This window comes from Dromiciops gliroides, chromosome 4, assembly GCF_019393635.1.
Source record: "Dromiciops gliroides isolate mDroGli1 chromosome 4, mDroGli1.pri, whole genome shotgun sequence".
In the NCBI taxonomy this organism is placed as follows: domain Eukaryota; kingdom Metazoa; phylum Chordata; class Mammalia; order Microbiotheria; family Microbiotheriidae; genus Dromiciops; species Dromiciops gliroides.
This window is the reverse complement of record NC_057864.1, coordinates 125,045,997-125,334,354: the sequence shown is the minus strand read 5'-3', so window position 1 is coordinate 125,334,354 and position 288,358 is coordinate 125,045,997. Positions and strand designations below refer to the sequence as shown.

Genomic DNA, 288,358 nt, shown 5'->3' with positions numbered 1-288,358 from the left:
TACAATCTGGAGAAATGACAGAGGTACATGAGTAACTCTATTACAAGTTAGAAAATGTTTAAGTATATAGAGGTCAAAGGGTAGTATGATATATTTGCAGGAATTGAGATCACTTCTGGGCAAGATACAGAAGTCTTCATAGAGGAGGTAAAATCTGGGATGTCTTACGAGAAAACCACTTCGACAAGTAGGAAATCTATGGGAAGTTTAGTGCAGGCATACTTTTCAGGGTCTGAAAAATGAATGCCAATTAAAAAAAAAAAGGGAAGGCAAGATCAAGGGAATGTGAGTCACATGGTTTGGCTAGAATTTAAGCATATGAGTGAAGGGGATAAGATACAGATAAGCATATAAAGTTTACAGGCATATAAACTTTTTGGCTTAGAGAAACATCCTCAATATCAAGGTCTCTTTGCTACTCTTGCCCAATTACTGGTCTGGATTTTCCTATGTTCTGCTGCCCTATCTCCTAGCTTTTCTTGGTCAAGCTCTTAAGCAGCATTTCCCTTTTTTTTTTCCTTTCTTTCTTTCTTCCTTTTTTTTCTTTTTTTTTTTTTGGTGAGGCAATTGGGGTTAAGTGACTTGCCTAGGATCACACAGCTAGTAAGTGTTAAGTGTCTGAGGCTGGATTTGAACTCAAGTCCTCCTGAATCCGGGGTCGGTGCTCTATCCACTGCACCACCTTAAGCAGTAGATAGTGCCCCTTAAGCAGCATTTCCCAAATTAACTTGGCCATGGAACTCTTATACTTGAAATATATTGATGGAATAAATAAGTGTGTTTTATTGGACTATGGTCCTTTACCTAACTTGTGGCCATAACTGATGGTCTGGGCTACAGAACATTGGGATTGGAGTCCTCCTGATTCCTGACTGCCCTTTATCTTAGCTAAGATATGCTCAGGGTCGGGGCAGCTAGGTGGCACAGTGGATAGAGCACTGGCCCTAGAGTCAGGAGTACCTGAGTTCAAATCTGGCCTCAGACATTTAACACTTACTAGCTGTTTGACCCTGGGCAAGTCACTTAACCCCAATTGTCTCACTAAAAAAAAAAAAAAAAGATATGCTCAGGGTACATGTGCAGCTCATTATTAACCTGCCCCTACCTTGGGTAGTAATGGTCCCAGAGTTAATCATCTATCTAGCATAGTTCCAAAGGACTCATGATGGAAAATGCTCTCCAAATCCAAAAGAAAAAAAAAAGAACTGTTGAATCTGGATGCAGATCGAACCATACAATTTCTATTGTTTTTGTTGTTGTTTTTCTTTTTTGAGGTTTTTCCTTTTTGCTCTGATTCTTTTCTCATAACATGACTAATGCAGAAATATGTTTAATGTGATTGTACATATATAACCTATATCAGATTACTTGCTGTCTTGGGGAAGGGGGACGGACAGAGAAAAATTTGAAACTAGAAATCTTATAAAAACAAATGTTGAAAACCATCTATCTAGCAAGAAAACAAGGTGCCACATCCTGCTTTGTCATATGACTTTAGAGAGATGGAGAAAGAATTAGAAAACTTTGGAGTTTTTAATATGGGAAAAAGAAAAAACAATAAAGTTATAGAAAATTTCAGTCTCAGACAAAAAAAATAGTATAATTGTTTATCATAACCCCCAAAAAGCAGATTTATGTCTGAGAATGAATACAATTTGTTTTTGTCATATTTATTTATAGCAGCATTTTCTCAACTTCTGTAATTCCCAAATTTGTTCCATAAAACACTGGAGCTCTATACAGAATGACTAGAAGTTCACTGAGAAAAATGTCATGGGAATTATCTGTGTATCAAAATTATTTTTTATATATTGTAATTTTTGGTATAAAAATAGGTTTCACATTCTCTATTTTGCTCCAAAATTTTCCCAATTGCCCTTTAGACCCAGAGGTGTCCCATACACTAATAAAACACATTCTATTCCATCAATATATTTCAAGTCTAAGAGTTCCATGGACAAGTTAATTTGGTAAATGCTACTTGAGAGCCTCACTAATGAAAGGGAGAATGGAAATAGAGAAGGGGTTGGTCAGAGTAATATAATTTGTCATTGATGAAAACCCTCTTCAATTAATTCACTGGGAGATGGGGAGGGCTGAGAAATCAAAGCTGGATAAGGATTAGTGTCTCAAATACTTTCTTCCAAATTCATAAAAGATTCTGCATTTAGGCTTCCTTGGAACAGAGTCAAATGGTGATGATTATTTTGCTCAGATTTCAGTACTTCAGCAAAGGTTATCCTGACCGAACATGAAAGTGTTAGAAGGTTAATTACACCCTTATACCTAATAAGTGTTGACGTTACTCCACAAAAAAATGCAGGTGTTCATAATGGCTATAATATTTCTTATGTGTGGATGATCTATAAAGAAGGATCTATTTTTCATTTGTAAATTTTCTGTAAGACATAAATTATAAAGCTCCCAGGAGGCAGGCACCTTCCATATTTGTTTTCCTTTGTTTAGGACCTCAGGTAGTATTACATACATGTAAATTCTTGATTTCTGCTTTTTTCAAAACATTCTAAAACTTCTCTATATATTCCAGGAGAAAAAAACAAGTAAAGGAAGAATGTTAATTATGATGCACTTTTAGTTAGATAACCTATAGAGCTAATTCATCAGTATATCTTGGACAGATACCACAATTGGATAATGTGTCAGTTCCCAAATTGAACAGAAAGACTGTGAGAAAGATTGCCTTCAGAAATTTTGAAAGGTCTTTTAATTAGCTCAAAACCAAAAGCTCATTTTTATACCAATATTCTAATGATGTTGTTATATGGTTGTGAGTCATGGAACACTGTCGTTTCCAAAGAATTAAAGGAGTTTCAATCAAAGGGCAATCAAGTGGTGCACAGTCAGTGTGAAAAGACTGCAACATATATGAAAGAAAACTAGAGTAAAGTTGTCAGCAACAACAACAAAATGTATGGGTGAAAAAAAGATGGAGCAAATCACATGGGAAGAGAAAGTGATAACCTACAAGGAGTCTGCATGTTCCATTGGTTTCTTCCTGAAGTCAAGAGAAAACAAGAAAGGCCAGTATATTGAGTGACACTTATGGGAAGACATGGACAACGGAGGCACAGGATAAGCAAGCATGGAAGGGCTATAATCAGCATGTTTGGAGGGAAAACCCAAATAAATGAGATCACAGGTCTATTTGAGTATATAAGGGCATCCTAGAATTCCCAGGTCTTCTTAGCTATCAGGCACCCTGCTTTGTGTCTGACATTCTTGCAAAAAGTGTCAGCACCAAGACAATCAGTGTAAAAGGCATAGAGGTAGAGCTAAAACAGCCAAAATAAGGCTGGCAGAGCTGGATGGTATTCTATTTCTAGCGGTTATCTATGTGAAAGTTATAGTCTTGAGACTATCATTCTAGATCATAAGTTGTATGCCTAGAAGCAAAGCAATAAGAGATTTAGCCAGCCTCCATGTGTTACTGAGGAATCTGAGAATAGAAGCAAAGTCCTTACTTCTAGGGTTCTGAATAAGTCTCTGAGCAATATCCCTTCAATGTCCATGATCTCTCACAGAGCCATCTTCTAATCAATGAACACTTATTAAATCCTACAATTTGCCAGGCACTGTGCAAAGAATCCCAGAGTACAATTCACCACCTACATGAAGCCTTTCCTGATTGACCCTTCAACTGTGAATGCTCTCCCTCCTTATCGTTAACCATCTTATATTTCTTTGGATTTATTATCTTTATATTCATACTTATAAAGGTACTGCCCCATTAGAATGTAAACAAACTCCATGAGAGCAGGGATCATTTCCTCCTTTGAAGTTATAACCCCGGCACCTAGAACAGTGCCTGGCAGACAATAGATTAATAGACGCTCGTTGTGCTCCACACACCAGATCCAAGTCCATAGCATCCTCTTTATTATGACTAGAACCAATCCTCTGAGAGTTTCAGCAATGACCCCCATCATACAAGACAAACAAAGGCATAAACTAGACTCAGGGGAGTACCTAGAGATCCAATGATGAAGGCACAGGTGGTTATTCAGAGTAAAGTGCAGGACCAGGTGGCAGAGCTAATAGAAAGCAGTATAAGATAAAGCAGATCACAGTATGTCTGGAATCCAACCCAGACTGCCTTCAGCTTCACTCTTCAGAGTCACATGCCACTTTCTACAGATCACAGCTTCTTAGCAATGATCTCTAGACCGCACATTTATTGCATCATTCTTCTCTTTCCAATCTTTGCCATTTCCATAGCTGGCCTCAACCCAGCACTGATAGTCCCTTCCAGTTCCTGGTAAAAACAAAACAAAAGAAAACTACAAAATTTGCTCAGGAAGCCAATATTCCCCAGGACTCTAGTTTCCTCTCTCTTTCTTCTTCTTGGCCTGTGTTCTTGGGCCCAACAGGTTGTTTCCTCTTCCCTTTGTGTTCTACTGTCCCACAGTCTGTATCCAGCCCTCTCTTTGTACTTTTCCCATTTGCTTTAAACTCTTCACAATTCTTTTTTTTGGGGGGGGGGAGGGGGGGTGAGGCAGTTGGGGTTAAGTGACTTGCCCAGACTCACACAGCTAGTAAGTGTTAAGTGTCTGAGGCCAGATTTGAACTCAGGTCCTCCTGAATCCAGGGCTGGTGCTCTATCCACTGCGCCACCTAGCTGCCCCTTCACAATTCTTTTTAAACCCTGTCATGAATCCCTTTGAGTTTTTGTTTGACTATTTTTAAAAGCATTTAATTCTATAGAATAAAATGCTTCATTTCAGGCTCTGCTTCAATAAAGTATCTCCTATGAATATAATTTAGGCAATCACCTAATCAGTAACAAGCAAGGCAAGAAATTGGAAGACATGCACCTTAAAGGTATCTACTGCTCTAAAGCACAATGCACAAGAAAGAATTCTCTCCAGATATTCTGTTTATGATGATATTGTGCTGATTGCACCAAGTCTTGAAACACTGCAGAACCTCAGTAATGAGATACAATTCACTCAGAGAGTTTGAACTAAACATCCACAAAACAAAACAAGAAAGTGGATGAAGATTATCCATGTTCTCTACGTGGTTGAATGGAAAGCCTACTGAAGTCATACGTCAGTACATATATCTTGACTGAACACTGAAGATGTTTGTTCAAACAGTGAAATGAGCTCAGAACTGAATCAGAAGAAGAGGGTGGACTCAAATGCATTTAGGAAACTTCACGGCACTTTCAAAGGCTCTAAGCTTTCTCTCGATACAAAAAGTCATCTTTTGAATACCTATATTCTTCTTGTAGTATGTCATATGGCTGTGAATCATGGACTATCCCAGTCTACTTAACTCAAATACAACTATGATCTGAATATTCCTTGGAGATGTCAAGCCTTTTATACCTTCTGGGAATCCTGTACAACTCTATGTCCGCTCATAAGTTAGAGGTGGAGAAAGGGGGAACAACACAAGATGTCCACTCAAAGTACTGATACCTTTCAAAGGTTTGAAGTCAGTAGTAGGAGCCACAGTATCCCAGCAGCCTGTGCAGAAATCACAGCAGGAGACAAAGGCAACGTAGTGACCCTTGGTAGCCCCCACCACAGGTCACTAAAAGAGGCCTGAAACCAGTAAAGCTACTACAAAAGATAAAGCCAGCAGAAGTACTAGATAGTCCCAGACTTGCAGGAGTATTGTGACCAGCATGATCTATGGCACTCAGTTAGGCCCTGTCAGAACCATGGTAATAGACATGGCCAACTCCTAAGTGGAGTATGTAAGAGGAAGTAGACAGAGAAGGGTTAGAGTCAAAAGCCATATGGGGCCACCAGGAGATAGACCCAAAAGCCAGGTATGCTGGGGCCTAGTCCTAAATACTCAATCTAGAACTACAGCAGTAGTAGCATCCAGACTAAAGACTGGATAGGATCAAGCAGGGATAAATCATTATAAAGTATTTATACGCTAACAAGGGAGAAGAGGCAAATGTTCCATCGGAATCCCATAGTTTTCTAAGTGAGTAAAGCCAAAGAGCAAAGAAAGGAAGGAAAGACAAAGAGAGATCCCCACAGTAGTTCCGTATTACAGATTTTAAAAGAGGAAAGAAAAGGGAAGGAAAAAACAATACACTAATGAAGAAATAAAGTAGAAAGAACTCACTGTTTTCCCCAAGTGTGGCGCACAAGAATATATAAACCCAGAAGAGGGGTGGAGGGAAAGGGCATCTCATGAACTTCACTCTTTTTTGAACTGGGCAAAGACACAAACAAAAAGGTCTGGTGTAGAAACACATTAAAACCTACAGGGAAACAGGGAAAGAAAGAGAAAGTGAGGCTTAAGAGGGAGAGAATATTTGCAAACTAAACAAACTTTAACTTCAGAGGGTAGATCACTTTGGGAAGGAATGAAAAGGAGAAAAAAAAGCCTAAAAACCAGACAGAGATCATGCTGAACCAAGTGACTAGAGGGGATGAACAATCAGACGACTTCAACGGTAGATTTCTGGTGTTGATCATATTACTTTTCTTACACTTCCTTCTGTTTAGAAATGGGGCCAAAAAGAGAAAAAAAAAGTAAAAGAACATGTGATCAAAATTAATAAGCAATTAGCCATCTTAGCCATGAATGTGCATGGGGGAGCATAGCAAAATGGATTAGAAAGCAGAATTCAATAATATATTGTTTACAACAAACACATTTGAAAGATCAATTGCTTCATTCTTTGAATTTGTATTCCCAGAAGCTACCCCAGAACTTAATGTATAGTAGTCACTTAATAAATGTTTGCTGGATGATTAAAATACACAGATTTAAAACAATTAGTCAGAGTAGAATTTATTTTGCATCAAGCAACTGAAAAAGAGTAGCATCATGTAACATCAGGTAACAATAAAAACAGGAATGAGGACTGAATCTGGGATTTCACTGGTAAACAGACCTGAAGATGAGGAAATTCCTCTACCAATTCAAGTCAGCATCTTCTCTGCAACTTATAGTCTTAGAACATTGCCTGAAGCACAGACAGTTTAAATTACTTTCCCAGGACCCAACAGCCAGTCACGTGATAAAGAAAGGCCTTGAACTCAGGGCTTGTGGCTTCAGGGTCAGATCTTTACCCACCACACCATACTGTCTCTCAATAAAAACAGATAGTGTTGAAAAAGATATACAGAAAAACTATATTATGCTTGAAAGTATCATAGATAATGAAATAATAACAATATTTGTGATATTATATTTAGGTACCATATCAAACAAGAAATCTAAGAACTCATATGTTTATCAAACTACAGGGTAAAATAGACACCAAAACTAAAATAGTTAGGAAGCTTAATGTGCCTCCTTCTCAAATTTAGCCCTTTTCAAAGGGGAGGAGGGAGGATTTTGCCCTGTTTTGGGTACACCTGCAACAGACAATTTATTGAACTAATTTTAAGCATTATTGTTTAGATAATAAATTACAAACAGGCAGAGTTTTCCCTGTGTCTTTGGAAACCTCTGACTAAAATTTTGGAGTTACAATTTATAGTATTTCCCTACAAAGGACATTTCAGTAATATTAAACAGTTAAAGGAAAATAGGCAACGGTATGATTCATTAGACAGAATAACAGTCACTTAAAATGTCCCATACTCTACAGAAGAGTTTTCCTAAAATATTCAAATCCTCTTTCACCATTCCTTCTAAGAAGTTTTCTTTCAGCCTGGCCAAAGCTGAACCCAAGAAATACTATTATTCAATGAATTAATCAAGGTCTTCTTGCTTCTCTTAGTTTTATCATTACCTTAATCTGGGTATGGGGACAGAGAGCATAGCTTAAAAGTAGATTTATCAAAGGTCCTGCAGTCCTTGTCCAATTGCCTCCCTAATTCTATCCCCAGGGAGAAAAATGATCCCTCAGAACTCTGACAGTTTTAGAAACAATTTAGGCCTTTGAAAAGGATAGTTGTGTTGTTGTAGAATTTTGATTAAGTACTAATAAAGTTTTCTTTGTTTATGTAAATATTGAAAAGACTTCAAATTGGAAAAAATATTTCTAAAAGAAGGAAGGAGATCTATATGTATAGATCTTGGTAACAACTGAATAGGCACAGAAAGGAACATACATATTCCCCAGCTCTGCAAGGCACCTTTCCAAAAACTGAACATATGCTAGTGTATAAAAACTTTATAAACAAATGCAAAAAAAAGCAGAAATATCACATATCCTTTACTAGCCACAATGCAATAAAAATTATGATCAATAAAAGGCATTTGAAAGATGGATTCAGACTTAAATGAAGACTTTAAACCTAACAAAAATGGGTGAGTAAAAGAATAAATCACAGAAATAATAGATAATTTTATCAAAGAAGACTACAAAAACAACACAACAGACAAAAATCTTTGGAATACAGCCAAAGCAGTACTTAAAGGAAAATGTATATGCCTAAATATTTTCACCAACAAAAGAGAAATAATAAATCAATAAATTGAGCATGCAATTAAAAACTAAAAAAAAAAACAACCATGAAAATAGAAATTCTGGGGGGAAAAAAAGAAATAAACAAAGTTTACATATAATCTCTCCCCTGAGAATGTGAGCTCCTTGAAGGCAGGGACCATATCATTGAATAACTCATTGATAAGGTTGAAAACAAAAAAACAAAATCATTGAAAATAAAACTAGGTGAGATTTTTAAAAACTAATATACAAATTGCTAGCAATTTAATAAAAAATGTCAAGAGAGAATTTGCAACAAACAAGCTAAAAATAAAATTATTAGAAACTTTTGATAAATTATATGGCAATAAAGTGATAAATCAAATAGACAAATATTTTTTAAAATGAAATATCCAAATTATAAGGAAGATAAATTAAAATTTTAATAATCCAATCAGAAAAAACATTGAAGAAGCCATAAATGAAAAATCTCAAAATTTAAAAACTTAGCACTTGATGAATGTAGAAGTGAATTCTATCATACATACAAAAAAAGTTGACTAACATTTTATATAAATGGTTTGCAAACATAGGGAAGGATGGTATCCTACCAAACTCCTTTCAAGAAACAAGTATGAGGGGCAGCTAGGTGGCACAGTGGATAGAGCACTGGCCCTAGATTCAGGAGGACCTGAGTTCAAATCCAGACTCAGACACTTGATATTCACTAGCTGTGTTACCTTGGGCAAATCACTTAACCCTCATTGCCACACACAAACAAAAAATTAAAATTAAAAAAAAAGAAACAAATATGGTCCTAATACCTAAATCAGGGAAAGACAAAGTAAAGGGGAAAAAAATAAACTATAGACCAGCATCTCTAATGGTCTGTTACATAAAAATATTGAATCAAATATTAGCAAAAAAGCTTAAATAATATAGTAAAAAGACTGTATACTATTATCAAGTTGGATTTGTGCCAGAAATTCAGAGATGGTTCAATATTAAGAAAACTATGAACATAACAGACTATGTTAATCATAAAATAATCAAAAATTATATGATTATATCAATAAATGTAGAAAAAGCTTTTGACAGAAATGCTACAGACCTTTTTTTAAGTTTTTGAAAAGATGAGAAACTACAGGGATAGATATTTCCTCAATAAGCTAAATAGTAACTAAAATAAAAAATGAAAATCATTTATAATGGAGAAATAATACTTGAGTCCTTTCCAAAGATCCCATGATGTTTCTTACTGCCTTTGGACACAAAACCTATCTCAACTCCACTCCTTAAGGAGAACACGTGAGTCACACATATATTTTGCTGAAGTTTCCTTCTTTATTCTAGTGTTATTCATCATAAGAATGTGAAGATGGATAAAATTTAGTTTCTTCCATAGAATGCCTAGACACTGGAATAAAAATTTAACTTTAGAGTACAGATGGCTAAATGGAAGTTTATAGACTGTCTAAAAACTGCTGAATTCATAATACTTTATACTCACCTTTTCTAAGATTATCCCATAGTATTTCAAAAGTGGAAGGAGGGTCACATCGAGTTAAGAGCCACGTTGTATTTTTCTTTGCTTCATGGGTTGCCACATCCAAAGAATTCATCACCAAGTGCCAGCCTACCAGTAATGAACCACTATGTTTTTTAGCTAGGCTGGTTTTGGAAAGCAGACTCAGTCTATTGCTAAGAATACACTAAATGTCTTTCCATACTGGAAAAACCTTACAAAGCTTCTACTAAGCTAGAATTGTCTTTGAGTACATAGTCACCCCCATGCTATGAAGAGGTATTGGAGAAGCATAATCTGCAAAAAACTAAAATTGCAAGACTGTCAAAGACAAATGTAGGAATCCATGGTATCCATGAACAGACTATAGCACATTACCAATGTTGCATTATACACAGTGTAAAATACACCACCAAGGAGATATATAATGGGATAAGAAGATGAGCTTATATTTACACTGGTACCCAAATAATATCAAAAAGCCTTGAAGATAACCCCCCAGCCGGTGAGTCAACACACTGCAGAAGACTTATGGGAAAACAGGAAAAAGTCATAGTTTGAGAAAGTATGGACGGATTATGAAGTTTAACTTTTAGAGTGTATGCCCTCATCAATAAGGTCACACATCTTCTAAAGTATAATTACTTAGGGTTCCAAATGAGAGTCAAGAGCCCCTTTTCACTCGGACCTGGTCAAACCACTCTGTTTTTTGGGTTTTTTTAGTGAGGCAATTGGGGTTAAGTGACTTGCCCAGGGTCACACAGCTAGTAAGTGTTAAGCGTCTGAGGTTGGATTTGAACTCAGGTCCTCCTGACTCCAGGGCCAGTGCTCTATCCACTGCGCCACCTAGCTGCCCCTGGTCAAACCACTCTGAAGGAAAGTACAGATCATGTCATGCAATCAATAGTTAACAAACTTAGAGATAAACTGGAGGATTCCCAGAGAAGAGCAACCAGGGTGGTGTAGATACTTGAATCTATGTCTTATGATTATTGGTTGAAGAACTAGGGATGTTTAGTCAGAAATAAGACATGATTTGGAAGTATGTGATGGCCATTGGGGGCAGCTAGGTGGCGCAGTGGATAAAGCACCAGCCCTGGAGTCAGGAGTACCTGAGTTCAAATCCGGTCTCAGACACTTAACACTTACTAGCTGTGTGACCCTGGGCAAGTCACTTAACCCCAATTGCCTCACTAAAAAAAAAAAAAGAAAGAAAGAAAGAAAAAAAAGAATCTACAAGGCTGGGGGCAGCTAGGTGGCACAGTGGATAAAACACTGACCCTGGATTCAGTAGGATGAGTTCAAATCCACCCTCAGACACTTGACACTTACTAGCTGTGTGACCCTGAGCAAGTCACTTAACCCTCATTGCTCTGCCAAAAAAAAAAAAAAAAAAGAATCTACAAGGCTGTCATGGAGAGCACAGATTAGACTTGTTCTGTTTTGCCCCAGAGGGCAGAACCAAGAGCAATGGAAAGAAGTTACCAAATGGCAAATTTAAGGGTGATGTCAGGAAAAACTTTCTAACAATTAGTTTTCCAAAAGCAGTGGGTTCCTCCTCCTTGGAGATCTTCAGGAAGAAGTTTAGTAACTTGTTGGTTATGTTATAAGGAAAGATTTCATTCAGGTAAGAATTGTGCAAATGACTTCTGAAGTCTCTTCTGTGATTCTAGAGGTTAATGAAAAGATTTCCAGGATCAGAGATCCAGAGCTAATAGTGGCTCTGGAGGCTATCTAGTCCAATTCCCCCATTTTAGCAGCTGAGGAAACTGAAGGCCAAGGAAGTTAAGTGACTTGCCCAACATCACACAGGTAGTATAATAGCTGAGATTTGAACCTGACTCGAGTCAGTGTCTCTCCCATTGGACCACATTGCCTCCCTAGGTAGCAGAATCAATACTGAAAGTCAGGTCTTGTGACTCTAAGTTCAGTATTCTTTCCATTGCCGTCTTAAATATATAAAGAATGGCACAAGAAAAAGGTGGAAATTTTTCCTACTTTTTCCCAAAGGGAAAAACTAAGTGTAATGGACAAAAGATGAAGAGAAATTGTGGATCAATATAAGAAAAACTTCTTAGCAATAAGAGCCATCTAAAAGGGGAGCAGGTTGCTCTTCATTGAAAACTTGTGAAGGTAGCTGATATATCGGTGATATTACAGAAGGGATTACAGAAGGGATTCTTATCCAGGTATGCGCTAAGCAGAATGACTTCCAAGGTCTCTTGCAACTCAAGATTCTATGACTCTGCAATACTTCTTACCTTAGGAAGTCTGAGATGTCTTCACTTAAACTTTTTCAAATACCAAACATTTATATTTTAAGCAAACACACTTCTAACCCCTTGTCTGGGGATATATTTTAATTCACAATCATGTTTTATGCAAGAGGTATATTGTCATATATGATGCCTACTTCTCTTCTTCAATTGTACAACTAAAATATTTGTTATGGGTCCATAGCACCCCAGAAGTTCTCTGGGGCACATCAAAGAACCTTCTCCTTGAGAAACTAAACCAAAGGACAGACACCTAAAGAAATAATTGGAACCAGATAGGACTGAGCTAGCTTGGGGACCTCCATCCTTCTTTCTAGTCTCCCTCAACCCTGGGGCAATAATTTTGGGTGTGGCTGCTGCCTTTGTGTCCTGAGGAGAGAGATGGCTTGAGAGATCTGCAGCCACCCCTCACCCAATTCCCCCAGCCACCACCAGTGGGGGATGGTGCTCCCTCACTAAAGGAACTTTCCACAGTCAGATGGTCACCCCCATCAGTCCTCTATAAAAGTACCTGCCGGTCTCCTGCTCGAGGAGATTGGTATCTCAGAGCCACTCTCCCTGTGCTATGCCTTTCTCCCCATGAGAAGTCCAAGGACTTCTTTCATGGTTTCCCTTCCCTTCCCTTCCCCTTCCTCTAAATAAACTACCATCTTATTCTAACTGCTTTTGTGTGTAAGAGGGTGTAATTCTTTAAAGAGGAATTCCTAAGGACCTGAAACCCCTATCCCTTCCCAAACCCCCAACCCCATTTTCCCCATGATATATTCATTCCCCCATTCTATAACAATATATTTGAAGAGAGAGTGCTATAAAGAGCCAACAAAACAAATAGCCACATCATCTTCAATATCATAACTACACACATTTTTCCTTTCTTAGAAATTTAAATTGTTGCTGAAGTCACTATTTTTTCTTCCAAATCCTTTCTTGTCATTTCAAATTTAATTTTCCAATCCCTATTTTAAAGTTCTAAAAATCAAACCCCATTACAACAAATAAAATTCTATGACAAGATTTTCAAGCCCCCAGCTTCAGACTAACTGCCAGTACTATTAAATAGAAGATTCCAGTAACACAAAAGAATTCTACTAGTCTCTTGGTGTTTGTCGTAACAAGAATAACCATAGACTTTTGACCAAAAAAATCAGCTTTTGTTTCCAAACACCTTACTCAGCTTAAATCTGGTTTATTCCTTTTCACTCATGCTATTCCTGTTCCTTCACAGTCCAGCTCTGTACTAGTCCTTTCTACTATGCTTTCTGAGATTCTTGTTCCATTATGGGAAAGCTTCCTTTTATACTCAAAATTGTTATCCTTTTAAATGATGCCTGAGGTTTTAAGTGCAGGTGCACATTTTATAGTCTCCATTACCTAAAACACTAAAAAAGTAAATGACTTGATGAAGAGCACATAGCCAGCGATTGTCTGAGGTAGGACTCAAGCCAGATGTCCCTGGTTTTGAGGATATATCTCTATCTATAGGAGAGTAACTTGATCAAACCTGTACATCAGGAAAATTGATTTGATGGTACCATACAACACAAATTTGAGGGGAAGTGAAAGGACTCATAGGAGGAATACATGAAGCGATTAGAGAACTAGGGTGAGAACTAGGAAAATCAGCTCTAAATAAGCACAATGAATGGTGTTGAAACTGGTCAAGAAGACTCAGGTTAGCTGTGTGGACCTGAGCAAATCATTTAACTACTCTCTGCCTCAGTTTCCCCATTTGTAAAATGAGGATAGTAATAGGCTCTCCTGGGATTGTTGTGAGGATCAAATATCTGTAAAGTGCTTTCCAAATCTCAAAGCACTATGTAAAATGCTATTGACCATTATTTCATAAGCCAAAGGAAAAAAAAGAACACCTAAAAGAAGAAAACAGTTAACATTATCAAATGCTCAAAGAAATCAAAGAGATTAAAGCCTGTAAAAAAAGGCTCTTGTACTTGGTAATTTAGGGCACTGGAGAGAGCAGTTTCAGCAAAGTAAAAGAAGAGAAAGCAAATAGCAAGTATCTGAGGAATAAATTGGTGGGAATGAAGTGGGAACAATCATAACAAACTACCACCCAGAAGTTTGGTAAGGAAAACAGAAGAGAAGAGAGGATAACAGAATGATAGGTGAACAGATCTACAAAAGGTAAATAGAAGAACTGTGCAAGCTTCAAATGAGAATGGTGGCAAAAGATGAAGCAAGGTTCCATCTATTGGGACTGAAAACACCAGGAAATGTGTTAGCCTTGAAGAGAACAATCATTTCTCTCTCTGAGAGAGAGAGAAGAAAAGAGATGAGTGAAAAGGAGAAATGTCGAGATGGAGTTTGGAGAACTCAAGTTGGATGGCCTCACAAAGTGACCTGCACTGATAATCTTCCAAGCAAGAGCAGTAGACATAAAACAATATGGCAGTCATATGGATGGCCTCTAAGGTCCCTTCCAATGCTATGGTATGCTCCTACCAAGAATGGCTCTCACCAAATTCTCAAAGCTGGTACAATCCAGCTTTTGGAAAGAACCATCAGAAGAAACACCAGAGCTGCAAAGGCAAAACTGTATCCCATGTGTTATGCCTGAGAAAACAAAAGAATGGAACTAGGGACAAATTATAATAGTCAATATATATTGAAAGCACTACAGGTTTCCAAACCCCAAAGATGCGTTGGTTTCATTGTACATCATCCACCCAACTTTGGCAAGTTCTCCTTTCAAATATTAGGTAATTAAACTTATAATTCTACTGGGAGTGCCCTTCTTCCCCTCTATTCCAAAAGCAAACAGATCAAGAAACAATTCTAAACAGAATGCTGAGGTCTCACTCTCACAGATGCTCAATTACTCACACATATCTGAAAAATAGCCAAATACCAGGCACACTACTTGATTTTTAAAATTTTAATGGCCTGTTAGCAATAACACATGGAATCCAGCTAACTCTGCTGCTGATGGGGAAAAAAGGATTCCCATAAAAAGTACTCTGGAAATTTTTGCATTGAAACTCATTTCTTAGAAGGCAGCCAAAAAAAAGAAAAGAAAAGGCACACACATACACATGTGCACTTACACATTCTTTTCACTGTAGTGACAAAAAATAAAAAATTCAATTTGCAAAGAACCTTTTGAAACAGCTGCTTGATTTCATGGTCAAGCTATTTGGTTTGTAAGACTTGATATTCAAGCCAAGGATAAACACCAAATCACATGACCCACTTGTGGAGAAGGCATGGAAAAATCTCTGTGTTTGGAGTTTATGTTGGCTGTGCAAATGAATGTACTTAGTCATTATTCAACATCACCACTTACAAAGAAAGCAATTGTTTCCTTCAACTGCACATCATCTCTTTCAGTCTAACTGAAAACAAATTTGCCAAAGTAGTGAATCTAACACTGCCTACTAGAAAAACAATAACCTTTACTGCACACAACATTAAACTCAACCCAATTTTTTTTAATGTAGGCTAAGCATCTTTTCACTTAAAATGTTATTTTTAACAATGTTCATTAAATTTAGTGAGCATAGGAAAACATATCCATCCCCAGTGGGTAAGAATAGCACAGAGCTATTGGGAATAAATAATATAGTGAATAGCACTCAGGAATTTTAAAAAATCTTGGCTGTCCTCTAAGATCCATTACCAGCATAAGGAGGATAAAGGTAAATGAAGCCAGTATCTTTACAGTAATACAGATAGGATTTGGATGAATAAAAATACATACAAAGAAATCCAAGTCAATTTCCCACACTGATAATCAATTAACAAGCATTTATTAAGCTCCTACTATGTGCTAGGCACTATTCTTAGCACCAGGGCAACAAAAACAAAAATGTAATAGCCCCTGCCCTCAAGGAGCTTACATTCTAAGGGATATACAGAAAAGTACACAATTAAACAGACCCTGAACCACATCTGTTTAGAAAAGGCATGGCTATCATGTTCTAAAAGGTTACTTACTGACTGAGATTGTTCAGTTCTTCTCTAGGATGTATCCTTAAAGGAGATGGTATCATTAAAGGGGATAGAGCTAGAGATGCAAGTGATCAGAAAAAAAAAGTAGAAAAAGATAAAAATAGTTTGGGGGGAAAAAACCTGCAAACTATAATGAGCACTTGAAAACCTGGTCCAAATCACTGGAAGCAAAATAAATGCAAATGAAAACATCCAAGGTTTTACTTCACACCCTACAAACTGGCAAAGATGACCAAAATGAGAGCAGTCAGTGTTGGAGGGGCTATCCAACCATTCTATACTTAAATTTGGAATTACAAAAGAGCCAACAATTGTTTGAGTCAACAATTCAATTACTGGGCACACCTCAAGGAAATAAAAAACACAAAGTTACAATATATGTCAAAATATTCATAGCAGCATATTTGCAAACTGGAAACAAATTAGGGACCCATAAATTAGGGGGTAGCTGAAAAAACACCACACAGTACATTAATATAATGGAATATTAATTTGTAGTAAGAAATGAAAACTATGAGGAATTCAGAGAAACATAGAATTCATATGAAATAATACAGAGCAAAAGAAATAAGCAGAAGCAAAACAATAATATGTATCATGACTACAACTGTGTAAAGGTCACTAAAAGGAAGGTGAACTCTAAGTAGGTTTAAAAAAACAAATAAACCAAAGACTGTCCCAGAGAACAGATGATGAGATATACCTCCCCTCTATGGCAAAAAGATATACTTCCCCCTTTATGGGACTACTGCCACAGAATATATTATCAGACATGTTCACTATATCAGATATTTTTACTTTAACTATTTTTCTTTGTCACAAAAGAGCCTTCAGTGTGGAGGGTGGTTGGGTTGAAAAGACCATGATATAAGGACAAGACAAATCAATAAATCATTTTTTAAAAAGAAACAGTGATCACAAAGGAGTCTTTTTAAAAACCAAAAGTGGGGGCAACTAGGTGGCGCAGAGGATAGAGCACCGGCCCTGGAGTCAGGAGTACCTGAGTTCAAATCCGGCCTCAGACACATAACACTTACTAGCTGTGTGACCCTGGGCAAATCACTTAACCCCAATTGCCTCACTGGAAAAAAAAAAAACACCCAAAAAATCAAAAGTGGCTCAAAGCAAACAAACTTATTCTCTTTTTTTTGACAAGTTTATTAAATTGGTAAATGGAGTGCTCTAACTATAGTTTATCTAGATTTTAGGCAAAATATTTGTCAATGTGTTAATCTTAGGAAACCAATAGAGAAATGTGCACTAGATGAAAGTACAAGTAGGTGGATTTGGAAATGGCTGCATGACTGTACCCAAGGAATACTCAATAAGTTAAATGTCAACTTGGGAGGAGTTTTTTGGTCCAATATTCCAGGGATCTGTGTATTTCATCCTGTGCCATGTAACACTTTTACCAAGAACTCAGACACCAGTATAAATGACATAAATATAAAATCTACAGATGACACAAAGCTAGAAGATATATCATATACCCTGAATGGCAGGGTCAAGATTCAAAAAGATCTCAGTAGATCTTTGCTAGCACAAACTAACATGAAAATCAATAAAGATAAATATGACATCTAAAGTTAGATTTTTTTAATCATAAAAGTATTTTATTTTCTAGTTACATGTAGAGATGGTTTACAACATTTGTTTTTATAAGATTTCTAATTCCAAATTTTTCCCCCTCCCTCCTCTCCCTAACCCTCCCCAAGACAGCAAGCAATCTGATATAGGTTATATATGTACAATCACATTAAACATATTTCTGCATTAGTCATGCTGTGAAAGAAGAATCAGAGAAAAAGGGAAAAACAAAAAAAGTAGAAACAATATGATTCAATCTGCATCTAGATTCCACAGTTCTTTTTTTCTGGATTTGGAGAGCATTTTCCATCATGAGTCCTTTGGAACAATCTTGGACTATTGTATTGCTGAGAAGAGTCAAGTCTATCACAATTGATCAACATACAATGTTGTTGATAATATGTACAATGTTCTCCTGGTTCTGCTCATCTCACTCAGCATCAGTTCATTTATCTGCCTGCTCATTGTTTCTTACAATATAATATAGTATTCCATTACATTCATATACCACAACTCATTCAGCTATTCCCCAATTGATGGGCTTCTCCTCAATTTCCAATTCCTTGCCACGACAAAAAAGAGCAGCTGTAAATATTGTTGTACATGTGGGTCCTTTTCCCTTTTTAATGATCTCTTTGGGAAAAGGACCTAATAGTGGTATTGCTGGGTCAAAGGGTATGCACAGCTTTATAGCCCTTTGGGCATAGTTCTAAATTGCTCTCCAGAATGGTTGGATCAGTTCACAGCTCCACCAACAGTTCATTATTGTTCCAATTTTTCCACAGCTTCTCCAATATTTATTATTTTCCTTTTTTGCCATATTAGCCAATCTGATAGGTGTTAGGTGGTACCTCAGAGTTGCTTTTTTCTTTTTCTTTTCTTTTTTTTTTTTTTTTGGTGAGGCGATTGGGGTTAAGTGACTTTCCCAGTGTCTGAGGCTGGATTTGAACTCAGGTACTCCTGAATACAGGGCCAGTGCTTTATCCACTGCACCATCTAGCTGCCCCAGAGTTGTTTTAATTTACATTTCTCTAATCAATAGTATAAGGGGCTAAAATTCTAGCTATGCTAGCTAAAAACTAGTGAGTGGTCACCAATAAATTATAAGCTTTAGCAAGAGTATTTAAGTGTTTAAGTATTTATTAAAGAGCATTAGTATCAGAGAGAAAAGTAAAAATCTAACTATTTCTAAGAGACTCCATCATGGCGAGGTCAGGAACCAAAAGAGACAGAACCCCTCCACCAGCATCTGCTTCCTACTTCATGTCCTCCTCCCAGAAATGGGAGGCTCCTCAAGTTGATTGGCTGGTAGCCTTGATAGACAGTACCCATGAGCAAACGTCACTTCCTGATGCCAAGGACCTTAACTGCATGGCTTGCCCTCAGAGGCCTTCACCTCATGGCAGAGCTTTTCTACAGTAAGTCTCCAACAGGTGGCATTATTCCAATCGTTACAGTGGTGACTTAGAGCATTTTTTCATTTGGCAATAGATAGCTTTGATTTCTTCATCAGAAAACTGCCTGATCATATCCTTTGACCATTTCTCAATTGGGGAATGACTTGGATTCTTATAAATTTGATTTAGTTCCCTATATATTTTTAAAATGAGGCCTTTATCAGAAATACTGGCTATAAAAATTGTTTCCCAGCTTTCTGCCTCCCTTCTAATTTTGAATGCATTGCTTCTGTTTGTACAAAAACTTTTTAATTTAATGTAATCAAAATCATCCATTTTGTATTTCATAATATTCTCTATCTCTTGTTTAAACATAAACTGTTCTCCTTTCCATAAGTCTGAGAGGTAAACTATTCCTTTCTCTCCTGATTTACCTATGGTATCACCTTTTATGTCTAAATCATTTACCCATTTTGACCTTATTTTAGTATAAGGTGTAAGATGTTGGTCTATGCCTAGTTTCTGCCATACTATCTTCCAGTTTTCCCAGAAGTTTTTGTCAAATACTGAGTTCCTGGGGGCAGCTAGGTGGTGCAGTGGATAGAATACCAGCCCTGGATTCAGGAGGACCTGAGTTCAAATCCGGCCTCAGACACTTGGCACATTAGCTGTGTGACCCTGGGCAAGTCACTTAACCCTCATTGCCCTGCAAAAAAACAAAACCAAACCAAAAACTGAGTTCCTACCCCAAGAAGCTGGAGTCTTTGGGTTTATAAAACAGGACATTACTAAGGTCATTTACTACTGTGTATCCTGTGCCTAACCTATTCCATTGACCTACCACTCTATTTCTTAGCCAGTACCAAATAGTTTTGATGACTGCCGCTTTATAGAAAAGCTTCAGATTTGGTAGAGCTAGCCCACCTTCCTATGCATATTTAAAGTTAGATTTTTAAAAATCAGGATGAGAAAGACAAGGCAAGGGAGGAATGATTCCAGTGCCTCCCTATCACCTCCACCATCATGTATAAAAGTCCTTCATTTAGCATTTAAAGCTCTTTATACCTTGGCTGTTTCCTACATAACCTCATTCTCTTATGCCTTCTTCCCCTTGCCTCCACAATCTGGGTACATGGGCCTGTCTGCAGTCGATCTCCAGCATAAGTCTGCACTGTTTATTCCTGGAATGTTGTGCTTCCTTACCTCTACTTCTTAACTTCCATCAAGCCTCAGTTCAAATCCCACCTTCCACAGTAAGCCTTTCCTGGTTCTTCTCTCAGATACTAAAGCCTTTCAGATTACATTCATTTACTCTGTATATAATATATATATATATGTATGTGTGTGTGTATATATATGTATATATATATATATAACTAGTTATTTATATGTTGTCTCCCTAATTCTGGTCTCTGTATGGAACTGTGAGCACATGAACTGTGGCAACTAGTATACAGAGAAAGTTCTGGGCCTGGAGTTAGGAAGATCTAAGTTCAAATCCAACCTCAGACACTTGCTGGCTGTCCTGGGCAAATCAATTAACTTCTGTTTGCCTCAGTTTCCTCAACTGTAAAATGGGGATAATTGCAGCACCTACCTCAGAGGGTTGTTGTGAGGATCAAATGAGACATTTGTAAAGTACTTAGCAAAGTGCCTTGCACAGAGTAGGTGCTCTATAAATGCCTGTTGCCTTCGACCTCTCCTCCTTCATATTAATAGTAGATATCTGAAGTCAGAGACTGCTTTTTGCCTTTCTTTGTATCCCTAATGCTCAGCACAATGCCTGGCACATAGCAATGACTTAATAAATGCCTGCTTTCTGACAGCAAACATCTGAAAAAAAAAAGACCTTGTTGTTTTAGTAGACTACAAATTCAATGAGTCAACAATACATGGCAAACAAGAAAGTTAAAACTATCTTAGGTTTAGTTAGGCTTAGTTAAGCTTCATTAAGAAAGGCAAAGAGCCCAGCACTAGGAATGTTGTAAGCGGACTGTCCAGGTAAGACTACATCAAGTATTTGAAAATATTTGTCCAACAAGCTCCTGGGGAAGAGCGGAAGACAACTATAAGTAGCTCGAATCATGAGTTTCTTATTGCAAAATTCAGGCATAAATTGAAGAAAATAGGGAAAATCACCTGGCCATCCATATAGGTATGATCTAAATAACATCCCTTATAAATATAAAGTGGAGGTGATGAATACATTTAAAAGATTAGATCTGATAGATAGAAAGCCTGAAGAAGTATGATTAAAGGTTTACAATATTGTACAGGAGGCAGCAAAAAAAAAAAAGAAAAGAAAAGCAAGAAAGCAAAATGGCTGTCTGGTGAGGCTTTACAAATAGTTAAAGAAAGAGAAAGACAAAGGAGAAAGGGAAAGATATGCCCAACTGAATCCAGAATTCCAAAGAATAACAAAGAGAGATAAGAAGGTTTTCATTAATGAGCAATGGAAAGAAATAGAAGAAAACAATAGAATGGGAAAAACAAGATCTCTTCAAGAAAATTAGGAGTACCAAGGGAATATTTCATGTAAAAATGAGCATTAAAAAAATGATAGGGACTTAACAGAAGTAGAAGAGATTAAGAAAAAATACAAGAAAAATCAACATTACTGATAACAGAGATGGTGTGGTTACTGATCTAGATCCAGACATCCTAGAGAATGAAGTTATGTGGGTCTTAGGAAACACTGCTAACTCTTCTCAGCAAGACAATGATTCAAAACAATTCCAAAAGACTCATGATGGAAAATGTTCTCCATATCCAGAAAAGGAACTATGGCATCTGAATGCAGATCAAAGCAGACTATTTTCATTTTGGGAGTTGCCGCTGTTTCTTCTTTCTTGTGGTTTTTCCCTTTTGTTCTGATTCTTCTCTCATAATATGCCTAATGTGGAAATACGTTTAACAAGACTGTAGTGTATAACCTATATCAGATTGCTTGCTGGCTCTGGGAGTGGGGAGAGAAGGCAGGGAGGGAGGAAAAAAAAATTGGATCTTAAAATCTTACAAAAATGAATATTGAAAATTATCTTTACATGTAATTGGAAAAAAATAAAAGAAAATACTATTTTTAAAAAGGAAACATTGCTAACAATAAGACTAGTGGAATTTCAGCTAAGCTATTTTAAATCCTAAAAGATGATGAGGGGCAGCTAGGTGGTACAATGGATAAGGCACCAGCCTTGGATTCAGGAGGACCTGAGTTCAAACCCAGCCTCAGACACTTACTAGCTGTGTGACCATGGGCAAGTCACTTAACCCCCATTGCCCTGCAAAAAAAAAAAATTATTAAAAAAAAAAGATGATGCTATTAAAGTGTTGCATTCAATATGCCAGCAAATTTGGAAAACTCAACACTAGATTGGAAAAGATGTCTTTATCCCAATCCCAAAGAAAGGAATGTTCAAATTACCAAACAATTGTACTCATTTCACCTACCAGTAAGGTTACGCTTAAGATTCCGCAAAGTAGACCTCAGCAATATGTGAACCAAGAATTACCAGAAGAGCAGGCTGGTTTTCAAAGAGGCAGAGGAACTAGAGACCAAATTGCCAACATTCACTGGATTATTGAGAAAGCAAAGTTCCAGGGAAAAAAATCTACTTCTGCTTCATTGACTACACTTAAAGCCTTTGTGTGGATCAAAGCAAAATGTAGCAAGTCCTCAAAGAGATATGACTACTAAATTATCTTACTTGTCTCCTGAGGAACCTATATGCAGTCCACAAAGCAATAGTTAGAACCAAACTGATTGGTTTAAAGATTGGAAAAAAAAGAATGAGAAGACTGTATATTGTCTTCTTGTTTATTTAACTCATATGCAGAGTACATCATGCAAAATGCCAAGCTATGAATCAAAAGACAGAATTAGTTGCCAGGAAAAATATCAACAATCTTAGATATGCAGAGGATACCATTCTAATAGAAGAAAGTGAAGAAGAATTAAGAAGCCTCTGGATGATGGTGAAAGAGGAGAGTGTAAAAGCTGGCTTGAAGCTTAACACTAAGATCTTGACAACTGGTCCCATCACTTACTGGCAAATAGAGGGAGAAGAAATGGAAGCAATGTCAGATTTTAGATTCTTGGGGTCAAAGATCACTACAGACAGTGACTGCAACCATGAAAATAAAAGACATTTGTTCCTTGGAGGAAAAGCTGTGGCAAATCTGGACAGCATACTAAAAAGCAAAGATATCACTTTGCCAACAGAGGCTCATACAGTCAAAGCTATGGTTTTTCCAGTAGCAGCTTTTGACTGCAAGAGAGAGAGACTATAAGAAAACTGAGTGCTGTAGAATTGATGTTTTCAAATTGTGGTGCTAGAGAAGACTTTTAAGAGTCCCTTTAACAGCAAGGAGATCAAATCAGTCAATAATTAAAGAAATTAACTTATAGACTATTCACTGTAAGGCCAAATACTAAAGCTGAAGCTTAAGTACTTTGGCCACATAATGAGAAGAAAGGACTCATTGGAAAAGATTAAAGATTAAAGGAGGAGACAACAGAGGATGAGATGGATAATGTCATGGAAGCAAGGAACACGAGCCAGATTTCAAGAGATGGTGGAGTACGGAAGGTCCGTGAAGTCATGAAGAGTCAGACATGACTAAACAACTAAACAACAACATTCAGAAAAGAGATTAACTTGTTTTGTTTGGGTTCAGAAGGCAGAATTAGGAGCAATGGGTAAAAGCTTCAGAGACATAAATTTAGGCTTGATGCAAAAAACAAAAAAACAAAAAAAACCTCCTAACAATTAGAGTTATCCAAATTGGAAGGGGCTATCTTGGGAGATAGTAGATTCACTGGGTATCTCTTTACTGGAGGCCTTCAAGAAAAGGCTGATCATTTGTTGGGTACATTGTAGAGAAAATTCTTGTTTATTTAGAGGTTGGACTAAATGGTATCCAAGCTCACTTCCAATCCTGAAATGAGACACTTTGATCTATTAAGGTCCCAGAGTTGTGGCATGAGAAAATCCTAATACAAATAGGTCTTGATATTGATCACAGAAATTTTAGCCTTATGTTACAAATCGTATTAAAGCATTTGCCAACTTTTCTTAAGTATCCACAACGAGGAAGGTATCACATAATCACATAAGTCTCCAAATTAGGAGAGAAGATGGGATAAAAATTCAGGATTTTCAAGAACCACGTTTTCTCATTCTAAATACAGTCCATCTACTTCCAATGACAGTCTCTAATGGGATGTTCTTAGTATCATTGTACCTTTTGAACATACTAGAACTTAGAGGGCCAAAGAAATCACGTGTCATCTCATAAATAAACTCTCAATTCTCCTCCCCATCTTTACCCTCTTTTTTATAAGCATGTAATAATAACATGAACAAGACAAAGTATAATTTTAAAATGCAACATGTTACAGACAATTTGGCAAAGTTGAAAGGCTCAGGTTCACTGCGTGGTGAAAGATTCTTTAGACAAGCAGATATTGGACATTAAATTTAGGTCACTAGGCTAAGACGAAGAAAGACAATTTCTCTTGTTTATTTTTTACTTATCATGTTACTTGAATAAATTCAATGTGTGTTTTTTTTCATCTGAAATAGCATCACTTCAATATAGTATTCTGTCATGTTTATCTTCTGTCCTTTTTCTGTATTTTTCTTCCCAACAGTGTATTTTTAAAGTTTCCAAATAAAACAGATTGTTTAGACTAAGTGAAGTGTTTCAACAATTATTGCCTTTCCCAAAAGTAAACACAAACGTGTTTGGGGCCTCACAAGCAGGACAAAGTCCAATTTTAAGGGTTTTTTTTTTCCTCTACTGAACCATAATGCCAGGAATATAAAATGCTACAGCCAAATTAAGATACCCCAGCTGCTGCTTTACTCCAGATCTGCTTCCTAAAAAAGATAAAGGTAATCATATCATAACATTAAAATGATTTTCCCAGAAAATTTTTTAAATAACATCATTTATCAATAAAGAAAACTGTTATAATAAATGCTTATCATTGTTTTCTATGATAAGCAAGCATATTCTTATATGGATTTTGACATACAACAGGTTGAATCATGTCTCCCCAACATTTATGTTGCGTTATAACCTGATAGGCATATTATCATAAGACATAACTGTACAATTATAAAGGATAAAATTAACTATCCATTAACAACTTCTGATATATCCATAACAAATTTTAAATCCAAGGAAGATTTTCTCCTATTCTCCATCATTTTCTCAAATTAGTTCACCTGTATATTCAGAAAATGAGAATTAATATTAGTACTGACTTAGAAAGCCATAAAGAAAGTTAAATCTGCTCCTAGTTAAGAATAAGAAAAGAGAGGGGGAGAAATTACATTATTTATTTCCAAGTTAATATAAATATTATAGCTGTTCACTTTCATTAGTGCAGATAATTAAGAGTAGATTACCATACCAAGTTCCAAGTACACATACTGGACCGAGTTGGCAAGTAGAGTAAATACCCTTTAACCAAGGGAGGAAAAGCTATAATGGAGGTAAAACTTATGACTCCATGTTTTTCAAAAGACCAGCTAGTAAGTGCTAACACTTAATAGGGAAACATTTCTTACTATGGAAATGGAAAATCCTACACTTATGCACAGAATCTAAAAAAGTAAATGCTAAATAGAAAAATTTTATAAGTGGAAACTCTTAGAGAGTGTTTTATTAAGTACAGAATAGAAAGTATAAATCTAGTCTACCAAGACATTTCAGAATAACGTAACACCTTGTATATCAGAAACAGAAATAAAAGATCAAATATCTTCAGCTAGAATTGAACAGAAAGAGTTCAAAGTTTCTACTTTAGAGGCTCAATCCCTAAATTTAGTAATCAAACCTAACATTTTTGTTTTGTTTTTTTAATTATCAACCAATCTTAATCCATCCCACCACACAGAAGTGATTATAACAAAACAAACTTGAATTTCTTGTTGCACTTTGCACCTCTCCTAGACACATATTCTAATGGAGTTAGTTATTTCTATTCCTGATCTCCCTATTAAACCATCAAGCCACTGAGATTAGGTCATGCATCCACTGTACATTACTCATCTCTGTATTTCCAACCCTACCCCAGAGCTTTATACAGAACTAATACTTATTCAATCTTTCTGAAATACAGGAGTCAGTCTAGTCAATGCTATGACCACAAGTCTTATCACCAGAATACTTGTAAGAAATGCAGTGTGGCACAATAAGATTAGCATTGGCCTAGAAGTCAACATTCATTCACTCAATAAACTCATAAAAAATGTCTACTGAGCTCCAGGAAACTTCCTTCCTTGTCCAGGTTCTGCCCCTAACTAAGTGTGAGTGTAGCCTCAACACTTCATTCCTCCTGGCTCCAGCTTCCTCATGAGAAATGAAAAGGCTGCACAAGATGATTGACATTGCCTCTGTGACTTCAAGGAAGTCCTCTAACTTCAATGGATCTCAGTTTCCTTACCTGTAAATTGAAGGAGTTGAACTTGGTGACCTCTAAGATCCCTTCCAACTCTAAATACAAGAGGGTAAAACCCCATCCACCTTCCAGGTCTAACACTCTGTGAAGTAATAACAGGAAATTACTGAAACAAAAGCCATCAATGTGTCAAATCCAACCCAGGGCTCCAAATTTGAGGATACTCCTAAATGCCACATCACATTTTTCCTATCTGTGTTGCTGCTGCACTGGTTTGAAGGCAGGCCATGAAATAGTACCAACATGGTTAAGATCCACTTTGGGTAATAAGTTAAAAAAACAACCCAGATAAATGGTCCTTCTTTCCTGGTCTTCGTCTAGCCAAATTTAATGATCTGTATCTACTGGTCTAAGAAGTCTTTCACCAGGCATACATAATAGCACCTGGAATGGTGACTTTCCACACAGAGAACACTAGAGCCTGCTTCCTAGAGGCTCATGGTAACCTATCAAGGAAATGTCATGGAACATGTACAGATCTTCTGTAGTTGGTAGGCTAACCACATGTTGAAGACAAGGCTCTTTGGTTATTTGTGGAGGCTTTCTGAAAAGCCCATCAACTCTAGCTACTGCTGCCTCATTTGATTCTGGGAGACTCTTCAACTCCCTCACCCCTGTAGGTAATGAAGGGAGTAGAGTCTCCAGCCTTGGGGATTCTGAAAAGCCTGGAGAACAAGGCACTAGAACTGGGGAGTCAGAGCCCAGGGCAGGGTTGCAGGCAGCCCAGCACTGACACCTCAAAGAGCAGGGAAACATCTATAGGAGAATCTTTCTTCCAACTACATCTCCTCTTTGTGTTCCAGAGGTGCCCTGAGGATTTAGGGAATGTTTCTCTACTCTCATCTACTTGAGGCTCTATCAGCCATGTCCCCATTTGTTGGGGGGAGGTGGCTGCTGTAACTAGCCTCCCCGTTTCATTTAACCAATTAACATCAATTATCAAGTATGCTACCCTCCTACACCATCTTAGTCAAGGGAGGGAGGCTGTAATGGAAGCAGGCTGTTTCTACGTAGCATAAGTCCCACCAACTGCACTGCCAGTGGTGGCATCTCTACTGTATGAGTGCCTGTCTCAGATTCTATTCAGAAAAGAACCTAAAGCATCCCCTGAAGATGAAGAATGAAGGCATTACTGAGATTACTCAGAAGTAAAAGAGGCAAAGAGAGCTGAAACTGAGGCTGATGAGCCTTTTTGAATGCTTTTGTAAACCTGACAGGGCAGCTAGATGGTACAGTGGATAGAGCACTGGCCCTGCGGTCAAAAGAACCCAAGTTCAAATCTCACCTCAGACACTTAGTAGCTGTGTGACCCCGTGCAAGTCACTTCACCCCAAATTCCTTAAACATCCAGGATCATTTCCAGTCTTCCTGATGTATATCTTGCCACTAGACACAGATGGCTCTGGAGAAGAGAGTGAAGTTGGTGACCATGCACAGCCCTCTTTCACTTAAATACAATTCACTTCAAGTCATCACATCACCTTAATGTCATGGTCCTCTTCCAGTATAAAAGACCAGCAACAACAACAACAACAACAACAACAACAACAACAACAAACCAAAGGTGTCAAATTCACAGCCCTTTTGGCAGCCCTTTGGCTGGCAAAGCTCCCCAGTGTGGCCAGAACCAGATCAAAATGAAATTGGGCGGGGGGAGGGGGGGAGACAGCTAGGTGGCACAGTGGATAAAGCACCGGCCCTGGATTCAGGAGGACCTGAGTTCAAATCCAGCTTCAGACACTTGACACTTACTAGCTGTGTGACCCTGGGCAAGTCACTTCACCCCAATTGCCCTGCTAAACAAAACAAAGCAAAAACAAAATGAAAAAGAAATTGGGAAATGTTTAACAAAATAAATAAGAAATGCAACATAGATAATGTTAATTTGTGGTTTTCTAAATCAATATAAAGTCATTCTATTTGAGTTTGACACCACTGCTATAGACAATCAAATAGGCTCCTCTTCAAAAGGGGTCAACTGTAACCACTTATAGAATATCTATACAGGGGCAGCTAGGTGGTGCAGTGGATAGAACACCAGCCCTGGATTCAGGAGTCCTTGAGTTCAAATCCAGCTTCAGACACTTGACACTTATTAGCTGTGTGACCCTGGGCAAGTCACTTCACCCCAATTGCCTCACCAAAAAAATATATATATCTATACAAGCTCCTCACTTTTTCCAAGACATTTCTCTTAAATGTCATCATGATTCTTCTTGAAACAGGCTTCTGAGGTGCTACATGTGGAGACACCATCACAAGTGTTCTGCATATGTGCCAGACTCCCATTACATAAGAATTTAAAAGACATTTAAATCCCTTCACTATTTTACTCCAACCCAACTTTGCAAACTGATTTTACCCTACATTCCACATTCCAACCAAAAGAGTCTACTTGCTCCAGATACATGGCATTCCATCTCCCATCTCTATTCTTTTACACAAGCTGCCCTCTAGGATAAGAGTGCCCTTCTTCATCTGTCTCTTGAAATCCTAGATCACTTCAAAACTCAGTTCAGGTGTTGTCTCCTATATAAAATCTACCAGAATGAAACCTCCCCCACTCTGATTTTTAGTATTTTCCATCACTGCAAAACATCTTTTTATACATTTTTTATTTACTTAACTGTGTACAGGTTGCACTCTCTCCCCAACCTACCCACCCCCACCTCCTGCAGCCACCTCCAGGACTGTACCTGATTGTTTTATTTTTGCCTTGGTATCCCCAGTGCCTCCTACTGTGTAGGCACTTTTAAAAATACTTGTTTAATTGAATTGACATTAGACATTCAATGTGACTCAGTTCATTCTGTTCCCAAAGAACAAATATAACCACTACCTCAGCCAGTGGTATCCAATACTAATAATGCTAGAATTCCTAGTTTTATTTAACTTTAATACTCAGACCAAGAAAATAAATTCAGTCTCTGGGTAATAAAATCAGACCTAGGTAGAAAACATACCTTTAGAAGAAGAAGAAAATGCAAGGATTCCAAAAAACGCTTGAGATTACATACCACACCCAGAGGAGCTACTTAAGGCTGAGTTACACTTGGCAAAATCACATTATCAGAGCTAGCTGTTTGATCAAGGATCTAATGATTACTTATTAAATAGCCTATAACTTCCCCTTCATTTCCATATCAGTCGTTTTTAACCAGGACTGAAAAGAATGAAATTCTCAAAAATAGTTCCTACAGAGATGGAAGTGTCTTCCCTATCTCCCTCCATATTCTTTTCAGTCCAAAATAACCCCAGATTGGATTGAAAGCAAGTAAAAAGGACTCTTAAGTGATTATCATCAAAGCTTAAATTCCTGCCCTGCAGCATACTGTAATGTGAGAAATGTGCTGGCCTCACATTCCAGGTGAAATGAATTTTTATATGAAATGCTCCCGTGCTTAATCTGCCACCTATCCTCATTATTTCATTCCTTCAACAAATATTTATTGAGGATCTGTGTGTAAGGCACATTTCCATGTTTGCATCCCATCTTTAAATAAAAATTTTAATTAGTCATAAATTGACTTCACTAAAGAGCATTTAAAAAATAATAATTGAATAGTAAAACAAACTTCCTCTGGAGGAACATAGGTGTACCAAAAATAATTAGCTAAAATTAACATACTCATGACTTTTATTTTTTAGTGCTCTAAGAATGAATTGGCAGTGTTTCTTTGGAAATGAGAGTTCCCCTAGAAATGAATTTTTCAGGAGAGTAAGAGCATATTTTGGATTTGAAAGGATATTTCCTTTCTCTAGAGAGAAAAAAATGATATAAATCTTATCATTATTATTGTTTTGAAGGAAAAAAAAACCACCAAGTTACATAAAAGATGGATGCCTCATGAACACCATTGATGCCTCAAAACTGTGTAATGAAAACCATTGTGTTCATGGAAGAGGCAGCTAGGTGGTGCAGTTGATAAAGCATGGGCCCTGGAGTCAGGAGGACCTGAGTTCAAATTCAGCCTCAGACACTTGACACTTACTAGCTGTGTGACCCTGGGCAAGTCACTTAACTCCAATTGCCTCACAAAAAAAAAAGTTCATGGAAAATTTTGAAAAAGGCTAATTTTAAAACATATATAATAAATAATAAAAGTAGTCTCTTTTACTCATAAATTAGAAAGGAAGAAAAGGCAAAGTTAGAAGGTGTGATAATGGACAAAAGATGGGGAAACAGGAGATAGAAGGGCTCCCAGACTCTTTATCTACCCTGTAGATTTGCCCAGAACAAGTTACAAACTCTTTCCTACCTCCTCTTCCAGAAATCGGAAAATACCTATGTTCCCAAAATGGAGTCCACGAGAGGGGACATGGAGAGAGCATGAAGTGGCAGGGTGAGGGGAATATTCTGCCAATTACAAATTAATTTGAGTAACCCAGTCTTTTTCTAAATGGAAATACCATGGTAGGTGGGAGGGTGGAGAGTAACATAATTTTACCAGTCTTTCTACTCTATTTTATTCAACTAGCCCTTTACCTTACCATCTATAGGAATGGAAAAATGTTATTAGGGGGAAGAAGAAAGGGTCAGTAATTTGGGAGCATGGGGAACTTTAAGGACAGGCTGAATATAATTCTGCAATGGAGGGCTCTGGACAGCCAGAGGGCTACTTAATGGTCTTAGGTTCCAGGAGAAAGGCAAGTGGGAATTCTCAAGGGTGCCGAGGAAATGAGTGTATAAAGGAAGATGGGAAGCTACACATAACAACTTTAACCTATTCTTCACATTTTTCCTGGGACTTGGTGGCAACAGCTGTCCATGTATGCCAATGAAAATTTAGTTGCTCTAAGTTTTGGAGATCTCAGCTATTATAACACTGAGTAGGAGACCTTGTATAGTGACACATTAGTCACACAATATAAAGCATGAATGAATATAATTGCTAACATTTATGGGGCACTTTAAGGTTTGCAAAGTATTTTCAATTGTCTCATTTGAATTTCAAAATGACCCTATGAGGGGCAGCTAGGTGGCACAGTAGATAAAGCACCGGCCTCAGACACTTGACACTTACTAGCTGTGTGACCCTGGGCAAGTCACTTAACCCCCATTGCCCTGGGAAAAAAAAAGGAAAAAAAGGAAAAAAAAAAAAAAGCAAAATGACCCTCTGAAGTAGGCACTATTATTATCTCCATTTTACAGATGGGGGAAACTGAAGCCGAGAAAGGTTAAGAGATTGATTGCCCAGGGTCACACAACTAACAAGAGTCCAAAACAGTATATCCGACCTTCCTGCCTCTGGGTCCAACACTCCACCCACTAAAACACACCAACTCAACACTGAAGAAGAGGCCAGTCCCCACCAATTCCCCAGGCCCCCCACCCATTTCCACACTCAGGATGACAGTGAAAAAAAGAAGTTTTGTTTCCAGAGGAGCTGTTTATTAATATACTAGAGTGAAAAGTATTTAAGGAGTACCATGAGAGTAGTAAGGGGCGGGGGAGGGCAGAAATGCCCCTTCCCCTCTAAAAAGTCTCATTTTACATGATTTGGCATGTCACAAGATTTTGACATATATACTTTAATTTGTCATCATGAAACCACACATCCCATTGTATATTTAGCATATCTCTGACAAACAGTCCATTTTTCCCAGCATAGCATTGGTTATAGCCCAATGGTTTTCAAGAGGATTTAAATCAAGTAAGCTACCGGACCACAGAAGCTTGTTTATCCCCATCTCTTGGACAAATTTCTTAACATTGTGTGATGTGTGACACAGCACAAGTTCATGTAGCAGTTCTCCATCTCCATTTGGAAATTTCTATACTTCTATACTATATTATGGAACAATTCTGCTTCTCAGTATAACAATATGGTTACCAGAGTTCTTCATTCCCACAGTGGGGACAAGACTTTGAAGCTCACTAAAAGTTTAAAAAGCCTCAAAATGTTTTTTGAGGTAGATACTTTATAGTCTGATGAAAATGTTCAGATCTTACAGGTTCAACTTAGAGACTTCTGTCAATGGTTTTGCTATTTCCTTGAATAAAAAAAAGTGAGTTCCTTCAGAAAAAAAAATGCATTTTCCCAATTTACAGTACTTTATTCTTTGTACTGGTTTGCCCACAATAAGAATTTTTTTCTTCATAGCAATGGTTTGCAGCCTTTTAAAAAAATACTAATCTTATCACTGATTTTCACCTATACCACCCTATAGAGGAATCAATAATAAACACTCCAGCTCCCAATTCCCTATGAATATCTTTGCTTGTTTTCTGATGATTAAGCTACTTTTCATTAATTGTTTGTCAGCTCTTGACATTTTTGTTTTTGGTTTTGACCAAACTTTCCTCTGTACTTTAGGTGCAAATGGTCCTGTTTCATTGAAACAAGTGAATTCCTCACACTAAGAGCTACTGCAATATCTCTAAAAGTCATTGAAGTGTGCTCTTTAAGAGCTACAACTTTTTGCAAATATCTTTGGAGTAATATCCATTCTTTAAAAACTTGAAATTTAAAACACAACAAAAGAGATTACCCAGCTCCCACCTCTGGCTTTTGTACAACCTGTTCTTCAGGTCTGTAATGGGCTCCTATCCTCACCTCTGACTCACAGAATCCCTAATTTTTTTCAAGATTCAGTTCAAGCACCACTTTCTCCATGAAGCTTTTCCTGATCCAACTGGCTGCTAGTGCCCTCCACTACACACCTCCAATTCATATATTTATTTTGCATATACCTACATATACCAGAGCCAATAACTGCTTTCCTCAAATACAATGGCACCTATAGATTTCCTTTGTCACTCTGTGGAACACAGCATGCTACTTCTTCCTCAGAAAATATATATCCACACTCTGGGAAGAGCCTCATATTTTATATTGTTCCACTGATTCAGTTTCTTCTCCTTCCCTTTCACTTCCCAATATCTACCCCAATTCACTAAACTCTCAATTCTGTTTTTGAATTCCCTCCAATTCATGAGAATCTTTACTTCATGATTTTTTTTGTAGATTGCATTTTCCCATCTTGTCAAAAGAACTCTTCACCCTCCCTCAAAAAAGTAGAACAATAGAGAAACATTCTTCAACCCCTTTCACCTCCTGTTCAAGTAAGCAAACCAGTCTGTCTTTCACAGATACATAGCTGGTGAAATCCTTCAGTAGGAAGAGAAAATAATAGCATCTCACTGGGAGAGTTCCCTTAGATTCATTATCTACTAGTTTAAAAAAAAATTGGGGCATCTAGGTGGCACAGTGGATAAAGCACCAGCCTGGATTCAAGAGTACCTGAGTTCAAATCTGGCCTCAGACACTTGACACTTACTAGCTGTGTGACCCTGGGCAAGTCACTTAACCCCCATTGCCCTGCAAAAATTTTTTTTAAAAATTAATACTGTCGGGGCAGCTAGGTGGTGAAGTGGATAGAACACTGGCCCTGGAGTCAGGAGGACCTGAGTTCAAATCCAGCCTCAGATACTTAACACTTACTAGCTGTGTGACCGTGGGCAAGTCACTTAACCCCAATTGCCTCACTAAAAAAAAAAAATTAATACTGTACTTGTTACTATCTCCTGAAAATTGCCACAACAAAACTGCCTAGCTTACTTATTTGCTGGTATTTCTGGGCTATTAATTGCCTGCATGTTCCAAGGATGCAATTTCTATAAAGCCTGCTACTCATGCCCTTCTCAGAGTTAAGTGGCCCAGGTATGGCAACTATGTACATGTTTGTCTAGGCTCCCTCAAGCTTCCTAAAGATGCAAATCCTAGCCAAGAAGTCAGTACACATAAAACCAATGGTTAAAATGTTCAAAAGTCACTAACCTCCTCCCAAAATGTTCACTTGCACTACTGAATCGATGTTACCCTGCTGGCCTCCAGGACAACTAGCAATGTGATTTTAGGCAACTTTTTCAGCTCCTCAGAGTTTTGGTTGTTTTTTTCCCCACAGCTGTAAAGTTTGGAGATTGAAGGTCTCTGGCAGTTCTGAAATTCCATGAGTATATAAAGTTAAGTATTTACTATGTAAAACAATAATGCGTATCTACTAAGTATAGACATTGCAGCATTAAGGAAAAATTAACACTAATGTACATTTTGAGATATCATCAGTAAGCAGCTTATTTTTAAAAGTCATAAGTCAGAACCTTAAATTTCAGATTGCTGATACACAATAAGTGAAATTCAAAAAGGTACATAATAAAAGAACTGACATTTTAAAAAGGAAAAATACAAAAAAGACCTTAGACTCCATTTTCTACTTCCTATTTCACAACAAAGACAGACCTGAAAATCCTTAATAACTATTCAGTGGAGAAAAAGAAAATATCTCTCTTCTTACCAAGACTGAATGATATTTTATACACTAGTATTTCTACAATGCAACAAAAGTATTTAAAATATTAACACAAAAAACCCTAAAAATAATAGCTAAGATATGTCTTCATTCTGTAAACTTTAAAAATAATGTGCTTAGAATATTAATTATATGAAAGTTGGGTTTATAAGAGGTAGTAACAATGCTGTTGTATCATTGTGTTTTTCTGATGTATTAACTATTTCCCACATGCAATTTTAAAAAAATAAAGTTCTGCTAGAAATATCTGTTTTGTTGTTATTAAATTTTCATAACTCCCTATTGTTTCAAATTATTTCATAGTTATTTTTAGTAAACGCTCTTTCTATAGGGTAACAACCTATTACTCCATTTGTAAAGAAATAACTGAAACAATGTGTGCTTTGCAAAACTTTTACTCCTTGGCAGCAGCAGTCAATTCAACTTAACAAACATTTATTAAGTGCCTACTGTGTACAAGACATTAGGCAAGACTGAGAATCAAAGTGAGGAAAACATACTTCCCAATTCCCTATCCCTATTATCTGCCCATCTATCCTGAAAATGATTTTGGAACCTGTATGTGGCCCTACCCAAACACACACTAGGGAAATAAGATGAATATACTTTGTGGCATTAACTTACACTCCTATTTTTATCTACAAATGTATCTTAACCCACAGAATTCTCTAGTTAGAGAAAACCATCTAGCTCATCTAGTTCAACCTCTCACCCAAGGCAGACATCCATTCTACCCATATCTCTAACAGATAGTCTTCTAGCATCAGTTGTAGCAATTCCGGTGGCTGGTAAGCCCAATACTTTATGAAGCAATCCATTCCATTGCTAACCAGCTAAGTTCTTCCTTACATATAACCAAACTATTATTTTGTTAGTATGTGATATTGTTAAAATAGCACCATGGCTAGATGGCTCAGCATCTTTTTCTCCTCTGTTAGTAGAGCAAATCTCAGCATTAATCAAACCAAATTTACCTTTTTTTTTAAAGAAAAAAAATTCACTTCAAAGAATTCCACTACAGTATTTATCTGGCTAATCATAAACTATATTTTTAGGTACAACTCCCTCTCCCCCAGATTTATCATTTATATACTGATTTTACAAAGTCCTTTTCTCCATGGTTTGAAACAGAGAAGTATAGTCATAGTCCAAGGAACCAGTGTTTCATGAAAATTCTTGAGATTCTTTTCTCTGGGATGATTACAGGTCATCAAGAATAACAATGGCACCTTTGTCTAGAGTCTTCTGGCAGGAGCAGAAGGGGAACTGATTAGCAGTCATAAACCATGGCCCAGAATTATCAATTGAGGTAACTGGCTCAGGTTCCAAAAACAGGAAAAAAAACATGCTAAATGACATTTTTTCATATTAAATAATCTAGGTATGTTTTAATACCAAGTAATATTAGAAAGGTATTGCTCTATATAAAATGATTATTCAGAATGTTCTTTCATTACCAGCAGAGGGCATCAAGGAAGGTAGCAGGCACTTGAATAAGATTTTAAAGCATGGGTAAGAATTCAACTGGTAAAGGGGGAAGGGGAAGAAATTCCAAGCACAGGAAATGTTGTAAACAAAAACTCTATGGTGGTAAAGTGCACCCCTTTTTGAAGGTCTGAGAATAGTACAATTTGACTAGCACATAGAGTATATAAACAGAAAGTAGATACTAGTTATGTGGCAAGTCACTGTGCTTGCCTCAGTTTCCTCATCTGTAAAATGAGCTGGAGAAGGAAATGGCAAACTACTCCAGTATCTTTGCCAAGAAAACCCCAAATGGTGTCATGAAGAGTTGATGTGACTGAAACTACTAGGATAGAAAGGGACAGGATGCCAGATTGTAGAAGACCTTCAATGACTGAGAAAGAAATCAGATGTTTATTCAAAAGACAATAGGAAGTCAATCAAGATTTTTGGGCAAAGAAGCAAAGGATCCAGAGCAATGTGTGAGATTTGTTTGGCAGCAGTATGAAGGAAAGATTCATGATGGGGAGAGTAAGTAAAGACAAGAAGACCTATAGGAAAGAAATTTCAGTACTCACAGGCAGCAGTGAGGATCTGTACTAGGTGGTTGTTGTTGTCCTTCATTCTCAAAGAGAACCATGACATGAGGGTGATGTCATGACTTGCAGTGAATTGGATTTAAGTGAGGGAGAGCTGTGTAAGGTCACCAACCTCATTCTCTTTCCCAGAGCCATCTGGGTCCAGTGGCAAGATTCATGTCAGGACAACTGGAGATGGCCCCAAATGTTTAAGACAACTGGGGTTAAGTGACTTGCCCAGGGTCATACAACTAGTAAGTGCCTGAGGTGAGATTTGAACTTGGGTCCTCTTGACTCCAGAGGCAATGCTTTACCCATTGTTCCACCTAGTCACCCCCTCCATATTAGGTAGGGCAATGACAGTGGAAGCAATTATAGTTCTATAACTGATAGGATTCAGTAACCAAGTAGATATGAGATGCTAAGGAAGACTTAAACATAATACTAAAGTTTCGCACATTGGAGATTAGGTGAATGGTAGTGCCACTGATAGAAATATTAAAATCAGAAGGAAGAACAGGTTTAGCAGAAAAGACAATAAGCTCAGTTTAAGATATGCAGGGGGTTGAAGTGCCAATGAGACATTCAAGTGGAGACCACTAAGAAACAGTTGGAGGTAGAAGTCATATACAGAGTATAGAAGTCAGATACAGGTACAGAGCAGAGATCAAAATGAGAGAGTAATTTTGTAGAATCAGCCACAAAGAGATAATAAAAGAAGGAGCAAGTAAACAGAAAGAATGACTGGCCATTGTCATAAAATCCTACAAAGAGGGGGCAGCTAGGTGGCGCAGTGGATAAAGCACCGGCCCTGGATTCAGGAGTTCCTGAGTTCAAATCCGGCCTCAGACACTTGACACTTACTAGCTGTGTGACCCTGGGCAAGTCACTTAACCCCATTGCCCCGTAAAAAAAAAAAAAAAAGTTAAAAAAAAAAAATCCTACAAAGAGGATGAAAACTGGAAAATAATCCAATGGATTTAGTCCTTAGAAGGTCATCATATACTCTAAAAAATGATTTTAGTAAAGTAGATGGAACAGAAGTCAGGATCAATAACAAAATAAATGATAAGGAAGTATAGACAACTTTTTTAAGAGGCTCAGTCAGAAGTAATGGGGAGAAAAGAGATGATATAGTTGAATAGATGGTCAAGGATAGGCTTTTTTAGGATTAAATCTTCAGTGTGTTTATAGGCAGACAGGAGCCACTTAGAAGGGAAAAACTGAAGATGCCTGGGAGAGAAATCAATTATTGGAACAAGGTTCTAGAGGGTGGGAGGTTATGGGATCAAGAATTTGATGATAAATATTTTAAAACTAGCTCTCCAAGGGGAAAAAAGTGCACAAGCCATACTTTTAACTTTAATCTAAATTATTAACATTTTCCCCAACACTTTCTTAAGTCTAGACAAGCAAAAAAAAACCAATGCATTAAGGTCTAAGCATGTGAAGTTTGACAATTTCCAAGGTATTAACACTCAATTTAACAATCAGCTCTCACTGGTTTCAGTATACTTACTCCTTGATGAGATATGGGACATCTTTAGCAAAAAGTAGCACTATCTCTTCCTTTGAGACTGGAGAGACAGAGAGTGTGAATAAGGCTACTAATAATTAAAGGAGGTAAGGTGAAGAAGTTCCCTTCAGAAGTCTCAGTCTTTTCAGTATAGGAAACTATTTGTTCTAAGTGTATAGCTGAGAATATGAGAAACCAAGAAAAAAGTTTTAATATCCTCACAGTGAGAAATGAACTAGGGTTTCAGTAACAGAAAGATTGGTGAACTGAAGGAAAGAGATGAGGTCATCAAGAAACCCAACCAGAACTGAACAATGGACTATGAATCAGAGAACCTAGATTCATTAACCTGAGGCAAGCAAGTCTCTTCACCCTCCAGAGACTTAGTTCCCTTTATCTGTAAAATAAAGATATCTGCCTTTCCTATCTCATAGGGTTGTTGTGAAAATCAAATAATTAGTGGACAGTAAACAATTTGTAACCAGAAAGCACCATGTGTCAGATATTAAAATTGATTTTACAAAATGTGGATTAGCATTACTTCTTATTTTTCAGTCCAGTTCCAATACCTTAGCACAGCATGGACATGACCCCAGATTGTCCTCAAAGAGTATGCCAATGGTGTACAAATTCCAGAAGGTTCAACCAAGGAGGAAAGATTTCAAGTACAGTCCCAGTGAAGAGCTACAGAGCTGCCTTCTCAAGATCAGGCTACTTAGTTCAAGTAGATTGAAATATTTATTAGGTGCCTATTATTTGCAAGGCACAGTATAAGGCTTTGGTTATAAATATTCACAAATTAAAACCGCACCTGATCTCAAGGAGTTAATATTCTACCGGGGGGCATTCAACATGTACACAGATTTATCAATACAAGATAATATAAGGCAAAGAGTACCCCCCCAAAAAAAAACTGTGAGATTAAGAAAAAAAATTCTCACAGCTTCTTGTATGACTATTACCCAAACTTAACATTAAAAAACAAAGATTTCTAGGAGGAAAAGGGGAAAAAAGAATACTTTCCAGAAATGAAAGACAGCCTATGTAAAGGCATATTGACAAATAAATGCCAAGTTTGGGCCCTAATGATAGGACAGTACAGATAACAAAGAGGTTGCATAAAGGGGAATGATATAAAATACGTCTGGAAAGGTAAGTTGGAGTCAAAGACTGAAGGTCTTATAGTTTATCTTAGAAGCATTAGGGAGCTACTGAAAAATTTTCAGCAGAAATGTAACATGGTCACAGGTATAATGTATAGGAATAGAATTTTGGCAGTTGTGGAGAGGTTGAGGGAATGTGGAAAGACTAGAAGCAGAAACACCAATTAGGAAATTACTGCAATAGTCCAGGCCAGGGCTTCTTAAACTTTTTCTACTTGCGACCCCTTTTCACCTGAGAAATCTTTGCCAACCCCAGGTATAAAGGTATATAAAATAGGTACACATAGCCTTTTTTTTTTTCATTAATCTTGTATTTTCTTTCTTTTTTTTTTTACATATAAGGTATTTTATTTTTTCCGTTACATGTAAAGATAGTTCTCAACTTTTGTTTATACAAGCTTTACAATTTCAGATTTTTCTCCCTTCCTCCCCTCCCTCCCCCCCTCCCCTAGACAGCAGGTAATCTCACATAGCCTTTTACTGTTGCCAAATTTTTCGTGGCCACCACATTCAGTTACATAACCACACATTCAGTTACAAGACCCCATATGGGGTTTCCACCCACAGCTTAAGAAGCTAGGGTCTAGATGAGAGGTTATGAGGGCCTAAACTAGAAGAGAACAGATGCAAGAGGTATAATGGAGGTGGAATTGACAAGATTGGCACATGATAAGATATATAGCATTGCAATTGTTTTTTGGCTTTTCTTTAAGAGTCAAGTTACTTTTTTCCCCAGTTAGGATTTGATCCATTTTAGGAGAGAGGTAGAAAAAGAAAAGAGAGTCAATAATGAAATTGAGTTTCCAAACTTGGGTGACAGGAATAGTGGTACTACCTTCAAAAAATAGGGAAATTAGAAGGAGGGGCAGGTTTGAAAGATAATTAATTGGTTTCTGGACATACTGAATTTGAGATACCTATAGAACATCCAAGTGAAGGTGTTTCGCATACAGTAGGGAATATGAGATTGGAGCTCAAGAGAGGTCAGGGCTGAAAATGTAGATTTGAATGTCAAGTACATAGCGATTACTATATATTCATGGAAGCTGATGAGATTACCAAGGAAGAGAGCTGAGGGAGAGAAGACAGACCTTTCGGGGTTGGGAGATGGAAAATAGTCCAGCAAAGACTGAGGAGTAGACAGAAAGACAGGAGGAGCATGAGAAGAGAGTAGTCAGAAAATCCAAGAAGTGGAAGGGGCGGGGGAAGAGGAGAAATAGCATCCAAAGCTATCCCCAAAAATCAAGCAGGATAGGACAGAGTGAAAATCATCAGATAAAACAGCTAAAAGATTGCTGTTAACCTTGAAGAGATGTTTGAGAGAAACAGTGGAGTCAGAAGCCAGATTCCAATGGATTGAAAAGTGAGTACATGGTAAAGAAGTTAAGGCAATGAATAAAGGAAACTATAAAAGGAGATGAGGGGGAATTGTATAAAATAATACCTTGAAGGGAATGTAGAGTCAAGAATGCAAGAGTCCTGGGCACATTTGTAGGCAGCAGAGGAGACAGTAGACAAGGAAACTAAAGAGGAACAAACTAATCAGAACACATGAGGAGATGGGATTCACGGTTCAAGTAGAGAGGTTAGCCTAAGCACGGAAAAGGGCCACCTCTTGATGACAGAGAAGGGTTTTGAGGCATGAAAGAGTGAGAAGGGGAAATTTATGGTGAACAGCCTCAATTTTCTCTACAAAATAGGAAGCAAAGGCCTTGCTAAAAGGGAGAAGGCAAGGGGCTTAAAGAGATTTGAAACAGTAACTGCAGAAAGAGGCAATTACAATAGACTGTGCCACGCTCCAAGGATGAGATAATATAAATCTTATGCAGCATTTAGCAGCATAGGGACAGAAAAGGCAAAGAGTTGGGGAAAACCAGGGTAGGGCTTACCCCTGAGGTACAGGTAGTGATAGGATACTGAGGCAAGAGAAATAGGGGTAAAACAAAGACAGACAGACACAGAGAGAGAGAGAAAGGATAAAGGACAATGCATAGGTGACTAGTTTAGTCACAGAGTAAAGACTCTAAAAGAAAGAAACCAGAGGATGTGCAATAAACTAAGAAAACAAAAAGGGGATGAGGAAAGGAAGGGCTTGATGAGGAAGAGAATATTTAGAATAGGATCAGGGAGGACAGATGGTTGGTTATGAGCAGAGAGGAGAATTTCAAAGTTCATTATCATAGAGGTGGCACTCATATAGCTAATGCTAAGATCTAAGGTATTACCATCCCTGTGGGTGGCTGAGATAGAGAGTAAGTCAGGGTGTTTGAGGGGAAAACAGTATGTATTTTAAAGTCTAAATATAAGGGCAGGTTTGGGGCAGCTAGGTAGCACAGTGGATAAAGCACAGGCCCTGGATTCAGAAAGACCTGAGTTGAAATATGGCCTCAGACACTTGACACTTACTAGCTATGTGACCCTGGGCAAGTCACTTAACCCTCATTGCCCTGCCCCCCCAAAAAATATAAGGGCAGGTTAGAGCAGAAAATCTAAGCATATTTTAGTTGCATGAATGAGGCTTTTGATCTTATTATCAGCTTTCTATCAGGCAAGGAGTTGTGCTATATGCTCTAAGGCAGGGCTTCTTAAACTGTTTCTGCTCATGACCCATTTTCACCTGAAAAATTTTTACGTGACTGCAGTATATGGGTATATAAAATAGATATAGATAACTTTTTACTGTTGCCAAATATGGTGACACCCACATCCGTTACATGACCCCATATGGGGTCTCAACCCACAGTTTAAGAAGCTTTGCTCTAAGGTCCCTTCCTTTGCTAGGAGTCTATGATTATAAATGCAAAAGGAAAAGAACTAGGAATCATAACTGACCATAAGATGAAGTGAGCCAGCCAACATTTAAAAAAAAAAAAAGCAAATTTTGTGGGAGAAAAAGTCAGCATGTAACAGCCTAGAAGTAATATTTTCTCTCTACTTATCAGTTTTGGTCACAACTTCAAAAATGATGAAAAGAAACAAAAGGGGCTTCCGGAAAGATTGAACAAGATAAGCATTCTAAAAAATCTTTGCTGAATGAACAATAAAAAGGATGGGAAATAAAATGGGTCTTTTGAGGGCCATTTAGAGGACTTGAGGTGGTCTAGCTTGAAGAGAAAGTTACAAAGAAACTCAATTAAGGGATTTTTTTTTTCTTTTTTGCAGGGCAATGAGGGTTAAGTGACTTGCCCAGGGTCACACAGCTAGTAAGTGTCAAGTGTCTGAGGTCATATTTGAACTCAGGTCCTCCTGAATCCACAGCCAGTGCTTTATTCATTGCACCACCTAGCTGCTCCCCAATTAAGGGATTTTTACAAAGGGACAATTTTCCATATCAGAAGAGAACTAAATGTGAGCAAATAAGCTTAAAAAAACAAGGGATAAGGAAAAATTTCACCATCAGAGTGAAAGAATAATGAGTAAGGCTACAGAACTACTACACCAAATGGTTTAGGCAGCAATATGAATAAATAGGGCTGAAATGAAAAATCTTTGGAAGCTCCTTTCAGCTCTTAAGATTCAAAAAATTAGAGTGAAAGAATAAAAACTCACTATATTTGATTAGGAGTGATTCACCAGAGTTTCACATTTTACGGATGTACAAAACTACTGTGTAAATAATTTTCCTAATTCTATCACAGCATATAAAGTATGTACTGAAACCTAGAGGTAAATATCTTTATAAAGAATTCCTTCATAATGTGAATAAATACCCCTAATTTAGCTGTTACAAATTCAGAATTTCATTTATAGGGGACAGCTTAAAAAACAAGCAAACAAAAACTACTGATCAAATAACTGAGGCACTTTAAACCAAGGGTTATGGATTGCTATGACAATATTAAAGAAACTCATACACAAAGAATTCATTCAACAAGTAAAATTCAATGAGCAATTTATTTACTCTATGAGTAGCCCTGTTGGGAATACAAAATAAGGAGGCCACAGTTGTGTGGCTCTCGTGGGCCATCTAGTTGAGAAGACAAGATATACAAAGTTGAAACCTTAACTTGAAACTAGGCACTGCATCATATTCTTCTCTGTATCTCCCATAGTACCTTGAAGATCACAGGAATTCAAGATATAGTTGTTGAGGGGCAGCTAGGTGGCACAGTGGATAGAGCACCGGCCCTGGATTCAGGAGGACCTGAGTTCAAATCCGGCCTCAGACACTTAACACTTACTAGCTGTGTGACCCTGGGCAAGTCACTTAACCCCAATTGCCTTAAAAAAAAAAAAGATATAGTTGTTGGACAAAAAAAGATTGTTCAAGAAGTCTAGATTAAGAAAATTACCCCTCCATTATTTCCTTCCTTATTGTTTGCATCACTACAAGCAAACAATGGGATGAATTTGCTCATTCAGTTAGCAAATGCTTATGGGAGAAACTCACAGCGGAGTAGTAATCTGAAAATTGAAGGAAAAACTAGTCACTGACCTTTCCAGCCCAAGATCACAAATTTGACCTACAGGAAAGGAACCTGGGCAGGACCTGTGGAACAGTGATCCACAGACAGATTCAAGGCCCAGAGTTCCGAGTTAGGCCAGAATGTCTAAAGCTCATCAAGGACTCAGTCCTTGGCCCAGGCCAACAGCAAAGTGTCACCCAAAGGTACTTAGAGTGCTGAATTAGGTCAGCCCAAACCAATGGTTGAGTCAGCCCCTGGATGAGGCCAGCAGCTGGGCCTAAAAGCATAGATAGACTCAACACTGAGAACTCCAAGCTATGGCACCAAGGGATACCCACAGTTGATCTCAGCCCCCACGCCAGGCTAGCAGTCAAGGGCAGGAAGCATAGGACTCTGCACCCAGAGGAGGGTTGCCTTTAGAACCCCCAGGAAAGGGGGAGAGAGGTAGATTCCAAAGGGGTTAAGATCAAAGACAGTACCAAAAGAGTTCCCAGCTGGGCCAGAAATACCTATTCCGGATCACTAGAAGAATGACAAAACATAAATAGAAAAACTATTAGGAGGCTGAGGATGCCCAAGTCACAAACCCAAAAGAGAGTAACTACAGAACGCTTAGAAGCAAAGTATCAAAGAAAAACACAACTTACCCACAAAATGAATCCTAGAAGAAATGATGCAAGAGTTTAAAAAACGAGTTTTCCATTGTACACAGTAACAGTAATATTGTACTATGATCACCTAAGAATGGCTTAACTATTCTCGGCAATACAATCATCCAAAACCATTCCAAAGAACTCATGATGGAAAATGCTAATGCACCTCCAGAGAAAGAACTGATGGAATGTGAGTGCAGATCAAAGCATACTATTTTTCACTTTCTGTATTTTTGTATGTTTCTTTCCTTCTGTGTCTCCTTTCACAACTTGACTAATATGGTAATGTGTTTTGCATGTTTGAACATATATAACCTATGTCAAATAGCTTACTATCTCAGTGAAGGAGGAGGGAGATAATTTGGAACTCAAAAAATGTTTTAATGAATGTTTACAATTATCCTTACATGTAACTGGGTAAATAAGTTTTAAAGTGGTATTATAAATGAAATGAAGGAAATAGAAGATAGCAGTGAAAAAGAAATGAGAACTAAGAGACTTGGAAAGAAAACAACAGGTTGGCACAAGAGGTACAAAATTTTATCCAAACAACATACTCCCTGAAATTCAGAATGGACCTAAGAGAAGTTAATGACTCAATGAGACAATAAGAAATATTAAAACAAAGTTGAAAGATTTAAAAGATAGAAGAAAATGTAAAGGAGTTCAAATTAAAAACTGACCTAGAAAAAAGACCAAGGAGAAATAATTTTAAAATCACTGGACTCTCTCCTGAAAGACATAACCCAAAAAAAGTCCTGAGTAGTATGTTTCATGAAAATCATGAAAGAAAAGTGCCCAAATCTCTTAGAACAAGAAGGTAAAATGAAATAGAAAGAATCCACTGGTTACTTCCTGAAAGTAAAGCTCAAAATAAAAACTAGGAATGTCAAAACAAAAATGCAGATCTTTCAGGGGAAAGGGAAAATATTGCAAGCAGCCAAAAATAATTCAAGTTCCAGAAGTCACAGTCAGGATCACGCACAATTCAGTGGCCACCACTATGTAGAAGCAGAGGGCTTGCAATGATATTACAAAAGGCAAAGAATTAGGTCTATAACCAAGAATACCTTATTCAGCAAAACATGCATAATCTTACAGGGGAGAAGTAGAATATTAACAAGATAGAGGACTTCCAAGTATTCCTGATGAAAAGATCAGAGCTTAGTAGAAACTTTGAAATACAAACAGGAATAAAATGAAACAAACAAAAAAGGTAAAATAAGCAAGCAATTGGATAAGACTTTATAAGAATGACATTTTTGCATTCTAATGTAATATAAGCATCCCCTAAGAATCCTGGTATCAATAGGGGTCACAAAGGGATCTTTCACGTAAGGGCCTGGGAATGATTTTTTTACGTTTTGATGATCTTATAAAAGAGGAAAAAAAAGAAGAGTAGGGAAAAGTAAACACTAGGTAATAAAAGAGTAGAAAAGGGGCCAGGGGAGAGATAATCATAACCAGGGAGATATATGTAGAATATACAAAGAAGCAATAAGGGGAACTTGTTATCACTTGAACCTTATTTTGAATTGATGCATAATGAAGTGAGCGAATCAGGAAAAAAATTTATATGATAGTAAGATTGCAAAAATGAACAATTTTGAAAGACTTAATAAACACTCTGAGCAACACATTGATCACCCACAATTCCAGAGGACCAATGATTTAGAATATTGCCCACCTCCTGACGGATGATGGACTAGATATGCTGAGTAAGAAATGTTTTTGTGGTTGTAGCCAATGTGGGGCTACTATTTGCTTAGCTATGTAAACTTGTTGCATAGGGTTTTGTTTTTCTTTTTTCTCCTCAGTAAGGATTGGGGGAAGTGGGAGAAAGGGTAGAAGTTTGTTCCTTCAAAATAATTTTTTAAAATCTTTTTTAAAAAGGATTTTTGAAATGCCTGTTCTGTACCAGACACTGGAGATAGAAAGCAAAAACAAATCAGGACTTGTTTACAAAGAGCTTACTTCAGAGGATACAATATGGACCAGAAAAGCAAATACAAAATATTGAGAGGAAACAACACATACACAGAAAAGTAAATATACAAAGTAACTTGTGGAGGGCACCAGCACAGGGGCAGGGGAAAATGAGGATAGGCTTCCTGCAGGAGATGGAAACTGAACAGTACTTTGAAAAAAGCTAGAGAGTCTATGAAGCAGAATCAAGAGAAGGGCATGGGACGAGAGGGCAAAGGAATGAGCTGTGTGAAGGAAGCAAGCTGATTGGGCTAAGGAGAGCAATACTCAATCGGCTTGGAAAAGTAAGCTCAAAGCAGATTGTAAAGGGTTTTTAATGCCAAAGAAATTTGTATTTTATCCTAAAGCAGTGGTTCTTGAACTTTTTGGCCTCAGGATGCCTTCACATTTTTTAAAATTAAGGACTCCCACTCCCACCCACCCCTCCAAAGAGCTTTTGTTTATGTGGATTATAACTAGCTATATTTAACATACTGGAAATAAAAACAGTATTTTTATAAAAATAGTTTTGACCTCGAGCTCCTATTATCCTAGAGCAGTCGTGTCAAACTCAAGTAGAAACACATCCCTGAGGCCACATTGTGACCTAGAAAACTACAAATTCACATTATCTTTGTTGTACTAATTTTTATTTATTTTGTTAAACATTTTCCAATTATATTTTAATTTGATTCTGGACACACTTGGAAATTTTGTGGCTGATCAGTGGTCTTTGAAAACCACTGTCCTAGAGGCAAGACAGGAATACTGGGGTTTCCTTGGGGAGGCAGAGGAACATCATCATACCTATACTTTAGGAATATCAACCTAGGATATTACCATATTAAGCTCTAAAAATTCTTTAAGCTAAATAGTTTCTAAAAAAATTCCACCTATGTTTCTAATAACCTGCACTGAATATTGACAACCTCACTGTGTACTGCTGTTTAAGTATAAAGCAAAGCTATGCATTTCTGTCATCATTCTTTTCTTTTAGCCTATTTGCTACCATACATTTGATAAGACTTTGTCTCTAATGATTACTTTTCAGTTTTGAGATTAGTTTTTCACTGTTCTCTCCTGTTTCTGAATACAGACACCTTAGTTCTTAGTCTTTTTGTGTCGTTGAACTGCTTTGGCATTCTGGGGAAGTTTATGGAAACCTTTAAGTAAAGAAAATGCTAAATTTTAATGAAAATAAAGATATAAAATTTTCTCCACCTAAGTTCATGGACTCCTTGAAATACCTGTACCTCTTCACTGAAGTTAATAACCCTTGTCTTAGAGTCTTTTTTTATTTATCCCACTTAACATGGGGTCCTCTCCAAACTTCTCTATTTCCTTCCCATTATTTAGGCTTGAAACCCTGAAAGCCAAAGAAAAAGACGTCTTTCCTTAGATGTGTCCCTTACTTTCCACTCCAAGTCGTTGCCTTTATCTAGAAACCCAACACCTGCTGCCTAGACCATTGCAACTATTTCCTAACTTGGTTTCCCTACTTCCCAACTCTTAAATCTATTCTGCCCAATGGAATCAGAAAAATATCTTCCCCAAACTACTCTGATCATATTATTTGTTAGCTTAAGTCTCCACTGGTTATTGGGAAACCTAGGCATTGGGAGCCTAAAGTAGAATTTTCTAAACTAAGGTCTTCAGAAACCTAGTGTTCTATGTGATGAAAGGAAGGGTTCCCTGAGAAAACTGATGCTAGTGATATTTTCCCATCTAAAATACAAAACATGAAAGTATATATCATATGAATCTGAATGTAGGACACCCTTTTCCCCCAATATCTAGTTTATATGAGCACCTGAACATAGTCTGGTATTGTATTCTTACTATACATTGAATGACAATGAAAATAACAAAGAAAAAGAGAAATGATTTAAAAATGAATAAAATATCTTTATTTGAATTGGGGGAAAAACTTTACAACAAATATATTTTGTATGGAAATTTTATATGGTACCTTTTCAGTACTATATGCCCATGTGGACAGGTGGAAACTGTAAGGTCTGTGATGTGAGCAGATTCTGGATATAGGAATTCCCTTCATTCTGTGGAATTTTATAACTTAGTAGATTGTTGAATCCTAGCATGTCGCTGGAGGAACACAGAGTTTATATATCTGACAGCCCAGAGTCACACACCTAGTAAATTTTAAAAAAGATTTTAATCCAAAGCTCTCCTGACTCCAAGTCCGGCATTCTATCTATCCTCTCCTCCAAGCTACCTCTACAAACCTATGCATTTTTTTTTCTCATTTTAGAAGTGCAGCCAATATTCAAACTGATATTGTTTGTATCCAAACTATTAACATGTGGTGATTTTTCTGTATATACTGAGTTTCTTTAATTTTGCTCAAAATGTTTTGCAATCTCCTTTTATCATGGGGGTAATTGAATGTCTCCAGGTTCCCCAAGAGCCACATTTATAGGTTCTATCAATATAAGTCAAGCCCAAGTGTTCTGCGGCCAAATTAATTTGAGAAATGCAGGCCTGCAAGATACTACTGAATCTTAGCCTGGCACTTAACATCTTTTATAATTCTATAACGCCTTTATCTTCTACGACCCTCTACGAGATTCCTTTGTTCAAATTAAACCTATTTATTTACCGTGCCCTGAATACTCCCTGTGTATTCCTTCATCTGCAACTCTGGGACAGGGTCTTACACATCCCTCACTAACTAGCCTTATGTTAACACCATATGGGTGCTGAGGCTCAAAATATTAGGAGTCATCTTTTGATGCTGATTTTAATATTTCAAGGGCCCATATTTTAGTCAGTGTGGGAACTCCATCTACCAATACAGATTACAACTCCTCTCTTAGTAGAGGGTCTTTAAAAGGTGCTGTGGCCACAAGAGTCATCACTCTGTAGCGAACTTGACAATAGATGTCTTAGCTTAGCAAGACTGTTCCTCAGACAAGTGTGCAATCTATCCTTGTTTTCATACTCAGAACCTTCCCAGCTTGATGGGACCTGCCAGAGTGTACTCTTCAAGAATGCCAGGTGCCATGACAGTAAGACTTTACTGAAGGTGACCTTTTGACCTCTCTTGGTCACTTCACAAGTGAAGACGTTTTCACTCACCTCTTGCTCTACTTTCTCAGCAAAACACTTCCACCAAAATAACCTTTCCATGCCATTGCTGTGTTCATGTCATTCCTTCTCAGAGTCTCCACTGTCAGTTATCCCATTCGGGCTCTCTGCCAGGCCTTGTCCTCATGTCCTCTTTCAGAGACAACTCCTTTCCTTCTATCATAGTATTTTGATCCATCAAATCAAAGATTTTTTTTCTGTCCTACTCCAGAATCACAACTTGTTCTTAAAACATCAAACATCATTCTCAACCCTTTACCTTCTTAAATGCTACATCTCCATCATTCAAAATCTTCCTCAAGTTTAGCCATATGCCTGAAGTCTCCCCACAAAATAGTGAAGTTGAATACTTACTCGAAAACTTCAATCAAAAATTCTCCTCTCCTTCGTTACAGAATTAAGTCAACTAAATTTGACAAATGAACAATTTAAAATGTTTAAATAAACACTAAGATTGATCAGTTTACTATCTACAATATCTGCAAGTATAAGCTATCTACTATTCGGATGTCATTTCAACACCAATTCCATGTAGGCAAGAGTTATAACATAAGTACAATATTACTCAGTAATGGATTTGAATCTAAACATTACTAATCACTTTATATAGTTTAGTAACATTAATATTTTATTACTTAAATCAATAAAAGCCAACACTCATCTAGCACTTTTAAGGTGACCCTGGAACAAGTGCTATTACTTGTCTGAATACCTGTTTCATTTGTAAAACAGGGGTGGGGGGTGGGGGTGGGACTAGATGACCTCTAAGGCTTGAAACCTATGATTTGATACACATTCATTCATCTCATCCTCACAACACTGTGAGTTGGTATTTTACAGTCGAAGAAACTGAGGCTCAGCAAAGTGACTTGTCCATAGTCCCAAAAGTCTTAAGAGCCAGGGTCAGCATTTGAAGCTCATCCTCTACTGACTCCAAGTCCAATGTTCTTTCCACTAGACCACACTATCTCTCAATAACCTAAACAGTTGATTTAGGTCCACCAATCTACCCCAAGGTTGGGGAAATTTGCCAGGGGTTGCAGAGTTATGAACCCAACACATCAAGGCTAAAGGAATTTCAACTGCCAGGAAATAATGGCTCCTGGATTCTCGAGATGAGTTGGTGTCCCGACCTAGCTCCTCCCATTTTCTATGCTAAGCAGAGCCCCAACCCAAACCAAATGGATTAAATGCTGCCTAATAATCAGAACATCAACCTTCTAGTAGCAAAGTTTTCTGCCACTCAGCTGTTGCATTGAGCAATCTAGGCTGGAACTAAGTGAACTAAAACCATTTTCTCCAAAGTTGTACACCATCTAGTTGGTAAGAAAACTAGTCCCAGGCTCTCTCTAGCAAGCTTTTTTGATTTGGTATCCAAGGCTAGAGGACTGTGTGCTGGCTCATAGAAAATAACCTTCCATCCAAGGTGTACAAATAATTAAGTGACTATTTATAATAAAATTAATGTTCAGAGACAGTATATGTAAAACCAGAAATCAATATACCCAGAGACAAGTAAGAAAGCTTTCAATTTATTCTGTGATTATAACAGAAAAGAAAGAATCTTAATCATTCAGAATGCAGGGCAATTGAAATACATTACTAGAAACTGTTACACCAGAAGACAGATGTTCTTGGGTTTCTGCTCCGAGCACTTCCTTCCAAGCATGAACTAAAGTTTGAAGATTCGAATGCTTTCTCAACTGCTTTTCTCCCAGAAACGAAGGGAAAAATGAGCTGGGTAAATTTTTTAATCTAAACTGGATGGAAAAATAAAACCAAGCCTTATCAGATGAACATCAAATCAAGGCCTATCTTCTTGAGAAGGGACCAATTAAAATTAAGAGCTATATCTAAGAATGAATATGGCAGTTAATGTTAACTGCTGGGTTTTTTTCATCTATTACCCCATTCCCTTTGGGAAAAAAAAAAGAAAGAACAAACAAACAAATTGGGGGGGGGGGGAGAGGAGTATCCAATGCACTAAGTCTATATTCTAGGGCAGTGGTTTGTGCCAAAGTTATTTTTGATGTCTACGCCAGTATCAGGTACACTCTTAAATATCATTCAAACATAAAATCTTCAGGGTCACCCTGGAGGTGCTTTTTGAGGTAATAACAAAGGTGGCAAGGCACTTCACTGTCAACTACAAATAGGGCTCCCTACTTAACACGAAAAGGTTAAGAGTCAGGCCACTGTAACAAACTAAAAGTTACCTACAAAGTAAAGGAGGCAAATACTTGAAAAGCCAAACACTTGAAACCAGTAAAAATGCCAATCATCAAATACCAACATGCACTGTTAATAGAAATACTGGCTCTTCCTAGATAAAACTGGCAAATTTCAGGGCAAACTTAGTAAGTAGCTACTTAATAGCCAGAAAGAGCCTGAATTCACAATTATATTTAAGTGAGTATATATTTATGTAACATATATACACATATATATGCATATTTGGGGTATATGTATGAATAAGTATATAGTCCAGATTTGTGATTTTATTGACATAGAGAATTCCCCATGAGGAAACCCCTTCTACCAATACAGATCAGTACCTGTTCTTCATTATAGCCCTAGACAATGCCTGAGGCATTGAGAGTTTAAGTGACTTGTCCAAGCTTACACTGCCAGTGTCCCAAGACTTATTTGAATTTAGATCATCCTATTTCTGCTTTTCTTTATAAATATGTAAATAGATAAACAATAAATACTGAAGATAGTTACAATTAATAAATTACCAGAAAGTAGGCATGCTACAAGACTGAAAATTAATTAAAATAAAATCTTTAAATGTAGGTATAGAAGCCCAGAAATATGTTTCAATGTTATATTTTAAAACAATCTCATATCTTCTGACAAATACAATTAGAACTTTTATTCTGTTTTGGATTCAGTAAATCTGGGAAAGGGGCCCTTAAGAAATGTCAATATTGGAGGTAGCTAGGTGGCACAGTGGATAAAGCACTGGCCCTGGATTCAGGAGGACCTGAATTCAAATCCAGCCTCAGACATTTGACGCTTACTGGCTGTGTGACCCTGGGCAAGTCACTTAACCCTCATTGCCCCGCAAAAAAAAAGAAATGCTAATATAATATTAAGAGCATCCTAATTCAAAACTTCCATAACTGGGGAGCAGTAGGAGAAATGAAGCATTTCTCCTAATCTACTCAAAACTACTATTATTGAGGAAGAAATAGTGGGAGAGACATTTCTCCTAATCTGAAAAATACAACTAAAAGAACTATCTGGTAGGCTAACATTTAGGAGATGATCTGGTATATCAAAATGGACATGTCAGAATATCAAAACAGACATGTCGGAATATAGAAATAGAGCAAAAAGATACACAATGTACTATGGCTACAAATCCTACAAAGGTAGGACACACTTTCTTAATTTCTTGTCAACAGAAAAAAAAAGTGGTGAAGACACTTTCGTTAATCAATAAAATAACAAAAATACAACAAACTGCGTGAGAAGGGACCAAGAAGAACAATTCTGGTTGATCGTTTGAAGGGAATTTTACAACATAATGATTCTGAATGCGGAAAGCGACATAAGTAGCTCTATTAAATTAGACCTGGGTGAAGAAGAGTTCAAAAGTCTTCAGTGGGATTGGAAAATCTTTCCCTGAAATCCACACAGAAAAATACCTATATCAAAAAACAGTATTAATTGCAAATGAAGTAGTGACAGGTCAATTTCCAGTACACAGCTGAACACACTTCCCTAACCCTACGCGTCTGTTACTTCTGGCAGTGAAGGACCCAGCCCTTTCCTTCGGGAATTCCCAAAAGAAAACCGCTCCATCTCCACCCATCTCCTACAGGTCCACTTGGGCTGCCTCATTCTTTAGCAAAGGCTTCCTACGGCCAATTGCCCACCCGCTTGGAAGCATCCTACATGCAAAATCCCTGCCCTTCCAGGCTCCTCTCTGCCGGGATGACATGCCCATCCCTCTCCCTTGCAGCTCTCCAGGGCTCTCCCCTTCCTTCCCACGCCCAGCCTTCCTCCTGCCCTCCAAGTTGCTCCTCGGTCCGAGTTCTCTCTCCTTCGCCTCTCGCTGTCTGTCGGCCACCTCCTGCGGGGTTCTGCTCCCTTTCCCCCCATTCCTCCCAGGGATTCCCTAGCCCCAGCCCAAGTCTTCCTCCTCTCCCTCCCCGGAATCTCCGGTCCCTCCCCTTCCAGCCCCGGGATCTCCCCAGTCCCTCACCTCCGATCCCCCTGTCCCTCCCGTGACATGGGGGCAGCGTTCTGGCGCACGGGGTCAGCGTTCTGGCTGAGCGCCATTCTCTAAGGAGACCAGACGCTTGGGCTCCTCCAGGGAAGGAATAAGGTTCCTTCTGAAAGCTCACCTTCTCTTCCAAGCCGCCCGGGGGCCCCAAACACCAGCGGGGACCTGTTCTTCCGGCTCCGGACGGAAAGTGTTGCCGAGTGGGACAGGAAGTCCCGCCTTCTCTCTCTCTCTAATCCTAGGTCCGAATCCCAGACGTCACGTTACGTCACCTCGAAAGGAGTCGGATCTTGGAATCCTTTGGGAGCCCCAGGATGGACTCTCAAGCTGGGGAGGGCGGGGACGAGGAGGGGGCGTGGCTCGGGTGTGGCGCGAACCAGAGAAAGAAGGAAGGGGGGAGCGGGGTTAGGTCTCTGACTGAAAGTAACAAACAATGAGACTCTTTCTTCCTTCGCCCCCCTGGATATAGTCTTAGACCCTGCAGGGTTTGGAGGGATCTCTGAGTACATCGAGTCCAACCATATCACAAACATTCAGAGTCTCTTCTGCATATCCACGGTCATGACTGTAGCCCTTTACTTGAAGACCTCCCGTGAAAGGGGAACCGGCTACCTGCCCCGGGCACCTCATCCTACTTTCCCTAATAATCCTGTTAGCCTATTACTTATATCAAATATGGATAATAGATAAATGTGTTATATATCTATTGTGTACATCTGACCAGAGATCTTATCAAATATAGGCAATAGATTAATAAAGATATCACATATCAAAGTAATTACTTATTATTAATTATTTCTTCATACTAAGCCCAAGTCTTCCACCCATTCTCCCAACCTTGACCTCTGGAGAGAGGGGAGGCAAGGCTAGTCTTGTACCTCTGAAGTAATAGCTCTTCAAATACTTGAAGACAGTTATTCAGCCCTCCCCAGTAATATAACTATTTTATACATATGTATACATATAATTTATCTATTAACCATAGTTTATATGATCTATACATAATATATTTTATGTTGAAGGAACCAGGGCTGAAGGAGAAAATTGGGGGTGGGCAGGAATGATAACTATTTTCAAGTATTTGAAGGATTATTACTTTGGAGAGCTGCTAAACTTGTACTGCTTGGCCCCAGATGTCAGGGTTGAGAGCAATTGGTGGAAGACTCAGGCTTAATATGTAGAAGTAATAAGTATTATTATTACTTTTATATAAGTAATATCTATACCATTGATCTATTGTGATGAAATAATGGGATTTAGCAGATACTCAAAGACCCACCTGGAGATTAATCTAGACTGATCGAATCAAGTGAGAGTGATTGACTGCTGATTAGCCTACTTCAAGTTAACTGGATTGTAATCACACTTGGCTAGCCCTTAAGAAGGTGTTGTTCTCAGAAACTAGACTGTGAACTCAATTTGAGAACACCTTCAAAAATCAATGGATTTGGATGATGCCAACCAATCAGCTTGAAGCAGTGTGTAAGGACTGCCTCTGTTCCAGACCTATAGAAAGCTTCCACAATCAGCTTGCTAGAGAGTTCCTGATTAAAGTAGGCTCGTGGAGGAGGACTTGAGGAAGAACCCAACCAGGCTGGAACTCTAGGCTAGATAGACCTTTTCTTAACTTTCTGAACTCCATGTTAATACTTGTATGCTTTAATAAATGTTTAATGCCCAAAGACTGGTGCTGAAGCTTCTAATTTAAGGCGACCGCAATTTAGATTTTAAATATCACACTATCATCTATATTTGGTATAATCTTTTATATTAAATATATCACATCATAATATATTGTTTTATATCATAAATAATATACCCACATTTTATATAATCTATTATATGCCATATTAATATATTTATATTAATGATATAAAATGCTATGGTAATTTTATATTCTATAACAATAATGTTATAATGTCTATTATATATTGTGTTATATTGTTATATAATAGTATATATTAGATCTAGATTATCTTAAATATAGACATAATATAATTTATATAATATGTGTAATATATCAGTTATATCAAATTCAGATATAGATAAATTATATAGATAGTACTCATATCAAAGTAATTATTTATAATTATTATTTCCATATGTCAAGCCAGAGTCTTTTACCAATTGCTTCCAACCCTGACCTCTGAAGCCAAGCAAAACAAATCTAGCACCTCTCTGAAGTAAAAGCCCTTCAACTACTTGAAGGTGGTTATCATCCCTGCCCACTCCCCATCCCCAGTTCTCTTTTCTTTTTTTTCTTTCTTTTTTTTTTGGTGAGGCAACTGGGGTTAAGTGACTTGCCTAGGGTCACACAACTAGTGTTAAGTGTCTGAGGTCAAATTTGAACTCAGGTCCTCCTGACTCCAGGGCCGGTGCTCTATCTACTGTGCCACCTAGCTGCCCCCCAGTTCTTTTTTCTCCATCAGCCTCAGTTCCTTCAACCATCCTCATATGGCCTGGACTGGGGACCCTTTAGTATCCTGGTTACCCTCCTCCAGATGTTTTCTAGATTATCAGTAGCCTTCCACATATGTGTGCCTCAAGCTTAGAAAGGGACTTTGACACATTAGGAAGTATGGGTAAAGGGAAAAAAAAAATAGATTCCTGAACATTTTTAATAGAGAAATGGGGGTGCTACAAATGTGGAATGTTGCATGCACTTTCAGTCAGTTGTCTAGAATCCCTACTTTCAAGGAGCTAACAGTCTAACGAGGGAGAAAATATACAAACTACATACAAACAAAATATAGAGAGAATAAATTGGGGGTAATGTTGTAGAAAAGGCACTAACATGACGGATTTCTGCAGAAGGTGAAATTGTAGCTGAGACTCAAAAGGAAGCTAGAGAAGTTAGGGAGCTATGAGGCAGGAGAAAGTCTAGGCTTGGGAGACAGAAGTGAATATGCCAGAAGCTATACATCAGGTTTGGTTCTCTCTCCTTTGCTTCTTTCTCATTCTCTCCAGGCTCCCTCTCCCAGGGCTTCACTCCTCTCCCTTATGTCAACCCCAACCTCTGCTTTCTTTTCCCCATCCCTCCAGGAGAATTCCCATCCTGTCTTCTTCCTCTCCTTCCCTTGGATCCCCATCACTGTATTCCTAAGCACTGTATTATTAATTTTTGGATTCTTATTCATTACAATTTTTAGTATTATTAATTTTACTTCAAGGAAAGGTAGATGGCACAGTGGATAGAGTATTGGACTTGGAATCAGGAAGACTCATCTTCCCAAGTTCAAATTTTACCTCAGACACTTTTTAGCTGTAAGACCCTATGCAAGTGACTTAACTGTTTGTCTCAGTTCCTCAACTGTGAGCTGGAAAAGGAAATAGCAAATCACTCTGGTGTCTTTGCCAAGAAAACCCCAAAAGGGGTCACAAAGGATCAGACACAACTGAAACAACACAACAACAACAAAATTGTATTGAATTGTTTTACTTTGTTACAAGAGACCTATCAAGGAATAGGGGTGATCTGTAAATGCTAATCATGTAAAAACAAAACACATCAATAAAACTTTAGTTTAAAAAAAAAACACCATTGTGGAATAGAAGTCTTTAGAGAACTGGGTTCAAATTCTACCTTTGATATGTAAAAGCTGTGTGACCTTGGGCAAGTCACTTCTCCTCTCTGAGCCTGTTTCCTCTGTTCAATTAAGTGTCTTCTATAAGCAAAATATTTTGTTGGTCTTGAAGATAAATGATCAAAAATGAAAACAGCCCCTGTGTTCAAGAAGCTTACATTCTGCTGAAGAAATGCATATAGAAATAAGTAAATACAAACTAATCAAGTACTCACTAAAATCCCTTCTACAGGAAGCCTTTGCTGATCCATCTTAATTCTCTCTGATTATCTCCAGTTTATCCAGTATATAGATTGTTGATACATATTTGTTTGCATGTTGTCTCTCCCATTAGACTGTGAACTCTTTAAAAATAGGCTGTCTTTTAGCTTAATGTATATCTCCAGCAGTCAGAACAATGTCTGGCACATAGTAGGCACTTAATAAACATTTTCTGACTGACTAGAAGTTGGCAAGGCCTCCTATTGAAGGTGGAACTGGAACTGAGCCTTTAAAGGAGCTAAAAATTCCAAGAGAGGGAGGGGAAGAATATTCTGACAGCCTGTGCAAAATTACTAAGGCAGGAGATGGAAAAGCAAATATTGTCTCTGAAAGTAGTCACCTCAGTAAGTTATGTACCTATTCCCATGATGCTGTCCTAGCTCAAGAAGGGGGTGTCTTCAGGGCTTTGAATAAATTCTTTGGAATTCTAATTTTCATTACTTGAGAATAGATTCAAATTTTGGACAGCAGCCAAAAGTCATTTATGGTCACCTGATGAATATGGTAGATGAGCACCACATGGAAAAAGCATTTTTGTACCCAATCCTACACCAAAAGATGAATGAGACTATTTTCTTTATTTTATAAACTGGTTCTCAAAGTTGTTTAAAATGAGCATTTCCAAAAATATTTTAGAACTGGAATAACCATTCTACCTATCCTCAAAGTATTGTTGTAGGGATCCAATAAGAAAATATATTCATTCAATTATCATGTTGAAAGTGCCTACTATGTGCAAGGCATTATGCTAGATGTTAGCAATAAAAAAGCAAAATAAAATGTAGTCCCTTCCTTCAAGGAGCTGGGTGGAGCAGGGTCTGGAAGCCGGGAAAAGGATAAAGAGTATGAAAAGGATGGGCATAAGAGATGTAGAATTGACAAGGCTTGGCCACTGATTGGATATCAGTGTCAGGGCAGATGAGAGTAAATAAAGATAAATCTGAGATTGCAAACCTGAGTTTGCAAGAAGGATGATGATGATGAAGAAGATGACAACAATAGAGATAGAGAAGTTTAGGGGAGGAAAAGAAAAAAGACTGTAAGGTGTTTAGGCATTTTGAGTTTGAGATACTTGTAGATATCCAAGTGGAGATGTCCATTGGTGTTTTTTGGTAAATGACTGGAGTTCAGGTATGAGATTAGGGCTGGATCTGAAAATTTGGGAAACATCTGCAAAGAAATAGTAATTAAATCCATGGGAGTCAATGAGCTCCCTGAGAGAGTGTACAGAGGACCCCAGACAAAGCCTTGAGGGAGCACCCGGGGTCATAAATGTCAGCTGTTATTACTATGAACTGAACACAATATTTCAAATCTGGCCAGATAAAGGAAGAGTATAGTGAAATTAATACTTCCTTCACCCTGATCATTGTACCTTGGAATGCAGCCAAAGATGACATTTTTTTTGGCTCCCATGTCCCATTGTTGATTTATACTATTATGCTTCAAACCACTACCACTACCACCACTACCCAGCCTTTTCAGATGAATTGCTATCTAGCTATTCTTCTCCCATCTTGTACTGTTAACACAGGAAGCTTTTACAAAAGAATACTTACTTCAAAGGATTTAGTCACAAAGATATAAATTTACTCCTCCCAATAATACATGGGAGACATAATCTCTTTTGTCTGGATTAGGTTCACCATTCAGCTCAGTTCCTATACAGCACAATTCCAGTTCAACATCAGGCTTAAGTCCGAGGTACCCTGGCTTCTCAGGGTTTCCATGATGGCCTGGCTGGTTGCATCCCCACTCCTGCAATCCTGGCTCCAAGGTCTCCATGCTTCAAAGTCCTAGTCAGTGGGGATCTCCTGGGGCACCCAAAACTCAAGAAAAAGAAAACAGAACAAAAACAAATACCCCCAGGCCCATTTCTCTGAGCTAGGGTAAGAGGAGAACAATGGTCCTTCCCTTCTCACCAGTTCATGGAGTCCACACTAGGAGTCAAAGAAAACAGCTGAAAGAAGGTAGAAAAGAGATGAAACAGCTCTATCTCACCAGTTTTAAATATGTAGGCAGCCAATCAAAGTAAGACAAACTAGGGAAGTTCAAAAAGCCAGCCCAGGTCACACTTGTAAACTATAGGAAGTCCACCCTCCATTTATTTCTGGGCCCACATGTACTAGGGGCTGCTTGTGGCATAGGTGGGGAGGAGGAAGAGGAGGATCTTGTGTTGTTCAAAGGGAGGTAGAATAGACATCTCTAGCTTCTTTTCACTCCACCCCTCTCCAAGGGAGACTTTAATCCCTGCCAGAAGAAGAGACAGAAGGTAGGGTCCAGGGGCCCATGTTCTCCTCAAAGAGAGGGAGTAGTACAAGGCCAAAATTATATCTATTTGTTCCCTTAAATTATAAGTGACGTGATCAGATTCAAACTAACTTCTGACTGCTATGCATTACTAGAAGGAAGCCGGACCCCAAGTTCTATACCCAAACCAGTTCCACAAAGAACACACAAAGTGCTTAGTCAAGAAAATCCATTTATCCAAATTGGTAGTACAACAGAAATCAGAGAAGGTATACATTTATACCAAACAATACAGAAGAAAGGAACTCTCCTACCGGGAGGGAGGCAGCTTGGCTCAACCAAAAGAGAGAATCCTAGATCTCAACCCAAAGACTCTAGTGTAGCAAGCCAGGGACAGGGGACACAATGGAGACAGCCAGCTCTTCTCATATCTTCCCCAAATCCTTTTCTTCAGCAATCTGAGGTGGAACTGGTGTTCTCTGTCTTCCCTCTTGAAGCTGGAAATCCAAAGCCACATGAAACTGGAAGAGAACTTGAAGAACACTCAAAGAAGATAGAAGATAATGCAACTCTGCCCCACCCTTCATGCAGCACAGGCCATTCATCTCTACCTATGGGCTTTGGGATTGAGGTTACAAAAGTAAATATTTTGAACTACATGAAAGACTTTTATATTTTATAGAAATTATATTTGATATATTATTATATATCTATATCTAATATTTATTTATTTCCTATTTATTGAAATCCAATTTCATTTTAATAGATCTAAGCCACATTGGTATCTTCAAATCTAATATTTGGGCAGCTAGGTGGCACAGTGGATAGAGCACCGGCCCTGGAGTCAGGAGTACCTGAGTTCAAATCCGGCCTCAGACACTTAACACTTACTAGCTGTGTGACCCTGAGCAAGTCACTTAACCCCAACTGCCTCACCAAAAAAAAAAAAAAGAGAAATCTAATATTTAAAAGTGGAAGGGATCGTAGAAGTCCTTTAAGCACAACCCCCTCCTTTTTCTGATGAGAAAGCAGATTCAGAAAGGTTCAGTGACTTCCAGCACACACAAGTAGTAAACAGCAAAAGTGGGACTTGAAGCTTTGTCAGAAAGACTCAGCTTTCTGGGTTCAAATCTGGCCTCAGACATTTATTAGCTGTGTGATCCTGGACAAGTTACTTAACCCTGTTTGCCTCAGTTTCATCCTCTGCAAAATGAGCTGGAGAAGGAAATGGCGAATCACTCTAGTGTCTCTGCCAAGAAAACCCCAAATGGGGACACAAAGAGTGGGACACGACTGAACTGACCAAACAAAACTCTAGCTCCATATCCAGTGATCTTTCCACCATACAATTCTGCCTCCCCGGCCATTTGTTTTAAAATTGGAGGAAAGTTCTGCTTTTCGAGCCAAGTGCCAAACCGATCTAGCCTGAAAGGCAGACTCAAATCCAGTTTTTTTTTTTTTTATTGTTTGTTTGTTTGTTTTTTAGTGAGGCAATTGGGGTTAAGTGACTTGCCCAGAGTCACACAGCTAGTAAGTGTTAAGTGTCTGAGGCCAGATTTGAACTCAGGTACTCCTGACTCCAGGACCGGTGCTCTATCCACTGTCAAATCCAGTTTTAAAGAAAAGTAGAAGAGCCAACTACAGAGTCTCCTGGGACTCAGAAACATTCGCGTCATGCCTCCTTCCAATCAGTTTGTAAAGCCTCAGAGCACAAATGCTGCTTCCTGACCAAATTAGCTGAGCCATATTTTTTTTAAGTAGCCCAAATACAATAGGAGAACCTTAATCTAGGTGAGGAAGATATTCAAGAGTAGGAGTAGAACTTACTTCAAGATAAAAAAAAAAATTTGACTTGGAACAGCTTTTTACAGCTATTTCAGTGGTGTTATTGCAATCTGGCTCTCCAACACATCAGTTTAATTACATCAAGAAAGATGGCGTAGAGAATTAGCAGCAAAAGCCCTATTTCCCTCTGCAGCTTCAATATCCCTCAGTGAATTTCCAGCCTGGTTAAATACATCAAATATATTTTTGGTGTAAGGATTGGAATGACGCCACCTGCTGGAGACTTACTGTAGAAGAGTTCCGCCCATGAAGCGAAGGTCTTTGAGGGCAAGACCAGGAGTCTTTTCTTTGGCGTCAGGAAGTGACGTGGGCTAGTGGGAGGAGGAAGGAAGAGACTGGCGCTCGCTCTCGGACTCTTTCCTTTGGACTCTGGTGGAGAGCAGAGCTAGAAATGTGCTCTCCCTTTAATAGATAGAAATCTAGGCCTTTCTCTCTCTCTTTACCAAATTCTTATTCTCCTTAATAAATGCTTAAAAGTCTAACTCTTGCTAAAGCTTATAATTTATTGGCGACCACTCATTAGATATTTTAGACAGTTTAGCTAGAATTTTAGCCCTTAACATTGGGGTGGGAGGTTAGAGAGGGAGGAGAAGAACTTCTGCATAAAAGACTTTCAGAATCCAAGAGTAATTCTTTGGACTTCTCTCTCCATGTCTTAAAAAGAGCTAGGTTATTGTTGTTCAGTCATGTCCTATACTTTATGACCCCATTTGGGGTTTTCTTGGCAGAGAGCGGTTTGTCATTTCCTTCTCCAGCTCATTTTATAGATGAAGAAATTGAGGCTAACACGGTTAAGTGATTTGCCATGGGTCACACAGCTAGTAAGTGTCTGAGGCCAGGTTTGAACTCAGGAAGATGAGTCTTCCTGATAATGTGCTTCCTAGATGACCTGTGCCCTCCAGCCCCAAAGAAGATACATAGAGCACATGAAAAGAGAAGCATTAGGGCTGTCTTTCTGGGTGTTATATGAAGCAATTTTGCTTCCTAGCTCCAAACTCTGTCAGTTAGCATCTTAGCTAACCCTTCTAGCTTTGTGTCATTTGAAAATTTGGCCTGTATATTTACTATGGTTTCAGAAAATGATGAAAAACATCAACAACTTTTTTTTCTTTTGTTTTGAAATTTTTTTTGGTTTGTTTGTGGTTTTTTTTTTTTGTAGGACAATGGGGGTTAAATGACTTGCCCAGGGTCACACAGCTAGTAAGTGTCAAATGTCTGAGGTCAGATTTGAACTCAGGTACTCGTGAATCCAGGGCTGGTGCTTTATCCACTGTGCCACCTAGCCGCCCCCGTTGTTTTGAATTTTATTTCTTCTCTCAAGAAGCTTCCGTTCTCTTGAAGTAGGTGGGGGGAGCAGGGCAGGGGAATGCAACATGCAAAGAAATAAATAAAAACTCATTTGAGTTGGGAAAAAACACTAACTGGTAAAATCAGGAAAGACTTGATATAGGATATGGAGATATAGATAGATGAAATATTTACCTGTGTGACTTTGGGAATATCACAACTTAAATGGGCTTAAGTTTACTTATCTGTAAAATGAGGGAACTAGATTCTGGTTTGTTTCTTTCCATTATATGACTCTTTTCATTTTAATGGAGAGCTTAGACTATTTACATTTAAAGTCTTAATTTTTGGTTAGGCAGTTATTCTGTCAGAAAGGGGAAAATTTTTCATCCATATTATTTCCATTATTAATCCAAACTTAACAAAGTTCTTCTATCTCATTATTTTTGGTTTTTTGTTGTTGTTGTTTGTTTTTTAGTGAGGCAATTGGGGTTAAGTGACTTGCCCTGGGTCACACAGCAAGTAAGTGTTAAGTGTCTGAGGCCGGATTTGAACTCAGGACCTCCTGGATCCAGGGCCGGTGCTCTATCCACTGCGCCATCTAGCTGCCCCCTCCTATCTCATTATTAATCCAAACTTAAACAAAGTTCTGAGGGGTGGCTAGGTGGTGCAGTGGATAAAGCACCAGCCTTGGATTCAGGAGGAGCTGAGTTCAAATCCAGCCTCAGACACTTGACACTTACTAGCTGTGTGACCCTGGGCAAGTCACTTAACCCTCACTGCGCCCCAAAAAAACAAAAACAAAGTTCTTCTATCTCATTAACTAGTTTGTTAATTTCTTTAACTTATATTTCCTCTTTTTCAAATATAAGAATTTTGCTTTGAAATTACTCTGCTCTGCCACCCTCTTCTTTTGTTACTCTCATCCAGTTTCTTTGAAATATTCATTTGAAATATTTAATGAATTAGTCAATAAAATGTTCTGAAGCTCCCCTTATTTTGTTAACAATTAATATATATTGTTAAGAGAGCTGTGTTGTTTTGTATGCTTGTCTTTTGGGATGGGAGGCTTATTATTTATAGGAGTTTCTCTTTTCTTTTTTAAATTTTCAACTTAAATACAAAATGAGAAAATAAAAAAATTGTCACGTACACAGCAGAATATGGGAGAGGACTCAATATAAAATAATAAATATCTATTTCAAGAAAACCTATATAATAATTACTACACATTGTTTTCAAATCTTCCCATCTTTTCTTTGCTTCCTTGTTGGTTTTCTTTTGTTTTCTGCTGTGTACTTTTTACTTTGTTATTTTTCCCCTCCCCGCCTTCCCTGATACTCTAAAGAAGGCTGCAATTTTGCCTGGATGGATGGATGGATGGACACACACACATTTACATATACATAGATATCTATACACACATACACTTATACACGTATATGTAAGACTGTACCATGCTTACTTCCACTCATCATCTGCCTCTCAGAAGATGGATAGCATCTTTCTTCACAAGACCAAGTCTTTCCATGCTTTTTCAAAGCTTATCATCCCCTACATCACAACCATATTCCGACCTAATCACAAACTGCCTAAGATATTGTCCATGAAAGTTTTTTTTCCCAATTTTCTACATTCCTTCCATTCTTGGTACAGTTTTTTTTTATAAGAAAAATTTTTATTTAAAATAATAAAAATTATCCATTTTACACTTCTACAATGCTCTCACCTTATATCGTTTAAGGTCTGGTACTGCCAAAACTATTTCCTTTACATCTTTTATCCTGGTTTGTTTGGTTTTTTGAAGCTCCTGACCTTTTGTTCTGCTAAATGAATCTTATTATTTTTCTAGCTTGGTAAAATCATTTTCAGTAATTTAATTGGGATGACATTGAGTTCATAGATTAGCTATGCAAAATTGTCATTTTAAAATTATTTTGGTTTTACCTACCCATGAACAATAATTTTTACTTCAATTATTTGGATCTGAGTTTATTTGTATAAAAAGTATTTTATGTTTATCTTTGAAGATGGTAGGGGCGGGGAAAGTCCAGAGAATTAGAAACAGAGCAAGGAGAAGAGTGAAAGACTGGCTTGGGGGCAGCTGGGTGGCACAGTGGATAGAGCACCGGCCCTGGACTCAGGAGGACCTGAGTTCAAATCCAGCCTCAGACACTTGATACATCCTAGCTGTGTGACCCTGGGCAAGTCACTTAACCCCAATTGCCTCACAAAAATAAAGAAAGACTGGCCTGAACGCTTCTTCAAAATGAAGGATACAGGAGGAATTGACATATAATGTAGTTTCTCTATTTTTCTCTTTTGATTAAATCTATTTTAACTTTGTCTGAGATCATGATTACTATCCCTGCTTTTTTTTTTACATAATAAATTCTACTCCTGTCCTTTATTTTCTCTTTCTGTGTATCTCTCATTTTTATGATGTTTTCTGAAAGCAATATATTGTTGAATTCATATTTTTATTCTGTTATCCATTTCCAGTTTATAGGTAAGTTCATTCCATTCACATCCTAAGCCATAATTACTTGTTGTATATTTTCTTTCTTCCTATTTTTCCTCACTGTCCTCACCCTATTTACCCTATCCCTCCTCACTTCTGTGCTTTATGTCTCCCTGATACCTTGCCCTCCTATTCCTTACCCTATCCACCCCTCTAAGAGTATCTCCCTTATCCTCTATCCTCTATCTCCTTTTAACCCATTCATGATGAGAGTAGGTTCCATCACTACCCTCCCTCCTACTAGCTTCTTCTGTATATATTTTTTCCTTTTTAGCTTCATTTGTATGAGGTAATTACTCCTTTTCCTCCCTCCCTACTGAATTTTACTTTTTTAGAATCACCCCATCATATTCAGGTCATCCAAAGCATTTCTATCAAACTACTCAAATGATAATGACAGTCATAAAAGTATTGCTAATATTTTCATATATAAGAAGTAAACACTTTGTCCTTAATGAGTTCCTTATAATTGGTCTTTGATGTTTACCTTATATTTCTCCTGGGTATTGAATTTTCCCTTAAGTTCTGAGATTTTTGTCACAAAAACCTGAAAATCTTTCAATTCATTGAATGTCCATTTTTTTCCCCATTCAGCATTATACTAAACTTTGCTGGATAAGTTACCTTTATTCATAACCCCAGGTCTCTTTCTCTATGGAATACGGTATTCTAAAACCTACAGTCACTAAGCATAGTAGCTACTAGGTCTTGTGAGGTCCTTATTGTAGCTCCATGATATTTAAATTGTTTTTTTTCTTGTTGCTTCCAATATTTTCTCCTTAACCTGGGAAGTTTGAAACTTGGCTATGACATTCCTGTAGGTTTTTCTGCTGGGATCTCTTTCAGATGGTGATCAGTGAATTTTTTGTATTTCTGCTTTGCCTTCTTGTTCTAAAACTTCAGAGCAATTTTCCTTGATAAGTTTTCACCATGTTGTATCAAGATTCTTTTTTTATTATAATTTTCAGGGAGTGTGGTTATTCTTACATTCTTTCTCCAGATCTGATGTTTTTCCAATGAGATGTTTCACTTTCTCTTCTATTTTTTCATTCTTTTGGTTTTATGATTTCTTGTTGTCTTAGAAGATCATTATCTTCCCTTTGCCAAATTCTAGTTTTCAAGGAATTGTTTTCTTAAGTTTTTTGTTCCCTATTTCAAGTTGATTGATGTTTCATAATTTTCTTGATTTTCTTGGATTGCTCTTATTTTTTTTTCTAATTTTTCCTCAATCTCTCTTATTTGGGTTTTAAAGTCATTTTTAACTTCTTCCAAGAACTCTTTCTGTGCTTGGAATCATTTGACATTTCTCATTGTAAAAGGAGTGTTTTGGGGGCAGCTAGGTGGTGCAGTGGATAGAGCACCAGCCCTGGAGTCAGGAGTACCTGAGTTCAAATCCAGCCTCAGACAGTTAACACTTACTGGCTGTGAGACCCTGGGCAAGTCACTTAACCCCAATTGCCTCACTAAAAAAAAAGAAAAAGGAGTGGGTTTTTTTGGTTTTTTTTTTTAGTTCCATTACCTTCCTCTAAATATGATCCCAGATGTTCTCTATCCTCATAGTAACTATCTAAGGTTGGGTTCTTTTTCCTTTGCTTACTCATTTTTTTTGTTTTGTATTATTTGGTTTTTTAGCATCTCAGGGCCCAATCTTGGGCTCTCCTCTTCTCTCCTAAGTCACCCCCCAGCCCCACCAGCCCCACAGTCCCACAAATGATCTTGCTCCCTGTGGTCCCTCTGGTGGCTGCAAAGTACAGCTATCCTTTCTGTCCTGGAAGTGAAACCAGAGAGTTTGCTTTCCTTCAGGTGCCCATAGCCCACAGGGTCCTTACCCCTCACTAGCGAACTCACCAGGTTTGTGCTATCTCCCCGCAGTCATAGCCTAGGACAAGTCTGATCAGCACAGCTGTGCTTAGTGTCCCTTGATAGTGGAAGGTCTTTCAATATTCTTCTACTCAAGTCAGTCCCCCATGAGATGAAAGTTTCTAAGGCTAAGGCTGCCTCTCAACCCAGCTACCTCCAGGGCCTGTTTGTTTTTTGATTCCGAAGAGTCAGCGTGAAGGTGTTTGCACTTCACTCAGGCTCTACCTTTGCCCCAGGAGGTTGGGTACTTCCTGGGGTCTTCTCAAATGATCTTAGGAGGACATTTGCTTTACCCCAAGTTAATTTCTGCTGCTCTGAGGCAGCGTTCTGTCTTATTTTGTGGGGGAAATTTGGAGAGGCGAAAGTTTTCTGACCTACTCCGCCATCTTCCCAGGATCCTCTAGCTTCTTAAGTGTTCAAGTTTCTCTGTAAAGTCTCTAAAGTCTTAGTGCTTCTCATATATCTTTCTCTTGCTTTCAGAGAACATACTGATTTTACCACTTCATTTTTTACATGTTGTATCCTAATTATTCTGATAGTGTCTTCTCCTGCATGAAAAGTCCGTGATGATCTGGACTATTGTTCATTAGTGAATGAATTCGATATTCCTTCTGGCAGGTTGAATCTTTTTCTAGTCTAAATTAATCACATGTTGCATCTAACTTAGCAATAATGTGTCCAGTCACGTCAATTTCTGGTTTTGTTGTTGTCGTCGATGAGTTTCTGTGGACTTGTATTTATTTTTACTATTCATTTTTTTCTAATTCTGGAGGTCTTCTTTGACAATTTTCAGGAATGTAATGGTCATATGAAGAGCTAGGTGGTACAGTGGCTAGAGTGCTGGGCCTGAAGTCAGGAAGATTCATCCTCCTGAGTTCAGATCTGACCTGAAACACATACTAGCTGTGTGACCCTGGGCAAATCACTTAACCCTGTTTGCCTCAGTTCCTCATCTATAAAATGAGCTGGGAAAGGAAATGGCAAAACATTCCAGTATCTTTGCCCAGAAAACCCAAAACAAGGTAATAAAGAGTTGGACACAACTGAACAACAAAAATGTTCATAAGATTTTATTTTTCTAAATATCCTGGGATATTATTCATTCTGACATTGTTGTATTGTGATTTGTGTTTCAAGTCTCTTGCTTTAGTCTACATATTTTCTATTTTTAAAATATATCCTTAAATATTAACCTATATTTCCAACTGTCCTGTATTAGGTACAAATATATTTCCCTTTGCAGTAAGCTTGCTGTTGGTTAGTTTTATAGATTTTTTTTTGAAGTTTTCTATCATATTCTCAATATTGTTCAATCTTCCTACTTTGCTGACAATTTAATGGCATTATAGAGTCAAACAATTTGTTCTGTAACTTATTTGTTGGGAAATGATCATTTGGATTATGGGAACTGTGTCTAAAGGTACTATAATTTATGTCAGCTGGAAAAGATTCTTCATTGATAGTTTTCTCTCCAATAGAAAGGAATCTGACACTTTGTACATAATCATTTGAAAAGAAAGGATATATACATCACTACATTCCTTAGATGTACTGAATTTTATCAGATTCATCTAAAATGAGCTCTCTATTCCTCTGTCCCTGAGGGATGGAAGAAAATGCTTCCCTTTTCCTTATTCTCTGTGAGCCTTGAGCTTTCAGAGAGACTTTTCCCCTCTTCACAAAAGATCTGGAAAGAAGGGGAAAGGAAGGAGAGGAAAGGACAGATAGCAATGTACGTCTCCATGCCAGTTGGAAAGCTCATTTGTTTTAATGCTATTTAATTTCAAATCCATAAAAACTATTGTGATGCATAGGTTATATATCTAAATCAAGGGACACAAAGGGAAATAAACTGAGAGAGTAAGTTCTCCCAATGCGTGGGGGATACTCTTTTAAATATCAATATTTTGATTCCTAGAATAGGACCCAGGAAGAAATAGTTCGCTCAAGAAGGTAAAGCTACCCTCCCCAAAACACAAAAGTGAAAAGTGACTGGTAAAGAAAGAGCTTGTTCAGACTTTGAGTTCTCTCTAGTGGCCAGTGAGGCTATAACAGCCTATCGAAAAGTTGGCGGTCCATAAAGTAGAATGACACCTGGTGGTTGACTCAGATACTGTATTCTGAATTATTCAAAAACCCCTCTCCTGGAGTCCCAATGAGCCTAAACCAAAAACCCGTGTCTTAGTGAAAGGTTCTTAACTCTGAACTTGTCTCGTGAGGACACAATTTTATAAATAGGGTAAGAGCTAATGCCTAGATAATAAGAGCATATATGATTTCCTGACTGTATACACCATCCAGCACACTAATCAGATTTTCCCAACAGATCTCTGGCAACTAAAGACCATGAAAAAAAAAAGTCATATGTCTAATAAAGTCATATGTCTAATGAAGAACTTTTCCTCGACCCCCTGAAAAATCTGGCAAGATATTAATGAACTAACAGTTTAAGGAAGGGGGAAGAGATTCAGAAGGGGATTTGTAACTCTTATCAACTTCTGCTGTAGTGCTCATTCATCCTTTCAGAACTTCTTTTAAAATGGATGAGCATTTCACAAACCTAGTTGAAACACAATAAGATAGTTGGATTTTGGTCATTCTTCATCTATTTATGATTAAGAACATTCTTTGTTGTGAAAGTCAAAAGATCTGCCTTAGACATTAGAATGCCTAAAATGTGTTTGGTTGGTGGTTTGAGGTTTTTTTATGTTTGGTTTTATAAGGTTTTTAATAGGGTTTGGATGGGTTTCAGTCTGTACAGGTGAAGTAGTTAAACACATGGATGACGTCACGAATTCATAGAAGTATTTTTGTAAGTTTATGAATCTTAATTCATGGTGTGTGTGGAGGGAGGGGGTGGGAAGGAGAGGTGAGTTTTTTCTCCTTTTGATTCCTCTTCAGATATTCCCCTCAGCCCAGGATGATTCAGAGGAGGACCTCTGCCTCCCTATTTATTATGTGTGTGACTGGGGAGTCCTGAGTCCCCCATTAACTATCTGATCTTCCAAAGCCTCAAAACACTATATAGATATGTTGTTACTATTTCTTTACTTGTAAAATAGGGATAATAATACTTGTGTTAACTCCTGGCACGTATATGCTTAATAAATGCTTGCTGACTAACTCCCACAAAGGGCTGCTGTGAGAAACGAATGAAATACTGCAAGTAAAGTGGTTTTGCAAACCTTATATTGCTATAATTATATACATATAAGTGAATGTAATTATCATTATTAATAAACCAAGTAAATCACGTTGTGATTCATTATGTATTAATGATTACACTTGAAATTTATGTAGTGCTTTAAGATTTACAGAGCATTTTGCATACATTATTTGGCTCTCACAACAACCCTGAGAGCTAAGTACTATAGAAATTGTTATTCTCATTTTAGAGATGGGGAACCTAAGGTTTATGACAGAGAGAGACAGAGAGGTTAAGTGTTCACATCACGAAGCTAGTAGGTGTCAGAGGCAAGATTTGAACCTACGTCTTCCTTACTCAGGGCCCAAAACTCCATCTACTATTCTATCCTGCTTCTAGTAATGGCAATAGTGAATTCCAGGGAAGATGGAAACACAAGTCATTTTTTCCTTCCCAATGGGAATTCATTACCCTTCTCTCTATCATTTGAAAATTTAAGTATGGAGAAACAGCTCTAATCCCAATTTCCAAAATTACACATTATACAGAAACCACAGAGTGAACTTTTACTTATTTATTAAAAAGACAACAATTTTACATCTTGAGAAGGAAGTATCTATAGGTGGAAAACTTGGATTGAAACATTCCCTTCAGAAGATTTTCATTCTTTAAAGAGGGAAGTTTTCTATAGAAATATCTTAGTGATTTATTGCTGTCAGGGTTACAGGTTGGCTTTTCTTCAATGCCTTCTCTAATTCTCTTGAAGGCAGAAAAATTTGCCTCAGGTATACATGTCTGGATTGTGTAGAGCAGTGTTCTTGTTATAAAAAGATTTTATTGTCCTCTGCTTAGTTTATAAACTCTCAAGAGGTGTCCTCCACACTGTAAATATAGACTCAAAAAGTGCTCTTCACATCCTTGATCAGAGGTCCCAGATCAATTTTATGAATTTCCCAATTAATTTGATGAGATTTTTTGTTTGTTTGTTTGGAGACATCTGAGGTGTCATGGAGGAAATTGGTGGTGTGGGGTCCTTAGGTATTTCTCTTTAAAGAATTACACCCTCTGGGTGCCCATCAATTGGGGAATGGCTGGACAAGTTGTGGTATATGAATACAATGGAATACTATTGTGCTGTAAGAAATGATGAGCAGGAAGAGTTCAGAGAAACCTGGAGGGTCTTACGTGAGCTGATGATGAGTGAGATGAGCAGAACCAGAAGAACATTGTACACAGTATCATCAACATTGAGTGTTGACCTACTGTGATGGACTATATTCTTCTCACCAATGCAATGGTACAGAAGAGTTCCAGGGAACTCATGATAGAAGAGGATCTCCAAATCCAAGAAAAAAAAAAGAAAGAAAGAACTGTGGAGTATAGATGCTGATTGAACCATATTATTTCTTTTGTTTTGGGTGCTGTTGTTTTTTTTTTTTTCTATTTTGAGGTTCTGCATCACTGCTCTGATTCTTTCTCTTGTAACAGGATTAATGCAGAAATAGGATTAATGTTATTATGTGTATATATATATATGTGTGTGTATATATATATATCTATATGTATATGTATAGATATATATAGATATAACCTATATCAGATTACCTGCTGTCTAGGGGAGGGGGGAGGGAGGGAGAAAAATCTGAAATTGTAAAGCATGTATAAACAAAAGTTGAGAACTATCTTTACATGTAACGGAAAAAATAAAATATCTCAAAAAAAAAAAAAAAAAGAATTACACCCTCTCAGGGCGGCTAGGCGGCGCAGTGGATAGAGCACTGGCCCTGGAGTCAGGAGTACCTGAGTTCAGATCCAGCCTCAGACACTTAACACTTGCTGGCTGTGTGACCCTGGGCAAGTCATTTGACCCCAATTGCCTCACTAAAAAAAAAAGTCTATATTTAAAAAAAGAATTACACCCTCTCACACACAAATCCAATTAGAATAAAATAATCTTTGATTTAGGTATTAGAGAAAGGAGACCAAGGACTCAAGGACTTCTCTCAAGGGGAGATGGTTCAGAGACATGATTCTCTGAGATACCAATCTCTTCGAACAGGAGAAAGGCCATAGCTTTTATAGATGGTAGATGGGGTGATCACCACCTGACAATGGAAAGTTCCCTTTGGGGGTGGGGGAAGGCTTGAGTGAGGTGGTGGTCCTGACTTCTGGAGTTATCTCTGTCCTGTGGGGTTGATCAGGCAGAAACAATGCTAATGGGCTTAGCTTTCTTGCTTCTCAAGGTTTGCCTGTCCTTTAGCTGGCCAGTTTAAACTTTAATAGTCCCAAATTCCTTGATTTGTCCCAACCCCATAACACGAGGGGCATCCCCTCCTATCTATGACGAGTTAGTACATATACACCAATACACTATAAACGCTAAGAGGACACTGAACTCTTCATTGATTCCTAGGAAATGGGACAGCTTGCAAGATAATTGAGTGTGTGGGACTAAGGAGGACAGATTCTTGTCAGAGGACTTGTTCATCTCTAGGGTCTAGAGAAGTAGGTTGATAGACCATTTCAGCAAGTTTTGAATTTCCTTTCCATCTTCTACTATTTAAACAACAGACAATGAACAAGTCCGGCGCAGAAGGGAGGAAAGCCTCTACCCAAACTTAGCTTTTCCCATCTTAGAACTAGAAATGGCAGCCCTGGGGCATTTACTGTTGTTAAGTCATTTTTTCAGTCATGTCTGACTCTTCATGACCCCACTTGGGCTTTTCTTGGCAAAAATACTGAAGTGGTTTGCCATTGTCTTCTCCAAGGAGGCCCTGGGGCAGGGACATGTAGAATTCTGGTGTTTATGCTTATAGCCTGAGAGAAGAGAGTCTGAGAATGGACTTCTCTAGCCAAAGAGAGGGCAATAATCAGGGCACTGATAAATTTCCTGTAGAAGCAAACTGCAGAGGCAAATGTGGGCATGCCCACTCAGCCTAAGAGGATAGTTCATTGACACTTTTGCATTTATTAAGTGCTTGTCAGGCAGCTAGATGGTATGGTGGTTTGAGTGCTGGGCCTGAAGTCAGAAAGACTCACCTTCATGAGTTCAAATCCCACCTCAGATACTTACTAGCTGTATGACCCTGGGCAAGTCATTTAACCCTTTTTGCTTCAGTTTCCCCATCTGTAAAATGAGCTGGAGAAGGAAATGGCAAACCACTCCAGTATCTTTGCCAAGAAAGGGTGTCACAAGGAGTCAGACATGATGAAAAACAACTGAACAACAAATAAAAATTGATCAATAATATTCCAAATCAAACTCTCTTTCAAAGCTTTGAAAATGCCAGTACATCAGTGATACTTGTCTGGAAACTGCTACTTCCTTCTAAGTATTTTTTGACACTTTATAAAGATATTGCACCCAGGATATCCCAACGTGATCTGTGGGTCAGTATCCATTCAATACAATAGCACATGATCCCTAACTTTTCCTTTTGTCGGCCAGAGGACACAATTACTTCCAAATCGACATTTAATGAAACAGCAGATGGTAAAAAGGTATGCAGTAGAATATTCTTTCATAAACATAGGTGACATTCCCACAAATATATACACCATCAGTGGGGATAGTGAGCATGCATCGTGATCACACATGAGAGGCCCACATGTGAGGAGTATGTGATACAGAAGTATTTCTTTGGTATTTTCTGGTGATGGCATCAGACTGCTCTCCGTACTCCTGCTCCTCTCAGGGCATAGTTTCTCTGCTGGGCACATTGTTCTGTTGGTCTTATTGGTTTTGCCAGGAGACCTCTGCAGCTCTTTCCACATAATCTCATTTAGCACTTTGCTTTACTTTATCTCAGGATATCCCTGCTATTTCTATAATACTAGCTTATCTTTTCAGGGTCAGCCAAACCATATCCTCATTCAGCTTGGGTATAATGGCTAGAACTTCCCCCTGATAAAGTCAGGTCAATATCTCTTTTAATTATAGCCACTATACCAAACCAGCATAAGCCAAGCGGAATGCCTACAGGCTAAGATTAGGTCTTTTCCTTTTGATTTCTATGGTATTATGGAAATCAAAGCCTTATGTTATTGATTATGACTATCTGACTCAGGGTTCCAATGATCCAACTTACTCCCAAGATTCTCTCTGTCTTAGCTGCAAATGAATCTAGACAGAAACAAAAGGTAGGCTAAAGAGGCAAGGTCATGAGAAAGAATAATTCTCCAAGGAAAATGGGAAACTCACAAGAATTAAATTCTGAAGACACAAAGGCAAGCAATTTTGATGAGTGAGGGAAAATGAGAATTGTCTGAAGAGACTGTCATGATTGCACAGGGAATACACAAACTTAGATTTTTAAAAGATTTACAGAAAATGGAAGCAAGGATTAATAAAGGGATGACTGTCCACTGCCAAGTAAAAATAATGTCAGGAGTGTTAAAGCTCTGAATGAGCCCAAACTGGTTAGGAATGGTAAAGATAACACAAAGAGCTTTGTTCTTCTGTTTTGGGAAGAGGGGAATGAAAGAAGGGATAGGACTTTGCCTGGGGTCGATCAGACAATAACTGACAAGAAAGAGACAGAATAACTGCTCAATTCTTATTTTGTTTTTGTTTGCTCCAAGGAGACTGACATTTGCATCGGGGAGCTGAGATAAGTGAGGAGATAGCAGAAGGGAGCCTCACTGTCCTCAAGGTTAAATTATATCCTCAGGTACCAGATGAATCCATAGGTATGATTGGTGAGCTATGATAAGTAATATTTCTCCAAGAGATAATGAAGAATGGGGGAGGAGCAATAGGACTATGGTGGGACAAATATCCCAATTTTCAAACGAGGGAGGAAAACAGTCTGCAAACCATAGGGCAGTGAGCTTGATTTTGATTTCTGGAAAAATTCTAGAAGAGATGATTGAAGAGATAATGAACATCATGACAAGATGGCTTTAAAAGAGATAGCATGGCCTCACCTAGAACAGATAATGGCAGATCAACCCTATTTCCTTTTTCCTACCCCCAGCTATCTGACAGATATAGGGATATTATAGATATAATTTGCCTGGCCTTAGCACAGCATTTGATAAATATGTCATCCTCTTTTTGTGGAAATGATGGAGAGATGCAGACTAGATGATAACATAATTAGATTTGGAACTAGTTGAATGGACAAACGAAAAGAGTAATCATGAATGGTTAAATTAGTGCTACTTTAGATTCATGGCACTAACAGTACAATAATAAAAATGGAATCTTAACTTTCCCTTTCATATATATCCATCTGTGATCTTTTCTTTTAAAAAATTTATTGATAACAAAAGAAATTAATTAAATACTCTAATAAAAATATTGATAGCATTTATTTTTATATAATCTACATTTTCCAATATATCCCTCCCTTCCCCATCCTAGAAAGCCATCCCTTATAACAAGTAATAAGAAAGGAAGTGGGGATTAAGCAAAATTAACTAAATTGAAAAAGTCTGACCTGTTAAAGAGGCTCTCCCAGTTTCTCAGTTCCCCAAGAGTTTCAAGCAGTAACTGGTGGGGAAGCAAGGTGTTACCTGTTATCTTGGTCCCTGATCTAAGCTTTGGAATCTTCAAGTGTTATAATTAGTTAAATGGCATGGACCCCAATAAGATTGGAATGTTCATTTTCCCTCTGGCTAGGTCAGCTAGATGTTCTCTCAACTCTGTTAACTGTGTTTGCTCTATCAATTCTAGGGTAGTTCTGCCACTCCCTCCCACCTTCTTAGCTCCGTGCTCTGACAATTATCTGTCATATATTCAATAATGATTATTCCTTTTTTTTAGCATTTTCTCTCCTTTCTTGGCTTCAGAGGTAACACAGTCTTCTGGTTCACCTCTTATTTATCTATACAGAGGCAGTTAGGTGGGATAATGGATAGAATGTTGAGCCTGGAGTCAGAAAAACCCAAGTTCAAATTCAGCCTCGGACACTAGCTATGTGACCCTGAGCAAGTCATATAACCTTTGTATCCAAACCAATAAATATTTATCAAGTTCCTATATGTGCCAGGCATTGTGCTAAGTACAGTGGGATATAAAATATGCCACATTATATTGTATTCCATACTTGTCATGGGCTAGACAAACCGTACCACCGAAGAAGCTTTTGAATCACTGGGAAAAGTCTATTTGTCTCTATATAGGTTAGCAAGCTATAGCAAAACAATAAACATGCTTGCAGGGCATAGAGAAAGAGGAGGTTCTTTCCAGCTAGAATCTCATGCACCAAGAGAAGAAAATGACATCTGCAAAGTCGTTTCAGGCACCACTCTTGACTCTGCAGATTTTCTCTACTCTGCTCTCGAAGGTAGTTTCTCACTGTCTCCTAGCCTCTCATTCCCCCTTCCTCCCTCTTTCGGCTGTCTTTATTAAAATGTAAGCTCCTCAAGGGTAGGGACTGTCATTCTTTCACCTTGTATTTATAGTCCCAAAGTTTACCACAGGGTCTTTGGCAAATAGTCAGTGTTTACTAAATGTTTGCTGGCTTTTAAGTCAAAAGGGGTGGGGGGGGGCAGCTAGGTGGCACAGTGGATAAAGCACCAGCCCTGGATTCAGGAAGACCTGAGTTCAAATCCAGCCTAAGACAATTGATACTTACTAGCTGTGGGACCCTGGACAAGTCACTTAACCCTCATTGCCTCCCCCCCCCCAAAAAAAAAGTCAGATTAGATAGTACCTTCCCTCTGGAGCACACAGCATGATCTCTTACCTCCATACCTTTGCTTGGTTTATTCCCAATGACTAGAATGCCCTCTCTCCTTATTCGTTACCTTTTTACATTAATCCCTTTCATATCATGACTTCCCCCATCATGGTTTTGATATATATTGGATTGGCATAATAAAGTAAATGGGAATTTGGGGGGAGTTTTGAGGAAGCCACAGATGACACTCAAAGGCCTGCAGATGACACAGAGATTATGCCCAAATAACTCAAATTTTGCAATAAGGTACTGTAAACACCCCATTAAAAAAAAGGAAATTCAGATTTCTTCTCTGGTATGAAGAGAAAGCCAAAAACTTGTATGCAGATTTTCCAGATTGAAGGGGTGCTGTGCCATGATGTGGAAGGGATAACTAAATTCTTTTTTTATTTTTGGTGGGACAATTGGGGTTAAGTGACTTGCCCAGGGTCACACAGCCAGTAAGTGTCAAGTGTCTGAGGCTGGATTTGAACTTAGGTCCTCCCAACTCCAGGGTTGGTGCTCTATCCACTGTGCCACCTAGCTTCCCCTTGGATAACTAAATTCTTACTTAACTTTTAAGCCTACCTCAAATGCCATAAAAATTTCCTGATTTGCACAGTGGGAAACTACTTTCTTCCTCAGATCTCACATAGGACTTTATTTTGTAACTCTGATACATGAATCATGCAATACTGTATATTAAAGCAATCTAGATTGGTACCTTATGCTTATCTCAACTTTTTCTTTCTTTCATCACCTGGCATAGTTCTCTGCATACAAGAGGTTCTTAATACATGTATTTTTATAAAAACAAATGTATTTTTAAATTGTATTTTTGTATTAGTTAACTTGGTGCTCTCCTTGCCCTCTAAAGAGACTATAAGGATGTGGACCAAAAGGCAAACAAGAAAACTGTCAGGACTAGGAGGACATAGGGCTGGAAGTCAGACTCAGGAGAGCCAGGGAAGTCAGAACACTTTACAATTGCCCCAAACCCAACCTCTCCAACTCTTACTTTGGACAAAGATGAAACAAAAATAGTTACCTTGCCTTGGAATTCAGCAATAATTTTTCTCAATGTTCCCATAGCAGGTAAATAGTATTGGGGGTACAGTTCAAAGCCCAAAAAGCGTTAGCAAAGATTGCCTCTGGGAAAGGTGGCAGATTTCCAGCTTTAAGACATGCACAGATAAAAAGAAAAGAATTGGGCTTCCCAGTTTGCTTTCCTGGAGCTTTGGATGTTTTCTTGATTTGTTTTAACAACACTAATGATACCTTATGCCAAGAAATGCCTAATAAATAAATTATGAAACAAGATGTAATCCCAGGGTTGGGGATCTGAAGATGCTAGTCTTCCTCAGTAGAATAAGCATAGAACTAAGATTTCAAGTGCCTATTTAAAAATCCATAACATTGTCTTTTTCTCCAGGTGCCCGGCTGGTCAGGTAAGGCTAAGAGCTAGCAAATGGAATGAAAACCTATTTATTCTTGACAGCTCTCTATCCTTTTTTTGGGTTTACTTCCTCTATTGACTTTAGGCCATAGCATCCCGTTATTCCTTTTCTGAATGTTTTGAAGTTTTCTTGGCCAAAATCTACAGTGTGTATCACATTATATCCAGCTTCCCCTCCTTCTCCATCACAGATTCTAATGTGGAATAGATACTTCCAAGATTCTCATCACTTCCACCCCAGCAGCAAGTTTTTCCTTAATGTTGAGAATCAATTACAGAATGGAATTTTCCCTGGTTGGTTTCTTGACCTTTTGAAGGGCAAAATTATAATTAAGGCAAATCAAGACCCTGATACACTCACACAAACTTACTATATACATATTTTTTCACATACATTTATATGTATATAAATATAGATACACACATATATATATCTATATATTAATATAAAATATATTTTAATATATTGTTGAGTCATCTTTCAGTCATGTCTGACTTCTCATGACTCCATTTGGGGTTTTCTTGGCAAAGATACTGGAATGGTTTGCCATTTCCTTCTCCAGCTCATTTTACAGATGAGAAAACTGAAGCAAACAGGGTTCAGTGACTTGCCCAGGGTCAGCTAGTAAGTGTCAGAGGCCAGATTTGAACTCAGGAAGATGAGTCTTCTTGACTCCAGGCCTGGAGCTCAATCCAGTTCCCTTTTCTTGTCCTTCACACTCTACATATCCATGTATGGACATCCTAGGCAGTGAGTTTTATTACTGGCCGGTTCTTGGATTTTGTTTCCTATGAATTTCTATATGTGTCTTCTATTTTTCTTCTTACACTATAGCTAGTCTATGTGTTATCTAGATTGGCATAGATTGGTAGGCAGTTTTCTTCTTCCCCTTCCTTTTCAGCTTAAAGTCTTCTTTAGTAAGACTTTATGAGACTTCAAGAAAATGTATTCATGCCATTGTCATACCTATATTTTAAGCAGTCCTCTAGAGATCCAGATCCCATTCTTAGATACCACTTTCTTAACTCCCCAAAGTTTTTTTCTCTCCCAAAGTCAAAAAGCAATGATTAAAATGACTTATACTCCCTCAAATCTTCCATTCCTCGTCCAAGATTTCATAAATTTTGCAATATTTGGCAGTTGCCAGATTCCTTCTGGTGATATGATATTTGCTCATGTGAATTACCAGTGGTGGTTAATAGTCATCCAGTTTGACAAGTCTTGTGAGATTCTCTGTCCCATCTTGGATACATGACTGAAGAAGACAACAGAACTCTCTTGTTATCAAGTTGACAAATAGCTGCTTAAGTGCCCCTTAGCAGGGAGTCTCCAATTGCCAATCTTTCTTTGACCCTTAATGATCTCTTACTGAGAGCACCTGTGGATTCACATCATCATTCCTTGGAAGACAAACAGCTGCTTCCTCCTAAGAGGTTTTAGCTTCTTCCTCATTGGGAAAACCCTTTTATCAGATTCTGAGCTCCAATAGTTCTGTGGTCCTTCTTTTCTCCTGTGTCTCATTCTTCCACCCTCAGGTGTTCTGACACATCAGGACTCTGTTGCCTTTTCAGATTCTTTTTCTTCATTTTACACATAGAAGCCTTCTTCATTCTCCATTTGTCTCAAATCTGTGGAATTTATTTTGATTTGGGGACCCCACCTTTAGGCTGAGATTAGAAAGCCCTAGGCCCTCAGGGTCTCTTCTGTGTGGGAGGGGCTGGTGCCCCTCCTCCAGCCATAACCCTGGCTAGCAGATTAGCTTGGTGTGTGGGTACAAGAAGCCCCGAGATTTGAGTGGAGAGAAGAAAAAAAAAAAATATATATATATATATATATATATATACCTGGGAGTTAGACTCAGGAGGGAAGGACAAGGATGGATGAGAGAGGCTGAGAAGGGGGTTCGATCGGACTACAGATGGGGCTACGAGGACGCAGGAGAAGACGAGAAGGACTAGGAGCAGGGAAAAGAGAGGCCGAAGGGCAGACTGATGGAGCAGACAGACAGAAGGTCGGTGAGAGAGAAACACAGGGGTTCAGCAGTGGCAGTAAGGAGAGAACAGTTAGAAGCAGGGGGATTTACAAAGTGAAAGGGTACAGATGGAGTTAGAAGAAAGTAACTGAGCAGGGAAAGTGTAATGTGCCCCGAGGCTGGAGGCGGCTAAGGCCCTTATTGTATTAAAAAAGTTTGAAGCAGGTGAGAAAGAGATGCAGTGGAAAGAGACACACTGCAATGAAGTCAGGTTGTACATTTTATTTCCCTGTATTCTTAATTTTAAATAGTATCCCATAAATAAACTCTGCTTTGATTATTTAGTTAAGAGGCTTCTTAATCCTTTGCTTATCAATTTTGGGAGTGGAGCAGTGTGGTGGAACTTTATAAACAGCCCACATTAAATTAAAAGCAGTCAGATAGCCAGATAGTCAAAAATCCCCAGATTAGTCAACAGTCCCAGATTAAGCACCCCAGTCAGCATTAGCCCCTAAATTAGCCCTAGTCATCAAAAATATTTCTACATTTTAATGGCGACCACAAAGGGATTTACGGCCCAATTATAATTTCTCATAAACATATAATTTTTCATAAGTCCAAAATTATAAAATTTTCCAGATTAGATATAGTTATTAATAATTAAATTTTTGTACAAGTCTTTGTAGTATTTATGTGTTTGGAAGTAGTCTAATAGAAGTATGAGTGGATGACACGTGGCATAGGTAGATATGATTGTGGAACTGGCTGACTGTCTCCAAAAGAGATTGCAAATTCCTCTTTGGCAGAGTAGGACAAGGGCTGTGTCAAGCTCCTTCACTGGCCTCTTTCTAAGGGGACACTGGACTAGAATTATTCTATCTACTATACCTCAATAGTCATAGACAAGGAATATGATTTGGGGGGCCTCAGGATAAAATCTGCTCCCTGATTGCTCTTAAAGGGAGGTCACTTAGCTTCCCAATGCCATCTTAGCTCCTCCCATCAAAGACTGGTTAGACAAAAGACCATCACAAAGAGCTAGTAAACTTCATTATCAAAGTAAGCAGGAAAGTTACACAGATTAGAAAACCAAAGAAATTACGGAGCAAGAAATGGAGAGACAGAATGTTCTCATCAGAGATTTTACTACAATAATACAGATGATTATCTGTAACTTGGTACAGAGGTGTCAAACACAGGAAGTAGGCATGATGTGGCCTGAACCAGATTAAAATGTAATTGGGGGGCAGCTAGATGGCGCAGTGGATAGAGCACCGGCCCTGCAGTCAGGAGTACCTGAGTTCAAATCCGGCCTCAGACACTTAACACTAGCTGTGTGACCCTGGGCAAGTCACTTAACCCCAATTGCCTCAGTAAAAAAAAAAAAAAGTAATTGGGAAATATTCAATCATGTAAAACTGCAATAGAATTTAAATAATATTTATATGTGATTTTCTAAGTCAATATATGACTTCTGGGATCCTTATGTATGGTTGAATGACCTCTGTTCCTATTTTAGTTTGACACCACTCTTCTAGATCTCCAGGTCTAAAAATGCAATCATCTCTTACTTATCCTCTCCCCCATCCAATCAGTTCCTAAGTTCTGTCAATTCTACCTCTTCAACAACTTTGGCATCCATCTTTTTCTCCATTCCTACTGCCACAACTGTAGTTCAGACCCTCATTACCATTCAGATGGACTATTGAAATGGCCTTCAATTAGTCTCCCTGACTCCAGTCTCTCCATTTTTCCAATCCACAAAGCTGCAAAAATTATCATCCTGAGATAATGTGTTATTATTTTGTGAAAGTTTGAGATAAATTCTGAAATTTCTCAAAATAATTCTTTCCTTCCTTCCTCTTCTTCTCATACTACAACCTGTATATAGAGAAGGGGGGGAAAGCCAGGTGTGTAGTGGAAAACATACTGAATTTAGAGTCAGAAGATCCAGACTCTAGATCAAAACTTCTTAAACTATGGGTCGTGACCTCATAGGGTCACATAACCGAATATGGGGGTCATGAAAATTTTGGCAATAAATGTTTGATTTGTATCCCTATTTTATATCCCTATATACCTGGGGTTGCATAAAAATTCCTTGGGAGGAAAAGGGGTTGCCAATGGGAAAAGTTTAAGAAGTCCTGCTCTTGATGGGCCCATGATAGGCAAGCTATTTCTTTCTGGCCTTAAGTTTCTCCATCTGTAAAATATTAATAGCTGACATTGATTTCAGGTTTGCAAAATACATGTTTTATTTCATTTGATCTTCACAACAACACCATGAGATAGGTGTTGTTACTGTCCTTATTTAATAGATGAGGAAACTGAGGCTGAGAAGAGGGATGGGACTTGCCCATGATCATGTAACTAGTAAGTGTCTCAGGCAGGAATTAAACTCAGTTCTTTATGATTCCAAGTCTCATGTGCACAGTGCTTCCCCAACATGCAGATGGGGTGACTGATCACTAATGTCCCCTCCAGCTCTTACATTCTGCTATTCTAGGAAATCTCAGAACCACCACAGAAAAGCCAGTCTATATACCTGGTAATGAAAAGTGAAAGGAATTGGCTTCTTTAGCCTATTAAACAGCATCATCTAGTGACCAGATCTAGAAATGACCCTGGGGATTTTTTTGCTTCTCTAAGAGCTGTCCTTGTGAAGAACTTTGGACTAGAATAGTATGGTGTTTTTTTTCCATATTATGTAAGTTATGATTACAATAATTATTGTGGAACCATTATATAATAATAGTTATTGTTATATGTTATAATTCCATATTATATAACAGTGCTGATTTTCTTTATTTCCATTTGGCATGGACAGATTTCCTGGCTTTTATTCTGGCATTAGACATCTGATCTGTAATTACTTAGGAAGGAGAATTAAGAAGAGAGTTGCTTTGTCTTAGACTCAGCTCTATCATTGGTGGACAACCCCAATCAACCATTATTTCCCCCATTTTATAGGTGGTAAACTCTCCCTGCTCTTGTACCTGTGATTCAGAAAAGCCATCTGCTGAGGCAAAAACTCTCCTCACTTTCCTGCTCTTTTTCATCTCTTTCCAGTTCTGTCCTACCCCCTTCTTAATTCTTCTTTTCCATTGTGTCCTCATTCTACTGTTAAAGCCCCTTCCTAGACTATTCTGCCTTAGACAGTCAACAGGATGCTTATATGTTAGATCTCACCTCTACCTAAATTTTGCCACCTTCACTATTATAAATTCTAAATCTAACTTCATCATTCTTGAATTCTAATCATAGCTGCTTTTCCTTTCATCTTTCCCCTTCTTTCATACCTCCTAAATCTATTCTTTGTCTTGGACCTCTAATCCTTCCTTTTCTCCCTATTTCCCAGTCAATTATCTCTCAACATTTTTTTTCCCTTCCACAATCTCAACTTATATATTCTATATATTCTCCTTTACCCTTTAATTCCTTGCTCTGGTTATAGTACATTAGCTTTCACCTACATTCAAATTTTGGCACCTTCAACCATCTTTAATTCTGAAATTAACTTCTCTAATCATAACTTCCTTTTCTTTTATCCTAGTTAACATTATAATTGGCCAGTTCAGTTATATATTTTTCCTTTACCCTTTAATTCCTTACTCTATTTTATCATGACTTGTCCCTTTCCATAACCCAATCATGAATGACCCCATCATCTTTGTCTACTCCTATTCAAGTGCTTCTGAACACTACTGGAAGAAATCATGCTACCCGGATCTATTACAAATTTGTTATCTAATTTCAAATGGACTCTCACTGCTTCACAGTAATCTTTTTATTTTTTCCTGATTGACTCTTTTTTTTCTGACTCTTTAACACATTCTCTACCCCAGCTTCCCAAACCTTCTTTCCTCAAGCTTCCTACCCCACTACTCTCAATCAGTATCTAAAATTGAGACTATCCAACATGAGTTTCCTCTTTTCTCCTACTTTACACTCCTAAATCTCTATATCATCCTCCATTCTTCTCCTGTACTCTAGTCTCTGGTTATTCTCTTTGCCAAGGACAGTTCATCTATTTGTGCCCTCGATTTTATTTCCTCGTGTTTCCTCTGGGACCTTGTCCCTTCAATTATTCCATTTCTCTCATTTTTCATCTCTTCTTATCAACTGCTGCTTCCTTCCTTTCTGTCTGCAAACATAGATGGGCCTTAAAAAACACTTCATTTAACCATGCCATTCCCTCAATCTATGATCTCATATTTCTTCTCCATTACATACTTAAACTCCTAGGAAAAGTTGTCTCTACTTCCACCCAGCAATTTCTCAACCCTTTACAATCTGGTTTCTGACATACCACTCATGTGAAACTATTCTCTCCAAGGATGCCAACAATCTCTTGATTGAGGAACATGATTGCCTTTCCTCTGCAGTTTTTAACATTTGTTGATTCTTCCTTATTTCTAGATTCTCTCTCTGCTCTTGGAATCTTTGACAATGCTCTTTTCTACTTATTTAGCTATTCTTCTCAGTCTCCTTTGCTGTATATATCTTCGATACGATAAAAGTAGGAATCCACTATGTTTCTCTTCTGGAATATCTTCTCCTGTTGGTAACCTCATCAATGCCCATAAGTTCAGTTTTAAGCTCCAATTATAAGAAGATGACTCCCAGTCCCATGCTCTCTCCTGAATTCCAAGCCTATGTCTATAATTGCCTTCTGGACATCTTTACCATGAGCATCTCAGATTCAGGATTTCAAAACTGAATTCATTAGTATCCCTTTCCCCTGAACTTTCCTAATTTCTTCTGAGGGCAATACCACGTTTCCATGTCATCCAGTTATCCATAACTCCTTTCCAGACTTATTTCACATCACTTCCCTTCATACATTCTATGCCCCAGTCAATGTGGACTACTAGATATTCTTCAGATTCTATATTTGATTTCTAGTTTCTTTGCCTTTGCACAGACTATCCCTGAAACCAAGACAATATTCCCTACTCACCTTTGCCTATTAGAATCCTTCTTTTCCTTCAAGACTGATCACAGGTACTACCTTCTACATGAAGTTTTTCCTGCCTTTCTCCTCAACTGAGTGACCAGTACAGCTTCTTGGAAAACAGGTGAGAGTTGGGTGAAGGTGGACACTAAAGGTGAATGAGCAACCTTAAAAACGTTACCACAAGTATACTTGACCCCTGAATATATAATGGATGGGTGGATGCATGGATGCATGGATGCATGGATAGATAAAGCATAAATTTTCTATCACCTGGCCCTATATTTCAGAAAGAAGCCAAAAAAGGAGGCAACCTCTCTATATATGTGAGATCTGCTTAGGGCTATTGGGTTTATTATCTTTGGATATATTAATCAGGGTCCACTGTTTTCTTTCTGCTTCTCAATATAGACAAGACATAAATAATCAAATTTCTCATTGAGAGTAAGTTGCTAGCCATTTTCCCCCAGGTAAAAATCGGGTTTCAGAAATGTCATTTATCTGAAAGAATAAACTAAACAGTTGATTTTTAAAATAATATTCCAAAAAAATAAAAGAAAAAGAAAATAATATTTCATGTTTACAATGTTGATGAGAGCTTGGTGAGTTACTCAGTGTCATTGGAGATGCAAGTAGCTATAAAATTGCAAAATCAGGGGAGACAACATGCAAACAAATAGATACAAAGCAAGCTATATATGGGATAAATAGGAAAGAATTAAAAGAAGGAATGCACTGGAACTAAACGGAGTTGGGAAAGGCTTCCCATAGAAAGTGGGATTTTAGCTGGGATTTAAAGGAAGCCGGGGAGGTTACTGATTGGAGCAAAGGAGAGAGAATATCACAAGAATGGAGGACAGTCAGAGAAACTGCCTGAAGCCAACAAAGGGAGTTAATATTCATCCAGTTCATTTAAGTTGGTTTTATTGGCATTGAGTTGGTCAGAACAGGTTCTAATCATTCTAATAATTTCCTTTTTTAATGGAGATTGGCACATGTGCAAAGTGCCAGTGACAGCTTCTCACATGGAGGAGTCTGTTTCTGGGAGAGTTGTGATGGTGGCTAAGGGAAGTACCTTGAAGAGACATCTCTAGATAATTTTCTTCACAGATATATGCGAGTTTGACCTCAGAACAATGCAACTCAGGTATGAACCTCAGGAAAGACTGGCCTAAAGTCAATCCTTATCATCAGTCTTTGATTTCCAACAACTTGACCAACTCAGGAATAACCTATGAATTCCCAATGCAGATACACACATACTGGAGGGAGGGGGAAAGGGAGTGGATTATAAGGAAAATCTGGAGATATGGGACTGAGTTTCTGCTGAATTGGTCTCAGGTAGTTTGGGAATGATTGTTTTCACAATCTCTAAGATGTATAAAGCTCCTAGTTTCTGTCACTATTGACTGCAGTACTTCTACCCAGGTTTACCTTCCTGATGGAATATATCCCATATTCTAAGTTTCCCCCTTCCTTCCCCCGACTCCCATTCTCTCAAAGCTCAATGTTTAATTCTCTTGGAGGAAGGTGATATGAAAAATTAATTCAAATAGTTTGGTGTTACTTGTACTTGCTAGCTAGGTGATCCAATGGATAGAATTCTGGGCGTGGAATTAGGAAGATTCATCTTCCTGAAATCTGACCTCAGAGACTTACTAGCTGTGTGACCCTGTGCAAGTCATTTAACCCTGTTTGCCTCAGTTTTCTTCATCTGTAAACTGAGCTGGAGAAGGAAATGGCAACCCCCCCCCAGTACCTCTGCCAAGAAAATCCCAAATAGAGTCATGAAGAGTCAGACATGACTGAAACAACTGAATAATAACAATTAGTACAATCTAGTTGGAGACATAAAAACATACATACCTGAAATGACCAAATAACTATCTAAAAGCTTTTTGTGATTACACTTGAATAGTGGAGCCTGGAGAGACTACCCAAGGAAAAGTTTCCTTAAGAAAATGTTAGTTTAGGAGATGTGCTTGGGGGTAAAGAGAGAGAGACCTTTTCAGTCACACCAGACAGTTCATTCCTCAGCTTTTCTATCTCACCCCATAACTATGCCTCTGAAAAATCTAGAAATTCACCATTATAACACAAAATGAAAAAACATTTAAAGAGTACTGGTCTAACATCTCTCACATTCTTCATTCTCTTGGCCTACACCATTTTGCATTTCCCAGTTGGGTTGACAATTGCAATCTCATCTGTTTGCCACAATGACAAAGAAGGAGACTGCTATAGCCATCTCTGTGTTGAGGGACCAAATCCTCCACTATCCCTCAGAAACATCTGCCCATCCTTGAGATCCAATTTTCTGCCCCTTGATAGACTGCCTAATTTCTCTTCCAAATCTACAATTTAGGCTCTTTGTTGCTTACTGAAAATTGCTTTGACAGGCACAGCCCCAGCTCCCAGGATACAAGCATGCCAAAGCTAATTTACCCAGAGACTGGTCATTAATACTGCTTCCCATTTTTTCAGCCTCTTACTGGATGGGCATAATTAAGGTGAACTTCTCCACAACTTTGTCTGCTTATCCTTCGTTCCTTATTAGGGCGTTTAGAAAATACTTTCACTTTATTGGCCCTATAGATAATATTGTCCTATTGGTCTCATACTGGTTCTTTGCCTCAAACTATATATATGAGTTTAAGTCCTGAGGGCTCTGGGTTTCCAAGTGGATCACTGGTAAGGCCGCATACCCATGTGCTTTCCATAGTGGTTGGTCCCTGCTAACAGCTGTATTCCTGCACCCCTCATGAGTAGCCAGGAAATTTGTCAAAAGTTATCTTTGCACGCCAGCGACTTTTGATCTGATCTCTCTTGCATTATACGGAGAAGTGTGCTGGAGCCAAGTCAAACAGCCAATTGTTAAATTACCCATGTGAGCATTTACACCTCAAAAATGGGCAATCCAGGCTTGATTTATTGTTTCATTGATTGTCTAGACTTAAGAAAGTGATAGAGAAAATGTTCATCATTCAAATCAATTTATCAATTATTTTATTTCCTGATTTATTAATTAATTAGAAGTGTGCCATAGTACATTTTTTTTCTGATTTTCTAGCATCCCCAACTATACTCTACTTTGCCTTCTATAACACATTTCAGATATTCAGGAATAAAGTACATTCGGTGCTTCCTTCTGCTTCTATAGTAGTCTTCAATAAAATAGCACATAATTTTGTAGGAGGGGACTTATTCAAAGGCAAACAGTATGAGAGGTACTACTGGGGGAGATAAAAATAGGCAGGCTAAGGACCTTGTCATCTTTTATTTCCCTGGGTTTCATTTCAATAAATAGATAGTTTCTCTTGTGGAATAAAATGAACCTTTATTGGTTGAAATCTCAGCTCAGAGCAATATTTCCAAGGTTAGTTTGGAAACTCAGGAAGAATGTGAATGAAGGATCTGTTGGCATCACATTTAAAGCAATTCTGAGTGATGCTGTTCTCGGGCAACCTCTCAGCCAACTTCAGTTTCCACACATATTCATTAATTGCTTATTGGGGACAGAGCACTTTTGTTGTTATTCAGTCCTGTCTGATTCTTCAGGATTTTCTTGGCAAAGATATTAGAGTGGTTTGTGATTTCCTTCTTCAGCTCATTTTACAGATGCAGAAACTGAGGCAAACTGGGGTAAGTTTGCCCAGGATCACACAAGTTTGAACTGAGGAAGATGAGTCTTTCTGACTCCAGACCCAGCATTGACTCTATCCATCTACCTGCCCCTGAGTACTGTGAGTATACAAAGTTTAGGAAAGACTCAGCACCCCTGCCTTCAAGGAGCTGTAATACCAACAAAAGAGCTACTTATCATCCAGAAACTGCTGGACCTCCACATATCTGCTGCTGCTACCACTCACTCTGGATACAGAATGCTTAGTTATGGCTAAAAATGAGCCTGGTACAGAAGGCCAGATGGGTTGAGCCGGCTGAGAGAGAAGATGACATAGCAGCCTACAGGAAGTCCATAACTGAGTACGGTGCTAAATTATCCAATGAGACAAGGAACCTTTCTCCATTACTTACAAAAATGTCAGGGGAGCGCAAAGGTCTTCTTGAAGGGTCTTTTAAATCACTGAGCAAAAGATGGAAGATGCTGAGGAAAAGAAAAAAAAACCAGCAGATGGCCTGAGAATACAGAGAAAAAATTGAAATCAAACTAAGAGATATCTGCAGGGATGTCCTGTCTCTATCAGGAAAGTCCTTGATTTCTAACGTTTCAAAAGCAGAAAGCAAAGTTTTCTATTTGAAAATGAAAGTAGATGACTACTGTTATTTGGCTGAAGTTGCAGCTAGTGATGACAAGAGTAGTGGCTGGATCACAACAAGCACATCAAGAGTGATTTGAGGGGCAGCTAGGTGGCGCAGTGGATAGAGCACCAGCCCTGGAGTCAGGAGGACCTGAGTTCAAATCCGACCTCAGACACTTAACACTTACTAGCTGTGTGACCCTGGGCAAGTCACTTAACCCCAATTGCCTCACTAAAAAAAAAAAAAAAAAGAGTGATTTGAAATCAGCAAAAAGGACATGCAACCAATCCAGCCTCAGATACTTGACACTTACTAGCTGTGTCACCCTGGGCAAGTCACTTAACCCCCATTGCCTACAAAAAAAAACCAAAACAAAACAAAAAACAAAACAAATATAATTAAAGGGGCAGCTAGGTGGTGCAGTGGATAAAGCACCGGCCCTGGATTCAGGAGGACCTGAGTTCAAATCCGGCCTCAGACACTTGACACTTACTAGCTGTATGACCCTGGGCAAGTCACTTAACCCCCATTGCCCCGCCAAAAAAAAAAAAAAAAAGACATGCAACCAACACATCCTATAAAACTGCATCTGGCTTTGAACTTCTCTCTGTTCTCTTAGGAGATCCTGAACTTTAGATTGGGCTTTTAAAATTTTTTCCACTCGCGACTATTTTTTGCCCAAGAAATTTTTACTGGAGGTATATGGGTATATAAAATAGGCATACATAACCTTTTACTGTTGCCAAATTTTTCATGATCCCCCACATTCAATTATGGGACCCCATATGGGGTCATGACCCATAGTTTAAGAATCTTTGCTCTAGAGAAAGCTTGTTTCCCCGGAAAAGACAACTGTGAATTAACCCCATGCTGAACTTGATAGATTAAGGAAAGGCCCATACAAAGACAACCACTAATAATGCAATTTAAAAAAAAAACTAATAAACTTTTTTTTATAGTTTTGAGTTCCAATTTTTACTCTTCCTTCCCTCCCTCTCCTCCCCCCCTCCCTGAGGCAGTAAGCAATCAGATATGGGTTAAGCATGTGCAATTATGTAAAACATTACCGTATTAGTCATTTTGTTTAAGAAAACGTGAATAAAAGAGAAAAAGAAAGTGAAAATAGCATGCTTCAGTATGTGTTCAATCTTTATCAGTTCTTTTTTTGGAGGTGGATAGTATGTTTCATGAATAGTCCTTTGGGATTGTCTTGGATTATTGTATTGCTGAGAATAGTTAAGTTTTTCACAGGTCTTCATGAAAATATTGTCGTCTCTGTACACAGTGTTCTCTCGGTTCTGCTCATTTCACTATACGTCATTCATACAAGTCTTTCCAGGCCTTTCTGAAATCATCCTGCTTGTCATTTCTTATAGCACAATAATATTCCATCACCATCATATGCCACAGCTTGTTTAGCCATTCCCCAATTGATGGGCATTCCTTGGATTTCCAATTCTTAGACACCACATAATGCAATTATTGAGAGATGAACAGACATTGTGGATACCAGACATCCAAAGAGATGAAACTGAAGTAGGAAGAGTGGGATTATTAACTAGCCTTCCAACTTTTTTTCTGCCTCGTTATAAAATGTATATAGTAGACCACTAGTGTATCTGTGCTGTTCTACGAGTAGTCTTTATTTCTGACTTATGACAGGTTGATATGTATTCTATTTGGATTTCTGTGTTTCCTACATGGTTTTTATGTTTCTTATTAGGGGAGTGGAAGCAGTTAACATTTGGAGAGTTGCCTGTTTTCATCTGAGGAAACCAATATGGGGATGTGGAATTTTATACACATTTTAAATACACATTTGCATATTTTATACACATTTGCATATTTGGCATAGTCCTTTGGATACATTATGATTTCATAAAGCTGGTGTTAAAACAGCTTCCATTTCTAAGCAAACTGCCTACAGATTTGCCTGTCATGGGTAGGAGGTGAGGTTGGAGGGGCTGGAGAAGGATAATCGGTTCCAGTCACAAGTCTAAGTATTGTAGATACTTCAGGGTTGGGGCACTCATGGCTGTAGTAGTAACATATGTCTCATAGATATTAAATGTCATACCATGTATATCTGTGAAATACACAGTCTCAATGTGCACACCATTATGATTGTGATTGCAAAGATGATCCTTAAGACAAAGTGTTAACCCAGCTAATTTACTCTGGAAAAAGGTAAAAATGATACCAGATGTTTGTTTTCATTTATTTTTGTTATGCTCATTTTATTTGTATTTAAATGGTTCAGATAATCTTTTTTTTTTTTTTTGTGAGGCAATTGGGGTTAAGTGACTTGCCTAGGGTCACATAGCTAGTAAGTGTTAAGTGTCTGAGGCTGGATTTGAACTCAGGTATCCACTACGCCACCTAGCTGACCCTCAGATTATCTAAGAACAAAAATCAAAAGTGAAAATTCAATAAAAATTAATCACTTGATATTCATAAGATTAGTATGTATCAAACACAGCAGTAGAAAAGGAACCCCATATATTTATTATGTTTTGTGGGGTTTTTTGCTTCTGTGATTTTTTTATCTTGTAAAAATAGTTAACAAGGCAATAACTTGAGATGATGGCTAGCTTTGTTTAATGTCTTTTGAAATTTTCATCAACAATCCAAGGATAATTGTTAAGAATATGTGAGCTCAGGGGGGCAGCTAGGTGGCACAGTGGATAGAGCACCGGCCCTGGATTCAGGAGGACCTAAGTTCAAATCCAGCCTCAGACACTTGACACTTACTAGCTGTGTGACCCTAAGCAAGTCACTTAACCCCAATTGCCTCACCAAAAAAAAAATAATAATAATAATATGTGAGATCAAATTGTTGTAAGTGAAATCAAAATTTTGTGAATATACTTTTCAACTAAAAAAATGGGACTACCATTGGTAAAGAATTGTTTTACATTAGGTCACTCTAGGGTTTCAGAAACATACAAAATTTTCATTAGGGCTTGAGGGAAAGGAAAAGAGGATCTTCTATGTCCTTGAGCAAACTACTTAACCATTATTATCAGTTTGTATGAAGAAACCACATAAGTATAATCCTTTACTAATAGTAGACATATCATGATAATAGTAATTTATATTTAATAATTACACGTTTGTTATCCATTGTATATTATAAATTATATTTAATAATGAATATATCATATAATAATTAATAATAATAAGCTAGAAGTTATACAGTGCTTTAAGGTTTATATATTAACTCATTAGCTTCTTGTAAAAACCCTGCTAAATAGATGCTTTTAATATTCCCATGTGACAGATGAGGAAACTGAGGCATAGAGAGGTGAAGTGACTTGCTCAGGCTTATACAGCCAGTATCTGAAAAAGGATGTGAACTCAGGTCTTTCTGACTCTCAGTCCTCACTAATATTTTATAGTCTAAAGACCTAAACTGCAGCAAGGTAGTGAAGTGGATAGAACACTGGGCCTGGAATCAAGAAAATCATCTTTCTGAGTTCAAATCCAGCCTCAAACACTTACTAGCTAAGTGACCCTGGTCAAGTCACTTCACTCTGCCTCAGTTTCCTCATCTGTAAAATGAGCTGGAGAGGGAAATGACAAACTACTCCAGTATCTCTTGCCAAGAAAACCCCAAATGAGGTCATGAAGAGTTGGACACAAGTGAAATAACAAAGTATCTAATAAATTCTCCTTAATGTCACTACATTTTTAAACATGACTCATGTTGCTAAAATGGCATCTCTTTTCCTGTTACTGATGGTAATGGTGATGCATTTACAAGAAACAGTGGCTCATATCAAGCAGCTGTTGCCTCTGTGTACCTGGAAGTGCCAATCTTCCTTGATTGGGGGCAGGAGTGGGAAGAGAGACAGAGACAGAGACAGAGACAGAGACAGAGACAGAGACAGAGACAGAGACAGAGACAGAGCGGGAGAGAGAGCTCCAGAACTCGAGAGAGAGCTTTGGTGTCTTAATTCCAGTGGGAGTTTAATTTAATTAGTGTCTGATTAACACAGTTCACTTCTGACAGCTGTGTTTGTGGAGGATCCTTGGGAAGCAAGAAATTATCATTCATTGAAATCATCATCAAAGCTTATTTATCACCCTGCTACATCTTTTCAGCCTTCAGCATTTGGGGTTTCTGTGTGTTTATGGAGGACTTCATCTAGGTTATAGTAAATAATACTTGAGTGTATATACAAGGATTTGCCTAAGGTTTGGTGTAGGCTTGTTCCAGAGCCCTATAAGAATGCATCTGAAAATTAGACTATCTTCAGAGGTGTGATCAAAGGGTAGGTGGGTTTGGGGGTATGCTTTAATGTTGGATTTTAAAGAGAAATGAGGGTGAAGGGTTGCCACACTAAGGGGCTCAAAATTTGTTCACCAACATCCAAAGTGGGAGCAGTTTCAGCTATTGTATGTGTACCTAAACATATCTATTAGGAGGATGCTCCTGTATTTTTGAACCTGGACTGCAGGGACCAAGAGACTGATGTCACCTAGTGTTTCAGGTGAGATTTGAATTCGTCTGTCTTCAGACAAGAGGCATCATGTGCCAGGAAAGTCAAACCCTCATCATCACCTAGACCATCACCTCCCCTAAGACCCTGATGGAGACAAGCCCAGGACCCTGAACCTAGTGGCCCCAATAATAGCAATGCTTTGGCTAATACGGAAATATTCTGCTTGACTCCACGATATATATCAAATTGCTTGCCTTCTCAACAAGGGGGAGAAAGAGAATGTGTAACTCAAAATTTTAAGAGACAAATGTTAATGTTTGTTTACAAGTAATTGAGAAAAAATAAAAATCAAATCAACAATTTTTTAAATTAAAAAAGAGAGAAAGGGGGCAGCTAGGTGGCGAAGTGGATAAAGTACCAGCCCTGGATTCAGGAGGACCTGAGTTCAAATCTGAACTCAGACACTTGACACTTACTAGTTGTGTGACCCTGGGCAAGTCACTTAACCCTCATTGCCCCAGAAAAAAAAAGAGAGAAAGAGAATAACAATGCTCCAGTTTAGAACCCTTAGTCATCATCCTGGGAAGAAGGGCAATCTGTGAAATGGCAGCCTGGTAATAGCTCCAATAGCTCCAGAAAGTGCTTCAGTCACAGCTACTGAATACCTAGAAAAGAAAATCCTTACCATTCAAGTCCTTGGTACTAGGGAATGATTCAGCCTCAGAAATGGATATCATTTTATCAGTGGATATGAAATCCAAGAAGAGGCATTACCATCTATTTTGCCTTTATGGTCCAAGGACCATGGGACCTTTCTATCTCCCCCATTGTAATGGAAGCTCTTTGAGAGCAAAGGCTCTTACTTTTCTATTTGTATCTCCAGAGCCTAGTGTAGTTCTTTGCACATAGTAAGTTCTTAATAAAAACTCTTCATTTGTTCATCGATGGAAAAGGGAATGAGCCTCAAAGCATGCTGATTGTGAATGGTTGGGATTCAGAATTTGCCAGATGTTATTGGGATGTGAGCTTCATTTGAGGCCAAGAAAAAATCACTAAATTCTGTACATATATATTTATACAAATACATATGAATTGATTTATACGTACTTTTTTTGTATAATGTCATGAGATTTTCATGAACAAGCCAAGGATATTTTTAAGAACATGTGTGTTTAAAATTCATGTAAGTGAAATAAAAGTTTTATGAAAATAGTAACTTAAGACATAGCCACTGTCTGCTAATCCAGAAGCACTTTGCTAATACAAAACACTATGTAATTCATGGAGTCAATTGTCTCTGTCAGTTTTTTTTTTCTGATTTATCCATTTGTTCAGTCATTTTTTCATTTATGTCCAACTCTGTTACTCTATTTAGGATTTTCTTGGCAAAGATACTGGAATGGTTTGCCACGTCCTTCTAATTTTACAGATGAGGAGACTGAGGCAAATAGGATTAAGTGACTTGCCCAGGGTCAAATAGCTAGTAAATTGTCTGAGGCAAGATTTGAACCCATGAAGATGAGACTTCCCATCTCCAGGCCCAGCACTCCATCAAGCATGCAGAAATTCCCTCTTTTCCTTCACTCAAACCCTAATGAAAGTTTTATTGTTTCCCTAACCCCAGAGTGACCTAGTACAATTCAATTCTTTACCAGTAGTAGCCTTGGCCCTTACCCACTTCTGACAGAGACAATTTACTCCATGAATTATTATGGCATTTTGTACTAGCCAAGTGTTTCTGGATTAGCAGCCAGTTGTCTCAAGTTACTGTTCCCTTCCATTTAACAGCTGGGAAAACACTAAGAGAAGTTAACCAGTGTGTCAGTGAACTGGTTCTCAGGTAACACAATTAAAACAGGGACAGTGTTTTTGTGTAACATGTATCTGAAGCTTGAACAACTTGGGCTTCGTTGCCAGAGCCTGTTATCTCTTCTGCCCTAAGGAGGCTTTTCAATTCTGCCCCCCTCCCATCTTCTCTACCTAATCTGCCCCTGTTAATTAGCGATACTGGATGAAAAACGAAACAGTTTCATATGATAAACAGACAATCATGGATTTGATCAGGGTCATCTGCATATTCAAAGAAATTGAGACACCACCAGGAAATGTGAAAAAATGTTTGCCCTTCAGACATATTAGTGAAATCCTTTGCTACATTCACCTGCCTTACTCTGAATCATGGCAGCATACAGAAAAGAAGCACAATCTGTACTCCCTGAAATATTTTTTTCCAACATTAGTAGTTTTATTTATAGTTTTTTTTGGGAAAAAATTACCTGATTCTCAAAAGGTCTTGATGAAGGCACCAAAAACATATTTATCCAGTTACATTCACTTATCAAGAAATACATGCTGTAAATAAACCAAAAGAGCTGCTTAGAAGGCCATAGGGAAGGTAGACAGTTCTAGCTATGCCAGGCCTTCAGAAGCAGAACTTTTAGGGGATGGAGTTTCTCTGCTAGATTAGTGGACCACTAACAAAGTGTGGGCTAGGAACTGCTGAACCCAAGTTACTCAGCATATCTGAAATGCTATATGGAAACTGGATCCCTATAAAGGGCAGGAGAAAGAGGAAAAAGGAAGAAGAGAAGGAGCTATTCTTTGGGGATACAAAGGTAAGACTGTGGTGGCGGAGCCAGTGATTCTTTCTGACCAGACTAGATTCCTTCTCCCAAAGGAATGAGGGGCAAGTAGGCAGGAATAGCTAGAATGATGGATGAGTCCTTAAGTACAGCCACCTGGCAGAGTCCTTACTGAGTTTATTCCTGGTTACCCGGGTGATTGATCAATCAATCAATGAGCATTTATTTATTAAACCCCATTCTGAGATGTCAAGCTTTGTGCTACTCTGCTGGGGATACAAAGAAAAAGAGTGAAAAGAGTCCATGTCCTCACGAAGTTTGCACTGGTGCATTTGAAACAAGTTTCAGCTCCCTTTGCTCTCCTGAATATTAAAAACAGCCCCAATTACTGTGGTCACTTGGAACCAGCCTACAGCTCTGGGCAGGGTCTACTTTCTGGGGACTGCTGGCTGCTGCTTCATTCATCAGAGATCAGAAGTGACAGCGGAGGCTTTAGGGTAACTGGTAAAGGGAATTATCTTATGTGTGGAGATCATAAGGTTTGTGTGTTATCAAGAAATGCTCGTTAGATTTAAGTAGAATAATGCCTGTTTCTTGAGATCCAGTGGGATCAAAGGGGATGTTTATAATTAAAAGATAGCACTGAGCATTCATGTGGGGGCCCAAAGTGTTTATAAATCACTTTCTGTGATCTGAACAGAGATATGTACATTTGGGTTTTTTTTGGTTTTGTTTTTGCAGGGCAATGAGGGTTAAGTGACTTGCCCAAGGTCACACAGCTAGTTAAGTGTCAGGTGTCTGAGGTCGGTGCTCTATCCACTGCGTCACCTAGCTGCCCCTGATATGTACATTTGACATAGTTTGAGATTTAAAAAATCTGTTTGGGTAAAACGGATCCCTCTTAGCCCACATCTCACTTCAGATCAGAGAAGCTACCCTTCTTTTCCTGGGCTTCCAAAGCTGTCAGTCATCCGTGTTTGAGTAAGATTCTGACTAAAGTCAGATAAACCCTTTGGAAGGGAGTAGACATAAAAAGTATTAGACATCGTTCCTGCCCTCATCAGGTTTACAATCTAGATGGTGATACACAATATACATATATGAATTGACATAAGAACAATCATTACAAATTAGTAAACTGGTTATGAATACAAAAGCTCTCTCAAACTTAAAGAATTAAAAAATGAACAGAGTGGGACACACACACAAAAAAAGAAAATTACCTCTACAGCAGTAAATACTTTCCAAATTTTTGTTGTTCAATTGTTTTCAGTTGAGTCTGGCTCTTTGTGATTCTATTAGGAGTTTTCTTGGCAAAGATACTGGAAGTATATTGCCATTTCCTTCTCATTTTACAGATGAGGAAACTGAGGCAAACAGGGTTAAGTGACTTGCCCAGGGATACACTGCTAGTAAGTGTTTGAGGCCAGATTTGAACTCAGGAGGTTGAGTCTTCCTGACTTCAGATCCAGCCCTGTATCCACTGGGCCACTTAGCTGCCTGCTTTTCAAGGAGCACCTACTTTATGAGGAAAGTAGAACTCTGGGTTTTTTTTGTTTTGTTTTTGCAGGGCAGTGAGGGTTAAGTGACTTACTCAGGGTCACACAGCTAGTAAGTGTCAAGTGTCTGAGGTCACATCTGAACTCAGGTTCTCCTGAATCCAGGGCTGGTGCCTTATCCACTGCGCCACCCAGCTGCCCCTAGAGGTAATTTTCTTAGGTCTGACTGTCTGGCTCTCGATCACATTTTATAGTACTTAGAAATAGATGAAGAATAAATCCCTTTGGGGGCAGCTAGGTGGCGTAGTGGATAAAGCAACAGCCCTTTATTGACTTAATAGCTAACTTTGGGGGTGGGGTGAGTGAATGATTAAGAGTTAGGTGATTTTGAAAACAGAAAGACTCTGGGAAGAAGCCATCTTGAGAGGAGCTGGCAGTCACCATCATGTCCCTCTCCTTAGTTTACTGCACTGAGACTTCAGGGAATGTTCCCCTTGGATGAGATCTGCTAAGATATCTCACTCCCAATGGGACACCTCCTGCCCTATTATCTGCCATATATTCTCATATGTATACTCTGACTTTTGTTATGCTATTGATTTAGATAAATGGGGTTTTTTGCTTTGAGAAAAAAGACACAGGTTGATTGAAGTGGCTATTATATGTTATTGAAGAGCTCACTGAAACCCTAAAAAAACTCCAATGTCATTGAAAAATTGTTGTTATTGTTGAATTGGTATAACTTTCGAGTAGATAAAGGCCTGCCCTGATACCACGATTTTCCTGTTGCTTTCTTGGGGGGTTTTAGCCTTTGTGGATAAAGTTTTCACTTGGGCAAAAGTTATATGTATAGATTGAATCCATAGGGGATGCATTCACTCACCTTTAACTGCTGGGAAAGTAACTGAAGGGATCAGATTTTGGAGTGGATTTTATACACCCTTGTAATGATTGGAATGACACCACCTGCTGGATACTTACTGTAGAAGAGTTCTGCCCATGAAGGGAAGGTCTTTGAGGGCAAGACCAGGAGTCAGGAAGTGACGCGGGCTAGTGGGAGGAGGAAGGAAGAGACTGGCGCTCAGTCTCGGGCTCTTTCCTCTGGACTCTGGTGGAGAAGGGAGCTAAATATGTGCTCTCCCTTTAATAGATAGAAATCTAGGCCTTTCTCTCTCTCTTTACCAAATTCTTATTCTCCTTAATAAATGCTTAAAAGTCTAACTCTTGCTAAAGCTTATAATTGATTGGCGACCACTCATTAGATATTTTAGACAGATTAGCTAGAATTTTAGCCCTTAACACCCTCCTTCCCAGAGGGCTTTGGGAATGAATACACAGTCCTCAGCTGAGAACCTGGGACTAAACATTTAAGGCAGGGACTGGACAAGATGATCTACTGCGCTATTATCTTTCACCTACTGGGCTGTGCTATTAATTAACTCCATGACATTGCTCAGGACCTTGGAGTTTCCTGGGTCTCAGTTTCCTTAGCTATACAATGAGAAAGTTGGACTGAGCAATCTCTGAAGTTCCTCTGTGGTCCTATGATCAAACAGAGTCCAAGAGCCCCATCAGAAATGATATCCTTCCCATTTCCCACACAAAAAGAGTTTAAGATGATTACCTCATCACTGTTCTTCACTACTTAAATCCTGATGATAGAAAGGAGCTGCCACTGATTTCTCCCATTATCTTCCCTCTTGCAAGAGCTAAAGGGTCATAAATGATTGTAACCTGCTATTTGATCATGGGAACCAGAGAAGCCTTTGGGTCATTTGATAGGCTTGTAGGGACTTCCTGGGGTTCTATTGCTGTGGCAACTGATGATCAAGAAAAGGAGGTACAAGGAAACCCAACTTCTGCTTCCTGTCACGGACTGGATTCTGCCACTTTTCCCACATTTGTTAAGGTTCTGTAGGAAGTCAAGTCCACCATGGTCTTCTGTTCATTGGTGCCATACTGTTTTCCAGAGATATCCAAGCACTGCTTTTCATTAGAGACCTCCACTGACTGGGCCTTTAAGCCATCTTCTTCAGCTTGCTCATCATTCTCCTGGTAAGTAATGAAACAAAGAAAAATGTTGCTAGCCAGTCCTGCATTCCTCCTTGGTTCCTGTCTCTCTGGTGAAGACTTTGTGAGTTAGTAGTTTCTCAAATCCTTCCCCATCTTCTCCCTTCCATTTATAATCTATCCCACAGACTTCCATCTGCCTTAATGGAAGAGGAAAAGGAAGTGAAAAAAGGTATTCATTGATCTGTGGTTAGAAGAAAAAAAGTCTGACTATGGAAGGTTAGAAAATGATGGGGAGGGGCAGCTAGGTGGCGCAGTGGGTAGAGCACCAGCCCTGGAGTCAGGAGTACCTGAGTTCAAATCTGGCCTCAGACACTTAACACTTACTAGCTGTGTGACCCTGGGCAAGTCATTTAACCCCAATTGCCTCACTAAAAAAAAAAAAAAAAGATGGGGAAAGACAGTGAACACTATTTTTGTTTTGTTTTGTTTGTTTGGCAGGGCAATGAAGATTAAATGACTCCAGGGTCACACAGCTAGTAAATATCAAGTGTTTGAGGTTGGATTTGAACTCAGGTCCTCCTGAATCCAGGGCTGTTTTTTTATCCACTGCACCAGCTAGCTGCCCCTGAACACTATTTTTTTAATCATAAAAGTATTTTATTATTTTCCAGTGACATGTAAAGATAGTTTTCAACATTTGTCTAGATAAGATTTTGAGTTCCAAATTTTTCTTCCTCTCTCCCTTCCCTCCTCCCTCCCCAAGACAGAAATCAATCTGATATAGGTTTTATATGTGATGGTGAACACTATTAAGATAACAAAAAAAATTTTCCACAGCATTTAGACCTGAATCAACCAAACTTCCCCTTTCAGCACTTTCCTTATCAAAAATGTTGCATACCTGACTTTGGGTTCTGTAGTATTCATTTAACAGATACTGATATTTGGGTTCATCAAGTCCAAAGAAGGTGGCTAACTTTCCACCTAGGAAGTCACATGCTACAAGAAAACAGAAGAACAAGAAACAGTGGAGTTAGCAGAATTCATAAAGAGAAAGCTTCGAGTATGTGGGGCTGAGAGTTTGAAACTACATAGAAGAGATCAACTAGTTTCCAGAGAACAATGTTTAATTCTTCTCTGGAAAGAGCTTCTGTGGTTTAACTGTTCTCAGAGCCATAGGCATGATATTGTATTATAGGCTTCAAAGGAACCTTCAGAGATCATCTTGTTTATCCCTCCTCCATTTAGCTTTTAAAGAAGCAGCAGAGGCATAATGAATCTAGTGCTAGGCTTGGAGTCAGGAAGACCTGGATTTAAATCCTGCTGCTGACACTTATGGGGCAGCTAGGTGGTACAGTGGATAGAGTGCTAGGTGTGGTTTAAGAAAGATGCATTTCTGAAAGTTCGAATTTGGCCTCAGACTCTTACTAGTTATATGACCTTAGGCAAGTCACTTAACTATTTGCCTCAGTATCTTCATCTGTAAAATGGAGAAGGAAATGGCAAACTACTCTAGTATTTTTGCTACAAAAACCCCAAAGAGTTGGACGTGACTGAACAACAAGAAGGTGACAACACAATACACTTACAAGCTGTGGGATCCTGGACAATTCATTTAACTAGTTTCCTCATCTGCAAAATGAGGAGATTGAACTAGATGCCCTCAAAGATCCCTTGCAGATTTAAAACTATGCTCTTACATGGTCCTAAAAGTTGAAGAGAAGGTACCATTCTGCATGGATGCAAGGAGTTCCTCACTAGTAGCTCCCTACACAAATGAAATCACAGATCCAGAAAACAAAAAAACAAGGTATATGAATGTGAACAGTTAGATTCCATCCAATAATAACACGAATTTATGTAGCATTTTTTTTGCGGGGGCAATGAGGATTAAGTGACTTGCCCAGGGTCACACAGCTAGTAAATGTCAAGTGTCTGAGGCCAGATTTGAACTCAGGTCCTCCTGGATCCAGGGCTGGTGCTTTATCCACTGTGCCACCTAGCTGCAACCATTAGTATAGCATTTTAAAGGCTTTCAAAGTACTTCCTATGCTTCAAAAATTAAATTTGCCTCACAAACTCGTGAAGTATGTATCAAATGAATTATAATAAGTCATTATATTATTATTATTATTATTATTATTATTATACATATGAGAAAACTGAGGCTTTGAGAGGCTTCATAACCTGCCCATGGTCATATAGCCAGTAAATATCTTGGGCAGGATTCAAACCTAGGTCTCTTGATTCCAAGTCCAGATCTCTTTTTACTACTCCATGGTACTAGTGGATAAAGCACCGGCCCTGGATTCAGGAGGACCTGAGTTCAAATCCAGCCTCAGACACTTACTAGCTGTGTGACCTTGGGCAAGTCACTTAACCCCCATTGCCCCGCCAAAAACAAAAACAAAAACAAACAAAACAAAAACTACTCCATGGTACTTCAAATCACATAGATCTATCTTTTGGTCCATAAACAATTATCAAACATTTATTAATCACCTACTATGTGCCAGGAACTTGTGATACAGATACAAAAAGATGAAACAATTCCTTTTGTGAAGCAGCTTACAGTCTATATATTTATAGAATAATAATAATAAAGATAAAGATCATAGTTAACATTTAGGTAACTGCTACCATGTGCCAGGCCCTGTGCTAAGTACTTTACAGATAGTATTTCGTTTGATACTCACATTCTCGGGAGGTAGTTACACTTATCTCCATTTTACAGATGAGGAAATTGAGGTTAAGTGACTTTCTCAGGATCACACAGCCAGTAAGTATCTGAAGCTGGATCTGAACTCAGATCTTCCTGATTCTAGGCACAGACTCAATCCATTACACAACCTAGTTACCAAAAAACCAAACAACAACAACAAACCTTCCAGAGAAGAAAATTTCTCCATTTTACTCAATTATTTATTCCAGGGCTCAACAATACTCACCATCAGGTAGTTTTTCCATATGTGTAACCTAACTCCTTCCTTGTAATAGTAAGTCACTTTCTTCTCCCTCTGTTCTCAATCAAAATGGAGAACAGCAAGATAGGGTTATTCCCCCCTGTAATTGTTGATAAGCAAAATAAAAAGGGGGTTCTGAGGTTTTTCAAAACAGAACAAGAAATTTAGGATTCCTAAAGAGAAGTTTCATTCTATAATTTTAGGATCAAAGCCTCTCCTGAATAACATAACTCTGAGGTGATCCTGGTAATATTTTATATTGTAGGGTTTTTGTTTGCTTAACTAGACTGTAAATTGCTACAGGCTCTAATTCCATCGCAACATCTGTCACTGAGTGATATCCACCAGCGAAGTGATATCTAGCCAACCAGCAGAAACTTAACAAATAAATACAGAATGGAAATTTTTAAATGAAAGTGAAAAACACAAGTTTTATTTCACTTTCAGATTTTCTAAGGAATCTGTGTGTGTCTCTCTGAACAGCCTCAAATTTAAAAATTACTTTGATATATATATAGATATATTTTAGTGAGGCAATTGGGGTTAAGTGACTTGCCCAGGGTCACACAGCTAGTAAGTGTTAAGTGTCTGAGGCTGGATTTGAACTCAGGTACTCCTGAATCCAGGGCCAGTGCTCTATCCACTTCACCACCTAGCTGCCCCTTGATATTTTAAAAAAGGCCAAAACTCAGGTCCTTTATTTTCAGCTCGCTCTCTCGCTCTCTCCCTCTCCCCCTCTCGCTCTCTCCCTCTCCCCCTCTCGCTCTTTCCCTCTCCACCTCCCCCTCCCTCCCTCCCATCTCCTCTTTCACACACACACACACACACACACACACACACACACACACACACACACACACACATTCTTCCTCTCCCTCCTTCACCTCCTTCTCTCCCTCCTCCTCCCCCTCCTCCTTTTCCTTCTCCTCTCTGTCTCTCTGTCTCATTCACACTCTCTCCCTCCCTCTCCCAACCCACCCCCCCCCACATTGTTTTGAAGACATACTCAACTGAAGCTTACTGGTTGCGATCATTTTTAGGGCAAAAGCAACTCAAAGCAATGATCAAGGTATTGATTATTCTAAGTCACAATTTGCTCCGTGCCAGAAAGAGAGAACTCCTCACCCTAAATAGCTAAAACGAAGGCACTTACTGGAAAATGTAGCACTTGCCATTCGTACTGTCCAAAGTCGCATGTATGCCCCCCATTGCAGTTTAGGCTGAAAAGCAACAAACAAACCAAGCTGTGACAATGACCAACAGAAAGGAGTTGCAGAGAACTGTTTGTAGAGATTTCAAAATTCTGTACCACACTAGCTAAAATATACGTGGGGATTCGAACTCAGGTTTGCTTAATTTTCACTCTTTCTTCCTCGTCCTAGTGCCTTTTTACAACCAGGGGTATGTCATGTTGAGCTACTTTTATTTATCATTTTACAGATAAGGAACCTAAAGCTCTGTACATGATTCAATGATTTTGCTCAAAAACACAGAGAAATGGATCTAGGAGATAGAGATTTTTGCTATACAAGCCCATTCGTTTTACTTTTAGATGTTTCATTGTTGTTGTTTTTAAAATAGCTTTAATATCATCCTTCCTCCACAACAGACCTCTCTGTTCACCAGGCAGTGTCTGGTGAAACTGGTGGACCCTTTCTCAGAATAATGTTTTTAAAATTATTGCAGGAAATGCTACATTTCAGCTAGAGATGAGTGAAAATACAGATGTAATTTATTCCCACCCAGATTCACAGATCCCTTTAAGCCTAGATTAAAAGCCCTTATGTGAGAGCAAAGTCTTGTGTGAGCTAGTCTGGTGTAGTGGTAAACCAGGAGAGAACCAAGTTCAAATTCTGCCTTTCACACTTACTTACTTTGGCCTCTTGATGGTTCTGGGTGGGTCTTTTGGACAGAAACACTGAGGGTTTTCCCCTCCTCCCCCTTCCCCATCTATGTAATTTTTTTTCTTTGACTAAGTAAAAGAGGCCTTTCTTTGCCTCAAGCATTGAATGGCTGTTGCCTCAGGCAAACTGAGACAGGTGAAAGGCCTTAACTTGAAGAGGCCTAGGTCTCCCACTGCACTGGGGCCATCTCCAGTCGTCCTGATGTATATCTTGCCACTGGACCCAGATGGCTCTGGAGGAGAGAGTGAGGCTGGTAACTTTGCACACTTCCTCACTTAAATCCTATTCATTGCAAGTCATAACATTAGAAACCTTTTCTGGCTAACTCCTCTTCATGGTCTGGCAAATGGCTAACCATCCCTTTACCTGTTACCTATATGGAAACAGCAGACTTACAGTAGCAAGTTCTGGAGTATTCTTTAATTCTTCTTTCTCATCTTCTTCTTCTGTGCTATATTCTTCCATAGTGTCTCCATTTGCAAAGTGGATTATTCTTTTGGGGATAGTCCTTTTGATAGTTTCTCTCTTCTCCAGTTCTGACTTTTGGAAACCATCCTCCTTTCCCATAAGAGAAACAACATCAACAGATAAAGTGAATAGATGTCAGGAGCCTGCTAAGTTTATCTACTCAGAACAAGGATAAGGGGCATTTAGTCCAGTGCCATGTAACCCATAGGTTCATAAATATCCATGAAAGATAAGTCTAGCCAGAAGTGGGCTAAAGATAAGCACCGTCTGATTGCGTAGTATGTTTTTATCATTTCCTCAATTCCAAGGAGAGTCATGTCAAGTTCTGCTACAGAATGGAAGAGTCAGAATGAGGTCAGTGGTCATTCTGGTCCATCCACACAATCCGTTAAGGGTCCCTTCTTCCTTTCATGAATTTCAAAACAAATCTCCAGTGAAGAGTGGTCTCTTCTCTTTGTAGGCACTAAACCTTATATAATGCTGATATGATGCCAATCATAGCAAATAACATGCCACAGGTTTTAGGACTACATGGACACCACACAATTGGACAAATTCAAATGAGATCATACTTGTAAAGTGCTTAGCACCCTCTCTGTCTTTCTCTCTCTCACACACACACACACACACACACACACACACATACACATACATGTGCTGGAGCCAGCTCAAACTGGCTTGAGCCAATTTTTAAATGTTCAATATAGCATTTATACCTCAAACTACAAATAAGACCTTGATTTATTATTTTATTAGACTTATGAAAGTTATGGAAACCATATTAATAATGCATATCAAATTTAAAAATGTGTTGTGGGTACATCTTTTTTTCCTGGAAAGCTTTAAATATTTACCAGCACACAACTGCATACCTCATCCCAGTCTTGAAATTCTTTGGAGACTGTTAGAATGAAAAGATGTTTTCTACCCTACCTCACTGGTCATCAAAGTACCATAAAAATGACAGAAGAAATTTGAGCGGGAGTATGTGTATGTATATATATATATATATATATATATATATATATATATACACATAGAGAGAGAGAGAGACATACATACATACACACATATACACACATACATATATACCTGCATATATACACATATACATACAAATACACATGTGTGTGTGCCGTGGGGAATGGTGGGAATTGGCCTATAATTTTTATCACAGAAAGCTGAACAGAATCAAATTTTTAAAAATTTATTTTGATAACATTTAGCACTCAAAATATACAAAGTATGGTACTAATCAATAATAAAACATTGCATTTTGATGATTCTGCGATATTTTGTGCTATTATTATTACCACCTCCTTATTTCTTTCAACAATTTCATTATGTAGTAGGGGATTGTTTCCCCCATTATACAGCCAAACCTCAGTTTCTCTTGAGTCTCATAGAGGCTATGATTTGCTCAATGTCACAAAGTCAGAAAATGGAAGAATAAAAGGGACCCAAACTCAGGTCCTTTATTTCCAAATCCTGTGCTCTGCCATCAAGCTCTGCCTTGAAGCTTTGTCATCTACAAATTCAATAAGCATGCCATCTATTCATTTATCCAAGTCACTGACAAAAATGAGAGCATAACACAGGGAATTCTTTAGCATACATTAATAACAGCAGAACAGGATCCACCCAATAAATAACTATTCAAATATGTAGGTTTCTTAAAATTACCATAAACTCTTTAAAAGCAACTCACCTGCAATATCTCTCTGGCATTTTCCATTTTTTCACTGAGTCATGTTTAGCATTGGAGGCTATAATAGTTTGGAGCTGGACCTTACTTTTTGGGGTAGGTGACAAAAAGAAAAGAAAAGAAAAAACTAGACCAACACCATGTTGCACAATTAAATGTGCTCTGACGTGGAACTTTTTTCTTCTCGCGAATGCATATTAAAAGGCTGGATCTGTTTGAGTTATAGGCAGGTCTGCTGCTGTTTAAACATTCAACATTCTTTTTTTCCCCCTGTTTAAACATTCAACAATCTTTTTTTTTCCTATGCCCTATCAGTCAGCTGGGGGTAACTGGAACTGAAAGAGGCTTGTAAATGGATATAGCTTGTGTGTAATGTTGAAAGTTAAAACTTTCAAGGTAACTCCTATTATTCTTATTATCCTATAAGATTCACACATGAATGAATAGCTCTGAGTCAGAGAACATTTAAAGTTATAACAAGGTCTGAGTTAAGATGGAAATTTTAAAGTTCCAATGCAGTCAGTGCATACTCCCCAAAGTCATTTCCAAATCAGTTTTGTCATATATATATATATATATATGCGTGTGTGTATATGTATATATATGTGTGTGTGTATGTATATGTGTACATATGTGCATATACGTATATATACATACACACTATGTGTGTGTGTGCATGTGTGTGTGTGTATATATATATATAATTCATATCTAGCTATTATAATTACTTCTAGGTCCAAAGGGCTGGGACACTGTGCTCTGTTTGTCTCTGTCTCTGTCTCCTAAGGAAACCATCTCACCTCTGTATGCCTGCATGTGATATAGGATATTTCCTCTAACATACCAGATTCAATTCTGGAGGATCTTGGCATCTATGAGAAGACTTAGACTCTTTTTCTCATTCTCTATGACTCTTTACACTCCCTCCCTGACACCCTAGGGAAAATTACTTATAGTTTAGGTTTGCCTTATGTCAAGTTTTTTTTTTTTCTAAAATAAAGGAGGAAACTGAAACATGCAGCCAGAAAATAACTACTGTTATATCCTCCTGGGAGGTTAAGATGTAAAAATGTCGACTCATAAAGCATTTTGCAGGACTGCTAAATCAGTATTTCATAGTTCACATTGGTTCTGCATTATCCAAACAATCCCCTCCAGGTGTGTGTCTTCTGGGAAGTGAGGCCAGGGATTTATCCCCTGTCACTGGTATCCTCCTTAATGCAGAAAACTCCCCTGTAGCAAGTCAACTCTGATTAAGGGGCCTACAATCTCTCAAACTCTCAAATTTACACGACTGTCTCCAAGGTTGAATGCATCAATTTCTGCATCACTGATTGGCCATCAATGCTCAAGGAGAAAACACCAAATGGAAAAGGCAGCCAGGGATCCCAAGACAGGCTGTTTGCCTAGTGAACTGCTTGTTCTAGCTACCTCGAAGGGGGGCAACTGTCACTTTGGAGTTGGTGTCAGGCAGGTTGGGAGCCAGAAAAAAAAGTAGCATCATTCTGCCCCCCACTAGGTCTTGACACAATCTAAAAATGGGAAGAGAGAGTCTCTGCTTTATAAAGACCGACTGAGTCAATGGCTCTTCCTGCTCAGTGGATAATAAAGGGTTTGCTTCATCATTCCAAAGTGTACAAGTCCTTCAGTGCTAAACTGTTTCCCTGAAAGTGTCTAGGATGCAGGTTCGGTGCTCCATGGGTTTACTCCAATCCAAACCCTACTACATACACATTTCCAGTCCTGATAATACAGCTGTCATATTATTATAGGTGGTATATAGTAATATCATCTGTTGATTGAGGAAAAACTGCCACTGGAAAACCAAATAATTTTTCAGTTCCTAATGCTGGGGGGAAAAAGAATGTGTGTTTATTGTTGTTTAAAAATTAAATTAAAGGATTTATAGGGATTATAAAGGAATAAGGGAATCACAGAACTGGTTTGTATTTAAAGTATGTTAAATGTTCTTCTGCCACCTAATGGGCCACTTGGGAATGTACCGGAGCACAATTGCTACATTTTACTAAGCTATGGAGTACAAGCAATTGATCTTATAAGTAAGTTCTTACTCTGTCAGATTTCTCATGTGCCGTTTGATTTACATTTTTATTCAAAAGCTCCTGCATCTATTACCATTTGCCAAACCATTAAGTGGTTTGAAAAATTACTATTATTGCTTTTGACATATTTTTAGGGACCTTTTGTAAATAGAATTGTACATCCAGTAGCTAGATGTGGAAAGAAGGCTGAACATCATTCTCTGGGCTGCTTTGGGGGGTACTTTTAGGCTAAATTTTGTGTTCACCTCCACAACGAGTATCTTACAGGGACCCAGATAAAATTTTTCTTTATTTGATATCTTCCAAGTGACTAATTTAAATACGTCTTACTTTCCTTAGGGAGGTTAACAATTTAGAAAGTCTCATGGTTAATCTATAGAATACTTCGTTGGATCTATGATTTCATCAATCTGGCTATTCCCTCCACTGGTGCAGCTCAGAACCCACTCATCTTATTGGGCCCCTTTTGAATGTTCAGCCTATGGACTGAAAGCCTTTCACTAGCTTTTTTTTTTTTTTTTTTTTTTGTGGAGCAATGGGGGTTAAGTGACTTGCCCAGGATCACACAGCTAGTAAATGTCAAGTATCTGAGGCTAAATTTGAACTCAGGTCCTCCTGAATCCAAGGCCGGTGCTTTATCCACTGTGCCTCCTAGATGTCCCCTCACTAGCTTTTTATTTGTATATTTCATAGGGATCAGAGTAGCACTTTGCTGTCTGGTTGTCTGTGACATGGAACAACAAAGAGAGTGCTGGGGTTAGGAAGACTGGATTTCAAATCCTACTTCTGACATTATCTTTGTTAACAGGAAGAAGTCATTTAAAGTTTCCTGGCCCCAGTTTCCTCACCTGTAGAATGAGGGGGATTGGACTAGTTGGCCCCTAAGTTCCAAATCTGTGATCCTATCTCTGAAGGACTTTATCACCTTCTCTATTTAATTGGTTTTTTCCTACATGACCAATACATTTCCTTCTTCAATTATAAATTTATTTAATGTTATGCATTATGCCACTTCTTAAGCCCATGTCATTGTTGGATACACACACATATGTATGTACATATGTATATATATATATATATGTGTGTGTATATATATAATTAGCCATTATAAAACAAGAAGTTATTTTGTGTGCTCATCAAAGTAATTTGCTTATGGCTGATTGCACTAAATCCCAGAATATTATAAGGCCTCGACGAGATCCATTATTACTCAAGAGAAATATCTAAGAGAATAACAATCTTTATCCAGTGCTCTTTGAGTCACATACAACCTTGAATCTAAAGAGATTACAGCATTACAGGATTCACACCATCACCAGGAGAAAATTTTGTGTTAAAAAGATGGACTTTTGTTCTTGAGATTGTTAAAACCATTGACACAATTTCCAAATACAATCCATTGTGTTTTCTCTTAAGTTGAGTTCTGTGCCCAACTCACTGTCTCTTGTCAATGTCTGTCCCAAATTCACATACTGAGTTACTAACTCAGTGGATTGGCCATTAAACTGTGTATTTCAGAGTAGACAAAAGGCATTTTTCATTCAATGAGCTCTTCGTGTTTCATGGGTTGAAATCTCATTGAGAATGTTCTTTTCCTTTATTGAATATTGAAAATCTGTGCCTTTTTAGCCCTTAAGGTGCTTCTCCTTTTCTATTTGCCAGTTGTTTTTTTTTCTTTTTCACTTAATAGTGTTTTATTTTTTCCCAATTACATGTAAAGATAGTTTTCAATTAATTTTTGTAAGATTTTGAGTTACAAATTTTTCTCCCTCGTTCCCTTCCCCTCCCTTCCTGAAGGCAGCAAGCAATTTGATATAGATTATATATGTACAATCATGTTAAATATATTTCCACAAGGGCAGCTAGGTGGCACAGTGGATAAAGCACTGGCCCTGGATTCAGGAGTACCTGAGTTCAAATCCGGCCTCAGACATTTGATACTTACTAACTGTGTGACCTTGGGCAAGTCACTTAACCCCCATTGCCCCACCAAAAAGAACAAAAAAAAAAGTTTGCTAAATATATTTCCACATTAGTCATGTTGTGAAGGAAAAATCAGAACGAGAGAGAAAAACCACAAGAAGGAAAACATTAAAGAAATGAAACTAGTATTCTTTGCTCTGCATTCAGACTCCATAATTCTTTTTCTGAATGTGGAGAGCATTTTCTATCAGGAGTCATTCGGAATTGTCTCGGATCATTGTATTGCTGGGAAGAAGTAAGTCTATCACAGTTGACCATCACACAATGTTGTTGTTACTGTCTACAATGTTCTGGTTCTTCTCACTTCACTCAGTATCAGTTCATATAAGTCTTTCAAGGTTTTTCTGAAATCTGACTGCTCATCATTTCTTATAGCACAATAGTATTCCATTACATTCACATACCACAACTTGTTCAGCCATTCCCAAATCGATGGACATCCCCTCAATTTCTAACTCTTTGCCATCACTAAAAGAGTTGCTATAAATATTTTTGTACGTGTGGGTCCTTTCCCCCTTTTTATGATCTCTTTGGGATGCTGGGTCAAAGTGTATGCAGAGTTTTATAGCCCTTTGGGCATAGTTCCAAATTGTTCTCCAGAATTGTTGGACCAGTTTTCAATTCCACCAACAATGCATTAGTGTTCCAATTTTCCTACAGCTTCTCCAATATTTATTATTTTCCTTTTTTGTCAGATTAGCCAATCTGATAAGTGTAAGGTGCTACCTCAGAGTTGCTTTAATTTGCATTTTAATCAATAGTGATTGAGAACATTTTTTGTTAATTTCTTCATCTGAAAACTGCCTGTTTACATCCTTTGACCACTTCTCAATTGGGGAATGACTTGTATTCTTATAAATTTGACTCAGTTCTCTATATATTTGAGAAATGAGACCTTTATCAAAAACACTGGCTGTAAAAATTGTTTCCCAGCTTTCTGCTTTCCTTCTTCTTCTTCTACTTTTTTTTTTTAGTGAGGCAATTGGGGCTAAGTGACTTGCCCAGGGTCACACAGCTAGTAAGTGTTAATTTCTGCTTTCCTTCTAATCTTGGTTGCATTGGTTTGTTTGTTCTGCCAGTTCTTTTAATACCCTTGGGTATTTGGACCTGGTGACTTGAACTTGGGAACAGCTAGGAAATGACATGGGCTGGGACATAAGATGCATGAAAAGGAGCAATCGATCCAACAATCAATAAACATTTCTTAAGCTCATAAACTCATAAGCCAGGCATATGAATTTAGTCTGGAAAAGTTGATTAGATTGTGGAGGTTCTTAAATGCTAAAATGTTTGCATTTTGACAGTGGCAACTGTTGCGTTGTTCAATTGTGTCTGATTCTTTGTGGCCTGACAAAGATACTGGAGTTTGCCATTTCCTTCTCCAGTTCATTTTACAGATGAGGACGCTGACACAAATAGGGCTAAGTGACTTGCCCAGGGTTACATAATTAGTAATATCTGAGGCCAGATTTGAACACAAGTAGATGAGTCTTCCTGGCTTCAGAGCTCAGCACTCTACCCACTGCATCACTTAGCAGCCCCTTAATAGAAGTCACTAAAGAGGTTTGAAGAGAGTGATATAGTCAGAGCTATATTTTTAGGCATATTAATTTTGCAGCGGGGCGGATGGATTTTGGAGGGGACTGCTTGGAAGCAGGAAGACCAATAAGAGGGAATTGTTACATTCTTTGTATTTGTATTCACAGCAGCTAGCACAATACCTGGCACATAGTACATACTTTAAAAGATACTTGATTGATTAGGGGTATTGAAATTCCAAAAAGTGATCTAATTAATCCCAGAGCTGCTAATGTTTTCATTCAGGACACCTTATTCCCAATATAGTTTTAGCAAAAGGTCTGAGAAAGGAAGGGAAGGCTTTGATCCTAAAAGCTTCAGCTTTCATATCAATGTAGATAATGACTGGAGTGCAGCAATTGAGGTATGAAAATCAAGGAGGCTGGAGACACTAAAATGGATGCACATTGTTCTATTGAAGGAAAAGCCTAAAGAATTGAATTTATTGCGGTTGGTAAGAGATAGGGTAAAATTATTTTAAAGAGTAAAGGGGGAGAAGCAGCTAGATAGTGCAGCGGATAAAGCACTGGCCCTGGATTCAGGAGTACCTGAGTTCAAATCCAGCCTCAGACACTTGACACTTACTAGCTGTATGACCCTGGGCAAGTCACTTAACTCCCATTGTCCCCCACAAAACAGAACCAAAAAAACCCAAAGCCCTAGCTCTATGGAGTGGAAAGAGTGAAGGGAGGACAGCTAGGTGGCACAGTGGATAAAAACACTGGCCTTGGATTCAAGAGGACTTGAGTTCAAATCTGGCCTCAAATTCTTGACACTAGCTGTGTGACCCTGGGCAAGTCACTTAACCCTCATTTCCCTGGGGGGGGGGTGGAAAGAGTGAAGAGGACTTAGACTCAATTGACAAGAATTTAGTAAGCACCTAACTCTGTGTCAAGCAGCAAATAGGTGACACAGTGGATAGTGTCAGACCTGGAGTCAGGAAGACATCTTCCTGAGTTCAAATCTGGCCTCAGACATTTACTAGGTATGTGACCCTGGGCAAGTCATGTAACTGCTTGACTTCGTTTCCTCATCTGTAAAATGAACTGAAGAAGGAAATGGCAACTCCCTCTAGTACCTCTGCCAAGAAAATCCAAAATAGAGTAATGAAGAGTCAGACATGACTGAAACAATCAAATGTGTGAGAAGCAGAGACAGTCGGTTTAGATGGATTGTAGAGTGTGGAGAGTAATGTATGGGGCTGAAAAAACAGGTTTAGGCCATGTTTTGAAGGGCCTTAAAAGCTAAATTGAGGAGCTTATATTTGATCTGAAAGGCAATAGTAAACCAAAGTTTACTGAGTGGCATTTGATATACCTACACTTAAGAAAAATCACTTTGGCAATAGTTGGGAGGTTGGATCAGAGAGGGAAGATACTTGAGGCAGGAAGTCCACTTAGGTGGTCATTGCAATAGTCTAGGTGATGAGGGCATGAAAACTAAGGTGGTAACAGTATGAGTAGTGAGAAAGGATGAACAAAAGAGATATTATGGAGGTAGAAAATGTAAGATTTGGCAACTGATTGGACATCACCCAATTCAGATCATGGTAGCTATTGTTGGCAGCAGATGAGGAAAAGGAAGGAATTATGAGGCTATGAGTTTGGAAGACTTGAAGGATGGTAGTGCATTTAACAAATAGGGAAATTCAGTAGGACAGATTTAGGAAGGAAAATTAATGAGTTCTGTTTGGGACATGTTGAATTGGAGATGTCTATGGGATATCCAGTTTGAAACATCCAACAGGCAGCTGGTGATGTGGTACTGGAGCTAAAGAAAGCAGCTGTGGCTACATATATTGATCTGTGAGTCATCTGCACAGAGATGCTAATTAAACTCACAAGAGCTGATAAGGCCTACAAGTATAGAGAGGAAGGGGGCCCAGGTCAAAGCCTTGGGCTACACCTTATTTTGAGGGTACAATATGAAATGGTAGTAAGGTGTGGGACAGCCGGCAGAGTAGAAACTCAGAGAAGAGACTTTCCAGGAGAAGGGGTTGGTCAACAGTCTCAAATACTGCAAAGTCAAGAAGGATGAAAACTGAAAAAGGACTGATGAAGCGTAGGGAGAGAGGACATGACAGGTTATGATCAAATTGAGAAATGCCAGTTCTCAAATCGTGTGAAACATTTTTAGGTGATGGTGAGATCCAGGGTGTGACCATCAATGTGTTTAACTTTAGTGTAGTGGAAGAGTTCTCCATTCAGTTAAAATTCCATCTTCTACAATAAGCCTTTCCCATTTCTGCTTAATGTTACTGACTTTACTCAGCGATTACCTTCAATTTTCTCTGTATACATCTTGTTTGAGCATAGTTGCTAGCATATTGCTACCCCCATTAGAATGTGAATTCCTTGAGAGCAAGATTGCTTAGTGCTTCTTTGTATCCCCAGAATTTATTACAATGCCTGGCACATAGTAGAGGCTTAATGCTTGTTGACTGATGAGTAGGTCATGGGATTTGAAGAGACTGAATGGGGAGATTAAGGTGTTTCAAGGAGCATTAACATGTATGTTGAAGTCCCCTAGCCTAAGGGCAGAAGACAGTGAACCAAGTATTGTATTTTGTAAGGAGGAATGATATGCATGTGAGCATACAACCACCACCATGATCTGGATTCGGTAATGTTTGTAAAGAGTAAATGTCAGAGGATAGGTTGTCGAATGATGCCAACAAAGAAAGGGTCAGTATGGTGGCAGGAGTACTTTATAATTAGGGCAAGCTTAAAGGAAAGATCAGGCCTTCTCTTCATCCAATGAGGCACTGTGGTAGATGCTGGGACTAGGGTCTCCTCCTTCAGTAAGAAAGGTAACCAGTGACAAATTTTCAACTTCCTATTCAGATACCTTACTTACAATAACAATTCTTTCACATTTTCTTGGTATTTTTTTTGTAGTTGGCACTCAAGACAACATACTGCTTTCTCTCTATGTGCTAAATTATCCATAGACATGCCCCATCAACTACTGTGCAGTGGGAATGAGATGGTCTGCCCTGTTAAGACTCAAAACTCATCAAGAAATAAGTCGATGTTCTCTCTGTGAGAACACAAAAAAATTTAACAGCAGCATCTCATATGTGCCTTTCAAGGTCAAAATAAGCACTACCCTCATTAGGTTTCATATGTAATTGGATAAATTCCTTTGCTTATTAGCATGAGCTCTTTTCAACCCTATAACTCTATTAAAATGTGTCACTAAGATTAGTGAGTTAAGTAAAAAACCTAAGTCTTCAGAAACAGATTAAGATCATCCAAGGTGACACTACAAATTTATTTTTTGAAGACAGTAAAATACACACTAAAGATATTTTCATTTGAATATTAATTGTATTCTAACATGATCAGTACAACAAAGGGAAAAGACTAATTACAAACACTTTTATATAGCGCTGGAAATGCAATATTAAATTTGTAAAGTGCAAAGTTTGCTGCACAATATTGTAGAGTGACAATGTTTACGTTTTCTTTCTGTGAGCATACAACCACCACCATGGTGGTCAGAATACTGCATCATATTACATATGCTACATATTAATATCATCTATGGACCTAGGCCAAATTCTACCAAGATGGGCAGATGAAAATTCATTTTATCAAAGAGTGCACATAGACATATATAATTAAAACAGAATAGTTCATGAAATCAAGTAACATTAAATGGATACAATGAATACAGTATGTATATGTACATACATACATATATACCTTTTAACAGCTTTACAGTGAAAAATCATTATTTTGTTGAGCATTAGATATCTCATTAACTTAGTACAAGCATAAGTATTCAAAGGGAAATAGAGCTTATCATCCTAAGGAACTAGATTTGTAAAATTTCTCTTCTTAAAAAGGGGCAGGTGGGACAGGAATTGCCTAAAGAATCAATGCTTTTGGTATAAGACAATAATAGAAGACCAGAACTGGCTTAAGTCACACAAGAAGTATGGGGGAACAGCTAATACAAACAACAACATATATGTCTAACCTTCATGCAACCTCTTCACCTTTTATTTTTTTTAAATCTCCAAATATGATGCTGAAATTTTATGATAGATGATTCTTTCTGTATGTCAGCTTTAAGCATGATATTCATTTCCTACCTTTTACAAAGCTGTTAATCATTAATCTTGGTATTTACAATATCTTACAAAAAATAAATGACACACTAGATGTATTTTATGTATGGGAGGGGGAATCATATAAAACACAATATGAAAAATGGAAAAAAAAACTAGGGTGAAATGCACTAGTATATAAAATACATGAAAAATTTTTATGTGCAGAGCACAACAAATGTTAGTGTTAGGCTTGACTACCACAGCCAGTGACACACAAGATTAACGTTTGGTCAGTATGGCTTATGTCACACCTCAGGGAACTTTCTCAAACTAAGAGATACACAAACAGTTCAAAATCAGAAAGGCTCCTGTAAGTATATTTAGTGATGCACCATTTAATAAAAGTGTTAAAACTGCAAAATAATCAAATGCTACAAAAGAAGGAATTTGACTCAAGGATCCATTTCTAAGGTGGTCTTCTAGGTCTAAGATTCAACAAATGACGATTTAATAAAATACCATCTACTATAACCCCACTGTGCCCAGATATACTAACGTTGCTTGGAGGGCTCGAATTTACAGACAGTTCACCTTCTATCTAACTCCTCATTCTCTCAGTCTTGCAATGTCCTCTGGCCAAAAGCAATACTAAGGTCTATCAGGTCATAATTTCAGTCTTTCCAACATGCCCAACAGACCTCCTGACACACCAAAGGACCTCTGGGCTGTGTTGACCAGCTTGCTGTTGTACCCTCAGGACTTTTAGACCTTTCCCTCTGCCCTGCAGCAGAACCTTCTTTTATGTGCGGTCTTTCTTGATGAATGTGAAGTCCTTGAGAGTAGGGACTGTCTTTCTTTTTATATTTGTATCTTCAAAGGTGCTTAGCATAGTGCTCAGTAGGTAAATGCTTTTTTATTCATTCACTCTGACAGGTTTACAGACTATCACTGAAAGTCTCATGAAAAGAAAATACATTCAAGTGCGAAACCAAAAACAATGATGAACACTTCTTTGAAAGAGAAATAGAGGGTAACAAGTATATTTCCAAACAGGTAGTTTTTCAAGCTTCTAAAAATTTTCTGCATTATTATATGGTGTATGATGTCCAAGGAATAATTTCTTCTTACCTTCTTTCATACAGATATACTAAAACTTGTTATATAAAATTAGTTCCTTAAGCCACATAAACTCTCTAAAAGGGATTTAAAATATTTAGCTCAAGAAAGAAGTAAAGCCTCTGTTTAGTCAACTAGAAATAAGATTCAGTTCTCTTAGTATTCCAACATATACAATGCAATTCTGGTTTTAAAAATATTAATTTTAAGCAAATACATATCAAGGAGCCTAGCTGATAATGATTTTCAGATTCTTCCATATAAGAAAGCTATTAAACATGAGAAATAAGAAATGACTTGGGAGTGTTACAGGTTTGTGCAAGGATGCAATACAACCATAAGGAAGAACTGTTTTTCTTTGTTGATTCTTATCCATACCTCTCTGATTTCAATGATAGATGAGAAATGAAAACACATCTTTTTGTGACAATGAGAACAATGATTCTTTTTTATAGTTTAATATATTAATCTGAAACCCATTACTACTCTCAAGTTCTCAAAAAACCCCTCTTCCTGTATCTTCAAGTCAAAGTAAGGTCTACAGAAGCTGTTCTAGTGAACTGACTAAAGTGGAAACAAAGAAATAAGAAATGAAGCACTAAAAAAAAAAGAAAAGCCCACTCTATTAAAAAGTGAGCGTTGACATAGTGAAGGCCCATGAAAAGAGGCAAATTATTCTTCAGGCTCCAGAGGAATCACAAAAAAAGATTCTAGTCCCAGAGTTAACCCAATCCACTTAAGAGAGGAGTTCACTGTTTCTATGGTGTTCTAGGAAATATGGCAGCCACTATCCTTCTGTGGTTTGACATCTGGTTCTTTGACTGGTTTCAATTCTTCCTCTGGTTTGGGTTTGGCCTAGAGAAAAGGACAAAGAATTATAAATATCTGAGAAAAGATTTAGCAAGCTAAAATACTATCAGTTTTTTCTGAAGATAGCACTTTTAAAAAAAATGTGACAATGTAAGTACTGGCAAAGTTGGTCAGATCACTACATATCTAATTTAGAAAGTATCATTTTTGCTGAAGAAGAGATTCTGGAATGGTACATTAGGTAATAGATCTGTCTGTATCATTTATCCTCACTCTTCTTGTTAGAAGGAAATAAAGAAGCCATAACAACAATCACTGGCACTTATATAGCACTTTAAGATTTACAAAGAGCAGGGCAGCTAGATGGCGTAGTGGATAGAGCACCGGCCCTGGAGTCAGGAGTACCTGAGTTCAAATCCGGCCTCAGACACTTAACACTTACTAGCTGTGTGACCCCAGGCAAGTCACTTAACCCCAATTGCCTCACGAAAAAAAAAATTTACAAAGAGAGTTACAAACATTATTTCATTTTATCCTTTCAACCACCCTAAAAAGTAAATGTTATTTTTACCCCCATTTTACAGACGAGAAAACGAGTCAGACAGAAGTTAAGTGACTTGTCCAGGGTCATACATCTAGAAAGTATCCAAGGCAGGACTTGAATGACTCAGATCTTCCTGAGTCTAAGCAGAGCACTCTATCCACTGACCCAACTGACTCCCTCCAAATACAAAAAGCTAAATAGTCCCTCCCTTTAAGCAGCTCATAGTCTAACTAGCTACCATCAACACAGAGATTCCAAGTTTGGAAGTAAATTCCCATATTTTGCTTTGAGGTAATTAAAAATGCTATATGTTGTAGCAAATGGCTAAGCAAAACAGAGAGAAGGACATTTTACAGAGTTAGTTTGACTATGCAAGAGTTTTAACAAACTCAAGAGAGATAAAATGGCTATGATATACAAAATTCCTACTTCTATCTTTCAAAGATCCCTACTAATCTTTCCCATAAATCCCTAATTATCTTATGCCAAAATTCAAATTTTCTATTTATATCACCTTTATAAACCAAAGTGCAGTCAGGTTACTGAGAAATAAATAAATAGCAATACATTTTATACCTTATTTCCTGGAATACTAAAATTAAGACCATATCTTCAAATATTCAATGAAATGGTAAATGTAAAGTATGAAACTTTATTGTAGAATCATATATTTATCCATCCTTTTAAGAGATTTTAAGATACCATTACCACCCTTGTATAACTTAAAAAAAATACATATTTGAATATTTACTTCTAGGGACTCAGGAGGAAATATTTGGAAATTTTTCCAGAATGAAACATACTGCAGAGTCTTCCTGGATATCAGAATAGGTCCAAATGGAAAGCACTGAATCAGCTAATTTAATAGTCACTGCTCTCAAATAATCCTCTATCTTTGTAAACAGGGAAAATGAAGATATTAAAATAACAAGCTTATAATCTTTATCTTAAATTTAAAAGAGAAATGAAAAAAATAGAATAAAACTCATACACTATCATCCTTTGGCCTCTTGGTGAGATCAAATGCAGCTAGCATTTCTGGCGTCCAGTGTGCATTTACAGGAGGAAATTCAAAGGGTACAGGCTCTACAAGACCATAGTTTGCTTTGAGTTCAAGCTGTGGTGCTTCTGTTGGAACTTTTTGGAAATAGCTATAAAAGAAAATTAAAAAAATAATTTAATGCCAAGTTTTCCTTAAAAGAAACCAGAGACACAATCACCCATCTCAACCACTTCCCTTAACCTATTAAAAATTAATCTGATGGATGTCAGCTAATTGCAAAAAAGATTATCCTTACCAAAATGGTTTCCTGAGATAATGTCAACTCCATAAGATTTTTCTTAACTTGACACATAGTAGGCACCCAATAAATGTTCCTTGATTAACTTGTGATTGACAGTAACTGTTGTATTCTTTAGAGGCTCCTGATAATATCAAAATGATGTTTGCTAAAACCAGGCAGACTAACAAGTTTTGTTGTATTCATTATTTTGTTCCAACGGTTGCTTAAGGTTTTAGTTAGAATTTTCCTTTTTTTAAAAAAAGCTCTATTGATAAATGAATAGTTTCTAATGAGGATGGTAAGATAAAGAAATGTCAATAGAAGCATATTCTAATTAGTCATCACTAATGAATGTTAAATGAACTTATTAGAAATGAGATAGAGGCCAAGACAAAAAACATTTTAGGCGTGGCAAACTATAGTAAATATCTGATTAAGTTGTTCTCCAGTTAATGCTAGAAGTGAGAAAGGCAGTAGTGCTTTATGCATCATTTTTCATGGCGGAAGCAGGGTTTTAGGAGCTGTTTAAACGAAGGCAGGGAATCAGTCTGATAAAACTGGAGAAGAGGACTGAGGAAAAAAATGGTTTTCTTCCTTTAGATAAGGCACAAAGACAGATATGAGTGGAAAGGTGAATGACTAGATGTCTGGGGGCATTCTAGTAAATAGAATTGTTCTGTCCTCTCCCTTAGCTAAAGTCATATTGTTTAAGGAATAGAACCATTTGAAGATACAAAATATTTGAAGATGCAAAATATTTTCAAGGGGATAAAAGGAATTAAGACAGAAATTAAAGTTACTCTACATGCAAACACATTTTTATATAATCTAATTAAATACGAAAAAAACAGATTCTGATACACAGACATCTACACTCACATGAATCCATTTTCTCTCTGACATTTTTCTAAAGTATTTTTCACTAGACTTCCAAGTTTCCTAAAGAACAGATGTCCTGAAGGTTTAGCTGTTGTTCCAGGACCTTTGGTTTCTCCATATTCTTTGCACAATGCTTCAGCCTTGGCATAAACTGCACATAAAAAGCAGGTAAAGTTTATTAGATTACATCTGTTGTTTCATGCTTACTCCCATTTACTTAGTGAAATTAAAAACAAGATTTCTAAAAACAGTGAAATGAGATACAAACTAAGAGGTCAAGAGTTATGGGTGTTAAACCCTGCATATACTTAGCTAATGTTGTGTGTTAAGTCTTACAAAACTCACTTTTCCTCCTTTCTTTTTTTTATAAGGGACAGTCCCCTGGGGATGGAAATGGGGGAGGTATATATTTGGATATGATGGTGCCATTAAAATAAAAAGTATCAACACATTTTTTTTAAATTAGAGGCAAACCTTTCTGTATAAACTCAGGACCCCCCCCCCCCTTTCACCCCAGGTTCCCATCTGCCCATTTGAAGGTCCCTTTATCTCCTTGAGAGAAAAAAAAAAAGTTAGCTTTTAAGGTAGTTAATATTCTGGCAGAAAAGCTTACATTTTTCTGATTCCTGGAGAGACCTGATTGCTTCACCACATTTATCACTTGCTAGCAAAGTCTGACCATGATAGCAGTAAGCCTGGTGGAAGAAAAAACAAGATTTCCCATTTCTCCTTTCCCCAAATGGCATTCAACAATGGATATGACTTCTTTCACATTTCAAATATGTCACATAAAAATGTCTTTGTCTATTATTATTTCAAATCCTACTTCTTTTTATGCTTTTTATTTCCTTTCAGAAATAATAGAAAATATTATCCCAGTAAAGGATTTTAATTGAATTAACCTAAAATTCTTGGCTTAACAAAGACAAAGTACACTAAAATGTGTTACAAACATTGGAAAACTGGACTTTCTCACAAGTATGCAGTAATGGGAGATACTTAGAAATATAGAAAGAACTCAGCTATCAAGGTTTACTGGAGAAATTTCTTTGGTTGAAGTTTAGGATTAAAGATGGATTCTAAAATAAAGCCAGAGAGGAAGATTCATGTCCATTACTTAAAGTCTACTCTAACACTTTTCATCCCCTCCTCCCCAACAAAACCATTAGGTCTATTAGGTCAGTGCATAACTGAAGGATCAAAAACAAAGAGAGGTTTTCAGTGGGTCATTACCAACCTAGGAAGTCTATACTAGGTGGTATGTCAAGACTGATTTTAATACTTTAAAATTTTATCAAAGTAATCTTAACAAATTAAGCACATAGAAAGTTCAATAAGAATAAATCATATCTTACATGTATTAGGAACTATATAAAACTTTTGTTTAGTACCTAAAATTTGGGTATACCAGAAAAAAAAATTTTTTTTTTACAATGGTGAGTTCTTTTGATCTATTTAGCACTAGTCAAGAATAAAAAATATGATAAGACAGAGGGTATAAAGAAAAACCAACCAAAATGATAAAAGAAACAGAACATTAGGGTTTAAAAAAAACCTTAAAAATGTTTATTTTTAAAACAAGAGTTGTAGTTGTTCAGTGTGAAAAGAAAGCAAAGGACAGCTTCAAGTATATAAAGAATTGTAATAATAACACTGAACTATTTTTCATCTTGGCGTCAATGAATCTGCAATCTCAGATGTACACATTCTCTCCATCATTACAAATTGCCACCTATCCATACCTTTTGATTCTGTGATGCTTACTAATTTTATGCCAAAGAAAAACTACCCAATGTGCTAAAGAGCATTTTTTAATCTTTAAATGTTTCACAGGTATCAGTGCAGCACTCAGAATCTCCATGTAGATCTCCCTTGCTCTCATTAAATAACTTGTCCACCTCTTTCTCTGATTATGAATTTACTCAACAATTTCCCCAAAGACATTCATGTTACAGCCTAGTTGCACCTACCACACAGCTCTCCATTGTCCTTTGGGTGATCTGCAATTTTTATCTTCAGAGTTTGAGGCAGATAAGCTGCAATTAATTAACTTCACTGTGGTCTTTTGTGCTTATATATGCTAATCATGAGTATGGCAAGACAAGATGAGTAAAAATGTCCCATGAAATGATGCTTCTTGCTGTCATTAGGAACAGAATGAAATTAATTCCCCTAACTCCTCTGTTTATTTCTCCAAGGAGAAGGTATAGCCTATCCATTACTTTAACCACATCATCTTTTTGTCTTCGTTTCATGTATCAACATTGGTATGGTTTATTTCTTGCAATAAATAGCATGTCAATTTTGATGGTCAATGGACAAAGATCTTACATATGAAGTATCTATAGATAAGTTACTATTTATAGATATTCTAAAACTGTGAGATTCTCAGCATCCACTGCCCATTTTTCTACCATGATCACCACCATCGAAACAGAAGGGTTTGCACCAAACTGAAGGTTAGAATAAAAAAAAAGTGTATTTCTCAGCCAACCCATTCATGATGAACCTTTCTGTACTTAAGCAACACTCTTGTTTGTTGATGAATCTACTCTCAAAGCCTTTCCCGAATGGCACACTCTAGGAAAGCTCATGCTTTGTTGGTATAGCCTTCAATTTAGGGTTTAGCTCCATACCAAAATGGGGGCATTGGAGCAGGGCTTTGTAATTGTCTAATTTTCATAAGGGATAGAGGACATGGGCCTAAACTTCAGTGAGAAGAGATTACCATTGAAAGCTAATTAAGAAATGTCCTACTGAGTCAGATCCAGGCACTTAGGTAACCAAGGGACATTGTGGTATGTCATAGAACAAAAACAGAGTTAAACAAATTAATTCTTTTAAATGGGACTATACTAAGGAAATGAAATATTCAGGGTTTAAGTCGGCTCTTTGTAGAACATAACATTATTATACTTCTGTAGCTACATTAAGAGTACAAATCTTTGAAGTCTCTGACTAGAAAATAAGGTGGCGTGAAATGCAGATGGTCACATCCAGTTCACTTTTCCTAGTCTGTGTCAAACTAAACTTACTAGAAAATCATTAATGAACAGGATATGTAGTGATATCTTTTTGTTCTGAACTATATCAAGAATTAATTGAGCGTTGTCACAAATAGCAAATGTGACACATGGGAACAACATTTTAACATTATATAACATTAAATAAAATACTTACATAAGCTGTATAAAAACACATTTTCAAGTGAAGGTATTTTCTCCATTTAACAGTGTATGTAGGCTCCAAACTGGATAAAGTGTGATCTAAAATTACATTTATAAAGTAAAACATAACTTCTCTGATTGACAAGAATCTTTGATTTTCCTTTCTTCCAAAGAACTCAAATACTATCACCATTCTAGTCTAAAAACTAAGACTCATTTGTAAACTTGAAACAAACTCTAAAAAAATTCTTTTTCAGTGACAGCCAGGTTAGACAATGAGACCAATCACATAAGTTTTCTCTTTTGAAGAATGTGGCCCCAGGCAGTGAGGAGTTGGAAAGAACACTAGACTCGGAGTCAAAAAGCCTTAGTTCTGAAGCAGGACAGTTCTGGTACTACCTACTGCCTATATGATATTGGGCAAATAATTTTTTATCCCCTTGAATTTAAGCTCCCTCATCTGTCAAATACTTCCATGCTTAATAGAGTTTTAGTGAAATTCAAATTAGATGACATATGTGAAAGGGCTTTTGAAAACTTTAAATCATTATGCAAGCTATGGTGTTACCACTGCCTAAAAGTAAAATAATGGCAAGAAGACAAAAAAAAAAAATTCAGTAAAATCCAATACTGATTCCTAAAGCATAGTCACTGCCTTTTAATTTTGCCAATATAATTGAACTTAACATTTCTTAAGCCCTTACTATGGGAAAGGTCCAAAGACAAAAAACAACAGTTGTGAAAAGAATACTGAACCACGAGTCAGAAGACTATGTTCTAGTCCTACTTCCAACACTTTTACTTGCACTGGAACCTCGATAATGTGTTAGGACCTATTCTACTTCTGCACAACTGGCTGCTGGCCCATCACATCAATGCAAGACACCCATTATAGTAAGTATTGAACAAAAGGCCCCGAGTGAATGTTAACCTGCTCACTGTCCTCATACTGAGAGTCTGGAAATTGACAAAGGAAAATTAAGAATTAAACAAGAAATTTAGGTAAAAAACCCTGTAGTACCTAAGTGGACCTGGTTGTACTACTAATTGCCTTTCCCCTACCCCCCAGTTCAGTTCTTCTTTAGGTATAATTGTGTATATGTATGTGTAGGTATGTTTAAAAACAGCACTCCCCCTACTGCTCTGACTCAGCTAGCCCTAAGAAGGAGCAAGCAAAAATCATAGGAGCATGGTTTTACAACAATATAGGACCTTAGAGGCTATCAGGATGGCAACCAAGGTCAATATCCCTTCAAGACAGTGAGTGTTGTTATTCATTTGCCACACCTAACCGTATCCTTATGGCCAACAAACTCCCACCAGTTTCTATATTCCTGTATCACCCACCACCTAGGTCCAAATTATCTCTAACCTCCCATGTTCTCTTTTCTTATGACCACCCTAACTCATGCTCCAACACTACACCACCCTATGTCCCATTCTAATTCTGCCCACTCCCTTCCATGATGCCCTCTAGAATCACTATTCCACAAGTCAACAAACTTCCTTTCATGCTGTTCCTTTTTCTCTCTAACTCCTTCAATTTACTTGTCCTCAAAGAGACCTGTCTTCCCCCAGAAGACCCTACACTCTTGGTCAACATTTCCAACACTGTATCTTCACTCAAACCCCAGACATGTTGGTCTTGGAGGGAGAGCTGAAATACTCCTCGCTCCCCACTCCCCATTTTCAGACTTTCATTTTGCTAACATCACACAGCAACAGCTCCTCTGCTACTCAAACCATAGTAGCTTTGAAGAGTGGCCCTTCATCATTCTCTCTACCACAGAGGGTACAGATTTGGGGGGGGCTGCAGCACTCCCATCCCTAGCCTTCCTGTGGCCTCAATCAACTATTAAAAATAATTTAATACATTTCATTTGGAAATATGTTTTGTACATGGATTTTCTCTCCCTAGTGACAGATACTGATTTACTGTGTAACCACTCATTTGAACAGGCCTTTGCCATCAAATGTAGGAAATGAAATGGATAGGAGAAACTGATCTAGTCTTGCTCTCATTTAAAAACTCCTAGAACTCACACAAACAGCCTTTTTTCAAATTCCTTCAGTGACTGGAATACAACTGAGTCCAATTATTGGGACTAATCCAGTGAGTCATTTAACTTCTCTGGATCAGTTTTAGCACCTGCAAAATGAGGCTGACACAAACCTTAGCCACCTCACACTGCTGTGAAGAGAGTCTGTAGAGAATGACTATGAGCAATTTCGAAAGTGATAACACTGTACAGTGAGATACCATTGGAAAGACTTAAGCATTTTCTTTTTCATTGGGATAAAAATTCCATTTCCATTCACAGGAGAGCTTTTTGCTTCTTAACCATGAGTAGCTTCATTTTATCATATTTTACTCTTAAGTAAATCAATCTGATGAATGGCTTACTACAGTTCCCCCCTAATTAAAACAGTGGAAAAAACACTTGGACATCTTAAGGCTAAGGAGCACAATAATGGACTTAGAACTCACCGGCTTTTTGATAGAAATTGGCTGTTTCATATGCCAGTGCAGCAATTAGACCAGGATTATGTTTGAGTTCAATTGCTCTAGCAATTGTAACTGAAAAAGAAAAAAACCAGTATCCCTATATTAAGAACTACAACAGAAGACAAGTTCAATCTGGACACATAGTAAGAGTAGAAATATACATCTGTGTCACTAAAGTTTTAAGACCGAGAATAAGAATCTGTTACATAACAAGAAAATGTGAAAAATGTAAATTACTGAAAATAAAAGCACCAGCATGCAGAAATTGCTGAGCTCAGTAGTACAGAGCCAAATCCCCCAAATGTTCTAAGAAATGTGATTCTTTGCATTAACTCCTAAGTTACTGTAAATAACTATGAGACACACCAAGACCTCTTCCTAGGGAAGGATTAAAAATGGATCAAGAAAGCCCCTAGCACAAGCTCTAGCTCTCATAGCTAGCTGTATGTTTGCTTCAAGGCATGTCCAGAGAGCACAGGGAAAAGCAGATGCAAAGAGCAGAAATGGAGGGCAAATGAGAAGAGAAGGGTGGGAGTGATTTCTGCTCTTTCAGAAGAAGTGGAAGGAGGTCAAAGACCTTCCTCAAAAGAACCAGAAGTCTTTCGCCTTATTTAGCCAGAAACTAATGAAGTCAAAAACTACTGAAAAAAAAAATGCTTTTTGGCCAGCAATCCTTCAGAACCAGCTATCTTCTGGACAATGTAGCTGAATTGCAAAACAAATGTACTTGTAGAAAATGAAGTTCTCAGAAATTCAATGCTACACTGTGACATTTGGGAATACCTTCTTGAGCTTCAGCTTGACATTGAATAATGTAGGAATCTATGAGTCGGACTTCCAAATCCCTGCCTTTTTCTGCAGGTGTGATAAGTTTGGGAATATGGTTTTCCTAAGAGAGAGCAAAATAAATGCCAAATTTTATTTTAATCCAAATTATTCTTAGCCGTTTCATGTTATATTTAAATATTTTAAGTGAATGATACTTCTAGAAGTTGAGGGGAAACATTCCATTTGGGACTTTGCTAGAAATTTCAAGGGCAAATTAAAGCTGTGCTAAATAGAGCAGCTGTCATGGCCAGAACACACAAAGAATTACAAGAGCTTCACACACCATATATATGAGTAGAACAGCAACTATAGCTTCAAATAATTTTGGGTTCAAATCAAGGAGGTATTATGAAATGTTTATGAACATTATGAAACTCATGCCTTTTGGAAAACATTTAGCCAAAATGCTAATATAACCAAGTTATCTTTTGTAGATTATCCTGAACTATGCTATATACAAGAAAAAAATGCACCTAAAAGAGAATCATATGAAAAATACCACATACAATTAATTTTTATTCCTGTTGTAACATCTCACACCAAGAATATAAACGATAGATCACATTTAAATAATAGGGTTTTAATGTTTAAAAAGAACACTTTCCTCACAACAAACTTAGAAAATCGATACTGTAAATAATATTATCATTTTGCAGATACAACAAAGGCCTGCTGTGTATAATGCACAGCACTGTAGAAAGCATTGAGGGACAATACAAATTTTGGATAAAACACTGCTCTTGCCTTCCTGGAAACTGAAGTCTAATAAATAGGGATAAAATGTAAACATATAACTATAATGCATGATAACTATATCAGAAAGTTTCGGGGATCTGAAGGATCTCTGACATCAAGGAAGCTGAAAGAGCAAAATTAGGAGTACTGAATGTTTTGGCTCCAGATGAACCAGAAATGGTGAAGGCCATGTTCCCATTTTTTTGCATCCCCATCCTAGTGGAAGCAATTGAAACAATAAGGTGTGTTAAAGACACTTTATTAAGTTCACATTTCACTACATTAAAAAGGCCAAAGGTAGGTAGCTATGCAATAGCAAAATAATACTGTAAAGGACCAATCACCAATATGTCTAAAATAATAAATTTCTTGGATCTCATCACTAACTGAAATTTAGAAAACTTCAAAAAGTGAGACAACTATCAAAAGCAAAAATATATTTTGGTACCTTCAAATGTTTGAAAATCCCAGCTGCAGTTTTTAGGCTTCTATGAACTTCTTTTGCTTCATCTTCTGTTATGCTAAAATATAATGACACCCGTCATACAAATTCTTCTTAGCTTTCAAAGAATTTTTAATCAATAAAAATGATTATTTACAGACATTCTGGCCTTGTTCTTTTTGGAAATCCAATACCAACACTGCACATTATGGCCTAACATTTTACTCATTAGCATTTAAAACTTGTCTGTGGAAATAATTTGCATATTTTAACAAGAAAGCATTACAGATCCTGAAAGATCCTATGTTAAAGTTAATAATATACGTAGACATTTGCACATGTTCTTTGTCCCTCTGTTCACACTTACTTTTCTTTTCCAGCCAATCTTGATGCATATTTGGTATACCACAGGGCTACATTAAATGCCATGGAAATCAACTCAAACACAGCATCTTGCTGGGCACTAAAATTAAACATACTTGCATTATTTGGTCATCATACACATATACATATATAAAGTTTATCTGTATAAAACATTAGTATCAATATGACTACTTAGTATATTATCAACAAATATTTATTTTGAATGTCTACTAGGCATTATGGATGAGTTAAAGATTACAATATGATCTTCAAATACAATGCAACCTAGTTAGGATGATAAGACAACTATACATGAAATTATATATATAAAATGGCAATCAATCAACAAGCATCCATTAAATTCTTACTATGTTCTGGGCACTATGCTAGGCAGTGAGGATACAAAACCACAAAACTAAAGTCTCTGCCCTCAAAGAGTTTCCATTCTGCCAGAAGCAACATGTGCACATGTAAATGCGCATAAAATATAAACAGAACAAATATGAGGTAAATGGAGGAACTAGAGGTTGGAAAACCAAGAAAGGTGTCAAGTAGTAGGTGGCACTTGCCACAGGGAACAGCAAGAGGACCAGTTTGGCTGGATCAAAGAGTGCATGAGGGGGCAGCTAGGTAGCACAGTAGATGAAGCACTGTCCCTGGATTCAGGAGGACCTGAGTTCAAATGCAGCCTCAGACACTTGATACTTACTAGCTATGTGACCCTGGGCAGGTCACTTAACCCTCACTGCCCCACCCAAAAAAAAAGTGCAAGAAAGAGAGTACTGAATAAAAAGTTTGGGAATGAAGATAGGAGCCACATTGTGAAGGATTTCAAAACGCCAAAGGAGTTTGTATTTGATTCTAGAGAATGTATTTGGAGTGACATGGTCCAATCTGTCCTTCAGAAATACCATTTTGGAAGCTATGTGGAGAATGGAAAGTGGACTGGAAGGAGACCAGCAAGGGTGGTGAAAGATACTCTATATGGTCTAAGTGAGAGGTGATGAAGACCTGAACTAGGGGTGGCTATGTGAGTAGAGAAAGGGTGTTTATCTGAGAGAAGTTAGAAAGGTAGAGTTTACAAGATTAGGCTACTAAATGGATAAGGAAGGATGGAAAGGCAGAGTGAGGAACTGAAAAGAATCGTATCTTAGAACTTCTTAGCAGTTCAGGAAGGAATGATTCTCAAGAAAAGTTTCATCAACTGAACCCTCAAAGAATGGCCAGGATTTAGATTGATGAAGAATCAAGCATTTCCAATCACGGAACTGCCATGGTACTAGGGAAGTACATGAAATGAATAGTTTCAGAGGAACCAGGGAAGACTTCACATATAAATGTAAATTTAAACAACTTAACGGTGATGAAATATATGCCAAATGACTAGATCATAGGTTCATAGATTCAGAGCTTGAAAGTACATTAGTACCAACCCTACCACTTGCTCTACCCTCTAGGGACACAAGATTTGGTAAATTAAGTAGCTTCTCTTCTGACACTGGAGGGAAACTTCCTAAAGGTATCACTTATACCTGACAACATAAAGAGTAGTTTTCTATATCACACATATTCCTCTTAATGGCATAACATGGGCATTTAAATATAAGACAATGCAAAAATTTTTCTTTCTACTGAAGATCAAAAAGTGAAATAAAATGATTAGAAATAAAGAAATAGCAGTTGTTGACCTATTAGAACAGGCTACAGCCAAAGAAGGTTGTTACTCAATTTCTTCCTTTATTTGTTAAGGTAATTTACTTTGTTTTGGAACAATTTCAAAAATAAGACATTATCTCTAAGGTCCCCATAAGAGCTACTATCTATGATAATTCCCTTTATGATTAGGACTTTTCAATGCTACTCAGCAAACATTTATTAAGTGCCTATCAGTACTTTTCAGTTTCTATCCCCAGAATTTAGCAGTGTTTTACATATTAATGCCTTTTAAATCATTCATCTATTTATACCATGTGCAAAGCACTGGTGGTAGATACTGGAAATGCAAACACTAAAATAATAATGAAGATGATGATGACCGTTAACATTTACCTTCAAGAAAGTACTTGGGGATAGGGGAATAGACTATGTATATAGGAAACCATAATACAGGGTATTTTGTAGGAGGAGAGCACACTAGCAAGTAGAGTAGAGGATCAGAAAAGTTTCTCACCAGAGATAGCATCTGAGCTAAGCCTTGAGGGAAGATAAGGCCACTGACAAGCAGAAATGAGGACAGACTGGAGGATGGGCATGAGGATAGCTTTTGCAGCTGCACTGAGACAGGAGATAGAATGTTAAGTTAAGGGAACAGCTAGCAATTATTTGGTTTAAGATGTAGAATGAAGGGGAATAATGAGGAAAAAAGTTACAAATTTATTAACGTAAATAATTTATTGATGATAAAATGACAGATTTTCAATGCTGCAGAAGGCTATGGAATTATTCACTGATGCCAGAGAATCTCAACACTGGAGAGAATGCAGGAAAGGACAGTGAAGGAATAAGAACTAGTAGTGTGGGGAGGTTCACTGACGGGGAACTAAACAGAAAGTAAAGAGACCAACTCCCTACGGCTTCCTCTCAAAAAAAGTAGAATGAATAGACAAAGAGGACTTTCAACTTCACCCTTGAACATAAGCTCAGAAGGTTATGGTAGAATGCTCAAATGCTTGCACCCTTGTTTTGTATGTTGGCACCTTTTAAAAAATTAAGTTAGTCCTTCTCTTGATAAGGTAAAATTGAACATTTTTTTTCAGTTTTCATCTGGGGAAAATTTATTTTTCTAAGTGGATAAAATATTTTTCTGAACAGTAAGATGCAATAGGTTAAATTCAAATTTGTGGTTAAAAAATTTCCTAGGATATTAAAAACAAACACACCCTTGTTCAGATTTTTTCTTTTTTCTTTTTCTACATTTGTTTCCCAAAATATAGAACCTATGATTTAGTCACCAGTTAATCAGTTACAAACATTAGATTTAATTTAGCACTATATACCTTGGAACGTGTCCTTGTAATGTATCAGTCCACTTAAAGTTTTGAATATATCTTAATTTGCTTTCTTGGGTAGAGTTATCCAATGAATTTATGAAACCTGAAAAAATAAAATTTATAAATTTTAGTTGCAAAGAACTTCAGATGTCTTGTAGTAAAATTAAAATATTCGGATGGATACCAGCAAGAAGCCACTAACACACGCATTCTATTCATGGCTTCAGTGGCACTACGCTCATATTTACCTTCTCCATGCAAATTCTTGATATTTCCTCACCCTGGCCTTACTCTCTGACCACTTCCAACTTACTAGAAACTTGGGCTTCCACTACTAAGTCCCCTACCTCTAAGGGGAAAGCTTTTGTCTTGTTATACTGGGGCCTAGACCCCATATCCCTTTCTGGTCTTCTCCTTACCATGCCCCAATGCAGGTACCCTTCCATCCCCAGGCCAGCTTTCCAGCATGCATTCATACATTATATTCCCCAGTAGAAAGTAAGCTCCTTGAGGACAAGTCTGTCTTGCTCGCTTGAATTTGTATCCTCAGTACTTAGCACAGAACTTGATACATAGTAAGCACTTAATGAATGACCACTCCATCTCCACCTTTCTCTGCCAACAACTCAAATCTGAACGTATTCAAAGAGTAAGAAATGGATTTTCAAAAGTGTTTAAATGACCTCATTTTCCTACCTATCTTACCATTATTCTGAAATACAACCACAGGAGGCAGCTAGGTGGCGCAGTGGATAGAGCACCAGCCCTGGATTTGGGAGGACCTGAGTTCAAATATGGCCTCAGACACTTACTAGCTGTGTGACCCTGGGCAAGTCACTTAACCCCAATTGCCTCACCCCCCCTCCAAAAAAGAAGAAAGAAATACAACCACAACCTGCATCATAATAACAAATTCAATCTTTAAAAGTCCAAGAATTATACATTTAGTCAACAAAATGGATGTTATAATTTTTGCTTTTAACAGAAAAAATTCAACACATTAGTAAATCTTTAAACATCTAACCTTGCAAAAGAGAAAAGTAGGAATCTGTTGCATTCTTCATCATTTCTGGGTTACAGGTCAAGTCAGTGAATAGCTCAAGCAGTCGTGCCCTTGATGTTCTCAAATCACTTGAATAGGGAAGAGAGTAAAGCTAAGTAAGCTCTATTATGAAGTTGAAGGAAAAGTGGACATTTTAAAAGTATTTAAAAATTCATCAATTCAAAAAGATAGAATGCTTGTTCTCATATATGAAATCTTATTAATCTTATCTCCCAAGAAATCTGGGGGGGTGGGGGAATGGGTTGGCCAACAATAGAAATAAATTAAATTTCTAATACCCTCAAATAAGTATAAAAGGAATCTCTAGGGGCAGCTAGGTGACACAGTGGATAGAGCACTGGCCCTGGAGTCAGGAGGACCTGAGTTCAAATCCAACCTCAGACACTTAACACTAGCTGTGTGACCCTGGGCAAGTCACTTAACCCCAATTGCCTTACCAAAAAAAAAAAAAAAAGAATCTCTAACCATTCAAAAAAAAGATGAAAAAAAATTCTAATTCTTAAAAAAGAATTTTATTGCTAAGATGTCACTGACAATGTACTGTTGATTTAATTTTAGATAATATACTTGGCTCTGTATATGTGTCTTCTAGTTTAGGGATATTTTAAAGAATCCTATTTATAACTGACAAATACTTTAATGGATCTGTGATCTCAGATGCCTTCAATGACAACAATTTCAATTCATTAATGTCTATCCATTCTATCTGATTTGTCCATGTCTACCTGTAAATCCATAGCAGGAAGTTCAACCAGCATCCTAGAGGGCTTCCTTTGTTCCTCCTGACAATGCACAAAGACCACTGGAGCTTTCCAGTTATCAACTGCTTATTTCTTGCACCTGCTACACAATTGGCCTTATCTTTCTTTCTGGTCATACTTTCCTCTGGTGACATTTTTTATACTGTTTCTCTTGTACAATTACTAATTGGTAATATGTTTCAGCCTCCTTCTGTCCACTAAATATCTCTCCGCTATCATTTGGGTGATGCTTAATTTTAATTCTCTGAAGCCCATAATATTTCATAGCTCATAGCCATATACCACCAGAAGACTAAAGACATGAAACAGGACTTTGTTTCAGAAAGAAACTGACTACTGGGGATGATTTTTACAGTAATAATTTTGTGAGGATTGAAATACATTTATGTAGCACAGTGTAACACAGATAACTACTTTTGTCCCTGAAATTCATTTGACTTCTACAATATTCTAGCTCTTCAAGCTCACTATTACTTTTGAGTGTTTTTTGGAACCCCTTTCCTTCTACCATCCCCAATTATGTGTGTTCTTCAAGATTCAGTCACAGGAATACAGATTCAGAGTAAAAGGTCAACTACCTTAACATATCCATTTTACAGATTTGGGAACTGAGGCAAGAAACAGAGCCTCATACCTTGCCTAAAGTCACACAGTAATCAGTGGCAAAGACAATATTTGAATCTAGGTCCTCTAACACCAAATCCAAAGGTATTTCCATGGCTCCATAAAATATTAGGCCTATTATAAAGCTTTATATTAACTTATGTTTTAGCCTTATTCTATCCTCTCCCCCACTGAATGTACTATGAGAGCTGGTGACTGATGGACATGTCTCTTAGCCAACCATAAGGCCTCCCTAGCTCTGAAACTGACTGATCCTGTAACTGTATCCCCACATTCTATTTTTGGTACTCTCAATACCTATCAAATCAATCTTTCCTCAAGCAGAAAGATCCTTGAGTGCAGAGGAGAGTCTTGGATCCAATTGCTTAGGGACTACCAATCTCCCTAATAAAATGAATACATGCTTGGAGTTCTGCTTCAGTTGTTTTTGTTGTAAATTGGATTGGGGGGGGGGGTCACATTTAGACATCTCCAAATGGAAGTCCTACAGTTTAAACTCAACATGACCAAAAAGAATTGATCTTTCTCCTCAACTGTTCCCCGATTCCTAACCTGTATCACTGCTGAGAGTACCACCATCTTCCTAGTCACTTAGGCTTACAACCCTGGTCTCATCCTCAACTCTTCACTCTTTCACCTTCCCATATCCAGTCAACTGATCAAGGCCTGTTGTTTCTACCTCTGTAACATCTCTTGCTTATGTCTTCTCTGCTGACACCTCAACCACCCTCCTGCAGACCTTTATCATTTCACACCTAGACTACTGTACTAGTTTTCTACTTGGTCTCCCTGTCTCAAGTTTCTACTCTTTTTAATCCATCCTACACTCAGCCATCAAATTGATCTTTCTAAATCAGAGGTCTGATCATGTCATCCACCCTTTACAATAAACTCCAGCAGCTTCCTATTACCTAGAATCAAATATGAAATTCGCTGTTTGGCTTCCAAAGCCCTTCCTAACTTGGCCCCTTCCCCATGATTCCAGTCTTCTTATACCTTACTCTCCAGTGACACTGATCTTGTTGCTGTTCCTTGAATAGGATACTCCATTTCCTGTCTCCAAGCATTTTTTTTTTTTGCGGGGCAATGGGGGTTAAGTGACTTGCCCAGGGTCACACAGCTAGTACGTGTGAAATGTCTGAGGCCGCATTTGAACTCAGGTACTCCTGAATCCAGGGAAGGTGCTTTATCTACTGCGCCACCTAGCTGCCCCTCCCAGCATTTTTATGAGCTGTTTCCCATGCCTAAAACTCTTTTCTTCCTTATCTTGGTTGACTGGCTTCCCTGAAATCTCAGCTAAAGTCCCATCTTATGCAAAGAAGCCTTTCCAATCCTCATTAGTTTTAGTGCTGGACTTCTGAGATTGTCTTCAATTTATTACGTCAATACCTAGGTTCAGTCAGTCAATAATAAACATTTAGTCAATAGTCAATAAACATTCATTAAGCACTCACTCCAGTGCTAAGAGCTGGAAAGATAGTCCCTGCCTTCAAGGAGCTTACAATCTGATGGGGGAAGACAACATATGAAAGGAAACTGAAAGGGGGGGAGAGAAAGAGGAGACCTCTGACCCTGAGGCCCGGTGGAGAAGTCAGTTGGAGCAGTCCCAGAGTAGTAAAGCTGGGTGACTGGAGGGAGGATCTTCTAAAATGAAGGTTTGGACTTCATGGCCCCACCCTCCATTCAGAGAGGCAGAAGGTGGAGATGAAGAGGAGTACCAAGGCTAATAAGATTTTACAGGATGATGAGGTTTCCAAATAATGAGCTTTTTGGGGCACAGTAGAGACCAGACACTGTGCCAAGCACTGCATCTATAAACATGAATGACAGTGCCCATCCTCAACAAGCTTACAATTTAATGTAGGAAGACACACAAAATGAAACTGAAAAGTGTATGTGTAGGGGTGGGGAGAGTAAGGAATAAGGGGAACAAGATGGGGAAAGAAGGGTATCTGGTGGGAGTTGAGAAGGAAGGAAAGCAGCCCCAAGTGGGAAATAAAGAGAGGGCTCACCTGGGAGCCCTTCTTAGCTAGAGGTTCTGAGAGGAGCTTTCCACCCTCCATTTATGAGGGTCCCAGGGTATTACGGATGAGGTGTGACCACCACTGTGAGCTGATATTGTCTTGTATGATTCCAAAGGAATCAGTGCAGTTGTTTGCATGTTGTCTCCAGCATTAGACTGGGAGTTCCTGGGGAGGAGGGACTTCCTTACTGTGAGGCCCCTCCCCTCCTTTTGTATCCCTAGTGTTTAGCCCAGTTTGGCACACAGCAAGTGCTTAATCAATACTAACTTACTGAGCAACCCATAGAAGAGAGCAGAGGTAAGGAGCAAGTACATTCCATGGACAGTCAGTACAAAAGCATGAACAGTAAATGGAATGTCAGAAATAGGGGAGAGAAAGGTCAGTTTTGCTCTATGGCAAAGTTCGGGTGAGAGAATAACACATGATGAAACTGAAAAGATGTTGGAGCCAGGTTGCAAATATAAATAGAATGTGTATTTAATTCTAGAGGCAATATGGAACTGCTAGAGTTTATCAAGCAGAAGAGGGACATGATCAGATCGATCTGTAAAGAAAATCATGTTGGCAACCCCAGAGAGGAAGAAATGGAGTGGGGAGAAACATGAAACGGAGACCAATTAGGAGACTGTTTCGATAATCTAAGTGAGATTGAACTAAGGTGGATGAAGTATAATGATACAGCTCAACATAGAATCTGAGGATTTTAGAATTGAAATGATCATATTGATTCTGTGTCTCTTTAACTGATCCTATTTATAGTTCATTGATTGGTGGCACAGTTGGGTAGAGTGAAGGGCCTGGAGTCAAGAAAAGTCCTCTTACTGAGTTCAAATCTGGCCTTAGACACTTACTAGCTGGGTGACCCTGGGCAAGTCACCTAACCCTGTTTGCCTCAGTTTCCTCATCTGGGAAATGAGCTGGAGTAAGAAATGGCAAACCACTCCAGTATTTCTGCCAAGAAAACTTCAATGGGGTCGTGAAGAATCAGACACGACTGTAAGAAATTAATTGTGATTTGGGGTTTCCATCACCCCATCTTTGCTTCATTATGGTCAGACTGAAAAGATGTAATCTTGAAAAATGCCAAGAGAAGATAGGTGTGTACTTGAAGGGATTATAGAAAAGAACAACTAAGTATCTAAGCCTCCTCTAGTAGTTCCCCATGCCTACAAAGGCCTGGCCAAATTATAATGGGGACAGCCCAGGGGGTATGTTGAACCAATTGGAGACTCAGCATGGCTAAGAACCTCCTGTTCCTGTGGGAGAGGCAAAAAAGAGGGGAGAGAAGAGCTGTGTGAGAGAGCTTCAGCACGAACTGGAGAGGGGCTGCACAGCACAATGGATAGAGCAATGCAGTGGATAGAGCACTGGCCCTGAATTCAGGAGGACCTGAGTTCAAATCCGGTCTTAGACACTTACACACTTACTAGCTGTGTGACCCTAGGCAAGTCACTTAACCCCAATTGCCTCACAAAAGAAAGAAAGAAAGAAAGAAAGAAAGAAAGAAAGAAAGAAAGAAAGAAAGAAAGAAAGAAAGAAAGAAAGAAAGAAAGAAAGAAAGAAGGAAAGAAAGAGAAAAACTATGGACCCCAGGTGGTGGTGAGTGGAAGGGAGGAAGCTCTTTGAGCTAGCTGAGCAGCAAACAAGTTTGGGGTTTGAGTCAGTCTTTGCTAGAGCCAGGGAGATTATTCATTTTCTCTTCCTCTATTCCCTTCCTTGTAGTCCCTGGCTTTATTCACTTCACCCGTGTTGTTTGTAGAAAAGAGGCTGTAAATTTCCTTTCTTATTTGTCTGGGAGAAATAATTAAAAAAGGCAGTTTGGAAGGGAGGAAACTTTGGACCCAGAGGTCTCTCAGTATTTTCTGAACCCTAATATTATAGTGAGCCACCCAATTAAAATTTGGCCCTTACAGTTCAGAAATTCAGCTGGTCTCTAAGGAGTTAAGAAATCAGTTATTCACAGTTCTATTCTTTTCTCAAGGAAATCTGCTATCCTTGGGGGACATCAGGGAGTATGGTCTAGTATCTTTACATTACCAAGCTATCCTTCAAGAATGTCTGGTCCATTATCTCTACCTTATTAAAACAATGGACATTTCTTAGTTACAGGAGGGAAGGAAAGGGCTGTTGCTGGTCCCTGATTCCCAATATTTAAGTAATCAAATTGTTCCCCATACCTCAGCTCTTAACCAATCATACTGATTTCACCATTCATGATGCTGAACTCTTTTAACCAATTGTAACTTGTTCCCCACCTACAAAGTCCTGTTCTTTATTTTGTACTCCCAAAAATCATAAAAAAAGAGCTGCCCCCCACCCCCATTTGGAGTCTCAGTTTTGCAGAAGATGCGGAGATCCTATTTATTGGTAAATTCACACTTTACTCATAAATTGTGCTTAGAACTTTGTGCCTCAGTTACGTTAATTTTAACTGTTACACAACTCAACAGAGACCATCTAGTCTACACTATACACTGCTAGTAAATATCTGAGGTGACATTTGAAGTTAGGTCTTCCTAACTCCAAGCCTGACAATCATCACTTGCCTCATACATACTTTTTCCAAACCTGGAATGCCCAATCTCTGCCTCTCTGCCCAGTTGAAACCTAACATAAAGTCCCTCCTTCTTTCATGAAGCCTTCTCAGATTACTTTAAACCTCTGTTCTCAACTTATAACACATTATTGCTAGCAAATTAATCATATGCTGATTTGACATCTTTTGCACTGTTTTCTTTAACTTTTGTAATGTAATTTAACTATTCTGGCAAAGTATAACTTCTCCTATGTAAATAGGAAAAAAAAACAAGCCAAAAGATCTCAAAGGTATGAAATTTTAAGATGTGGGAGTTTAACTTTTCACATGTTGTCTCTCCAACTAAAGTACAATTGTTGAGACTAAGTACATGTCATATTATTCTATATTGTCCACAACACCCAGCACAGTAAAATGAACAAAGCATAGTATTTCAAGAAATATTGAATCTAATTCAAACTTACTTGCAAATTTTTGAAGCTGCAGGAGTTGTAGCTACACCATAATAATTAAAGGAGACAGGTGCAGTGGCTTTTAAGGGGTTCCGATGAAACCAGTGTGTCATTTTCTTGAGATGTTTTCTATAGATCTATGTAAAAGAAACCTAAACAAACAGGAGGGAAAAAAAGTACAGATCTGAATGCTAATGATGAAATATTTTATAAAGTGAACTCTCCAACCATTTTTAGTGTTAAAATAGAAATTTTAAAATATGTATTATTTTTGTTTTTCATGTTTACGATATACTTCTGAAATGTTTTTCTATTAAAGACTGTACTATATTTAAATTAGGTCTACAAAAAATTTGTTGGACCCTGTCCTATATTAATTGTAGTTTGCAAAGTAATACTGAATTTACTTGACCCAGTATAGCTGCTATAGGAAGCAAAAGCAAACAAATGGAGACTGTTCTTCCAAATAACCTATAACAACAGCTCAACTATTATTGTTTTGATTTAAATCTTTATTCTAATAGGAAATAGCAGTTTCCATACTTGTTTTTCATGTATCTCATCAGTGGAATGCAAATCTATATTTTCTCTATGATAAATTTCCCTTGCAGCATCAGTAATAAAGATGAGACCACCATTTAAAACAAATTAAAAAACCTTGCCAAATATTATTTACTATATCTATAACTTTTTTTTAATTAAAAAAATTTTAATTTATTTTTTTCTCGGGGCAATGGGGGTTAAGTGACTTGCCCAGGGTCACACAGCTAGTAAGTATCAAGTGTCTGAGGCTGGACCTGAACTCAGGAACTCCTGAATCCAGGGCAGGTGCTTTATCCACTGTGCCACCTAGCTGCCCCCTATAACTTATTTTTTAAAAATTACAAACCTAATCACTCAAATGCAATACTATTTTTAAAAAACTGACTTCTACATTCTATCAGCTGAAAAGTAAAAGTATATGCTTGGGGCAGCTGGGTGGCGAAGTGGATAGAGTACCAGCCCTGGAGTCAGGAGTACCTGGGTTCAAATTCGGCCTCAGACACTTAACACTTACTAGCTGTGTGACCCTGGGCAAGTCACTTAACCCCAATTGCCTCACTTAAAAAAAAAAAAAGTATATGCTTAAAAGATTCCCTGACAGTGAAGAATATAAAGGGGAGCATGACCAACAGTTATCTTGAAATTAGTCCAGGAGGTAGTGTATAAAAGACATTTTGTCAATAAACCCACAATTTGGGAATATTTCCTTCAGTTAGCCTCACCATAAAATGTTCAAAATCAATAATCCTTATTGGCTTTTCTTATTGCTACTAAGATGGTATAACTATTGACTGGCACAAAACCAGTTATAGCTGAAGTTTAAAAATACCAGCACAACTCATTTCTATACCACTTTAAGTTTACAAAATGCTTTCTCTTCTTAATACTTTGGATGGTGTAAATATTATTGCTGATTTTATTGATGAGGAAAATGAGGCAGAGGAAGTGATTGATTCTATAATCCCATAACTTGTCAAACATCACAGGACTAAATATAAGATAAGGGATTTGAATCCATAGCTCCTAACATACTTCCCATTACACTAAAGAGCTATATAAAATGAATTCGAAATCAAAGATACTGATCTAAATTACTTACCTTCTGCATTAATGGCTAAAGGTAAAGTTCATAAGCCAAAGAGTTTCAACTGCAACCTGTCTTTTTCCCTCTAAAAAGCCTAGATGCCTTTTTAAATCTTTATTTGTCTATTATTTATCCTATAAGGTTGGAAACATATTCTTTTTTTTTTTAATTTTTTTGCGCGGGGCAATGGGGTTTAAGTGACTTGCCCAGGGTCACACATGTGTCAGAGGCCGGATTTGAACTCAGGTCCTCCTGAATCCAGGGCAGGTGCTTTATCCACCTCGCCACCTAGCCGCCCCTGGAAACATTCTTAAATGTCAGTACCTGTCCTAAAGCTTTCTAACAGGATCATTGATAAAGAGCTCCAGGGGACTTTAAAGGCATCTAAGTCCAACCCCCTCATTTTAAATTCAAAGAAACTGAGGCATACAGATCTTAAGTAACTTGCCCCAAGTCACACACATAAGTATCAGAGGTAGGAGTTAAACTTAGATTTTGACTTGGAAGCAGCCACAGTACTACTACACTGCCTTTCCAGATTACTCCATGCCAGAATGACAATATCCATCTTTGAAAAAGAGTACTTTTTTTAAAATGTCACTTTTTACTTAATTGAATATCAAAGAGAGGCAGGCAATCTGTGAACAGATGTTCTTTGGGAGGAAAGAAACTTAAGCAGATGCGATCTAGGCTGAACCTCTGACACTTTTATTCTTAAAAAGGATTTCAGGGGCAGCTAGGTGGCACAGTGGATAGAGCACTGGCCCTGGATTCAGGAGGACCTGAGTTCAAATCCGGCCTCAGACACTTGACACTTACTAGCTGTGTGACCCTGGGCAAGTCACTTAACTCCAATTGCCTCACCAAAAAAAAAAAAAAGAATTTTAAAACATTAAATTTCTGGGCTGAATCTTCTTCCCCAGAGATATTTTTTAAAAAGATCACTATTCACCAGTATAGTATCCTTTAGGTGTACTCAACTTTAAACAAAACTAAATTCAATTAATGAAAGTCAACATTTACAAATAAGCTAAATTTAAGAGGCCAGAGCTTCTTTAATTTGGAAGCTTTCCTAGTGAGTTTAAAATTAAGTTTACAAAATTCACAGGCATCTTTTTACCACTGAATTTAGCCAGTAAGGTGTATGACCTGTATTATCCACTACTCAATGATTATGATATTTATCCTGTAGTTCTATGACATTTTGGAAAAGGGTTCTTTATCACCTAATGAGAGGAAAAGTACCTTCCGAACACCCTTTCCAGTCAGTCAACATGCTTCGTTAGAATACATCTGGTTTATAAAAATTCACTTTTTTAAATAGTAGAAACTTTCTTGAACAAATTTTAATTTCCCCAATAAAAAGCAAAAATTGTTCGTAACTAAACACATGAATCATCCCTTTGGGAACTTACAACTCACTAGACACTAACAATCTACTCATAGAGAAATCTCACCTACAACTTAATTGTGTAATATTTCATGTTCATCCACACAAATATGCGTGCCTTCTAGTGACTAAATGGACTACGTATACATTTGGCTGTAATAAAATCAGTGCTTCTTCCAATTTCAGGTGGAGTCTTGGAGGGATATGTCCAAAACCCAGTCTTTTGCTTGAGAGTGGTTCTTAACCCGGGGTCCGACAACTCTTTCAATCGAGTTCCCTTCTCTTAGAATACTATTTTATGCATTAATAAGCAATATTCCGCGAAGGGGGTGCACTGGCTTCATCCAGCGGGTGGAGAGCCCCTGGTTACACGAAAGAATAAGGACTCCCTGCCTCCGCCTCCCCAGAACTTTCCCTAAGCCTTCGTCGGTCATCGGCAAATTCTCGGGAACGGTCGGTAGGTGTAGGGTCATCTTTGGAGTCAACGCACCTGCCCCTGTTTCTGGGACCAAACTAGGACCCAGGACAAGATCTTCTCCAAAGGACTAGGTTCGGGATGGATAGAGGGCAGAAATATAGCAGGGGAGAAGGATGGGTGCTCCCTATGGAGTATCAACTCACCTGGGCGCAGGACCACCACTTCCGGCTTACTCACCTCTTCCTTCTCCCACACCCTCTTTATCCCACGCCCTTTACAAGCTGGACAAGCTGCGCCTGCGCGATAGGAAGGTACTCTCACGTTTTCTCCCCGCCCCCAAACCCCCAGCACAAACAGCTGGACACGGGGAAAGTAGGGAGAGCCGGGGAGTCATTCCAATCGAAAGCCGAGAGCATCAACTGCGGAAGGCAGGGGAAGGCTACTGCAAGCCGAGATCGTCGTTCGCGAACCTTTAAGAGGGCTGTCAAATGCCTCGTGAGCCCAATGTGTAAAGTGGCTCTTGGCAAGGCTGGTAGTAAGGAGCGCAGCCTAAGGGAGGGTGTTTCCTGACTAGAGACAGGAGAAAAATAGTTTCTCTAAGACACCCCATCCTTACCGAGTGTGTTAATGGGGAGGGGAGCTTCGATGACTGGGGCGTGTGGCGGGGTGGGGGGGGTGGAAAACAATTAATAATAGACACGTCACACTCACCAGGCTTCTCAGAGAACCGTGAAGCAGTTATTCCGGGGAAGTGGAGACAATATCGAGACTTAAATGCAACAGGACTACGGGAAACGGAGAACCTCCGGAGACTGAGCAAAGGTCACGTGGCCCCCGCAGCCATGATAAACAACCCGGCGGAAACCCGCGTCCCCCCGGAGATCGTTGCTACGGTGGCCCGCGCAGCCCCTTCTTAACCCTCCGTCCGTCTCCTCTCCCTCACTTTAGGGTTTCGGAAGTCGGGTGGTGGCCCCTCCCTTAGGTCAAGAGCAAAGGAGCTCTTCGGGTTTCTCCGGGAGGCTCAGGTGTCTCAATAACAATGGCGGCCTCAGGCTCCTCCCGGCCACTCCGGGGAGGCGGGGCCGACTCAACCTAACACGGGAGGCGGGGCCTATGAGGGGCGGCTCCTCCAGTGCCGCAAAGTTTGGCTGTGGCGGCAAATGGGCTTGGGCGGCTCCTGAGTTGGCGGCGGCGGCGACTGAGGCCGTTTTTCGGAGCCCGGTGGATGCCGCGGCGCGAGCCGGGGACCATGGCTCCCTAGAACCCTCGGGTAGGGGCAGGGTGGGGACGGGACCGGCCATGTCGGAGGTGACCCGGAGCCTCTTGCAGCGCTGGGGCGCCAGCTTCAGGAGGGGCGCCGACTTCGATTCGTGGGGGCAGCTGGTGGAGGCGATAGACGAGTACCAGATGTGAGTGGCTGACCCTGGGAGCTGGGCCCGGAGGGGCCGCCCCCCCCACCTTCTCCTTCCCCAGTCTCTTGGTCGCTGCCCCCGGGGCGGGCTGGCGGCGCCTCTGCGGATGCCCGAACCTGTCCCAGGAGGCCGTCTCGGCCCTTCCTCGGACGGGCCGGGACCATTCAACAAGTAGGCGCGCCCCGCCCTTCCCTCGGGGTAGCTGCCCCTAAGCCCCGGCGGGTCCCCCCTCCCGGCCTTTGCCTCCCGCCCTGGGCCGGTCTTCCCTCGCCCACTGCCCGCCTTCTTCCTTCCTTCGCAGAGGCCCTGCAGGTGGCCGCCCCTGTAAAGAAAACTCCTCGGCCGCGCATCCCGCTGGACCTTCCCCGCCCACGTCCCGGAGCCTGGATGCCCGCTTCCTGCGGCGCTCAATCCCTAATCTGAAGAAAGATTTAAAAAAAAAAAATCGGAAGGGAGGTGGTCGCGAGTTTGGCCGGGAGAGCGCCCTGCCGGCGCTTGGGGCGTCCCCGGGGGTCCCCCCCCGGGGTCCCCCCCCAACCTTCCCCCTGGCCCTTCCCGGAGGAGCGCGTTTTCCCAATACACCTCGCTGTGGTTTCAGTTTCCGAAACTGTTACTTGCGAGGCTTCGAGTTCCACATCCCCACACCCTTTCTCTGTGCCTTTGGGTGGAGTCAGCTCCGGATTCGAGGAGGGTTGAAAGCAAAAATGCGAATTCTACCCAGCATCTGCCCAACTGCTAGCTCCCTCTCTCCTTCCTTCTCTTTCCCTCATTTGTGGATGTTAGAACGTAAGCTTCATGGGAGTAGTAGCAATTGTTTGATAGGTCTTCTGATTTGTATCCTCAGCTGTAGCCATCCTAATACTATGCCGAGGCCAAGTAGGCGCTCGATCAGTGTTTGTTGATGGAGTAGGTAAAAGATAGCTGCAGGGTCCATGTGGGTACCAGCTTCCTGAACATCCCTACCCGGGTTACTTCTTTCTGGGTTCCCGTAAAAGCTTCAGGGATGTTATTAAAAGTTATTGATAACTTCTGTTTGACCTCCATTTCCCAATATATCACTTGCCCAACCCCTACCCGTTGAACCATTTTTTAAGTAACAAATCATTAAAATGAAAGAAATGCAACAAAATTAACCAACACATCAATCCAGTCTTACACTATATATACAACATTGTACCTCTCTGCAAAGAAAGAAGAGAAATGTATTTTCTCAGATGAGGTCGGGGTGCTTGGTCACTGAAATTACACTTCTTTGTTTTTGTTTTGTTTGGTTTTTGGCGGGGCAATGAGGGTTGAGTGACTTGTCCAGGGTCACACAGCTAGTGCCACATGTCTGAGATCGGATTTGAACTTGGGTCCTCCTGAATCAAGGGACGGTTCTTTATCCACTGCGCCACCTAGCTGCCCCCTGAAATTACACTTATGTCAAGCTCTTTTTGTTCTTTTCATTCACATTGTTGTGTATTTGGGAGGGGGGGGGTTCTACTTCCACTGTTTCCATTTAAAAAATGATTCTTCAGGGGTTTCATGCAATAATACACTAATAGGCAATTAAAAACATTTCCAATTCAGTTGTGATGCTTACATTTCAGTACTTTAGTGACTTTCAGAATGACCTGTCCACCTGACCTTCGAAAGATTTAACTTAGGTTTAATCTAGGAGAACTGTGGCAGGCATAGGTCACAACCAGGCCACACTTCACTTACTTGAAACCTTTTATCAAGTCAGTAGAACCTTATTGTGTAGCTCTGGAATAGCCTTTTGAAGAAAACTGCACATCACCGAGAATTTATGGTAGGTCCTTCTTTAGTAGAGGGATCAGTGTTGTATGGAATTAAAACATGATGCTATTGTTTTCAAGCCCTTGCTTAACTACTTGCTGTTGATTTGGTAAAGAGAATCATCTTTTGTCCCTTAGGAGAATGTTAAATAGTATGTGTGAATGACATGTTTTTGGCCAAGTATCTACTGAAATAGAAGGGGACTTGATGAATGACACTTCAGAATGGATGGAGAGATTCTGAGTTTCTTTTGCTGGATCATCATTTATATCCTACCCTCCCTAAATGTGGGCATATCTCAAGTCTCTTCTGTCTGGGCTCTCTTATCTTTCTCTACATTCTCTATTGGTGAGCTCACTAGCTCCAGCTTGTTCAATTTTCTCTGCATGGATGATTCCCAGATGCATATATCCAGTCCCAGTCTTTTTCTTGAGCTCCACCCTTCACCAAATACCTATTGGACGTTTCAGTCTTGTAAGCACCTCAAACTCAACATGTCTAAAACAGAATTAATCATCTTTCTCCCCAAACCCACCCTTTCCCCAGATTTCTCTATTTTTGTTGAGAATAGCACCATTCTTCTAGTCTCCCGAGGTTGCAACCTCAGTTATCCTCAACTCCTCACTTTTCCTCATCCTACATATTCAGCTTCCAGTCTCGTTCATTTAACTTTTATACCATCTCTCACATCCATACCCCTTCTATCATATGGCCCTCATTCAAGTCCTCCTTGATTCTCACCTGTACTGATGGAATAGCTTCCTAATTGTTCCCCTTGCCTTAAGTGCTCACTTCCTATCCCACTTCATCCTCTATAAAGCTGTCATTGAAATTTTCTTAAAGCATGGATTTGCTTACTAAACTCCACTGGCTCCCTATTTCCTCTGGGATCTTACAGACTCATTACAGATTCCTCTGGCATTTAAAGCCCTTTGCTATTGACTCCAACCTAAGCATAATATACATCATTTTTTTTCAAAATACCGAACACCTCGGTGGTTGGTAGGTAGAAGGCGTTTAATAAATGTTTGTTGAATTGTTCTTTACAATATTCTAGTTCCTGTGGTCTTAGGGCATTTTTCTATTATGCCTGGAATGTACTTCTTCCTCATCCCACCACTTAGAATCTCTCCCTGGTTTCCTTTGAAACTCAGCTCAAGTATCACCTCCCCTACATGAGACCTTTCCTGGTCTCCCCAGCTGCTAGTGTTCCCTCCCCTAAATTACTTTTATAATTGGTATAAATATAAATTATAATAATTTGTAATAGGTTAAAAACCATTTAAGTGCCAGACACTGTGCTAAATGCTAGGGATAAAACAAAAGGGGCGGCTAGGTGGTGCAGTGGATAAAGCACCGGCCCTGGATTCAGGAGTACCTGAGTTCAAATCCAGCCTCAGACACTACACTTACTAGCTGTGTGACCCTGGGCAAGTCACTTAACCCCCAATGCCCTGCAAAAAAACAAAAAACAAAAAACAAAAGCTAATTCTAATAAGAGAGACTACATATAGGTAACTAGATATATACAGAATAAATTGAAAGTAATCTCAGAAGGGAAGACACCAAGACTTGAAGGAGCTAGGAGAGGCTTCCTGCAGAAGGTGGGATTTGAGCTGACTTTTATGTTCACGTGTTGTCCCCCTGACAGGATGTAAGCCTTTTGAGGACAGGGGCTATTCTTTTTTTCATCTTTGTATTCCCGGCATAATACCTGGCACATAGTAGAAGCTTAACAAATGTTTGTTGAGTGAATGAAATGTTAACAAATCTACAAATAGTAGAAAAGGGAGTAGTATGTTATGAATGAAATGGGTAAATTAAAGTATTTCATTCATCTCCAGAGTTATTAGTTTGGCACTCTTTGTACTTAATTTGATTCTGTAGGGATGTGGTCTTCTAAAAACATACTCCTGTTTTCTGCATTTAACTTAGTATCATCTACCTCAAAATACAAAACTTCCTTTCGTTGGTATTCAGGAGCAAGATGACCAGATGTGGAGCAGAAAGACCTGAGTTCAAATTCTGCTATTGATACTTATTCCCTGGGTGACTTTGAGCTAGCAATGACCTCTCTGAGCCTGTCTTTTATATAAAATAAGAGTTGGATTAGAATAGCAATCTTAACTTTTTTGTGTGTAACAGACCCCTGTGGTAGTTTAGTGAAGTCTCTAACCCCCTTCTCATAGTAGTCTTTTTAGATAATTGAAGGAAATGCTAAATTTAGGTTAGAAGTTAGTGAAAATAAAGGTATAATTCTTTTCCCATCCAAGTTTACAGAATCCCTGGAAATTATACTGGGACCTTTTTGGGGTTCATGCCAGGTTAAGAATCCCTTGGACTAGGTTCTAAAGTAAAATGCTTTTAGTGCTCCAATTCACTCAATAGCAATTGAAGAATTTTTTTTTTGTCCAATAGGAGAGGGAAATTGACTATAGAAAGCATATATCCAGATTAGAGTTTTGAGCACTTCAGCATGATCCAGAGAAGTGTGATGTGATGTATTTAAAAAAACCCTAAAAACCTTTTAATTTCTATTTTGTCCTATAGAAAGGGAAATTCCTTGGCTTCAGATACCCATGCTAGGATTTTAATTGGAATTTTCCTTTAAATCAGATAAATCATGGAGACTTGTGTATTTCAAATTCAAATAGAAACCTAGTGAGACTGAATTAAATTTTGGGGAACATTCAGACTCCCTACAAAATGAAATCAAGAATTGAAAACATTATCAAATAGATATTGAGACAAAAATGTTACTTTTTTCATAATGTGTAACTTGAATTCTCATAACTTGGATATATACAGTCTCATACTACTGGTTGTTTAGTTCAATCTTCCTTTTATTATTTGAATTTTTAATTGAAATAATCAGTTCCCTATGTATCCATTTCTCCCTCTCCCTCTAGCCATCTCATATACTAAAGAATGTAACAAAAAGCATTTCAACATATATAATCACAGGAACCAAGTTTGAAGTTATACACTCAGTAATCCTCTGCATTTACAAAGGGGACAAGAAAGTACATTCTTATTTCTCTTCATTAGAAGAGCTTAGTCATAGTTTCACAGTATTTGGTCTCGATATTTTGTTTCCATTTGACTGTAGGCTTTGTGCATATTGTTTTCCTATTTCTGCTTACTTCACTGCATTAGTTTATGTAAACCATCCCATGCTTCTCTGGATTCTTCATATTCTTTGTTTCTTACTGTGCAGTAATATTCCTTATGTTCACATAGCATGGCTTAGCTATTCTCCAGTCAATGGACATATTCTTTCTTTCCAGTTCTTTACTTCTACAAAAAGTGCTGCTAAAAATATTGTTATATATGGAACTTTACTTTCTAATCATTGATTGGGGGGGGGTTTTCGCATAGTTTTATGATGATATCTGGGTTAAAAGTTAAGAACATTTAATCACTTTAGTCTTGGCCTCTTACCATAATCTTCTTTTTTTTTTTTTTTGGTGAGGCAATTGGGGTTAAGTGACTTGCCCAAGGTCACACAGCTAGTAAGTGTTAAGTGTCTGAGGCTGGCTTTGAACTCAGGTCCTCCTGACTCCAGGGCCGGTACTCTATCCACTGCGCCACCTAGCTGCCCCTTACCATAATCTTCTAATCCTACAAAGAGGACAAACATTCTTTGATACCTCACATGCTTTTGTGCTATATATTTTTTCCTGTAATAATTAGTGAATTTAATTTTACTATATTAAAGGCACCAGGATTTAAGAATACTTTAAAGGACCAGACCATGTCAATTGATACAGTGCATCTTCCTTTTTTAAATCCATAAAATCAGTTAGCCAATGAACATAAAGTGTCTTTTATGTGCCTGGCACTTAAATTTGAACTAGTAAAATGTTGTGAAAAGTACTATGTTACCACTGGATCACAGTAATGTTTGTTGAGAACAGATCTAGGTTAATTTGGTAAATGTGCATCTTGTAAGTATGATGAGATCCTAGGTGGCAGAGTGGAGAGAATGCTGGGCTTGGAGTCAGGAAGACCCAAATTACAGTACTGTCTCAGATACTTACCAGCAGTGGGACTGTGGGCAAGTCACTGAACCACCCTTTCAACCTCATTGTCTTCCATAAAATAAGAATAATAGCTCCTACCTTACAAGGTTGTTAGGCCCAAGTAAGATAATATGTGTAAATGACTTTGCAGTTCTATAAAATTGTACATAAATTATAAATAATATTATCTATTGTTATTATTCCTAATGTTGTAATGTTTTGTCAGCTCTTGTTTCTCAAGGTTTGATTTGTGTCACATTGTTTCACTTAAAATATTTTCTGAGTTCAAAAGAAGAATAGCACTGAAACTTTTTTTCTCTTTTAGATTAGCAAGACATCTTCAGAAAGAAGCTCAGGCTCAACACAATTCAGAATTCACAGAAGAGCAAAAGGTAGTATTTTTAAAACCCTCTAAATATAGAACCATCCATATGAATTAATGGCGTTTAAAAAAAAAACACCAAAAAATTAAGTGTTAATCTTTTGAGTAAAGATGATGCTCCTTATATTTTCTCTATTGGACTATGAACTATTAGAATAACTTAGACAAGAAGTGATTACACGAATATTTTATACTTTACTGTTTATACATTAACTCATCTAGGGCCATACTAACTATGGAACAATTCACACCTGGTACAGATTTGGAGGAGGGCATCTATACTTGGAAGGCAGAAATCAAGGACCAAATGAGTCATTTGCTACTGTCTTTTCCTTTCACTAGAGAGTGGCTAAAGTAAAAGCGTGACATAGTAGAAAAAGAACACTGCATTTGGAGCCTAGAATCAGTTCTGACTCAGACACCTAGCTACCTTTGATTTGGGAAATCACTTCATTTCTGAATCTCAGTTTCCTCATTTGTAAAGTAAGGAGGTTATACTATGTGATTTCCAATTTTAGAATCATCCATACCTAAGCACTCTGGGTAATTGCTTTTCACCTTAATGCCTACTTAACTACCAGCTTTCCTCTCTCACCCCACATGGGTTGCATGCTTAAATTCAAGGTGAGTTGGGGAGGATTAGGAGTTTTCTGCTAATTCTCCTAAAGCTAAGTGGTAGCATAAGTATAGCAAGTTCACTGCTCTGGAAATTTCATATACCTTGTTAATATATGAAGGAAGAGAGATATTCCAAAGATTTTTAGACTCAGAATTAGGGCTGGTAGCAACCTCAGGGATCATTATTCCAATAATCTTCTTGATGCATTTATCCCATCTTAAAACATCCCCAGCAAGTGCTTGTCTATTCTCCTTTTGAACACATTGAATGATAGAAAATACGGCGCAAGGTGATTCATTCCATATTTAGACATCACTGATTATTCTAACTAGACATAGTAACAATGAAAATCATCTGGAGGAACAAAAAAGGGAAGAAATCACAAAGGAAATAAAGAAAAAAATTGAAGCTCGAAAAGAATCTAATATTACTATATCTCAAATTATATTATAAACCAGTGCTGATTAAAATATTTGATAGTGGTTAAAAAACCTGAGAATTTGATTTTTAGAACATACTAGATCAGAAAGACCCAAAAGCCTATTGTTCCATAAACAAGAGAACACAACCTTCTAGGGCAAGGACTTCCTATTTAACCAGAACTATGGGAAAGTAGTTTGGCAAAAATTAGTTGAATAACATCTTACAAAATACGGTATAGTAAGCTTCAAATGAATGTGATGTAAATATGAAAGGTTAAATAATTTTTTTTTAAGTGAGGCAATTGGGGTTAAGTGACTTGCCCAAGGTCACACAGCTAGTAAGTGTCAAGTATCTGAGGCCGGATTTGAACTCAGGTACTCCTGAATCCAGGGCCGGTGCTCTATCTACTGCTCCACCTAGCTGCCCCAAGATAAGGAAAATATCTTATATTTTATTCTTGTTATTTAAGGATATCTTGCTTTATATTAACCTTGGATTGTATAAATTAAAAATTCTATTCATAGAATTTTCACACTCTCCCTTATCAATGATTCATTCAGTGAACAGTAATGCATCTAATAACATTAACTTAGTAAACTTCAGAAAAAGTATACTACAGGGGCAGCTAGGTGTCGCAGTGGTTAAAGCACTGGCCCTGGATTCAGGAGTACCTGAGTTCAAATCCGGCCTCAGACACTTGACACTTACTAGCTGTGTGACCCTGGGCAAGTCACTTAACCCCCATTGCCCCAACAAAACAAAACAAACCAAACAAAAAAACAAATTCAACCTCAGACACTTGACACTTACTAGCTGTGTGACCCTGGGCAAGTCACTTAACTCCAATTACCTCACCAAAAAACAAACAAACAAAAAAGTAGACTACAAGTACCGACTATGCTTTATTAAAATTCTTATGTGAACATTTAGTTTTTCATCTTTGCATTTCTTTCTAAATAGGTCTAAAAAGCTTAGTTTGTTAAAAATTATTTCATCTGTACTTATTTGATTTCTCTTATCTCTGAGACTTTGGGAAGTAATTATTTAATTCACTAAGATTGAAGACTTCTGAATAAGAGATTAGTTACATTATAAAACATGACTTAAGCATATTTGCATTTAAGCTTATTATGTGATCATATAATTATATAAATGTATAATAATATTGATTTGCTCATTTTTCATATAATAATTACATTGTCCCAATTTTTAACAAAACACATTTTATCAGTATAGTAGAGGGAAAAGAGAACTGAATTTGGGGTCAAAGTAAAAGTACCTAGGCAGAAATCTTGCTTATTATCCCTATGGGATTCAGTTTCCTCATCTGTAAGGAGTTGAACCTACATGACCGCTATTGGTTCTGTATAGGCTGTTCTAACTCTAAATCTATTAAAGTTGAGTTCCAAATTTTATCCTTCCTATCCTCCTTCTCTTCCCCTCCCCCCTCCCTGAGGAGGTAAACAGTCAGATATATTATACATCTGCAGTCATGTAAACCATGAACATATTAGTCATTTTGTCTAAGAAAACTTGAATAAAAGAAAAAAATGAAAGAAAGTGAAAAATGGCATGTTTCAGTCTGTGCTCGATATCAGTTTTCTTTGGAGATGGATAGTATGCTATATCATTAATCTTTTGGGATTATTTTAGATCATTGTATTGCTGAGAATAGTTAAGTCATTCACAGTTCTTCAAACAATATTGCTGTCCCTGTGCACAACATTCTCTTGGTTCTGCTTACTTCACTATACATCAGTTCACACAAGTCTTTCCAGGCCTTTCTGAAATCATCCTGCTTGTCATTTCTTATAGCACAATAGTATTCCTTCACCATCATATAACACAGCTTGTTTAGCCATTCCCCAATTGATGGGTATCCCTTTCATTTCCAATTCTTAGCCACCACAAAAAGAGCTGCTATAAATATTTTTGTACAAAAAGGTCTTTTTCTCTTTTTGGGGGGTGTCTTTGGAATATAAATGTAGCAGTAGTATTGTTGGATCAAAGGGTATGCACAATTCTATAGCCCTTTGGGCATGGTTCCAAATTGCTTTCCAGAATGATTGAATCTTCTCACAACTCTACCAACAATGGATTAGCATCCCAGCATCCCCATATTCCCTCCTACATCCAATAGTTTCCTTTTTTGTTATATTTACCCCTTTGACATGTGAGAGGTGATACCTCAGAGATGTTTTAATTTGTACTTCTCTGATCAATAGTGATCTAGAGCATTTTTTCATATGATTATAGATAGCTTTGATTTCTTTGTCTGAAAACTGCCTGTTCATATCTTTTGACCATTTATCCATTGGGGAATGACTTGTATTTTTATAAATTTGACTCAGTTCTCTATATATTTGAGAAATGAGGCCTTTATCAGAGATACTTGTTTCAAAAATTCTTTTCCAGTTTTCTGCTTCCCTTATAATCTTGGTTATATTAGTTTTGTTTGTGCAAAACCTTTTTAATTTTATATAATCAAAATTATGTTTTACATTTTGTATTGCTCTCCATATCTTCTTTGATCCTAAATTCTTCCTCTGTCCATAAATCTGTACTTATCCTTTTAATAAAACAAAGCTTACTACAAAATTTCTGGCTTTCAATTTTACAGTGGGAAATTATAAGAAATTTAAAGTTGAATTCATACTAAATTTCATAGTTTAAACTGATTCATAATAATGCAGCCTTGCTTTTAGAAAACTATCAAATGGTGAAGTTGATTAACTTCTATGCATTAAGTAAACTGTTGTTCTATTTTTAAATATGACTTCCAAAGATAGATGCTAAATCTTTAGTGTATGTAAACACTAAAATAGTGAGATTTCATAAACCCATAATTTGAAAATTAAAATTTCTAGCTGTTCATAACTTTTATTTTAAGTTATTCTTCCTAATTTTTTTTGTAAATGGTTTATTACAAAGTCATTGATGACATTTTTCAAATATTTAATTTATGCCTTTTAAAAATATTATTCTCATATGTCAATTTTATTGATGGCTTTTTAAAACTTTACTCTCATATAGCCTCCTTTATATATAATAAGGCAACATTATTTAAGTAAAACAAGCCAATAAATTGACAGTATCTGACAGCGTATGCCTTACTCTGCACCCATGGTCAACCACTTCCCAATATGCAGGTACTATATATTTCACATTTCGTACTCTGCAATTGATTGGACTCTTAATTCATTAAAGTTCTGCTGTCTTCCAGTGTTGTTTTTCTTTATGATGTGGCAATTGTGTTAATTGTATTTTTAGTTCTGCTTATTTTGCTGTACATTAGTTTTTTAGTTTTGCCAAGTTTCTTCAAAAGCTTCCAGTTTCTTATTTTTTAATTGTACCATAATATTACATTACATTCACATATTATGTTGTGTTTACCCAATCCTGAGTTGATGGGCACCCAGTTTTCTTCTCACTAGTTTTTTGCTATCACAAACAATTCTGCTACAAATGTATACCTATATTTTTTTAATATGGCAACCTTTTTCTCTGTCTTTGATCTCCTTGAAGCATAAACATAGAAGTTGTATTGCTGGATCATAGGGTATGTATAGTTTAGTGACTTTCTAGTATAATTCCAAATTGTTTGCCACAGTGGGTGGACCAACTAATATCCAATATTTACTACTATTCTACATTAATGTATTAGTGTATTTGTCTTCCACAGCCCCTCCTCTATTTGTCAGTTTTGTCTCTTGTCATCTTTGCTCATATGATTAATGTGAAGGGAAATGGCAGAGTTTTTAAATTTACATTTCTCTTATAGGTTATTCTCTTATTAGTGGTTTGGAGCATTCTTCATATGACTGTTCATAGTTTATATTTCTTATTTTGAAAACTGCATGTTCATGTCCTTTGACTATTGGTGGGGAATGACTTTTTCTTATATAGTTGATTCAATCCCCTATATACTGTAGATTTCAGGGTTTTATCAGTGGTGTTTTATCAGAGGTGTTTCCTGCAAGGTTGTTGTTTTTTTTTAATAGCTTCTCTTGTACTATGTTAATTTTGCTCAAAAGCTTTTAAAGTTTGTAATTTTCTGTCCATTTCCAAACTACTGCATTCTGACCCTCTTCCCACCTCCTACCAGAACTTAGATTCTGCCCTTGGGAAACTGGGTTTTGATAAGTGAGCTCTTTTACCTTATTTGCTTGGAACTAGGCCACCATATCACTTCTTGGCCATTGCCAAACCATGGCCTCTCTTGCTATTCAATTCAGCTCCCCTTAGGTGGTGGTACCTTACATATTAGAATAGAAGTTCCTTTAGCACAGGGACTGTCTTGCTTTGGTTTTTTGTATACAAAGGGCGGAGAATGCAGTAAAGTACATAGTGTTTTTTCTTTCTTTCAATCTGTTATTACCTCTGTCGTTTGCCATTTAGGAATTATCTCCCTTTTCATATTTGTGAGCAGAACCTCCTTCCATTTGCAATTTTAAAAAAATTATTGGGGCAGCTAGGTGGTGCAGTGGATAAAGCACCGGCCTTGGAGTCAGGAGTACCTGAGTTCAAATCCGGCCTCAGACACTTAACACTTACTAGCTGTGTGACTCTGAGCAAGTCACTTACCCCCAATTGCCTCACTTTAAAAAAAAAAAATTATTTAACCTTTCATATTTACATCACATTCATTTGAAGCTTACTATACCGTATTTTGTAAGATGTTATTCAACTAATTTTTGCCAAACTACTTTCCCATAGTTCTGGTTAAATAGGAAGTCCTTGCCCTAGAAGGTTGTGTTCTCTTGTTTATGGAACAATAGGCTTTTGGGTCTTTCTGATCTAGTATGTTCTAAAAATCAAATTCTCAGGTTTTTTAACCACTATCAAATATTTTAATCAGCACTGGTTTATAATATAATTTGAGATATAGTAATATTAGATTCTTTTCGAGCTTCAATTTTTTTCTTTATTTCCTTTGTGATTTCTTCCCTTTTTTGTTCCTCCAGATGATTTTCATTGTTACTATGTCTAGTTCTAAAAAGTAACCCATGTTACTTTTGAGCGATATGACATTAAATCTGTTAATTTATTTCAGTAGTAGTATCATTTTATTATATTGGCACAGCCCAACCATAAACAGTGGTAATTCATATAAATCCTGTGTGTTTTGAGAGGTTACTAATAACTAATTTGCATTCTTTACAGGTAAGAGAATTTTTATGAATAGCTTTCAGTAATAGACATTTGAAAACGTGGCACCACAGGGAAAAAATATTTTAAAGTCCATTTTGGAGGTTGTACTAAACAACTGCCCTTGCCTTTTCAAATTTGAAATACTTCAGTATTTTCAATCTTTTAAGATTGTCCTATATTCTATGATTTTTACATTACTTTAATAATCCCACTAACTTTATTGCAGTGCTACTTTGTTATGTGTTATATAATGTTTTATTAAGTGTCACCATGATCAGTAAATATAGCTAGGCATGAATGTCAGTAGAGGATAGCTCTGTAACTTGTATCTGAAGGCTGAATTTTTACCAATTTTTGATATTAACTTCACTAAGCACTTATGGATACATAAAAAAGGAGATAAAATTTCTAAGTACTTAAAATGTAGTGTTTTTTGTTTTTTTCTCACCACCTTCCACTTAGTAGTTGAATGTCCTTGTCTTAGTTTGTTTTAACTTGACTAATTTCATTTTATTTAATTTTTATGAGCCAGAGAGACTAGTCCTCTTTTCTTTCTTGGTCAAGTTTTACCCAAAGCAAACAGACCTAGAATTTCAGAGTTCATCAAGAGATTATAGGGAAAGGCTACTGCAATCTTTTTTCATGATCCATTAAAAAATTTAATTGTACTGAGTTCTTGATTTTATTTTACAAGTTCTTTATAATTACTTTCATGCATTCACCTGAGTTATATTGCATTTTTCTTTTATTAATTGGGGCATTTCAGCATCAAGTTTTCCAAATGATTATTTTTTATTTTCACTTTACTCTGGTAACTTACCTGACAAATATGTTCTTTCTGAAATATATATTTCTATAATTTACATTATTAGTTTTCTTGAAGACATTAATTTTTATGAGGTTTCATGAAGTGAGACCTTTTGTAGAAGGATGATTACAGGACTTCGACTTGTCATTCATTGCACATTTTGTTTTTTAAAGTTTAGGAGAGCAATTTCTATGTCAGAAATTTGTCAGGTAACACTTTAACTTATTCCAGTGGAGAGCTGTATATATATCAGGAATAGAAGTCATGAAATACTACACAGCACTTGTAGATTACAAAACTAAGTAGTAAGTAAGCAGAACTTCTGAAAAGTGAACACAGTGGTTTTTGTTTTGTTTTATTTTTTAAGAGTAGGGTCTCCCTATATCACCCAAGCTGAAAGCGCAACAGTCACTCATAGGCCCAGTTCCAATATTGATTGGCATGGAAACTTTGACTTCTCTCTTTTTTGACCTGGGCCAGTTTACCCCTCCTGGGGCAACCTGGTCGTCCTCCACTTGCAGGGCTCCCCATATCATTGCTAAACTTACTGCGGATCCCCAATGTATTTTAGCTCTACTTCAGCTCAGGACTCCCAGGCCTGAATAATTCAGCCTCAGCCTTCTGTAGCAGATGGGATCATACACAAATGTCACTATGTGAGTAGTTATTACTTTCTATTAGCATATATTTCCTCAAACTTGGTCTGACTTTGAATATTTATTGTTTGGTACATTTATTTATAGTGTACTTAATGCTTCCCTGACAAAGTGTCCCACTTTTCAAAAGAGTCACCTTGGGAGAGCTAACTCTGTTATCCCTTGTCAGAATGACCTTTGTTCACTTGTTGTTAGGCTATTCCAAGGGTAGATTAAGTGTTGTAGTCTAGAAAGGAATGTAATAGGCAAATAACATAATGGCAAGTCCATAGAGAATGATACTTTTTTTGTTATTTGCTCATGCATGTGTCTCTTTTGAGATGCAAAAATGGTCTACAACAATTTCAGCCCTGTGTAGGTTAATTGGATAGAAAAATTGAAATGTCCAGGATTTTCACATACTACATGCCTTGCTTCTGGTTGAATTCTTTTTTGGGGGGAGGGTGGGGGGGGGGCAATGAAGGTTGTGACTTGCCCAGGGTTACACAGCTAGTAAGTGTCAAGTGTCTGAGGCTGGCTTTGAACTCGGGTCCTCCTGAATCCAGGGCCAGTGCTTTATCCATTGCGCCACCTAGCTGCCCTGGCTGAATTCTTAACAACAAAATAAGTATATAAACTAATAGCTGAGGAGTGTGTATGTTAAATGGATACAAATTGGAAAGTTAGTAAGGGTAAGGGCAAATTTGTCTTTATCTTGATGACATTTTGATCTTTTAATTTATTTGGTTCTTTTGTGTTTTTGTTTTGTTGTTTTGTTGTTATCCTCATAAGCTCCCGTGGGCTCATTTACTATCTCTATGCAGATGATTGCCAGAACTATTTCCCTAAACTCTCTTTTGAACTCCAGTCTCAAATCAAGTCAGTAAGCATTTATTAATCGCCCATTATATCCCGGACACTGTGCTAAGCACTGGGTATACAAAGGAAAGCAAAAGACAGCCCTTGTTCTCAAGGAGCTCAAAATTTAATGGAGAACACAACATGTCAACAATTACATCGAAACAAGCTATGAGCGGGATAAATTGGACTTCATCTTAATAGGGAGGCACTAGCATTAAGGGGGATTCTTCTGATAGAAGGTGCGGTTTTAACTGGGATCTAAAGAAAAGGAAATTTTGAAGCAGATGTGGAAGAAAAGTATTCCAGAAGTGGGGGACAGCTAGTGAGAATGAAGAAGTCTGGAAATGGTGTCATGTTGGAAGAAGAACAAGCAGAGCAATGTCACTGGATTGCAGAGTCCTTGGGAAGGTAAGAAGGCGCCAGGCTCTAAAGGACTTTAAAAGAAAGCACTTCCTGTTGGATTCTTGAGATAAGAAGAAACTACTGGAATTTATTGAATAAGTGAGTGACATAATCAAACCTACATTTCAGGAAGATAACTGACAGCTGAGTAGAGGATGGACTGAAGTGAAGAGAGACTTGGCAAAGAGATCTATTAGAAGACTAGTGCAATAGTTGTGAGGTGATGGGGCCTTTCACCAGGGTGGTCAGAGTGTCAGAGGAGAGAAAGTGGCTTATCCAAGAGATGTTCCAAAGAATCAACAGAACTTGGCAATAAATTATATGAAGGTAAGTGGGGAGCAAAGGGTGAAAAATTGAGGATGACACTGAGGATGTGAACTCCGGGCGACTGGAAGGATGCTGTTGTCCTCAAGAGTAATTGGGGGGGGGGGGGAGAAAAGAAAAAGGAGTAATAGGGAAGTTTTAAAAGAGGTTGAGAAGATTTGGAGGAGAAAATATTGAGTTCATTTTGCAGCATATTGAATTTAAGATGTCTATGGACCATCCAGTTTGAACTGTCCAGTAGGCAACTAGTGACATAAGACTGGAGTCTAGGAGAGAGGGTGGAACTGGATATTTGAGAATCATCTGTATAGAGATGATAATTGAATCTGTGGGGTCTGAGAAAGTTACCGTTTAAAACAATATATAAGGAGAAAAGGACCGAGGACAGACTGTTGGGGGTGGGGCGGTCCATACACTTAGCAGGCATGTAGATCAGAGAAGTGTCACAAAAACCTAGAGAGAAGAGAATTTTAAGAAGAAAAGGGTGATCAACAGTGTCAGAGGCTGATCCAGACAAATTAATATTGAGAAAAAGGTTATTAGATTTGGTTACTTAAATGTGATTGGTAACTGGAGAGAGCAATTTCAGTTGAATGATGAGATTAGAAGCCAGACTTGAGGGAGTTCATAAGAGAGTGAGAAGGAAAGTGGAGGCACCAGATGGCTTTCTCAAGTTTAGCCACAGAGGGGAGGAAAGATACAGGATGATAGCTAATGTGGATTGTTGGACCAAGTTAGAAATTGAGGGAATGGGAGAAAAATGGATGTGTTTGTAGGCATTAAGGAAGTAGTCAGTAAATAGGGAGAGATGAAAGATTAGTGGAGAGGTAGGGCTGATAGCTAAGAGGCAGCTAGGTAGCTCTGTGGATAGATTGCTGGGCCTATAGTCAGGAAAACTCGAGTTCATATCTGACCTCAAATACTTACTAGCTGTGTGACCCTGAGCAAGTCACTTAACATCATTTTGCCTTAATCCACTGGAGAAGGAAATGGCAAACCACTCCAGTGTCTTTGCTAAGAAAACCCCATGGATAGTATTGGCATGCTGTGGTCTAAGGGGTCATGAGTAGTTGGACATGACTGAACAGTACAGGCATGATAGAGGGGACAGTTTGCTGGAGCAGATGGGATGAGGTGGGATCACTTGTGCACACAGAGAGGTTTGCCTTGGCAAACATGAGAGGAACAAAGGAGAGAAGATGGTGTCAGAAAATGTCTGTGTTGTCAGATGACAAGGAGGGGAAAGGAACATTGCAAATGGATATGAGGCCAGGTTCCCAGCTTTTGGGAGTGGGGGAGGCATGAGAAATTTGCGGGAAATGAAAAGATTTGGGAAAGGCACAAAGGTGAATGTGAAAATGAATTAATGAGGGAATTGTAAAAGAATGGTCTTGTTGCAGCGTGGACTCATCTGAGATTATGTAACATACATTTTTAGTGAACATAGTCTGCACAGTCCCATGCTTCTCTCCAGCTTTGTTCAGAAGCACATGAGAAGGGGTGAAGCAATGGATAATGGGAGTAATCCAAGGTTGAGGCTTGGCAGGTGAGATCAGTAATTGGATAAAGGAACAAGACACTCGAGAAGAGTTGAATTTATTCATCAATGGGAATCTATTCTCCAGCAAATAACCGGTACAGGGGTAAATGGTCTGGGGAAGAGCTGATGGGTGGAGGAAAGGGAACACATAGAGCAGACAGAACAGGGTTAGGGGTTTTAGGGAAGAGAGGGAGAGGTGGAATGATAAAAGATTACGATCAGAAGAATTTCATAGTTCATGAACTGTGAAGTGTGGAACACATGGTGATAGCAAGATTAAGGCTATCACTGATGAACTGCCTTTTGGATGTCTCAGTGTGTCCAAAGCAGAACTCCCTATCTTCTCCCTCAAACCCACCTCTCTCCTAAGCTTCCCTTTTACTGTCATGTTCTCCACTACTGGTCCGTTCCTCCCTTTCCATTTATTTTATACTTTAATATTTTCTTTATATTCCATGATCCAGCACTTCTGGTCTTCTTGCTGTTCCCTATATACAGTACTCCATCTCTTAATTCATGCCTTTTTTTTACATAATTTGCTCAATATCCTTTGCTCTTCCCTTCCTCCTCCCAGAGAGCCATCCATCCCATATAATGAATATTACTTAAAGACAAAAAAAAGAAAAAGGGAAAAAGAAGCATAGCTGATAAGTACTTTTCCTTCCCTTCTTCTACTCTCCAAATACCTTATGTGACTTTTGACAAATCACTTTTGGTCCAGGCCTTAATTTTGTCATCTGTATGATGAAGTCTAGATTATCTTGAAAGGTCCCTTTTGGGGTGCCGTATTCTATAAATTTGGTGTTATTTGTTTTCCCTTTCAGTTAGATGGCCTACTCATCACCTAAAACTCAGTAGTTTTAGCATTTTAACACATTTTGAGTTTAGTAACCAAAAAAAGCTGCTAAAACTTTTAGCTTAATTGGATTCTCTGGTTTGTATAGCAGTTTTTTCTCATGTAAGTTTCTGGGCAAAATAGTACTTTCTGTCCCATGATGGTTAGACATTTTTTCCTTGTTTTGTGTCAGATTTTGTGGTAATGAGAATTCCAGCAACATCTATCTACTTGTTCTACAATCCTTCTGACCAGACTTTCTTTAGGTGGCTGGCTGTATTGAAGATTGAGTCAGACTCTGTTACCTTGGCAGCTTTGGTTTTAAAAACTTGACTTCCTCCAGAAAGCAGCTATGCTATATTTAAATGTTACTGAATTTAAGTGGAATTGAAATTTTTATTAGGTGCATCCACTCTCTCCTTTCACTTCTTAACCCCTTCAAGTCTGGCTTCTGACCTCATCATTCCATTGAAACTGCTTTCTCCAAAATATAGTCTTTTAATTGCCAAATCCAATGGCCTGTTTCAGTCCTCATTCTTCTTGACATTTTTGCAGCCTTTGACACTATTGATTGCCTACTTCTCCTTGATACTCTTCTCTCTACGTTTTTGTGATACTACTTTCTTATGGTTGTCCTATCTATTAGACTGTTCCTCCTTAATATCCTTTATATTAGATTCTTATCTGGGCCGCACCCTCTAACCATAGGTGTTCCACATATTTCTGTCCTGGACCCTTTTCTCTTTCTAAACTTCTTCACTTGATAATTTCATCAGGCCTATAAACTTAATTACTGTGTCTGTGCTGATGATTCTCAAATCTCCGTATCTAGCTCTGATTTCTCTGCTGATCCCTGTTCTCACATCTTTGCCTGCCTTTCAAATATATTGAACTGGATGTTCAGTAGACATTTTAAACTCAACATAACCCCAAACTGAACTCAGTATCTTTCTCCCCTAAACCCTCTACCCCCCACACAATTTCCCTATTATTCTAGAGAGCTTACTCACTCAGGCTTGTAAACCAATTCATTATCTTTGACTCCTCACTATCTCTACACTTCCCTTTTCCCCCCAAATCCAATCTGTTGCCAAGGCCTGTTAATTTTCCCTTTGCATTATCTCTCAAACACATCCCCTTCTCTTCTTTGACACTGCCACCACTCCAGAATAGGCCCTCATCACCTCACACTTGGACAGTTGCAATAGCCTGTTGCTTGGTCTGCCTGCCTCCCATGTCTCCTTACTCCAGTCATTCTCTATTCAATCACCAGTGATTTTTTCTAAAGCACAAGTCCTATCATTTCATCACCTTACTTAATGTACTCCAGTGTGTTTTTTTTTCACCTCCAGCACCAAATATAAAATGCTCTGTTTGGCATCAAAGCCCTCTTTAACTTGCCATCTACCCTTTTCTTTCCAGTCTTCTTATTCCCCTCTTAGACCATATTCTTTGGTCCTTTGAAATTGGCTTCCTGGCTGTTGTACAAACAAGACACTCCATCTGTCCTTCTCTATCTTTGCCTCCTGACTTCCTTTAAGTCCCAGCTAAAATCCCATCTTTTACAGGAAGCTTTCCCCCAATGCCTCTTAATCTAGAACTTTTCCTCCCAATTATTTCCTATCTACTCTGTATATAGCTTGTTGTTTTCCCCCCTTTAGATTGAGCTTCTGAGGACAGGAGACTGTCTTTTTACCTTTTTGTATCCCTAGCACTTAGTCCACTACCTGGTATATAGTATACTGGTCCTTAATAAATGTTCATGATGAGTGTTTCTTATATAAGGTTTTCTTTGGGGGGGGGGGGTCCTAACTTCTTTTTTACCTTATTCTGGAATATTTTAAAAAATTATCTGTTTGCTTAGGCATGGTAAAAATACAATTTTCATTTTCTAAAATGAAAACATTTTTTAGTCACATCACTTCAGGATGATTTAGAAAATCTGAGTGACTTGCTAATAACTTAGATCTTTTTGAAGTTCAGTTTTGTTCACTTCCTTTTTGGTATCAATTTGCTTTAGCTAAGTCATTACTCATTCTGTGGCGAAATTAAATCTCTTTTCTAGACCACTTATTTATGTGGAAAGTTGATACATTACTGTAGCAAGCAGAGCTTAATAAACAGAAATAATTAAATACAAAGTATTCTTATTATTGGAGTAAAATACTGTTGCTACAATTGAAAATGATAGTTTAGCTACATTATTTTTATACTAAGGTGGGTGTGGTCCCTTAAATAGTTATGAATAGTGGCTGTTGGTATTTTTGCCATAATGCAGTAGATTCTGCATAAAAAACAGATTGATGCCTTTCAACTTGCAAAAATTTTGGAGTTTTAAAGTAGTTTCCATCTGCCAGGTAATATTCTTTGTTGACAGGAGAAAGAGTTCAGTTAAATTAATTTCAGAAAATAAAGAAAGAGCTAGGTAATCATTCTAAAAGACTTAATAAAATCCTCAGAGATGAGCTATCCAAGTAACTAAGTTGTATTCAAATTATATGAAAATGGAAGGCCTCCCAGCTGCAACTGTGTAGCTGTATTATTAAATTGTGTCACTCTAAGCTGGTGTACCTGTCTGCTCTAACAAAAGAATCCAGGGGTGCCCCCTTTAGGAAGAGGAAAGAAATGTTTTACTAGTTTCCTAGCAAAATTTTATCCCTTTTTTTGTTGTCATTTGAATGCAACATAAAGATTCCGAATAAAGGGATAAGTAGTAGACCTGTGATTTTGCCCTTTTCCTATGATTTTAGAGTCTCAGTTACTTAGAGCAGAGTTGTCAAATTTGCAGCCCAAGTGCAAGTGACCAGGAAAGCTTCAGACCCAGAACCAGATTAAAGTAAAGTAAGGGAAGGGCCAGCTAGGTGGTGCAGTGGATAGAGCACTGGCCCTGGATTCAGGAAGACCTGCATTCAAATCCAGTCTCACACACTTAACACTTACTAGCTGTGTGACCCTGGGCAAGTCACATAACCCCAATTGCCTCACTAAAAAAAAATGTACTACAACATAGAGACTGTTAAATTGTAGTTTTCTAAGTCAATATGTTGCCTGTAGGATCCAGTTCTATTTGAGTTTGACATCACTGGTTTAGATCACTAAGTTAAGTCACTTGTACAGGGTCACAAACCATATGTCCACAGAAGTGACTTGAACCCAGGTCTTCAAGGGCGGGCTTCTTAGTACTCTGTGGCTGAAGGCATTTAAAAAATAATTAAAATCTTTATATTCTATCCCAGACCTTTCACAATATATTGATTAGTTTAGTAGTAAGAGTACAGTTTATTTCTTAATGGCAAGATAGCTTTATGATTTCAAAGTATGCCACCAGTACCAAGAAGAGGCCCCGATTCTTAGTCCTGATTAATGCCTTTATCATTTGGATAAAGGTTGAAAATATTAATGACTCTGTTGGTTGTGATCCTGCCTCTGATAACTTACTTATATTTGACCCTGGCATTTTATTTGACATCTGGCTACTTCAGCTTTTAAATATATAAAATGGAGATAACAATGGCATCTCTTTCCTAACGTTATTATGATAAAATTGAGATTCATATTTGTATAGTACCTTGTAAACCTCAATGTGAGTTGTTATTATTCCTGATAAGGCAGATCTTTCTTCCTAGTCTCCTTCCCTACTGTCATGCACAGTGCTAGTGGGGAAATTAAATATATTTCTGTAAACTTCCCTAAGTCCTTTTAAAAGATTTTTTATTTTAAAATTTTAAAGATTGTTAGTAAGGTTGTATTATGTCTCCCTTTTCTCTCACCACCATGCCCAGTTCCCAGAATCTCTATTGTTTTTCAGCTTTTTATCTAGAATTCTATTCCACAAACATTAATAATGGTGGTGATGGGGCAGCTAGATGGCGAAGTGGTAAAGCACCGGCCTGGGATTCAGGAGGACCTGAGTTCAAATCCGGCCTCAGACACTTGACACTTACTAGCTGTGTGACCCTGGGCAAGTCACTTAACCCTCATTGCCCTGCAAAAAAACCCAAACCAACAAAAACAAACAAAAAAATAACGGTGGTGATGGTGATCCACATTTAATAGCATTTTGAAGTTAGCAAAGCACTTTCAATACATTTTCTCATTTGAACCTTGAAACAATTCTGTGAGATCAATATCAATATCAGTCTCATTTTATAATTGATGAAACTGAGGCTCTAAAATTAAGTGAATTGTCCGTGCTCTCATGTGTAGTAAGGATCCGGGTGCAAGTGAGTGCCGGCTATAAGTAACAGACTCTGAATTAAGTACTGGGATAAATTCATTGATAGCTTCCCTAATGAAACCTTGTGTTCTGATATAGGAACATGGAAAATCTAAGACCACATAGAGTTTGATAAAGTACATAAGAATTATATGAGTTATATTAGTCTTGAGGGGCAGGAGGTCATTCCCAAACTAGAGGGTGTAACGATTGGAATAACGCCACCTGCTGGATACTTACTGTAGAAGAGTTCTGCCCATGAAGGGAAGGTCCTTTGAGGGCAAGACCAGGAGTCAGAAGTGACTGTGGGCTAGTGGGAGGAGGACGGAAGAGACTGGCGCTCAGGCTCGCTCTCTTTCCTCTGGACTTGGTGGAGAGCGGAGCTAGAACTGTGCTCTCCCTTTACTAGATAGGAATCTAGGCTTTTTCTCTCTCTTTACAAATCTTATTCTCCCTTAATAAATGCTAAAAGTCTAACTCTTGCTAAAGTTTATAATTTATTGGCGACCCACTCATTAGATATTTTAGACAGTTTAGCTAGAATTTTAGCCCCTTAACAAGGGGAAGAGGATAAGGAAAGGCTTCCTGAAGAATCTGTAAGATGTTTATAGGTATGGAATGGGAGAGCAATAATATAAATATAAAAAAAGCATAAATAAAGGTGTGCAGAATTGAATAGTACTAATGATGTATGGGGGACATTAGTCACTCTAGTATAGTTTGAACCATAGAGTTTGTGTGGGTGGCAATAAGTGTGAAATATACTGGGAAAAGTCGTCTAAGTGACCAAATGTGGAAGACCTAGAATGCTAGCTAAGCCTGAGCTAGGAAACTATGGAAGGGTTTTGGACAAGAGGGGTTAACTGACCAGGTCTTTGCATAAGAAAGAAAAATTAGTCAGAAACATAGAGAACGGATTGTAGATGGAAAAAACTCTTTAGGAGCTAATTACAGTAGTTCTAGTGGCCAGTAAATAAGGGATTGTCTAGCAGTAGGAATAGAGAGGGATGAGAAATGTTGGTTTGGCAGAATCACTGGAGACTTGGTGACTGAATGGATGTGGGGAGAAAAAGCTAGAATCAAAAAACATCAAAGTTTTGATTATTGTCACGTATTAGTACATCTCTGACAGACAGAAACCAGTGAAGTAGAGGAAGAACAAGTAATAAACCTTAGTTTTGGATGTATTAAGTTTGAAATTACTGGTGGAATTTACATATATGTATGTAAACAGAGTTCTTTGAAATCTTAAAACATTACTATAAGTGTCAGCTATTGTTATATCCCGTCTCATTTTTTTTTTTTTTAGTAAGGCAATTGGGGTTAAGTGACTTGCCCCCGGGTCACACAGTAGTAAGTGTTAAGTGTCTGAGGCCAGATTTGAAACTCAGGTACTCCCTGAATCCAGGCTCCCCTCACAGGGCAGTCCTATCCCACTGTGCCATCTAGCTGCCCCTCCAGTTCATTTTTAATACTTGTTTGGAAATTAGGAGATAGGCTTATTTTAGAGGGCTCTTATTTGTGAATCACCTGAACGGTTATAACTAAAAACAGTGACCTGAATGAGTTTGCTACCAAGCAAGAAGATATATACTGAAAAGGCAAGAACATAACTGTGAACACCCTTCTTTTTTTTTATCGAGTTTTTTCTAAATTATGAAAGTATTTTATTATTTTCCAGTTAATGTAGAGATAGTTTTCACCATTTGTTTTTATAAGATTTCTACTTTAAAATTTTTCCCCTCCCCCAAGACAGACAGCAAGTGTAATCTGATTATAGGTTATATATGTACAATAACATTAAATATTTCTGCATTAGTCATGTTGTAAGAGGAGAATCAGAGCAAAAGGAAAAACCTCAAAAAGAAAAAACAACAGCACCCAAACAAAGAAACTGGTTCAATCTGCATCCATATTCCACAGTTCTTTTTTTTTTTTTTCTGGATTTGGAGAGCATTTTCGATCATGAGTCCTTTGGAACTATCTTGTACCATTGTATTGCTGAGAAGAATCAAGTCTATCACAGTAGTCAAACCATAATGTTGATGATACTGTGTACAATGTTCTCCTGGTTTGCCTCATCTCATCATCATCCAGTTCATGCAAAGTCCTTCCAGGTTTCTCTGAAATCTGCCTGCTCATTATTTCTTACAGCACCAATAGAATTCCATACATTCGCATACCACAACTGTTTCAGCATTTCCCCAATTGATGGGCAACCCCCTCAATTTCCAATTTCTTGCCACCACAAAAAGAGCAGCTATAAATATTTTTGTACATGTGGGTCCTTTTCCCTTTTTATGATCTCTTTGGGAAAAAAGACCAGTAGTGGTATTGCTGGGTCAAAGGGTAAGCACAGCTTTATAGCCCCTTTGGGCATAATTCCAAATTGCTCTCCAGATAGGTTGAATCAGTTCAAAGCTCCACCAACAATGCATAATTATGTGTTCCAATTTTTCCACAGCTTCTCCACCTTTATTATTTTCCTTTTTTGTGATATTAGCCAATACTGATAGGTGTCAGATGGTACCTCAGAGTTGTTTTAATTTGCATTTCTCTAATCAATAGTACTTTAGAGCATTTTTTTCATGTGGCAATAGATAGCTTTGATTTCTTCATCAGAAAACTGCTGTTCATATCCTTTGTTTTGTTTTTTTGTTTTTTTTTTTTTGTGGGGCATTGGGGGTTAAGTGACTTGGCCAGGGTTCACAACACAGCTAGTAAGTGTCAACTGTCTAAGGCTGGATTTAATCGGTACTCCTGAATCCTAGGCTGGTGCTTTATCCACTGCATCACTAGCTGCCCCCCCTTTTTTTTTGTTTTGTGTTCATATCCTTTGGCCATTTCTCAATGAGGAATGACTTGGATTCTTTATAAATTTGATTTTAGTTCCTTGATATATTTTAGAAATGAGGCCTTTAAAGGACTTCCGGGGCAGAGCCAAGATGGTGGAGGAAAGGCAGTGAGCTCTGAACTCATACATGTTCGTTCCAAAAAAACATCCAAATAATGCCATAGGAAAATGCCCGGAGCAGCAAAACTCACAGAAGAATGTACTGAAATCATCTTCTTTTTTTTTGGTGAGGCAATTGGGGATAAGTGACTTTCCCAGGGTCACACAGCTAGTAAGTGTCAAGTGTCTGAGGCTGGATTTGAACTCAGGTCCTCCTGAATCCAGGGCCGGTGCTCTATCCACTGCACCACCTAGCTGCCCCTGAAATCATCTTCTAACCAAGAACAGCTTGCAAGTTCAGAAGGAGGGAGCTGCTGTGCTGATACAGGAGTTGAGCCCAACCCCACAGTCACCCTGACACAGATCCAGTCCCAGGAAGGCCTCACCAGAGAAGGAGACCCCCCCCAGAGCCTCTGAATCAGCTGAAGTGCCAGTGTTGTCTAGAACTAAGCTCACAGTCTGGTGAGAGGGCTGAGCCCTGGGCAGCGGGGAGACTACAAGGGTCTATGCTGGTGCTGAGGCAGAACTTGGATTTTTCACCCCTGCTGAGAACCAGGAGGTAGGCTTGATTGAGTAGCAGTGGCCCAGGTGGGGGGAGGGGCACAGGCTCATTGGAGCTGACAACCACAACACACAAAGCTGGTTGATTAGCAAGTTGGTCTGGGATCATCTATGGACCAGGGCATAGGCCAGGCAAGTGAAGAATCTGATCCTCCTTAAATCATACCACCTGGGACTTCTTAAGCTTGGGATACTGCAGCATGGAAACAGTGCCCCACTTTAAGGAGCTAAAAGTCAAGTAAAAGGAAGGCAAGATGAGCAGACAGAGAAAGATGAGGACCATAGAAAGTTTCTTCAGTGACAATGAAGACCAAGGGGCACCCTCAGAGGAAGATGTCAACATCAGGGCCCCTATATCTAAAGCTTCCAAGAAAAATATGAATTGGTCTCAGGCCATAGAGGTGCTCAAAAAGGACTTTGAAGATAAAGTTAGAGAGGTAGAGGAAAAAATGGAAAGAGAAATGAGGGTGATGCAGGAAAGACATGAGAAAAAAGTCAACAGCTTGAAAAGTCCAATTGACCAAATGGAAAAGGAGGTACAAAAGCTCTCTGATGAAAATAATTGCCTAAGAATTAGGATTGAACAAATGGAAGCCAGTGACTTTATGAGAAAGCAAGACACAATAAAGCAAATCCAAATGAATAAAAAAAAAAATAGAAGGCAATGTGAAATATCTTCTGGGAAAAACTGCTGACCTGGAAAATAGGTCCAGGAGAGATAATTTGAAAATTATTGGTCTACCTGAAAACCATGATCAAGGAAAGAGCTTAGACATCATCTTCCAAGATATTCTCAGGAAAAATTGCCCTGAAATTCTAGAAGAAGAAGCTAAAATAGAAATTGAAAGAATCCACCGATCACCTCTAGAAAGAGATCCCAAAAGGAAAACTCCTAGGAATATTATAGCCAAGTTCCAGAGCTCTCAGGTCAAGGGGAAAATATTTCAAGCTGCCAAAAAGAAAGAATTCAAGTACTGTGGAGCCCCAGTCAGGATAGCACAAGATCAAGCAGCTTCTACATTAAAGGACCGGAGGGCATGGAATATGATATTCCAAAGAGCAAAGGAAATGGGATTACAACCAAGAATCACCTACCCAGCAAAATTCAGCATAATCTTTCAGCAGAAGAAATGAGGCCTTTATCAGAAGTACTGGCTATAAAAATTGTTTCTCAGTTTTCTGCCTCCCTCCTAATTTTGGATGCATTGCTTCTGTTTGTACAAAACCTTTTTAATTTAATGTAATCAAAATCATCCATTTTGCATTTCATAATATTCTCTATCTCTTGTTTGGTCATAAACTGTGTGAACACCGTTCTTAAAGAGGTCAGGGCAGGGCTAGGAGGAGGAAGCAGAGAAGGATCTGTTAGGGAAGTAGCAAGAGAATAAAGAGGGCATGTTGAAGTAGAGTCAGTCAGCTGTTATTAAGTACTTACCATGTGCTAGGGCAGCTAGGTGGCCCAGTGGATAGAGTACTGGTCCTGGATTCAGGAAGACTTATCTTCCTTAGTTCAAATCTAGCCTCAGACACTTACTAGCTATGTGACCTTGTCAAGTTAATTAACCCTGATTTTCAGTTTCCTCATCTGTAAAATGAGGTGGAGAAGGATGGGGCAGCTAGGTGTCACATTGGCCCTGGATTGAGGAGGACCTGAATTCAGGTCCAGTCTCAGACACTTGACACTTACTACCTGTGTGACCTTGGGCAAGTCATTTAACCCTCATTGTTCTGCCAAAAAAAAAAGAGGTGGAGAAGGTTATGGCAAACCACACCAGTATCTTTGCCAAGAATAACCCAAAAAGGAGTCACAAAGAATGGATATGACAGAACAAGGACTGGGGTATGCACAAACAAGATACAAGATAAATTAGAGCTAATCTCAGGGAAGACAGTAAAATTATGGAAGTCCAGGAAAGGCTTTTGTAGAAGATGGAACTTCAGTTCAGACTGGAAGAAAGTCAGGAGTAGAGATGAGGAAGAAGAGTTACAGATAGGTCAACATTGGTGCAAAGAAACCCCCACCCCTACCAAGAAAAAGCTAAGAAAAAAAAAGACTTAGAGAGCAGTTTAGTGATGAAGATAGTCACTCAGTTACAAGAGCTAGCTCTGGCAGTGCAGGTGTCAGCCTTCTCATCCATGTGTTCATCCCTGGAAAATATACTGCCAACGTAAGTGAATTTATCCACAGCATTCAAATATTCTCCAAAGTGTGGGAGAGAAATGATATCAAACTGCCTATCCAACTGAAGGTCTACAGAGCCATTGTGCTGACCTCATTTTGATATGCCTGTGCCATGCCAGGAAATTGAATCACTTCCATTTGAATTGTCTTAAGGAGATTCTGAAGATCTCCTGGCAAGATAAGGTACTGGACAGTGAGGTCCTTTCTTGAGCTGAACTGCCAAGCATTCAAACTCCATTGCAAAGAATGCTAGTTAGATGGGTTAACCACATTGTTCAAATGCTCATGAGGAAGTCAGAAGAAGCAATACAAGGACACTCTCAAGGTCTCTCTTAAGAACTTTGGAATTAATTGCATGATGTGGGAGACACTGGCACAGGACCACTTAGCATGGTATACCTGCACCAAAGAAGGTGCTGTGCTATATGAGCAAAGGAGAATTGCCATAGCTCAAAAGAAACATGAGATGACCAAATTTAGAGATTTTTCACCCCAGATGTTCATATGGACTATTTGTGCCCCACCTGTGATAGACACTTCCAAGCTCGTATTGATCTAATCAGCCACAGTCGGACATACCATGCCTTGACTCTAGTGTAGTGATGTCATTTTGGTGCTCTTTGAGCATAGTGGGCAACTACTAACAATTATAAGAAGTTAAGTCAAATCAACAAACAATTGCTTGTTGACTTGAGGACAGAATTGGTGATGAGGTAGCTTCAAAACCCACTTTTTAAAAGATGTTAATGTTGTATGTATGTTTTATCTTCTTGCTAGACTATAAATTCCATCAGAGACTTTCCTAGCTAAATTTGGCATGCCTCAGTTTGTAGCACAGTTTGCTGTACTCTTAGTATTTCAATAAATGCAATTTGGCATGCAAAGGATGGAGAAAAAATGGAATTATAGGTGAGAGTACTAGAAACATCAAGAGAAGGCATTTTAAGATTTGGGGCACTTGAGCATATTAATAGGTTTTTGGTAAGGACCTAGTAGAAATTAAAGTTGTGGAGAAGGAATGCTTGATTAGAAGATATTGGAGGAGGGCAAGAGGGTTTTTGATAAAAGGCACAGGTGGGTTAGGTTTATCAAGGAGAGATAGGGTAGAAATATTGGTAAGTATTGAGATTTGAAAGGGAGCTAAGGGGATTGCCTGCTATTGAACCTCAGTTTCTTTAATAAGGGGCAGAGTGATAAGGATTTATATGGTGAGAGAGAGAATTTATATAACACCTTCTATGTGCCAGGTATTGTGGTAAGTGCTCCACAGCTATCTCATTTGAGATTTACAACAACTCTGGGAGGTAGGTGCTATTATTATTCCCATTTTACATTTTAGAAAACCAAGACACACAGAGGTTAAATGACTTGCCCAGGGTCACACAGCTAGTAAGTGTCTGAGGCTGGATTTGAACTAAGGTCTTCCTGACTCCAGACCCAGCACTATGTTCACTGTGCCACCCAGATGCCCCATAATAAGAAGTGCTAAAAATTTGAAGGATTGATTGAGGTGCCATTTGAGGCTGGTGACAAGAGGAAAGAGGTTTGGAATAGTCTTTGGATAATGATTAGAGAAATCTATACCAGAAGGATTACTCAGCAGTAATGATGGGTCATCTGAGTTTGGGTAGCATGAAAAGCACCTGTGAGGATGTTCTCACTATCAATTCAACCTGCACGAGAGTCCTGTGCAACTTCTGTCAGTGTTTTCCCATAAATTTACCCCACAGGGAACCACCTAACCTGCTTTATTTTTATCTTGACATCATGAGATTACTACTAGAAGAGTAGCAGGCCATATATTAGTTATTCCTTTCTCTCATTTCATGATTAGCTCGTTGTTTTCCTTCTCTTATTTCCTATTCCCCTCCCCCTTTCTTTTCTTTTCTTCTTCTTCTTCTTTTTTTTTTTTTTTTGGTGGAGCAATGAGAGTTAAGTGACTTGCCCAGGGTCACACAGTTACTATGTCAAGTGTCTGAGGCCGGATTTGAAATCAGGTCCTCTTGAATCCAGGGCCGGTGCTTTATCCACTGCACCACCTAGCTGCCCCATTCCTATTTCTCTTATATATAGCTTGTTTGTACACATTTATTTGCTTGTTATATTCCCCATTAGATTATGAGCTCCTGAATGGCAGGAACTGTCTTTTGCCTCTTTTTATATCCCCATTGCTTAGCATAGTGCCTGATTCATAGTAGGTACTTAATAATGTTTATTGATTGATTTTTTTTCAAGAATGCATTTCTTTGATGACTTAATGCTAGTGCCTTCCCTCTGTGGCTATGCCCAACTTAGCTTCACTATATATTACCTGTACATAGTTCTTTGCATGTTGTCACCCCTATTAGCTCCTCTAAGCTCCTTGAGAGTAGAGGCTTTTATTTTGCTTTTCTTTGTAATCTATACATAGCACAGTACCTGGTATATATTAGGTACTTAATATATACTTGTTGACTTGATATTCTTAACATTCTACTTCTTTTTAGTTCCTTGTTATTAGTTAAAGCCTGCTTACATTAGCCATGCACATTGCCTTCAAAGAGATCACTTAATTTAAAATTTTTGGAGAATACATTATCGTATAACTCATACATCATCACTGGTAGATTATTAGTATTAAAAATATGGGCAGCGAAGGGGTATAAAACTGTGCATACTCTTTGATCCTGCAATACCACTGCTAGGTCTATATCCCAAAGACATCCAAAAAAAGAGAAAAAGACCTATTTGTACAAAAATATTTATAGCAGTTCTTTTTGTGGTGGCTAAGAATTGGAAATCAAAGGAATGCCCATCAATTGAGGAATGGCTAAATAAGCTGTGGTATATGATGGTGATGGAATATTATTGTGCTATAAGAAATGACAAGAAGGACTATTTTAGAAAGGCCTGGAGAGACTAGTATGAACTGGTACATAGTGAAGTGGGCAGAATCAGGAGAATGTTGTGCATTGTGCACAGTGACAGCAATATTGTTTGATGAAGAACTGTGAATGACTTAACTATTCTCAGCAATACAATGATCCAAGACAATCTGAAAAGACTAATGATGAAGCATACTATCCCCCTTCAAAGAAAGAACTGATATTGATTGAACACAGACTGAAGCATGCTATTTTTCACTTTAATTCTCTTGGTGTTTTTTTTCTTTTATTTGAGTTTTCTTATGCAAAATGACTAATATGGTAATGTTTTATGTAATTGTACGTGTATAACCTGTATCTGATTGCTTACCGCCTCAGGGAGGAAAGAGGGAAGGGAGGGATAGAATTTGGAACTCAAGACCTTAAATAAAAATGTTTATTAAATATTTTTAAAAATATGGGCAGGTATTATATTCTGGATTTATAGATAATTGATACAAATACATAAGAACAAGCACCATCTCTCAGTAGTATAACGATTAGAATGATGCCACCTTCTGGAGAGTTACTGTAGGAAAGCTCAGCCATGAGGAGAAGGCATCTGAGGGCAAGCCATGCAGCTTTCTTTGGTGTCAGGAAGTGACATTTGCTTGTGGGTACTGTCAATCAAGGCTACCAACCAATTAGCTTGGAGATGTGTGTGTGAGTGGATGGGATGTTGCCAGTTTCACAGGAGGCTTGTGGGATGAAGGAGGTGTGCCTCACTTTCTTTCATGAGGACTCTCGTGGAGAGTGGAGCTAAAATGTGTGCTCCCTGAGACAGATAGATAGATAGATGTAGGCATCTAGGCTTCTTTCTCTCTCTTCACCAAATTCTTATTCTCCTTAATAAATGCTTAAAAGTCTAAACTTTTGTTAAAGCTTATAATTTATTGGCGACCACTCATTAGATATTTTAGACAGACTAGCTAGAATTTTAGCCCCTTACAGTAGATATGAATAGACAATTCTCAAAAGAAGGCTATGAGTCATGTTGGGGGGAAATGCTCCAAATCATTAATAATAAGAGAAATGCAAATGAAAGCAATTCTGTTTCTACTTCATACTCATCAAATTGGCAGAAATGACAAAGAAAAATAACAGTTGTTATAGGTGTTGTGGGAGTACAGGCAAACTATTATACTATTGGTGAAACTGAATTGTTTCAACCCTTTACAAAAAGTCACTAAACTGTATAACCTTTGACCCAGCTATGGAAGCATATTTTTAAAATCCCCTTTTTAGTTTCTCTAGAAATACTAAGAAATAATTTTTATCTGCTCTTAAAAACCCTTTCCAAAATCTTTGCAACAGCCCCGTGGAAAGGTTGGTAATAAGTTGAGGCCAAAAAAAAAAAAAAGCTTCTCTTTAGGAAAATGACTTTAAATGTGGTTGTCAGCTGTTGTAACTAAGAGTAATGTATTTACACCATTGCCTTCCTCACCCCTGAAGTGATTGGGACAGGTTTTTTGCTCATCTACTGGAAGTAATGCCATAACCCATCCTTTCCATTGAGAAAGCATTACAGGTAACTAGGTGGCTCCAGGCCTGGAGTCAGGAAGGCCTGAGTTCAAATCCTGATTCAGACACTTACTAGATATGTGTCCTTGGGCAAGTTACTTAACTTTGGTCGGCCTCAGTTTTCTCATCTGTAAGATGGGGATAATAATCTCACGGTGTTGTTGTGAGGATCAAATAAGATAATATTTGTAAAGTGCTTTGCAAACCTTGCTTTATAAATGCTAGCTATTGAGAAAGGATACTGATAGCTATCAAAGGGAGAGGGCAGAGTTCCCTCTGTTTATTCCGGGGTTGAGGCGAGTGGTCTAGGAAGGAATGAAATAATGATTTGGTTACTTTCCAATTCTGGAATGTTAACCCAAATTGTATTTTTATAAATTGTAATATTTTCCTTGTTCAAGATTTTAAAAAATGATATCTCAGGTTGTCTCAGGGCAGAAAATCATTTTGGAGGGTATGGGGAACTATGCCAGTTTGGACATCTCCCTCCAACATACATACAGTTATTCCTTCTACCTGGTGATTTTTCCCCATTGTGGTTTTAATATGTTGCAGGGTGGCATAAATTAAATGGAAATTTGGGGGGAGTTTTGCAGAAGCTGAAGAAGATACAGAAAAAGTTTAGAAACTCAGAAATGTATAAAATATGTTTATAGTATTGCATAATATCAACATATTTTTTCTTGTAATACCATAATAATTCAGACTTCTCTGGTATGAAGGGAAGGTCATTACTCAGATTTTCCAGATCATGGGGGCATCTGAGGGAAATCATCAAAGACCTCCTCGATGAAAATTAGAAATAAAGTTTTGTGTGTGTGTGTGTGTGTGTGTGTGTGTGTTTACAAGAAATACCCACAAATGACCAATTCTTTACTACCATACAACCGACTGAAAAATATAGAAATTACAATACTGTGTTTACTGATTGTTGACCATTAAAAAAGATTTTGGATTATAGAATAATATGCCCACTTTACAGGAGGTGGTGAGAGACTCAAGTAGGGTGGATTGCTCTAATGCAAAGGGGGTAGTGTAGTAGATGAAGGAGAGGAAAAATTCTGAGATCATCTCTAGATATATATGTCTAGCAGAGAGTTAGAAATAGGTGAAAGCTGTTCAGGGAAGAGAATGGGGCTGAATATATATATTTGGTAGAACAAAGAACCGCCTGGATATATGTGGTTGAGGACAATGAAAAATAAATCAGTTGACATTAGTCATGGGAGTACTGCTGTATGGGTTGAGTATTGAAAACCTCAGTCCTTGGATATGGGGTTGGTGGAGGGAAGACTTGGAATGAAGGGGAGGCTGAAGGCAAGGAAATAAAAAAAATCCCTTATCTTTCAGTCTTCATCATTTTGAGTATCTCAGTATATTTAGTGGTGGTTGTTAAGATGATATTAGGGAGAACTTTGGTCATTTATGCTGCTTATAGATATTTCAATAGATCTGTGATCTCTTCAATATGGTTTGTTCCAGCTTTGTGAAAAACAAAAACAAAACCCTATGAAAGTGAGATGAAAACTAAAAATTTGGTTTGACTGTGTCAAACCATGCCAATTGGTCACTTAGATAAACTTCTTACTACTATTCTCATTGTTCTGCAATACTAAGTGTCAGATTAGGGTTGCAGATTTTATCTGTAAATGCTATGCACATAGATTCAGTCTTCATGGTTTATTTGTTGCATGAATAACAATGAAAAATGAGACCATGATTGAGGAGCCATTTTTTATTTATTTGAGTATAACTTTTTGGGATATTAGAAATTTATCTTAATTATGATTTTAAAGGAATTTCACTTATCTTGTAAATGCAGATTAGATTATACATAATGAACATTCCACAGTTGTTCTGTAGCACAAGCATACCCTACCTAAAAAGAATCAGTTTGTTCTGAGAAAATAGGATAGTTTAAATGACATTTCCAGGAGCAATTAGTTCCATGAGAAAAAATATTACAAATGTACCATTGTGGTTACAGCAGGATTTGGTTTAATGTATTAATAATAACTCTGGCTAGAGCAATACCATGTGGGAGTATACTAGTATTATTAATATTCATGTCTCTTTCTTTTTCTTATAGAAGACCATTGGTAAAATTGCAACCTGCTTGGAATTACGAAGTGCAGCATTACAGGTAAACAAATTTCTTCCTGAGCAGTAGCTGTCATTCTGCTAAATGTTTGCCATACGTACTAAAAGACTGTATTCTTTCAGAGAAACTTTTGTAACAGGATTTTTTCTGTTAGGCTAGCAAGAAGATTTAATGTTTTTAAAACAAGAGAAAATAGAAAACTTTTTTTCCCTCTCATTTCCTTTACCTTTAAGTGCTTCCAAAAAACCAGATAACAGTGACTCAGTTTGTCTCTTGGTAATAAGAAATTGATTGCTTTTAGCTTATATATGAGAAGTTCCTATTAGAAACACAGAATGCAAAAAAAGAAACAATGCCTTTTCTCATTGATTAAAGTACAGAGAATAAAAATTAGGTTTGTAATAAATGTATAATATACATATTTTTTATTTAGTCCACACAGTCTCAAGATGAATTTAAACTGGAGGACCTGAAAAAGCTAGAACCAAGTAAGTTGAATCATATGATTTTATTACACTTTAAACATTATTTCAGATAGTAAGATTAATAAAATAAGATTAAATGGCATGGGTGGTAATTTTATAGTCTATGAAAATACAAATATGCTTGATCTTTGTGTACTCTTGTAATTAATATACTAAAATGTTTATAGCTGTTATCCCTTTGAATTTCATTTTCACTGCACCTTTCTATCTTGGTTCATAAGGTATTGGAAGGAGGGGAAGATACCAGACATGGAAAAAAATAGTAATTCTTTCCTTCATCTCCTTCCCCCCCCCAAAAAAAAAAGTGTCCAAGAAATTGTCAACAACTATTGATATAAAAAAAGTTTTATGAGAAAAATACAAACTCCTCAAAGACCTCCTTGATGAGAATTAGAAATTAGAAAGTATGAGAGTATTTGAAGGCATGATTTTAAAATGCTATTTTATTTTTTGATAGACATTGATCTATGTAAATTTAAATCATTGCGATAAGGATAACCCTGTGCCACCTAGCAATCTTAGAATATCTTATTTAGAGTCATCTGGAAAATATATCGTGGCATGTGGAAATGTGTATTGATGATACTTAAAATAATACTTTAGTGATGTTCTTTTTAAAAAATCACTGTCACTTAGCACTGATTTCCCTTCCAGATCATGTCCTTGCAACAAAAGAGTAGTCAAGTAAAGCAAATCAAGATGTTGCTGATGTTGAAAATATATTTTATTCTATACCTCTAGTCTGCTACCTCTCTAGTGCCTAGAGACAGGAGGATATTTCACCATTAGTCATCTGAAAGTCTTTATTGTTTTTCTTTATGTTATTACAGTTTGATGATACTTTTAAGGAAATGTAAATGTTTACTGTCCAAACCCTATTTTGTCTTCTGAAACCTTTTCTCTCCTAGAAGAAAGGATTTGCATTATAAATTTTTATCATTAAGGTTGTTGCCAAATAATCTTGTTGGTTGCAACAAATATTTGTTAGGATAAATGTTGGCCCACATAAACACAACCACACTAATTAAAGATAAGACTAAAAACCAGCCAAGACTTTTTTTTCTTTTTCAGTAAGGCAAAATGTCCTATCTTGAAAATGTTTATGCATAAGCACAGTTCCTTACCTTTATCCATCTGTTAAGTCAAAATTATAAATGTCTACAGAATCCTAATTTTAGAGCTGCAAGAAATCATACAATTAGAGCCAGAAGGGACCTTAGAAGTCACATATAGTCCAATGTGCATATAAGGAAATGGGCCCAGAGAGGTTCAATAACTTACCCAAGGTCATGTACACAGGTAGCAAATGGCAAAGATAATCTTCAAACATAGGCTCTCTGACTCCAAACCAAGTATTTTTTCCTCCACCTTATTTTGCCTCTCTGTATAGGAAGGACCTAAGAGGTCATGGATTCAAAATTCTTAATTTTAGAACTGAAGAAAATGAAACCCTAAAAGATTAAGTGACTTGCCAGGATCCTAATTAGAACCCAGGTCTCCTACTCTTTCCATCATAGCTCTATGAGTTTGTTTTAACTGCCTCACTTGAGAGGCTTAACATGCATTTCACCACATAAGAACTAAGGATAGGCTATTTGGGCTTTTGCAGTTTCTGATGTAATAGCATAACGGCCATGGACAAGAGTATATTATTTCTGGTGGTAGCAATAGGATTTGAATTACAAATTAAATATGTTTATCAAGTAAAAAGAGGACATCGTTCATTTGGCAGTTTGGGGCATATCTGTTGGCTGTTATTTTAGGTGGGTGCCAGATTAGTGGAGGCATGTAGCAGATTTGCTATGATTTGGGTGTTTTTATTTCTCTTCAGAATAGTTTCCTTCTGAGGATGGCAAGAAATATAAAAATGAAGTCATTTTAGTGGCAGATTACTTTATATAACTGATAGAAATTTTATTTTAATCAACATGGTTCTATTATTTTAAAATAGCAAATATAATCCTAGCTCTCTTGAGGTTAAAATCTATCACATAAAGCTTACGTTTTCATTTATTTTGATTCTTAATTTCCCATATTAAAATGTGTCTGAACTGAAATTGAATGTTTTCTTATAGTTTTAAAAGTAATTTTAAAATCAGTAAGGCTAAAATGAAAGGGAGGGGAGGGACAAAGTATTAATTACTCTGGGGAAAAGTATAGTATAATAGTATAAGCAAAAAATATTTTTGTCAGCCCCATAAATACTGGAATTTTATTTCAGTGGAAAGTCATATCTGATTATGTTTGTGAATAATATTTGCTATCATTTACGTTGCCCATTTTAAGGTTTGCAAAGTACTTTTATGTGATGATACCTACAGCAACCTAGGAAGTTATTGCTACTGTTATCCCCATTTTGCAAATGGGGAAACTGAGGCTGACAGAGGTTAAATAACTTCTCCAGGGTCACATAGATAGTAGGTATCTGAGGCAGGATTTGAATGCAGCTCTTCCTGACTGCCAAGTTAACCGTAATCCTGTGCCACCTAGTTTTCCTATAGTACATTAGGATATGTGAGAGAGATGTGGCACATTATTGTTTTCAAGACAGAAAAATGAGAGAATCCAAAACAGAAACTATTATAGTTTCCTCTGTTATTCATTGACTAGTTGCCATTTGTGTTCTTTTTTTAAAAAAAGTCTAATATTCACCTATAGTGAGATCGTTAATCTTTAATGAATTATTTTAATTCTCTTTATAATTATACTTTATGATCTACTAATTTAGTCAACTTAATTTTCACCATAGGGAAGCATGGGTTTCTATATGTAAACTATATCAGGGTTCCCCAGTCCTTTCAATTATTTTGTCATTTTAATAGGACTGTCTTTTTTTCTTGTTTTGAAAAAAGTTTTTCTCATTTTGCTAGAAGAATATGCTTATACTTTTCCTCTTTCTGAGATTTTTTTCCCATTCTACCCCCCCCTCATAACTTTTCCATTATGATTGCTTGAGCTCAATCTTTGGACAATTTTTTCTTTTATATCATTTCAAACATATCAGGTGCACGGATCTTTATCCGAGTACCTTAGCATATTCCACTGTTGCTACATTAACAAGAATCAGTCATAATCTTTTTTTGTGGGAAGAAAGGACCAAATTATATAGCTTGGGTGACTTAAGGGCATTCAGATTAGCAGGTCTTGAATTTTATATAAAGATTTTGAATTTGATTTCTGCATCTACCTGGTTCTTAATTGACATTTTAAAGGGTATATAAAGTTGCACTCTTTGATCCTCCACATAATAGATGTGGTTTGGGATTTGTTAAGTTAGCTAATAGTTAAAAGATTTTAATTATTTTACCCGAGTCTTGCATTCTCTGCTTATTGGTGCATAACTAGGTTGCATCAATTCTTTTTAGAACAAAGAGCACAATAGTCAACCAGTTAGGCATCTGGATAAGCCTAAGAATTTAGAAATGGAAAGTTAATGAGTAATATTAACTTCAAATCTTTTTGATAGATTCTTCTTAAAAGATATCAAAAATTTCTTGTTCTTCAATACTTCAAGCATCTGGGATATGAAAACATTAATAATATACTTTTCTTGTATTACTCCTAAATGACTGACTTGTTTTCTGATCTACCTCTGTTATTGTAATTCTAACATTTTAAGTGTTGGAAGAGACATCAGAGATTAATTGGTCCAACTCCTACCTGTGATTTCCCTTTTTTTTAATCAGTCTTCAGGGGATTTTTACTCATAGCCACTCAGAGAAGTTGGGTAACCCGTCCTGCCTTGTCATAAAACTAAACAAACCAACCATATAGTCCTTTCCAACAAAACTAGCCATGTTATTTATATTTGTGTGTTTGTCTGTCTTTTTTTAGGATGTAAGCTTCAAGAGATCAGGGTATATGTTCTGTGATAGCATGCTGTGAGTGCTTAATTTTTTATTAGTAGAATAAATTTAGATGTTTTCTCTGCCTGCTTTTCTGAGGTCTGAAGTCTGTCAGATAAAGTAAAAGGACCAGCTAGTCACTAAATAATACTCTACTTCTTGCTTCTCCTAATGCCATCCATATTATAGTAACCCTCTGTGGTTTTCCCAGTGTCTAAAGTATCCTGAAGCAATATTGATAACTACTGTAACTTTCTCAAGCTATCAGGATAGGTGGAAATACATAGGATAGGCGGACTCCCTTTTTAACCAACTTGAAGGGTTGTCAGAATTCCTGCCGTTAAAATGGAAACATAGTACTAAAGTATACTGAAGAGTTAAATGAGGGTTCTTGAAATTTTGTTTTTGTGAAATAAAATCTTGTATACCTTTAACTAGTTAACATTGATTACGGGAAGCCATTTTGGAAGAATAATGAGATACTTTGCCTATCCCAAAGTAGTGATATCTGTGACAGTTAGGATCATAGGTCTGAACCTTGAGGGGACCTCAAAGGCCACCTAGTCCACCTCTCTCATTTTGGGGAGAAGGGAACTGAGGCCCAGGAAAGAGAAGTGACTTGTCCAAGAGAACACAAGTAGTAACCATCAGAGGAATTTGAACCTAGGTCCTCTGATTCTAGAAAAAGTGTTCTTTCCAACATGCAACATTGCCTCTCAGATACTCCTGCTATGCTCTGATATAACTGTATTTGAATTCAAGAGAGTCTTAATATTTGATGTGGTTTTCAAAAGTGTTGTAGTAATATTTTATAAATTTTGTTTGGGTTAAAATGTTCTTTGTTGTTTGCATCCTATGGGGAAAGAGGTGTGTAAAGGTAAAAACTAAAATTTCCATATAGCAACTCAGAATTTCATTTTGTCTCCACCTTGAGCTAGCAAGAGACCTTTTTTGAAATAGCTTTCAACAATTCAAGCACCAATTTTGGGGGGCTTTCTTTACAACTCAAAGGAAAGAAAGATGAAACTACTCTATTAAAACAGTATTTCAAATTTTATTAAGATATTTAATATTGTACAATATTAGCACACAGATACTATATAGAAACACCTTATCTGAAAGAAAATATAGTCTTTAAGTCCTTAGATTGCTAAGGGAATGGGTCTTGTGAACACATTTGTTATACATAATTTATTTTTCAACATGATTTATTGTAACCACATTGTTTATTGCAAACTCTTAGCAAGAAAATGGAAATTTTATTTTATAGAACTGGATATTATAGTGGTATTCATTTAAAACAGAAATATACCTAATATGGATCTGGCACACTCAGGAAATAGACATGATTCAGATGAACCAATCCCAAGTCTTGGGACTTTCACCTCTCTTGTATCCTAAAAACTGAAGGAATTAGGGGAAGTACTTTTCCATACTGAGATTTTTATTAAATGTCTACAGTTATTTTTTTTAAAATTATGACTAACTTCATCCTATAGCACCAATGATTTTCTGTTTTCAGACATTAAACATAGCATACCTGATTTGGCTCTAAATTTGAAGAAACCACAAAGTTGGGAAGTCCAAGATCAACTAGAAAGTCATAGGAGCCTCTTGGGTTGCCCTGGGGCTATTCAACAAGCTATGGAAAATAAAAATGGGGAAACTACCCTCCTACATTTAATTCTGGTGGAAAGACATCAGGGACATTTAAAATTTATGAAAAAGCATTTATATATCATGTATCCTTTATAGGGAAAGGGGCTATAGAAACATTACAACAGAATAGCAAACTAGAGATTTAGACAGACAGAAAGTAGATAAAAGAAGTTGTATTTTAACATTATTTGCTAACTTCCTTTTAAAGATAGCAGTAGTATTATAGATACAATATTGTAGCTATACCATTAAAGAAAATTCCATTGTAGCGACATTATCATAAATTTATTGTATATACAAGTATTATAACTCTTATAATTAAAGAAATTTCAGGATGATAGCATTTACCTTTCAGACATGGGACTTCACTAAAAAGAATATCAAAAGGATTTATAGTGCATATTTGAGTTGGAAGAGACCCTAGAATACAGCTGAGCCAACCTTTAATTTTACAGATAAGGAAACTGAGGTTCAGAAAAGTGAAGTGTGACATTTAAAATTTAATGTGTGGGGGGGCAGCTAGGTGGCACAGTGGATAAAGCACCAGTCCTGGATTCAGGAGGACCTGAGTTCAAATCCAGCCTCAGACACTTGACATTTACTAGCTGTGTGACCCTGGGCAAGTCACTTAACCCTCATTGCCCCACCAAAAAAAAAAGAAAGAAAAAAAAACTCATTCAAAAAAAAAATTTAATGTGTGGTCGCCTTATTCCTGTCCCAAGTACAGGGAAAGCTAGCTAGTATTTAATTATAAATTAGAAGCTTCAGCACCAGGTTTTGTCATTAAGCATTTATTAGAGAAAAAGAGAACAATTGGGTCAGAAAGCTAAGAAAAAGCCTATCTACCCTAGAGGAGAGATAAGAGTTCACCCCGGCCTTCTTCTAAGAGTTCTCTGCCACCAACAGCCTGTTTGAGAGACGAACTGAAAGAGCAAGCTTCCTCTCCATCCCAAGGAGAGGCGGTCCTTCCACACTGCTTCAGGCTAATTGGCTAGCATCACCCAAATCCATTGGTTCGCTGGACTTGAGGGTGGTCCTGTGTTGAGTTCAGAGTCTGCAGTCTCTGAGAACACACCCTCTTCAGAGTCAGTCAGGTGTGGTTTCAATTGAATTAACTTTAAGTTCATTAATCAGTGAAGTCAGTCAATCTCAGTCTATCCAATCAGTCCAAATCAATCCCAGCTGGGGCCTTTGGGCATTGGCAAAGCCTATTATTTTCTTACAAGAAGTGACTTGACTAGGGTCACATGCCTTGTAGTAGAAGCAAGAACCAAACTCAGCTCTCCTAAAATCCAATTCAGTGTGTTTGTCACTTCATGCTAAGAATAGACAAGCATCTATGGATGACATAAGGCAATATGTAGTCATAGACCTTTGAAAGCAAAGTCCTGAAACCATTTCCCCCTTGATTCTGCTTCATCAGTTCTTGATGTCAGTCTCAATTTGACTATGAATGGGGATGGTAGTTTTCTGTAAGGTCTCTGAATCTTTGGAGTTTAATTTCTGTGGGAGTCTGGCAGAATCCAAGGGTTTGTGGCATATGGAACAAGCTGAAAATTTATTCCTTGTTTTAGCCTTTCATTTGCAGAATATATAATAATGGTACAGGGATTATGGTGTGGTTGATTAATTATTTCAAAAATATACATGTTCAATATGAACTAGTTTTGAAAATTCACTGTAAGACACATTTATTTCTTGGTTCTAGTTTCATGAAAGAACTCATTTTTTAATGTTTTTCCTTACAGTTCTAAAGAATATTCTTACTTATAATAAGGAATTCCCCTTTGATGTTCAGCCTGTCCCATTAAGGTAAGAAAAAAAACAAAAAAACATCATTTCAACTCCAGTGTTGTATCTATATTTCTGAGGATATTTTTATATTCACATGAGTAGTACCTTGGGAAATAAGTGACTTAGAATCATATTGTTTGCGTAACTCATTATTTCCTTTTATATATAGAAGAATTTTAGCACCTGGTGAAGAAGAGAATTTGGAATTTGAGGATGATGATGAAGAGGGTGGTGCTGGAGCAGGGTCTCCAGACTCCTTCCCTGCTAGAGTTCCAGGTAGGATTCATCAATTAAAAGAATGATGTATTTGTTTTTATTTAAGATCAAGAAATATGGAGCTTTTCTCCTAGTTTTTTCAAGAAGGGAGTAAAACTTCTTGAGCAGGTTTTCATGATCATGTGTAAAGTAGTTACTGTCCTGTATCAGTCTCTGAAAATAGCATCAGAATAGCTCACATTCTTATAGTGCCTCAAGGTTGCAAAGTGCTTTCCATTTATTATTTACCTAGCATGTTTTTAAGTAATCGTTAAGCACATGAGATCAATAATTAACTAACTCTAGGCTCGGACAAATTGGATGAGACTCATGTCTTATGAGAGAGAATTTTTTTTTTTACATGCTTAGGTTGGGGAACTCCATGTTTCTCTTCCTTTTCTGCAGTCAGCCAGGCCTTTTATCTTCCTTGGCAGGCTGGGATGTGTCCTTGCCTTTTTCCTCCTGGCCCCCAACCATCTCACCACACCCTGTTTTTCTCTCTTTGTACAGTTCACTTCATATATCTAGTTAGCCTCAGAAAGTGGAACAGTATTCAATGATACAGTATTTTTTTAAGGCAGTAGAATTTTTGTTAATACAATGAAGGTTTCAGGGTTCTTAATGCAGTACTCCTAGATTTATTTGCTACATTACTTCTGATGTGTTTTATAATGAAAGAGTGTAAACAATCTTGCTTTTGCAAAAGGAGTGAGGTGGGGTAGGCAACTTCTTTTGCTGGCTTGAAATTTCTGTTTCCTCCTCAAACCACATGCTGTAATCATTGTGGTTTCAAGTTTTAGGAATGCCCACTTAATCTGATAGTTTCCTTGCTCAAAATACTTATCAATGGAGAAACCTGGAGCAAATGACAGTAATGAGAAAGAAATGATTTGAATTCATGTTTTGGATCCCAGGTGCTCAAATGAAGATGCTACCTGTTCTCTTACTGTGAGCTCATGATTTTATGAGAGATTAAATAATAATGTAGGGTTTTTCTATGATGTGTTATTGCAGTATTTAAGCATAGCCCCTTTTCCTTTGTAGCACGAAGGTCTGCAGGTTTGCAGTGTTGTATGTGCTATCAGAGTCCATTGCCAAGGCAGTCAATTTTGCTGACCTCTTGGTTACAGAAGAGAACTCTGTATGTTGGAATAAGACTGCAATAAATACCTGAAGACAACAGTAAAATTTCTAAAAATATGTAGTTGACACTAGCTGTGTGACCCTGGGCAAGTCACTTAACCCCCATTGCCCCGCAAAAAAAAAATGTAGTTGAGAATAACAATTATCTGATTCCTTTTGTGACTTATATGAAAAGTAGGGAAGTACTTTTCAGAAGTGTGAGGGAAGTGTTAGAAACAAATAAGCTATCTTTGTGACTTGGGATTGCCTTTCAGGACCATTCTTTTCATAATCATTTATAAAGTCGTGTTTATTCTGAAAATAGAAAGATAACACTAACTTTTAAAGGATCTTCAAAGCACAGGAAATTTTTCTTTTTTAAAAAAATCATGCTAAAAATCCATCGACAGGGGCAGCTAGGTAGCCCAGTGGATAGAGCACCGGCCCTGGAGTCAGGAGTACCTGAGTTCAAATCCGGCCTCAGACACTTAACACTTACTAGCTGTGTGACCCTGGGCAAGTCACTTAACCCCAATTGCCTCACTAAAAAAAAAAAAAAGAAAGAAAAGGAAAAATCCATTGACAAAGACTTAGAGGCTGTATCTGCAAACTCAGTGGCAGACTAATTCTTACAGTTGTGACTAAACTTTCATTAAAACCACAATACTTTTGGAATGACTAATTTCAGTTCTGATGCTTTAAAACCATCAAATAGATGGACTGTTCTGATTTGTCTAAAGGTTATTAAACGCCAGGAGGTCATCAACTCCATATGAGTGTTCTGAAATATGGACTTTACGTAAATTCTAGGTGGCAGTCATGAATGGTTTAAGAAATTTATTGTTGGGGAAAGTTCACATTTAGGTGATTCCCTACAGCCTTAATTTGTGAAAGTGAAATTTTATTTTCTAGTTGTTTGGTATGAGAGGGGTTAGTAAGCAGTTTTGATCCACTTAATATTAATGAACAGTTGTATGTAGGTAGATTGGTTTCAGGGACAGCTAGGTGGCACTGTAAGGGTGCTGGGCTTGGAGTCTGGAAAACTGAGTTCAGATTTGGCTCCAGAAACTTATTAGCTGTTTGAATCTGGGCAAGTCATTTAAATTCTTTCTGCCTCAGTTTCCTCAACTGTCAAATGGGGGTAATAATATCACCTACCTCCCAATGTAGTTGTGAGGGTCAAAGAAGACAGTATTTGTAAAGTGCTTAGCACAGTGCCTGGCACATAGTAGAACCATAATGTTTATTTCCTTCTTTCTTCCTTCCTTAGCTGAAGGAGCACCAATTGAGATATAACTTAATATCCAAGAGTGTTCATACCCTTTTGTACTGGCCATTGTTCCATGTGTGAAATGGATTTCCTTCCTTACATCTGCCTCATGAAATCTCATCCTTTCTTGAGGTTGCTGCTCAAGCATCACCAATTATGAAGCCTTCCTTAATCTCCCCATTTGCTAGTTCTTTTCCTCTTCTACCACCTTATAATTTAACTACTTTGTATTTATTCTTTTTATACATATTTTGTACACACTTTTATATCTACTTGTCTCCCCCATTAGAACATGAGCTTCTTGCAAGGAGGGAGGAGTCTTTTTCATTTTTTTGTATTTGTATCCATTGCCTGGCACATAGTAATGAGCTTGTACTTGTTGATGGATTGATTAGTGAAATCTTTTATAATGGAATGCTTAGCTAGAAATGGTCTTTGGCATTTCATTCACTGTCAAATGTAGTGTTCTCTTATTCTGTACACACACACACACACACACACACACACACACACACACACACGAAAGGAAAATCAAATTAACTGGAGAAAGGTAACATTGTAGATAATTTTGGTGCCTTTGAAGGGCAGTACTACTGGATAGTGTTTGGCACTTGAGTTGCAAGACACTTAGAGAAGGTGGGTAAAGAGATTATGTACTTGAGGGTATAATACCATTTTTGTTTTACTTTTACTTTTTTTGGACATCCTGTGTGATTCTTTTCCTTGACCTGCCATAAATCTTCCATGGGGTATATGACAAGGCATCTAGTTTCAAAGAGCTTGTGATAGCTAGCATTGATGTAGATTTTTAAGACTTGTAGTCATTTTATATATATTATCTCATTTATTTTAGATGGAGTCATACACCAAAGAGATAAATAGAAATACAAAATGTGATGATTGCCAAAGTAGTGGAACAGTCAGTATAATAGTGGGGACTGTAGGAATTACTAATTCATACTAGAATATTATGGTCAGATTATGTGTTCTTGTTATGTTACTCATTTACACAGATTCTACATTTATCCTCCAACTGTAGCTTTTAAAATTTCAGCCTTTTATTGGTGAACTTTCTCACTTAACTGACCAGGAAGTTCTCTTTTATTATCTTGATGCAGTCCTCTAAACTGTTAGAGAAGTTGCCCTTTTCGCCACTAGTTGGTGCTTTTGCTTCTTCAGTAAGGTCAAATGCTAATTCATAGTAATTGAAGAAATAGATTATTTAGAGTCATATATGCATCAGAGTTTAGTGCCTTGGGAAATACAAAACAGAAAAAGAAAGAATTACACTTTGCTTAACCATGGAGAAAGAAACTGCCTGGGAAAGTGCTGAAATTGAGATGCCTAGATTCAGATTCTAGTTCTGCTTACTTACTAGCTGTGCCCTTGGATGAGTTTCTTGACCTCAGCATCTATATTTGATTCTATGGTTTTTACAGTCTTTATACATGGGTTTATGTTTCAGGGGTATATGGAGTTTTGTATGAATGGGGTCCCAGCTATATAGTTCTCCTTTAAGGGAAAGGTCCCTTTATCCTCAAAAACTGAGGTTATGATCTTATAACAAAACCCCAGAGTAGGCTTTTAGTGGGGAACAAAACTTTGTAAGTAGTGGATTAAAAAGTAGAAAGAATGACGTTTTTATTTTACCTGCTCTTAATTAAAAACAATTTTGTCCTAGATACATGTTTATGGGATAAAGGAATCTTGAGCTTTGTTTACATAGCTTTCCAGAATCCAAGGTCATCTCCTTACTTTAATAAGGTCAAGAAAACAACTCTTGTCTTCTGCTGTTTTTTACTAACATTAGCAACAGTTGTTGGGAGTAGAACTTTAGACATTGCTTATTAGGATGAAGGAAATACTCTCTTGTGGTAACTGAGGGTGTTGCAATTTTTGAACTCTAAATTGCCAGCTAGACAAAGATTGCAGTCAGTTTGGACCTTCTTGCCCCCCAGCCCTCCTTGAGATATGCTTTGTCCTTATTGCTAATTCTTACTGATGTATGGGAAAAAATATGCGGGACTGGATGTAGAAAGGAATGAGAATTGGCATACATTTCTTTTTTCTAAACAGTTGATTTTCTATAACTATAATTGTCCCCCCTCCTTTGTTTTATGATGTTAAATTGGAAATGATTTTTGTAATTTTCATTAGGCAATTTGGTCATCATATTCAGTTTCTCAGATTCCCAAACATTTGAATTCCATTCAAATTTTAAAAGACTATTACTGGTTCCTCCTAATAAACTATTTTTTGTTTGTTTGTTTTTTGGTGAGGCGGTTGGGGTTAAGTGACTTGCCCAGGGTCACACAGCTAGTAAGTGTTAAGTGTCAGAGGCCGGATTTGAACTCAGGTACTCCTGAATCCAGGGCCAGTGCCTTATCCACGGCGCCATCTAGCTGCCCCCCTCCTAATAAACTATTAACATATTTTCTAAATTACACTTATTTTGGGGCAACAGATAGATATTTCCTGTGTGATTTAAATTCTTTAAATGATAAACTTTGAATTGTTAATATCGTTTAGTACTGAGCTTTCAGCACTGAAGTAGGAATCTTTAGATCTAGGGCAACTTTATCCCCCCTAGATATTAAAGAATTTGAAAATCATCTTGCCATGTTAATGAGGTTTTTAGAGAGAAATAGTTTATTTAACTATGTGAGAGCCAGGGCCATGTCTTCTCTATGTTCTTTTAAATACCTACGTTAAAATTATTGGTAGGGTTAATGTTTATTGCTGTTTCTTTGTTACCAGGTACTTTATTACCAAGGTTGCCATCTGAACCAGGAATGACGTTACTCACTATCAAAATTGAGAAAATTGGTCTGAAAGATGCTGGGCAGTGCATTGATCCCTATATTACAGTTAGTGTAAAGGGTAAATAGCTCTATTTCTACATTCTGTCTCTGATGCATTTTATAGTACTGCTTCTTGTGGTCAAGCCATTGACATTTTTTTGTCATGTATCTGTGACAAACTCATTTTGGTTCTCTCTATAGTGAGACAGGATAACTGGGAATAGATCTCCATTCATCATCTCCCTCCCCTCTCCTTTATTACCCACCCCCCCAAATTGAGAGGGATATGCCAAAAGCACTTGCCCGTTTATAAAATAAACGATGTACAACACTGCTTTTGGGGTTTTCCTAAAATGTGTCTATTTTAACTCTAGTATTTCCATCCAAGGTGGTCATTAAGCATTATTTCTTTGAAGGAATGAGTTAATTCACTACACATTTGAAGGGTCTGACCCTTTTGATACAAAATCAAGTACTCTCCATTTCCCCTGACCTTCCTGCTATAGGCACTCCCTTTCATTTCCAAGGGAACTCTTTGCATGGGAGAGATCTGTAGAGGTAGCTGAGAATTGGATCTTTGATGAATCACCAGTGCAGATGGAAAAAACATGGATACACCCACAAACATCCATATCCTGAATGTAATCCTGTGGGACACTGAAAAAGTGAAATATTTGTTATCCTTAACTATGTTGCCATGGTTATTAAACATGATTATTTTTAGGAATTTTCTTCTATTGAGTTGTTTCTTGTAGACAGTTTTATTTTCATTTTTGACTGAGTAGAGATCTAGAATTGGACTTTTTGTTGTTAAACTTTTACATAGCACTTCAATTTTCATCAACTAATTACTAAAAATAACTATGAACCTACTTTATGTCTTATCCAATAAGACTACATGATTAGTACAAGTTGCCTATTTGACTGCCCCCTAAGTTTGGTCAAATCACAGGGACAGATTTAACTTAATCTGTGGCATTAAATGGGAATGGGGGGAAGATATGCTGTTAAATACTGTTACTTGAATTGTTAAATACATGTTACATGAAGCTAACAGTGCTAAGTGCCATCAAATACATGTTCCATTAGAAATATATTGTAGTTTTTTAAAAAATCACTTATAAGACTGCTTTATAGAGTCATGTTAAGAAATGGATACTTTTAACAATTATAAAATTAAATGTAAATGTCACCAAGCCTCTGCCATTGTCACTTGGTTGTGCCATGAAACATTCCTACTGCTTGGTCCTAAGACCTTCATGGACTCAAATTGCCAAATGCAATGAATTATATGTTGTTTCAGAACATAGACTTGTAAAGAAACCATAGAAGTACTTAAGTGTGCAAAAATAATTAAGCCAATGGAACACTGTATCTGGAAGATAAAAGCTACAATCTACATTTGTTGCACCACTTTTTTGTTATCGGTCAGATTTGATTACAGCAAATATAGTGCACACTTCATTAAGTGCCTTATACATAATAGGCACTTAATAATTCTTTTTTTTTTTGTTAATAATTATGATTCCATGACCTACCTAAAGACCCATTTCAGGAAGTACTTAGTAAAATGGAAGTACAATATAATGAAAGAACTTGTATATCACTTTGGAGTTTCACAGTAATGGAATCTGATCTGTAATTAGGTTTTTGTCTCTGAATTTTCACTTTGAATTCTCTTGTGTTTTAGTCATTATCTCCTGGTGCTTTGCTCTCTGGTTTAAAAAAAAAAAAGATGATAGGTATTCATTAAGGACACATACAAAAAGGAAAATTATTGCTTCTGGGAAAACTTTACAATCATTTAATGATTACATTTGTATGATGACAAAATGAGAGGTATAACTTAAGTGATTTCATGGTCTACTTGTTTTTTATATTTAGGTATTCATGATTCATGGTAGAAACTTTCTTTTTCTATAGATCTGAATGGCATAGATTTAACCCCTGTGCAAGATACTCCTGTGGCTTCAAGGAAGGAGGATACATATGTTCACTTTAATGTGGACATCGAACTTCAGAAACACATCGAAAAATTAACCAAAGGTTTGTAGCATTAAAGAGTAAGAAACGGTATCAGAGATACGTAGGTATTATATGACTATATTACCCAGTTGTGTAATTAAGAAAAACTTGCTTTAGAAACAAACTTCCTTTTGGTTTTTCTTATCATAATGAACCGGGGGTGCTACTTAATAACAAAGCCACCACATAGAGTTGAAATCACTTTCCCTCCTAAATTTAACACATAGAAAGGAGGGTACTATAATTCCTAATTAGTTGTCAAGGGGAATAGAGGGCAAAATAAAATCTTTGAAAAAGTATAATGTGGTAAAATTATATTTATCAGTTAAAGAATGCTTGAGAACTTGATACTTTTCTATGGCTTTGACCTTGTGATTCTTAGAATATCCCCCTCAAAAGGTTTTGAAATCTCTGTCTTCTGAGAGTCACATCCTAACTATAGTTTCTCAAACCTCCGTTCTTTGGAGGAAATAAAATGGAATGCAATCAATGTGCCAGGTCATTTCTGACCTTTGAAGAGCACTTAGAATCTATGAAAAATCTTTCCTGAAAATATTTGATGTTTTCTTTCTCCATTTGGTGTTGAGGTGAACATTCAGGAGTGCTGTTTGAAAGAATGTTAGCAGAATGGATGCTTAATAATAAGGTCTTACCAAATGAATTTCAGGTTGAAATATGTCATGTGAATGAGAACTGTTAATAAAATGTGCTTTTCCTTGTGTACTATGTAGATATTTCCTTGAAAACTGTAATTGTTTTGCAAGCAGGGGAAATTTTCATGTGCTTATAACTTTTCCGTTTTAACACACCTCTGTGTCCTTGATGACGTAACTCACAAGATGCTAAAAGTAAAACTGTATTCAGAGTTTGAATCCCCTCACACTCCCAGGCTTTGTGATTTTATTTTTGTGACTCCTTTAACCCTAACTTGGGTCAGTGCTAAGGTGCACCTATGGTGCTTGTTTATATGAAGTTTAATTAGTCTTCCCATCTGGCTGTTCTTGTGAGGAATGACCTCATCACAGATTTTGCCTTTGTGTTTGTGCTTATGCATAACACGTAGCACAAAGCTATGCATGCCAGGGGCTTAGTAAATACATTATTTGCTGGTGATAGATAAATAATTCAAAAGAAATTTGTTTGTAAAAAGATTTTTCCTAAAAATGAAAAACACTTGGGATCTTTCCCACCATTCTCAAGTATTAATTTAACCTCATGCTCACTTTAGATCACAGACACAGCTAAGCTTCTTGGAAGAGACTAACAAATTTGATCTGCTCTCCTTATTGGCTCAGAAGTAGTTCCTCTAGTATTATGGGAGGTGGAAGGGAGGAAGTAGCCATTTTATGGATCTGGGAGGGGCTTATTTTGGGAAAGGGAGGTCACCAGCACCCTAAATACTGTAATTCTGTTGTGTGTGGTGGGAGAAGCCTGGCCACTTTTGCTTATCTCTCCCCTACCCAGATCCTGTTGTCTCCTGAGCGATTGGTTTCTCTTTTCCCCCTGACAGGTGAGGCACTCCAATTGGACCCAAGTGCCAAGGCTGTGCACACGTTTCTGAACATTGTTAAGCTTCTAGTAACTTGTGAGTTTTGTCATCAGTGAAAATATTAGATGTGTGTTGGCTGGCGGTCTTTATAATCCGAGATACACCACAGTTCCGGTTAAGTCAGCATTAATAGGTAACCAGTTAACATAAATTCCCGATTCCCCTCCCCCAATTTTCATATATCTTCTTTTGAAATTGCTGTTAGCTAAATTGGTGTGTGGTGTTCTCCTCTTCTTCTTCTTCTTCTTCTTTTTTTAAAGGGTGGGAGGATGGGGAAGCTTTCTGATTTGGGGAATTAAAAATAATTCCCACCACTTCCCAGTTGTGGGAAAACTGGCTGCTTTTCTAGCCTCATCTTCCTTTATGCTCTCATTTTATAAGGTATTTGTTATTCTCAAAAGTGAGTGGTATAGTAAAGAAATTGCCATTATTATTTGGACTACTTTATTTATTAACAAAGTGCTTCCTTTATTCCTGTAGTGTGATTTATATCGTTTCAACTGAGAAACACCTGAATTGCTTTGTATTTTTTTTCTTATGGTAAAGGAGTGATTGTAGTTATAATTCCTTCAGTATCTCTTTAAAGCACCCTGCCAACCTAATGCATTTCTATCCAGTGACTTTTAAACATGATCACCAGATAAATGGGATATTTTCTTATCATCCTCAGTATCTTTTTATGTATTTTTAAACATGCTTTTGTGTTTTGTGATCTTAACCATTTATAATATTTTTATAAATTTGAGTTAGTCTAGCTTACAGAAGACAGTTTTTGGTAAATACCACAATAAGTTCTAAATAACTATGTTGAACTGAGAAAAAATATACTTGATTCAGGTCACTAAAATTATGCCATTTACTATTTTTTCATGTGCTGCTTCTCTATCGGTGGAAATGGATTAACTCAACAGAAATATATTGACTATATTGTTGCTTATGTGAGGTTATTTTCCCCTCAGGTGCAGCTATTTTCTTTGAATTCAAACACTATAAGCCTAAGAAAAGGTTTACCAGCACCAAGTGTTTTGCTTTCATGGAGATGGATGAAATTAAACCTGGGCCAATTATAATAGAGCTGTAAGTGAAATGCAAGTAAATTCATACTTGTTTAGTGGCATTTGAGTTACATACCTGTCTAGATTCTTCCCTTGTTCAAAAAGTAATGTGGTTCTCTGTAGAGTAGATCCAGAATCCTAAATCTTAGGTACCTTTCCGATGTTAAAAATTAATCTTCGTTACCTTGAAAAGATTAGTCACCGAAGTTTATTTACAACATACCTTCTGTTGTGGTTCCAGATACAAGAAACCCACTGACTTTAAAAGAAAGAAACTACAGTTGTTGACCAAGAAACCACTTTATCTTCACCTCCATCAAACTTTGCACAAGGAATGACCATGGCATGTATATCCTGAAACTTCTGTGATCTGAACCCCTCACTACAAAAATCATGGTAGCTCTGTGTAGCACATTGATCCTTCAGTAGGCTCCTAGGAAACCAGCCCTCCTCATGCTAATAAATGAAAAGAGTGATCCGTTCTACGGCTACACCACAGAGAGGTCCAGCCCATCAGTGGAAACCAGGAGGACTGCATTCATTCATAAAGAGCTCCTTTGGCATACATGTCTTTCCACAGATTTTTGAAACAGTCTGACTTGTGACTAGCGTACATGGTAAAAGTTTTAAATTTACTTACTTTAGAGATTAACACCAGAGCAGGCAGGAACATTTGTCTTCTGTGCAGGTTTTACTCCCCTAATTTACCTCTGCTTCAGTTCATTCCTTTGAATCCATGTGTTTATTTCCAGGTTTTTGCTGCTTAGGGTAGGAGTTGTCCAATGCAAGAAAAATTTGCCAGGTACCAGAACTGGTGAACTTGTAAAGGGTTTATATCAGGGGTGGCTCACCACTCACCCATACTAGGTGATTGGTTATGGGGAAGCTGCAGAATAATTTATAACTTTACCATGAACATAGTTGAATCTCATGGGGGGAGGGAGCTTGTTTTCCAAATTTTTACAACCCATTCACCAAATGACTTGAGGAAAAACTTATTTAAAGAGCTGGATTCTTTTTAGATATTTAAGGGAATAGTCATCTAGGTTTCTTTTTTTCCTATTCAAAGCTCTTCCTCAGCCAAGTAATTCTAGGGTGGCAAATATGAGTAACCTAGAAAGTGTCTTAAATTTTTATTTTGTGTCAGTGTTCAGCTACTGTGATGTGGTTGAAATAACCTTTTGTATGGTTCTAAGCCATCTAGTAAAAAAAATGTTTGAATTCAATCAGTTTCCTAAAGAGACCTGCTGGAGTTACTGCTGTTTTTTCTGAAAAGTGATTCTGAATCCTCGAAAAACCTGCATACCTCTTATAGCAATTTGTATGCCAGTCTAGAAAGTTACTCTAAATTTTGTTTGAGATAGATAGCTAGGGTTACCATTTGTTTTCTATTCAGATTGTCTTAAGTCATCTATATGAAAAGATGCAGGTCATTAGCATATAATTTGATTAGCTACATTTTTTTTTTACTTAATAAAGGGTCATAAATAAAACCCAAACAGACCTTTCATATACTTAATAGGTGGGATATTTAATACATTCCTTTAAGGTCTGTTGTGTGCTTTATGTGGATTATATGTAGTATGCACATACTTTCATATGCACTTATATAATAGTAAAAAAAAAATCCAGCACCGAGTGAATGCATTGTCAATACTAGCTTTATGTTTTATTGTATAATCAGTTTTACAACTCAGCTCATTTGCTTTCTGTACCACATAATTCTTACCAGTTGCATAACAATTTTATTAGGTAAACTCCAACAAAATAATTCAATTTATCCCTTCCTGCTTTAAGGGATATAATATTCTTTGCTTTCAGCTCTCTTTTTAGGTCAATTTTGTTTATGCTGGATAGACAATTAAATAAACTATGTAAACCATCAATAGTTGATGATAAAATCTCTCTCCCTTTCCTCATTCTTGATTGGATTCATTCCATTGGGGGGGAAATTATTTTCATATTCCTATTATCTGGGTTTAAAAGAGCTCTTGCAATTTGAATGAACAAATTCCTTGAGTTTAAATTCAAGACCAGATACCACATTATCTTCAAATAATGTAAAATTCCCATAGTGCTATGAAGCCTCTGAATATTCAGTAAATCTTGAGAAAACCTAAAAATAATCACTAAAATAACCTCAATTTGTGAAAATGTAATAAAAATGGCATTTTCTTTTCCTTCAAATAAAGTAAAGGAAATGTGCATGAAATGAAGTGATAATTTATATGAAAAAGTAACATTTCTGCTTCACAAGTGTGATTTAGAAGCACACCAGTGCCTTAGGAAGACCATTTGAAGAAGTTTAAGCTAAGTTTGACTGTGCTTCAGTTTTCTGGTGTAAGCACTTGTTATTGCAGAAACACCAACTAAATTCTATAAACTCACTTAAACTCTATAGCATTTTGTATGTCCTAAGTCCAAGCAATTTATAGTCTTCCTTTATGTGATAGATTTTTTCACTGATCTGAAGGGGTGAGCAATAACTACACTGTACATTTGTCTTTCCAAGATAGAGCGCTGCTGATTCACAAATAAGATGGCTTTGTGCAGTTGAATGAATTTTACATGGTAGCACTAGCAAGTGAGCAAATAAACATGGTTGGATGGGATGACTACTATAGTACAATACAGTTAATTTTTTTTGGAGTTCGTTCTAATGATTTAAAATAAAACTGATTCGTGCCATTTCTACAGTGACACTCCAACCGTGGGCTTTTTTTGGGGGGTGGGGGTGGAATGGTGCAACTAGTTGTATGTGATTTGAAAGTTTTATGTTGTTTGTGGATTGATTCATGTTAAGCCAGGCTTGAGTTTTTCTAAATTTCATTGATATGAACATGAGTTTTCCTCAAGAGTATACCATAGAAATTACTTAGGGGTAAAAGAGTTATGGAAAGGGAAAGAGTTCTCATTCCGAGTAAATGATTAGGTTGGATTTAGCTTTGCTACTGTGATTATCTACCTAACTGGAATCTGTATCCAACTGGTGTTTACAATTTTTGACTCAGCATTGTGTTACATGTCCAGGTGTCATAGGTATTCAAATAGTTATTCAAAGTTTGTGTTTGTGGATCAAGTAATAAAACTTTTTGTTATTTTACTAATGTTAAACATATGTCCTTTACTGTGAAGTATGGAATGTCTTTTTTTTTTTAATTGTTCCACTTGATCTTTTAAAGGGCTGGAGTAGCAGTGTGTGGGAGGATATGAAAAAATTAACATTATGCCTTTATAAGTGATTAAACTTTGAAGTATTTGTCCCATTTCATTTCTCTCAAAATGTATTGTGATAATGTAATGCCATTAGTCTAACAGATTCTTAATTTTCAGTGTTAAAAGCACAACCACTTCTTTACTAAAGCTTTTGCACCTTTTATATATACCATTCTTACCAGAGGCAAAAAATGGAGGCAATGAAAAATCATGCTGATGTAATTTAAGATGTGGAACTTCTTAAAGAAAGGGGGCAGGTCTCAAAAGTAATCACACTTTCCACTTTTAAGTTTCAGACTTGTAATAGCTCAGTTATAAACTTGAAATCTTAACCTATACAACACGTGCTGTAAGTAGTATGATTTGAAGTGCCTGCAAATTGTCTCTTTTACTGAAGCATTGTTTTAAAGTTATGTGATAATGTGGTGATATGTATGTAACAGAGATGCTCATTACTGTTTACAAGGTTCATCAATATTGTAAATTGAATCATCAGCAAACATGATTTTCCCTGGGATCTATATACTATCACATGGAGTCAAAACTCAGCTATACTTAAAATTTACAGTCAGGCCCCTTTTTTGATGAGTTAACACCTACATTATCAGAAGGTCTGACAATGACAACTGTCTAGAATATAACTTTATCTTAGTAAATAAGGAAAAAAACCAATGTATAAAGCCCCTAAAACAGTCATCATGGTCTATGCACTGAATCTAATGCACTTTACACACAGGACCACCCCCCCACCCCCATCCTTAACTCTTATTTATTTAGCTGTCTTATTAAAGTTGTGTATAATGATTTCTAAGGTGATAGCAAAGAGTGGGCTGCTAGAAGCAGGTATAGTGATAGCAAAAAGTGAATGTTAACAACCTTACAGTGGGGAGAAACAAAATAAAGAACAACATTCAGAACTAGTATAGGAACAAATAGCCTTACCCTCTATATTAGTAGCCCATAAAATAAATTAGTCAATGATAGCACAAAAGGCAGTGATGGGTATTTCTGACGACACCAATTTGTCAAGAAAAGGTTAAATGTACAATATTCCTTTTACCAAAGTAGGGAGTATGTGATACATTTTATAAAGTTAAAATAAAAGTTTTGATACTTAAATGGGTAGGCTTCAGTTACTGGGGAAATTCATTCACTCATTTGGAACAACCCAACTCCCTCAACAGTGCTGAATGAATGAACATTTTCCTTCCTACTCTTTTATTCTATTTATCATCCTTCATGTAACAGACTGACTTCTTTGGGTGATTACCCCAGAAATTATTGTAGCATGGAGGACTGTTCCTTACCTAGTAGGTGTTAAATCCCTTTTGGCTCTAAATGCTATGAAATGTTAATACTACAAATTCTTGTCTCTTGCTTGGATAGTGTCATTTTTCAGATCTATATTTCAGCCATGTTCCAATGAACAAAACACACAGTAAAATAAATCTGTTAACATTTATATGCATGTTTTTATTCTGTGGGAGGAACTCTTTTCATCCAGAAAACGTATCTCCCTCCCTTCCCCCCCCCCCCCCCAACCCAGGAGAGAAATGCATGCTTTTTATGAAAATGGGTTTCAGTCCAAAAAGTCATTCCATTTTCAGCATAAAGTGTGGAGAGCATGAAAGGATTCTAAGAAGGAACACAACTAGAGGAACCCTGGAAAAATGTTCACTTTCATCTAAACTGAATCTCCATGGTATAACTTCATTACTCAGATTATGGTAAAATCTCTCAAATTACATTCACCTATAATTGTGTCCAACACAATGCACAGTAACTACCCTCTGCTTGGGAAACTCATGAATGGACAAGAGTCACATAAAATGAGTTTTTTTCTGCATAGTTGAAAGAAACATCTTATTATATAGAGGGCAACCACTGGAGTCAGGGAAGAGGAGTCAAAATCTTGCTGTCCATAACACCACTTCCCTTAGCAATTAAAAAAAAAATTAAATAGGATTTATGGATTAACTGCATTAACTCAAATGGAAATTTAGTAACAAAATGGGAACCTTTTCATGGGAATTCTGTGTTGCTTAAGAACACTGAATATCTGCAAATCCTTATTTAAGTGTAACAAATCATTGCATTCATTTTGTAAGGACCAAAAAGTGCTTGCTATTTAAAAGCTAGCCAGCACTGCTTATCAAATGTTCACATCTTTGCAGTGCTAAAGGAAATGAAGATAGCACCTTGTATTTACCAAATAAGAAGCCAGTTTGCAGAGAAATCTTTATTTTCAACTATATAAAAAGAAATACAAATAAATTCAAAGGATATTGATAAGCCTTGTCCACCTGAATGTCTTAACCATGTTAAGGACAACTTTTTACATAAAGACTTCACTGTGGAAGTATTATTTAAATTGCAATAAATACATGGTTTTTTTCTTTTTGATTATTCAGGGATAACCAGGAAAAGAAAGAATGCCACACTTCAATCAAATTCTAGCCTAACTCAGATGAGGTTTTTGCAACATACTGATTATAGTAGAATAGACAAAGCCGTCTCAGTTTAAATAAAACTTCTAATTGTTCAATTTTCCTTTGTAATTTTACTGGCTAAGTACAAAATTATTTTTATACTTAGTAAACAATATTAGGAAGCACCGGATAAATACAACACAGATGGGTGGGTTTTAAACGGGGATAAGTATCCACACCTATGCTAAATAATCATTCCTTAATTGCTAGACCCTCTCATTTCCAAAAGGCCACAAATTATTGAATTGATTCAACATTAGAATTTAATCTCAACATTTCAACCAACTGAATTACTTAGAAATCATAAAAAAAAGGTTTTTCTTTGGATGATGTTTTACACAGCGCTAATAATCATCTTCCCAAGAGTCCAGGAAGGGGGAAAGTAGTTTTTGTTACTACATTAGTAAAAATATTTTTAGGATTAATTGTTTATGTTCCCAGTATTTAAGACCAGATCTCTTTAAAAAGAATCAAGTTTATCCATAGTCCCTTTGTAATAACTGTTACATGTATATTGCAGAAGTGTCTATACTAACAACAGTTTAACAAAATAACAGGGAAAAGGAGGTAGTGGGGATAGCGCTTAACCTTTTTTAATAAAGTATTTCCACAGGAAATGTTCTGATTACATTTATGACATTTTAAATCATCAATTACATAAACTACATAAATTACATAAACTAAAAACACAGGTATATTTTTGTATTGCACATTTAAGAAGCTGCAAAAGGCTACAGCTTAAAAGGTCTTTATTCATGGCAAAAATATACATTTTTGCATCCCAAATTATGGAGAGGTTGAATAGTTTGGCTCATAAATGCACAATGATGCCGGGGGCAAGCTTAATGGGGAAAAAAAAGTCCTGCAAAAAATAAAAAGTAAACAAACCTACATATGAACCTATAATCATGAAATTAAACTAAAATTTATTTTGAAGCCAATGAAGTCTTTTTGCCCATATGAAGTGTTCCAACAAGCCATTCTCTCTTTGAAGGCTAAAGTTATGGGTTCTGTTCTGGAGCCTGTGCACAGTCCTGTGTGCTTCCTTGAGAAGCATGAGGTGGATGAGGCGAGGGATAATCTCTAGAACCTGACGGTGTCAAGTCTCTTGTAAAAGGTGGAGGGGGATAGTCCCTTGGACCATGGGCTGGAGGTGGTAATCGTGGGCCAGGAGGAAGGTATTCTCTTGGGCCAGGAGGGCCTAAAGGTCCAAAAGGTGGGTGTCCACGTATATACTCTCGAGGGTCAGGAGGTGGGTCCCTTACTCCTGGTGGAAGGCCATGTAAATATTCCCGAAACCTTGGAGGTGGAGGACCACCAGGAACTAGCAAAGAAAAACAATATTAAATTACACAAAAGTTATATCTATAACCTGACACCATAAGAACTTGTGTTACATTTCTAGAATAGCATAACAACATTTATATATGGTATTAAATACTGAATTGAATACTATAAGAGCTATTCATTTCAATCCAGTACCACAATGTCTATTGAAATGAATTTAGTGTTTATTACCCTAGCAGCACAGGCATAAAAGCTAAGAACTTAACCTACTAACACCCCTTTTCCGCAGAGAACCGTGGGCTGCTTCAACTTCAAAATGCTGGGACTAGGCCAGGCCCATGTACAACTCAGCCAGGTATATTTTTGCATTGTAAAGCACCTGCAATGTGCAAGGCATAGTGCTAATCCCTGAAAATAACAAGAAAGACAAAAAGAGTCCCTGCCCTCAAGGAGTTTACATGAGGGAGACAACATGCTAACAAGCTTTATACATGATAAACAGGAAATAAAAGATCACCAGAGGCAAGGCACTAGAATTAAGAGGAGTTGGGAAAGGTTTCCTATAAAAGACAGAATTTTAGTTGAGACTTGAAGAAAGCCAGAGAAATCAGGAGGCAGAGATGAGAGAGAATTCCAGGCATGGAGGGCAGCCAGGATAATTTCTTCTTTTCCATCCTCTTCTGAATTAATAAAAAGTAAGAACAATACAAGCCTTGTGGTCAATCATCAATCTACACAGCGGTACCATACCAAGAGGTGGAGGAAGAGGTCGAGACCCAAAAGGTCCTCGTAGTGGAGGTGGTGGTCCAAATCGAAGAGGTGGGGGTGGAGGTCCTCCTACTGGTGACATAAGGGGCATTCCTGGGAATGGTGGGTGGCCTTTAGGACCAGTGTTGACCTATTAGAACACAAGTACAAATTTTAAAATAATATTTTGCTTTATGAGATGACAGACCAAAAGCGCCAACCATAAGCCCAGTGACAGATAAAAAGATATTTACTAGAAAGAAAAGGCTCGATACTTTGGCATCTTTCCCCTCCAACTAGCTTTGAAAGGAGCACAATCACTGCTGCTGCAGTTTTCTGTTACTATTTCAAACAAATTACTCCCATCTGACCACATGTTATTTAGGCAAGTTAAGAGGTAAAGTAGTAAATAATTGCCTCTCCTCTTTTCAATGCTGTTATAACCATACTAGCAAAAGTAACAGGTAGCATCAAACAAAATACTGACAGAAAGCTAGTATACACAATGCAGCAACATAATTCAGGCAGTCCCTTGCTTAAAAACAAAAGGAGTCATAGGCTGGACTTCCTAATCTGACAGAAACAACTGCTGTTCCCCAGTTCAGACTATCTAGATAATAATTTTAAGACTCTATGTGCACAAGAAAAGCTAATGGGATTTTTTCCAAGTAACTCGTGCCCAGTAATATGTGGATTGCCCCCACTTTCCTTTCCAGTCAAAAAGTGAGAATTCTTTGGGGGAAGAATTCAAACTGAAATCCCAAGGTGGAAACTGGAATGCATTTGCCCAGTAAAACTACCATCACTGATTCTATACTTGAAATATTAAGGAGATTCAGTTTCCAAGCTTTGCACATAGGGCCTGAACTCGAGGTGGAATTGTGAAAGTAATCCAAAGAGCTTTGGAACTAGGAAGATGACCAGAAGAAATTTGTTAAGTGAAAATCTGAGAGAAATTGAAGGTGGAAGGCAAACAAACAGGCCAGAAAAGGGACCAAAGAAATGGCTAAAGGAGAAGGTGAAGGACCCAGGATAGGAAAAGACATGAGACGTTCTGTTAAGGTCAGTGCAAAGGCTTAGAAAGGGAAATGAAAAATTAAGTGTAGGTGTTGATGTACTTTAAAGAATAAATCTATACCTGAAGACCCCGAACAACAGCTTGTCAAAGCAGTTTACAGAGAAGCCACTGGTGAGAATTATAAGGACTGAGACCTCACTCCCAACAAGAACAGAATACCAGGTAAAATTTTGCAGGGAATGGCCTTTAAAGACTATGATACTTCATAATAAAAGAAAAATTACATGCAAAGTACAGTGGTCTGTCTCCTCACCAGAAGAAAAGGTGGTCAAGGTACTTGAGAAACACCTCTTTACTCTCTAGGTTACTAAGGAAAACAGAGCATTCTAAGAAAAAAAAAACACAAAAAACCCCAACCAGAAAGGCTTCAATATGAAAACAAAAACATCTGAAAAGACACAAAGGATTGACCTATCAGGAAGATGCATAGTAGAAGAATGTCACGCAGAGGAAAGAGAAATGACAACTAAGAGGCTTTTCCTAAAGAGATGGGAGCTGCTTGTTCCCTTGAAATAATAATGTGCTATAAGGTGAAAGGAATTTAGGTAAGAGCCAGAGGAAAAAAGACAAGTTTGGGGATACTGAGACAGCTATTTTACAACCTAATAGCAATAGAAAGGTCTGCTCTCTGCTTAGGACATATATCTACAGTACAACAGAGAAATCTCCCAAGACTTCTTAAGAATAATGAATTAATACAGACAATGCTGGTGATTTGCATAGGCACAAATAATGCTTCCAGAGGGAAGCTGCAAAGTATTGCTAAAGAGACTTTAGACCTTGGGGTAGGAAGTATTTTCATCACTGAAGGCAAGGGATTCAGAAAATTGAGGCAGATTTAAAAAATGAATAGTTGGTTAAGAAAATGGTATTTGACCCATGATAAAAAAAAAAAGCTACGTACCTCCAGAGAGAAAATTGATGAACTCTGAGTGCAGACTGAAGAATACTTTTTCTATTTTATTTTTCCTGTTTGGTTCTTTTTTTTTGGGGGGGGGGGGTGAAGGGAGGGGAATAATGTGTTTTCTTTTGCAACATGGCTAATATGGAAATATGTTTTGCAAGACTTTACATGTATAATCAATATCATATTGCTTGCCTTCTCAATTGGTGAAGGGAGAAAATTTGGAATTCAAAATTTTTTAAAATGAATATTTAAATTTTTTACAGGTAACTGGGAAATATTTAACAAAATGTATTAAAAGCATGTGTATGAAACAGGGATGTCCATTATCACCCCTATTATTTAATATTGTCCTAGAAATGTTAGCTTTAGCAATCAGAGAAGAGAAAGGAATTAAAGGAATTAGAATAGGCAAGGAGGAAACAAAACTATCACTCTTTGCAGATGATATGATGGTATACTTAAGGAATCCTCGAGAATCAAGTCAAAAATTACTTGAAACAATTAACAACTTTAGCAAAGTAGCAGGATATAAAATAAATCCACATAAATCATCAGCATTTCTATACATGACCAACAAAGTCCAGCAGCAAGAGATAGAAAGAGAAATTCCATTTAAAGTAACGGTAGGTAATATAAAATACTTGGGAGTCTACTTGCCAAGACAAACCCAGGAACTCTATGAACACAACTACCAAACACTCTTCACACAAATCAAATCAGATCTAAATAATTGGAAAGATATCAATTGCTCATGGATAGGCAGAACTAATATAGTAAAAATGACAATACTGCCTAAATTAATTTACTTATTCAGTGCCATACCAATCAGGCTACCTAAAAATTATTTTATACAGCTAGAAAAAATAATAACAAAATTCATCTGGAAAAACAAAAAATCAAGAATATCCAGGGAAATAATGAAAAAAAATTCACAGGAAGGTGGGTTAGCGGTACCAAACCTGGAGCTTTACTATAAAGCGGCAGTCATCAAAACTATCTGGTACTGGCTAAAAAATAGAGTGGTAGATCAATGGAATAGGCTAGGCTCAGGAAATGCAGTAGTAAATGACACTAGTAATGTAGTGTTTGATAAACCCAAAGACTCCAGCTTCTGGGATAGGAACTCAGTATTTGACAAAAACTGCTGGGAAAACTGGAAGATAGTATGGCAGAAATTAGGCTTAGACCAACATCTTACACCTTATACTAAAATAAGGTCAAAATGGATACATGATTTAGACATAAGAGGTGATACCATAGGTAAATTAGGAGAGAAAGGAATAGTGTACCTATCAGATCTTTGGAAAGGAGAACAGTTTTTGACCAAACATGAGATAGAGTATATTATAAAATGCAAAGTGGATGATTTTGATTATATTAAATTAAAAAATTTTTGTACAAACAGAAGCAATGCATCCAAAATTAGAAGGGAGGCAGAAAGCTGGGAAACAATTTTTGAGGCCAGTGCTTCTGATAAAGGCCTCATCTCTAAAATATATAGGGAATTAAATCAAATTTATAAGAATCCAAGTCATTCCCCAATTGAGAAATGGTCAAAGGATATGAACAGGCAGTTTTCTGATGAAGAAACCAAAGCTATCTATTCCCATATGAAAAAATGCTCTAAATCTCTAATGATTAGAGAGATGCAAATTAAAACAACTCTGAGGTACCACCTGACACCTATCAGATTGGCTAAAATGACAAAAAAGGAAGATAATAAATGTTGGAGAGGCTGTGGGAAAATTGGAACACTAATGCATTGTTGGTGGAGCTGTGAGCTGATCCAACCATTCTGGAGAGCAATTTGGAATTATGCCCAAAGGGCGATAAAGCTGTGCATACCCTTTGACCCAGCAATCCCACTTTTAGGTCTTTTGCCCAAAGAAATCATGGAAGGGGGAAAGGGACCCACATGTACAAAAATATTTATAGCTGCTCTTTATGTGGTAGCAAGGAATTGGAAGTTGAGGGGGTGCCCATCAATTGGGGAATGGCTGGACAAGTTGTGGTATATGAATACAATGGAATACTATTGTGCTGTAAGAAATGATGAGCAGGAAGAGTTCAGAGAAACCTGGAGGGTCTTACGTGAGCTGATGATGAGTGAGAGGAGCAGAACCAGAAGAACATTGTACACAGTATCATCAACATTGAGTGTTGACCTACTGTGATGGACTATATTCTTCTCACCAATGCAATGGTACAGAAGAGTTCCAGGGAACTCATGATAGAAGAGGATCTCCAAATCCAAGAAAAAAAAAGAAAGAAAGAACTGTGGAGTATAGATGCTGATTGAACCATATTATTTCTTTTGTTTTGGGTGCTGTTGTTTTTTTTTCTATTTTGAGGTTTTGCATCACTGCTCTGATTCTTTCTCTTGTAACAGGATTAATGCAGAAATAGGATTAATGTTATTATGTGTATATATATGTGTGTGTATATATATATCTATATGTATATGTATAGATATATATAGATATAACCTATATCAGATTACCTGCTGTCTAGGGGAGGGGGGGAGGGAGGGGAGGGAGGGAGGGAGAAAAATCTGAAATTGTAAAGCATGTATAAACAAAAGTTGAGAACTATCTTTACATGTAACGGAAAAAATAAAATATCTCAAAAAAAAAAAAAAAAGCATGTGTATATGTATATCCATCCATCCATGCATGCATACATAAGATCCTATGGTCTGAAATTCTACTGGGGATGGGAACAACTAATGAAGAAAAGAGGTAGCTGTCTGAAGTCCATGCTGATAGAGGGGGAACTCATCAACCAACTTCAATTTTAGAAAAATGTTACATAAGATAGAAACAAGTACAGGTAAAAAAGGATAAACGCAAAAATGGGGCACGTCAGTCTTGTCAGAACAAGGTCAGAAATCTAGGATCAGAACACATCTAAGCCAACTGAGGAAAGGTAATGAAACAAGTTTTCTTAAGAAGATTAGAGAGTGGCTAAGACTTCTATGGTTAAAAAAGGAGTGGTGATCATGAAGAACTATCATTGCTTCAGCAAGAACAAATCATGTCAAACCATTTCCTCTTCTGACTGATGTAAATAAATTTTATGTTAGGTGATTGCTAATAGTGTTTGAGTTCAAGATATGCTTGCAGAAAAGATGGAGAGATGTGGGCTCAACTATAATACCATTAGATAGAATTGGGACTGGCTAACTAGGTGGACTCAAAAGCACAGTCAGGTTTCTAGTGGAGTGATCGAGGTTCAGTGCTTGTCCCTATGCTATTTAACATTAACATTTAATGTCAATGACTTGGATAAAGAATCCTTATTGGGAGCAGCTAGGTGGCACAGTGGATAAAGCATGGGCCCTGTATTCAGAAGGACCTGAGTTCAAATCTGGCCTCAGACACTTGACACTTACTAGCTGTGTGACCCTGGTCAAGTCACTTAACCCTCATTGCCCCACAAAAAGAAGAAAAAAAGAATCCTTATCAGACTTGCACTATAAGACAGAGTTAAAAATCTTGACAGGTGGGGCAGCTAGGTGTCGCAGTGGATAGAGCACCGGCCCTGGAGTCAGGAGTACCTGAGTTCAAATCCGGCCTCATACACTTAACACTTACTAGCTGTGTGACCCTGGGCAAGTCACTTAACCCCAATTGCCTCACTGTAAAAAAAAAAAATCTTGACAGGTTAGAACATCAAGCTATAACATGAGAAAATTGGATTCAATTCTAAGGGACCTTCCAGGCCTCATATTCTATGCTGCTAGAGTTGTCACATGGAAGAAAGATTACTTCACACCCAAAGGAAAAAGTAGGAGCAATGGGTGGAAGTTACTAAGAGGCCAATTTAGGCTTGATATTAGGAAGAACCTCTTCAAAATTAATAGCTGAGTGAATAATAGCATGGTCTCATAGTCAGAAAAACTGGAGTTCAAGTCCATTGATTATGTGACCCTGGTCAAGCATCACTCTTGATGCCCAAGCAGCTCTCAGACTTGAGATGCAGTGTCAATCCACACTGGAAGACAGTTTGTCACTGAGTCCACTCCAAAATAAAACCACAGGATTAATTTAAATAGATTAAAAGTAGTCCAAAGTGAGAATGGGCTACCTTGGGAGATGGTGTGTTCCACCTTACTAGAGATCTTCAACAAAGCCTGGCAAACTATTTGTTAGATATCCTATGAAGGGGAAGGGGGGTGCAGCTAGGTGGCACAGTGGATAAAGCACAAGCCCTGGATTCAGGAGGACCTGAGTTCAAATCCAACCTCAGACACCTGACACTTACTAGCTGTGTGACCCTGGTCAAGTCACTTAACTCTCATTGCCCTCCCCCCAGCCCCCCCCAAAAAAGAAGCTATCCTATGAAGGGGATATTTTTTTTTAGGTACTTATTATTAGTTTAGGTGGTTTCTAAAGTTTTATGATGTAAGTGGTTTGGAAACCTCATCAATAGCCACAAAACTGTTCCTAGAGGAAAATGTATTCCAAGAACCACACTGATTGAAATGAACTTTTAGAATACAACTTGTTCAGAAGTTGTGGACTGCCTGCACAATGGTTTTAGAATACTGAACACCAAAGAATTGGCAAAACTTCTTGTTAATAATGAAAGGAAACCAGAATTAAGGACAGGAGTGAACACAGCACAACACACCAACTTACAGTTGATTAATTTTACAAGCTCTTCTTAGCAACAGGCTCAATGTAAAATTGTTAATATTTAGTGTATTTAGCTCCCAGGATGGAGATATCAGAGAACTATCATCTTATCAGATCAAGAAGTATTATTCAGTATAAGAAGTGGAAGTGAATTCTAAAAAATGTAGGATTTTCCAAAATAAGGACTGTTATTATAAATGTCCTTTCATGCAACCAATTTACTTTGTAAACTTTAATTTGCTATATGAATTATTATTACTACTTTGCCTAAGAGCAATATATACTGTATATGAAGCATGTAGCTCCAGACACAAAAGTTGTGTAACTTTGTTTTCATGAAAGACCTGTAACGACTGTAGTGATGCCACCTGCTGGAGAGTTACTGTAGGGAAAGCTCTGCCATGAGGAGAAGGCGTCTGAGGGCAAGCCATGTGGTCAAGTTCCTTGGCATCAGGAAGTGACGTTTGCTTGTGGGTACTGTCTATCAAAGCTACCAGCCAATTAGCTTGGAGCTCTGTGTGTGTGTGGATGGGGGATGCTCCCAGTTTCACAGGAAGCTTCTGGGAGGAATGAGGAAACATTGGGTCCTTTTTGTTCCTGACCTTGCCATGGCGGGTCAGATGATGGGGTCTCTTAGAAATAGGTTTTTACCTTTCTCTCTGATCCTAATGCTCTTTAATAAATACTTAAACACTTAAATACTCTTGCTAAAGCTTATAATTTATTGGTGACCACTCATTAGATTTTAGATAGCATAGCTAGAATTTTATCCCCTTACAGACCTCTATATCAAATGCCCAGAAGAAAATAGTCTCCTAACCCACACCAGACAAGGAAAAGTCAGTTTAACACAGCAATCCTTTAAAACCCAGTGAGAGGGCAACCAGATGTGGCATGCATTTAAAGCACTGAAAAGCAGTGTCATGCTTCTCCTTAGTTTTTCCCAGATTTCCCAAAAAGTAGCAAGTAAAAGCCCAGCTCCATTTTCAGTCTCCAAGTACTCACTGGCACAGACTCTTCAGATGGTGGAACAGTAGGAACACAGGGGCCTTCAGCCTCTGGGGTAAGGGTTTTCTTTTTTTTTTTAAATGAAAAAGTACAGATATAATAGAACAGAACATACAATTAAGAGATACGGCAAATAGTGGGGATTATATAAATGTCTCCTAAAATAGTCCAATGGAAATGATTATGATCTTACCATGCCATCCAGCACTGTTGAGGGAGAAGAGCTTCTTGGGCCACTGTTCATCAAAGGGACTGGACCAGGGCCCAAATCTGTTAATAGAGAGATAATCTATGTAGATTCTTAATTTAAACTTCTATGGATGAGAAAAATAAAGGAGTATTTTTTTTTAAATTGTTTAGAATTTTGTTTTCCAAATTACACTTAAAAACAAATTTTGACATCATTTTTAAAAAACCTTGTGTTCCACCTTCTCTTCCTCCCTCCCTCCCCCACCCCAGGTAATTCAATATAAGTTATACATGAATAGTCATGCAAAACATCTCCACATTAGCCAGGTTGTAAAAGAAAACAGACAAAAAAACTTCAGATTAAGGAACTTTAAAAAAAAATTATGTTTCAATCTGTTTTCAGATACCATAAGTTCTTTCTCTGTAGATGGATTACAATTTTCCTAAGTCCTTCAGAGTTTTATTGCATCACTGCATTGCTGAAAATAACCATGTCCTTCACAGCAGATCATCTTACATGATTGCTATTATTTTGTATACAGTACATTTCACTCTGCTTCAGTTCATGTAGGTCTTTCCAGGTTTTTCTGATAGCATCCTGTTCATTATAACTTTTATATATAATTGTACTTTAAACTTGACAAAGAATTTTCTTCACAATAGCCCAGCAAAGTAAGTACCATACATTTTGCCATTATAATCAATCATCATAAATAAAAGAATATTTTGTTATTTCCCTCTCTTACTTCCCTTAATAAATTTAGCTTTCTTACCAGAGGCAGATGTTCTGCCAGATACTTCAGATGATCTCCTCGGACCAGGACCAAGAGGAGGCCCATCCATAGACCCTTGAAAAAGAAAGAGCTGAGAGCTTTAAATGATCACTCTAGGCAGGTTAGATTAACTCCATTAAATGTCAAACCAGGGGGCAGCTAGATGGCACAGTGGATAAAGCACCAGCCCTGGATTCGGGAGGACCTGAGTTCAAATCCAGCCTCAGACACTTGACACTTACTAGCTGTGTGACCCTGGGCAAGTCACTTAACACTCATTGCCCCCCTCCCCTCCAAACCCAAACAAACAAAAAAACCAAAAAAAACCCAGGGAGCAGATGGGTGACATAGTGGATAAAGCACCAGCCTTGGATTCAGGAGGACCTGAGTTCAAATCTGGTCTCAGACACTTGACACTAGCTGTGTGACCCTGGGCAAGTCACTTAACCCTCACTGCCCTACAAAAATTAAAAAAAAAAAAAGTCAAACCAAACCCTAAAAAACAAGGTGGTCTACTAATTACAAAAACCAAAGCCAATCTTGCCATCTCATAAAGCCCAGTTCAAGTAAAATGATAAGAGCAAATAAGAATGTTATTAAAAATATAAAATAGTATTCAAGAGCCTTGGTTTCTTAAAAAAAAATTCTGAAGGTCAATAGAAGTTTTATCTTTGACATGTATGGCTGAGGGTTTTAAAATAAATACACAAATGAGGTAGATGTTTGGCAAAAGGGTTGTTGAAATCGAAATGGGAAAATGAATAAAATTTACATTTTCAAACTATCTGGTTTGTAATGTTTCAGTTCACATTGTTTATGTATTTCCAAATTTGTTAGGAAATGAGGTTCTCTAGTAATTTCACAATCATTCCAAGTGCAGGATAAATGACCTTTAGGGACTGTCCAGGCAAATGAGAACAGTAAAGAAATTCTGCTCTCTAGCAGACTCTATCATTCTATACAATGATATAAAATACCAAACCAAAACGGGAGACTGCTTTCTAAATCTTAAGATACAAAACTCTAAACATGTAATTTGCATCCAGAACCCTAAAAGGAAGAATTAAGTTGTCAACATGTTTTTTTCAGAAGAAAAGCCAACTGCTTACCAAGTTCACTTCTAGGCACATCTCTTCGGTTAAGAGCAGTGGAGACAGACCGCATAGGTAGTTCCATCATCAGTGGGGGGGAGGGTGCGCCACCGCTCACAGGGGATGGACCAAAAGAGCCATCTCGGCTCAGGGGCCCTGAAGAAGACATTGTCTTGTCTCTATCCCATAACAACTAGTTTTCTCTATTAAGTGCTAAAATTTATATTGAGAAGATCACAATATTCACAAACGATCTATTTTGACCTCCATCCCAATTATCTGTCAAAGAGAAATTGGTGCAATTTAGCAAATGCTTCTCACCTCTCCGTGGAGGAATCTGATGATCAGGTCTTCCTGGAGTTGGCTTTACAATCATTGGTCTTTGGAGCATTGCAATCTTTTGATTCACTTCTGTTAATCTTTAATAAAGAGAGATAATAGACTTGAATAGGGTTTGGAAAATGAGATAATGTTGAATAGCAACATCATAACTGAGAAACACACCACCCCAAGAAATGGATGTCACTGTCATTACATACGTACTTTTGTCTCAGGTTGGCTGCTTCCCTCTTCTCCTCTGCAAGAGCCCTTTCTGCAGCACGAGCAATAAGCTATTGTAAAAATAAAATAAAGTCATACCAAATAATAGAAAGGCAGAAATTAAATTATGAATAGAAACTATAAAAGTATTTTAAAAAGATTTTCCACTCAAGAAACAAAAGGAATCATCTTACCCAGTTGTCATGGGCTTTCTTCTCATGAGTAGCAATCTGAAAGATATTAAACAAAAATTTGTAGTTTGATGTATTTAATGGCATGATTATCTGTATTAAATACCCTACAGTCTATGAATGGTGATAAGATCAATACCTGATTCTTATATGACCTCTCTGTTTTCTGTAATTCGTTCTCCATCTCCTGAATTCTTTGCCTATAAAAGATTTTTAAAAATCAAAATGAAAAAAGGCAAACAGCAATTTCTATAGGAAGACTCTAGAAGCTGAACTCACTTATATGTTTTCACTTCTTCTGCAACCAAGCTGACTTTCTCATCTGCAGCAGTGAGTTTCTGCTCCTTTTCTTGCCTTTCATATTCTTCCTGGGTAAGCTTCCTGGAATCATCAGGAACAAGGTTTAACAACTTGCTCAGGGGTTCTCAATACTTTTGCTTTTTTCAACCAAACTCCAAAATGACACACAAAAAATATTTATTGTCAGTGATGTATTAGAAGATATTTAAGTCATTTCAAGAAAAGTAAAAATATACTTCATAGAATCAAAGATTAAACAGAGAGTCTCAGGGGTCATCTAGTCCAACTTCTCCATTTTGTAAATGAGGAAACTGAGGCCAGAGAGGACTTGCCCAAGGTCATACAGGGAGTAAGCATTAGTCATGATTAGAACCCAGATCTTCTTGACAAGTCACAAAGGTGTCCTTCCTTTCATCTACTCCACAAGTAACTTAGCTTCCAATATACCTCAGCTCTAACTCAAATGAGTAATGTATATACTGCACATCTTCTATATGAAAGGCACCATACAGGATAAAAAGTAAAAGATATGGTTCCCTCTCTCCAAAATGAAATCAGTTCTTCATTTGAAGGGCTGTGGTAGCTTACAAGGAAAGCTAGCTACTCCAAACTGATAAAATAACATTCCACTTTTATGTAACACCAAGATAATTAACTCAACCATAATCATAAACCCCTAAACATCTTGGCTGACCTCTCTAGACACTACAGCTTATCTTTTTCTGAAATGCAGTACCCAAATAATTCAATCAATGATAGCTGAATTAAATTCAATATAATACATAGAAAAATACAGAGTACTATGAGGTCAAATGAAGGTGAGATAAAAATCTTGTTTCCACCAGCTAGATATAAGCCCCAAGTGGATATGGGCTGGGTCTTTTACCTTTTGTGTTCCCAACACCCAGATAGTCACTTACATATAATATATGCTCAATAAATGTTTGCTCAATCAATGATTCATTAAGCACTTATTAGTGATACCTTTGTTCCTATTGTGTGTCCAGACATGTATTGAATGAAATAGATAAAACCATTTTTTGTTTCCTAGAAAGTTTCCCATTTTGCAATATATGGAAAGACAAGCCATGCTACCCTTGGGCATAATCCTCCTGAAAGCTTTTGGTGGTGGTGGTGGTTGTTTTTTAAATAAATACTCAGTATTAAGAGTATAGCTGTGGGGGCAGCTAGGTGTCGCAGTGGATAGAGCACCGGCCCTGTATTCAGGAGTTCCTGAGTTCAAACCCGGCCTCAGACACTGGACACTTACTAGCTGTGTGACCCTAGGCAAGTCACTTAACCCCATTGCCCCGTAAACAAACAAACAAACAAGAGTATAGCTGTGGTGCAGTGGATAAAGCACCAGCCCTGGATTCAGGAGTACCTGAGTTCAAGTCCGGCCTCAGACACTTGACACTTACTAGCTGTGTGACCCTGGGCAAGTCACTTAACCCCCATTGCCCCACAAAAAAAATAAAGAGTATAGCTGGCTTGAGTTCAGTAGTCTTCTTTCTGAAAGATTGACATGAAGCTCTACAGACCTTATTTATCACCCATGTGCCCTTTAGCAAATCATAGTTACTCTGGGCCTCAGTTTCTTCATCTGTAAACTGAGGGGGTTGTACTAGATGTTCTAAATTCCATATATTTCTATAGTCCATGTTATTACAAGTAAGGACATAAAAAAGGCCATTTTGAAAGTGTTAGAAAGGAAGGACATAAAATAATCATCTCCCAGGTAATAATTATCTAAATTATATTATACAAAAAGCTTGCTTTCTAAATGTAGGCTTCTTAATTTGATAAAAGGTAGAAGACAAGCTATGTCAGTACTTAGCCTAGTATCACAGAATTATAATTTTAAAGATGGAAAAGAACTCAGAAGTTAACTAGTTCAACTACCCTCATTTTAGAAATGAGAAAACTGAGGCTGTAGGGAGGTTGCCTAGGGTCACATATTCAGTAATGGTCTGAGATGAGATCTCAACTTAGGTCTCCTTGATTCCAAGTCAAGTAGCTTATCTGTTACACCAGAGATGTCAAACATGTGGTCCACAGGCTGCATGTGGCCCACAACATTTTCAAGTGCACCCTAAACCACGTTTAAAATGTAGTTCCTACCTGATTTTACTGTGTTGATATACAGGGTGGGCCAAAAGTTACAAAAGGGTTTGATGTTTTAATAACTTTTTGAAAATTATTTTTTTAAATTTTTCACGATTTATTAGATTTGCTTTTTCACACATGATATAATAATTCATTTCCTATACTTGATGCTATGGTATTTAAAATTAAAAACAAACTATGAAGGACTTATTTACTATTTGTGACTTTTGGTCTACCCTAAATTAATTTAAGTGGAAAAAATGGGCAACCAAGTGGCACAGTAGATAGAATGCTGGGCCTAAAGTCAGGAAGACTTATGATCATGAGGTTCAAATCTGGCCTCAGATACTTCCTAGCTGTGTGACCCTGAACAAGTCAGTTAACCCTGTTTGCCTCAGTTTCCTCATCTATAAAATGAGCTGGAGAAGGAAATAGCAAAACACTCCACTATCTCTGCTAAGAAAAGCCCAAATGGGATCACTAAGAGTTGGACACATCTGAAATGACTAAACAACAACAATTATTACAAATGTGGGGGGTTTCTAGGTCCATATATGACTCGCGCACACAGTTAGTCTGTCTCAGCACACACTCCTCCACAAAGTATTTACTGAGTACAAAGAAACTTACTTCTGCAGAGCCATCTCTTTCTGCTGGTAGAGCTCACTGAGAATCTCCACTTTTTGTTGCAGAGTTTTATATTCATTTTCTAACTGTGCTTTGGCTGACTGCAGGGAAGAGGAGTCATGTTCCAACTTCTTAATTTGTTCTGTAAAGACAAAAATATTCTGCGTGTTTGTGAGTATATTTGTGACAGATGATGCCAGGGCTAGGGGGAGGGTAAGTGAGACTATTCAATTCTCATATAGAAACTCATTTATATTTTTTCCAAAAGAAAACATTTCCCAAGGAAGAACCTACCTTCCAATTCATGCCGAGCTTTTGTTTCATCACTTAGTTTGGATTGCAAACGGTTTCTATCTTCTTCAACTATTGTTAATGTAGTTTTCACCTATAAGTTAGAGAAGAATTATTAAACTAAAATGTAAAATAGAAACTGTGTAGACATTACAAGGAATTATCAAGATCATACCCGTGAGACATCCATCATCTGTTTAATCTGGCTCTTCATCTTCTCATTCCGGTTGTCTTTAACCAAAAATTAAAAAAGAGTAATTTACTATTTATCACTTTGTATTTCCTTTACCTCCAGAAATTCTTAAGAATCCAAGATAAATATTTTAATAAAAAAATGAAACCTAAGAAAATGAATTTACCTGTTGGATACAGGTTAATTCAATCTTCAGCAAACTATAAACCTCTATATAAAGGTGTTTACCCAACACAAAGTTTAGAAGAGTTGTTCTTGGATTAGAAAGAGTTTTACATGGTATAAAATTCTCTTTCAACTGAGAAACACTTTCTTTATATGGTTTTGTCCCTGTTGTCCTGATGGCAATTCCTGTTCTCTTCTATCTTCTTGTAAAAAGTTGTTCCATTGTGGGTAAAAACTAAAAACCAAAATCTAACACATTTTAATTGTGAGACAAAGCAGTTATCCCACTTAAAAAAATAAATACTAGAAAAGTGCTTCCTTTTCTTTTTCTACTTCAGAAGTTGGCAGGTGCCACTGCCCAAATAGAGCAAGAAATGCCTTCTACAGACTACATGCTGCAACTGGTGGGCATTTGCGTCTGGTTTCTGAAACCAAAGAACTGAAAAAAGGTCTGAACTAATTCACTAAAAGTCCTTATGGGCAGGAACCAATTCTTTCTGGGTTTAAATCCCATAGCATATCTACTACATCACACATCCTGAAGTTGTTTTTAACATTAACAATAATTAAACCTAGTTTTGCCTTTACTCTTTAGAGGTGATTCAGGTTAAATGGAATGCAGGCCATTATTTTCTCCCTTCTTCTCATCCCTATCTACCAGAAGAAAAAGTAGAGTTCTTATATTGGAGTGAAGGTCCAACTACTGGGCCGACCTAACTCCAAATCTAGAGACATATTTAATGTTCAATCGTATACAAAGTAAAGCTAATGGTTTTCCCTGGCGTACTTTTCAAACAGTTTCTAGCAAACGAATTTAAGGACACACCTCCTAGAGAAAATTTTTAATTGTCTACTTCACTATCAGAGTCTTAAAATGGATAGGCAAAAAAGTCCATGAGCTACCTGAGGTGATTTTATCTGACAGCTCTCCATTGGCTAAGTCATCCCATCCATTTCCTTCTTCATTATTTTTGCCCTCAGATTTAGAATCAAGATCAAGTTGTTTCAGCTGCATAATGCAATTAGTCAAAACCTAATGAAGAAACCAAAAGGCATCAGAGAAAAGCTCCCAATGTCACCCCACTGCATAAGCAGAATTCAAAAAGACAAGTTCTTTAGCAGGAACTTACTTCAATTTCATTCTCTTTGTAAGCAAGGGCTTCTTCTGAGTCTTTCTGAGTCTTCTGATATAATTTGATTTGCTCACTGAGTTCAGTGTGTCGCTCACTCCAACCTTCTGCTTCCTGCAGCAACTAAGAAAAGAAATGACTACATTACCACAAATCATAAGTTGTGTAATATTAATATCGAAGAGCCAACTAAAGCTCTTTCTTTCAAGGGACATGTGATCCCTGTTTATTGACATCTAATGATACAGTTCAAAGTTAAATATACAGAATTTGGAGTACTGATATCTTCCTGAGGTCCAAGGGAGAATTCCATTTCTTCTATAGCCTACTCTTAGGTGGAATAAACAGCAAGGCAAATGAAACCACAAAACTAATCAACACAAAACTATAAATGCTTCAGGTATTTGGAGGCATCAATGAAAGAAGAAAAAGGATAAATGAAATAACTGTTTTTCATAGATTCATAATCAGCTGCCCTTAAAATCTGGACAAATTTGGAGTTTCCAATCTCTACATACCAGAATCCCTTTAATGGGAATGATAATTATTTCCAAGGATTAACAAAGCTAAAAGTAGCTCATTATTTTGTTCCTTTAGTAGGGAACTTGATTACCATATGGTAACAAGTCTAGCAAAAATAGTTTTTACTTTGAGCTTGCTTTCATTTTGGATTCCCATAAATACTTCAACAATCCGTAATTTTATTTTTATTTTATTCCCTCTACTGACACAGACTAAAATGATTTTTTAGTCATAAGACTGTTTTTGAAAAAGTCCCTGTGATTGAAACCTACAGGCAACCTTATGATAAGCATCTATGAATTTAGGTAGACTAGTCCTTGGATAAAACACAGTGTCCATCATTGTGCAAATTACCAAAGTTGTTCTAACTTGGTAGAACTTGCTATGATGTGTACCATGCTGACAAAGCCTTCCAGAACCCAGAGTTAAAGGCCAAATCACAATGAGACAATGGGGTAAAACTCTAGTAGAGGTTTTCCTAAATACCACAAAAAGAAATCTGGACAATGCTCTTGTTGGTGGAGTTGTGAATTGATCCAACCATTCTGGATAGCAATTTCGAACTATGCCCGAAGGCCTATAAAGCTGTGCATATCCTTTGACCCATGGTCGTCCGTGACTGGTGGACAGAACTATGAGAACATTATACATAGTAACAGCAGTATTATGCCATGAAGAACTATGAATGATTTAGCTATTCTCAGCAATACAATGATCCAAGACAATCCCAAAGGACTAAGGATGAAGCATACTATCCACCTCCAGAGAAAGAACTGATTTGACCAAATACAGATTGAAGCATGCTATTTTTCACTTACTTTCTTTCATTTTTTCCTTTTATCCAAGTCTTCTTATACAAAATGATTAATATGAAACTATTTTATATAATTGCACATGTATAAACTATATTTGACTGCTTACCACTTCAGGGAGGGGGGAAAGGAGGAGGAAGGGACAGAATTTGGAATTCAAAACTAAATAAAAATGTTTTTAAAAAATGAATGAGGGGCAGCTAGGTGGCGCAGTGGATAGAGCACCGGCCCTGGAGTCAGGAGGACCTGAGTTCAAATCCGGCCTCAGACACTTAACACTAGCTGTGTGACTCTGGGCAAGTCACTTAACCCCAATTGCCTCCCTAAAAAAAAAAAAAAAAAAGAATGAAAACTATCTTTGCATGTAATTGGGGAAAAAAAAACAAAATACTATTAGATGAAAAAAAATAAGAATTACAATGCTCTAATAAAGAACATTTGCATAACATTAAAGACTTGAAAAAGCTTTTCTCATAATAATCCTGTGAAGGTTTGCCCAACTTACAGATGAATACACTAAAGATCACCAAAGTTAAAACTTGTCTAGGATTACACAAATATATGTCAAAGCAGAGATTTTAACTGGGGTCTCAATTCAAATTTAAATGCCCTTTCCACTATAAAATACTACCTCTTCCCCTCCTGCATCCTTACCCCCCTCCACAGGGTGATATCTTGACTTATGCATGAATAGGACTTAATGGAGGCAGAGTTGCATGAAATTGTCAGCCTCACTCTTTCTTCTCCAGTCACTGAAGTCTACTGGCAAGACAAAAGTTAAGATGACAGGTGACAGCCTAGGATGCAGTGGATGACCTTGGCATTGCTGATGTCTGACCAAGCTCGAAGTGCTCCACAGACCCTGCCCTAGCCACCTTCATGGCCAATGGAATAAACTGTTCTCATCTGTACATTCCATCAGGAAAAATCTTTCCATGCTTGGGGCAGACATTCCCCTAACTTACCAACAGGTTTGAGGTCTGTCCGTTACCCTCAAGCCAAGTTAGCCTATCTGTTGAGATGGTTTTAACAGGATGTGGCTGCTGCACACACTACAGTTTCCTGGAGCCCCAAGTGAGAGCTGAGTGCCAGTCAGATACCAAAGGTGGATGAACAGCCCTGGAAAGGGCTTGGCAAGCTATCACTCCAAGGTGCTAGTCCTCCTTGAACACTTCAATGTTATGGCAAGAGATTTCCACTGGAGTATTGCAAGGATCTGTTCTTGGCCATGGGCTGTTTAATGTATTTATAAATGCCTTAAATTACAGGAATTCATGGCATGTTCATCAAATTTTTGGATGAGCTGAAACTGAAAGAGTTAGTAGTTGGGATCCAAAAAGATCTTGACAGGCTAGAGCATTATACTATATTTAAGATGAAATTCAATAAGAATAAATGTAAAGTCTTACACGTAGGTTAAAAACATGGCCCTCACAAGTACATGAGAGGGAAGGCATGGTTAAACAGTAATTCTAAAAAAGATTTAGGGATTTTGGTGGCCTGCAAGTTCAGTAGGAGTCAGCAGTATGATGTGTCAGTGAAAAAATCCTGAGCTCTTGAACACTAATGCTACATAAAGAAAAGATGCTTCCAGGAATAGTGGACTGATGGTCCCCCTTGGACTCTGACATCTTCCCATCTCTTATGGAGTATTTTGCTTGGTTTGGGGTGACAGACATTAATGAAATGAAAAGGGTCCAGAGGCCATCAACCAGATTCATGAATAGTCCTGAGTCCTTATCATGTAATGACTGGTTAAAGGAACTAGTCATGTTTAGTCTAGAGAAGTGAAGTCCTCTGGTAACTAAAACAAGATTAGACTTTTTACTAGTAGACTAATGCTAGGTCAAAAAACAAAAATTATCCTTTAAAGAGCCTCATGAACTTTGAAAAGACATGAAACTGGATGCACTGCCTTATTTATGTTGATGCACATATTTATGTTGTGGGATAACAAACATTTAAGCTCTATATCATTAATAACACAAGCTCCCACTATTTCTCACTATATACCTCAAAGGGTTGTTGTGGGGAAATCACTCAGTAAACTAAGAACTACATAAATGTGAATAATAGACAAAAAAATACAAGAACAACTGAGAGAAATTTAGATAAGAAAAGCACAAACCTAATTAGTTATGGCACTTAAAGAAGAAAAACTCATATACCTGCTCCTTTCTCTTTTTGAGTCGTGCATTCTCTTCTTGCACATGATGGAGTTCAGACTTGATTTTTTCTTCACTGAGCTTAGCTTCATTAAGGGCTATTTGTACCTAAAGCAAAAGATTACCATTAAAATTGTAATCTATCGGGTCTAGTCCAATTTCTGTTTTTTGAGAAAGCTTCACTAAATCATGGGAATTGTGAGAAAACTTTATTGCATTGTTTGAGCTTAACCCTATGTGGCTGGGAAGTTGGACATCTCTAACTGCTCCTTCGTGACCCTTAATTATGGACCTATGCTATTCAGAAATCTATTTAGAGCTGAAGATTGATGCAAATAGTTTTCTCACAATTATATATCTCAAGCAATCTATATGTCTTATTTGAAAACTGGGGGGGGGGGGCAGCTAGGTGCTGAGGTAGATAAAGCACTGGCCCTGGATTCAGGAGGACTTGAGTTCAAATCTGGCCTCAGACACTTGATACTTAACCAGCTGTGTGACCCTGGGCAAGTCACTTAACCCTCACTGCCCTAAAAACAACAAAAACCCCCACAAAAAAACCCCTAGCCCTTTACATGTTAATCAGTTATTGTTTCCATGTTTCTTTTTTCTTTCTTTTTTTTTTTTTGAGGGCAATGAGGGTTAAGTGACTTGCCCAGGGTCACACAGCTAATAAGTGTCAAGTGTCTGAGGCCGGATTTGAACTCAGGTCCTCCTGAATCCAGGGCCGGTGCTTTATCCACTGTGCCATCTAGCTGCCCTGTTTCCATGTTTCTTTGACTTAATACAGACTCATGGGGAGAATGGAACATTTTTTCTGATTTCAAGGAATTTCAACTGTTCACTCTCCCCCTCCCAACTTGGAAAGTCCCTAATCTTTCCTCCAATAAGAAACAGATTACCTAGTTTTATATCACAGTTAATTGTTTTCTTTTAAATAATTGGTATTATTTGACTGTTTTTAATGCATAAAAATCTGTCTCCCCCATATTTGAGGTCCAGTGCCAAAGCTAAGGAAGGCTAATGGTCTCAATTTGTTGGACGATTGGCATATATTGCTTAATAAATAAATTAACTTGAAAGCTCAAATCTTTGTTTCCTCATTTCACCTTTTACACACTACATCAAGAGTTAAGAGAATTTTACCTCTGAAAGTTCAACAGAATGCACTGTAATAGCTTCTTGTAGCTTTTCTATTGATTTCTGAGTTTCCATTATCTGTATGAAAAAAAAAAACAGGAAACAAAAATGTATATTAACAATTAAAAAGTTAAATGGTAGTCATTTCAGTAGACCCACAAAATGAGCATACTTTTAGAAGTGACATTTAACAAAACTATTCTTTTATACTTCTGGTAAAGGGCACCAATGAACTTAAGATCTAAAGATCTACTTCTATAGGAAAATAAAGGAGGATGGAAGAGGGACAACAAGCAAGGAATACCTAACAGAAGGCACAAATGCTGTACAGAATCTATACGCTAATACATAATCATGCTTACTGAAATGAACAATGCTATTAAAGAAAAAGGGAGGAAAAAATCTTTTGAAAAGGAAACTATAATAGAACTCAAATACCCCCAAAACTGATGTTTCTCCAGCCTCTGCAAGGCGATACTGAACAAAACTATTGGACAATTTTTATACAAGTGAAAATTTCATGAGAAACATAGCCACTACAGTTTGTCATTTTTACCTTTCTCTGAGGAAAGTATAGAAAAGGATAAAAATTATTATAAATATATAGCAACAATGATAAGCACATGCAGTACATGATTAAAATCTAAGGCAACAGGTCTCAAGCTTTCTGGTATCAGGACCCCTTTATTACTCTTTAAAATTTATATTCCTGGGGGCAGCTAGGTGGCGCAGTGGATACAGCACTGGCCTTGGATTCAGGAGTACCTGAGTTCAAATCCTACCTCAGACACTTGACACTAGTTGTGTGACCCTGGGCAAGTCACTTAACCCCCATGGCCCCCTCAAAAAAATTTATTAAAAAAAAATTTATATTCCTAAAAATTATTGAGGACCCCCTCCCAAATGACCTTTTTACATGGGTTATGCCTAAATTTACCATGTTAGAAACTGAAACATCTTTAGTATTATGAATAGTTTTGACCTCACAGACCACCCTGAAAAGGTCTCAGGGGTCCATGTGATTTCCCAGACTACCCCTTGAGAAAGAATGCTCTAAGGAAATGTCCAAAGGTAAACAGACTACCCTGTCTTCCACCAATTTCAAGCAAAAAGTCTCAACTCAACCAAGGCACAAAATAGTCCAAATCCAAATAAGACGAATGCTTTTACCATGTCCTGTTTCTTTGCATTCTGTTCCTTCTCAAATTCCAACAATGAATGTAGATTTTTTACTTTGTCATCCATTTTTTGGTTTGTTTCTTCAAGCCCTCTTATTTTATCCTAAAAATGATCAAGATCATTGAATTCAATTAAATAAATCATTAAGTACCTGCTACATACAATGGTTACTTTAAAAAACACTGATTTTACTTTTAGTTTTGTGCCATAATCCTAAAAATAGAGACAATTTTTACCTTAAGTCCAGCTGCTTCATCAGAAAGATTACTATTTTGTTTCTTTGTTTCCTTTACTGACTCCTTTGCTTTTTTGATCTACAAACAAAAAAAGATTCACAAGAAGTAAAAAGCAATCTGTAAAAACATCACAAGACAGATTGTTTCAAAAGTCTTATTATAGTTCAGTTTAACTTTAAACTTTAATTCACTAAGACTTTTGGGGCACCCTGTATATATAAGTGGGTGCTGTTCTATATAAGCTCAGAAGGCATTATATTTGCATTTCCTTCAGGTTTAGATAATTTACAGAAAATAATGAACTAAGATAGTATGATTAAATGGCTGAGTTTAAATTAGAAATGAAAGAAAATAAAACCAAACAGGACCGGGGCAGCTAGGTGGCGCAGTGGATAGAGCACCGGCCCTGGAGTCAGGAATACCTGAGTTCAAATCCGGCCTTAGACACTTAATACTTACTAGCTGTGTGACCCTGGGCAAGTCACTTAACCCCAATTGCCTCACTAAAAAAATTAAAAAATAAAATAAAAACCAAACAGGACCACCATACCTTCTGATCATATTCTGCTATCTTTTCTAAAATTTCTGTTTTTTCTTGTAAGAGAGTTTTAATCTTCTCAGCAAGTTGTTTTTCAGTCACTAAGGGAAGAAAAGGCCATACAAAACTTTAATAACCCCATTGTTAGTAAAAAATCCAAGTTAGGAGAAAACCCATGCCAAATGGCATTGTTATATCTGAGCCCTACAATTAGAAAACATATTGCCACTCTGTAGTCTTCTTCTGAGTTCTTTTTATTAGACTTTATAGGAAGATTGATTTAGAACAAAGAACCACCTTGTAGGGTCACCTAGTCCAACTCCCTTATTTTACAGATGAGGGAACTGAGGGCCAGAAAATTATGTAAGTACTCAAAGATCACAGAAGTAGTATCAGAGTTGAAATTTGAACCCAGGTGTGAGATCAGTCCTCTGATCTCAAAACCAGGATTCTTTCCATTGTACCATGTTTTATGTCAACAGCAGAAATAAGCAATTATCAATTTCATGATTATGTCTATTCTAAAAATAAAGAGCTTCTTTCCTGATGAGTCCATCAATAAAGTGGTTTATGTGGCAAAAGTACATTTGGATTTTACATTTCATACCAGGAACTCAAGTTCAAACTTTCTTTCAATTCAACCAATGATCGAAGGTCTTAAACTAAAAACTGAGAATAGTAGCTCAATTAATGAATCCGCTAACTGTCCCTTCCAACTCTGGACCCTGGTGTAGCACATACTATATGCAGTAATATTATGTTAGAGGAACAAGGGACTGGTAAAACGAATTCTCAACACAACTGAGGAAAAGCAGTTCTGACCAAATAATTTAAAGACCAAGAAACAATTAATTCAATGATTTTCCCCAAATTACATCCCAGAGCCAAATAATTCTTTTTTTTCAGATGCATTTCTCTCAAAACTCTCCAAAATATATCCATTTTCACTTCAACTATCAACTCTGGAAATCATAAGTCCTGTCTTTTCACTTGAATTCTTCAGTATTCCTATTTACTAAATATTTCCCACTTCAAACTTATCAAGCACCTAAAATCACACATTAAAAAAGCTGGCTCTTCTCTCGACTTAGCCTTTTCTACTAGCAAGGTACTCCATATATTCTCCCCACCACCACCTACAAAAGCTTGGGAATTATTATTCTTTATCTCTTTCTTGAGTCTCAAGTTCTAATCATTCACCAATTTCTATTGATTTTTCCTTCCTAATGCTACCAGTGTAGTGCAAAGCACCACACACCAACATTATTGCAATAGCCTCCTAATAGGCTTCAGTATTTTGAATTCCTCACCATTCCAAACCATTCTGTCCATTCTGCAGGGATTCTTAACTTGGGGTTCATGAATATCCCCAGTCCCCAGGGAGATATATGGAGAGATTTCAGAGGAGAGGCAATTCATTACATCTTCATTTTCACTAACTCTTTAGTTTCCTTTGTAATCCTATATGATTTATCTTTAAAACCATGGTTCTGAGAAGGGGTTCTTAGGCTTTACCAGACTGCTTTAGGGCTCCATGACATAAAAGTTTAAGAACCCCTGTGCTATTGTTGGTGGAGCTGTGAACTGATCCAACCATTCTGGAGAGCAATTTGGAATTATGCCCAAAGAGCTATAAAGCTGTGCATACCCTTTGACCCGGCAACACCACTCTTGGGTCTTTTTCCCAAAGAGATCATAAAAAAGGGAAAAGGATCCACATGTACAAAAATATTTATAGCTGCTCTTTTTGTGGTGGCAAGGAATTGGAAATTGAGGGGATGTCCATCAATTGGGGAATGGCTGAACAAGTTGAGTTATATGAATGTAATAGAATTCTATTGTGCTGTAAGAACCAATCAGCAGGAGGAGTTCAGAGAAACCTGGAAGGACTTGCATGAACTGATGATGAGTGAGATGAGCAGAACCAGAAGAACATTATACACAGTATCATCAACACTATGTGTGGACCAACTGTGATAGATTAGATTCTTCTCACCAATCCAATGGAACAAGAATGTTCCAAAGGACTCATGATGGAAAAGGCTCTCCAAATCCAGGGGAAAAAAAAAAAAGGAACTATGGGATATGGATGCTGATTGGACCATACTATTTCTTTTGTTTTTGATGCTGTTGGTTTTCTGATTTCAGGTTTTTCCATTGTGCTCTGATCCTTCTGCATTAGTCATGTTATATTATGTATATTTAACCTATATCAGATTGCCTGCTGTCTAGGGGAGGGAGAAAAATTTGAAATTTGAAATCTTATATAAACAAATCTTGAAAACTATTTCTACATGTAACTGGAAAATAATAAAATACTTTTATTTAAATTAAAAAAAAAAGAACCCTGTGCTAAAGTAATACTTCTATAACATTACTGTAATCATGTTACTCCCTCTTGTAACTCCCTGTCTCCCAAAGATCAAGGCCAAGTTCCTTTCCCTAATATATAAGGTTTTCCATAATCTGACCTCACTTTAGCTATTCCAACTCAGTTTTCTACTAGTCTAGAATATAAACCCTCTTTCTCCAGTCAGGTTAGTTTGCTAAATGCCCCCCCCCCTTCACCTCCCCAAATACTATTTCTACCTCTGCATTTTTGATCATGCTTGGAATGCCTTCCTCCATACTCTTGGCCTAAATATATCTTTACATATCTTCACGGCAGTTTAATTCCCATTCTTCCTATGAAACTTTTTTTAAACTAGGAAAGCAGCACATAGTAGTAGAAAAAGCCTAGAGCTTGGAATCAGGAGATTTGGGTTTCAGTTTCTGATTCAGCTACTAATTTTCCTGTAAATTTGGACAAGTCATTTAATTTCTCTAAACCTGTTTCCTGAACCATAAATCCCAATTTTGTTAATTGCTACATTACAGTCCTTGGACAGGTCTTTCCCCTTCCTGATGCCTCAAGTTTCATCATCTGTAAACTGAGGGTATGGGATTATATTATTTTCAAGGTACTTCCACCTCTAAATATTGTGACCTGTGCCAAAGTGTGAGACAAGATGTCAAGTCGATAGCCATTTATTAAGCACCGACTACTTACTAGGCACTATTCTAGGGTCTCATATAACTCCAAAGTTCTATGTAGACTACTTCTTCTAAATCTCTATAGGATTAGTGATCTAGACCAGTGGTGTCGAAATCAAATAGAAATGGGGGCTACTAAACTGTACATGAGAATCCCTACAGGCTACACATTGACTTAGAACCCCCCACCCATATATATATATATATACTTTTTCTATTAATACATCAACACATTAAAATTAGGTAAGTACTATTTTATTCTGTTGTGAACCACACTCAAGAGTGTGCATGTTTGACACTTCTGGTCTAGACCATGCATTTTAGCATTTAAGCTATATTTTGTCATATATTGTTCTTTAATACCAATATTCTACCAACACTGTCACATGGCTACAAATCATGGAATATTAGGTCTCTGAAAGATTAAAAATGAGTATTAAAGAGAGCAAGAAAGAGATGCATGGTGAGTTACTAGCAGACTATAACATAAAAAAGGAACTACAGGGGCAGCTATGTGGAGGAGTGGATAGAGCACTGGCCCTGGAGTCAGGAATACCTGAGTTCAAATCTGGCCTCAAACACTTAACAATTACTAGTTGTGTGACCCTGGGCAAGTCACTTAACCCCAATTGTCTCACTAAAAAAAAAAAAAAGGAACTACAAAGAAGTCAACAAACATTTATTAAGCATTATACTATGTGACAAGCACTGTGTTAAGTGCTGAAAAAACTGGAGTAAAGGAAGTCAAAGTACAACAGAAAAAGGTGATGATCACAAAGCCATGAAGAAAAGCCCATAAGTCCACTGATATTTTTACAACATCAAAAGAAAAGTAGGAAGGCCTCAACATATTGGATAGACAGCTTGTGGTGAATATATGGGATAAACACGAACAGTTGCTGAGAATGGACAGACATGGATAGGGTGTGATCTATATCTTTAGAAGGAAAGTTCACATCAATGAGATCATGAATATTGTTCTGTAACTTTTATTTGTTTGTTCTTTCTCACTTGTGAGACTCTAAATTCCTTCAGGAAAGGGAATATTTTCTTTTTATGCCTCCTCTGAATCCTTTACAGCATCTAATGTATAGTAGGTACTCAAATGCTTACTTAACTGAACTTAAAAGCTTGTGAATCAGTTACTGTGTGAACTTCCTTAAATTAAAAAAAAGTTTTAGGCTATGTCTGCATTCCTCCCACCCCAAAACTCAGTGTTACAAAGAATTAAAAAACAGTTATTTTAATTTAGCCATTTTTTCTAAAAAACAAAACATGCTACAACTTCTTTAGCTCAAACAATTTATTTGATTATATGAATCCATCTTCACAAGGGCTATGTATTCTAACATAGAACATATGGTACCTTCCCTTTTCATTCTCAATCTAGCTTTTAAAACTAGCCTTGTAAAATTTCCATTTGACTCTGGTTTCTCAGATAATAGCAATTTGTATGTGGCTTTTATGTGCTACCTAATGAACCTAGATTTTCAAACCTGATGCTTAAAATATATCATTGGAAAAGTTATGTTATAAATGTATTTAATGAAGTACCCCCATAGAATATCCTTTAAATATGAAGAAAGCTAAGAGAATTTAGGAATTTCATTTATATTATCTTCTTCAACAACAAATTTGGGGCAATAACAATAATTCTCAGAAAGGCGTCTAAAATGGCTTAAAAAAACAATTTAAAAGTATGTGTTTTTTTTGTTTGTTTGTTTGTTTTTTTAGTGAGGCAATTGGGGTTAAGTGACTTGCCCAGGGTCACACAGCTAGTAAGTGTTAAGTGTCTGAGGCCGGATTTGAACCCAGGTACTCCTGACTCCAGGGCCGGTGCTCTATCCACTGCGCCACCCAGCTGCCCCAAAAGTATGTTTTTAAAAATCATTTATTTGATGAGTGTTTACCCAAATAAATCCTATGTATAGATAACAAAAATGGGTATGGTTTATACTTCCCAAACTTCAGTAACCTTCTGGCACCTAGTAATTACTCAATAAACATTTTTAGACTGATTAAAGAGTCTTCTAATAATGTATCCTTGTTTCCCAAGGGACTTTTCCCACTTACTAATAAAATTACTTTACTCTATACCATAAAAACACAAATCAGCATTATACAGAAAGCCACTAGAGAAAGTTATATAGTCCCATTTAATACTGTTGGATTTAATCATATAGCTTTTACAAAGTCTCAATATAGTACAGATCAGCCTTGATTAGTACACATAAAGAATCCTACTGAGGGGCAGCTAGGTGGCTCAGTGGATAGAGCACCGGCCCTGGATTCAGGAGTACCTGAGTTCAAATCTGACTTCAGACACTTGACACTTACTAGCTGTGTGATCCTGGGCAAGTCACTTAACCCTCACTGCCCCGTAAAAAAAAAAAAAAAAGAATCCTATTGAGCAGTTGCATTATTTGAATTCACACTGGGCTGGGACCAATGACCATCTTTTGCATAATTATAACTGAAAATTATGTGTATTCAAAGACATACAAAGATGTCACAGGATGAATACACACTAATTAGGACCTAGCTGTAAGAGCACAGAATATAAGTAGAATCACTAAAATCTTAAGGGCTGGAAAAAACCTCAGGCTTCATTTAATTTAAGGTCTACCCAAATCACTAATCTTAATTATTTAACCACTAGCTGAAGATCTGAAGTGACAGGGAACTCATTAACTTATATGAGGTCTTATCTTATTTTGAGTTCATTCTAATTGTTATGGATTTTTAATGTTTATAGTAAGCTAAAATCTTTCTCCTGGTGACTTCTACCCCAAGTTCTAGCACTAAGGATATTTGGGGCAGTGTATAACAAAGTATAATCTTGTTGTCATGTGACAATCCTACAACAATTTGAAGGCTGCTATCAGATCACCAAGTCTCTTTTCTCTAGACAAAAGTGATCCTAGAGATTTTGAATCCCTTTACCATTCCAGTCATATACTAACCAGAAAATGCTCCTTTCAAAGATGTGACACCCACAACTACACCCAATGCTCCAGATATGATCAGACCACATAAGATAACAATGGAAACTTACATTGTTCTGTACATTGTGTTTTTATTAATTCAGGCTAAGATCATATTTGTTTTTTGGGCTGCCACAGCACACTGTAAATTCAATACTGAACTTAAAAATCCACAAAGATCCACTGAGATCTTTTCCCATACTAACTATCTTTTAGCCACATCTCCCCCAAAACTATGGTGTATTTTTTTTTAGCTGAAGTGCAGGAATTTGCATTTATTCCTATTAAAAATATAATCTTAGTTTCATCCACCAGATTAGATAAACACTCAATAAGCCAGCATTTGAAACTTGAGAATATAAACTACTTGGGAAAGAACTTTCTATATGACAAGAACTAGTAGGAAAATTGAAAAAAAAAAAGCACTTTGTCAAAAAATGAGCTTAGGCCAGCACTTTAAACTGTTATATAATAAAGTTCTAAATGTCCTATTTAACTTAAATGTAAAAGGTTACCCCATTTTAAAAAACTGAGGAAAAAAAGATGTAGGTATTTTTTATGACTAGGGCTGGGGGAGAATTCTTAAACATGTTACATGAAAAGATTTTGCATAAATAAAAATCTTTATATTGAAAATTCTGGTAAAGGTCTGAGATCCAAAATATGTAGTGAATTAACACAAATATATAAGCCCAAGAACCATTCCCCAATGGATAAGTTGTCAAAGGACACAATTCTCAGAAAAACTTAAACCTTATGAAAGAAGACTTCTCCAAATCATTCATATGAGAATAAAACAAAACAACACTGAAGTTTTACTTTATGCACCTGGCAAACTATCACAGCAGAAAAAGGAGAGCAAGGTGGAATCATACCCAAAAAGTCACTAAAATGTTTATACTCTTCCAATCTAGAGATCCCATCTAAATCAAGTAGATCAAAAACATAAAAAATGGTCACATATGTACCAAAGTATCCATTGTAACACAAAACTAGAAACAATCTAGGTACCTGAGAATGAGAAATTGTTTTAAACCAAATGTGGTACATGAATGTAAAATATTATTGTGCCATAAGATGAATATAAAGAATTCAGAAAAACATGGGAAGAGTTATATGAACAAAGTAAGCAAACCCAAGAAAGCAACATATAATTAACAACAATGTAAACAGAAAGAACAATAAAAATGAAACCGACCATTATGTAATTATAATGATCTGTCTGATGATGGGTCTGCCTGTCTCAAATCTCTCTCCACTCTAATGCCTCCTCCATTTAGCCACCAAAATGATTTTCCTAAAGCACATATCACACATACCCTCCCCACACCCCCATTCAATAAAGTATAGTGGTTCTCCATCACCTCCAGGATCAAATCCAAAAACCTATCTGGATTCAAAACCTAGACCCCCTTCTATCTTTCCAATCTTCTTACACTTTACTCCCTGCTATATTCTTTCTTAAATCTAATGGGACAAGGACTGTCTTTTGCCTCTTTTTTTTTTTTAAACCAACCCAGTGATTATCACAGTGCCTGGTACATAATAGGCACTTAATAAATGCTTTGTGACTGACTTATCAAGCTTGATGAGTCAGAGAAAAGTTGAAAAAATGCACTTCCCCTGCAGAAAGGGAAGACTAAGGGTATGGAATATTGTATATGCTTTCAAACAAAGTTGATGTGTCTACTACAACTATTTTTTTTTTGGTTTGTTTTTTGTTTTTGTTTTTTGCAGGGCAATGAGGGTTAAATGACTTGCCCAGGGTCACATAGCTAGTTAAGTGTCAAGTGTCTGAGGCTGGATTTGAACTAAGGTCCTCCTGAATCCAAGGCCAGTGCTTTATCCACTGTGCCACCTAGCTGCCCCCTACTACAACTACTTTTTTAAAAAATCTGTTATAAGAGATAGCTTATTGGCTAGGGAAGGTAGAGAGGGATGTCTCTAGAAATAAGCATGATGTAAAAACACAGAATCACTTAAAATAATGTATTACTTTATAGTTATTCACACAAAATAATTCATGAACTTAGTTAAAACAGGCCTAATGTCACCACCACTGGAAAAATAGTGTATCTGAACATACATTAAAAAGTGGTTTTGGATACACAAACTATTCACCATGCTATGCATGGTAAACAAGAATTTCTTTTAACATCATTCCCTCCTTGTCCTGACCAAATAATCTTCACATCCTTAATGCATAACCAGTATCAATAAGATCCTTTGGGGATTAGTATATTAATTTCCTAAGTCAAATTTAAAACACAACCATTTACAATGAAACCAATTTTTTTCTTTTAGAAATCCATGCAGGGCAGCTACTAGGTGGCGTAGGAGATAGAGCACCGGCCCTGGAGTCAGGAGTACCTGAGTTCAAATCCGGCCTCAGACACTTAACACTTACTAGCTGTGTGACCCTGGGCAAGTCACTTAAGCACAATTGCCTCACATTAAAACAAACAAACAAAAAAAGAAATCCATGCATCTGTTACAAATCATAGCATCTACATCAGATATGTAAACTTTGCCAAATGTTACACTTGATTGAATATGTAACAATGAAACTAAAAATCTTACCTTGATAAACTCTGCTCTTTACCTAGAAGAGACAGAGAAGAAAACAATGTCAAGGTTTTTTATAAATTTTATAGCACCTGATAAAAACACTGTAACACAAATAGATATAATTGTTATTTTGAGCTGATTGATATTACTAATGTATTATATCAAGTGAAACTACATAAATACACTTAAGAGGATTTCAAAATTAAAGGTCTCTAGGTTAATGTCCCTATTTCAGAAATAGGATAAAGGTCTGCTTATGTAACTATTAAATATGTACACATGATTTGTGGAAAGGCAAGTTTAAACTTGAGGTAACACAGAATTTCCTAACAATTAGAGATATTCAAGGCTGCCTAGAAAAAGAATAGGTCTAACAAAGCTGGATAACCACTTGTCATATTTTGTAGAAAGAATTCTTGTTTGGGTATGAGTCAGACTAGATGTCCTCTGAGGTCTCACTTCTGAGCTTCTACAACATAGCTTCCATATTCTGAAAAGTGGCAGTTTATCTTCATGGCAAATACAATTAATGCTTCACTTTATCTAAGGACCACTAATCTGAAACCCAACATAGCAAAGTACCATGAAGTAAAAGATAAATGAGAAAAAGAAAGGTCCCAAATCATGAATTTTACTTATAGGAAAGGCCTATACACTCTCAACTCAGGACATACTTTACACATAATTTTAACATTTGATTAATTCATTTTTCATCCCACTTCAAATTAGAATAAGCAGAATGAAAATGAGGAAAAATGAGATGACTGCTAGACACTGTCATCCTGTAAGATATAAAACTATGAAAAGCAGAATAATTCTAAAAATACTCTCCATTCTTGGGACATTTTTTATTAGAAGTAAATATCTTACAGAATAATGAAGGGGTTATATTCCAAATTTGTTTTCTCATTGAAATTCAATTCAACAAACATTCAAGTACTGACTAGATCTAAGAACTGTTCCTAAATCCATCCTATAAAACTCTATTTAACCCACAAGAGACCCTCATTTTTTAAAACTGGACCTGTAATTTCATTGTTATAAGGAACCCCTAATTACACAATTCCCTCTCACAACTGAAAACAACACCTGTTCTGTACCTTATAGACTTTAAGAGTTGCCTGCAATGTGTGTCAAAGGCAGGTCTTGAACCCAGGTCTTCTTGGTACCAAAGCAAAATGTCTATTTAAACCACAACATACTGTGTCTCCTAATCATATCAATAGTGCTACAGAAACTACCCACCATTTATGAAACTGTTTCAATGAGAAAAATGCTTTCATAGTTCCAATTTGGGATAGCAACACAAATCTTCCCCCTGCTTAGATTTTCATCCAAAGATCGGCACCCAAAATTGTTGAAATTTTTCAATTTTTCTGGCACTTAAAGGGATAACTTCTTTAACTTGAGAAATGCACTTATGTAGACTAGCTCATTCTTTGAGAATCCAAAGTGGTACAATATCAGGTGGCAGGGTGGCACAGTGGAAATCAAGCCTTAAAACTAGGAAAAGTTTGGATTCAAGTCCCCCATACATACACACCCTTGTCTGTGGGAGTAAGCACATGCCACTCCACTAGTGTTCCAGGCAAAATTGCTGATAATCTGCATTGGTCTAGGGCAGGGCTTCTTAAACTTTTTCCACTTGTGATCCCTTTTCTCCCAAGAAATTTTTATATAACCCCAGGTGTATAGGTATATAAAATAGGTATACATCTTTTATTGTTGCCAAATTTTTTTGCAACCCCCACATTCAGTTATGTGACCCCCCCCATATAGGGTTGTGACCCACAGTTTAAGAAGCTGCACTCTAGGGCAAGAATTCTTAATCTGGAGTTCGTAAAATTGGACTTTCTTTTTATTTCCTTTTAAAAAAAGTTTGATTAGTAGCATTTCAATAGCACTGATTTCTTTTGCAATTCTATATATTTTATTTGTGCTTTTAAAAACATTCTGAGAGGGGGCAGCTAGGTGGCACAGTGGATAGAGCACCAGCCCTGGAGTTAGGAGTACCTGAGTTCAAATCCGGCCTCAGACACTTAACACTTACTAGCTGTGTGACCCTGGGCAAGTCACTTAACCCCAATTGCCTCACAAAAAAAAAAAAAACACCATTCTGAGAAGGAGCCCACAGGTTTCACCTGGCACAGGGGGTCCATCACACAAAATGATTAAAGACTTCTGGTCCAGGGAGATGTCTCACTGGAGGCCATATGCCAATGAAATCACAGGTGCGTGGGAATTAGGACTATATTAATTTCTACAATGCTTCTCTATTCTAAATGGGAAAGACATCAGTTACAAACATTACAGGCATATTCAGAAGTATTTGTTATAATATGCTGCATGGATTTAAAAGTATTAATTTTCAAAACAGATATACCTATATGAACAGAAAGCTTTCTGAACTGCCTGAAAAAGTTCAACAAGCAAGAAAGAGTTCATGAAGAACAGATAAATCAGTCTCTGGGGTCATCCAGACTAACACTTTAGCTACGGTCCAGCAGAGCTGACCTCCTTGCTGTTCCTCACATACAGCCCTCCATCTCCCATCTTCATGCCTAGCTGACTGGGGTGTCCTCTTCACTTTCATTTTAATATTCATTAATTCGAGATTTAACTCAAGTGCCACCTTTCAACATGAAGCCTATTAGTACATATTACACCCCCCCCCTCAAAAAAACCATAGTTTATATTTATTCTATATATAATTACAAATTCATATGTCTCCCCCTGTAGACAGTTAAGTTCTTTAAGAGGTGGAACTGTTTCATTCCACTTGTCTCTTTATCCCCAGTTCTTAGCACAGTGCCTACAACACAGCAAGTGTTAATAAATGCTGGTGAAGTGATATGTCTCATTACTTAGAATGTCACAAAATTTTTATTTCAAGTTAAATTTTGAGTGTTTTCTATAATTGAGTTGATCACCTTATATGGCTGGAAACTATAGAAGTTATGTAAAAGGACAAGAACCTAAAATATGGGAACTTATCAGTACTAACTGAAAGATGTTATTTCATCCAGAATATACCACTAATTTTAATTACCACCAGTATTTATATCATATTTATATGGATATGAAGTATTTCATTTGAAATAGTCATTAAGAGTGGTATTTTTTGACATTTTCTCACTGGCATACAGTTATCTTTTCCACTAACATCATCCCCTAAAGGTTGTTACAACAAAATTAAAGATCACTTTAAAGGGATAGCTTGTGTTTCAATTAGTTTATGTTCACATAGCAACAAAATGGAGAAAGAATAGGTTAAAGGAGAAGCACACCTTGATGTTAGCAGAGTATTAATAAACTAAAATGCTAATGTTTTAAGCTAATTTCACCTAAAAATAAATAAAATATACTCACTGTAAGGAAAGTTCTCCAGAAGAAAAGAGAAAATGTTGCAATTCCCAAAAAGGCTGTAATAAATATAGGCTCCCAGGGTATTCCATGAAAATCAGGACCAGGTTGAATATCCTCAGGCAATGAAGAAATCAACTGAAATATAAATGTTGGAAAAGATGAACAACTTGAGAGAAATTTCTCATGACATATTTATAATGAATCACAGTTAATACTAAATTATATTTCTATCATTTTACCCCCCCTTCCTTAAAATCTCAATAGCCCCCAATGCCTACAAAATGAAGTTCAAATTCCTTGCCTGACACAGGATTCAAGGTCTTCACAATCTAAACAGAACCTACATTTATAACCTTGATCTCCTTTTGCCCTCCAAAAGGAGGCTTCTAACAGGCCAAAATGTTTTGCTGTCTCCTAAAAATACCTTTCAAACTTCCATTCCTTTTCAAACTCCCATTCAAATTTCAATTTCCCCTTGATCATGCTAGTTTGTTGCTTCTTTGAGCCACTATCCCTAAAACTAGGAATGCCCACCTACCTGTGTGCTGTTATTATTATCATTATTATAAGCACTAAGGTTGTTAGGGAGAATTCCTTCCTCTGCATTTCTAGAGTACTTGTTGTCTAGCCTACTTATATTAAATTGTTGGTGCCTTTTAATGTTATCCTTTTTTTTTTTTTTGTGAGGCTATTGGGGTTAAGTGACTTGCCCAGGGTCACACAGCTAGTAAGTGTTAAGTGTCTGAGGCCAGATTTGAACTCAGGTACTCCTGACTCCAGGGCTGGTGCTCTATCCACTGCGCCATCTAGCTGCCCCTATTGTTATCTTTATATCTTAAATAAACTGTTTCTTGAAAGCACAAATCCTACCTGTCAAATTTTTTCATATGCCCTTCAAAGCAAAGCAAGTATAATGCCACTTTTTTTAAATTGTTAATGATAACTTTTGTTCTTTAAAATCACCAGGATTTCTCCTAGTATCCCCCCTCAGAAAGAGGAAGACAGGAAATGTTCAATAAATGTATGTCAAGTGATCCAAACTCTTCATAGAAATCAAATACTCGGTAGTAAATGACTTCAAAAGTGAAAAAGTGAGTATATATCATACATATATCTATCTCATCAGCCCAAATAGAAAACATAAAAGGACCACAAAGTAAATCAATAATTTCATTAATCAGGATAGAATCTCCATGGTTCAAGTTGACACATTCTAGAAGTCCAAAATTCCATACTATAGTAATAATAAAAATGAAAAGGGGGGGCAGCTAGATGGTGCAGTGGATAAAGCACCGGCCCTGAATTCAGGAGGTCCTGAGTTCAAATCCGGCCTCAGACACTTGACACTAGCTGTGTGACCCTGGGCAAGTCACTTAACTTGTCATTGCCCCGCAAAAAAAAAGAAAAGAAAGAGATGGGAGCAGATCTCATTACCTCATTTTAGCTAAGTTAAACTGAAATAGAGTGAATAGGTGAAACAGAAGTTTTCAACCTTCTAAACTTTCACAGATTATTCCCTTTCTACACCTCTGGATCCACAGATTCTTTAAATGCACCAAGTTTCTAACACTGACTCCCATAGCAATGGTAGTCAATAAGGCATTTTTGTGGGGAATAGGAGAGTAGGAGGGATTATGGGGAATATCTTTTCCAAACTCAAATTTATCAAATGTAAGTTACTATGGTAGGTTCTTATGATACAAAGATAAAATACAAAGATATAATGAAAGATAAAATGAAAAAGGCCCTGACCTCCAAGAGTTATAGTCTAACAGGGGAGTAAGACAAACAAATATCCATAAAGCAGAATGAGATAAGTGCAGAGAACTAAACAAGATGATATGGGAAGAGTAAAGAAGTATAAATCACTTCTAGCTGATAGAATAGTTCAGGGAAAGAGGAGTTGACATCAGACAGAGGAGGACTTTGAAAGAAAAGGATTTCCACAGGCTAAGATGAAAGGAGAGTAAGTGCATTCTAAGCATAGAGATGATCTGCACAAATACATGGAAAGGGTAATTAATTAATATTCCAGTTAATAGTGGTTGGAATACAGGGTACAATACATGAAAGAGAATATTATCACAATGCAATTTTGTTTTACTTCCTGGTTAGGAACTCTTTCTCAATGCAGAGTGACACCTTTCCTGAAACCACATCTTTAAGAGTTAGCTGGGGGACTGGGAAGTTAATTAACTAGTACAACATGCAATAGCCTTCCTGACTCAGGCCAACACTATAACCATTACAAGACATTACCTCTCAACAATGCCATTAATAAAGCCAAATATGAATAGAAAGAAATGCAGAAAGGCCCATGTGAACAATACACACGAAGAAATCAGAATTGGAAAATCAATGTACACTGAATTTAACTATGTAAAAAACTGTTAATACACTATTAAAAGAATTCAAATAAGTGAATAAAAGTTCCCTTTTCTCACCTCAAATCAAAATCCTAGACCACATACCTTGGGCTAACTTTTAACATCCATTAATGCCAGTTTTGAAACAAGTGTTCAAAAGAACTCTTAAGAAAAATAAAAACTTTTACACAATATGAAAAAGCACAATAATTTACATCAATAATTTTAACAGTCAAATAGCCAAAGTATAACTTTTGGTTATCTCTCTCTTTATTAGCTACTAGGTAAAGTTAGAATTGAACATAAATTTTATCTCCCCATGAGATCTTTATAGTCTCAGGGGCATAGACACAAAAACAAAAATACTAAGAACCTCCCATTTAAAAAAAATAACCTTTGACAGGGTTTTCCAAACATAATTAAAATGGTGGTATTTCCTTTTGGGAGAGAACTGAAAAGGAAAAGGTAAAGAGAGAGGAAGGAAAAAATAGGAATTATATTAAACTCTAAGATAAGCCACTGAGAAATTGCAACCACCAGTTTCCATTTGAGTTTGATATCAATGATCTAGGCCAGAGCATTTTTTCCTAATAGACTCATTTTGTGATTTAGAGTTTTACTTATTCCCTTTACAGGGGAGAGGGAAGTGAGGAAAAAGCTTTTAATCCTCAAGTGCTAGGAACTTCTTTGTTAGTTTGAGGGAAGACATTGTATTTTATTAACATCTCTTCCCATACCTTTCATATTTCTTTCTTTTCTGTGCTCACTTCGGCAGCACACATACTAAAATTGGACCGATACAGAGAAGATTAGCATATTTCTTTCTTTTCTCTTCTCTTCCTTTTTTTTGGGGGTGAGGCAATTGGGGTTAAGTGACTTGCCCAGGGTCACACAGTTAGTGTCAAGCGTCTGAGGCTGGATTTGAACTCAGGTGCTCCTGAATCCAAGGCCAATGCTCAATCTACTGTGCCACCTAGCTGCCCCTACCTTTCATATTTCTTAAAATGTCACATAGCAAATGCAAGAAATAAAAGGAATAGAAAATCTCCCAACTCATTCTTAAAAGTCACTGACCTCAGGATAGTTAAAACATCTTCTTTTAAGATAACAAAATAGAAAGAGATCAGGGATTTAAAAGTAGCACTCTAGCTCTAGGAATATTTACCTCTACTTTCATGCCAGAAAAAGCCAGAGAGTAAAACATACTTTTTTATTCAGCATGAATTAACTTTTGTGGATGTAGATGAGCCTCAAAGGAACAGAAACAGGACAGTATCAAAACCAAGACCACACTGAAAATAACACTACCTTCAAAATACAAACCAAAAAGTCTCCAAGACTCCTTTGGTTTAATCTGTACTCAAGGTTCCTTTTCGGAACTGGTAGAGATACATGCAGCTTCTCTGCATTACTGATCCCTTGGGCACTGGTTGCAGATAGGTCTCCCGATTTTAACTAAATTCTCTTTACTTCAAAACTCTATTCCTGAACTCCATCCATTGTCCTTGAAAACACAAGATAGGATACAAACACAGGCATACCTTGTGAAACACACACACACACACACACACACACACACACACACACCCTCTGACAGCAGCATGCTCTTTCCTCAAGACACACTCACCCTACACAAACTTGTGACGGCAGCATGCTCCTTCAAGATACACACAACAGCCATCACACACCGCCCCCCAGTACGCTCCTTCCTCAAGCCTGCACAGGAAAGCACCGGTCCCTTCATCCAGGGAAGGCCAAGGCCACTTCCCCAAAGGCCGGCCTCTCCGGCAATGAGTCGGTTACCGTTCCCCAGAGAGCGGGCCCCTCCTCCCGGATCTCCCGGTTACCTGCCCCTGCCCGTCTGCTCCTCCTGGCACCCCACCCCCACCGCAAGGCCTCTAGGCGGCCCCCCTCCCCGACGGGGTTCCAGTGGTCACCTCCAGCAGCTTGGCCAGGAGGGCGGCGCAAAACACGGACGGGGAGCCCAGCAGCTCCGGGGTCCCGGTGGCCACGGCCGACGGCCCGGTCGGGGTGGGGACCGTCTCCATCGCCCCGGCGGCGAAGCTGGAGCACAGTAAGACCCCCTCAGCCCTAAGCCGCAACTACTCTCCAGGGTCGGGATTTCCGCCGCTTCCTCCTTTCCGACACCCCGGTGGGGTTACGGAGAATAAACTTCGCGTCCTCTGCACTACTCTTCTCTCTCCTAGGCAATAACACGTCAACTGGATCGGACCGGACTTGACCCCAAGCCCGTCTTGGCCCCGCCCCTCCCCACTATGGCGTCAGCACTTAACAACACCGCCCCAACGTCCTAGGCAAAGAGCGCGACACCCAGAGGAAACCGGATCGAAGGGGGAGGGGTCGGTCAGGTCCGGGCAGAAGAAACCAACTGGAGGACTAGGAGGGGGAGGAGAAGGAAAAAACTACGATACAGGACGGGACCATTGTGAGAGGGGGAAGCTTTAGAACTCTAAACTCCCTGAGGTAAAAAGAAGCGGAAAAAAACCCCAGAACGAGTCTGAGAGAGGGGCTGAGGAGCCAATCAGACAGCTGGAACTCAGGGGGCGGGGCAGAAGAGTAGGGACTGGCTTCGGAGCCTCCGGGACTTTTTGGCGCTTCCTCCTCACCCCAAAATCAGAAAATGGTAGGATACTGTCAATGGAAATGACATCAAAGAAGACAAATTACCATCTACTTTGTCATTATACCGTTCCTAAGGACCATGGGATCTTTCCCTCGGGCTTGCAGCTGAAACCTTCCATAAGGGTCGGCCCCATTAGAAAGTGGCGGGCAGGGCTATCACTTTTCGCTTCTTATCCCCAGAGCTTTGGCACACAGCAAGCGCTTAATAAGGGCCTTATTCATCCTCCCTGTTATTATCGCTTCCCTCCTGCTCCCTCTCTAGACGCATATACCCTACCCCTCCAGAAGGAGGGCAGGACCTGTTTGAGTTGCTTTTGTACAAATCCAGACAAAACCTGCCCCTCCCACACCTTTCCAGTGTGCAGAGACGTTAACCTCCCCCCACTACCCACTGCACCCCGGGCACGAGTCTATCCAGTGACACCGGCCTCGGGCTGGGTTTTCGGGCAGTTCTCAGGCCACTCGTGATCTCCGCTCACAATATTCTTTGGCTTCCGCCAAGTCCCGGCTAAAACTCCCCGTTCTACAGGAGGGCTTTCCCAGTCCCCCTTAATGCCTTCCCTTTTTTACTATCGTTAACTTATCTTGTCCATACATCTTGTTGGCATTTCTAATGTTTCCAATGGCTTTTCCCAGTCTTTTTACCTATCCAAGTTCAACCCCTTCAGAAACTGTTAAAACTAAAAATGGGAAATTGCTAAAACATAGAACAGCCCTTAAAAATAGAAAAACAATAAAACTGATCAACAAGTAACATAATTAATAGGAGAAAAAAATAAAAAATACTAACATAGATCTTGTTTATAGACGTTTTCAGGCTGTCTCCTTAAACTGTGAGCTCCTTGCCTTTTCTTTGTCTCCTCGGTGCTTAAGCATGGAGCCTGACACATAGTAGGCACTTAACAAATGCTTAGTGACTGTAAATTCCTACAAATGTACAGCATACTATGAATGAAACATTTATTAAGCGTTTATTAGGTGCAGAGACCATGCTAAGAGCAGGAGGTTTTAACCTAGGGATTTTGACAACTGCATTTGAATATAATAGTCTTCTCTGTAATCTTACATATTTTATACATTTTAAAACATTGTGAGGAATCACTAAGGTTTCACCAGAGGGGTCTATGACAGAAAGAGTGTTAAGAATCCTTCCCTGCCTTAGAATCTTCAGAGAGTTACCTGGAACACTAAGAGGTGGTCACCCAGTTTGCATTAGAGGCCAGACTAGAACCTAGGTCTGAGGATAGCTCTCTCCATTATGCCACCCTGCCTCTTGTCTTTTTCTTTTCTTTTTGGCAAGGCAATGAGGTTTAAGTGACTTGCCCAAGGTCACACAGCTACTAAGTGTCAAGTGTCTGAGGCGGGATTTGAACTCAGGTCCTCCTAAATCCAAGGCCTGTGTTTTTGCCTCTTGTCTTGATCATAGTATGAACTTGGTAAATGTTGGATTAATTTGTCATTAATCTCTCAGGACATTAGTTTCCTAATTTGTGAAAGGACAGTTGGACTAAAAGGGTCTCTAAGTACCTTTCAACTCTAAATCTATTGTTTGGGCTGGGGGTCAGGGAGGAGAAGAGAAAGGAAGGGTGGGGGGAGAGACAGAGACAGAGAGGCACTACTCAAACATTTTTCTAGGATGAGAGGGTTAAAGAGTTTCCACTGAAAGAAACCAACAACTCCTTTAGAATAATGTTGTAATTTCTGTAGGCCTCTTTTAACCATCCATCCCCAAACAAATCTTTGTCATATCCTTCCTTGACTTCCTTTGGCACTGTCCCCAACTCAAATATTTCTGTTTTTGTTTTTGTTTTTAGTGAGGCAATTGGGGTTAAGTGACTTGCCCAGGGTCACACAGCTAGTAAGTGTTAAGTGTCTGAGGCCGGATTTGAACTCAGGTCCTCCTGAATCCAGGGCCGGTGCTCTATCCACTGCACCACCTAGCTGCCCCCAACTCAAATATTTCTAATGTCTTTCCCCAGTCTTTTTACCTATCCTAGTTCAACCCTTTCAGAAACTGTTAAAACTAAAAAAGATATCACTAAAATCTAAAAAAAAACCAACAAAACTGATCAATAATTACACAATTAATCTAAGAGGAGAGAGAAAAATCAAAATACCAATATTAGAAATAATAAAAGAGGCAAAAAACATAAATCTATAAGCTTTGACTTGAATCACACACCTCTTCTACTTAAGTTACTTCCATTAACTTGGGAAATGAACAGCTAGCTAAGGACTTGATATGTAAGACTGGGATTTGGATTTCTGGTCTATATTAAAAATATAGGCTTAGCCAATTCCTGTCAGAACATAGAGGGGAACCTTTAAAAAAAGGCTTAATAAGAATGTATTTGCCTAGTGTCTGCAAATATGTTCAAAAGGTTTTTTCCCCTTTTTTCTTTTTTAATAGTAGAGAAAGAATACAGCCTAGAGGCCAGCAAACTAGACACAATAAAGTACTTACAATAAGGAATGAGGAGCAGCTAGGTGGCAAAGTGGATAGAGCAATGACTCTGGATTTAGGAGGACCTGAGTTCAAATCCAGCCTCAGACACTTTTAACACTTACTAGCTGTGTGACCCTGGGCAAGTCACTTAACCCCAATTGCCTCACCAAAAAAAAAAAAATCAATAAAATAAGGAATGAATAGCAGTTGAGATTCCCAGAAATCATAGGAGACAAGCTCTAAGGAAGAAACCAATAATGAAATCCAAGAGTAAAATTCCAACAACTAAAATTCTGGGGGAAGTCAGCCTGAGATGAATAGGAAATTGAAAATGTCAAGAAAAACAATTCGGAAGTTGGGGGAAACAAAAGTTGTCTACACATTCTGATATAGATATACAGAGAACTCTGCAACAAGCACAGCTCTATTAAAAGATAAATACAGATGGTGGAATGAGGGCTGCTAACGGAAACTGAGTATAAGATCTCATTATGGTACTGTAATAATAGTGTCAGGAGTACTAAAGCTTGGAATATTACTGGGCTGGCAAGAGAAGGCAAGGCCCACAATAGAGTCTTTGGCCATATTGGGGGGAAAGGAAGAGGTAGTAACGCTGGAGTGCCTTTGGAGGATTCGTGACAACTGACAACAGAGAAAAGACAAGTTACTTAATTCTTAATTTTAGTTCCATTTTCTCTGCCAAGGAGAATGGCCTTTGCACTGAAAATGATAAGATATATATGGCTAACAAAGAGTTGGTATCCAAGGTGAATAGAGACTATAGTAAGAAAGTGACCAGCTATCCCTGACAAGTTCAAGTCACTCCACCCAGATGAACTGTATCACTGGCTACTGAAAAGACTGGTGGATGTTATAACAGAACTTCTGTCAATGATATATGAAGGTTTTAGAAAATGGAAGGGGGGATTGGAGGTCAATGATGGGTCCGCTTTGTTGTTGTTGTTTTGTGTTTAAAAGGAAAAAAATGGGCTCTACAAAGTCTAGATAAGTGAGTTTCGACTTGGATTTCCAGGAATGTTCTAGCATAGAATGGTTAGTGAGGATCTAAAAAAGGAGCAAAAGTAGGTCATGCCTGGCTAACCTGATTTCTCTCTTTTTTTAAACAGTATCTCCACAAAATCTGTAGATCAGAGAAACGCCATATAGATGATATAGTTTACTTAAATTTTAGCAATGCATGACAGTCCTGTGGGTAGGAAAGAGAAATGTAAAGGAGACAATAATCCTATTAGATAAATTTGGGACTGGTTCTATGATCAGACTCAAAAAGTAGTCATTAAAACTTAGTTCAATATCAACTTGGAAGGTCTCCAATAGAGTCCCCCAGGTGTTCCTGGACTTAAGCTATTTAAGATTTTTATTAATGATTTCAATAAAGGGATGATGGAATCCTTATCAAACTTATAGATGACCTAAAGTAAGGAAGGAACACTAATGCACTAGATAGGCTCTTTTCTCAACATCCAGACTGCTGTCTTCCCCAGACAGTAAATCAGTCAATCAAGCATTTATTAAATGCCTACTATGTGCCAGGAACTGCGATGGGCAAGAGGTATACAAATTGTCATATAATGTTATATCCCTCAAAACCACTATCACAATATGTATGTAGAGCTATACATACTAATTGAGTGATTCCTTAAGTAACTGAGCTATTAGCACTTTATTTTTTAAAGGGGTAAAGTATCTAACTTCATCAATCTATATGTTAAATTTAGATACCTTAGGATTAACAAATGAGAGCTTTTAGTTTTCCATGACATGCTGGTATTGCAGAAATAACACTGTACTAACAGATATGGGGATCAGAAAAAGTTTTCTTTAAAAAGGAGCACTTGAGCTGAGTCTTGAAGGAAACGAGGGATTCTAAAATGCTTAGGTGAGGGCGGGATGTACATCCCATGCCTAGGGGACGTATAGGAGATGGAGTATCACAAATGAGGAATGGGAAGAAGATGATTTATCTGGACTACAGTGTACATGAAGGGAAGTAATATGTAATAAGGCTGGAAAGGGAGGTTGGAGCCAAGTTGTAAAGGGCTGTAGATGCCAATGCAAGGAGATTATATTTGGTCCTAGAGATGAGAGAGAACCACTGGAGTGTATTATGTAGGGGAATAAAATCATCAGACCTGAGCTTTAGGAAAATCACTTTGGCAGCTATATGAAGATGTGATCATGGTCTGAACTTAGGGCATATTAATAGGTTGTGATGAGTAAAACTAAATGTGTGTGGTTACCCTACTGACTGTCCCCTTATAGGGAAAGCTAACTAGGACAACAGTTTAACAGTTTAGGTATTAAACATTTATTAAAATATATTAGAGATTAACAAAGACAGAACAAGAATAGAAAAATTCTAACTACCTCAACCACTCCTAGTTCCGCTGCCAACTCCACGAGGTTCCAACCACCAACTCCCAAAACCAACTGACCAAAACCAACTACGTTACACACTGCTTCAAGTTGATTGGTTGAGGGTAGTCACATGCTCACACAGAACTGAGGCCTATTCTCACACACACTGTCTCATGCTCACACAGCAGGGGGCCCCTGTAATATTTATAATATTCTCACGCTACCCCCTGTGCTTAAGAAACAGTTTCCTTAAATGAAGCAATAACATTACATATACTTATAACTAACAATGTAAAGGGAATAAAAAAAAAGAAATTGAGCAATCCATTGACAAAAACAAAAGGGGTCACTCCCCTTTAGTAGGTGGACATTACAAATAGTATATACAATAATAAATAAATATACTTAATAATTATAAGATTTATTCATTTGGGATTAAATAAATATTAATGTGTATCATCATAATCACAAAACATGACAAGCAGCTTGACATAATGGATAGAAGGCTAGGCTCTGAGTCATGAAGACCTAAGGTGAAGTTCCATTTCAGCCATGTTCTGGCTGTGTGACCCTGAACATGTGACTTAAATCTCACCCAGAAAGCTCTCTAAAACAGGGTTTCTTAATCTACTTTGTGTCATGAAACCCTATGGGGCCCTTCTCAAAATAATGCCTTTAATTATAAAAATAGTTGGGAATTACAAAGGAAACCAAAGATTATTGAAAATAAAGGTGTATTTTTCCAATCCAATTTCATGGACCCCTGAAAATCTCTCCATGGATCCCTTCAGGGTCTTTGGACCTCAGGTTAAGAACCTCTATTCGAAAATTATAATTTGAAGAGCTGCCATTCTTTAATGGTAGAGGGGATTTCATTACTAGGAATTCCCAACACCAACGAAGACAAAGGTCCAGACCCTCTCCCCAATCCCCCACCACCACCTGTGCTCCCCAGTTTAACTGTCATGCCCCAAGTCACTGAAAATGTAATGATGAAGGAAGCAAGCAATGGAAAGAACACTGGCTCTAGAATCAAACTGGGACCAGATTCAAATTCTGCCTCTGGTTTTTATTGCCTTTCAGACCTCGGGCAAGCACCTAGTCTCCCTGTACTACTTCATCTATGAAATATAAGGTTGGACTAGATAGCCTTTGAGCTTCCTTCCAGGGGACTATGTTATAAAAATTATATTATAAAGCAGCAACCATCAAAACTATTTGGTACTGTCTAAGAAATAAAGTGATGAATCAGTGAAACAGGTTAGGCACACAAAACAGAAGTAAATGAACATACCAATCTACTGTTTGATAAACCCAAAGACTCCACCTTCTGGGATAAGAACTCACTATTTTACAAACACTGCTGGGAAAACTGGAAAATGATATGGCAGAAACTAGGCATAGACCAACATCTTATACTGTATACCAAAGTAAAGTAAAAACAGATACATGATTTAGACATGCTAATTAGAAGAGGAAGGAATAGTTTAACTGTCAGCTATGGAGAGGGGAAGAATTTAAAACCAAAGATGAGAAAGAGAACATTATGAAATACAAAATGGATCTTTTTGATTACATTAAATTTAAAAGGTTTTGCACAAAAAAACCCCAATGCAACCAAGATTAGAAGGAAAGCAGAAAGCTGGGAAACAATTTTTACAACCAGTGTTTCTGATAAAGGCCTCATTTCAAAAATATATAGAGAACTGAATCAAATATACAAGAATACAAGTCAGTCCCCATTTGAGAAATTATCAAAGGATATGAACAGGCAGTTTTCAGATGAAGAAATTAAAGCTATCTATAGCCACATGAAAAAATGTTCTCAATCACTATTGATTAGAAAAATGCAAATTAAAACTACTCTGAGGTACCACACCTTACACCTATCAGATTGGCTAATATGACCAAAAAGGAAAATGATAAATGTTGGAGAAGATGTGGGAAAATTGGAACACTAGTGCATCTTTGGTGGAGTTGTGAACTGATTCAACCATTTTGGAGGGCATTTTGGAACTATGCCCAAAGGGCTAAAACTGTGCATACCTTTTGACCCAGCAATACCACTATTATGTCCCAAAGAGATCATAAAAAAAGGGAAAAGGACCCACACATCTAAAAATATTTATAGCTGCTCTTTTTGTAGTGGCAAAGAATTGGAAATTATGGGGATGCCCATTAATTGAGGAATGGTTCAACAAGCTGTGGTTTATGAATGTAATGAAATACTATTGTCCTGTAAGAAATGATGAGCAGGAAGATTTCAGAAAAACCTGGAAAGATTTACATAAACTGATTCTAAGTGAAGTGAGTAGAACCATGAGAACATTATGCACAGTAACAGCAACACTATGATAATCAACTGGATAGATTTAACTCTTCTCAGCAATACAACGATCTGAGACAATTTGAAAGGCTCATGATGGAAAGTGTTCTCCACATTCAGAAAAAGAACTATGGAGTCTGAATGCAGACTAAAGCATACTATTTTCACTTTTGTTGTTTTTTTCTTCTTTCTTGTGGTTTTTCCTTTTTGATCTGATTCTTCTCTCACAACATGACTAATGTGGAAATACTGTAATGTATAACCTATATCAGACTGCTTGCTGGCTTTGGGAGGGGGGAAGGAAAGAAGGAAGAAAATTTTGGAACTCAAAATCTTATAAAAATGAATGTTGAGGGGGTGGCTAGGTGGCACAGTGGATAAAGCACCGGCCCTGGATTCAGGAGTTCCTGAGTTCAAATCCAGCCTCAGACACTTGACACTTACTGGCTGTGTGACCCTGGGCAAGTCACTTAACCCCCATTGCCCCGCAAAAAAACAAAAACAAAACAAACAAAAAAAATGAATGTTGAAACTATCTTTACATGTAATTGGACAAAATAAAATACTATTTAAAAAAAAAGAATAAAAAAAAAAAGAGAGACTTCTTCCAGCTCTAGATATATCATCTCTGATCCTCTGATCCTAATCATTAGGAGTTCAGAAGAATGTAGGGTAAAAAGTGTTTACTATGGAGTCAGATGGCCCTGGGTAAGTTATTTCCCCTCTACTGGCTTCTGTTTCCTCCTCTCTTCAACTAAAATCTTCAACTAACATTATTTCTAAATACCTTTCTGGTAATAAAACTATAGTCCATAATGATAATTATGAAAAAAACTGAAAATGTGAGGCTATTATTAACAGTTTAAAAGGACATTTCCAAAGGCAAGAGAGATGCTTTTCAGTGCAAGCAGTTTCATAGGATTATAGCTTTAGAGCTAGATAGAATCCAAGCAGTCATCTAGTCCAAAGTCTTCATGTTACCGAAGAGGAAACTGAGGCCAAGTGACATGAAGTGACTTGTTCAAGTTTACACAGACAATAAAGTATTAGGCACAATATTTGAACTCATTATCCTCTGAATCCTGAGACAATCCTGAAACTTCGTCAAGTTCAGTGGCACCCTGACTAGTTGCTACCCTGGACTCCTAAAGAGAGAGTGAAGAAAGAGAATTGCAACCTCCTTCCACTTTGACTCTCCGGGTCCCTCATGTCCTTGTGCTGACTTCTGGCCAATCCCAAATCTCACACTCTTCCATCCCAATCAATTCAGTTTAATAATCAATTATGAAGGGGGCAGGTAGGTGGCCCAGTGGATAAAGCACCAGCCCTGGATTCAGGAGGACCTGAGTTCAAATTCGGCCTCAGACACTTGACACTTACTAACTGTGTGACCCTGGGCAAGTCACTTAACCCCCATTGCCCCTCAAAAAATAATAATAATCAAATATGAAGCAACAAATATGTTCTTTGTTGATCGTGATTAAAAAAAAACACCAAGACTTAAAGAATCTGCCCTCTAGGTGTTTGTTTATATTCTACCAGCCTACCTACTGAGAAAATTCTCCAAAATTTCTTGCCAATTATCAACCTGTTACTACCTCCACATTGGGAAGCTGTCAAGCAGTGGAGGAAAGAAATGATCAGATTAGGGCAGTTCATAATAAAGTATGAATAACATGTGCTCAATTATACCAAAGATAGTTGTATTTTTTAATATGAGTTTTGTGGTTTTAAAAGAGAAATTAGTCAACTGAATGAAAGGAAGATATAAAATAAAGAGAGGGGAGGATGTTTTGGACAAAGGAGTCTGAGTTCTGCCTCTTCCAGACCTTTCCCTTACCAAGCATAGGGATTAGTAACTCAATACCCCACTTCTGGAAATGTGCCCAGACCTAAACTATACATTAAAGTAAAATTACTACATCAACAAATATCAATGTTCCCAGTACAGGCAGCAGAAACCTAAAAAAAAAAAAAACCCTCAGGTATTTCAGCTTCCATAAAATGCCTCAATGTTTCCCCTAAAAAGCCAATTCTGAAAAAAAAATTAGCCAATTCTGAATAAAAACAGCAAAAGCATAATAAAACCTGTAAAGTATTTCAAGTTTTACCTTTAAAAAAAATTCCTTTAGATTATCAAGATCTTTTCAGAGCTATTAAGCTAGTCATTTACTGAAAGTCCTAAATGCTCAAAATATACTTAATTATAATAATCCATAAATCACTTAGAAATTAAGTATGTCATACTTACCATCTTAGTATATTGTTTCATGTTTTCTTTCACTATAAGACCTGCACTCTTTATAGCTGCAAGAATTGGTGGCACCTCTGGATTTGCTTCTAGTTGTTGTTCTGTATCCAAAGGAGTATCTTCTGTGGAAACCATTCCTAGAGGATGTTGTTCTGTATCTAAAGGAGTTTCTTCTGTGGAAATTATGTCTAGTGGATGTTGTTTTGTAACCAAAGGAGTATCTTCTGCTGAAATCACCCCTGGAGGAAGAAAATTAACTTAAAATGTAATTTACTGGGGGCAGCTAGATGGCACAGTGGATAGAACACTGGCCCTGGATTCAGGAGGACCTGAGTTCAAATCCGACCTCAGACACTTGACACTTACTAGTGACCCTGGGCAAGTCATTTAACCCCAATTGCCTCACCAACCCCCCCCCCCAAATGTAATTTACTTTACATTTGGTGTTTTAGAATGTGGAGTTTTTACCCATTTAAATAATTCCCAACATAAGTTCATCCTTAGATGTATGACACTCCTGACAGAGAACTTCTGAGTTCTCATGAAGGTCCCTAAAATTTAATTATAAAATAAACAAATTTCTATCTCCCCTGTAATTAAGTTGAAAAGTATTTAGAAGGGGCAGCTAGGTGGCTCAGTGAATAGAGCACTGGCCCTGGAGTCAGGAGGACCTGAGTTCAAATGCGGCCTCAGACACTTAACACTTACTAGCTGTGTGACCCTGGGCAAGTCACTTAACTACAATTGCCTCACCAAAAAAAGAAAAGAAAAGAAAAGAAAAGAAAAGAAAAGAAAAGAAAAGAAAAGAAAAGAAAAGAAAAGAAAAGAAAAGAAAAGAAAAGAAAAGAAAAAAAGAAAAGTATTTAGAGCTAGGAGAGAAAATTTTTGTATTTTCCCCAAAGAAAAAAAAGTTACAAAATTAACCCTCAAGACAAAAGATTCATTCAATAATTAAATCTCTTTAGAAAGAAAGCTAGACAGCTAGGTGGTGAAGCAGATAGAATCCCAGGTCTGGAGGCAGGAAGACTCATCTTCCTGAGTTCAAATCTGGCTTCAGGCACTTACTAGCTGTGTGACCCTAGGGAAGTCACTTTACCCAATATCCCCCAATTTCCTCATCTGTAAAATGAGCTAGAGAAGGAAACAGCAAACCACTCCAGTATCTTTGCCAAGAAAACCTCAAATGGGGTCATAGAAGGTTGGAAGTTTACATATTTTACCAAACTCTGTAGAGTTTTCCCATATGCTTCTTATAAAATAAAACTATTTAAGAAATGCTTCTGTTAATATTTACTTTTTCATTGTACATGCCACTCCGGCAGCAAACCAGCAAGTGAAACTGCATAGATCTTGTTGGTTCCTAAATTGCTAGTTTCTTTCTCCATAACATTACCTTCTATCAACCTTGTATATATCATGTATATGCCCATATATGTTCATGTTGCTTCCCCTGTTTAAATGTAAGCTTGAGGGCTCACTGTTTCCTTACTTTATCATTGTATTCTCAGCATTTAATATAGTGAATGGCATATAGTAGGGAGTAAATAAATAGTTATTGATTACTTCATGTTATACAGAGAAGATAGCCAACTATTGAATAGAATAGAATAGAACCTGGGAAACCACCCCACCCAGAGAAGGTATTTGACCCAAGGGGACATTTCATGAGGCTCATGAGCTATATAGTATTACAAAGCAATTAACTCTAGAACCAGAGGTAACAGTTGCCCTCTGGGGACCTAACCAGTGCCAGTGATTGCACATTGGGGAAGTAGCTCATAGGATGTGTTTTTCTTCATTTTTCAGTCATGTCTGACTCTCTGTGACCTTTCTGAAGTCTATTTAGTATCACATTTCTTTTGCATGTTTGGGCTATCTTGGGGGTGTTTTTGCTGTCTAAAATGATCTCCAAGCATATTGCTGAAGTACTGTCTAGTGTTCCTAAGAGCAAGAAGGCTTTACAGACAAAATATGTGTGTTAAATAACCTTCATTCAGTCAAATGTTTTGGTGCTGTTGGCTGTGAGTTCACTGTTAACAAATCAACAATAGGGTAACCTCCAGAAAAAGGAAGAGGAAATTCGCTGATCTGTGCATGAGGCCACTCTAGAAAGTGCTAAAGTAAATGTTGTGATCAGAGACTTGTTGCAAATTAACCCTGTATATCCAATAGGAGCAACGTTTCTATATTCATTAATTCAGTGTTCACAGTGACTTTATGGAACACAACTACTGTGAATGACAAGAATCAACTGTGTCAACCTTCATTTAATGAGAAATAGTTACTCTTTATTGCTTATCTTGTCCATCAAAAACCTACCAGCTCACAAACATTTTTAGGGATTGCTGCTCTGAGATGCTTAGATATAAGATTAATTATATGGGGGCAGCTAGGTGTTGCAGTAGTTAAAACACAGGCCCTGGATTCATGAGGACCTGAGTTCAAATCTGACCTCAAGACACTTGACACTAGCTGTGTGACCCTGGGCAAGTCACTTAACCCCAATTGCCTCACCAAAAAAAAAAAAAGGAAGTCTCTAAATGTCACGATAAGGATTTTGCATTTTATCTTAAAGTCAATTAGGAACCTCTGAAGGTTTCTGATCGAGGAGAAAGAAATGTGGTATAGCAGTACATATAATTAATCTTTTTTTTTTGGGGGGGGGGGTAAGGCAATTGGGGTTAAGTGACTTGCCCAGGGTCACACAGCTAGTAAGTGTCAAGTGTCTGAGGCCGAATTTGAACTCAGGTCCTCCTGAATCCAAGGCCGATGCTTTATCCACTGTGCCACCTAGCTGCCCCAACATTTAAAGACTTCCAATCTACCTTAGCAAATATATTAAATTACTCCCTTATCAAATCCACATTCTAGCCAAATTAGAATACATCTGTTATATGCTAACACCAACCTTTGTGCGTTTGCAAAGGTAGTCTTCCATGCTGGTAACTCAACTCATCTCTAACTTTGAGATCCCTCATCTTTCTCAGGTCAAGTGCCACATGCTCTACTTAATCTTCCCAGATCCCTGCCCTGGAAGGAGAAAGAAGCGTTCTTCTTTGAATGAGGAAAAATCTACCTTCCTAGGTGAACCTGTCCGATCTCAATCACTCCCTACCTGGCATTATACTTATCTATTTATGTATTATATTCTCCCTCCAACCCTCCTAGGCAGAAGGTAAGTTTACTGAGGACAGGAACTGTTTAATTTTTATCTCCATTTGTACACAAGAGGCAATTAACATACATAAGATGAAGCCATTTCAATTTAATCTTCCAAAATACCTACATATCTGAGATAGTCCTAATAAGATTATCCTACACAATGATATATCTTAACCTTGAATGGTAGCACACACAGACACAAGACACAAATTACTTTTTTTTTTTTGTGGGGAAATGAGGGTTAAGTGACTTGCCCAGTGTCACACAGCTAGTAAGTTAAGTGTCTGAGTCTGGATTTGAACTCAGGTCCTCCTGAATCCAGGGCTGGTGGTGCTTTATCCACTGCACCACTGCCCCCACAAATTAAAATTTTTATAGAGAATATCAAGTTAGACTAGTTCAGTGACAAGATATTCATTTCCCTTTTCCCATCAAACCTCATCTTGTTTTTTGCAATGACTAAATCTCTAAAAACTGGCAAGTGAAATGAATTTTAAATATTAAATCATTTATTAAATGCAGTAAAAGAGTTCACTATTTAAATGAATCCTAAAGTGAATTGGTTTTTGAAGGATCCTTTTGTTAGAAATTAAAAGTTACAGGGGGCAGCTAGGTGGCGCAGTAGATAAAGTACCGGCCCTGGATTCAGGAGTACCTGAGTTCAAATCTGGCCTCAGACACTTAACACTTACTAGCTGTGTGACCCTGGGCAAGTCACTTAACCCCCATTGCCCTGCAAAAACCAAAAAAAAAAAAAAAAAAAAAAAAGAAATTAAAAGTTACAAAGCTGAAAAACAATCTCGATTTTTTTGTGGCGGGGATGATAAATTTGGATTTTCTATTTTTTTTCTTAAAGTGAATTTACACTTCTTCAGTTTTTCAAAGTTCCTAACACCTGGGGGCAGCTAGGTGGTACAGTGGATAAAGCACTGGCCCTGGATTCAGGAGGATCTGAGTTCAAATCCGGCCTCAGACACTTAACACTTACTAGCTGTGTGACCCTTGGCAAGTCATTGCCCCACCAAAAAACAACAAAACAAAACAAAAAAAAGCCCTTCACAAAGTTCCCAACACCCTCAGAGTTAAATTGGGTGTTGGAGAGAATTCAACACTATTCATTTGACAAAGATTTATTAAGCATGAACTGCTCAATAAGAATTTGTTGGTATTCATACAAATGCTCTATTCTCATGCTTACATTACTTTATTATGATGAATAATAATAGCTAACATTTTTTAGCACCTAATGGTTTTCAGGGCACCCTACATGTTACTTCATTTAAATATCTTTCCTAAGAATGATAAAAATGCATATGCATTAATTATGCAAACAAATTAGAGACTATACAAAGGAGATAATAATCTGTGTAATAAGCCTGCTCCTTCAAAAAATGATCTTCATCAGAATCATACCCTTTTGATAGGTATTTCTAGAAAAGTTTTGTATATGTTAAATAAAAAAATAAAGGTATCAAAAAGTATAACTGCACCAAAAAGGCCTGCTAATTAAAATAATTATTTGATTAATCCTTTAGTAAAATAAATTATTCCAGTTCCACCTTCAATATAATCTTAAAAATAACAATAAAAAAGATTCTGTTAGGGGCAGCTATGTGGCGCAGTGGATAGAGCACCGGCCCTGGATTCAGGAGGACCTGAGTTCAAATCCAGCCTCAGACACTTAACACTTACTAGCTGTGTGACCCTGGGCAAGTCACTTAACCCCCATTGCCCCGCAAAAAAAAAAAAATCAATTAAATAAATAAATAAAACAAAAAGATTCTGATGCAGCAAAATGAATACTTCATTCCTTGTATGGACCCATTACCTATCTGATAGTGCAGACGACATCTCATCCACATGCAAAGGCATGTGGTACAAAGACATGTGGATGAGAGGCAGCTGGGTGGCACAGTGTATAGAAGTATTAGATCTGGAATCAAGAAGACCTGAGTTCAAATCTGGCCTCAGAGAGTTACTAGTTGTGTGATCCTGGACAAGTCACTTAGCCTCAGCTTGCTTCAGTTTCCTCATCTGTAAAATGGGGATAATAAAAACACCTACCTCTCAAAGTTGTTGTGAGAATCAAAGAAGATAATATTTGCAAAGTGCTTAGCATACTACCTGGCACATAGAAGGTGCTATATAAATGTTAGCTATTATTATTATTATTATTATTATTAATTTATTACTACTAACCACACATTCTGTGTAATTCTTGTTCGTGTCATCCAATAAATCCTCCATAATAGATTCACTCAATCTGCTGGGAAGATGTGCCTTTATAGGTCTTGCTATTGCATCAGTAACAACAGAACTCACAGGCTGTCCAATGGTTATCTTTGCTCTCCTGACTTGACTAGCCTGCCTCTTCTCTTCCAGTGGCATATCTTAGTATATCTCTCTGTCTCCTCTTCTGTTCAGTCCTTAATTTGTATCCTTGTGCTATAGCCAACTCATACCCACCATGCATGTCTCTCCATTACCCTGAGTGATCTGCAACTTTAGTTCTTTAAAGACGGTGACATTCCTTGACTTGAAGCCATATGACATTATCAGAAAAATATCAGTATTGTTAAAAATGGACCTTTGTTTCAGGGAAAAACTTGAAGTCATTAAAAGCACTGTACAATTTTCCAAATGCAATGGAGCCCATTCTTCCTATTCAATTTAATTATTCTAGGTCCAAAATATTCAAAGACCATGGTATATGCTATCCTTTTAACAGGATATCACAGCCAAGACAATAAGCATTTTACAGCCACTTAGTTTTTTCTGAATAAATAGTTATTAGGTTGAACTTTGGGGTAATTATGGCTCACATGCAGAAGGCTCTGCAGAGATTTGGGGCTTGATGCAATCACTGTAATATCATGCACAATAAGAGTATCTAGAAGCCCTGACCCTTCCCCCTTGCTTTCTATTCAACCTCCCCTCCAACTCCCAGGCTACCTATAATCCCATTCTGGAGAGGTAGGCAGGAAGAGGCTTGGATGAACAAGGAGTCACCAACTATAGTCCTTCCAGTGAGATGAAGGACAACCAGACCTTACCTTCTCCCCTGCTATTATGTCCTAAGGTCATCTGGGCCTGGCTATGGGCCTTATCACTATAGCCTCTGGTCTTCTACACACTGCCATTGGACCTACTGATATAGCTGAAGAAACCAAGGACCTTGCACCATTAGGACTTGAATGCCTTTCCACTGACCTTGCAGCTCAACTTTTTGATGTGCTGTCTGTCCCCAAACAGAACATAAACGCTTTGAGAACACTGAGGTTTCTAGGATCTTTCGGTCTCCACATTGTGTCTATTGAATTAAATTCCCTCAAAAAATGGCAGTAATCTGTGCTGATACCTATCTTACTTTTTCTCTTCATATCCCCAGCATTTAGTTCTTGTCACATAGTAAGCTCTTAATAAATGTTTTTTTCATTCCCTTGTTCATCTATAAGCAATCTCTTTTTCAATAGGGCTAAAAACCAAGTATTTTCCATGAAAGTGGAACTTTTCTATAAAAATATGTTGTGCTACAGATATCATTTAAAAAAGACTACTTCTCATAGCTTCATCAAGAATACCCTTGAAAGGTGTATAGATTACTTTCATTAAGACAATTTTCAAAACAGTAAAAATAAATAGGAAACTAGGAATATGAGTTGATAATTGTTGATATTGATAATTGTCTTCATCACCTTTTTGTGGCAGTATTTAACATCTGTAACTTTTCCCCAAACCTTTGATATTCTCCCTTCTTTCAGATATCTTGACAATTAATCTCTCAACTTCTCCTGCCTACCTTCCCAAAATTGTGTCACCTCCTGCATGGACCTACCTTGCACATACTAAACCTAATACAGGTTCATTTTCCATCCTTATTTTCTTAAGTGCTATTTTCTACTTCATATGTAGCCTATCAGAGATTGTGATCCTGAGACAAAATGTGTTAAGTCTACTATAGTTGATGGTAAAAAGAATTTGTTGTGTGTCAGGTTTTTTTTTTTGTTTTGTTTTGTTTTGTTTTTTTTAGTGAGGCAATTGGGGTTAAGTGACTTGCCCAGGGTCACACAGCTAGTAAGTGTTAAGTGTCTGAGGTCGGATTTGAACCCAAGTACTCCTGACTCCAGGGCCGGTGCTCTATCCACTGCGCCACCTATCTGCCCCTGTGTATCAGTTTTAAAAGATCTTTTTCCGGTTTTTGTCCTTTGTTCTTCCAGTTTCATCCTTAAATACTCTTGGAATAATCTGGCTCAATCGTATTGCTTACCAAACTTTCGATAAATTTATTTTCCTTGTTACTGCTTCTTGTTATTTAATATGCAGTTCTATACTCATAAATTTCCACCATTCTCCTACTTAGCATTTTATACATCAATTTTAATATTCTAAACCTGTTTTAACCCTTGTCTGTCATAATTCTGACCTTGGCAAAGTGGTTTCTAGGATCTTTTGGTTTCTACGCTGTCTATTGATTCCATTGGTTTAAATTCCCGCAGAAAATGGCAGTATTTGTGCTGATATCTATGCCTTTCATCTATTTTCCAATATTTGGCATCAATAGGCTTCTTTAAAGTAGATCAAACTAAGAGATTATTCATTAACAAGTCATATTTTCTCCTTTTTAGTCTTTCTTCTAATCGGATATGGATTTAGCTTTTTACTGTAAAAAGTCAATGGCTTTCATATGGGGTAAATATGTATTTCCTTTCTGTTAAGGTATAATCACTTAATTTGTTGTAATGATATCCAATGACCACGCCTATTCAATACCTACTAACTCTCTTCTCGAAGAAATTAGTCATTATATATATAGATGAAGAACTTCTGTGTAGTATAAAAGCCTATGACCTCTTCCATTTCATAGCTCCTGAGCCATAGTTTCACAACATTTCCACTGACAGATATAGTTACTGAGGTATTAAAATATGTACTTAATCGGGAGGCCCTTTGTGAAATTTTAAAATTTTCCTCTTTCAAAACTCAATTTGGCTGTTAGCTAAAAATATCTTTAAGATGGTTATTTGTTTGTTTACCAATGTTTATATCACAAATTCGCAAAACAAAATGAACAAGGGGCAGCTAGGTGGGCGCAGTGGATAAAGCACTCGCCTTGGATTCAGAAGGACCTGAATTCAAACACTTCACACTTATTAGCTGTATGAACCTGGCAAGATCACTTACCCTCACTGCTCCGCCAAAAAAAAAAAAGAAAGAAAGAAAAGAAAACATCAGGAATTTGCTGGCAATTCTGCCAACTTCTCTATTTGCTCCTCCAACATGAGATTCTTTGCAACCTCTGCTCCCCTTTATCACTCTGCCACCATTACTACAAATGCAGAAGTGCTACACAAGACTAACGGCTCTTCTGGATTTTTATGTGTTTCATGGGTTGTTATAGCCAAAAAATTAATCAAGAATCAAGTTATAATTTTAGAACTTAATAAAGATCCATTTTAATTCAGTTTTTTAATATGAAGTTATCCTATATTGGGACATGAGTAATAGTTTTTCTCTCACACTCTTTATTTTTTTTTTCTCACACTCTTTATAAACATGTACAACATATTCATTAAATTTTGTCTCGCTTTGACAACAAAACCATTTTACTACACTCACCAAGAAAATCTTGTCTGTGAATGTACATGAGATATTTTCTGAAGAAAAGTGACTATTTTAAAATAAAAACAAGCAGGCCTTACCTCTAGCCAAAACTTCCCCAACACTTTGGTCTGGTGAGGACTCTTTGACTGGTGGTTCATCTTCTGAGTCATTGACATCTCTGATCTCTCCTGAATCCAAAAGATTATCTTTTTCTGAGATGTCCATATCCTCCTCGGGTACTTCTATTTCATGAACTTTTATTTCTTTGTTCTCTGGTGGCCTCTTGTTTTCCTCTGGTGCAAATGCATCCCCTTCATTCACTGTGAACTTTCTTCCCTGGTCTCCTCTGGGTTCTGTATTTTTGTCTACAAGAAATACTAAAATTTCCATATTTATGCTGTTGTGTAGCAAGCCACAGTATATGGTTCCAAATACCTTACAGATTTACATAACCTTGTTACTTGTCTGTTAAATATTTGTAGTTATGCTACTCTATTTTCAAATTTGTCGTTTATGTTACTACATGGAATGAATTTCCTGTGAAAGTTAGGAGTAAGCTTAATCATATATTTGAACATATGGATTTCTCAGCATCTCCCCAAATAAGCATATAATTTGATCTTTGGAACCTTGATACATTTCTTTGCTTTATTCTCCTAAGCATTCAGAATGCTTTAAAAAAAATCATTCCTATGCTTACATTAGCACTTTTAGAAAATTGTTTCCTCGTTTAAAAACTTAGTGGATTAAGAATAACTTGAAGGGGGAAGCTAGGTGGCACAGTATATAAAGCACCGGCCCTGGACTCAGGAGGACCTGAGTTCAAATCTGGCCTCAGACACTTAACACTTACTAGCTGTGTGACCCTGGACAAGTCACTTAACCCCAACTGCCTCACTAATTAATAAATCAATCAATCAATCTTACAGGATCAAAGACATAAAGCTAGAAGGCCTCAGAGAACTTCTAGTCCACTTCTCATTTTATAGATGAGGAAAGTCTCAGGAAGATGAAATGACCATGAAGTTGTAGGCTTTTAACTTCCCTGAGTCAAGTTTCCACATCTATAAAATGAGAATGATATTTGTGCTACTTTTGTTGTGAAGAATGTGCTTTCTAAAATTTAAAGTACTATATAAAATATTAGCTATTATCAGCAGCAATGACTATCTGAATAAAATATAATTCCCTCCTCTCGACAGAGAGTTGGAGCATATTTTATATATTGTCAGAAATGGTCAATGGTTTTGTTTGTTTTGCTTAACTGCTTTTGTTGTTGCCGTAATGGAGGGTTCAATTGGAAGAATGAGGATGGTATATCTAGAGATGACTGTGATTAAAAACAAGTCAATGGGGGCAGCTAGGTGGCACAGTGGATAGAGCACTGGCCCTGGGTTCAGGGGGATCTGAGTTCAAATCTGGCCTCAGACCCTTGACACTAGCTGTGTGGCCCTGCGCAAGTCACTTAACCCCAATTGCCTCACCAAAAAAAAAAAGTCATCAATAAAACTTATTTTTAAATAATAACAGTAATAATACCAATTACTACTGAGATAAATAGGAAAAGGGAATTTGGGATCAAGGATAGGGGAATGTACAACTATTCTTAGAATACTGAAATGTCACACACTCTTTCCTATACAGACCAGGCTGATCTCATATAGCTAGCACAGAAAAATATGCCTTGCATTGGATTCTAAAAAGGACATAAACACCCTTATCCACCAGTCTAACTGAAGAAGATAACAGATTTGTATTTTACCTGTAAAAGGCACTTTAGAACTTTCTTTTGGAGGGTCAGCAGTTGCTAGTGGTACACTTTCTTCTACCAAAGGGTGTTTGTATCTGACAAAATATATCAAGTCCTGAATATCATCCAGCAGAGCAGCCTCCTCATCAAACATATCCATCTCCTTCATGCCCTGTGCCTTGTTTTCTGCCACTCTTGCATCTAGCATTTTCTCCACCATATCCAGGATGTCTGACTCTGAAGAACGAAAGACATCATCCAGGGCTTTTTCCATATTATATGCCAGGCTTTCCTTTTGAGCAAGCTTTAGTTTACTTTCCATGTCATGGAATGTAGATTCCATTTGCAGGACATTCTCAGAACCAAGGTACTTTTCTAATCTTTCTACTCGTTTTTCATCGAGAAAGCCCTTAATGATAGGCAGTTGCTTTACTGTGTCACTGTATTCTGACATTACAGATTTTTTATAGATCAGATTATCTTCAAGCTCTGTAGAATCAGATTGCTGATTTATTTGACTTTCTGTTTCAGTGGAATTCTGTGAGTATTCAAGATCTTCTTGGGAGAAATCATCTGTGTAACTGAAGCTTTTTTTATTATTCAGAAAATCTTCTTTTTCAAAGTAATTCGTTTCTTCAACCAAATCTTGAGCCTGGTTTTCATTTTTGCCCAAAGAGCCACTAATTGCAGAGGATGTGGGGTTTTTATCTTTCTCAAGGGGATTCTTTTCTTGCTGCCCTATAGCTTTTTTAACAGATTCTCCAACATTTGCAGTTATCCCTTTGGGCATAGTCTCAACTGACCCCTGCAAGCTGCTATCTTGTCCCTCAGTGTCCAAAAACATACTTGTTTTCTCTTTGGTGTCTTGCATAGTATTTATTATTTTATTGACTCCTGAAGTAGCCTTTTCTTTCATTTGCACATCAACATTTATCCTACTGCTCTGGCCACTAGCAGTAGCACTTTTGGCATTTTCATCTTCTAACAAGTCCTCCTCTGTATGGAAGTCATCATCTTCAGCTTCACTGTTTTCTGTCTGTAATTCTGTTGTCTCTGTGATATGGGGTTGACCCACATTTTCTTGAAAATAATTTGTTTTGTCATCCTGAGGAATATCTTTGTCTTTATTTTGTGTGCTCTCCGTTTCTTTGCTTCCATCTTTGGAAAGTTGATCTCGAATCTCTCTTTCAGAGTGCCTAATCTTTTCATCTAGCTGTTTGTTAATCTCAGATTCTTTATCTTTTTCCTGATGTCCCAATAAATTTTCTTCCAACATAAGTTTATCCTCTACCTTTTCTCTTGGTAAATCAGTTTGATCTACAGAAGAAATGATGACTTGATTTTGAATTTTAAGCACAGGTGGTTGTGTGGATTCCTTTCCTTGCATCTTTACTGGAAACATTTCTTGCTCTTGTTCATCTTCTGAAAGACCTGTTGTATCCACATTTCCTTTGGATGCATTTTGTTGCTCATCTTCTAACGGTGGTTTAATGTTTACAGATTTCTGTTCGGTATTTTTCTCTTTCATTTTCTTCCAGAGATTTTTATGTATAGGGTCACTCTCTAAGTTGTTATTTAAAACCTTCTCTCCAGACTTTTCCTCATGGAGCTCCCCTTTGATGATCTGGTGAATAATGGTTCCTTTTAGGTCACCTTCCATATCATTAGGGGGTGATTTTAAAGTGTCCTCTCTTATTTCAGCGGGATTATTAAGTTTAAGGCCAATTTCATGAGTAGGACTTTTTACAGAAATGTCCTCATTTCCCAATTCCATTCCATTTTTCATGAATTCTTCCTTAGATGACTGTAGTCTTTCACTTTTCCCCTTAATTTCAGTCTCTGTGCCAATTTCAAGGGTATCTTCTAGGTTTTTGTCATGATTTATTACAGGCACTTCTATAGTCAAAGGAGAGCCATCTTCTTCCCATTTACTAGGTAGGATTTTTTCATTATCCTCTACCTTTTCTTCATCTAAATCAGAGCCATCCAAATCTGCAGCATCTCTTTCTTCTTCACCTCCACCAACAATAGAGAAAATAGTATCTCCTAAGGTTTTCAGTATATTTTTATCACTCTTTTCATCAGTCTTAGGCTGAGCTATTTCATCAGTATCTCCTTCAGTAGAATATTTATCAATTACTGTCTTCCCTGATGTTTTCCTATCTTCTCCATTTGTAAAAGTTAGTAATGGTGGTTCATCAAAGCTATCTTTGTCCTCTTCCTCAACTTTGGAATCATCAGTGCCTAATTCCTCATCAAACTCATCTTCTAATGAAGTAACAAGCCTAGTTGTTTCATCATCAGATATAAGTGCATCTGCTGTTGAGCCAAATTTTGTTTTCAAATCCAAATTAATTTCCTTCTTCAAAAGTTTATAGGCATCAATCTCCTCCCAGTCCTTAGAAAGCTGAGAAATATTGATGTTTTTGGCATTCTCACTTTCTGGTACTTTTAATTTATCTTGCAGCATTTCTTCTAAGGGCTCAAGGGAGGGCTGGTTTCCCTGAGAATTATCTGCATGACTATTTACATGGATGGGGGGCCTCTGTGTTTCAAATTCTTCCTCTAGATTCTTAGTATTTTCAGAAGGCAAGCTGTTTTCTTCTGAATTTGCAAGAACTTTGCTGTCCAGTTCTGTTTCAGGCTCATCGCTGCCATCCTTGGATACTTCAAAAGGTTCTTCAACATTCACATTCTTAGGATTCTCTTCCTCCACTTCTTCTAGAGGCTTCTCAGAGCTTTCGGTTCTTGAAGGGTTCAATTCATCTTCTTCTTCGTCTTTCACAGTTTCTCCCAAAAATCCTAAAAGATCTTCAACATCATAGTTGTCAAAATTATCCGTTCCTCCATCAAAACAAACAAAATCTGTTTCCTAAAAGGAAAGAAAAATGTTATTGAATCATACCATTGGTAACACACATCCTAAGTCCTGTAATACAGTCAACTCTTCGTTATACATACTAAATGAATTATCAATAATTCATTTTTGAATGGATTTTGTACTTATATTTTAAAATAGTTTTATCTGATGTTCTAGGAATTCCCTTCAAACAAAATCATCAAACTACTTCATGAAGACCAGATTCAGGAGAAGCTGGGAAACCGACTTCCATATCAACTTGCCTTCTTAAATATGCTTGCATATTTTCCACTTCATGCTAGAAATCAACAGAACCTATCATTCTATTTCTTATTTTCCGAGGGTTAACGAGGATAATACTATTCACTTAAATGACCTTTTATTGGGATGCAGGCTACATAAGAACTTTAAAGTAAAAAACAAATAGTGAATCATGTCAGTTCTTTCCTACTTAATTATGTTAATAAGAATGAGAAAATAAGATTTACTGAGGGATATAACCCAAAGTAACCTGGAGTCACGTATTCATTTTATTTGTTTTTGTTTTGTTTTTTGTTTTAGTGAGGCAATTGGGGTTAAGTGACTTGCCCAGGGTCACACAGCTAGTAAGTGTTAAGTGTCTGAGGCCTGATTTGAACTCAAGTACTCCTGACTCCAGGGCCGGTGCTCTATCCACTGCGCCATCTAGCTGTCCCCACATATTCATTTTAAATGAATTTGTATGTCTATTTGTGGATTTTATTTTATCCACGCTATTGTTGGCCTAACTAAATAAAAGGCTGAGTAAGTATTGGATTTAAATGAATCACACTTAAAGAAAATTTCAATTAATTTCATTGGCTTTAAAATGTCTTATCTTATAATGGAAAAAAAAATACTTTATTAATTTAAAAAAAAAGAGAAAAAAAATGCCTTATCTTTTTTCTTATTTTTAATCCTTTCTTTTTAGCTTTGTGTTACATTTGATCTTAGCTCTAACTTGCTGGTGGTCTGAATATAAAGAAAACTGATTCAGAATGACTCCCACACCAGTAATGACTAGTTTCCTATCCATTAAAATATAATCAATTCATTCCTTTTCTCAAAGAAAGTATTCATGATGTATAGGCAAGATGAATCTGTGTAATCTACAAGTGTTTATCCTCTCTCAAATCCTTACTACAGAACCAAGTTTGCCAACTTGTTTTTCCTAAGTTCTTCTCTCTTTATTGAAGTCACCAAGCATAAGAGTCTATGCTGAGTTAAACTGGAGGCTCTTTATTTTGATGTTGCAGAGCTAATGGCTTCAATTAACAACTGGACTAATTGGTCGTGTGTGTGTGTGTGTGTGTGTGTGTGTGTGTGTGTGTGTGTGTGTGTGTGTGTGTGTGAGAGAGAGAGAGAGAGAGAGAGAGAGAGAGAGAGAGAGAGAGAGAGAGAGAAAATAAATGCCGGGCCACTTTTCCTTTCCACTAGAAGGAAAGCATTCTGAGAAGCCTGAAACTGCTTGACAGAGTACAATCTGCCCAGGTCATGTCTCTATGACCTGCAGACTGCTTGTATCACATTTAAATATAGAACTGCCATGCAGTTAAAAGTGGGGCAGTTGCTGCAATAAGGTCAATTTAAAAACCTTCAAGAGTGGAAAAAGAAAGAAGACAAAAACAATTCAAAGCCCTCATCCATACTTCTACCTCTGTAAGGTTTTGCCATAGGCCAATGCTACCAGCTTTTGGGCTCTATTAGCATGAGGAAACTGCATTGTATTATCATTTTGGCAGTCAGACCACTTCACCAAGCAAGAGGCCATGATGCCTTAATTCAGTGAAGACCAAGGCTTCGGTCCCAAAACTCTTTGTTTCCTTCCTCTGAATGTACAAAATATTCAGTCACTTAAGTTGGGTATAAAACTTTCCTTTGGAAGAATAGGGGTTGATTGAGTAAATCAATAAAATTAATCCAACCAATTTAAAATAGGAGATAAAATGCTATACCCCAATACATCTTTTTTTTGTTTTGGGGGTTTTTTTTGCAGGGCAATAGGGGTTAAGTGACTTGCCCAGGGTCACAGAGCTAGTAAGTGTCAAGTGTCTGAGGCTGGATTTGAACTCAGGTCCTCCTGAATCCAGAGCCAGTGCTTTATCCATTGTGCTACCTAGCTGCCCCCCCAATACATCTTTTTAATCAGTCAACCATATGCTTTAGACTAAGCATGGAAAAACCCTTAACAGACTGGCTAAGAAAGCTTTGTAACACTTTGTGGGGCCTGTATAAAACCAGAGTGCTGGTTCAGACCCAGAGAGATTTGATTTGATCAAGAGGGGATGAAAGAGTATTTCAGCTAAACTCCTAAGAAGGAATTGATTTGTGGCAGAGAAGCAGAGGCGTAGCACTTGGTCTCAAGTCTCTTCCCACCTCCTTGACCAGTGGAGAACCTCATAAACTGCAGCATCTGGAGGACTTCCCATTTTCCCAATACTGTCCTAGCAGCAATTCCAAACAAACTGACTTCAGTGTCTCTGTTAGGAGCCAAGGACAGACTGGACAGAGATTCAAAGCTCTCCAAAGATCCCTTGTTCTCTGTTTGAGCTCACTTTCCTTTTGACTCTGTACTCATGGGAGAGTATGCCACAGACTTTTGAAAAGAGGAAACAGTTTGGTGGCCACTGTTCTCACAACAGGGCAATTCTAAATACACCCTCAGTAAATAAATACTACTTTCTAAAAGCTCATTAAATCTGGCTGACAAATTGATATCCACTGACAGTCATGATAGGATGGCACAGTGAGTGGTTGGAGCTAGGAAGCTATCCTCAGTGAAAATGTTGCCACGCTGGCTCCAGAGACCCCACCTGTTTGCTCAAGTGGGAGGGGAAATTATCGGCTCAGAGCACGTGCTTCACCTTAATGTCAAATTATTTTAATTCTGAAATCCCATCTGAGTATATTATTTAACATTCAATTTAAGCAAATCAATAAGTCAAGTCAACAAGTATTAAGCACTTACTATGTGCCAGGCACTGTGCTAAGTACTAAGGATTTCTAGAAAGGAAAAAGAGGGTCCCTGCCATTAGGAAGCTCAGAGTCTAAAGGAGGAGACAACATGCAAATAACCATGTACAAACAAGATAAATTGGGGATAGTCTCAAAGAGAAGACACTAAGATTAAGGAGCAGTAGAGAGGCTACTTGCAGGAAGTGGGACTTTGACTGAAACTTTAAGGACACCAGAGATGCCAGGAAGCAGAGATGAGGAGAAAGAGTGTTGCTGGTGCTGATGGATAACCAGTGAAAGTGCACAGGCTCTGGAGATGGAGTATCTTCTGCAAAGAAGATCAAGGAGGCCCAGCATTACACTAGACTGCAGAGTACACAGAGGGGAGGAAGGCATTAAAAGACTAGAAAAGCAGGAAGAAGACAGTCTTAAAAGTCAGAGGATTTTATATCTGCTCCTAGAGGTAACAGCAAATCTGGAGTTTACTGAACAGGGAGGTGACATGATCAGGCTTGAACTTTAGGTAGATCAATTTGACAGGTGGATGGATGAGAGTGGAGAAGACAAGGAGACTAACCAAAAGTTTGTTATAACAGTCCAGATGTGAAATGATAAGGGCCTCCACTATCATAGTGGTGTCAGAGGAGAGGAGAGGGAGTGCGTATGAGATAAAAATAATTTTTAATGGCTCAATCTATCAATTTTATTGCAAAAATGGGCTATCAGGGGCAGCTAAGTGGCCCAGTAGCTAGAGCACTAACCCTGGAATCTGGAAGACCTGAATTCAAATCCAGTCTTAGATACTTACTAGTTGTGTAACCCTGGGCAAATCATTTATTCCTGACTGCCTCCAAAAAAAAAGTTGGGGGTGGGGCAGGGGGACTGACATATGCTTTAAAGTTAATAATCAGGAAAAAACCCAACAACCAAAACCCCTTACATTTCTGAAACTTTATATGCAAATTTCTCCTCAGTAGAATTAAGCTCCTTGACTAGAGATACTGTTTGTACATTGTTTTTGTATCCCAAGTACCTAGCAAAGTACCTGATACTAGAAAACACAATATATGATTGTTGAATTAAACTGAAATTTCAGATGTAAAGGAAAGGACCTGTAAACTACCCAGCTGCATGAAAACCTTTTCTGTTTCAAAGATTATATCTTATATACTATGTCTTTAAAATTCTCTATTTAAAAACATGCTCTACCACAGCCTTTTAAAAGCCACTTAGAAGAAATGGATGGTCTACTTAATAATTATAAATTAAGAACAACAAAAAACGCTCACTACTTACATCTGTTGGTAGTTCTAGTTCTTGTTCAGAATACTGGTGATTAACTTCAATTAAATCCTTTGGAAAATACCCAAAAACGCTGCCAACCTGTCCAAAAGAATGAACAAAATGAGGAAATATCAATATTCAAAGCAAAGAAAGAAAACAGCAAACTTGTAGTAATTACAAAAATTGTTATGTGTCCTTTCCACAGACATATAAGTATCTGTTAGTAGCTACTTCAAAAATAGTTCACTGTAGGGGGACTTCTGGGGTGGAGCCAAGATGGTGGAGGAAAGGCAGTGAGCTCCCGAAATCATGACAATCATCCAAATGATGCCATAGGAAAATGCCCAGAGCAGCAAAACTCACAGAAGAATGTGCTGAAATCATCTTCTAACCAAGAACAGCTTGGAAGGTCAGAAGGAGGGAGCTGCTGTGCTGATACAGGAGTCAGGCCCAACCCCACAGTCACCCTGACACAGATCCAGTTCCAGGAAGTCCTCACCAGATAAGGAGACCCCCAGAGCCTCTGAATCAGCTGAAGCACCAGTGTCGTCTAGAACTAAGTTCACAGTCTGGTTAGAGGGCTGAGCCCTGGGCAGGGGGGAGACTACAGGGGTCTATGCTGGTGCTAAGGCAGAACTTGGATTTTACACCCCTGCTGAGAACCAGGAGGTAGGCTCCTCAAGTAGCAGTGGCCCAGGTGGGGGAGGGGCACAGGCTCCTTGGAGCTAACAACCACAACACACAAAGCTGGTTGATTGGCAAGTTGGTCTGGGGTCATCTATGGACCAGGGAACAAGCCAAGCAAGTGAAGAACCTGATTCTCCTTAAATCATACCACCTGGGACTTCTTAAGCTTGGGATACTGCAGCCTGGAAACAGTGCCCCACTTTAAGGAGCTAAAAGTCTAGTAAAAGAAAGGCAAGAAGAGCAAACAGAAAGGTGAGGACCATAGAAAGTTTCTTCAGTAACAAGGAAGACCAAGGGGCACCCTCAGAGGAAGATGTCAACATCAGGGTCCCAATATCTAAAGCTTCCAAGAAAAATATGAATTGGTCTCAGGCCACAAAGGTGCTCAAAAAGGACTGTGAAGATAAAGTTAGAGAGGTAGATGAAAAAATGGAAAGAGAAATGAGGGTGATGCAGGAAAAGACATAAGAAAAAATCAACAGCTTGAAAAGTCAAGTGGAAAAGGAGGTACAAAAGCTCTCTGATGAAAATAATTGCCTAAGAATTAGGACTGAACAAATGGAAGCCAGTGACTTTATGAGAAACCAAGACACAATAAAGCAAATCCAAATGAATAAAAAAAAAATAGAGGGCAATGTGAAATATCTTCTGGGAAAAACTGCTGACCTGGAAAATAGGTCCAGGAGAGATAATTTGAAAATTATTGGTCTACCTGAAAACCATGATCAAGGAAAGAGCTTAGACATCATCTTCCAAGATATTCTCAGGGAAAATTGCCCTGAAATTCTAGAAGAAGAAGCTAAAATAGAAATTGAAAGAATCCACTGATCACTTCCAGAAAGAGAACCCAAAAGGAAAACTCCTAGGAATATTATAGCCAAATTCCAGAGCTCTCAGGTCAAGGAGAAAATATTGCAAGCTGCCAAAAAGAAAGAATTCAAGTACTGTGGAGCCCCAGTCAGGATAGCACAAGATCAAGCAGCTTCTACATTAAAGGACTGGAGGGCATGGAATATGATATTCCAAAGGGCAAAGGAAATGGGATTACAACCAAGAATCACCTACCCAGCAAAACTCAGCATTATCTTTCAGTGGAAAAAATGGGACTTTAATGAAAAAGAAGACTTTCAGATATTTGTGATGAAAAGACCTGAACTGAATGGTAAATTTGACTTTCAAATACAAGACCCTAGAGAACCATAAAAAATTGGAGCTGGGAGACATACCTGGGGTTGTACAGCAGGCAACTGTCTTGTGTCTGAGTCTGGGTTTTGGATGAGATTCCCCTGGGTCCAGGGGTGATGCTTTGTCCACTGTGTTACTTAGCTAAGTGATGACATCTTTAGAGTTAAATTGAGGGGTGAAGGGAATTCACTGGGGGAGGGGGAAGGGCAGAGGTGAAATCCTACATGAAAGAAACAGGAAAAGGCTTATGGAGTAGGGGAAGAGGAGCAGGGCAGTAAATGAATTTTACACTCATCAGAAAAGGCTGAAACCTTAAACTCATCAGAGTTGCCTCAAGGAGGGACTAACAGCCACACCTAACTGGGTGGAGTAATCTATTTAATCTGGGCAGTAAATGACCCTAACAGTCATCAGAATTGTCTCAAAGACCTCAATCTCATTAGAATTGGCTCAAGGAGGGAATAATCTACACACTCAATTGGGTGGAGTAATATCTCTAATCCTGCAGGAAAATAGGAGGGGAAAGGGATAAAGAGAGAGGGGAAAAAGAAGGAAGGGCAGAGTGGGGGAAGGGGACAGACAGAAGCAAATCCCTTTTGAAGAGTGATAGGATGAAAGAAGATGGATAATAGAATAAATATCATGGGGAAGGGAATAGGATGGAAGGGAAACAGTTTACAATAGTAATCATGAAAAAAAGAAAAATGGGAAAAATTGTACAAGAAATATTTATAGCAACTCTTGGTGGAAGCTAAGAATTGAGAATCAAGGGAATGTCCATCAATTGAGGAATGATGGAAAAAGCTGTGCTATATGATTGTAGTGGAATGGTCTTGTGCTACAGGAAATGACAAACAGTATGATCCCCCAAAAACCTGGAAAGTCTAATGAACATCAATGCATAGTAAAGTGAGCAGAGCTGGCAGGACATTGTGCATAGTGACAGCAGTATTGTTCAGTGAGCAATTGTGAATGACTTAACTACTCTCAGCAATGCAATGATCCAAGATAATCCCAAGGAACTAATGAGGAAGCTTACTATGCACCAGTATAGAAAGAACTGATAAAAAGAACACTTGTGAATTGTACATGTATAACCTGGTTGCAATCTTGTGGAGGGGGAGGAAAGGGAGTGAGGGAGAAAAATTTGGAACTCTGAATCTTATGAAAATGAATGTTGAAAAGTACCCTTACATATAACTGGAAAATAAAATAAATAAAGAGAAAAAAAAGTTCACTATATAGTCACTAAAGGAGATGTATGTGTGTATACACACATATATACACATATATGTAAGTACAAATGCACACGCAGAAGAAATAAAGTCATCTTATCACCAACTAGTTAAATATTCCACAGTAATAATCTCATTACTAATATCTGACAACTGCCTAAAAGTCAACATTACTACTGGAATGCTGTTATGGAGATTAGATAGTACAATAAAAAAAAAAAAAAACAGCAGATAGGTCATTAAAGTCACAGTTTCTAATGTCACCAAAATAGTGTAAAAAAAAAAAAGACCCAAGCATCACTCTAAAAGTTTTTAAACAAACCTGTATTTTCTGAAAGAACTATACAGTATTTATGAAATGAAGGTGGCTAAGACAATAAAAACAATGGAAAAAGCTCAGAGCTAGGAATTAAAATATATGGCTTCTAATTCCAATTCTTCTACTAAATAACTTCCACCAACATGTGGCCTTGGAAAATCACTTAAGGAAACTAAAGCCTAGAGGTAATATGCCAAAGAGAAGGACTAGATAGGTCTGTATGATACCCTTTCAGCTTTATAACTCTATAATATAAGGAAAAACAAATTTTACTTGTCCAGGTTTAATGATAATGAGAAAAACAAGTATTTCTAGAAAGGGAAAAAAAGTTTTTTAAAAAAGAGAATGCTTAATATTTACCACTTGAGCATAAGCTTGGACAATAGGAAACCCTATGTTTACACACTGGGTGTTATCACCTTTCTCAAAAATACCAAGGAAAATTAGAGAAAGCATGTATAATTTTTTTTAAACATTTCATTTTATTTAATTTATTTTGCAGGGCAATGAGGTTTAAGTGACTTGCCTAAGGTCACACAGCTAGTAAGTGTGAAGTGTCTTTGAACTCAGGCCCTCCTGACTCCAGGGCTCTATCCATTGCACCACCTAGCTGCCCAAGCATGCATAATTTTGCTACGATACGAAAAATAATGCTTAATAAACATTTATTAAATGCCAATTATGTGCCAGGCACTGTGTGCTAAGTGCTAGGGATTCAAAGAACATCAAACGACAGTCCCTGTTCTTTGACTGCTTCATGCATAGCTATAAGCTATAAGCTTTTGAGGGCAATAATCATGTCTTATACTTCTCTTATATCCTATAGAGTAACTAACTAGTACATGGTAGAAAAAGCTTAGAAATATATCTTCTCTCAAGAATATCAAGGGAATTAATGAAAAAAACGAAAAGGAAGGTAGCCTAGATGTACCAGATCTAGAACTATATTATAAAGCAGCAATCATCAAAACTATTTGACACTGGCTAAGAAATAGAGAGGAGGATCAGTGGAATCAGTTAGGCACACAAAACACAGCATTAAATGAATATAGCAGTATCCTGTTTGATAAACCCAAAGACACTAGCCTCCAGGATAAGAATTTACTATTTGACAAAAACTGCTGGGAAAACTGGAAAATAATATGGCAGAAAATGGGCATAAACCAAAATCTTGCACCATACACCAAAATAAAATCAAATTGGGTACAAGATCTAGACATACAGGGTAATACCATAGTCAAATTAGAAAAGGAAGGAATAATTTACTTGTCAGAACTTTGGAGAGGGGAAGACTTTATGACCAATGATGAGATAGAGAACATTATGAAATGCACAGTGGATTATTTTGATTACATTAAACTAAAAAGATTTTGCACAAACAAAACAAATGCAAACAAGATTAGAGGGAAGCAGCTAGGTGGCACAGTGGATAAAGCCCCAGCCCTGAATTCAGGAGGACCTGAGTTCAAATCCAATGTCAGACACCTGACAATTACTAGCTGTGTTACCCTGGGCAAGTCACTTAACCCTCATTGCCCCGACCAAAAAAAAAAAAGAAAGAAAGAAAGAAAAAGAAAAACAAGATTAGAAGGAAAGCAGAAAGCTAGAAAACAATTTTTACAGTGTTTCTGATAAAGACTTCATATCTAAAATATATAGAGAACTGAATCAAATATATAAGAATACAAGTCATTCTCCAATTAACAAATGGTCAAAGGATATGAACAGTTTTCGAATGATGAAATTAAAACTGTCTACAGCCATATGAAAAAATGTTCTCCATCACTACTGATTAGAGAAATGCAAATTAAAACTACTCTGAGGTACCATCTCACACCTATCCAATTGGCTAATATGACAAAAAAGGAAAATGATAAATGTTGGAGAAGATATGGGAAAATTGGAGCACTAACGTACTGTTGATGAAGCTGTGAAGTGATCCAACCACTGTGGAGAGCAATTTGGAACCATGGTGAAAAGGTTTTAAAACTGTGCATACTGGGCAGCTAGGTGGCGCAGTGGATAGAGCACCAGCCCTGGATTCAGGAGGACCTGAGTTCAAATCTGACCTCGGACACAACAATTACTAGCTGTGTGGCCCTAGGCAAGTCACTTAACCCCAATTGCCTCACCAAAAAAAAAAACACAACAAAAAAACAAACCCTCAAAACTATAAATAAAAATGTTGATTACATTTAAAAAAAACAAAAACAAAACTGTGCATACCTTTTGACCCAGCAATACTATAGGTCTATATCCCAAAGAGATCATTAAGAAGGGAAAAGGACCCACATGGACAAAAATATTCATAGCTGCTCTTTTTGTGGTAGCAAAGAATTGGAAATTGAGAGGATGCACCAACTGGGGAATGGCTAAACAAGTTGTGGTATATGAATGTGATGGAATACTATTGTGCTGTAGGAAATGATAAATAGATGGATTCAGAGAAACCTTGAAAGACTTACATGAATTGATGCTGAGTGAAATGAGCAGAACCAAAAAAACCGTTTTACACAGTATCAACAACACTGTGTGATGATCAACCATGATAGACTTAACTCTTCTCAGCAAAACAATGATCCAAGACAATGCCAAAAGACTTATGGTAAAAAATGTTCTCTACATTCAGAAAAAGAACAATGTAGTCTGAATGCAGACTGAAGTATACTCTTTTCACTTTTGTTGTTGCTTTTTTATTATTCTTATTTATTCTTTCTTGCTTTTTTTTCCTTTTGTTCTGATTAATGTGGAAATATGTTTAACATAATAGTAATGTATAACCTATATCAAATTGCTTGCTGGCCTCGGGAGGGGGAAGGGAAGGGAGGATGGGAGAAAAATTTGGAACTCTAAAAATATCTTTACATGTAACTGAGGAAAATTAAAAACAAAAATAAAATAAGTTTAAAAGAAGAAATATATCTTCTCAATCATGTGCTAGCAGATAGTAGGAACTTATCAAATAAGGACTTGTTGAATATCATTGGATCCCCTTTTCTACCACACACATATAGAATACTTTATATCCACTTTTCTACTGCACTGTCATAAATGAACTCTCAACTATGTAGTTTGCCACCAAAGATCATTTTTCAAAATATAAGCAGAAGGAAAACAGACTGAGAGCTTCTCAAAGGCACCTATATTCCTCAAGTCTTCAGTACCTAGTATAACGCTATGTAGTAATTGGCATTCAAATAATTATTCATTTAACAAATACTTATTAAGCATCTCTTATATTGAAATCACTACGTAAGGGATATATGAACATGACATGCCTTGTTCTCCAGGAAATTTCCAATTTTGCCAGGAAGACCAGATATGTACACAATTAACTATACAAGAAAGTAATAGAGGACAAACACCAAACAAAAGTTTATGGTGAGGTAATCAAGATAAGATGGAGTTAGAGGGGCAGCTAGGTGGCACAGTGGATAAAGCACTGGCCTTGGATTCAGGAGGACCTGAGTTCAAACCCAGTCTCAGACACTTGACACTTAACTAGCTGTGTGACCCTGGGCAAGTCACTTAACCCTCATTGCCCTGAAAGGGGGGAGGGGGGAGATGGGATTAGAACTAGTCCTATAACTACAAATCCAGCATCATGATACTACAACATGGAACAATTACCCTTAAAGAATTTCCTCTCTTGTGAGTATTAAATAGATTTTATACATATCAGGTAGTTTAAATGGATTACCTCCTAGAAGCTGGGAGTTAGACCTGAGGACTTCTCAAGATCCCAGACCCAGGATTCTATTTTTTTTTAATTACTACTGCATCCTGAAGAGATTTTTTCCTATTATCATTTGTTTTTAGCTCAAGTTTTAAACCCTTAGAGCAGGGACTATGCCTTTCTTTGAACAATACTAAGAATACTTTCAGTATGGAGAAAATATTAAGTCCTCAACCCACCATACTTTAAAATAAACTATGGGGGCAGCTAGGTGGTGCAGTGGATAAAGCACCCCCGCCTTGGATTCAGGAGGACCTGAGTTCAAATCTGACCTCAGACACTTGACACTTAACTAGCTGTGTGACCTTGGGCAAGTCACTTAACCCTCATTGCCCCATCCAAAAAACAAACAAAAAAAACCCTAAAATAAACTATGGAAATTAGGAGAAAACATATGCATTCCGTCCAGTCAGTCACATTTCTTTCTGATAATTTTCCCAAATAAAACTTTTTAAATACACATATAATTTGATGGATTAGGTCAAATTAAAACAAACTAGTAACTAGTGAAATGTGTAGCTGTGGATAGAGCCTAGCAGAAGACAACTTAGAAGAGACAGAAGGGGGAAAAGGATAATGGTGGAAGAGAGGGAGAAAGGAGCTAATTACAACAGAAGCCAACTAAAAGTCCTTTCAAGAAGAAAAAAAAAAGCAGTACAGATAAAGATTGTGAAAGTCAAATTTTCATTCTTCTCTGCCCCTTACCCCATTTTAATGATGCTGAAGGCTCTCCAATGACACAGTCTATTAATAACACAGATAATTATGTGCTACAAGTTCCCAGGTCCCCTAGACCTCTCACAAACAAACATTAGCTAAGTCAGTATGAAAGAAAATGCAAACATAAAGAAGCAACTACTTAAACTTGCACATCCTAAAACATTACAATAGGCTTACCTTCTTAACTTACAGGAATGAGTTTTTATACTCTTGGCAAATTTAAAGCACATAGAATTTGTCATTTCTAGGGGGCAATAAAGGAGATTATTTGCAGGTTTTTTGTCACCTCAACCTTAGAATATTTATGGATTACTCATGGCTTACAAGGTCTTGAACTCAGTGGTAGACATTTGCCAGAAACAAAAACAAGAATCTCCAGAAAGATATGTAGTTATGGAAAGACAATGGTGTAATGAAATGAAAAGGCAAGAAAAGAAAAGATACTAAATATTACTTACACTTCCAGCCCAAAGTTCAGGTGATACTCCTACTAGTTTGTAATAGACATACACAGCTTCCCCTTCTTTGAAATTTACAAATCGACAGTCAGGCCCTGTGAAATCCTGAAGAGCTCTACCCCGATACATCAGCACTGTAGAGAAGAAAGATAAAGTCTAAGCATCACTATTAGTTCTTCGCACTTCTATTTGCGTTTATATCCCATGGGGAATCTGAGAACACTTTGTAGATGTGCATTGTTTTCCAACTATTTGTTGTTAGTGTCACCTTCAGTACAGTTCTTAGTAGCACTTGACATTTTTTAAAAATTAAGATTTTTTGTTTTGTTTTAACCATTCATAACTACTCTTGATAGGTGGACAGGTTTACATCAGGTAGTACTAATTCCATTCTGTGGATAGATGACAACAAAATCTAGAGAAGTTAAAAGTGATTTGGACAGTACTCTTAGCTGTCTAATGCCCTAAATATTGGACTTCCCCTTTTTAAGTCTACAAAAATGTTCATTTCACAGAAGGATAAATGGAGCTATAAAGAGGTCAAATGACTTACCAAGTCCACACAGAATTGGTAACTGAGCTGGGGAGAGAACCTGAATCTCAAGGGATAATTATCTTGAACTATTAGAAGGCACACTACCCATAAATGGACAACACTTCTACTATGTAGCAGTAAAAATTGATGAATAGATTTGCAGCAAAGCTGTGCTCCTTGTATCTGAGCAAATTATCTGGAAAGGATGCCTTTGAAGTGCCAAGTCTTTGCCAAATAAGTCTATGGCTTTGATTATAACAAAACTATTGCTAAAAGGAAAAGCTTTTATGAGAAATAAGTAGTTTTAAATGCTTCAAACACTAAGTTAATTTAATCAAAATTTACAAGTAAGGAAAATACCTTTCTCCTATAAAGCATATAGGGGGTAGCTAGGTGGCACAGTGGATCAGTGTCAGGCCTAGAATCAAGAGAACTTGAATTCAAATCTGATCTCAGACACTTAACTAGTAGTGTGATCCTGGGCAAGTCACTTCACCCCATTTTGCTTCCCTCATCTATAAAATGAGCTGGAGAAGTAAATGGCAAACCACTCCAGTATCTTTGCCAAGAAAAACCCCAAATGGGTTCACAAAGAGTCAGACATGACAGAACAATATAAAGCAGATACAGAAGCTGACATCAAAAGAGCATTATGGGAAAAAATCATCTTAGTGAATACTAAGGAGAAATTTAGGTGCAAAATCAGAGCATTCTATTATAGATCTAGAACTGGAAGAGACCTCAAAAATCTTATAAGATAGTTCCTCTCATTTTTGCATATGTAAACAGAGACCCAGAGACGTCATGACTTGCCTATGGTCATAGAAATTGTAAGTGTTAGACACAGGACTCGTCATAAATTGCTCTAACACTTAGCAGCCTGAAGAACAAGGATTTAAATCAGGCAGGAACTCAGATCTGAGTTGGTATTTTTATTAGTCACCCCCCACATATATATGTACAAATGAATATATAATATACACATGTACATATATAAATGCATACACACATATAACTGCAAATAGCTATGTATGTTTTATGTACATATGCATGTTATGTGTTTATTTGTGTAACTATACATATGCACATTGGTGTACATACATGCATGATTGCATATATAGTCACAAAACATGCTTACATTTGCAGCATAATGTAGGGAGGGAATCATAAGACCTGGATACAAATCCCATCTGGAGAGATACTGGTTGTAGACCCTAGGCAAGTAAATCACAACTTCTCTGAGTCCCAAGCAACTCTCTAAGACCATAAACTGCAGAATACTTCCTAATCTAGACTGTTAGAGGGAGGAAAATCATAGGTCTGATCGAAAAGGAAAAAAAAAGAAACAACCCAAAACTTAAAATTAAAAATGCACATACTTTGTTACCCCTAGTATAAAAAAGAGCCAAGAAATGTTTACATAATGGTTATGGGGAAAGGGAGAAGAGGGATAATGAAAAACATTATTTCTTTCCTAAATATAGAAATCATTAAAACTGTACATACATTAATTTCTAGCTATACTTTGGAATGAAACACATATGTAACAACTTGGTTTAAGATCTGTTCCAAGGAAGTCACTTGAAAGAACAGAAAGGGGTGGAAGTTTCAATGTATTTCCATTGATCCCTAGGTTAAACTTTTATCAATCTGTTGACACAAGTCAGGCTTTTAGTTGTATATCGATTCTGCTCACTTCTCTTCAGGAGAAACAATGATTCTCGTATTTCAAGTTATGAGAATTTTATTTTTAAAAAAGTACCTGTATATGAAGAATGAATGATAGACTTCTTAGCCTTTTCAGAATATTTTCGTATGCAGCCTTGCATAATATAAGGGCTAGGTTACTTCTCTTCTTTTGGTACAAGAGCTTTTTTTGTTTGTCAAACAAAAGATAACTAAAAACCCAAATGACAAGAAATACTCGAATATTCTGGAGTTTCCAAGAACAAAAGTGGATGGAACTTAAGTTACTTTAGTTGTAATATTGGTGGATTCTTTGTTTTTTAACTCTTCGAAATTACTCGTAACTACCTCCCCCCTCCCCCGCCCCCATGCCTCTCCTTAGAGCCGGCAAAAGAACTTATATAAATCAGAAACGCAGTTTTTACCAACTCTTTCAGCTTCCTTGCCTATAAAATGGGTTATCACCGGAGTCCGGCATGAATGCTTTGGTCTCAAGAGTGAAAGCTATTACCTCCCTTGTGCCTTTGCTAGAGAGGGAAATGTTTCACACAAGGACAAGATTCAGAGATCAGTGATGTCCTACGACAAGAATAATAATGTAATGCATGTCTAAGTCATTTGGGCTTGCCCTTTCATAAACCCAAAACACTTTTCAAAACACAGCTAAGTAACAAACAATTCCAGTTAAGACTCAGAGAGGGCGGAGAAAGCAGCCCGGGAGACTGCCTTAAACCTAGCAACCCATCTGGTCCCACAAATGCAGCAAAGGAAATCTTTACAACAGTGGAGGGGATGAAAGGCACTTTGTCCCAGCCTCAAGAACACCGGGCTTGGGAAACCGACAAAGCCCAAGGAGGACTTGTACGTTCTGGTTCCTTCACCTCTTGCTTGGGGAGGGGAGGGCTGAAAGGGGGCGATCCCAGGGACCGCGCCGCTAGTTCGGGCCAGGATGAGGGGCCGTCTCGCCGGCTCTCCCCTCTCTCTCCCTCTCTCTCCCTCTCCCTCCCTCTCCCTCCTTCTCTCTCTCTCTCTCTCTCTCTCTCTCGATCTCTCTCTCTCTCTCTCGATCTCTCTCTCGATCTCTCTCTCGATCTCTCTCTCGATAAGGGCTGGGGGGGGGGGGGGAACTTGCAACAAGTGGAAGAAGCCGGCGAGCTCCGCTGCCGCGGTGGCAGGCTGAGGCGGAGCTACGGAGACGCCCAGACCCGGGAGCAGAAAGACCGGGGGAGGGGAAGGGGCTACTTTCTTCTGCCTCCTGAAGCCCGAACGGTTCCCTCCCATGCGCCAGCTTGGCCCTCAGGCCTCCGGCTCCCACCGGGCGCAGAGTCCCCGGGAGCAGGCAAGCCCGTCCGCCCCGGGCCCCCCGCAACTCCGCGTGTCCCCCCACTCCTCCTCCGCCCGCCTCCTCCTCCTCCCCGTCCGGCGCCCACTCACTGCTGCACTCCTCGTCCGAGCAGCGTTTCAGCTCCGCGAAGCGCCGGTCCCCGCCTCGGTTCGCTTGCCCCAGTCGGGCCCGGAGGAGAAAGAGCAGAACGAGGAGCAGAAGAGCAGACGCGGCGCTGCAGCCATGTTGGCGCGGCTGGGGCTGGAGCCTGAGGGCGCTGAGGGGGGGCGGAGGGAGGCCCCGGGAGCGAGGGACGGCGGCAGGCGAGGCGGCGGGGAGGGAGAGAAGAGAAGGCGGGGGCGAGCGGCGAGGTTGGGACCCGGGTTTGGGGCGGAGGGGGGAGAGCATGAGCAGTGCCAGGCAGACACGTCAGCCGCGCTGGGGAATGGAGAAGGAATGGGAAACGGGAGGGCTGGGGGAAGAGGAGAGGAGGAACCGGAGACGGGCTTGCATCTCTCAGGCCTAGGAGGGAGGCGGGGAAATCCTAGGGAGACCCCGCCAGCTGGCCATTATTCCGTCATCTCTTCCTCCCCCTATCCACAGCTCCTGTCCCGCTCCCTTTGTGTTGCTGGATGCATCTCCCACTCCTAGGCGCTGGCCACCTCCCCTGCTATAACGTGGAGCCCCTCTGCAGCCCTTCCTTGCCCCGCTCCCGGCTGCGCTCCCGCCTCCTCCACGCATCCTCTCTTTCCTCCGTCTCTTGTCCTGATCACTGTCATTCTTGACTTTCAAACAGCTCCACAATCCCTCCGTTTTAACTTGAGCACCCCCACTCCCAGGCCGTCCTACAATGATGCCACGTCGGATAACTAAAGGGAGGAAGGATTTGGGAGGGTCTGGGGTCGGTCTGGATAATGAGAAATGGTAGGGACCATGGATGGAACTTTTCACTGCTAAAAGCAAGAGAAGTCTAGGGTCACTAGAGGACTTTGAGTAATCAGCTCACAAAGACCTCTAAATTAGACTTGGACCTCTAATTTAAACGAGTTAATCTACTGTAATTTTGTAGTGGAGTTAATATAGTTTATATACAACACTCATATAGGTAGAGTTACCCCAGAGGAAGAGTTCCACTATACTTGAAAGGTGGGTGCAAATATATACAACATACAATTACGTGCAGGGGGCAGCTAGGTGGCACAGTGGTTGGATTCAGGAGGATCTGACTTCAAATGTGGCCTCAGGCACTTGACACTTACTAGCTGTGTGACCCTGGGCAAGTCACTTAACCTTCATTGCCCCACAAAAACAAACCAACAAATACATACATGTGTGTGTACACATATACATGTATACACATATGTATTCCACTATATATATATATATATACATATGCTAGAAAGGAGACATCTGTGATGGGACTACTTTTAGAGATATAGCCTGGATTTGCATCTCTGCATCTTATCTTTAAGCAAGTCACTTAAAGTGTAGGCCTCAGTTTCCTCATCTGTAAAATAAGGGGATTGAAGTTTAAGTGACCTCTGAAGTACTTTTCAGATTTTGAAATTATGATGACCTTTGTCATCTCTAAGGCACCTTCCAGCTGTGTATCCTATGAGCTCAGAGGGATTTTCCATCACTAGCTTTTAATGATTCTAAGTCTTAAAGGGAATAATATTAGTAAAATGTGCTATCAGGATTGGTCATTTTGGAAGGAAACTAAAAGAAATCCTTAAAGAAATCAACACTGTAACATCCTTTTTCTTATACTGATACAAGAAGTAACTTGTTAGCAACTGTGTATTTACATATTCAACAAGTAGCTATGACACACAGTAGTTCCAAGAACACGTGTACTGTTGACTTAGGGTGGAAGTCTGGCAAATCTTCAGAAATGTGATGTATTAACTATTAGATAAAGGAAGTCTCTAATTTATAATCTGTACCCCAAAATTATGTGTAAGTCATTTCACTGGAACTTGTAATTAATTTTTCCATGTAACACAATGTGACAAATGGTGCTTAGATAACCTAGAAAAGTCTATTTCGCCTCATATTGTAGCTTTCTTGAGGGGGGTTAGTGAAACTCTGTACACATCCAATGAAAATAGAAATAATTCAATCTAAACATTCATTAAGCATTTTACGTGCAAAACACTGTAGCAAACACAGGAAGTTACAGAAAGATGAGATAGAGGTCCTAGTCTCAAGAAGTTCACAAATCTAAATAAGGGAAAGGACCCAAACCAAGTAACAATACAAGGAAGACCTGAAATGAGGAATTGTCTCTAGTAGGAAGAGCACTGATTCTGGAGTCAGAAGAACAGGGTTTAAAATTTCACCTCTTATACAACATATATCCCCCAAGGCAAATACCTAAAGCCTCAGCTTCAGCTTTCTCATGTAAAATGAAGGGGTTGGACTAGATGTTATCTGAGATCCCTTCCAGAACTGTGACCTGTCATCCTAAAGTACAAAAGGAAGGTCTAGTCCAAGTGTTATGAGAAAATTTGAGACAGAAGAGAACCCTTTCACCTGAGGTGTCAGAGGCTTTATTGAAGAGGTAGCATCTGAACTGAACCTTTGAAGAAAGGGCAGGACTTCAACATGAGAAAGAAAGCTTGACAGGGAATCCATTGCAGGCATAGGGAACCCATTATCAAGGATATAGGGATAAAAGGAACAACATGAAAGTGGAGAAGGAAGAGCCTGTTCAGCATTCTTCATGATAGAACTGCATGAAAGCTCTTTTATAGGTAGTAGTGTGAAATAAGGCTGCAGAGATAGTTGAAGCCAGATTGTGGTGGGTCTTTCCAGCTCTAGATCAATCAATCAATTAATAAACAATTATCAGGAGGGGAGGGAGGGAGAGAAAAATTTGAAATTGGAAATCATATAAACAAATGCTGAAAACATATCTCTATCATGTAACTGGGAAAATAATTAAAATACTTTTATTTTTAAAAAAATAAACAATTATCAAGCAGAAGTGGCTGGTTTATTGAATCTATCTAGATCTAGATAGTTAAATTAGTTAAATTTTAACTAGTTAAAACTTACTACAATGAAAAGAAAACCATAAAGAAATAAACATTTGCTTACCTTTTTTCTTATAATAATATAAGGAACTTTTAAGTACCTATATATATTACTCATTTTACAGGTTAGTTTTATTTACTGTCTCAAGATGTCTATGATAATTTTGACTAGAATCAGACTATACTTATTTCTTAGGCCATAAGGAGCCTAAGAAATAAATCTCCCAAGAAGGCCTTTCTGTATAAAAGGGTCATGATCATAGCAATGCATTAGGAAAATGACTTGAATATTGTTGTAGAGGCTAGCTAGAGGAAAAGATTGGGGGGAGGGGAGAGGGCAAGGAATGCCAGTTGGAGCCTGTTAGAATAGTTAGAGGACAAAAGAAGAGGACTTGAACTAGTGTGGTAGTGCTGAAGGAGTTCAAAGCAAAGTCTACAGAGGTATTGTGGAAGTAGAAGAGGCAGGATTTAGGTATGTATGGGTGAGGGATAAGGAGAGAGATATTATCTTAACTCCTAGGTTATGATGTTGCAGTGTGAATAAGATCTTTTCTAAAAAATCATTTTCAAATACTGTTTCACGATTGAGAAATGATTGTAATTAGAAGAGAAGTAGAGAGACTTTTGTAATGTTTCTAAAGGCTTCTCAACATTTTTAAGGGCTTTAAAGGTCCATTGACATTAGTTCACCATTATATCTAGTTTCATTTAAAAACTTACAGTTTTTGTTTTCCTTGATGTAGGTATATTATTTATACCACTCAAATGGTTATCAGCCACTGTCTTTTAGCTCATAAAATATATATACATGTGACCTTGGGCAAGTTACTTCAACCCTCATTGCCCCAACCCCAAAACCAATCAAATAAACAAATATATAGTACATGTGATGGAACAATGACAAGGGACTGTAATATAAAACAGCTTGCCCCATATGTGCATGGATATATTTGATTTGGTTCCAAACGGTATTGTGATTTCAACCCTTATAGGCAGTAGGAGGTACACTGTGATTGTACTACTAGTAGTAGGTGAGGGAGGGAGGAGCAGCAAAGATCCAGGAAAACTGGAGTTAGACAATTCTCTCCTTCTTCTATATCCAAGAGGATTAATTGGACTAGAATTATATCTATTACACATCAAATATTGGTAGCTCAAAGGTATGACTCTTTTGAGGTTCTAGATTAACAATACTTTATCTGAAGTTTACTATTGTCACTTTGGCTCCCTTCCACCAAACACTTAGTATATACAAAAACAATACCAGATAGTGAGCAAATAGTATCCAAGCAAACAGTAAACAGAAATTAGAAAAAATATTCAATCTAGAATAGGAAAAAAAATACACGAGAATAAATTAGCTCTAATTTATATCAAAACTGCATGCTGTTGCAGGGAGGAAGGGAGAGAATTTGAACTCTACATTTTATTTTATTTTTTTTACATTTTATTTATTTATTTATTTATTTTTTTACATATAAGGTATTTTATTTTTCCGTTACATGTAAAGATAGTTCTCAACTTTTGCTTATACAAGCTTTATAATTTAAGATTTTTCCCTCCCTCCCTCCCCCTCCCTCCACCCCTCCCCCTAGACAGCAGGTAATTTGATTAGTTTATATCTATATATCTTATACATATACATATACACACATATATATATACACATAATAACATTAATTCCTATTTCTGCATTAGTCCTGTTAATAAGAGAAAAAATCAGAGCAATGATGAAAAACCTCAAAAATAGAAATAAAACATACAGGCACCCAAAACAAAAGAAATAGTATGGTTCATTCAGCATCTATACTCCCGCAGTTCTTTTTTTTTTCTTGGATTTGGAAATCCTCTTCTATCGTGAGTCCCTGGAACTCTTCTGTACCATTGCATTGGTGGGAACTCTACATTTAAAAAAAAAGAATGTTAAAAAATTGTTTTAACATGTACTTGGAAAAAAAATAAAAATTGAAGAACAGATGAGTTCTTGGACCGGAAGTGAAATAAATTCTTAGTGTTACCAAGGAAAGATTCTCAGCAGGAAGATTGCTTTTAGCAGTCTCAGATTGCAGTTGCTAGAAAACAAGGAACATTTTGGGAGATGACTTCTTCACTTCCGTGGCCCAATTCTATTTAGTTCCTATGTGCCAGGCACTGTGCTAAGAGCTCGGGATCCAAATATGAAAAAGACAGTCCCAGCCCTTTTGGAGTTTATAATCTAATGGGGAATGCCCATACACCAAGGGGGCAGCTAGGTGATACAGTGAGTAGAGTAACAAACCTGGAGTCAGGAAGACTCATCTTCCTAAATTCAAATCTGGCTTCAGACACTTCACTAGCTGTTTGAGCCAGGGCAAGTCACTTAACCCTGTTTGCCTCTTGTTTCCTCATCTATAAAATGAGCTGGAGAAGGAAATGGCAAACCACTCCAACATCTTTGCCAAGAAAATCTCAAATGGAGTCATGAAGAGTCAGATATGACTGAAAATGACTAATCAACAATAAGAACACACCAAAAGAAGCTAATAAA

At 37.8% G+C, this 288,358-nt stretch overlaps 4 protein-coding genes and 1 pseudogene across 11 annotated transcripts; 2 read left to right on the top strand and 3 right to left on the bottom strand.

Moving 5' to 3' along the window:
- Window positions 1–89,689: 89,689 nt before the first annotated feature.
- On the top strand, window positions 89,690–90,697 carry LOC122754691 (annotated as a pseudogene).
- A 9,746-nt stretch (window positions 90,698–100,443) lies between these two features.
- FAM177B (family with sequence similarity 177 member B) lies at window positions 100,444–107,657 on the bottom strand. Its single transcript, XM_044003176.1, has 5 exons — window positions 107,631–107,657; window positions 105,851–106,012; window positions 104,704–104,770; window positions 101,489–101,586; window positions 100,444–100,626 (listed from the first exon to the last, which is right to left on the bottom strand). Exons 1-5 carry the CDS (start codon window positions 107,655–107,657, stop codon window positions 100,444–100,446), a joined length of 537 nt encoding a protein of 178 aa, XP_043859111.1.
- Window positions 107,658–116,494: 8,837 nt separating this feature from the next.
- BROX (BRO1 domain and CAAX motif containing) lies at window positions 116,495–144,936 on the bottom strand. Of its 2 annotated transcripts, none has more exons than XM_044001163.1 (13): window positions 144,578–144,936; window positions 140,444–140,583; window positions 133,996–134,102; window positions 132,978–133,074; window positions 129,986–130,081; window positions 129,625–129,697; window positions 128,397–128,502; window positions 127,596–127,685; window positions 125,121–125,206; window positions 122,554–122,635; window positions 121,941–122,091; window positions 120,770–120,929; window positions 116,495–119,279 (listed from the first exon to the last, which is right to left on the bottom strand). In XM_044001163.1, exons 2-13 carry the CDS (start codon window positions 140,542–140,544, stop codon window positions 119,193–119,195), a joined length of 1,236 nt encoding a protein of 411 aa, XP_043857098.1. In that variant the 5' UTR covers window positions 140,545–140,583; window positions 144,578–144,936; the 3' UTR covers window positions 116,495–119,192. The 2 variants fall into 2 exon arrangements, with proteins under 2 accessions (XP_043857098.1, XP_043857099.1); XM_044001164.1 differs by lacking the exon at window positions 144,578–144,936 and adding an exon at window positions 144,070–144,177.
- A 43-nt stretch (window positions 144,937–144,979) lies between these two features.
- On the top strand, window positions 144,980–202,037 carry AIDA (axin interactor, dorsalization associated). 4 transcript variants are annotated; one of them, XM_044001165.1, is made up of 10 exons: window positions 144,980–145,275; window positions 151,408–151,474; window positions 179,488–179,541; window positions 179,933–179,987; window positions 187,237–187,300; window positions 187,452–187,558; window positions 192,687–192,809; window positions 194,654–194,776; window positions 197,264–197,381; window positions 197,601–202,037. In XM_044001165.1, exons 1-10 carry the CDS (start codon window positions 144,980–144,982, stop codon window positions 197,695–197,697), a joined length of 1,104 nt encoding a protein of 367 aa, XP_043857100.1. In that variant the 3' UTR covers window positions 197,698–202,037. The 4 variants fall into 4 exon arrangements, with proteins under 4 accessions (XP_043857100.1, XP_043857102.1, XP_043857101.1 ...); XM_044001167.1 differs by lacking the exon at window positions 197,264–197,381; XM_044001166.1 differs by lacking the exons at window positions 197,264–197,381; window positions 197,601–202,037 and adding an exon at window positions 196,266–196,862.
- Window positions 202,038–202,799: 762 nt separating this feature from the next.
- MIA3 (MIA SH3 domain ER export factor 3) lies at window positions 202,800–283,517 on the bottom strand. 4 transcript variants are annotated; one of them, XM_044001159.1, is made up of 29 exons: window positions 282,904–283,517; window positions 279,249–279,382; window positions 270,921–271,007; window positions 263,804–266,663; window positions 262,140–262,418; window positions 253,279–253,517; window positions 238,871–239,002; window positions 235,514–235,535; window positions 226,929–227,017; window positions 226,379–226,456; window positions 226,134–226,244; window positions 224,970–225,041; window positions 223,827–223,931; window positions 220,325–220,447; window positions 220,098–220,227; window positions 219,012–219,067; window positions 218,840–218,930; window positions 218,549–218,687; window positions 215,792–215,893; window positions 215,652–215,712; window positions 215,516–215,551; window positions 215,325–215,392; window positions 215,103–215,200; window positions 214,800–214,937; window positions 213,691–213,765; window positions 212,922–212,998; window positions 212,726–212,794; window positions 205,102–205,249; window positions 202,800–204,388 (listed from the first exon to the last, which is right to left on the bottom strand). In XM_044001159.1, the coding sequence occupies exons 1-29, from the start codon at window positions 283,199–283,201 to the stop codon at window positions 204,066–204,068; spliced, it is 6,240 nt and encodes a 2,079-aa protein (XP_043857094.1). In that variant the 5' UTR covers window positions 283,202–283,517; the 3' UTR covers window positions 202,800–204,065. The 4 variants fall into 4 exon arrangements, with proteins under 4 accessions (XP_043857094.1, XP_043857095.1, XP_043857096.1 ...); XM_044001160.1 differs by lacking the exon at window positions 212,726–212,794; XM_044001161.1 differs by lacking the exons at window positions 253,279–253,517; window positions 262,140–262,418; window positions 263,804–266,663; ... (1 more) ...; window positions 279,249–279,382; window positions 282,904–283,517 and adding an exon at window positions 243,171–243,492.
- Window positions 283,518–288,358: the final 4,841 nt, after the last annotated feature.

Bases quoted from the DNA above. Each gene is read 5' to 3' on its own strand.
- FAM177B (XM_044003176.1), bottom strand. From the start codon at position 107,657: ATGGAAAATGCCAGAGAGATATTGCAG. The intron at 104,771-105,850 runs GTAAGTCTGCTG...GTTGCTTTTCAG, and splicing joins ATACTCCAGAACTTGCTACT to CCTAAACTGCAATGGGGGGC. The intron at 101,587-104,703 runs GTAAGTGCCTTC...GTTTTCTTGTAG, and splicing joins GGCAAGTGCTACATTTTCCA to CATGTGACTTCCTAGGTGGA.
- BROX (XM_044001163.1), bottom strand. From the start codon at position 140,544: ATGACACACTGGTTTCATCGGAACCCCTTAAAAGCCACTGCACCTGTC. The intron at 122,092-122,553 runs GTAAGCTTTTCT...TTTTATGTGCAG, and splicing joins TCTCCAGGAATCAGAAAAAT to TTTATGCCAAGGCTGAAGCA. The intron at 120,930-121,940 runs GTGAGTGTAGAT...TTTCTTTTATAG, and splicing joins CAGAGAGAAAATGGATTCAT to CTATTTCCAAAAAGTTCCAA.
- AIDA (XM_044001165.1), top strand. From the start codon at position 144,980: ATGAGGGGCGGCTCCTCCAGTGCCGCAAAGTTTGGCTGTGGCGGCAAA. The intron at 192,810-194,653 runs GTAAATAGCTCT...CTTTTTCTATAG, and splicing joins TATTACAGTTAGTGTAAAGG to ATCTGAATGGCATAGATTTA. The intron at 197,382-197,600 runs GTAAGTGAAATG...TTGTGGTTCCAG, and splicing joins GGGCCAATTATAATAGAGCT to ATACAAGAAACCCACTGACT.
- MIA3 (XM_044001159.1), bottom strand. From the start codon at position 283,201: ATGCTCTCCCCCCTCCGCCCCAAACCCGGGTCCCAACCTCGCCGCTCG. The intron at 220,448-223,826 runs GTATATGAGTTT...TTCTTTTCTTAG, and splicing joins TCAAAAAGAGAAAGGAGCAG to TTGCTGCAGGAAGCAGAAGG. The intron at 215,713-215,791 runs GTGAGTTCAGCT...AATCTTTTATAG, and splicing joins GAAGAAGTGAAAACATATAA to GCAAAGAATTCAGGAGATGG.